Source organism: Macrotis lagotis, chromosome 1, assembly GCF_037893015.1.
Source record: "Macrotis lagotis isolate mMagLag1 chromosome 1, bilby.v1.9.chrom.fasta, whole genome shotgun sequence".
Classification (NCBI taxonomy): Eukaryota; Metazoa; Chordata; class Mammalia; order Peramelemorphia; family Peramelidae; genus Macrotis; species Macrotis lagotis.
The window spans coordinates 744,262,227-744,550,584 of record NC_133658.1 but is presented as its reverse complement, the minus strand read 5'-3'; the positions used below and the strand labels follow the sequence as shown (position 1 = coordinate 744,550,584).

General features: G+C 37.6%; 5 protein-coding genes across 8 annotated transcripts; 3 read left to right on the top strand and 2 right to left on the bottom strand.

Annotated features, from left to right (window-relative positions):
- The first annotated feature begins 51,896 nt into the window (after window positions 1-51,896).
- Window positions 51,897-136,001, top strand: JAM3 (junctional adhesion molecule 3). Its single transcript, XM_074216280.1, has 9 exons — window positions 51,897-52,093; window positions 126,759-126,824; window positions 128,258-128,371; window positions 128,788-128,940; window positions 129,373-129,575; window positions 130,188-130,287; window positions 132,086-132,215; window positions 132,304-132,358; window positions 132,781-136,001. Exons 1-9 carry the CDS (start codon window positions 52,015-52,017, stop codon window positions 132,814-132,816), a joined length of 936 nt encoding a protein of 311 aa, XP_074072381.1. The 5' UTR covers window positions 51,897-52,014; the 3' UTR covers window positions 132,817-136,001.
- NCAPD3 (non-SMC condensin II complex subunit D3) lies at window positions 132,116-229,590 on the bottom strand. Of its 3 annotated transcripts, none has more exons than XM_074216276.1 (35): window positions 228,966-229,590; window positions 221,337-221,491; window positions 219,851-220,013; window positions 214,848-215,032; window positions 211,417-211,584; window positions 211,240-211,301; window positions 210,980-211,067; window positions 207,148-207,281; window positions 195,620-195,692; window positions 194,986-195,111; window positions 194,608-194,857; window positions 193,924-193,986; window positions 193,550-193,645; window positions 191,332-191,408; window positions 190,640-190,774; window positions 189,142-189,362; window positions 183,760-183,951; window positions 183,371-183,468; window positions 183,165-183,280; window positions 180,424-180,531; window positions 179,177-179,288; window positions 178,963-179,070; window positions 174,339-174,577; window positions 165,944-166,023; window positions 155,049-155,186; window positions 154,596-154,729; window positions 154,136-154,335; window positions 152,386-152,496; window positions 150,646-150,828; window positions 144,992-145,143; window positions 144,491-144,651; window positions 143,755-143,832; window positions 137,577-137,639; window positions 137,434-137,491; window positions 132,116-137,314 (listed from the first exon to the last, which is right to left on the bottom strand). In XM_074216276.1, the coding sequence occupies exons 1-35, from the start codon at window positions 229,099-229,101 to the stop codon at window positions 137,203-137,205; spliced, it is 4,575 nt and encodes a 1,524-aa protein (XP_074072377.1). In that variant the 5' UTR covers window positions 229,102-229,590; the 3' UTR covers window positions 132,116-137,202. The 3 variants fall into 3 exon arrangements, with proteins under 3 accessions (XP_074072377.1, XP_074072375.1, XP_074072376.1); XM_074216274.1 differs by having other exon boundaries at window positions 144,992-145,146; window positions 228,966-229,589; XM_074216275.1 differs by having other exon boundaries at window positions 144,992-145,146; window positions 191,332-191,405; window positions 228,966-229,589.
- Window positions 229,591-229,823: 233 nt separating this feature from the next.
- On the top strand, window positions 229,824-259,920 carry VPS26B (VPS26 retromer complex component B). The gene is given in 7 exon segments (XM_074216279.1): window positions 229,824-229,975; window positions 229,978-230,112; window positions 246,176-246,332; window positions 249,504-249,668; window positions 250,970-251,145; window positions 253,003-253,145; window positions 253,656-259,920. Coding segments are annotated over 7 exon segments (1,008 nt in total). The 5' UTR covers window positions 229,824-229,890; the 3' UTR covers window positions 253,803-259,920.
- THYN1 (thymocyte nuclear protein 1) lies at window positions 256,391-268,148 on the bottom strand. The gene is made up of 7 exons (XM_074216281.1): window positions 268,002-268,148; window positions 260,544-260,737; window positions 258,529-258,597; window positions 258,079-258,171; window positions 257,262-257,357; window positions 256,688-256,838; window positions 256,391-256,602 (listed from the first exon to the last, which is right to left on the bottom strand). The coding sequence occupies exons 1-7, from the start codon at window positions 268,045-268,047 to the stop codon at window positions 256,556-256,558; spliced, it is 696 nt and encodes a 231-aa protein (XP_074072382.1). The 5' UTR covers window positions 268,048-268,148; the 3' UTR covers window positions 256,391-256,555.
- Window positions 268,149-268,452: 304 nt separating this feature from the next.
- ACAD8 (acyl-CoA dehydrogenase family member 8) lies at window positions 268,453-283,652 on the top strand. Of its 2 annotated transcripts, none has more exons than XM_074216277.1 (11): window positions 268,453-268,626; window positions 273,160-273,338; window positions 274,324-274,493; window positions 275,215-275,324; window positions 275,751-275,827; window positions 276,222-276,359; window positions 278,372-278,507; window positions 278,629-278,726; window positions 279,065-279,217; window positions 280,159-280,261; window positions 282,560-283,652. In XM_074216277.1, the coding sequence occupies exons 1-11, from the start codon at window positions 268,530-268,532 to the stop codon at window positions 282,610-282,612; spliced, it is 1,314 nt and encodes a 437-aa protein (XP_074072378.1). In that variant the 5' UTR covers window positions 268,453-268,529; the 3' UTR covers window positions 282,613-283,652. The 2 variants fall into 2 exon arrangements, with proteins under 2 accessions (XP_074072378.1, XP_074072379.1); XM_074216278.1 differs by having other exon boundaries at window positions 268,455-268,626; window positions 273,160-273,260.
- Window positions 283,653-288,358: the final 4,706 nt, after the last annotated feature.

The following is a 288,358-nucleotide window of genomic DNA, read 5'->3' as shown; positions in this document are numbered from 1 at the left end:
GTAGGACTGTTAGGGATTGTCATCCCAAGGGGGTGGATCTCTTCCTCAACTTCACTCAGGATGGACTGTCTTCTGCCCTTTTCCTACCCCACAACTTAAGACACTATGTAAGAACTTCTAGTGATTTCTCTGGCCCTTAATAATTTTCCTAACCCCTTGACTTTATATATTGCCTTACAGTTTTTTCAAAACACTTAATTTTTTTCAGAGCTCTTTATTGTATATTATTTAATTTGATTCTCCTAAAACTGCAAGACAATTAGGACAAAAACTATCCCTATTCTACAGATGATAAAACTGAGACACAAAGCGATAAACTGACTGCGGAGGTGGGACAAGCAAACAAGTGTCTTGACTCCTGTTTCAGTGAGCTTCTCACTATACATTGTTATCGACCACATTCAGACCTCTCAGAGAAAGCACCTAATACAAGGCCTCCACATATATGTTCATTAATGATCCAAACCAATGAAAGAATACAGAGCCTGGACCTGGCACAGATTCAGAAGTAAAAATCTGTGGAGAAGGATACTTTCCAGAGACACAGCCCAGGGCCTAGTGAGAGGCAGACTGGCAGAGAAACAGAAGTATGATGGGTCTCTGAGAGAGCTGTTTGGGCTACAAGGCTAGCTTCCTAGTGTACAATGAATATGTGCTCACAGAGTTTGGGCAAGGTTTGGATGCTGGAGACATGAAAGGATAAACATTAAAAAATGAAACATTCCCTATCCTTAAGGAGCCTACAAGAAAAGAGACATTTGCCTGGGATTATGTGGGTTCAAGAGAGGTGTGTGTGTGTGTGTGTGTGTGTGTGTGTGTGTGTGTGTGTGTGATCTAAATGAAAACACCTCCCACTGAGCAGTCAACAGGATTTCTTGAAGGCCCCTCCATAACCTGATCCAGGAGACACCCCCCCACACACATTATCCAAGGCTGGAAGGAATGGCTTACATTCCAGTACCCCCCACCCAAGCTGAGCCCCCCTGCCTCTTGTGGGTCCTCTTCTTCCCATCCCATCCTCTCCACCTCCCATTCCCCACCAATTCAGCGGAGGACTTGAGATGGCTCAGTTCTGAGCAGCTCAATTACAGTTAATAACATTCAAATTCCAGCCTGGAGGGGCTTGTTCAGGAGGCTGGGCTGGAGAGAACTCAGAAAAGATGGAGTGGATTCCAGTGGATGGATATGGAGTTAGCAGAGTCCTGTTGTTTTGTGGGTCCTTTGGTTCTGAAGAGGACAGATGATATCTCAGAGTAACATCTGAACTCGTGGACACATTGGACTGAAGAAAGGCAGTGTTGTCCAAAGTGGTCTGCCTAACACTTTCCTCCAGAGTCATGGAAGTCCAGCAAGAAACCAAAATTCAAGAAAACTGCAGATAGCTCAAAATACAAAAGGCAAGGATGACCTTGACCTTCTCAATTAAGGTTTTTTTCCCGGACCTCAGTTTGTCTGAAACAACCATCTTCTCTGAGTTGGAGGTGTCAAGTGAGGTCCAATGAGGCTAGGGAACTCTCTCAAAGTGACTGGCAGGAAGCATCAACTATGGGAGTCAAGACCTAAGACATCTGACCCCAGAGGCCATACTCTTTCTGTCCCTATCAATAGTAAATATCAATAATAAAACACCTGGCTTCCCTTTACCCAATCCAAGGGTCAAAACCCTAGAACCAAGTCCCCTGGGGCGGTTGTTATAAGTCCCTCCACCTTGGTATCTAAAATAGAGAAGGTTCTAGGACATGGGCCTGTACTGTATCCTTCATCTTACTGCAAGCTTTCCCAGGGTTTGCCCTGCCATGTTAAAGGTGTTAAGTACTTATGAACTTGAAATTACAAGTGCACCCTTGGAGGGCCATCCATCTGTGAGTGTTACTGTATGAAAGGCAAGACAGCAGCTCCTCTGCTGTGATCTCTCTTCTTCTCCAGTTCTGGATGTCTGGGCTCTACGGAGCACTCTCCAAGGCAACTTATAATTTATAAGGTCTCTTCTCAATTAGAACACCAAGTCCTTCAGCTTCAGCTAATGGAAAGGATGCTAAAACTGAGCAGTCCCAGGAATGGAAGTGGAGGCAGCCAAAGAGGTGGAAGAAAGGGTTGGGCTGAGGCTGCAGACAGGCCTGAAACCTATAGTCCTCTCTGTGCCTGCCAACCCTTTGAATACTTTAGGAAGGGGAGCCCACAGAGGCACTTCTCCTAGAGATGAAACACACACACATTCACACAAACACACTCACACATACTCAAATATACACACACTCACTCATTCAAACTCATTCACTCACACACAAACTCAAATACTCAAACACACTAACACACTCACATATCTTTTCACACATAGTCACAGTCAACATACACTCATCCATACTCACATTAACTCACACTCACACACATCCTCATACACACATTCACACACACTCTCACTCACACATACACTAACACATATACCCTCATACAAACACATTCTCTCACACACATACTAACTCATACTCACTGTCACACAGTCTCACGCACTCTTACACTAGCACATTCAGTCATTCACACTCTCACACACAGTCACACACAGTCACACACACTCATAGTCAAACACACATACACACACACACACACACACACACACACATACACACACACTACTCATTTAGGTCAGAACTCATCCACAAGAACAACAGGCATTCCACCCAAATTATGGTTTTGTCCAAACTTCTCATTTCATAGATAATACTAGTCTTCCAGATAGATACTTGCCCAAGTCACATAGCCTATTAATGGCAAAATTTAGAACTAGGACCCAGATCCCCCACTTCCCAGCTTTTGCCCAGCTGGTATGGGAAGGCCTAGACTATTTATTCTTTTCTAGAATGGGGAGGGAATGGACCATGGGGGTTAGAATAGTCTGAGGACCTAGAAAGAGCATGGGAGAATTAGTTTAGCTTGCTTTGGGGAGGCGTTCAAGCCCTGGGAAGTCCAACAATGAGAATGTTACTGAATAATTCATTAGCAAAAGCTCTGTGGAGCCCACCCTCTCTGAACACTCTGGGATGACCCATCCTGCCAATTCATCAACAAAAGCATTTATTAAAAGCCTATTATGGATCCTGTTCTGTGCTAGGTGCTGAGGATACTCAGATAAAAATGAAACAGTTGATCCACTATCAAGGAGGGGAAAGACAACATGTATATTAAAAATGTATACAAAATAAATACCAAAAGGTCACTGGAAAAAGCTGAGTTTGGAGGAAGCATGACAAGGGCTAGGAGGGTAAGGAGGGAGGGAGAGAGAGAGAGAGAGAGAGAGAGAGAGAGAGAGAGAGAGAGAGGAAGAAGAAGGAGGAGGAGGAGGAGGAGGAGGAATTGTAGGGAGGAAGATGGAAAAAGAAAAAAGAGAGACACACACACACACAGAGACACAGAGAGACAGAGAGAGAGAGAGACAGCAGAAATGGAGACCAAGACACAGATACAAGAGGCAGAGAGTGACAGGAAGAGAGACAGAGACAAAGAGAGAGACAGACAAAGACAGAGACAGAGAGACAGACAGAAAGAAAGAGAATGGGAGACAGTAGGAGAGCAAATGTGAAAGAGAATAGTAAAGAAGGAGGAAAAAGATCAAGAAAGCCTTCACATGGTACTTGAGCTGAGTTTTAAAGGAATTAAGAGATTCTCAAGGCAGAGGTAAAGAAGTGCATTGCAGACATGGGAGATAGTTACTGCAAATATATGCAGACCATGAGAGAAACAAGGGCTGTGATGTAATACAAGGACCACCAGATTTGGAAATATAAGCTATCAGACCTGAGATGGAATCCCACCTCTGCTATTTATAATCTGTTTTACCTTGGGCAAGTCATTTTTATCCCTCAGTGAACCTTGGTCTCCTCCGCTACTAAGTGAAGGAAATAGAGAAGATGATCTCAAAGGGCTATTGTAGCTTTAGTGAGTGTCCTTATACAAGGTAAAAGGAAATAAAGTGTGAATTAAAAAAAAAAATGAGTGGCCAGGAACTTGGAATAAGTATTGACCACTTCTATAGTTACCAATGACTTAATCTGTCTGGTTTCCCCACTTATTTCTTCCAAAGTACAGTTTTAGTTCAGATTTAGGTGTAACTCCACTGGGAGATTAAGAGCCAGAGGCCAGGGGCATTGGGGTAGAACTAGGGGTAGGGCTTCCACCCGAGGAGTGTGGAAATAGTCACCAAGTCACTTACTCAAAGGAAGAGAAAAACCTGGGGGGGGGGGGTCACCTGCATCTCCAGGTCAAGACGGCTTTCTCTCTGTCAACTGCCTCTGGTCCCAGCCCCTCCCACAACCTGGTCTCTTCAAGCATTTGCTGAAGCCTCCCATGGAGATATGAGCCCTGTGAGGTGGCTGCACAGCTGCAGCTTCTGTCTGGGGCTAAAAATAGTCCACCGCTCTCCGGCATAGCTTTGATCCCAGATGAGGCTGAAGAGGACCACAGGACAGAGGAGGAGCCAAAGGAAGAGGAAGGATGAAGCAGGGACAGGAGATTCGGCCTCAGGGAACCAAGCTCTTGTTTCCAACATCTCCTCTCTGTCTCCAGATAAGGAAAAAATAGACGTTCTCTTCTCCACCACCCAGACGTGGAAAAGTGAGATCCAAGCCACACAGTGAATCAGGGGCAGAGCTATGGTTAGAATACCAGACTCTGGGTTTCCAGTTCAGTTTTCTTTCTAGGCCCACTGAGGGGTGAGTGGGACAAAGGAGAAAGTAGAAAATAATAATCATTTATTAACAATGGACAGCATGGAATGAGATGTGTTTGTGAGCTAAGAGACAACGTCATAAGAGAGCTAACTGTATTAAGTAACCCAGGTCACCTCAAATGCCCTCCTTCCCTTTGCCTGGATTTGCCATAGAATCCTGAATATCTCCCTCTCCCTCTCTCCCCCTCCCCTCTCCTCTTCCTCTAGCCCTTCCTGACTCAATTTCTTCCCCTTCCCAAGAAAGAGAAGGTATACAACACCCACATAGCCCATAGGAAGGAGGGAACATGAAACTCACTAAGGAAAAAGGAAAAGAGCCGCAGATGGACCAATTTCGATGATTAGAAAAGACAGAAATGAAGGAGGGGGCAAGGGCAGTTCAGGACTCTGACTGCCTGAGTTACTTAAGGGCTTAAGAGAAAAGTAGGTCTGGATTCTTTGGAGACAGAGAGAAAAAGAAAAAGGAGATTGAGACTGAAAGGCAGGGAAAGCAAACTCATTCACAATTCCCTTCATAGAAGAGGAGGTACATTCATTAGAGAGAGAATGGCCATCAGGACCTTGGATAAGAGCAAAGATTGAGAGACAAGAGACAGGCAGCAAAGACAAAGCAGCTCTGGTGATGCTAAAGGCAGCCACAGCCTCAAGGTCCCCATCCTCCGTTGTGTTCTGCAAACACTCCAGTCGTGGTTCCATCCTAGACACCATCATGGTCATTGGCCTCCACTTATTTGAGTTCAAAGCACACATTGTCATCCCACAGAGCCACTAATGCAGTTAACAAAACACATTCATAAATCTTGCCTGGCTTCGTGAGGGCTCCCACTCTTCTCTCTCAGAGAGCAGAGCAGTCATTCCAAAAAGCAGGTTCAAGGATCTGTCTAGTCTGATGCATCTGCAGCTCCTCAGGTCCCCTGAAGAAATGGATGACTCCTTAGGGAGAGACAGGGGTGACCCCTCTTTTGCCTGACCCCACTACATGCAGTGGGCTATAGGAAGACATGAACCAAGAGAGGTGAATAGATCAGAAGAAGGGGAGGCCACCAGCTTGGGTCAATAGTGTGGGGAGGGGATGAGGAGGAGAAGGGTGGTGGTGTTAAGGTTGCAGGGTTTGAAGGTGTATTTATATAGGGAAGAAAGGAAGGGGAAATAGGGAGAATGGTGACTGAAAGTTCTGAGACTTTTGTGAGGACTTATAGCTCCAAATGATGACACCAGAAAGACCTCAGTTCTCTCCTTTTTTCAAGACAGACTCATTTCACAGAGGGTTTATGTGAACCTGAATGTAGGTGAGGATAAAGGAATGAGGATTTGGGCTACATGTATATACCTTTCTGTGTCAGAATATCTTTGTGATATTGGTATGAATGTATTGCTCTGTGTGTGTGTGTGTGTGTGTGTATTTGTGCTCAGTCTGGCAAACTGGTGACTCACCAATAAAGGAGCTTTTCTGATATGGAGAGCTTGTTTTCAGCTATTTTTGTCTCCTCTTATCTCTTGACTTAAAAAAAAAACCTTTTCTTCTAGTGCAAGGGAATTTGAGGAGATTAAATGTGAATGTGTATGCACTTTGAAAAGCATAGTTTAAGAGGTGGGCAACTATGCAGTCGCCTACATATTATACATGCAAATATACATGAGCTATATGTGTTTAGTATACACATGGAAATAGAGAAAGAAAATGTGTTTATGTGGGCCCATATTTATATAGATAAGAATGGAATTATATCTCAGAATAGACTTAGAGACATGATTCATGTGGCCTGAGCAGAATGATGGGTCTTGAGCTACTAAGTATAGCACTAAATAGTCATATGAAGAGTCAGCCCCTCCACACACTCATGTGTCAACACCCACATTTAAAATTATGCATGCATAAGTATGCACTTGTAGATACATTCACACTGATGTATACATTCCCATGACATCATGAGCATCCTTATAAATACCTTTTCCTCTTCATCTTCTTTCCCCATTATTAGCGGTAGGTGGCACAATTGATAGAGTACAAACACCTGAGTTCAAATCTAGCCTAAGATGCTTACTAGCTGTGTGATCCTGTCTGCCTCAGTTTTCTTATCTATAAAATGTACAACTCCCAGAGTTGCTGTGAGAATTAAATGAGAAAATATTTGTAAAGAGCCTAGCTTTACACAGTGACCTGGCACACAGTAGATACTTAATGACCTCCTTCCACACCATGACCCTTACTCCCTACCCCAACTAGCATGGAAGGATTGAGGAGGGAGAAGGGAAAGGCAAAGGAAGTCATCCCTGTAAGAGAGACTCTTTGTCATTCCATTTCAACCTCTTGAGCTCTGAGACCCACTCCTTTGCCCCCATTCCAGTTCAGCAGTCAGTGGACATTCTTCACCAACCCACCATCTAGGGAGCACCTGCAGTTTATTTCTGGGTAAGTGGTTGGGCTGATGGCTGTATAGGGAGTCTGGTGAAGGGCTAGAGAGTTGAGCTACACAGGCAATCTTCATTTCTCTGGCAAAGGACAAGATCCAAATTGTAGCATCTTCTCCGATTCTTCTTTACTAGAAAAGAGCCATACATTAAAAGGAGAATGATGGCCTTTAAGAGAACAACTCTCAGGGCAGCTAGGTAACTTAGTGGATAGAGGACCAGCCCTGGAATCAGGAGGACATGAGTCCAAATCCAGTCTCAGACACATGATAATTACCTAGCTGTGTGACCTTGGACATGTCACTTAACCCTATTGCTTAAATAATTTTTAAAAATGAAATCAAGATGGGCGGCTAGGTGGCACAGTGGATATAGCACCAACCCTAGAGTCAGAAGTACCTGAGTTCAAATCTGGCCTCATATACTTAATAATTACCTAGTTGTGTGGCCTTGGGCAAGCCACTTAACCCTATTTGCCTTGCAAAAAACTTAAAAAAAATGAAATCAAGAGAATAACTCTTAAACTGCTCTCTTCTTCTATACTAGGTGTGATCTGGGAACATGCTGAAGTCAGTTCCTACTGGCTCAAGAGAGATGATTGTTAAATTTTCAGTGTAGCCATTGACAACCCAATAACATGAAAAAACAGGATTTGATTTATTATTTTGTTGACTGTCTGGATATAAGAAAGAGATGGAGAAAATGTTAATGATGAATATTATTAAAAGTGAGTTCATTCTTTCTCCCTCACTTACTACCCAGAGTCCATTGTTAAACAATTACCAATATATCCCTGGATGTAGCTAAGAAAGATTTAGGATTATGCACATGTTGAGAGTTTCAGGAGTCCTGTATAAGCCTAAATGTTCACAACATTCAAAGCAGGGACAGGTCTGTTGATAAGGTCACATCTATGCATGGATGCCATCTTTAGCCCTTCTCAGAACTAGAAGAGCATTGTATTGCAGGGAAAAGAGCTATGGATTTGGAGGACCAGGGTTCAAATTCTGACTCTGATGTCTACTATCTATATGAAATTGGTCAAATCACTTAACTTCCTTGGGCCTCAATTCCTTCCTTTGTAGAAGGAGGAGATTGCATTAGGTAATCTCTGAGGTCCCTTCTAGCTCTGGAATATATAGTTTTATCCTTGCAAAGGTTGAATCCCATCTATAACTTATCCAATGAGGAATTATCTTTCAATCAAAGACAAGTTATAGGAAATTCAATTCATTGTCACTCCCCCCCCCATCCCCACCTCCACCACAACCATTTCAATTTTGAATACCTCTCACAGAAAAGAATTTTTTCCTAATATTAAACTGAAATTTGGCTTCCTTTAACTTCTCATTGTTACTAGTTCTCCAATGTGGGACCAAGCAGAACCACTCAAATTAGAATAGTTCTTTAACAGTTAAAAAAAAAAAAGTCATGCTCCTCTTTGCCTTGTCTTCCCTAGTTCCTTCAACCAATCTTCATAAATCTTAGTTTTCAGAGCCCTTGATATCTTGGTCAATTTTTGGCTGTATTCCATTTCACTAATACATCATCTAAAATGTTCCACATACAAATGGACCCAGTATTGGAGTGTGGACTGATTTGGGTGCAGAATACAGTAGGAATACTTGTAGATCAATTTGAGGGAATGGATTTTCAGTCAGAGGGTTTAACTGTTGTTTTTCAGTCATTTCAGACTTTACTTGATCCTATTAGGAGTTTTCTTGACAAAGAAACTAGAATAGTTTTTACAGTTTGAAGAAATAGCAAACAGGGCCGAATGATTTACCCAGGGTCACACAACATATAAGTGCCTGAGGCAAGATTTGAAATGAATCCTCTTGATTCTGAGTCCAGGATTCCAGTCACTGTACCACTTAGCTATACCAAGGATCTAATTGTTGATTATTAAATTACAGTCTGTGTGACTTGAGCAAGTCTCTTTGGTTCCTTAGAGCCTACTAGATTTCCTCATCTGTAAAAAGAAAGGATCTAGTCAGATAATTTCAAAGTTATCCTTTTTTCTCAAAATACTATGGTCACTTTCCTCACTCTGGACATTATACTTCTATTAATGCCACTTAAAATCTCATTAGAATTTTTTCTTGTTTTTATCACAACACACTGTCCATATTGAACTTTCAGTTCACTAAAAATTTTAGGGTTTTTTTTTGTTTATTTGTTTTCACATAAAACTGTATCCCCTGTTCTATAAGTCTGTAGCTGATTTTTCTTTCAGCCCATGTAGAATACTTTAATGTTTATTTCTATTGGCTTCACTGGATACTCTATTTCCAGTCTCTGTGGCTTGGCATTAGTTGTCCCTGGTTCCTGGGATGTTTCTCTACTCACTACCATGTTTAGAATCCCTACATTCATTTAAGATTCAGTCCAAACATGCAATTTTTAGAAAAACAGACTTTTCATTGTCCCCTCCAGTTGTTAATGTCTTCTTCGCCTTTCCATGTACCTTCACTTTCTCTTCATATTTACACTTATTGGCATGTTTTCTCCCTCTTTAGAATGTAAGCTCCTTGAGGGCAGGAATAATTCGGGACCTTTCATTGGATCCCCAGTGCTTGGCACTATACCTAATCATAAGAGTCTAATAAATTCTTGTTGATTGATAGAAGAATTCAGACTAACATTCTACCCTGTTAAGATCTCCTTAGAAGCTGATTCTAGGATGCAGTGTATTAGCTATCCCTCCCAGCTTTATGTCATTTCATAATTTGAAAAATTTGCCATCTGTTCTTACATCTAAATCAGTAATTAAAATGTCAAATAGAACCAGGTCATACATATCCTATGGCACTTCACTAGAGACTTTTCCCCTACTTTGATAGTCCTTCATAGTCTCATAGACAACAGAGCTGGACGGCACCTTAAAGGATCATCTGGTCTAATCCTTTTAATTTACAGATGAGGAAACAGTCTTGGGGAGGTTCAATGATTTAGGTTAAGTAACACCAATAGAAATAATAAAGTTAACATCCAATACTTTTAACCTCTAAGCCATTGTTCCTTTTACTATGCCTGTTCATTAATCAATAATCATTAGGTCTAGTTGGTCAACAAGACCCAAGCTTACCTAACTGTACTATCATCCTTTTCTGCTGATGAAGATAATGGATTTTAAAGTCCAAATACACTATAACTTTCCCCCTCATCTGCCACTTGTGACAAAAATAAGAGGAGGCTGATCTATGTAGTTCCCTTAAAGAACCCATCCTTGCTCTTTAATAGGGATAAGAAGTTCAACTTTGCTACTTATTATAAATGACTCGACTCAATTCACCTCTCTGGGTCTCATTTTCTTCATCTGTAAATCGAAGGGTTTTGATATAAGATATTTTCCAGGTCTGATTGCTACCACCCTATGATCTCTGAATCTTTCTCACTGATTGCTTTCTAGGTCACCATTAAGATACATGTATGACCAGACAGATATATGCACAGAAGGTCAAATGTGAAAGATACACATACAAGGAAGAACAGACATATGCAGGTAGATATATGGATAGAGATCTACATAGATAAAGATAGAAAGATGTCTACATATAAATAGATTGGTAGGTAGATAGGTAGATAGATGTCTACATAAAAATTGATAGCTGGTTTATATAAATGACTACATTTAAATATTTAGGTACATAGATGTCTATATATAGTTAGGTAGATAGATAACTGACTACATATAAATAGATAGGTAGATAGATATCTACATATAAAGAGGTAGATAAATGACTACCGATAGATGTCTAAATATAAATGCAGATAGGTAGATAGATAATTAACTACAAATAAATGGGTAGATAAATGACTTCAGATAGATAAGAGAGAGATAAATGTCTACATATAAATAGATAAGTAGATAGATGACTGAATATCAATAGATAGGTGGATAGATGATTACATATAGACAGATAGATAAAGACACCTATAAAAGATACACATCCAAAAATTAAACACACACACACACACACACACACACACACACACACACACACACATACACACAGAAGCACAAGCTTTTGTGAACACATAGGTATATACATGTCTACATACACACAAAGAGGTATGTGCTTCCTTGCCAAGTTAGTCTCCTCTCTCCATTCCTCTATAATACTTGCCTTTCCAGTGCTGAATCTTCCCTCCTCTTGCTTTTACTTCGAGCTCTCCCCTGGCAAATGACTAGAGGGTAGAGAAAGGTGTTTGGGTGATTTCCCTCTCCCCTCCTATCACACACAATTCCTTGGCAGACTACTAGAAAGGTGACCCCATTCCCTGCGAGCAGCAGAGGAAGAGGCAGGTCTTCTGTTATTTGAGAATTGGACACCTGAAGCTTAGCTCCCTGAATTAGGCAACAAAAAAGGGAGGAAGGGAGGGAGGGAAGGAAGGAAGGAAGGAAGGAAGGAAGGAAGGAAGGAAGGAAGGAAGGAAGGAAGGAAGGAAGGAAGGAAGGAAGGAAGGAAGGAAAGAAGGATGGACAGGAAAGCAAGCCTAAGATGCCTGGGTTCAAAGACAGCTTTAGTTTCTCCCATGGAAGAAGATTCATTTTGGAAGGAGTAGTTCCAATCTGCCAGAAATTTTGAGCCTAGCCTTCTGTCAGGTGGTGAGAAGAGCAGAATTTTATGCCAGAATCCAAACATAACCATGTCAAAAATAATAATGACTATTGATCAGATTAACATTTGCAAAGTATTTTACTCCTCAAAACAGCTCTGTAATGTCTTATTATTATCCCCATTTGAGAGATAGGAAGCCTGGGTTTCAGATTTGATTTGTCTAGGGTCACATGGTCAGTAGGTACTTGAGGTTGGATTTGTTTGTCCTTCGTTTTGAAGATCATGATATAAGAAGTGATACCTTGACAAGTACTTGAATAGGATTTGAGTGAAGGGTGCTGTGCTAAGTCACCTTTGGAGTCATCTGAGTCCAGTGGTCAGATATAAATCAGGACGACTGGAGATGACCCTGGGTGTGAGGCAATCAGGGTTGAGTGACTTGTCCAAGGTCATACAGCCAGGAAGTGTCTGAAGTCAGAAATGAACTCGGGTCTTCCTGACTTAAGGACCAGCACACTACCACACTGAGCATCTAACTGCCCAATAGGATTTATACTCAAGCTTTAGTCACCAAGGCCAACACTATCCATGAGCCACCTCCTAATAATAAATAAAAGTATGTAGTCATGGACAAAAGCTAAAGGGATAAATAAGGCTAAATAGACTAACCTTAACATAGATTTCTTCTTAACAATTCATTACTCAGTCAGTATTCCAGTCCCTAGGCTGAAGGGATCACTAAGTCCTGGGAATGGAGGACTGAGTGTCTGGAATCCGAACATAATCTTACTATAATCCTTATATCAGAGACTCTTTCATAACACAATGGGTCTGGGTACACTTTGAGAGATTTTCTCCCACTCTTACCACAAAGCTCCCACTCAGGAAACCTGGGGAAAAGTCTGTGAAGCAAGGCTCTGAGTTTACTTTTCCCTACCCACACATACATTACCAGGTCAAATTCAAAGAGCTTGGCTGGCTACATCTTCCTCTTGGGATCCTAAAGTATTTGGGTATCTTTTTAATGCTATGTCTCAAACCTCAATTCCAACATATTTTCCCCAATATTCATTGCCAATTATAGTTGTGTATCCCCTGTATCTAACACAGTGATTAACATTCACTATAAGTTTAACCAGTTTGTATTTCTCAATATCATCAAGGAATAATGAACATAAATCAACTTTTACAAAGGAATATTGACTGGTAAAGACAGAATATAAACCCCACCATTACCACCATCACTCCCCCCCTCAAACTGGGACACTTTTCACCTAAATTTCTGGAGGAAATGGGTTTAAAATTAAAATAGTTGCTACAAAGCCTTCTACCCAACAAGTAATTTTCTAAATGTAACATTGCTGATGAATGGAATTGCTCCCTTGCTTTAAGGATACAGAATCTTGGCTGTCATACTGGGCTGAACTCATCACATGCTCAGTTGTGGGCAAATTTTGTTTTGATTCCTTGACCTCTGACAGCCCAGTCTTCAGGTCTTTTAAAGCTCATAAGGTCAATGCCATCTCAAATAGTCCTTCATTGAAGAGACAAGAAAAAAGTACAACAGAGACAGAAAAAACAATTATATCATGCATGCAATCACATATCAGCTGGTGTGGGAAGAATAGATCATTGGCCCTATTTTTCTCTTCCCATCCAGAACCTTATAACAGTATTTTCGTCAGTCCAATTTGTGTAGTCAAGACCTTTTGTGTGCTCTTTCAGTTTTGACTCTGGAGCTACTCAAAAGTTTCCTCTTCATTATGCATCAAGTGCACACAATATCTGCACATTCTCTAAAGTAGAGAACTAAACTCCTCGATCTCATTTCATTCTAGACTTCTCACCAAACATCCAAGTGGGTGACTGCATCAAACACAGTACAGGGACCTTCATTGACCAGTCCCTGTTACCTTCTTAGCTCATCTGGTTTCCACCATATTTCCCCACAAATCTTCCCTCTTTCCCCGCCTTCTTCAGTTTCTCCCCATTACCATACCCAACCCATCACCCTTAGATCAAATAACTTTTCTCCATTTAATAAAATGGGAAAAGAATAGAGAAGGAGCAAATATTCCAATACTCACTATTATAAGTTTAGAGATGACTAAGTGCAGCTCCAAGTCCTTAGGGAAATACAAATGATGAAAATATGTTCCCTAGAGCCTAGAGATATAGACAGAAATAATCAATAGTTTCTTCCCCACTCTCTGGCTAGATAAGACAATTCATTCAAGGTCCCTCCCCTGGATACACACTTCTCATCATTCTCGAAAATGTTAATGGAATGGGGATACCATCTACCTGTTCCATATCCTCATCCAACCTGTCTTTTCTCTATCCTCCACTAAACAGATAGAAATACTGATAAAAGATTCCTAAAAAAATTTTCAGCAAGGCTGAGACTAGGACCCGTGACCTTTTCCCTCTAAGGTCATATTTTATAGCTTAAACATAAGGATTGGATTAATCCGGAATATTCCAAAGTATTAATGATGCATCTGAAAAACATGGGAGCAGGAAACCCCAAAACAATAATAAGTTCATTACTATGTCCTGCTTCTTATTCTTCCTGTCTATGAGCTTTGAGACAGAACCTACTGAACAGAGGCGTCTAAAAATACCAAGAACAACTGGGACAATCAAGAGGGGTCCTAAACAATCAATCAGTGAAGAGGCATTTGTTTAGCATTTGTTACGTGCCTAATCCTAAAAGGAAGATTTGGAGGGTATTAAATTACCTAATATAAAGACCCTTGACCTCAGAGATCTGTTGATCCAGTCAAGGAAAAAAGGCTAAAACACATGGAATGACAGAGAAGAAACAAGTGTTAACTGGAAGTATAACAGAAAGCACCACACAATGCCAGGACCTTGAAGATGATATGTCCAGCTTCCTCACAGGGGACACTGAGACTCAGAGAGGCCAAGTGACTTGTTCAAGGTCACAGTGAAGGTCATGGTCATTAGCATCAGAGCCTGTGGAAGAGTCAGCTCTCTTGTTTCCTAATATGCTTTCCTTGACACCATGCTAGGAGTCCAAAAAAAAAAAGGAAATTGTCTCTGTGTGGGCTAGAATAGTTGGGAGGATGAACAGTTCCATGGAGGAGGTGAGACTTCAAGATGATTAAGATTTGGATGGTGAAGAGGTGGATGGAGAACTTTCTAAGAGGAGGAAAAGAACATGAGCAGAAATTAGCATTTCAGAGTCAGTGAGACCTGTCTGATTGAGTGGAACATGAATGAGTAATTTAATGGGGAGCAGGGGCAAATAGATTTGGGTGGGACTGATAGAGCCTGATTAAAAGCTAAAGATTGAGGAAAATAAGCCTCAGTTTCCATGGCTGAGTCTCTGAAGGACAAAAGAGAGAGAAAATAAGGACATCATCTAGTGAAAGTAATACCTCCAGCCCAAGAACATACTAATGAAGCTATGCTAAGAGTGTTTGATATGACTAGATGGCTAGATATAGATTTGTATAGAAACACACATATACACATGTAGTATATGTGTGTACATACATATAAGTATATATATATATATACATATACATATATATATATATATATATATATATATATATATATATATATAAATGTGTATTGTGAGTACATACATAAATCTGCCATGTGTGGTTAGCCAGCTTGGAAGCTGGAGGATTAATTAAAATCTTTTCTAAGTATTTTTTTTTTTAGGTTTTTGCAAGGCTAATGGGGTTAAGTGGCTTGCCCAAGGCCACACAGCTAGGTAATTATTAAGTGTTTGAGACGGTATTTGAACCCAGGTACTCCTGACTCCAGGGCCAGTGCTTTATCCACTGTGCCACCTAGCAGCCCCAAACACAATAAGTATTCTTATTCTTTATTGGAAGCAGTGTAAAATGTCTTTGCCCCTAGGGCACTATATACCAGGGGTATAAGATGAGGGTTAAATGCCCACTTGGTAGATAAAATTTCTAGAATTCAGTCCTGCCAAAGGCTCAGGATGCTTGCCTGTTTGGTGGTCTCATTGCAAAGACTCACTTAACCCCAGTTTCCCCTAAGACCAGATTCCCTGCTCACTCACAACTGTCCCTGGCTGTCCCCTGGTGGTGTACTGAGGAACTTCTTACTTATTTTCTCAATTTCTCCTTCTGTCTTTTCATTCTCTCTCTCTCTCTCTCTCTCTCTCTCTCTCTCTCTGTCTGTCTCCTTTCAGCCCAGATTTAGGATACAATCCAGTTTTATCTATTCCCTGGGCTTAAAAGAGATCTTTTTGTCACAGTTAAAAATCTCAAAAGCAAAGATCTCATGTCTTTTTTCTTTTTCCATCTTCCTCCCTACAATTCTTCTTCTCTCTCTCTCTCTCTCTCTCTCTCTCTCCCTCCCTCCCTCCCTCCCCAACCCCTCCCTGATTACCTCCCTCCACACATTCTAGCCTTATCTGGGGCTCTCACAGTCGGAATTCATGTTGTGATAAGCAAATTGGTCTGAGAGACTTACTGAAAACCTAGTGATGCATCTCTTTCTGCTTGGAGAGTGGAGAGATAAGAGCACCAAGATTGAGCAGTTGCTCATACAGTTTTGCTACTAAAAGGAAGGGGAAATGTCACTAGAGTCCATGCAAAAGTTGGAGGTTCATTGGGAGCATTGGTTTCATTTTTATAACTCCCTATGGACTGAGAGTTTATTAATAATATTAAACTCATATTTCTATAGCAAGGTTAAAAGTACTTTCCCCATAACTCTCTAAGGAAGGTAGTACAAGTATTATTCCCATTTGACAGATGAGGAGTTTGAGACTTAGAAAAGTTAAGTGGTTTGTCTATTATTGCATAATTAATAAATGTGAGGGGCAGGATTTGAACCCATTTCTCCAGACCCCAAATCTATCTAGGTGGCTTATTAGATAGAGTACTGTACTTCAAGTCAAAAAGAAATAATTCTGAATCCTGTCGAAGGTATTTATTAGCTATGTGACCATGGGGAAGTCAACAAACTTCTCGGTCTCAGGTTCTTCGTCTTTCAAAGGGGATAATAGGATTTATCTCCTAGATTGTTGTGAAGATCAAATGAAATAATTTATTTAAAGTGTTATATAAACATCAGCTACTATAGTATTATTTCTTCTATACCCACAATTCCTTTTATAGAATAGTACAAATTTGGGCCAGTTTTATAATAGAGTTAAGAAAGTCAGTGAGACTCCCCAAGAGGTATTGGGCTGGTGGTTTGAAGATAACCTGTGTTATTTCTATTTTTCCAGTAGCAGACCAAGCAAGTCTTGATGACTATTATACTTATCAGCCTGGCATCTTGAAGATTTTCAGAACATATTTCAAAAGACTGTCTGATCCTAGCTGCCTCCCATTTTAGAGAGGTATGGGTAACAGCTATGCTGATCCCATTATTCCTCCTGTTCTTTTGTAAAGTGAAGTCTCTATTACATTTAGTCCCAGTGGACTGGTGTTATCTATGACTAAACAATTTTCCAAGCACAGTTGTTAAGACTCAACCCTCCCCCAGTGGTTGAGAACTTCCCCCACGCAGTGTAGATGGGGGATTAAGGCTCCAGAGGCCCTGACTCATCACATATATGAACACTCCCCAACCCTTGTTCCCAAAACAGTTTCCCCTCCTACATGAACACCCACCCAGGAAAGTTGAAATAGCAGAAGGTCTTGCCAAGCTCTGGGCCAGGTAGATTTGAAGGAGAGTTCCACAAATATATCATAGAATGGGGAAAACTCCCTAGAGAAGCAAACATTGGCTATCCAAAGGAAATCTATCACTCAACTATAGATAATAATCATAATATATGTCAAATAATTTTCTTCCCTATAGCTCAAAGTATTTAGAATCATAGGGGCAGCTAGGTGGTACAGTGGATGGAACACTGGCCCTAGAGTCAAGAGGACCTGAGTTCAAATATGACCTCAGGCACTTAATAATTGCTTAGCTGCATGACCTTGGGCAAGTCACTTAACCCAATTCCCTTAAATACATTTTTTTTAAAAGAATCATAGAAGATACCTGAGAGATCATCAAATCTTAATTCCAGTATTTTTCAGATAAGGAAATATTTACAGATAAAAGATATGAAGTGGTTTTCCCATTTAGCATAGCTTAGATTTGAACTAGAGATCATAAAATAATATATTTAGAACTACAAATGACTTTAAAAATCATTTAATCCAGACTTCTTAATTTCTAGAAGGAAGTGAAGCCCAAAGAGAATAAATGATTTGTCCACATAGCCAATAACTTGCCATAGTCAAGATCTGTGTTGTATGCAGAGTACCGATTAAATGTACAACTGACTCTGAAAACAAGTTTAATCTACAATATTAATATCTCTTTCTTAAGTCTAGAAGAAAGACAGACAGATGATGGAAGGATGAATGAAAAGTTAGATAGATAATAAAACAAGACGTAATTTTTCAAAGGGATAAAAGTTATCACTGAAAATTTAATAATTTGTGAGGTTTAATTGGCTCCAGCATACCAGGTTCTACAAACCTAAATCATGTTTTTTCCAGGGCATCACAATCCCTTATTGGAATGGGTCTTTGGGTAGAGTTCAAGCTGTAGGAAAAAAAAACACACAACTGAAAATTGAGTCATTGATCTTATTCTTTGGGTACATGTTCATTCCTTCTTTAAAATTAGGTTTTATGGAAACAGTCCACTCTTGGAGTTAAAACAAACAAACAAAAAACTAACTAATCATATTCAAATCTTGGTTTTGTCACTTACTAGCCACATGACTCCAGGAAAATCTCTTAACTTTTCTAAGTTCCAGTTTCCCCATCAGTCATGTGGGGATAATAATACTTTCATTGCCTAATTCCAACAGTTGTTGGGAGGAAAATACTTTCTAAACCTTTTAAAGTACTCTAAAAATGTGAATTATCAAAGCAAAGACAGCTGATGGCTTCCCCTTTGCTAAGCTGAAGTGACTGTCAAAGAGTGGGTAGAGCTTATCCCCATGGAGCAAAGCCTCTAGACAAAATATCACGAGAGAAGGCAGCTGCTGTATCAACTCTTGGAAAGGGGCAAAAAGGTACAGGTTTTCTCCAAAGGCTTCTGGGGAAATTCCTATTTGCTCCATGTGAAAGCCCACATTGCCCCAGCCCTACCATCTTTGCATTTGTGGAATCCTCATGACTTTTCTTTTTCTATCCCTCAAAAATGCCCTGATCTTGTAGACTTTAACCCTTTACAATCCCTCGTTTCTTTTATCTGAGGTAAGTAGAAAGACATAAGGAGCCGCTATATTAGAATCTACCACAAGGTGGAGCAATGAGGTTAGTGAAAATGACTTTCCAAAAGGGATTGGGGTATCCCCTTTTCCTCTTAAGATAAGGATACACAGCTAAAGAGATGGAATTGTATGGAATGCACAGATTGGCTTTAATCAACCAGAGCCTATTGTGAGGGAGTCAAGAGTTTGGATCCTAGTATGCTTCCAGCATTCCTACTACCCAAGCCTACTCTCTCCACAATCTAGAATAAGGAGCTGGTCCAAGATCACCTGTGGGCAGCTATTGTTAAAGTTAAAAACACAAAAAGATGAGAAGGAGGGGTCTCCTGGCTTCCAGGTGAAGCCTAGAGCATGTGTGATACCTAAAAGAAATTTTAAAATGTTCAAACATTTTAGGTGAAGGGAGATACTCTTCTCTCACACTAAATAATAAACATCTTAGAATGAAACTAGTTCTTAGCAGGCAGCTGTACAATTTGCTGCCTGAGAATTCTGGGCCTTGGCAGGGAGAGATCAGCTGGAGTCGGGGTTTGGATGTAGCAATCACTTTTTCTTCCCCCCCTTCCCCACATATGCCCTTCCTCTACACATACCATGTATGCCCACCTGTCACCCGCATAGAAGCATGCACAGAACTCCACAAACCCACAAACCTCCCAACAATACTGCCCAGACAGATGGAAGTAGCATGGAGAGCATACTAGATTTGGAGTTAAAAGACCTAGGTTCAAATTATTTCACTACCCTGGGATTAGGTTTGTTCAGCTATGTAAGGAGACAGTAGGATTAGATGATCTATAGAGTCTATTCTTTCACTATCTCCTGTGATTCAATACATATATTCACTCATTCATTCTTTCACTTCCCACCTTCACACACCCCACACCCTTCCTCACACATTTTTTCTGCAAAGAAACATGTGTATAATAATATACATATTTCTCCCACACAACAATGGTTCATATTTATATATAGACTTAGAAAGCTTTTACCTCAAAATAATCCTGTGAGTTAGGTAGTAGTATTATTGCCCTAATTTTATAGATGAGGGAACTGAGGTTCAAAAGGTAAAATGACTTAATGATGCAAACATGTTATGGATTTGGACCAAGAGGTGTCATGATATAATAGACAGAATGTGAACTTGACAATAGGAAAACTTGAGTTTAAATCCAACTTTAGACAAATCTTATCTATGTGATCCTGGGTGAGTCACTTAACTTCTTGTTCTAATTTCTTTATCTGTTATTGAAGGAAAAAAAAGATTCCATTCAGCTTTAAATCAATGTCTTAGTCTGTAATAAGATGAAATTCAATTCAGCAAGCATTTATTGCACAACTACTATGTGTAGGGCATGCTAGAAGAAATATAAAGTGTAAATTAAACATAGTCAGTGCTTTTGTGGAGCAGGGACTAGAGGATGACAAATATCTTCATATACATGGAAATACAGAAACGCAATCACAATGCACTTTGCAAGCTGATGGTTAAATTGTTTATGGTCTTGAGGTGGAAAACCTGTTTCCTTTTCAGACTGGTAAATTCTAAACCCATCTAAAAGTAATGGGAATGTGGAGAGAAGGAAAGAAGGGAATAATTGTCAAAGAAATGGAAATCCATCCTGTCTCCTCTATGGCGGCAGGTGAAGAGCAGAGGAAATGAGGTTTTGCATTAGAATCTTGGTTGGGGGAAGATTCAGTAAAGTTTGATGTGAGACAGACATACTTCAAAAAGGCCAATTTCACACAGGGATGGGAAGAACTCTCTCAGACTCTAACCTTAATAATGGCTAGACCACCAAAGCTACAGACACTTCAAGAGACAAGAGAGGATGTGAGAGAGTGAGTGAATTTGTGTCTGTGTGTGTCTGTGTCTGTGTAGGAAAGGAGTGAAAGGAATTAGAAAGAGAGCAAAGGAAAAAAAGTCAAAGAGGAATGAATGGAGAAAGAAAGAGCAAAAGAAAGGGGACTTAGAGATTGAGTCCTAAACAAATTCATTCAACCCTCTAAAATTTGTTTTCTTCCACATGCTACTTGCAATCTGGTCATCATTCTCATCTCTCCTCCTAAATTTTAAATTCTGACTCTGGATCCCTAAATTATCTTGATAGGAATCTCCAAGACACTTCCTATCTCCACACTCTCCCTGCTACTCCATTCCCCATTTTCAGTAAATGTGCAATCTTCCATATTAGAATGGAATCTCCTTGAAGGCAGGCACTGTCTTGCTTATTTGTATTCATACCCCTGTTGTTATTCAATATTATTTCAGTCTTGTCCTCCTAACCCCTTTTGGAGTTTTCTTGGCAAAGATATTGGAGTGTGTAAATCTTTTTAGATTTAAACTATTTTTATCCCTGGTGTTTAGTGTGTGTCATGCCTGAGACATATTAAATACTCAATTAATGCTCTCCCTATCTATCTATACATCCATACATCCATCTATCTATCTATCTATCTATCCATTCATCATCCATTTATCTATTTTTTCTGTAAAATGAAAGAATGCACTAAATTTTCTTAAAGTCCCTTCTAGCTCTAAATTCTATGATTGTAAGAACTGAAAAAAAAAGCGGAGAAGTCATAAATAGAAAAAGAATGAGAGAAAGAGAGCTTAAAGGAAAAAAGGAAAGGAAAGGAGGTTAGAAGAGACCAAGAGGCTCATGACGACCTGAGAACAAAGCTAAGCTTAGCTTATGTCGGGGAACACCAGCAAGGCCTGTTGGGGGTCTGGTTTGCTCATCTGTCACTTACAAGAAGCATACACCCTCTCAATCCTGATTAATCGGAATTAGCCAGCATATGGCTAATCCCCTCCACTACAGTTACTTTGCTGCCCCCAAACAGGGATGATGTGAGTCTTTTTATTCAGTCTGGTTGCCTCTCCTAGTTTGGCTTCCAGTTTCCATGCCACTAGGAAGGAAAGCCCAGGCCCTCCCCCCCATCTGTTACAAGGAAATTTGGCCTTGGTATCTCTGTTTTAAGAGCACTGGAACTGCTGAAGATGGAGGAGGGGGAGACTGGGAAAGTGATATGAGACTGAACAATTTTCTTTAAGTTAATCTAGGGGAACGCTGATACTTAACATTTGTATAGTTTTTTTTCTTTTTATGCTTTCTAAAGACTTTCACATCTATTATTTCAGAAACCCTGTGTGTGAGACAGATATGTGACACAATCTATATTTGACAAATGAAGAGTCTCAAGCAATTTTCCAGGGTCATACTGCTAACAAATAAAAGAGCTATTCAACTAAATTCAACAACTTGTAAGTGCCTTCTCTATATAGAGTATTCTGCTAGGTTTGGAGATACAAGGCACAATGAAACAATTCTGCCCTTGAGGAGCTTACATTCTAGGGGGGGAAAGAGGAAAATATAATTTATAGATACAAAGTAATTTCCCAGGCAGGACTGTAGTCAAGAAAACTCAAATTCCTGGTTTCAAATATGATCTCAGAGATTTCTTAGCTGTGTTACTTCAGGCAAGTCACTTAACCTGGTTTGCTTCAAGTTCCTCATCTGTAAAATGAACTGGAAAAAGAAATGACAAAGCATTGCAGCATCTTTGTCAAGAAAACCCTAAATGGTCTCATAAAGAATCAGACATAAATAAAACAAATGAACAATAACAAATTTTCTAGGGGGAGATCAGCATGAAATATGGTTTGTCCAACATGAAAATAGGGATTTCAGGGGAAACAAAAACAATCATTATGCTTATCAGGGAGCAGGTTGAAGTATTTGGGGAAAGGAGCTAGGCAGCCTACAACTTAAGTGTCATAAAGTTTCTGGGTAGAGTCACAGAGCAGTAGATTGTCATAGCATTCACAGGAGCAAAGGTAATGTTGGTTTGATTATCAATATGAGAATGAGATGAAAAGGAAAGGTACTAGGAAGAGCAGATGTCTGGTCCCTAATGCTGCCTGAGCTCAAAACTGGAGTCCCAGGAGTCCTGGAGACAGAATATGGAAGATTATGACTTCAGAAATAATATCTTCATTATAAGCATCTATCTGCCATTAACTAATTGGGTGACCTTCGATAAATTACATCAATTCTCTGAGTTTGTGGTGTTTTTGAGAGAGAGAGAGAAAGAGAGAGAGAGAGAGAGAGAGAGAGAGAGAGAGAGAGAGAGAGAGAGAGAGAGAGATTAAATCAGACTGCCCCATTGGCAGTTTGGTAAAGCCTATAGCTCCATTCTCAGAATGTTTTTTTTAAATAACTAAAGGAATTGCTAAATTTCAGTTGAAGGGAAATGAAAACTGAGATGTAATTTTTCTCCTAACCAAGTTCTCAAGTAAATATCATCCTATCCACAGATTCACATGTTAAGACAACATAGACTCTTAAAGTCTATACTTCAGTGACAAATGAGGAATGAAAAAGAGATTTTTTTTAATTTGCACATTGTTACATATCTTGTGAACTCTCAATAAATGCTTACTGATTGGCTTGCTAAACTTGTAGCATAAAGGAAGTAGACTAGATATGAAGCTATTAGCATATGAAATAATGGAATAGGTTGGACAGAAATTTCAGAAAGGTAGTTCTAACTTCACTTAAGGAAAATTTTTTTCCAAGTAATTTTTATTTTTTTATTGTATAAATATTTTATTTGTTTTCCAATTACACATAATGGTAGTTTCTACCAATCATTTTTTGCAAGGTTTTGAGTATTACAATTTTTTCTCCCCATCCTCCCTTCCCTACCCGCCCCCAACAGAAGACAATCTGATATAGGCTTCACATTCACATCCTTGATAAATGTAGATAAAAATTAAATATGTTTTGAGAAAAGAATCAGATCCAAAAGGAAGAAAGAAAACATTAGAATTAGCAAAATTATGTAATATATAAGGCAACTTTTAAAAATTGGAGATAATAAGCTTTGGTCTTCATTTAAAGTCCACAGATCCTTTATGGATACAGATGATATTCTTTAAGGAAAAATTTTTAATAACTAGACCTATCCAAAAGTATGGTGTATCAACTCAGGAGGAAAAAAGTCTCCTTAGAAGTTTTCAAGGACAGACTCAATGAGCACTTGTCAGGGATGTAGCAAAAGGGATTCTTGGATAAATAGCTTAGCAATCTCTTTCAACTCTGAGAGTGGTTGATACCAAAATACTCAGAATTTGTAAAGTGACCTGGAGAGCATAAAAAATTTAAATCTCTTTATCCTTATAAAATCAGGGAAGAGGGAATCCATGTCCCAAGCTTCTACTATATTTTCGTTTCCTTGATAGCCATAGCAATGAGAGAGCTACACAAAGAGAAATAACTTCTTTTTCAGTTTAGATACATTGAGTAGTCTGTCTCCCTGCTCCCAATCATTAGAAATCAGTATAGAGTGGATCCAATTTCTCATAAAACAGAGAAGGGTGGTAAGAACTATTTTGACCCTGAGGTCTCCATTTCATCCACCTAGTTTCTGACAAAATAACACTTCAACTGTTCTTGGGAAGTCAAATCTACACTTCTCTTTAAAATATCTCTTAAAAGAGAAACAAAGTGTTCCTGTTATTGACAGTTTCTTCTTTTGTTCTAACTTCTTTCCCTCTGGCTAGACTATAAAATCAGCTTTTGTGACAGAAGAAAACTTAAGATTTCAAGTAGTCCAGTCTGTTTATTTTATAGTTGAACAAAATGGAAATTTGCTTAAGGTCACTCAAGCAGACAGTAGCAGAGCTGGGATTTAAACTGAGATCTTGTTCACCTCTCTTTTTACTCTGCCACAAAATTCTTCCTTCAGTCTTGACCCTTGACACTAATTATCACTGGAGCTTCTTTTGGACATCTCAAATTCAATGTTCTGTAGGCATTCAACAGAGAATTCATTATCTTTCCCATAAAAACACTACCCCATTCCTAATTACCCTATTAAATCAAGGGCATTTTCTTTCATACCAGTAACCCAAGAAGAATCCTACCAACTCTTTGCTAGGCTGCAATAGCTCTCTAAACCAGTCTGAATGCCTGATCTCCTTCCCAGCTCTTATCCCATTTGCTCAGCTACCAAGGTAAAGAGAAGAAACCTAACCATGGCACTGCCCTGATCAATTAGCTCCTCCAGTGACTCCCCCCTTTTTTTTTTGGCAAGGCAATGGGGTTAAGTGATTTGCCCAAGGTCACACAGCTAGGTAATTTTTAAGTGTCTGAGATTGAATTTGAACTCAGGTCTTCCACTCCAGGGTGGGTGCTCTATTCACTGAGCCAAATGGCTGCCCCCAGTGACTCCCTCTTATTGCCAGAATTCAAAGTCCTTGATTTAGCATTTAAAGCTCTTCATGACCTCTTCCTTTCCAGTCTTCTCACTTTATATCCCTCCACTTTTGCATTGACTGTCTCACATAGCTAGAATGAATGCTCTGCTCTCTCACTTCTGCCTCTTAGGTTCCTTGATTTCCTTCAAAACTCTACTCAAAGTCTACCTTTTTGCAAGAGGCATGTCCAAGAAACCCCAGATGTTAATGCTTTCCCTTTGGAGATTACCTTCCAATTCTCTGTATATCTTCTATGTTTGCCTGTTGATTCACATGTTGTTTTTCCCATTAGAATTTGAATTTCTTGAGGTCTGGGATTATTTTTGCCTCCCTTTGTATCTATAGTGTTTATCACAGTCCCTGATACATAATAATTTAATAAATCCTTATTTATTGGCTGCCTAAGGTAACAAGGTTAGATCAAGAAATTCCCCCCATGGGATGAAAAGATATACCCCCTGCCTGAGCTAACTTTATAGAAGGCCCTGGGTCTGTAGGTAAGTGAGTGAATTACATCATGCTGGACAAATTCCTTCATCGGAAAGATTCTGTGACCCTGACCTGGCCTATTCTCCAAGGAGGTAAACACAGAAAGACTCATGTCTTATCAATGTCCCCACCCCATGTCTTGTGAGGCCTGTCTCTTCCTGGGCAGCTGGGATCTTGACTTCCTGCTAGTCAGGAATCTCAGTGCAATGGTAATTCTGAATTCTATGGAATAGAACAACTTATGAGATAGAGAATATTCCCTGCCAGGAAGAGAAAAATCCTAGGAAATGAGGGTTAGGGCGTGGTTAGGTACTGGGATTCATGGCTACTGGAGCTGTTCCACATAGCACACTGCTCAGGGTGGTCGCATTGTCTGAGACATCCTCATTCAAGCTAATTATGGAGTTCAAATAGATCCCTGGTGTATATTAAATGCATCGAGGGGGCTGACATTACCCCCTGAGGACCATTCAAAGCCAGTTCCTTCTGAATCTGAGTTCTATAAGAAGTAAATAAAATTCCAAGTAGAGAGTTGTTAAATCTATAAAGTTTCTCTCTGAATACCCTTATCTCATTATTGAAAGCTTATTGTTCTGGCTTAATTTCCAATTTTATTTATTTTATGGCAATTGGGGTTAAGTGACTTTCCCAAGGTCACACAGTTACATAATTATTAAATGTCTGAGGTCATATTTGAACTCAGGTCTTCCTGACTCCAGGGTCAGTGCTCTATCCACTGCACCACCAAGCTGCCCCTCTGGTTTAATTTCTAGAAAAAGGGATTGCCAATAAGGAAACCTAGTCCCCTAGGACTCAGGGCAGAATTAGAGTGGACTTCCACAAAGCAGGCTGGTCAGTTCCCCGGGATTCCTAGAACCAAGAAATGTTTGCAGCAATGGATGCTGTTTCCCCAAGGTTAGAAAAAAGTGCAAGGAGTGCATCAGACCATCTGCTGAACACCTCATTGAGGAGTTTCCTTCCCCCGTCTCATGGGCTAAGTTGGGGATTGCCCCCAAATGGGACGCTGTGTGTTAAAGGGAGTCCCTGGAAGGAGTAATAGGAAGGAAATGTAGTGGGGTGTGATTTTTGCCCCATAACAGTAATACAGGAAAACTTGCTTGTGCATTTTGTGTGAAGGGAAAATTACCTCTAATTGGAGGACTGGGATAAAAATAACCCCAATCTGTAAACAAAAGCGTACAGGCACCAAATACGCGCCCCCACAGTGCAGAGGATCCTGGAGCACCAAAGCTCCAACATCATGGCAATAAAGATACAATATTCACACAAAATTGGGAACACCCAAAAGCTCTGTAACCCTGATGAGAGAAAGTAAGGATAGAGGCTGGGATGTCTGGTACAGGATTCTTACTGAGCAGTCAGAAGTTTGGAGCTTTCTCCACTACAGCCTAGATAAAACACTTATTCTTGTGATACTTCAATCTTCCCAGTCCCAAAGTACCTTTGGGAAACTCACTTCTCACCTCCTTCTCTCTTTGAGTAAAGATTTATATCAGGTCAAGTGAAGAGGGGAAAAAAAAGTTGATACTTTCATTTCATTCTGAGTGGCATCACCTGGAGTGGCTGGAAAATGTTTTGTCTTTGTTTACTAGAGATACTATACAAGGCAAACTCACTGTCTCTGGCATTTGTAGATGGCTTCTCGCCAAACTCTGCTCTCCAAGGTTTTTTATATAAGACTGAGCAAAGATTCTGACAGAACTCATGGTCACAGATTCAAAATTAGAAAGGACTTCTGGGGCATCTTGTCCAACCCCTTCATTTTATAAGAAAGAAACTGAGGTCCAAGGAAGTTTAATGAATTGTCCCCCTGATCACACAGTCAGTCAACATCAAAGATAGGCTATGAACCCAGGTTCTTGACCTCTGCGCCAGCTTTCCTCCCACTATACCACATTGCCTGTACATATAACCCCTGAATCTTTCCCTGGGAATTTTGAATTCCCTTTTCTTGGGTCCTAAAGCCTTGGAGAAGAAATTTTACTTATTCTTTGTGTGACCTATTATCACTTAACAGTCACTTAATCTCTCTGAGACTCAGTGTTTCCATCGTAGGTATTATATTTTCTATCATAGTTTTACTATATACATAGTTATATTTAAAAACAATAGTTTGCAAATGGATTTGGTTCAATTCACATAGTGTGGCTTACTCTTCCTGGTGGTCTTGGAACTTTCAGAATCCTGTAACCTTCAGCACAGACATAATGGAGAGAAAAGGGAAAGGTTCAGAAGGTGTTGTTATGAAGGAAACATTTGGCACTAATCTGCAAGAATAGGACACAGATCCATGAAACTCTTTGGTGTTCTTTGGATGGAAGATATTAGTTAACTCACAGCATGATCATACATATAAGACTCCTTCAGAAACTCTAACATTGAGGAACAAAGTCCATAAGCTTAGAAATATCAGATCCCTAGAATGATACTGGTCTGCCCTGCAGAGGGAGGTCTCATCTGATTCTTTGGACCTCTAGGCCCTAACACCCATCTCCCCAAAATAATCAGCTCTATAATCAGAATGTCTACTGGCCCAACCTCTAAGTCAAGCATGGAGGTTCTGACTCTCCTTGGCTTTTAGGTACTGTGCACGGGCAGCTTCCAGATTGGAGAGTAGCAGGTAGAATGGTCAGGGATATTGCCTACTGTGGCACCTTGTTGCCTGGTGCAGCTTAGGTGCCCTGGTTTCCTTAGGCAGTTAGCACATCCCTTTTTTGAGCCTTGTCCAGATTTCCTTTCCTCTTTGGGAGGGGGAATCATAAGGACCCTGACACTGCATATACCTAGAGGCAACAGATTGATTAATGCTTGCAAAATGCTCTTTGCTTGCTAGATGTGACCTCAGCTGGTCAGATGCCTCATTCTGGGTTGTCAGCTCTATGTAACGGTCTGTCTCAGTCCTGGACAAGGAAGCATTCTCTGGACCTTTCTCCTGCATAGCTTCATTCCTGCTCTTTTCTAAAAATGCTGAGTATGCTAAGGGCCTTTCCAATTATATCGTCTTTTCTCTTTAAGCTTCAGGGCCCTGCCAAGAGAAATAAACTGCTGATTCTTCTTTTTATTTGATCTATCCATTCTGAGTAGATGTCTGAACTTAAAAGGTGTTGTCCATCAGGATTTTAGCTTTCAGTCAAGATCTGGGTTCAAATCTAACCTCAAATACTTCCTAGTTGTTGACTCTAGAGAAGTAATTTAATCTCTATTTGCTTCAGATTCCTCAACTATAAAATGAGAATCATGACAATACCTATTTCACCAAGTTGCTATAAGGGGAACTGAGGAATTATTTGTAAAACACTTACTAGAATATTGCTAGTATGTGTCTAAGTTTAGATGTGAAGTCAAGTCTATCCCTGGTGCTCTATCCACTTTGAAATATGGTTACCTCCTTATAGTAACCTTTCTCAACTCACTCTTACTTTAGGCCTCAGCACCTTGTTGGCCCTTTTCTTTAGTTTGGAGTAGGGCCCCCAATTCCCAGGAAACCTTTGGGACATTTATAATATCATTCACGGACCATTCAAAATTATCAAGTTAAAAATAAACCTGCTATATTTAGCTAAATATTTAATTAATTCACCCCTAAAAAAATTCCTTTATTGAATTTCAAGAGCTGGGGCCACTCTGGTAGTGCCAGAACAAATGATTGCCAGCAGGCCAGAGATTTCCCACTCCTGCTCTAGTTCAAGAGTTCTTACTATGACCTTTATTTTTAATGATCTGATAACTATTTCAGTAAGATTGATTTCCTTTATAATCCCATGTGTTACATTTTATGCATTTAAAAACACTATTCTGAGGACTCTGTAGGTGTCATCAACTTCCCAAGGGTTACATGATTAAAAAAAAAATCAAGAACCTTTGCCCTAGATGAACTTGAAACTGAATTTCTGCTGCTATGATAGGACCATAGAATGGAAAGACATCAGACACATTTCTGTAAGCTCTGCCTGGGTAGGTATTTTGCCCCAGTTCTTCAATATTCCCAATCTGCCTATTCCATTGGGCCATGAAAACTACCTTTTATCTATCTATTTAGATAGATCAAAGGTCTTTAACAAAATAGTACAGCTAACATTCAAAAGAACTGAGATCTAACTCAAAAGTTTGTTCATATAGGCTTACTGATTACCTTCTTATTCAGCTTCTCGGTCTATCCATAGAGAGGTTCAATCTTCAACTCCTAAAACTACTACCAATAGGAGATCCACAGTAACTCTTGAGTTCTTTAACCTATCTTCTGCTATCCCAACTCTTCTCCTAAGTTCACCCTCTCAGCTTCTTGGTCATATATCTGCTGAGTTAGATGGAGAGAAAGAGGACTATCCTACTATACAAACCTAGTTTTTCACTTAACCCCCCTTTTTTGCTTCTCCTAGTTTAGAAGGACTTTTAGGTGATGGAATTTATTTATAGATACAAGAAATGAGTTATTTTCCTTTCCTCATACTTGACATTGATTTAGTAGCATCCTGTTTCATGTGAAGTGAACCAAAGTTTACCAGGAATTCAGATTTAAAAATACAGGTGGACTTCCACTAAAAGAAAGGAAAAAGCTTTTTTCTCTGTTACAGGAACTAACAGAGCATATCATCTCCATGAAGTGTCTAAGACAAGAGTTTTTAACTTTTTTTTGTGCAGTAGACCCTTTGGGTTATAAACTCCTTCTTAGTATGATGATTTTAAATGGATAAACTGTGTGAGGTTACAAAGGAAACTAATTATTTTGAAACAGCTCTCAAAATGTTAAAAACAAAACAAGCATATGAACCAAAAAATTCACAGAGCCCAGGTTAATGGCCCCTGCTATAGGTTATAGATATGATGTTGTGTTGACTATAATATCTAACAGTCAAGCACAGGCATAGTCAGAAGAATAAGGAAAGCCTTGAAATTGTTTTTAAGAACCTTGAATCTCAATGACCTTATGACATCATTGCTCCAAACTTTCCATGTTTTCTATGTCCCGAGATCTACACTTAAAGCATGCCTTAGTCCAAAAGACAACTGATGGGACCCCCATAAACCAAAAGACAACTCAGAGGCGCATAGGGAAAGCCTTCCGGGATTCCGGAACCCTAATAATTACTTTCACCTATCTTCCAAGAAGCCAGCTCAGCACTGACACCATAATGGGCCAGTCAATATTCAAACACCAATGGCACTTCCAACTTTTGTATGTTGCCCTCAGGCAGCCTCAGAGGAGAAAGTGGATTTTATAGTTCTCTGGGCTATTGCCTAAAAGCTGCTAGTGCAGCCTCCAAAGCTCAGTTGCCTGGTTTCCCTAATGTGATAGCACAGACCCACAAACAAACACAGAGTTTGGGGTTGTTGGTAAAACTTTGAAGGCTTGCTAAGAAGATATGGTCATTCCATTGTAGGCATTTTTCCTAGGAAATTACTGAAAGAACACTGGAGTTAATATGACCTCCAGCAATATGCAAACTATGTCTGAAGCTCTACATTGTAAGAGAAAGACAAAAATAAAACAAACCCCAGAGGAATTCCATTTCCTCTCAGAAAACTGGCAGTTCTCCTTATTGGAAGGGAGGGAGATTCTGCCTCTTCTCTCTGAGACAACCAAATAATTTCTCCTTAGATAGTTACTTCCCAATAATTTTTTTTAAAGGAAAGGAGCAGAAATTCTGTAAGTGGGAGAAAGGGGGAAAACTAGAGGGTGGAAATTTTGTAAAGATAGTAGAGCACCTTGAGTATTCCCATCATATGGCACATTCACTCCAAAAATGCTGCCCTAAATACAGGTCCTCTGTGGGTTCATATCTACTTAAAAACCATAGTTCACAAGCTCTAGTCCCTACCCAATGCATGTATTTATTTTTACTAATCAGAGAGCACAATTAATTAAAGTAGAGATAATGAAGAAAAGTAGTAATAGAACATAATACATTTCACTACATAAAGGAAGATTTTCACTGAACACCCTTGGAGAAGTGCATTCTTGGCAATGGCCAAAGTGCCCACTTGGAGGGGTACAATAGAGAACCTAAATAGCCAGGGCATATATTGAGGGGAGCCATTCACCTCTAATTCTACAAGGCTGCTGATGGCATTGCACAGCTCTGACTAGGTCTGTTCCCCCTGGTTATGTCATGGAGTCTTTGCTAAGAGTGTAGCAGTCTCTACTAGGCATGGGGTTTCTATGATGCATTACTCCCTGTGGACAACCTGTGGTCATTGCTGTGGAGTGCTTCACTAAACTCATGATTACCTAGCTCCTCTGTATCAGCTTGTGAAACACGTAACCTCAGGGCATCTATGGGCTATCTTAACTTCTGTCAACCAATCTACTAGTGAACTGATAAAATTAATGTTAAGAGAGTATAGAGCAAGGACAGGCTTTAGGCAACCTTGGAGAATCACTCAGGGATGACTCTCTGGCCATTGTTAAATTTTCAGTGTGAGCATTTTATTCTCCTAAATGGGTAAATGTCACAACTCGGGGCTTCATTTGTTTTGTCTGATGTGTCTAGATGTCAGAAAATGTTAATATTGAACATTAAATAAAAGCATATGCAAACAGCAGAGTAGGGTTTTGTTTTCATTGTTAGATACTATAGTTAAACATTAAACACCCCTGGCAATAGTCTAAATCAGGGACTATGAGATGAATGATAACCAATAAATATTTTTTAAGTGCCTAAGTACCAGGCACCTTGCTATGCACTGGGGATACAAAAAAAAGCAAAAGTCAGTCCCTGCCCTCAAGGAATTTACAATCTAATGGATGAGAGAACATACAAATACATGCAAAGCAAGTGATGATCAAGGTAAATAAGAACCAAATAATAGAGGGAAGATCCTGAAACAAAAGGGGTTGGAAAAAGGCTTCCAGGATAGAAGGCAGAATTTTAATTGGAACTTAAAGGAAGCTAGGGAGTGGAGGAAGATGAGCATTCCAGGGGGAGGAGACAGCTAGAAAGAATGCCTAGAGCCTAGAGTTGGAGTGTCTTGTTCATGGAAATGCCAGGAACCCAATTTTACTGGAATGAAGAATATGTATTGAGTAATAGGATGAAAAAAGACTGGAAAAGTAGGAGGGAGATAGGTTATGAAGGGATCTGAATGCTAAACAGAGCATTTTTTTTATTTGTTTGGAGGTAATAGGAAGCCTCTGAAGTTCATTGAGTACAGCAAAGGAAACCAAGAACTCTCTCGATAGTCTGGTAACCAGGAGACTGTAGGCATCAGGAAAATCTAGAGAGGAGAGTACCTAGGAGGAGTCAAATGGTATCAAATGCAGCAGATTGAATAAGATGGATTAGGACTGAGAAAAGGTCATTACATTTGGCAATAAAAAATTCTTGATAACTTTGAAAAGAACACTTTCAGTAGTATGTCCACATTGGATGTTGTTGAAAATAAAGAGAAGAGAAAGTCACTGCAGACAGGAGTTTGAATGAGAAAATCTCTATTATAAAATAGCATGGTCAAGTGAAAGTTTTTAAAGCATATATGCATATGTATATGCATATATGCCTATATATACATAATTTAAATACTTAAATAATATATACTCACACACATATACATAGAGTGAGATATTAGTAAAACCCAAGTTCACATTAAAAACACTAGAGAGTGTAGGAATAAATGGACTGTTCCTTAAAATAATTAGCAGTATCTATCTGAAACCATCAACAAGCATTATATTCAATGGGGAGAGGCTACAGGCATTCCCAATAAGATCAGGGGTGAAACAAGGATACCCATTATCACCACTGCTATTCAATATTGTATTAGAAATGTTAGCATCAGCAATTAGAGAAGAAAAAGAAATTGAAGGAATTAGAATTGGGAAGGAAGAGGCAAAACTCTCACTCTTTGCAGATGACATGATGGTCTACCTAGAGAATCCCAAGAAATCATCCAAAAAACTACTGGAAACAATTAGCGATTTTAGCAAAGTTGCAGGTTATAAAATAAACCCTCATAAATCCTCAACTTTTCTATATATGTCTAGCAAGATACAGGAGGAAGAGCTAGAAAGAGAAATCCCATTCAAAGCAACCTCAGACAATATAAAATACTTGGGAGTCTTTTTGCCAAGACAGACTCAGAATCTTTTTGAAAACAATTATAAAACACTTCTTACACAAATTAAATCAGATTTAAATAACTGGGCAAATATCAACTGTGCGAGGATAGGTAGAGCTAATATAATAAAAATGACAATTCTACCAAAACTAAACTATCTGTTTAGTGCCCTACCAATCAAAATTCCAAAAAATTACTTTAATGAGTTAGAAAAAATTGTAAGTAAATTCATATGGAGAAATCAAAAGTCAAGAATTGCCAGGAGCTTAATGAAAAAAAGTGCAAACAAAGGTGGCTTAGCCCTACCTGATCTAAAATTATATTATAAAGCATTAGTCATCAAAACTGTGTGGTGTTGGCTACGAAACAGAGTGGTGGACCAGTGGAATAGACTAGGTGTAAAAGCAGGAGATGATCATAGTAATCTGCTGTTTGATAAACCCAAGGAGTCCAGCCATTGGGATAACAACTCCCTCTTTGATAAAGACTGCTGGGATAATTGGAAGTTAGTATGGAAGAAACTTAGATTAGACCAACACCTAACACCCTTTACCAAGATAAGATCCAAATGATTACAGGGCTTAGACATAAAAAACAATACTATAAGCAAATTAGAAGATCAAGGACTAGTTTACCTGTCAGATCTATGGAAAGGGGAGAAGTTTATGACTAAGGAAGAGTTGGAGAACATCATCAAAAACCAATTAGATGATTTCTATTACATTAAATTAAAAAGCTTTTGCACAGATAAAACCAATGTAACCAAGATCAAAAGAAATGTAGTAAATTGGGAAACAATCTTTATAACTAATGATTCTGACAAAGGACTCATTCTAAAATATACAGAGAACTGAGTCATATTTTTAAAACAAAAAGCCATTCCCCAATTGACAAATGATCAAAGGATATGCAAAGGCAATTTACAGATGAGGAGATCAAAACAATCCATATCCATATGAAAAATGCTCTAAATCATTAATTACTAGAGAAATGCAAATGAAAGCTTCTCTGAGGTACCACCTCACACCTCTCAGATTGGCCAATATGACCAGCAAGGATAATGATCATTGTTGGAAGGGTTGTGGGAAATCTGGGACACTATTACACTGTTGGTGGAGCTGTGAACTCATCCAACCCTTCTGGAGAGCTATTTGGAACTATGCCCAAAGGGCAACAAAAATGAGCATACCCTTTGATCCAGGAATACCAAAACTGGGTCTATACCCTGAAGAGATGATAAAAAAGTGTAAAAACATTACTTGTACAAAAATATTTATAGCAGCCCTGTTTGTGGTGGCAAAGAATTGGAAATCAAGTAAATGTCCTTCAATTAGGGAATGGTTTAGCAAACTTTGGTATATGTATGTCATGGAACACTATTGTTCTATTAGAAACCAGGAGGGATGGGAATTCAGGGAAGAATGGAGGGATTTACATGATCTGATGCTGAGTGAGATGAGCAGAACCAGAAAAACACTGCATATCCTAACAGCAACATGGGGGCAATGATCAACCTTGATGGACTTTCTCATTCCATCAGTGCAACAATCAGGAGCAATTTTGGACTGTCTGCAAAGGAGAGTGCCATCTGTATCCAGATAAAGAGCTGTGGAGTTTAGGACTATTCCCTTTAATTTAGGAAAAAAACATATCTTATTGTCTGATCTTGTTACCTCTTAGACTTCTTGTCTCTTCTTTAAGTATATGATTTCTCTCTCATCACACCCAATTTGAATCAAGTTACAACATGGAAACAAAGTAAAGACTGACAGATTGCTTTCCGTGGGGTGGGGGAAGTAAGATTGGGGGGAAAATTGTAAAACTCAAATAATATCTTTAATAAAAATAAATTTAAAAAACCCAAGTTCATTCAGTTTAAGAAACTCATTTAGGAGTTCTCATTAGATTTCTAGCTATATTTATATTATTATACCCCAATTTCCCTTGATATCTCACCCTCAATGTTTACACACACTACACACACACACGCACACACACACACACACACACACACACACACACACACAAACACACACACAGGCTGCTCATAAAGTAGAAGGCTTGTTGCCAGCCATATAAACATATATATATATATATATATATATATATATATATTTGCATTATAAAGGCAAGAATATGTGTCATTGCTAGACAATAATCTTCTGCTTGCTCTACTTTTCACTTCTCCTTTGTGCTTGCAAAGATTTATTTGCATGGGCCAGGGGAAAAAAAATAGTGGCTCAACACCACAGATCTCTTTGGGATTTGTTTGGCTAAATTGTCATAAAATAATCTGGTGACAATTTGTGGAGAGTGAAGGGTGGAGTTAAATTCCCTTGATTCCCTGATAAGAGGAAAAAAAGCAAATCAAGTAGCAATTACTAGGACTTTATAATTCTAAACCTGTTAGAGTTTTGAGACTGGGATATAGATCTAAGAAGGGGGAAAGGTACTCAAAAATCAGACTTCATCTTAGCCTGAAGTCACTATGTTTGATTTTTGACCTGAGTTTCCACTATGATTGAAGAAATAAATGTCTGCCAGCACTTATCAAAAGAGCTATAAGAATATCTTCTCTTGATCCTTTGTAGAGATTGTAGGGGAAAGGAGAACTCACAGGTTTGTAACATTGCATATAATAATTTTTTTAATATATTGATTGGTTTTGCTAATTTTTTCTATTCTTTCTTTAAAAAATTTTATTTTTTGTTATAACTGTGGCAATTAAAATGATTCAAGACATATAGTTTCTGGGTAATTTAATCATTTTATTAATGATGAGAATATTTATTAATAAATGATCATTGGCCTGTCTCTCAGACCAAAGACCCCTAATGGCTGTGAGCTCACACTTGATATGCCCTTTGAAGAGAAAGTATTTTTTTCTTTTATTAAATGTTTTATCTGAGTTTTACAATTTTCCCCCAATCTTACTTCCCTCCCCCCATCCCACCACAGAAAGCAATCTGTCAGTCTTTACTTTGTTTCCATGTTGTACATTGATCCAAATTGAGTGTGATGAGAGAGAAATCATATCCTTAAGGAAGAAAACAAAAAGTATAAGAGATAACAAGATCAGACAATAAGATATCAGGTCTTTTCCTAAATTAAAGGGAATAGTCCTTGAACTTTCTTCAAACTCCATGGTTCTTTATCTAGATACAGATAGTATTCTCCATTGCAGACAGCCCAAAATTGTCCCTGATTGTTGCATTGATGGAATGAGCCATCAAGGTTGATCATCACCCCCATGTTGCTGTTAGGGTATACAGTGTTTTTCTGGTTCTGCTCATCTCACTCAGCATCAGATCATGTAAATTCCTCCATTCTTCCCTGAATTCCCATCCTTTCTGGTTTCTAATAGAACAATAGTGTTCCATGACATACATATACCAAAGTTCGCTAAACCATTCCCCAATTGAAGGACATTTACTTGATTTCCAATTCTTTGCCACCACAAACAGGGCTGCTATGAATATTTTTGTACAAGTAATGTTTTCACCCTTTTTCATCATCTCTTCAGGGTATAGACCCAGTAGTGGTATCGCTGGATCAAAGGTATGCTCATTTTTGTTGCCCTTTGGACATAGTTCACAATTTCTCTCCAGAAAGGCTGGATGAGTTCACAGCTCCACCAACAGTGTATTAGTGTCCCAGATTTCCCACAACCCTTCCAACAATGATCATTATCCTTGCTGGTCATATTGGCCAATCTGAGAGGTGTGAGGTGGTACCTCAGAGAAACTTTCATTTGCATTTCTCTAATAATTAATGATTTAGAGCAATTTTTCATATGGCTATGGATTGCTTTGATCTCCTCATCTGTAAATTGCCTTTGTATATCCTTTGACCATTTGTCAATTGGGGAATGGCTTTTTTTAAAAATATGATTCAGTTCTCTGTATATTTTAGAAATGAATCTTTTGTCAGAATCATTAGTTGTAAAGATTGTTTCCCAATTTACTACATTTCTTTTGATCTTAGTTACATTGGTTTTATCTGTGCACAAGTTTTTTAATTTAATATAATCGAAATCATCCAGTCTGCTTTCGGTGATGTTCTCCATATCTTCCTTAGTCATAAATTGCTCCCCTTTCCATAGATCTGACAAGTAAACTAGTCCTTGATTTTCTAATTTGCTTATAGTATTGTTTTTTATGTCTAAATCCTGTATCCATTTGGATCCTATCTTGGGAAAGGGTGTGAGGTGCTGGTCTAATCTAAGTCTCTTCCATGCTAGATTCCAATTTTACCAGCAGGTTTTTTCAAAGAGAGAGAGTTTTTATCCCAATATCTGGACTCCTTGGGTTTATCAAACAGCAGATTACTATAATCGTTTCCTGCTATTGCACCTAATCTATTCCACTGGTCCACCACTCTATTTCTTAGTCAATACCAAACAGTTTTGATGACTGATACTTTATAATTTTAGATCAAGTAGGGCTAAGCCCCCTTCTTTTGTACTTTTTTTCATTAAATCCCTGGAAATTCTTGACTTTTTACTTCTCCATATGAATTTATTTACAACTTTTTCTAGCTCATTAAAGTAATTTTTTGGAATTTTGATTGGTAGGGCACTAAACAGGTAGTTTAGTTTTGGAAGAATTGTCATTTTTATCATATTAGCTCTACCTATCCTCGAGCAGTTGATATTTGCGCAGTTATTTAAATCTAATTTTATTTGTGTGAGAAGTGTTTTATAATTGTTTACAAAAAGTTTCTCAGTCTGTCTTGGCAAATAGACTCCCAGGTATTTTATATTGTCTGAGGTTACTTTGAATGGGATTTCCTCTTTCTGACTCTACCTGCTGTATCTTGCTAGACATATATAGAAAAGCTGCAGATTTAGGAGGGTTTATTTTATATCCTGAAACTTTGCTAAAATTGCTAATTGTTTCCAGTAGTTTTTTTGGATGATTTCTTGGGATTCTCTAGGTAGACCATCATGTCATCTGCAAAGAGTGAAAATTTTGTCTCTTCCTTCCCAATTCCAATTCCTTCAATTTCTTTTTCTGAAGCTAACATTTCTAATACAATATTGAATAGTAGTGGTGATAATGGGCATCCTTGTTTCACCCCTGATCTTATTGGGAATGCCTCTAGCCTCTCCCCATTGAAATAATGCTTGTTGATGGTTTCAAATAGATACTGCTAATTATTCTAAGGAACAGTCCATTTAATCCTACACTCTCTAGTGTTTTTAATAGGAATGGATGCTGTATTTTGTCAAAAGCCTTTTTCAGCATCTATTGATATGATAATATAATTTCTGATAGGTTTGTTGTTGATATAATTGATTATACTAACAGTTTTCCTAATATTGAAACCCATCCTGCATTCCTGGGATAAATCCTACTTGATCATAATGTATTATCCCAGTGATAACTTGTAATCATTTTGCTAAGATTTTATTTAAGATTTTTGCATCTATATTCATCAGGGAGATAGGTCTATAATTTTCTTTCTCTGCTTTAACTCTTACTGGTTTAGGTACCATCACCATATTGGTTTTATAGAAAAAGATAGGCAGAGTTCCATCTTCCCCTATTTTTCCAAAAAGTTTATATAGAATTGGAACCAATTGTTCCTTAAATGCTTGGTAGAATTCACTTGTGAATCCACCAGACCCTGGAGATTTTTTCTTAGGGAATTCAATGATAGTTTGTTGAATTTCTTTTTCTGATATAGGGTTGTTGAAGTATTTAATGTCCTCTTCATTTAACCTGGGCAACTTATATTTTTGTAAATATTCATCCATTTCACTTATATTGTCAAATTTATTGGCACAGAGTTGGGCAAAATAATTTTGAATTATTAATTTAATTTCCTCCTCATTGGTGGTGAGTTCACCTTTTTTCATTTATGTTACTAGCAATTTGGTTTTCTTCTTTCTTTTTTTTTAATCAAATTGACCAGAATTTTATCAATTTTATTGGTTTTATTCATAAAACCAACTTTTCGTTTTATTAATTCAATTTTTTTTGCTTTTGATTTTATTAATTTCTCCTTTTTTAGAATTTCTAATTTGGTATTTAATTGGGGATTTTTAATTTGTTCTTCCTCCAATTTTTTTAGTTGCATATTTAGTTCATTGATTTCCTCTTTCTCTAATTTATTCATGTAAGCATTTAAAGATATATCCCCTGACAGCCACTTTGAGTGAATCCCATAGGTTTTGGTATGTTGTTTCATTATTGTCATTATCTAGGATAAAATGATTCTATAATTTGTTTTTTGGTCCACTCATTCTTTAAAATGAGGTTATTCAGTTTCCAGTTGGTTCTGGGTCTATATCTCCTTGGCCCAATATTGCATATGACTTTTATTGCATTGTGATCTGAGAGAGATGTATTCACTCTTTCTGCCTTTTGCAGTTGATCATTAGGTTTTTATGTCCTAGTCCATGGTCAATTTTTGAATAAGTGCCGTGTACTACAGAGAAAAAGGTATATTCCTTTCTATCTCCATTCAGTTTCTTCCATAAGTCTACAATATCTTATTTTCCTAACAACCTATTTAGCTCCTTAACTTCTTTCTTATTTTATGATTTGATTTATCTAGATCTGAGAGCAGGAGGTTGAGGTCTCCCACTAGTAGAGTTTTGCTGTCTATATCTTCCTGTATTTCTTTCAGCTTCTCTAAGAATTTGGATGCTATCCCATTGTGTGCATATATATTCAGTATTGAAATAACTATTGTCTATGGTACCTTTTAGGAGGATAAAGTTTCCTTCCTTATCTCTTTTAATGCTATTTTTGCTGTTGCTTTATCTGAGATAAGGATTGCTACCCTTGCTTTTTTTTTTCACTTCAGCTGAAGCAAAATATATTTTGCTCCAACCTTTTACCTTTAGATGTATCTCTCTGCTTCAAATGAGTGTCTTGTAAGCAGCATATTGTAGAATTCTGGTTTTTAATCCACTCTGCTATTAGCTTATGTTTTAAGGGAGAGTTCATCCCATTCACATTCAAAGCTATGATTACTAATTCTTTATTGTCCTCCATGCGATCTTCCCTCTGTTTGTATTTTCCCCCTTCCCCACCCTTATCTGCATTCCCCAGTATTTTGTTTCTGAATACCACTCCCTTCAGTGTGTTTGCCCTCCCCTTTCTTTCCCCTTTCCCTTTTCCCTTCCCTTCCTTTTGTTAGTTCCCCCTTTTTTCCCTTCCCTCTCCCTTTCTCCACCCCCCTCCCCTTTTTCCCTTTTAGTACTTGAAAGGTTAGATGTTTTTTAAGTTAACTGAGTTTGTGTGTAAGTTGACTTTAAGCCAAGTCTGATGAGAAGAAGATTCAGGTGTTTCTCATCTCCTCCCTTCTTTCCCCTCTATTACCATAGGTATTTTGTACCACTTAGTGTAATGAGATTTACCCCATTCAATTCCCCTCCCTCCTCCCATCTCCTAAGAGAAGGTATTTCTGAGGCTTGTCCATCAACTCTGATTAGTTAACACAATGAGAGGTGGTCATATTAAATGAGGGTCTTAGGGTATGTGACTTATGTCACCCAAATCTTAATCAAAGAGAGATCATTTTCATATCACCTGTCTTGAAAATAGGATGAATCCACATTTTCCCAGACCTGTCTGAGAAAACACAATGAGCATAAATATATTCATTAGCCCAAATTTAGAATTTATTTTATTGTTCTATTAGATCTTGACAGGGGAAATCTCTAAGAAAGATGCCCCACACTGATTTCTGGGTGAGGAAATAGAAAAATGGGGAAAACCTTGATTCTAATACAATAATTAATTCTTAAATACAAATAAGAAATATTCTTTGGAAGGAAAGGCAAGGGAAAGGATATAGGAAGAAATCTAGATAATGTGAAAAACAAAATATATAAATAAAACCTATTGCTTTAAAAAAAAAGCCCCATACAACCTGGCCCCAATATATGTTTCCAGTTTCACTGAATATTATGGTGGTGTTACTCCTTTCTCTTTCCCTCTCTCTTTGAAGCAGCTAAACTGTCTTTCTCTTTGTTCATAGAGGACCCTCCATCCTCCTGAGTCTTGGCAGGAGTATCACATAGAGCGTATTTGAGTCATGAAACATATATTAAGTGCCTACTATGCACTCAATACTGTGATAATACCTAGGGATAAAAAGGCAAAAAAAACCAACCAAAAAAACCCCCCAATCCAAAACAAAACATTTCCTTCTTATTTTCACTCAGAACCCCCTCTTCCTTTAGCTGCTGCTCAAACTCCATTTTCTTCATGGTCTTCCCTCATTCCAATTCCCAATACCCTTCCTATTAAATTACCTTGTACTGATCTACTTTGTAGGCATTTTTATTTGTAGGCATTTACTTTATATTTATACTTGTATATGTGTTCACGTGTACTTGTTTTCTCCTCCATTAGAACCTAAGTTCCTTGGAAGTAAGGATTGTTTCATTCTTGATAACTGTATCACCAGTGTGGGGCACATAGTAATGCTTAATATAGTCTAGTTGATTGATTAAATTTCTAATGTTATTGATTTCAGAGAGTCATGTCAAGCCAGATGAATTATTAGAAGCCATAGTGCTATTATTTTTAGGTACATAGTCACAGTGCTGTTAAATAATCAGTCAGGTGAAAGACTTCCCAAATCCCTCACCATTATTGTTATTTTATTCTGATCTATGGAACTCATATGAAAAACCCTTGGATTTATCAGAGTTCTGTATAAATACCTAGTCCATGGCTCCACATCTTAGCAGTTTCTTGTGTCACCAGTGGAAGGCTCACTGTCATCTTTAGTGTATCTAAAGGTGAGAATCACTGGAAAAAAAAAAGCAACTACCTCATCTTCCAACTAGCCAAATGTTTTATTTTCTTCTGTGCATTAAAAAGCATTGCAAATCCTTCCATTTAAGCACAGAATCAAGCACACTTTGTTCTCCATGCTCCTTTGAGGAACATGTCTGTCTGGCTCTTTAGGGAGCCATGCATTTGGGCATCAACGTGTACAGATGCTTTAGTGAGAGAGGACCAAACTGCTCTCCCTTCATCCCACCCCCATTCATCATACACACACAGAGCTTTACTTCTAGCTTCAATGAGCACTGATTTTGTTCTGATCAGGGCTGGAAGTACTCCAGAGAACAATGAAATCATAAGAAGATGCTGAACATGACACAGCTGAGTGTGTCTCCATCTTGTCCAGGTGCATTGTTAACTCAGACTTCTATTCCAAGAACTTGTCTCAATTACTGATAATGAAATGCTGACTGCATTTAAAGTCTGAAAATTCCAACTGAGGAGCACCCTGCCATTCACCCTCTTGGGGACCTCTGACCTTGCTCCTATATTCATTGTGACACATTTTGATCATCCTGTTCATTTCAAATGGTTCCCCACCAGAATGGCAGTTTAACAGGCAGGAATCTTTTACTAATTTAAATGCTAGAAATCTAGGTGGAAAGAAAAGAGCAGATTCTAAGCACTCTGCCCATAGTTACATACTTTCTTACATTTCTTCCATGGCTAAAGTTATTTATTTTAACCAAGAAAATAATAGAAAGTCTATAAATACCAGAACCCAGGAGAAATCAAAATAACAGGAAAGGAAATTGGTCAAGGTACCATCCAAGAGCATATAGCAGTGGAAGGAGCATTGAATCTGTTCAGTCCAAGGAGTCAGAGGACCCAGGCTTCATTCCTAGCTTTGGAAGTTCTTAATATCTTCTAGTCTGTTTCCTTTTTGGTAAAATGAGGGGGTTAAGGAAGATGATCTCTAAGATCTGCTTTTGCTTTTACTCCTCTATTCCTTAACCTTTCATGAGACTCTATTGGATGGTGAGAGCGGGGTACGGGAACCTGGTGACTTGAGGCTTGCATTATAATACAAAGGAATAGTATCTTGGAGAGGGCCCTAGTCTTGCAGTCAGGAAGTCCATGGTATAAATCTAATCTGATGTGTGGTCAGGAGCAGATCACTTGGCTCCTGTCAGTCTTAAAGCCCTACTATTTATTAGGCACTGTGTTAAGCATTGGAGATTTAAAAAGAGGTAAAAGACAGTCTCATGAAATTTGCAGTCTAATAGGAAAGATAGTAAGTAAATAAATATAACAAAGCAAGCTATATATAGGATAAACAGGAAATAATTAGCAGAGGGAAGGCACTGAAATTAAGAGAGGTTGGGGAAGGTTTCTTAAAAAAATAGAATAAGGGGCGGCTGGGTGGCACAGTAGATAGAGCACCGGTCCTGGAGTCATGAGTACCTGAGTTCAAATCCGGCCTCAGACACTTAATAATTACCTAGCCGTGTAGCTTTGGGCAAGCCACTTAACCCCATTGCCTTGCAAAAACTTTAAAAAAAAAGATAGAATATTATTCAAATCCTACCTCACACACTTAATATTTACTGTGTGACCTTTGGCAAGTCACTTAGCCCCATTTCCTTGAAAAAAAAAACAACAACAAAATATAGGATATGAGTTTGGGTTTAAAAGAAGTCAAAGAGATCAATAAGTGGAGATCAGGAAGAAGAGTATCATAGGCATGGGAAACAGCCAGAGAAAATGGCCAAATCAAAATGACTTGTTCCTAGTATAGTCAGGACCAGTGTCACTGGTATAAGAAGGGTATAAGAAAATTGAAAAGGTAGGTGGAAGTCTAGGATGGAGAAAGGCTTTGAATGCCAAGTAGAGGTTGTTCCTGGAGGCAACAGTGAACACTGGAGTTTGAGTAGGTAACATGGTCAGACCTGTGCTTTACAAAAATCATTTTATGGCAACAGGAGAAGAGCCTCTCTTAGGTGCTCTCTCTCTCTCTCTCTATAATATGTCAAAACTCATAAAATAATGACTCTAAATTTTCGAGAGACAGAACCCACAGAAAGATCCAGTGAGGCAACTCTCCAGACCAAGGTAACCTGGAAAATAGCAGAAAGGCTCCACTCCATGGGGTTAGAGGGGCAGCCTGCCAGAGTGAAGGAACTTCAGCCTCCCGGAGGCAGCCCCAGGGCGCCTGGGGGTCACGGCTCACGGCAGTGGGGGCAGTTTCCTGATCTACACCATAGGAAGCACCAGGTACAACTTGGAAGATCAGTGGGGGGACCTCTGCCAGAGCAAGCATGTGAAACCCAGCCCTTAGGGCACTCAACAAGCACTGGTGGCCTTGGCAGCCCAGATCCAGGAAAGGGAAGCAGGTGGAGCCTGTAAGCAGGAGCCCCCAGGCAACTGAGCCTTGAGTGCTCAGCCTACCAAAGGTAGGGGAGTGGAGAGAGACTTCCGAGGTCTGTCCTCTGTACCTGGAACAGGACTCTGGGGCTCTGACCACATTAAGATCCAGATCACAGTCTAGGCCCCCCCATAGAACAGCAGCCCCTCCCCCACACCTCAGCCCCATGGAAGGGGGGTATGTTTGTGGTCATTCACAGATGAGGAGGGAAGACCTGTGGGGGGGGTGTCCCAATAATACTCCAAAGCTCAGGAAGCACCCCAAGACCAGGCACAGTCTGGGGAAATGACTAAACAGAGAAAAGAGAGGAACACGATTGAGAAATACATTGTCTATGATTCCAAGAAGGATCAAAATACTCAATCTGAAGATGAGGAAGCACAAGCTCCTGCATCTAAATACTGCAAGAAAAATGGAAATTGGGCTCAGGCTATGACAGAGCTCAAAAAAGATTTTGAAAATCAAGTAAGGAAGATGGAAGAAAAATTGGGAAAAGAAATGAGAGAGATGCAGGAAAAACACGAAAAAGAAGTCAGCAGCTTAGTCAAGGAGATCCAAATAATGCTGAAGAAAATAACACATTAAAAACCAGCATAGGTCAAATGGATAAAACAGTTCAGAACGTTATTAAGAATGCTTTAAAAAGCAAAATTGGCCAGATGTTAAAGGAGATAAGAAAGCTCTCTGAGGAAAACAAATCCTTCACATCTAGAATGGAGCAAAAGGAAGCTGCTGATGAGAAGCCAAGACACAATACTTGAAAATAAAAAGAATGAAAAATTAGAAGAAAATGTGATACATCTCATTGAAAAAACAACTGATCTGGAAAACAGATTCAGGAAAGATAATTTGAAAATTATTGGGATACCTGAAAGTCATGATCAGGAAAAGAGCCTTGACATCATTTTAAAAGAATTCCTACAGGAAATTGCTCTGACATCCTAGAAGCAGAGGGCAAAATAGAAATTGAGAGAATCCACCAATCTCCCCCAGAAAGAGATCCAAAAGAAAAAAAAAACAACCCCCAGGAATATTATGGCCAAGTTCCAGAACTCCCAAGTCAAAGAGAAAATATTACAAGCAGCCAGAACACAATTCAAATATCATGGAGCTGCAGTCGGGATCACACAGGACTTAGAAGCAACTACATTATGGGCTCATGGGGCTTGGAATATATTCCAGAAGGCAAAAGAGCTTAGAATGCAACTGAGAATCAACTACCCAGAAAAACTGAATGTCCTCTTCCAGGGAAAAAGATGGACTTTCAATGAACCTTGGGAATTTCAAATATTCCTGTTAAAATGGCCAGAGCTGAACAGAAAGTTTCCTCTTCAAATACAGGACTTGGGTGAAGCATAGAGAATGGAGGAGAAGGGTAAAATATGAGGGACTTAATGATGATGAACTGCATGTATTCTGCATAGAAAAATGATACTGATAATACTCATAAGAAACTTCTCATTTAATAGAGCAGGTAGAAGGAGCTTTTATAGATGAAGCACAGGAGAGAGCTGAATTTGAAGATACAATATATTGTAAGAATGGAGTCAATGGCTAAAAGGAAAATGCAATGGGAGTAAGAGAAAGGAGAGGTGGAATAGGCTAAGATATTTCATATAAGATGATTTTTTTTATTACAATGAGTTATTGCAATGATATGGAAGGGGGGAAGGTGAGGGGGAATGAGGGAAGCTTCGCTCTCATCAGAGGTGGCATCAGAAAGAAAACAGCATGTATACTCAATGGGGTATAGACATCTACAGTAAGGAGAGAAGGGGAGCAGGGGAAGGGGGGGAATGTGAGTGATGGAGGAGAGGGTGGACTGTGGGAGACAGCTGTCAGATATAACATATTTTCTTTTTCAATTCTTGCAAGGGGCTGGGATTGGATGGCCTGTCTGGAACCACAGGGCCCGGTGGTTGCTAGCCTTAGGGGTGGTATGGGGACTTGGGCCCTCTTGGTTCTAGGGCCAGTGATCAGTCTGCTGCGCCACTCAGCTACCCTACAGCACATTTAAGGAGGAGGACAGAGTGAAAGTAGAGAGAAAATATAGTGTATGGTAGTGGGGGAAAGTATGAATGGAGGGAGTTGCAATCAGCAATGGCAACAGTGGAAAAATATGGAAGGAGCTTTTGTGATGGATTTATCCTAAAGAATGTGATCCACCTGTAACAGAGGTGGAGGTGTTGGAACACAGACTGAAGCACATTTATTATTATTGTTATTATTATTGTTGTTGTTGTTTTATTTTTTATTTTTTTATTTACTTTAGTTTTTGCAGGGCAATGGGGTTGGGGTGGTTTGCCCAGGGTCACATAGCTGGGTAATTGTTGGGTGTCTGGGGCCGGATTTGAGCTCGTGTGCTCCTTACTCCAAGGCCAGTGCCCTGTCCACTGTGCCACCTAGCTGCACTTATTATTTTTTTATTTTAATTTTAATTTTTTTCTCTTTCCTTTACCTCAGGAGGGTCTATATTTTTTGGGGGAGGGGTAGTATGTTTACTCTTAAACAAGAATATTTTAGTAATGTATAAAAAAACATCATTTGTACACAAATAAAAAATATATATAATAAAAAAATCACTTTAATGGCTCAATGGAGGATAGATTGGACCAGAGAGAGACTTGAGGCAGGCAGACAGACAGACACACTAGTAGGCTATTGTAATAATCTAGGCATGTGGTGATCAAGACCTGTATCAGAGTGATAGCAATGCCAGAAGAAAGAAGGGAAATATTAAGAAATGAAATGGTGCAATGGATAGAGCACTGACCCTGGAGTCAGGAGGACCTGAGTTCAAATCCAGCCTCAGACACTTAATAATTACCTAGCTGTGTGACCTTGGGCAAGTCACTTAACCCCATTTGCCTTGCCAAAAAAAAAAAATGAGAAATGTAAAAAGGGAAGTGAAGAAATGTAAATGCAACTTGAGAAGAGAGATAACATGGAAGCATCTAATGACAAATGGCCTTTTCTAGTTTAGACACAAAGGGCAAAAGAGATAGCAGATGTTAGGGCAGAAATATCAAATGAGGGTTTTTTGAAGATGGGGAGACAAAAGTATATTTGTAGGCTGTGGAGAAGGAGCCTTAATTCTCTCATGTGTAGAATGGAAAATTAGTAACTGTAGTACCTAGTTCATTGATGTTGGGAGGCTCAAATAAGATGATGTAAAGTACTTTGTAAACTTTAGATGAGTTGTTTTTTCTATTCAGAAATAGGCTCATTTTCTGAACTTAGTGATGTGGAAAGATAATCTCTCCATTTCTTAGTCTCCCTTATTGTAGCTTGTCTGAATATTTTTCCTGTACCAATTCCTTATGCCAGTTTTAGAATACTTATTTGCCTAGGCACAAATAGTAAAACAACTGCTTTCAGGACCTTTGGAAAGGACCTCAATTTAATTCCATATTTGTGGGCATCTCACATTAGAAATAGAACCTGGAAAAGTTGTCCTTTTATTCACCAGACTCAGCTACAAATCACTTCTTTGTGATATCATGATTTAAGACCTCTTCCATTCCCTAAAACCTTACACAATTACCCAAAGTGTGTGCTGGAAATTGTCCAGTTTTCAAGGTTTCTTTAAGGTTGATCAGGCATTGTAGCTATCAGTTTAGCACCATTGGCCTAAAATAGATTGATAGCAGCCCCCAGACCAGGATGAATAATAAAAAAGTATTTATTTCATTGTCCAGGGTCCTTTTCTACTTGAAAAGATTCAAGATGAAAAGAGGCAGTGGAATAAAAACTGGATTAAAGTCCTGCCTCTGGCATATATATTAGTTATGTACCCTGGGCAAGTCATTTAACTTCTTAGTACTCCTCTCTCACTATAACTTACAGGATAGTTGGTGATCTGCATTTCAGATCCTTCAGAGGGAGTGTCCCTACCAAGTGTCCCCTCCTTTAATGGAAAAAAAAAGGATCACATTATATAGAGATATTCCAAAATCTCTTTCTGGACTATGATTAAAACTTTTAAAAAATTTAAATATTTTTATTTGCTGTTCCAACTACATGCATGTAGTTTTTACCAATCATTTTTTTGCAAAGTTTTGAGTTCTACAATTTTTCTCCCTCCCTTCTTTTCTTCCCCCCACCCCCTGACAGAAAACAATCTGATATAAGTTCTGTATTTATAACCATGCTAAAACATAGATCGATATTGAACATGTATTGAGAGAAGAATCAGATCCAAATGGAAGAAAGAAGACATTAGAGAGAAAAAATATTATAATACATAAGACAACTTTTAAAAGTTGAAGATAATAATCTTTGGTCTTCATTTAAACTGCACAGTTCCTCCTCTGGATATGGATGGTATTTTCCATCACAAGTCCAGAATGACTTAAATCATCTAACCTTCCTTGACTGGGCCTCAATTACTCAATTGTAGAATGAGAGAATTTGGTCAATAGTCAGAGATTCCAATCTAGATCTATGAGCTTAAGACTCCAAGTTTAACAGTATTTGAGGCTTAGTACCTCAACACAGGTAAGGTATCATGTTATAAATGAGGTATTGGAAAGGGCGGGGAGCAGTGAAAGGAGGGAATATAGGAAAAAAAAATAGTCCCCTAACTTCAGGTGAAATCAGGGAACTTAAGTCCTGGTAGAGGGATACAACATGAAAACAATTAAATATAATGCAAGGGTCAGGAGTTAAGCGGGCAAATGAAAAATCAGACAGTTTTGTTAAGCGGGCAAATGAAAAATCAGACAGTTTTCTAGCAATATTTGGAATGGGAGAGAACACTAACACACTGGTCACCAGTGAATTCAGGGCATGGAGGATAACCTGTCACAGAGGCTGGATATGGCAACTTGAGTTTGAATTTAGTAGTTTGGTTTGACTGGCACCTAGAGTTTATGAAGAGGAAAAATATGAAATATGGTTGGAAAGATTACAGATAGGTACAGAGGGCCTCAAATGCAGGGTCACAGTATTTATATTTTATAATAGAGGAAATAAGGAGAGATTAAAGTTTCTGTCTACATCTTTGAAAGATTACTTTTTTATGGGAAATAAGTTAACTTGGACAGATTCCAGGAAAGGTAGATTCAAGGCAGGTGATGTGGAAATTGATGTCTCTTTGATAACATACACCAAGTCTTTTCTTTTAATATAGCCCACACCTCACATTGTATTAGCCAATCTGAGTTGATCACCACCCCTCAGGAATGCCTCCTCTTCAAAGGGCATATAAACTGGGAGCCCACTGCCATTAGGGGTCTTTGGCCTTAGGGAAACAGCCAAATAGCTATTCTTTTATTATTAATAACTTGTTGCCCCTATTAATAGAATGATTAAATTACCCAGAAGCTATGTTTCATTTGTAATCTCTGGGAAGGATGGGTTGAAAGTTGAGAGGACAAATAAATCCTCAGTAAAATGAAAATAAAAATGCTCTTATGGCTTTAATATTTTAGAGTGAAGTTATTGAGAATTTTGTAGTTATTACTTTATGTTCCATTTTCCAGAATACTGGAGTTGGAATCTGTTTTTAATGTTAGAGATTTTAATGTTAAGTAATTTCATGAAAATATAATAGTATCGATTTCAGTATCTGTACATTCTGTTTCAGCTTCCAATTCTATTTTTTTCCTTTTTTCCCCTCACTCCTGACGCTGTCTACTTGTCTTCACATCCCTTTTGTACTTTCCTTTTTATGTCCTGGACTCATCTACTTCTCACTTATATTTTTGTCTTTTAAGGCATTAGATTATTTATATTAAATCTTTTGTTGATTATACTGAATTTGATTAACACTACATTTGTTCTGGATTGCAATCACTTCAATAAGGATTTATTAAATGTCTATTATATGTTGGGGTGGCTAGGTGGGGCAGTGGAAAAAGCACTGGCCCTGGAGTCAGGAGGACCTGAGTTGAAATCCAGCCGCAGACATTTAATAATTAGCTAGCTGTGTGGCCTTGGGCAAGCCACTTAACCCCATTTGCTTTGCAAAAACCTAAAAAAAATGTCTATTATATGTCGAGTGTCATGCCAGTCAATGAGGATACTGCCTTTACTGATTCTAAAATTCTGTTATTGTTGTAGTGTTACCAAAAAATGAATGCTTCTGAGCTTTAAATCAAACAGGAGCATTAAACTCTCTTATTCACTGCCTTTTGAAGATATATTTGCACTCATCTCTCCTGAGTGAAATGACCTTTCTGTGCATAGTTTTATGCTTAAATCTATAGGTAGATTTGTTAACCTTCCCGAGTAGTCACTCGTAATCCTTTCAAATGGATTTTATGGGAAAAGCTTATTTTCTCAAAAGACGTAAATGTTAAGTTAGCTAACCCCTCCCCCCTGTGGTGACCTTTGTCCCTTAAAACTCTAATAAGATTCAATAAATTAAAAAAAAACTATATGCTATTTACAGGATATTAGATTAAATAAAAGGAGGCAGAAAAAACTCTAATAGGATTTCGAAGGGTAGCTAAGTGACTCAGTGGATAGAGCATCGGCTCTGGAGTCAGGAGGACCTGAGTTCAAATGTGGCCTCAGTCACTTAATAATTACCTAGCTGTGTGGCCTTGGGCAAGCCACTCAACCCCATTGCTTTGCAAAAACATAAAAAAGATTTCGAGGCATTTTGGAAAATGCACACTGCTAGCCATTCTTGTCTCTCGTGCTTTAAAATGAAAACTGTTGCCCTTTCCAAGCAGCGAGTCGGGTAGGGGAGTCCTGCCCCTGCGCGCATCAGGATTCAGCAGCCTCTGGATGTCGTCTCTCGCTTCTCGGGAGACATCCGGTATCCATGGTTACCTCCCACGCTCGCCCCTCTCCCATCCGCGATCTGGCGCCTCTTCTCAATGAGGAGGCTTCCCATGTGCCCGGGACCAGAGCATCCCCGCTTCCATGGTAACCAGACTCCAGCATCCCCGGTTACCCCGGTGACGCGGCCGCCGGGGCCTGCGGTCGCCGTGGCAGTCGGGGGCGGGGCCGCCGGCTCTGGGGGCGGGCTGGGCGCCGGCGCAGGCGCAGGGCGGCAGCGACTCCTCTCGGGCGCCGCGGCTGGGCTCCGCAGCTCCCTGGCGTAGGAGCCGTCGACATGGCGCTGAGCCGGCGGCTGCCCCTCCGCCTCTGCCCGGGGCCGTCCCTCCTCGTCCTGCTGCTGCTGCTTGTGCGGAGTGAGTCCCGGCGTTCCCGGCGGAGGGGGGAGGGGAGGGGGCCGAGCGGGCCCGGGGCGGCTCGGGGGGCAGAAAGCGCCAAACAAGCGGCCCGCGGTCCGAGGGGGAGCCAGCATCCCGGGCGGAGTAACGGTCCGCGCGCGCGCGCCGCCGGGGCATCGCAGCCTCCTGCGCGGGGCGGGGGCCGGGGCGGCCGGGGCCGGGGCCGGGGCCGGGGCCGGGGCCGGGGCCGGGGCCGGGGCCGGGGCCGGGGGCCGGGGCCGGGGCCGGGGATGCTCCGGGAGAAAGAGTGTGCGCGCGTGTCTGTGTTTATCTGTGTCTGTGTGTCTGTCTCGGACTGAAGGGGCAGGGCTCTGGTGGGCTCCTCGGGGTCTGCCCCCTCCAACCCGGCCCCCCGGACAGCAGCATCCCCAGGACTCGCCTCTTATCCTGTCCGGCTTGGAACACCCCTAAAACCCGTTTGAAAGGACCCCCAGTTACTTGTTAGGAAGGCTGTCAAGCCTAGCTATAGCTATAAAGTTATCCCATAGTCTGTCTCATAAATGGGGTATATTTAGGGATAGGCAATAAAATCATTTAATAGACATGTGGACTTAGACATAATGTAAATACATAGGCTATTTATAGTTTATTTTCTATATATCTAGAGATGTCTAAAAATATAGCTAGCCATTTTTTTTGGTTAAAAATATAGCTAGCTGTTTTTTATCTTCCTAGATGTACCTTCCTTTGCAAAGCACCATATTATGCATACACACATATAAATATATATATATATATATATATATATATATATATATATATGTATGTATGGGGTATTGGACTTTACAATTTACAAAACCCTTTACATATATTTTCTTATTTGAGCTTTGAAATAGAACAGCCCAGTTAGGGAGTCAAGGCAAGCATCATTGCCATTTTAGAGAACTTGGGACCCAGAGAGGAAGGAGCTAGCTGGGACTCAAATCCACATCTTCTAACTCATCTGGTTCAAACTGCCTCCAAGATCTGTATCCTTTTGTACAGTTCTAAGACTCTCAAGACTTGATTATTTTCCATCTGATCCCTGATACCCATCTTCAGAAACAGAAAGTAACTTTTTTTTTTGGAGAGGGACTTTGTTTTTTAATTTGCTGTAGAAATTTACTTAGATGTAAACAGAGATGATGAAAAATGATGTGGGAAGAAGCTAAGGGAACACAAGATTCTTTGGTGTCCAGATAGAGTAAAAGGATTTAGGTGAGATCCATATCCACATCCATTGTTTGCTGGCTTCCAAAAAACAAAAAAGAATTGGAAAAGATAAGCAATCTTAGGTTAGGCAGGGGACAAGGGTGTCAGGAATGTCCAGTTCCTGACTGTGGTGGTAAGCTGACACTGAGTCCCATTCACTCTGGGGAACAACTGCCTATTGTTGCAGGGGACCAGGCCACATGAAAGTTTGCAGTTTTTATTGCAGAAACATTTGCTAATTCTGTTCAGGAATGAATTTCACTTTGGTCATTTGTTAGAAGAGCTTTGAAGATTTTACATACCCTTGACCCCTGCTATTGTCTCCCAGAGAGGTTATCTTTGTGGTTTTGCTTAACCAAGATTGGGATTTATCTGTCATTGCACAGAATCGAATCTAAGCACTTTTAAAACATAGTTAGCATTTTCTAATAGGGTAATGGTTTCACACTAAGTTTTTTCATGATTCTCAGGGCCTTGGTAGCTATTTTCCATTCTGTTTACAATCATTGCTCATCATTGCTTTTATCAAATGTGAAGATATTAAAGCATACCATCTCGGTTCTTGAACCTTAATACATGATGTCAGTAGTAGTCTCTGGATATCAAACTTGGAAATTTTCAAATATATGTGTTAAATAAGGTATTCTTTTAGGTAAGAGTTAAAAATCGGCTAAACCAAATCAGCAACTGTCAGGTGGTTTTGTGTATAAAATATTCCTGTGTTAAACTGATTATAAATACAATTCAGATTTACAGATATTATGCCATTTATATTTTAAAATGATAATATAGCAATTACTATTTTTTTAAATCCTTTAATGTCCTAGATTAAAAAATTTCATTTGGAATTACAACTATAGCAGTAAGACTCTTTGGAGCAAGACAGTATATGTATTGAGGCTTAATCAGCAAATTCAAAATTTGCAGATAAAAATTTTAAAAATCAGTCTGCATCCTAAATCCTGTTCTCAGCATTTGTTTGGACTCTTAAAGGGGCTTTATGTGAATGGCTGGCTTCATTGCTTTTCTTGACTTTTGTTCTGTTTTAACTATGGTAGAGTTGAAGATGACAGAATTGAGTTAGATGATCACTAAGGTTCCTTCTAGTTTAAAAGTTTTATTCTTTATCAGAAGGCAAGATCATCACCGTCGTTGAACTTTAAAAAAAAACAAATGAAACAAAATCCATCTGTTTGGAAGGCAAACTGTGACTTCAAGTCAGCTGTCCATTCCTAAAATGACTTGTTCATGGTCAACTGTTCTTGAATGCTCTGGACTAGTGAAATTGAATGCTTAGCTCTCCAAAATCTTCCCTTAATAGTAATTACAATGATACATTATATATACTAGAGAAAATTGCCAAACATAGCCTCTTTCTCCAGTTTCTGAAACTTAACCCAAAGGGAACCAGGTAGAGTAGGGTCTATACATTTTCAAATCTATATCAAACAAAAGCTATCTGATGTAGCCACATAATGTAATAGAAGAAGCTGTGGATTTGGTACTACCAACTTAACAGCTGTTGCCAGAGAATATGATACCAATAAATTCCATTCTCATAAGTGCTCTGAATTTCTTTAAAGCACAAATGGAATAAAAGAAATAAAAATGAGGGGGTTTGTGTGTGCCTAGGCTCATGGATGCGCAGACAGAACACATCCAGGAGTCTGTTGGATGATGCCCTAGTTCTGAACTTGGCTTCCCTTTTTAGATCTGTTTACTATCAGGCAGAGTGAATGTGGTGCCACTGGAATAACATGCAAGTTAGGATATTCTGTACCTAACCCCTAAGTTTGACTGTATATACAAATAGCTTCATCAGTGAGTAAAGATGCCTGAAAGTAAATTTACTAAGCAGCACATTCCTTCACACCCAGTTTAACAAGGACAGTAACTAACTGCTGTGATATTTTATAGGGAGATCCATTGGCTGTCTGCCTCTTGTCAGGGAAGGCTATAAAAGATATGTGAAAAGCTCTCTGCAAATTAATCCTTCAAACTAATATTCCTTTGAAGGGAATTTTATATTTATATTTTACTTTTATATTTATTCAATTCACAGCTAACTATTTGGCATATAGTAGGAACTTCAAAATGGTTACTGATTGATTAAAAATTTTAAAAAAACAGTGATTGTCAAATTATCATTTTAAAAAATAAGTGGCATAATATCCATAAAGGCTTAATGAAGCTGTTTCAGAAGTTAATAGATACAAAGAGGTTTTCATTGTTGGTTGTTTCTGATGACCAGGAATAAAGTTTACAATTTTTTTTTAATTAATTGAGGTCACATATACATTTTCTTGGTTATTCTTCTGTGTGTGTGTGTGTGTGTGTGTGTTCCCTGCTACAGACTTGCTATCCTGACCAAATCTCATATCTTTCTCATAAAGTTATCTTTGAAGAATCTCCTTTGTTCTTTTTCTAATCTGAATTAATTCTATTGATGTGTAGTTTCTCCCACATAGCATAATACATAACTGATATACTGCTTTATATTATTCTCCCGTTATTTGAGATTTTGTGTGTGTATATATATATATATATATATATATATATATATATATATATATATTTATGTATGTATCTATTTTATCTCCTTGACTGGATTAGAAACTCAAGTATAGAGACTGAGCCTTTTATCATCTTTCATTCTCTCCTTTTCCCTCCTCCCCATGACAAAATACAGTGCAAATGCTTGGAGATTTGACTTACTTTCAACCTGTTCATCAAACTTGTTTGCCAACCAGCAAATTGTCTTTGCACCTAGAAGAAAACTCTGAAATTAAAGTGATTAATGTGTATGGTTTCTTAGTATAACAGTAATTAGTATAAACAGCTGGTCTCCAAAGTTTACATTTCAATTTTTATATTCCCAGCACCAAGCACAATGCTAACCACAGAATAAGAATTTAACACTTGTTGAATGACAGATTATTGAATCTGCAACCAGACTAAGATACTTAAAATGGTAAATTTTACATTTTACTTTGACTATTAACAGATAGAAAAATAAAAAGTTTTTACTTTTCCCCTCACTAGTTAGTTAGTATGCTTCCCAAATGGTTAGGGAAATCTTACCAGTTTAATCTAATAGCCAATAAAATGTGCTTGTTTATATCTCCTGAATGTCAGTCATGGTCAGAGAGGGTGGGACTGACTTGGAGTTCAGTTGTTTGATCATGCATTTTTTCTGAGTCATTTAATGAAAGATTAGCTGTCATTGGCTTTTGGATGGGGGAGAGGCAGCAAAATGGCCAACTGTGGCCTTGTCCTTGTCTTGCTTGCTGGGAAACTGGTAGAAAACACATCCTAGAAGGAAGCAGTTGGTGGATCTTTGTTTTTTTTTCATCTTAAGTAATAAGAAGACAAAGGTCAAATTGACTTCCTTTAGTGAGAAATTACTTGGGAAAGGGCACCCATTCCTTCTCAAAGATGTTTCCTGATGTGAGTGTCAGCTGATGCATCCTTATCATGTTTTCCTGCCAGATATAAGCTTCCTTACAGGATGTCTCTCTAAAGAAATTTGTTAAGCCTTTAGGGTAAAGCACAGATGTCCTGAGCACAGCAGAGACTACACGAAGTACTAAGCCAGCTGCTCTGTTTAGCCTGGTTCTTGCCCTTATGGTGTTAATGCCAATGTGCTGATTATTTAATCAACAGGCAACTGAGTGTAAGACATTATGCAAAGTGACTAAGATATAGAATTCCTTTGGAAGAATAAAAAAGAGTATAAAGTACACTTCTTGCCTTCAAGTTTGTATTCTAGTTAGACAGGACAAATACATAGAGATACCTTCGGCATGCAAAGTTCGTAGGGATTCAGAAAAGAAAGAAGCTCATTATGGGATTGGATGCTTATAGAGGCAATAGGATTTTTGACTAGGGCTAGAAGTATGATTAGGATACTAGATAAGGGAAAACTTGAAGGAAAACTCATCAAGAAAGAGAAATGCCATGAATTTTTAAAAAATGGAGCTGAGAATGCATATGTATTTTGAGGATGCAGTGATCCTGTTTAGCTGTTTTAGAGAATTTGTATTGGGGTACAAATTGAAGAAATGCTCCAGTGGATGATTTTGTCTGCGATTGTGTAGGTAATGGGGAGCTGTTAAAGAACAATAATCACAAGAATAGCCACATTTCTATAGAGAATTGGAACAGAGGAATGTTTTTTAATTTATGGCAGTGGGGTTAAGTGACTTGCCCAAGGTCACAGCCACGTGATTATTAGGTGCCTGCAGTTGAATTTGAACTGGGGTCCTCCTGACTCCAGGGCTGGTGCTGTATCTGCTGCACTACCTAGTGGCCCCAAGGAATGTTATTTAAAATTTTTTTTTTATTTTTAGGGTTTGGTTTTTTTTTTTTTGCAAGGCAAATGGGGTTAAGTGGCTTGCCCAAGGCCACACAGCTAGGTAATTATGAAGTGTCTGAGGCCGGATTTGAACTCAGGTACTCCTGACTCCAGGGCTGGTGCTCTATCCACTGTGCCACTTGGCCGCCCTGGAATGTTATTTTTAAAGGAGTATTTTAATTATCTTAGTCTGGGTGCAGATGCAATAATCAGTCATTCAACAAGTGTTAAGTTCTTACTCTGTGGTTAGCATTGTGCTTGGTGCTGGGAATATAAAAACTGAAATGAGAGCATCCCAGTCCCCTAGGCATATTTACTCCTCAAAGGGATTATAGTACATATGGGATAGTGGCTACTATATGTTCAAAGGGGACTGTGATCTAGAAGAGGATTTTTTGAACCTATGGCCCAAGAACTTTTCTTTAATATTTTGTTAACTCAGTATATTTGGTTTCTTTTATAATCCTTTGTATTTTACTTTATATATTTAAAAATATTACTATGGGGGGCAGCTAGGTGGCACAGTGGATAGAGCACCAGCCCTGGAGTCAGGAGTACCTGAGTTCAAATCCGGCCTCAGACACTTCATAATTACCTAGCTGTGTGGCCTTGGGCAAGCCACTTAACCCCATCGCAAAAAAACAAACAAAACAACCCACTAAAAAATATTATGAGAAGGGATCCATAAAATGCCAAAGAGGTCTCTGACACCAAAAATGCTTAAAAACTCATAGTATAGAATTGACTGAAGCCTTAATAAAGTAGATTGTCTTCCATTGATTATTATTCCCTAATAGATGCAAGCCCTACAATGGGGAAAAATGTGGTATGTAACAGGTTTGATGGCAAGATAGAAGGGGCATTGGAGGTTATCAAGTCTAAACCTTCATTTATGAGCAAGTTGAGGTACAGAAAAGTTAAATAACTTGCCCAGCTAATAGTGATTGAGGCAGGATTTGAACTCAGATCTTCCTAAGTATAGTGTTTTATCCACTAGCCACACAGCTGTCTCATTGGGTAGCTCAATGCAATGAAATAGTCTTTTTTTTTCTGATTATAGTGGGCTTCTGATTATAGAGGACACACCCTCAAACCTGGCCAACTCTGCCAGGTCCCACAGAGGTGCAGGGCTGGAAGGTTCACTGTTTCAGGTAGAGAGAGAGGCAGGCATTAGAAGGCAAATGGCAGGATAACCTAGATGTTGAAGCCCTGGTATCCTATTGAATGTCTAGATAGGAAGAAAAATGGATAAAAACAACACTAATAATAGTTTCTCACATTTATATAGCATGTAAAGGTATATAAATTACTTTATCTATATTAATTCATTTAATCAAACAGCCCTGTAAGATAAATGCTATTTTTGTCTTCATTTTCAGAGAAGGAAATCAAAGCTCATAAAGATTGTGATCTGCCTAGGGTTATGCAACTAGTAATTGAACCTATATTTTCCAGATTCCAAGTTCAAAGCTCTTTCCACTATGCCATGCTGCCTTTATATGTGTAACATCTCCTGTGAAGCTATTCCCCTTTCTTCTTTTTTAATTGCTTTGCCTCTTTAGGGGCATTGCTCTCATAATCAGCTAAGCTTAATCGACTTTTAGAAAGTTTTTTTTTTTTAATCAGGTAGCAAGAAAAAGTATTTCTTCACTTCCCCCTCTCTCCTCCCCTCCCCAAATGCTGGAGTATGTTCTCCCCTTGCATACTCCGTGTGCCTACAGTGAATGGACTCAAACTTAAAGATAGAAAAGTAGAGAATACTGTGAGCAAAGAATAAATTCACAATTCTGCCAATGTGGTTTTCTCATGTGAATATGTACATATGCAAATATATGCATACCTATATGGGGTATTGTATATGTATATATACATATTATTATATGTTTTCATATTTACATATATATAATACATATATATATATATATATATATATAATGGATCCCCATACTTTTTATATATCAGACTTCTATTAAGATGTATTTACCAAAAATGGTTTTTTTTCCTCAGTCTCTTTTCTTTTTATTTTGGAGATAATTACTTTTCTGGGAAAAAATACTTTTATTATTACAAAATAAAATCTGTCTACTTCATCTCTAATAATTTCTTCACTAATGAAAATTTCATTGGATTTAAATTTTACTTAAATTACTCTCTGAGTAATGATAGTTTGAAGTCACAAAAATGAAATTATCAAGGGAGAGTGTGAAGAATCAAAGGGAGTAAATAATTTTGGTACTCTCACTTCCCTCTCTTCCCCATCTCTTCGTATCTCAATCTGTGGCCAAGGCCTATTGATTTTTACCTTCATAACTTTTCTTTGTGAAAGTACTTTTCTCTCAAGAGCTCTGACACTGCACCTGTGCAGGCTCTTATTTATCTCTTCATATCTGGATTATTTCAATAACTTACCAGTTGGTCTCCTGATTCTAGTCTTTCCTCATTCTGACCCAACCTCCACTCCACTGCCGAGGTGATCTTCCTAAAGCTCAGATCTGATGTCAACTCCCCTACTCATTAAATTCCTATTACCTCGAGGATCAAATATTAAAGTCTCCTGACATTGAAAACCTTGAATAAACTGCTCTTGCTACCTTTTGAGTATTATTATTCAATATTTCCAGGCTTCTTACACCTTACATAATCTGCAATACAGAGACATTTAGCTCCTTGATATTTCCCTAAAAGAATACTCCACCTTGCAACTCTGGGCATTTTCCATTGTTGCCTCCCATATCTGGAATGCTCTCACTCTTCATCTCCTCTTCTTCTGATTATAGAGGACTTTTCTGATTGATTTCCATTTCCAACTGAAATCATTCTTTCTCCAGGAAACCCTCTTAATTCTAGTGATTTCTTTCTGTTGATTATTTTCAGTTTATTTCAGTTTATCATATATATGTATGTGTGTGTGTGTGTGTGTGTGTGTGTGTGTGTGTGTGTGTGTATTTGTTTACATATAATGTTTGCATGCTGTTTCCCTTATTAAACTGTGAGTTCCTTTAGAACAGAATGTCTTTCACCTTTTTTTTTTTTTTTTTTGGTATTCCTAGTGCCTAGCCCCGTTCCTGGTACATGGGAGGCACTTAGCATTTATTGACTGACTAATTACTCATTTATAGAACAAGAAGATTAAGAGCCAGTGAAGGAATTAAAGAAGTGGTTAATATTAGCAATGATTGATATGTATTGGTTTGCAAAGTTCTTCATATACATTATCTCTTTACTTAAGAAGAGAATATCACAAGGGGAAAGTATATTTAAAATGTGGCAGATTTAGTTAAGTTTTAACCCAAAGTTCTGGCTATAAAGGAAGATTTTAATGCTTTTTTTTCTTTTTCATTTAAAAAATTATTGGATTTTTTTGTTGTTTTGCACATCACAGTCATTTCCCACTGTACCCTCAAGTATCATTGAACTTTCCCTTATAATAGTGAAAAAGCAATGAAGCAAAAACACAAGATAGGGACCATATCTAAGAGTTTATCCAATATTCTGTACATGTAGTTATCTAGCTTTCTTCTGAGAGGATGAAAATGTTTCCTCTTGTCTCCTCTGGGAACGAGATTTGTCAATGCAACTCCATTAATGCATTTCCAAAAAGTATTTTAAAATTCTCATTATTTGGTGATATTTTTAGAAAATAAAGTCAGACAATCTCTTGGTTGTATTTTATTCTGAGTTTGCATTCATCTCTAATTCAACTTTTTTTAAAAAGTGTTTATCCTGCAAAATACAATGATAAATTGCCTCAAGGTCTGAGGAAAAAAAACTGCTCTAGAGCAATTGATTAGAACAAGAGGTAGCAGTTCTGGAAGATTTGAAGAAGCAAAATACAAAAGTAGCTTGGGCTTTTAGTCCTGAAGGCTGGTTTCAAAATACTCAAAACAGCAACTAAAATTCAATATACTGTATATGTGTGACAAGCACTGTGCTAGGCACTAACATATTATTTCATTCGATTCTCAAACCAACCCTGAGATATGTAGGTCTATTAATATTTCCATCTTACAGATGAGGACAGTGTGGCACATGGAGATCTAGAGACTTGCCCAGAGTCTGAGTGCCTGAGATTGGATTTGAATTCAGGCCTTCTTACTTCAGACCCTCTATCTAGCTGCTTCTTTAGAAGAATCTTTAGATTGAAAAATTGTTCCATCAAAAGCCTGAGGTGGATACACTCTGAGAATGAAAAACACCTACCATCCCTCTTGAAGAATCCATTATCGGTAGCCTCATATTTAGTCCTCCAGAAGGGGAAAGATATATAATAGCATGGAAATTAGGTATTCAGAGGATTGTCCAGCTCCACATCTGATTTCCTAGCTGCATAGGAACATCTTTTTACCATTGGACTTTGAAGAAATGGCATTGGCTTTTAATTCAAGTCATTCATACTACCTACACTAAAACATCCACTTTCCTTTATTCACATTTTCTACTGGATAATTTACTTTGGTTGAATAGATATCAGGACGAATCAAATGTTTTTAGAGGTCCAGAAATAAGCTGTGATAAAAAGACACTGATTCTAGAGCATTTGCATGACTTCCATTTGTAAAATAGAGTTAGTTACCATGCTCTTTTTATTTGAGCTTTTTTGGGAAGGATGATGATTTAATCAGTTAACTTTTGTGAATAAAATTTAAAATTAAATGAACAGATATCAGCTATCAGTTCTTTACCCTCAGTGTGATTGTAGTTTAAATATTTGGAAGGAAGGGTCTCTCTCTACTTGCTAACTGTGAAAAAAAAGATCAGATGGCTAATTGATGGAAATCCTTTTTCACTTATAGCAACACTGAATCTTCATTCTCCTAAAGAGGGTGGAAGATTGGTACTTTACTGGAATGATAGGGGCAGGGCTGAAACTGTATATTTCAAAGCTTGGTTTCTTAATGAGGTACAGGGTTAGGAATAATTTTTCCTAAAGCTATCCTCTGCAAAATTTTACTCTTTACATATGTAGCAATATGAAATAGTATATTTTATAATTATTCTCTTTATATTGTCTTTCCATTCTGTTAAACCAAGCTTCCAGAAGTGACAATTTGTGTAAAATATATATTCAAATTCGGTATACAGTCCCAATTTTATTTCTTTCTGTAGATCAGAAAATTAAGGATAAAATTTAAATTGCATATGCATATAATTTTAAAGAAGACAAGCCAAGGGATTTTTTGGAAAGTATTTCATTTTAAACTAGTAAATCTCCAGGAGGTCAGGATTGAGGCAGATGGAAAACAGAAATAAAGAAATTAAATTCCTGCCAGTTTTAGAGTCTGAATTCCTTCTCCATCTACCTAGATTTCTGTTTATAATAGATGTTGATCTTTTCCCTTAAGTTAAGGCAGTGATTCAGAGAGAACAGGTCTCTAGTAGGTCTGTTTTATAACACTGGCTGGGGGTTAAAAAGGAAGGGTTGGGATTCATTGAAGCCAGAACAAATATTTTCTCCTATCATTACTCTATGGTTAATATACCACATGCTGTTTTCAGATTAGACCAAAATATTCTTATGAGTGAGATCAGTCAGAAAACTTTGCTTGAGGAGGAGTATGTTTAATTCTCTCCTTAACTCACAGCTTTTCTGTTCTCTGTCCTTGTTGTCAAGTAAGTTTTGCACATGTAAAATAAATAAAATCTGTTGAAAGTTTGGTTGCTTCTATTCATGTTATCAGCACCTTTTCTTCTCATATTGTAAGTTGCTTTTAATGAACCTTAGGAAAGAATATTAAGCTGGAGTTCAGTCCTCAATTTTGATCTTTGTGACACATCCTTTCCTGTCTTAGCTGCAATGAGATTATCATTTCATGAGCTTGATTGAAAATTCTTGGTTTCCTGTAAAGACTGATTTACCATTGAGGAAGATCACTGGATTTGCTTTCCCAGATTACAGGATCAAGACTTTGTTGCCTTTCCTACATATATATATATGGAACAGAGAGGAAAATGAAGTTAGATCCTAGAATATTACTGATTTTTCTCTTTAGAGAGACAAAAGCAGGAGAATTTAGCTTTGTATAATTTCACATTTTTTTGAGCATATTTAAGATATCTGGGTAATGTTCATAGAATCATAGTTTAGAGCTCGCAAGAATCCCAGAGGCTATGTAGCCTAATGTCCTTCTGCTCATTCACCCCTACCTAAACAGATGAGGGTCAGGTAGTTTAAGTGACTTGTTATAGGTTTCATTAGTTAAGCGTTAGAGGTGGGATTTGTACTCATGGGCAGGCAACCTGCCTTTCTACCTTTATCTCACATTACCGCCTTTTACATATTCTTCATTTCAGACAAACTATACCATTTTGATATTTCATGAATAGAACTCATATTTTTTTAGCCTTTATAACTTTACTCAATCAACTCCTCCTGGAATCCTAGCACTAATTTGGAATGTGTATTCCATCATGAAGACCTAGTTTAGATGCCATCTCTCCAATTAGGTTTCCAAGATCTTTCTGATACCCTCCTCAATCTTGAAGTGATCTCTCAGAACTCCCAGAATGCTTGGCACCTCCTAAATTTTAAACATTAAAAATAAGAATTTACTTTAGGGGTGGCTAGGTGGTGCAGTGGATAGAGCACTGACCCTGGAGTCAGGAGTACCTGAGTTCAAATACGGCCTCAGACACTTAATAATTACCTAGGTGTGTGATCTTGGGCAAATCACTTAATCCCATTGCCTTGCAAAAAAAAACAAACCAAAAAAAATTGACTTTGTATTATAGTTATTTTCCTTCATGTTTCTTCTTTTAGCTCCTTTAGGGCCTAGTTCAGTGCTTTATTCTATCTCTTCTCATTTATTTATAATAATCAACCTGGGTTGCCAGGATGCTCTGCTCCTTTTAAAAATAATTTTTTATTACTACATTTTCAATGATACATCTGTCATTTTCTAATCAACACCTCTCCCATAATATTTTGCTTTTTCAAAAAAAAACACACTTAAGCACTTAATCACTAATATAGTGATTGTATCTGATAGGAATTGTTCATTTATATTCTTATACTTGACTATTTCTTAATAGTAAGTATGACTTAGGTAATACTCCATATTAATCATTTTTATGATACAGTAGTAGTCCATTATATTCATATACCATTCCCTAGCTGTCTTTTCCCTTTCCTTCAAGATTCAGCTCAAGTTTTTTCTCTTCTGTAAAGACTTCTATGACCATACTAGGCTCAGTGGGCTTCCAAAGGGGACCTTACTAATTTGCTTCTATCTTGGATTATATTGTACTTGCATGAATACACCTTTTCATTATAGTTTACCAGTCCCAACTGGCATACTTCTCATTAATGATCAGACAGTAGATTCTGTTAGCTCTTCTCAAAAGTATTTACTAAAATGATAATAGCAAGAATAGTTGTTACAAAACCTCAAGTCTTTCCCATAAATATAGTGTTCATGAGAAGAGCTGGTTCAAAATTAGAATACAGTGCCAATGAGGTACATGTAGCACACGTAGACACATATGTAAATACACAACTCTTTGTCCTGCAAGATTTGGAAGTCCTTTTTCCCCTGGATAAAATCCTCATGCAGCTTCCCTTAGATTGAATATCTGTTTCTCTGTATAATTGATTCTTGATTGCTTTGATGTCTCATCTCTGAGGTGACTCTGTAGCTGTATGTCTCTCTGGTTGCAGTGTCTCCTATTGCTATAATAGCTCTATTGCTATGGCAGATGGGATATACAGAAATTTTTCTCCTTTTTCATCCCCCCCCCACTATATTACAGATTAGTCTCCTTCCTCAACTACTCCTATGTTCAGCAACCCAGCTGCTGATGTGCTTATTCTTTCATATATTGACATTAAGGATGTGCATGAGTCTGTTAGACCATTGCAAGTTGTTTTAAGCATCTTAATTCACATTAAAGATTTTTATCACCTCTTTTACATTTTGTGGATACATTCTAGACTATGACTATATCCATTGAAAGAAGGGATCTCTTCATTTCTCTCTCCCAGTTCAGGACATAGTTGTATCTTGTTTATACTTTAAAATCTCATCATATGTTAACAATATAGTGTGATCTGGGGTTTGGAAGGGGGTTGTAACATCCCCTTCCTTTACGTAAGGTTTTTCTTCCAACATTCTTTTTTTCTGCATATTGTTGATTACCTTTTAAAACAGTGGTGTTAAATAGAAACCCATACTACTAGACTGTATATAAAGATCTTGGAAGCTACATCTTTGATTTCTAATACTTAAGCATTATTTATGTTCTTTTGCTCTTTATTTATTTTGTTTATATTTTCCAATTACATTTTAACCTGGTTTGGACTACACAAGAGTGTTGTATGGATTGTTGGATATCTGACACCTCTGTTCTACAGAGATCTTTCTAAAGTTGAATTATATCTTGGTACTCATAAGCCACTTGCTATAAACTAAACTTTAGGCATTTTCTTGCAGAAGAATCACTTGCAAATGATGTTGCTGAGTATGCAGTTTTATGTACTTTTTTTCCTAAGGAGGAAAGAGATTAATATCTGAAGTTCTGATTACTTTTCCTGCTGAATTTCTATAATAAAACAAAATACCAGTTTTAGGTTTCAGGAGTGCACAGAGTAAAAACAGCTCAACATTTCTTATTGACATTCCTAGGTTTCAAGAGTGTTCAAACAGTATTTTTGGGAAAAGATTAGACCTCTCAAGCCTGGAGGAAATTTTCATGACTAAACTAGCAAACTCTGAATAGTTGAGGGGTCCAGTGGAAATTCTAGTAGAACTTTTAAGTAAAGTATATGCCAATGTAAACTAGTAGATTTACATAAAAATAAACAATATATTGCATAAATAGTTATTTCTATGTGCCTTGACAGAACTTTTCTCTTTTTCAAAGATGACAACCTGGGGTGGGGGAGTAGCTGGGGTAGAACTCACAATATTTCCTCGACCCAGTCATTTGATAGCATCGGATAAGATAAAGGGGTAATATTTTTAGACCCTAAGATCACTATGCCAGATAGAGTTCAGAGAGTTAGGAAAATAGAGAATAAAATATCATTTAATCTTTCATGTTGCCAAAAGTGGAAATAAATCAATGAAAAAAAATCATATTATATTGCAACTCTTAAAATGCCTCTTATCTATGGCCAATGGTCACTCATTTTTTTCAAGCATGCTGAAATGAATCTATCCTTTGGAACTAGTCAAACCTTGGTATTTTGTGGGTCTGATTTTGGGACTGACTTTGTTTTTTAAACTGTTTGCCATAAGTTTATATTTGTCTTCATGTCATTGAATTAACTGAGATCTGTAGAAGTTGGAAGAAACAATTTTGCCTGTAGGTGGAAAGTTTTATCTTGTTATAGACCTAGTTGTATAAGATGCTTTAAAAAATTCTATAATCCAATAATATAGCTAGCTATTCTTTCTAAAACTCTAAGGAATCTCATGAGTTAGAAGGAACCTCAGAGCCTTCATCCAAGCACAGTGCTTCAGGAATTGGAATATGGCAGTTGTCTCAATGTAAATAATCCCCTACATTCACCAGCCTTTTCATGTCTCAAGTCAGCCTCTTGCCTGCCCCCACCATTGTACTCCTGGAATGACCTATTGATGTTTGCTTCATCTTAGATATCATTATATTATTCTCCTTCCATTTTCTGGAACTTTCAGAGACATGACTGTCCCCCAGAAAACAATGCATCTCTTAATATCATTTTCAGTGATGGTCGTACCTTCTCTAATGTTCCTCATTATAGAAGGAAATTTGGCATGATCCCCACTGCTACTTCAAAAACCTCCTTCTACCATTATTACTCAGAAACTAACAAGTTTTACTTTTAATTTTTAGGTTCATATATCACTCAGTCTCAGTTCTGGTAGTTTGACTGCCCCCAGTTCATTCTCCATCCCAAATTGGCTAACCTTCACTTCCCTCCATACTCTGCTTCTGACTTTCTGGATTTTTCCACCAAGCTGTCTGTCTTTTTTTCCAGCACATTGTTCTCTTAATTATTCTTTATTCCAGTCTCCCAATCTCCAATCTCTCCCAATCAATATTATCATTTCATGATCTCTACAAATAGGCCTAGATTTCTCAATCTTTAAAAGATACTTAGCTGGCTTTACCATTCCCTCAAGTTATTGTTCTGTAGCTCTCCTCTCTTGTGCACACAAGGTGATTACATGATTTACCTTCACTTCCCCTCATTTTATGAATCGCTTTCAATCTGGCAATTAATCAGATAATACTTCATTACCAAACAACTTGGGAGTGGTTGCATTTTGTATAGAAACAGGGAAGCATGGAAGAGGGTTATATTGGGAAAATATGTTAATTTCAATTTTGGGCATGTTCTATTTGGGATACCTTAGGTTCATAAGGATATAGGACTCATCTTAATTACTCTCTGGGATTTCTTCCTAAATCTCCTGGTGTTGATTTTCTACCCCTAGTACTTAATTATTAGCTGTGTGATTAATGAGCAGATATCTACAACTCAATTTTTCATCTGTTAAATGAAGATAACACATGTAGTATCTATCTTTTAGGGTTGTTATATGTATATGTATATGTAGAATAATGTATATAATGTGTATGACATGTATATGATATACATATATATGATAATGTATATAAAACACTTAACAGATTTTAAAAATGTCAGCTATTATTCCTTATAACTATTTAATATCTTTTATTTAACACTTTATCCTTAAAAATTTCCAAACGAATTAAATTTTCCTGTTTCACCTAGTATAGAATTAATTACATAGTATATATTAAAATAATATTTTTTCAGTTGTTTAATTTCATCTCTTTTATCTTTAATTTTATATGTCGGAGTCTGGATTTCAGTATATAGGAATTTAAAAAGTTGGGTTTGGGAATGAAAAAATATAAAAAGGAAAAATAACAGGAAAGAACAAGATATATTAAAAGGGGGGGGCAGTAGGAAAGCTCTCAATATAAGGTAGAAACCCCCAAGGGAACTATATGCTGCTGTTAGATAGTTAATTTTCTATTCTGAATATCTGTATTCTTAAGTATTTTCAAGTTTCCTTTGTTGAGAATGTCTAACATATTTCTGTATGGTCTGGCTATCAACCTGAGTGATAAAGAAAACTGAGTATCATTTCAAAACCTCCAAGTGCTACAGAATATGTTGTATTTATGTCTTTTAATCTTGTGAAATCTCCAACTTAGATAAAATTGAGTCTGAACAATTTATTGATTTATGGCATGAGAGTGTTTGAATTTTTAGTCATAAGATTATACAATAAAAGACTAAAAGTTTATATTAAATAATGTCCTAAATAATGTAATACTTCAGCCCTCAATACTTCGCTTTCTGCATTTTTGTGATGTATCTTAGTAAATAAATCATAAAATGTTACGTATTAAAGTCTTGCTTTGCATAAATTATATTGTTTCCTTCTAAACCAATTTTTTAATAATGGTCATTGCATCAACATGTTTAATGGAATTTCCATTAGAAAACACTTTGTGATTTAAGGAACTTGATTGATCTGATGTTGTAGCATGACCCTGACCAAAAAGAACCCCAATTTTACTTTGATTAGGCCCAGTTCAGGATAGAACTGAAAGAAGTTTTTGAAATGAGTGCATTGTAATCTGTCCCTTGACAACAATCAAAGTTGGGTGGCAGAGAGGTCATGGAGAGCTGGACAGGAAAATGTCTAGTATGGAAAATGGGGTTTGGGATTAGGGTAATGGAAGTATTTTGTAACATAAAGAACTTTTCACAAACAGTTTTGGAGACCTGTAATTTAAAACTTAAAATTCCATTTCTAGCAAATCAGTATAATGAATAAATAGTATTTCATTCTCTCCTGAGAGGTAAGCATAGAAGTGATTATAAACAGACCCTTTAAATCGAGAAGAAAATCAAGTCATCTAGCAGATCAGTGGCAGAATAAACAACTGAATTGAACACCTTGCTACAGATCTGTCCTAAACTGCTTTTTGTTTCTTTTTTTCCAATTACTTGAATGGACAAAGTATAACTGTAAAATCCTGGCTAATAAGCTATTTATATAGCACTTTGCACAGTGCTTTATATGATAACTCATTTGATTCTTCCAGCAATCCTGTGAGGTAAGTGCTATTACTTCTCCCATTTTACAAATTAGAAAAACAACTGTGATAGGTTAAGTGACTTGCCCAGGGTAATAGAGCTCATAAGGATTTGAGGAAAGATTTGACCTCTGGGCATATTTCCTCCAAGCCAAACATTCTAACATTCTGTCCACCAAAGGAGGGCGGGGTGTGTGTGTGTGTGTGTGTGTGTGTGTGTGTAAAAGCAATTATCCTTATTTTACTTAAATTTACATTTCAGATAAGCTCTAATGATATTCCAGAACTTTAACAGTTAATTTTCCTACTGCAGAAAGGGAGCATAATAGACTGAAAAGAGTGCTAGATTTGGAGTCAGAGAGCTAGTGCTTGAATCTTGGAACTCTACTTAGAATTCTTTGTGATTTGGGGCAAGTTATTTTACCCCTTGGGGTCTTGGTTGTCTCATCTGAAAACTGGAAGTATTGAACTAGCTGATATTTTAAGGTACTTTCTTTGATCTAGATATTTGATCCCATGCACCAGTAGAAGAGTTAGTTTGTTGTTTCAAATGTATTTGCTTTTGAGTATGCAGGTGGTTAATTTATGAAAAATATGAAGGACATTTGTTACTTATGAGAGTTCTTATATATATTTTACTACATTTCCTCTGTCATTTTTCAGAACATTACAAGTAAATCATATTTTCCCTCTTAGACATATTGACTGACTATGAAACTGATGAATTTTGCTATCCATCAAGAATTTTTTCTTTTTCTTTTTAAATAATGTTTTTGTTTTCAGTTCCAAAACCTCTTCCTCTTTCCACTTTTCCTCTACCCATTGAGAAAGCAAGGAATAGAATTTCCATTATAGATACAAAGGTCATGCAAAACATATTTTCTCATTGCCCATGTTGTGAAAAAAAGAAAAAAGAAAGAGAAAAAATATGTCTCACTATGCATTAAGAATTCATTAGTCTGTAAGTATAAGTGGATGACATTTTTCATCATGAGTCCTTTGGAATTTCTGTGTATCATTGTATTGATTACAGTTGCTAAGTCTTTCACATTTGATTAGTTAGAATATTTCTATTACATGGATCTTTCGTTTCTGCTCTCTTCACTTTAATCATTTCATACAATTCATCTGAGTTTTTTGAAACCATCCCCTTCATTATTTCTTATGGCCCAATAGTATTTTTTATCATTTACATATCATAACTTTTGTTTAACCATTCCACAATTGATGGACATTCCTTCAGTTTTCAGTTCTTTGCCATCTCAAAAAAAAAAAAAGGCTGCTATAAATATTTGTGTGTGTACATATAGGTTCTTTTCCTTTTTCTTTGATATCTTTGGCATATAGACCAAGTAGTGGTATTATTGGATCAGTGGGCTTGTACAGTTATAGCTGTATTGATATAATTTTAAATTGTTTTCCAGAATGGTTGGTGCATTAGTGTACCTGTTTTTTCCCTCATATTCCCTCCAGCATTTATCATTTTTCTTATCTTGGTATACTGTATGAGATGTTGTGCTATGCCTGGTTTCTATCAGAATACATTCCAGTTTTCCCAGAAGTTTTTGTCAATGAGTTCTTGCCCTGATATTTGGGATCATTGGGTTTATAGAACTCTTAAGTTACTGTACTCTTTTATTGCTGTATAATATATACCATATCTATTCCATTGATCTACCACTTTTCTAGTACTTGTTTGATGATTTCTGTTTTGTAGAAAATTTGTGATTTGGTTCTGCTAGACTCCTTTCCTTCATTTTTTTTTTACTGATTTCCTTGATATTCTTAACTATTCTTCTTGATGAATTTTTTCCCTTTATAAAGTATTTATAAAAGATTATAATATTTTGCTGATTTGATTGGAAAGACACAGAATAAATAAATTAAATAGAATTGACATTTTTTATATTGATTTGACTTATCTGTGACCAAGAAACCTGACCTTATTTGTTTGCAGATTTCTTTATAATTGTATTGGTATGATTTTTGTATCTGAGTTGGCAGACAAACTTCCAAGGTTTTTTTATCCTATCTACAATTATTTTAAATGAAATTTCTCTTTCTAGCTCCTCTTACTCAGTTTTGTTGCTAATATGTAGAAATCCAGATGATTTGTATTTCCTGTAACTTTACTAAAGTTGTTAATTAATTCATTTAGTTTTTTGACTGATTCTCTAGGGCTCTTTAAGGATACTATTATATCATCTACAAAGAGTGATGGTTTTGATCCCTAATTGCTTGTGCTTATCCCTTGAGTTTTTTTTCTCTTATTGCTAGACTAGGATTCTAGTACAATATTGGTAATGGTGATCATGGACATCCTTGCATTAGCTCTGGTCTTATTACAGATAATGCCTGTTCTTTGTTTTAGATAAATATTACCCATCATTTTAAGAAAAGTTCCATTTATTCCTATTTGATAATAACCTTAAGATTTTTGTTCTTTTGTTATTGAAATGGTCATTTATACTTATAATTTTCCTGATACTGAACCAGTCCTACATTTCTAGTATAGATTTATACTCCTGATCATAGTGTGATATTTGCTGTGATCTTTTTGCCAGTATTCTATTTAAAGTTTTTGCATTAGTATTTAATAGGGAAATTGGTCTTTTTTTCCTGGTTTTATTTTTCTCCCTGGTTTATCTTTTAGCAGGAATTTGATAGGACTCTCCTGTCTTTTCAAACAGTTTATATAGTCTTAGAATTAATATTCTTTATATGTTAGATTCTTTATATGTTAGAATTCACTTATAAATCCATCTGGTTTTGGTTTTATTTCTTCCTTTAGGTAGCTTGTTTATGAGTAGTCAAATTTTTTTCTAACTTAGAATTATTTAATCTATTTCCTTTTTTGTTAATCTGGGCACTTGATATTTTTGCAAATATTCATTTATAACATGTAGATTATCAGTTTTATTGGCATAAGGTTGTGCAGATTAGCTCCTGATAATTGCTTTAATTTCATCTTGATTCTTTGTGTATTTCATTTTTTATACAGATGAAAAGCAAATTAGCCAATGGTTTATCCATTTTGATATTTTTTTTCCAAAAAAGTTTCCAATTTTATGTATTGGTTAACTCTTTTTTTCACTTCAAATTTCATTTGTTTTTCCCTTGATTTTTTTTAAGATTTCTTTCTTTTCCTGGTATTTAGTTGTAGAATTTTAATTTGTAACTTTTTCTAAATTTTTTAAGTTGTATGATCAATTCCTTGATAATGCTTTTTTTCTCTTTTTTATTCATTTAAAGGTATAAAATTTCCCTTAAGCACTACTTTTCCTGTATCCCACAAATTTTGGTATGTTAACTCATTTATGTCATTATCTTTAATGAAATTATTATTTCTTTGAATTTTTTATTTGACCCACTCATTCTTTAGAATTACTTATTTTCCAATTAATTTTTAATCTATGCTATAAAGGCCCTTTATTGAACATATTTTTGTTGTGTTATGGTCCAAAAAGGAGTGCATTTTATATTTCTGATTTTCTGCATTTGCTTGTGAGATTTTTATGCCCTAATATATGGTCAGTTTTTGGGGAGAAAAATACATCTGAGAAATAAGTATACTTCTTTCTGTTTCTATTCAGTATTCTCCAGAGGTCTATACCTTTTCTAAAAAATTCAATTAAGTTCTAACCTCTTCATTGTTTCTTTTATAGTTAGATTTATCTAGGTTTGAGAAGGGTAAATAAAGATTCCCCCACCTGCATAGTTTTACTATTTCTTCTTGAATTTGGATTTAACATTTTTCTTCATGAATTTGTATGCTATGCCATTTAATGTATTGATGTTCAATACTGACATTAATTCATTAATTCATTGCTACTTTTAGCAAAATGTAGTTTCCTTGAAATAGTCCTTAATTAAGTTTACTTTTATTTTTAACTTCGCTGAGATAATGATTGCTGTCCATGCCTTTTTAGTTTCAGATAAAGGTATAAAAGGTTCTGTTTTCAGTCTCTCATTTTAATATAGTGTCTTTTTTAAGTGTCTTGTAAACAACATATTTTTGGGTTCTTGTTTCTAATTCTTTCTTCTATCCTCTTCCATTTTATGGGTATGAGTTCATCTTGTTCCTTTTCACAGTTATGATTCCCTTCTTCTTATTCTCTAATATTTATTCTTCCCTTTTTTACCATCCCCTACTTAAAAGTCTTTTCTCTTTTAATTTCTCATACTGTCACCCCCTCTTATCACTCCTCTCCCCATTTTCTTAGTCACATTCCTCCTACTTTCTTTTTAGGTTGTTTAGTTGGTTGGTTGTTTCTTGTTCTTTGTTATTGAAGACCAAAATGACATTACTAGGTTGGAGAAAAATTACAGTATGTCTGACTGAACAGTCTAAAACCACCACAGATTTGGCACAAATAGTCCAGGTGAATATCTGGGGTGGGTACTTTGAACCTACGGATGTCACATTTCCTTTGAGCTGTTCTATTCTGCCTTCCTCATAGAGTGGAACCCCCTCATTGATGAGGGTATACCATCCTGGGCAGTCCTGTGCCAGTGTCTCCCATGCTGTACAATCAATTCTAAAGTTCTTCAGAGAGACCTTCAGGGTGTCTCAGTACTGTTTCTTCTGACCCCCTTGTGAACGCTTGCCCTGTGTGAGTTATCCATAAAAAATTTTTTGGCAAGCATATGTCTGGCATTCTTACAATGTGTTCAGTCAATCATAGTTGCACTCTGTAATAATGTTGGAATGCTAGGCAGTTTACCTTGAGAAAGGATCTCAGCATCTGGTATCTTCTCCTGCCAGGTGATTTTCAGAATCTTCCTAAGACAATTTAAATCGTTTCCTGACCTGAGGCTGGTGGATTGTCCAGGTCACAGGCATATAACAATGAGGTCAGCACAATGGCTCTGTAGACCTTCCTAGTAGTCAGTCTAATACCTCTTGTCTCCCAGACTTTCTTTCAGAGCCTCCCAAATATTGAGCTAGCTCTGTCAACCTCCCTGTCATTGTGTACTTCCTTGAAAGGACACTGCCAAGGTAAGTGAACTTGGTTGCAACTACTCAAAACTCCATTTGCTGTAATTGATGTTTCCACATATGGATGGTGTGGTGCTGGCTGATGGAACACCTGTGTTTTCTTGGTGTTAATTGTTAGACCAAAATTAGCACAAAAAGCAGAGAATGGATCTATACTTTGTTGCATCTCAGAGGCTGCATTGAGCATACAATCATCTGCAAACAGAAGATTATGCATCAACACTCCTTCCACTTTGGTTGTTTTTCTTATTTTTCTTTTTTGCCATCAGTGCAGTAGCTGACTTTGAGGCCATGTTCATATATACATGTGTATATACACTTCCCTTTTTGAAACAATTCAAATCAGAGTGAGGTTCAAGAGTGTCTAACTTTCATTTTCTATTTTCCCCTCCATTGTAAAAACTCTTCCTTCCATTACCTCTTCTCTGAAATAATTTTTCCCATTTTCTTGCTTTTTCTTCCTTCCAATGTGTTCCTCTTTCTGCTCCTTCCAATCGTCTTTTGAAATCATCTCAAAATAATATTCACATTCATGCCTCGAAGTAGACTCCTGTCATAGTAGTGATAAAATTCTTAATTATTTTCTTCTCATATGGGAATATAAACCGTTCAATTTTATTTAGACTTATTATTCGCTGATTTTTACCCATTTTGCCATAAAAAATTTTAATGTCAAATTTTCTATTCAGCTCTGATCTTTTCATCTTTCATTCTTGAAAGTTCTCTATTTCATTAAGCATTCATTTTTTCCCCCAATGGAATTTTACTTAGATTTTCTGGGTTAAATTCTTGATTGTAATCCTATTTTCTTTGTCTTCTGGAAAGCCATATTCTAAATGATCTGTTTCTTCATAGTGGTCACTGCTAAATTTTGTGTGATGCTGACTGTGGCTCTGTGGTGTTTGAAATGGTTTTTTTTTCTGTCTGCTTGTTGTATTTTCTCCTTGATCCAGGAACTCTGTATTTTGACAATAATATTCCTGAGAGTTTTTGTTTTGGAATTTCAGGAGGTGAGCAGTGAATTCTTTCAATTCCTTTTTTGCTCACCTGTTCTAAGAAATCTGAGCAGTTTTTCTTTATAATTTCTTGAAATAAATTATCTAGGCTCCTTTTTGGATCATGATTTTTGGGTAACTTATTAATTTTTTTGATTAAATTAAATTTTTAAAAAATTATTTAAATTTTTTCCAATTGCATGTAAACATAATTTTCAAATTCATTCTTGTAAGATTTTGAATTAAACATTTTTTCTTCCTTCCTTTTTCCTTTCCCCCTCCCTAAGATAGTAAGTGATCTGATATAGGTTATACATGCCCAACTATTATTTTTTTTTTTTGGCTAGGCAATGGAGTTAAGTGACTAATCCAAAGTCACATAGCTAGGTAATTATTAAATGTCTGAGGCTGAATTTGAACTGAGGTCTTCCTGACTCTAGGGCTGGTGCTCTATCCACTGCTCCACCTAGCTGCCTCGTGGCACCCCCCCCCCCCCCCCCCGTGCCCAATTACTTTAAATGTATTTCCATATTAGTCATGCTATAGAAAAAGAAGCAGAACAAAAAGGGGGGAAAAACCATGAGAAAGAGATAACAAAAAAACAAATTTAAAAAAGTGAAATTACTAGGTTTTGGTCTGCATTCAGGCTCCACAGTTTTCTTAAAACTTTGGGAATTGTCTTTGGTCACTGTATTATTGAGAAGAGCTAAGTCTATCATAATTGATCATCATACAATGTTGCTGTTACTGTGGTTCTGCTCACTTTCAGCATCATCAGGTAATGTAAATTTTCTCAAGTTTTTCTGAATTCCATCTGTTCATGATTTCTTCTGAACAATAATATTCCATCACATTCATATAACATAGCTTGTTCAGCCATTTCCCTATTGATGGGCATCCCCTCAATTTCTAATTCTTTGCCATCATTAAAAAGAGCTGCTACAAATATTTTTGAATATTTAGTTCCTTTTCTCCTTTTTATGATCTGTTTGGGATCCATACCTACTAGTGGTATTGCTGAATCAAAGTAAGCAGAATTTTATAGCCATTTGGACATAGATACAAATTGCTCTTCTGATTATAACCTATTTATTCTTTTTTTTTTTTAGGTTTTTTTCAAGGCAAATGGGGTTAAGTGGCTTGCCCAGGGCCACGCAGCTAGGTAATTATTAAGTGTCTGAGACTGGATCTGAACCCAGGTACTCCTGACTCCAGGGCTGGTGCTTTATCCACTACGCCACCTAGCCACCCCTTAATCTATTTATTCTTAAATTGTTTCTTCATAATCTATTTTCAAGACCATTCTTTTCCTGAGACATTTCTTATTTCTTTCTTCCCTCTTTCCCCTCATTCTTTTGACTTTGTTTTATTGTCTCATGTATTCATTAGCCTTTACTTGACCAATTGTAATTTTTAAGGAGCTATTTTCTTTTGTGAAGTTTTACATCTCTTTTACCAGTTGGTCAGTTCTTACTTTTGAGGAGTTATTTTTTTCAATAATTTTTTGCCTCTCTTACCATATGGGCAATTTTGATTTTTAAGGAATTATTTTCTCTACTATTTCTATATCTATTTTATCAAGGTGTTCTCATTTCCCAATTTTTTCCCTCTAACACTCTTATTTGATTTTTAAAATATTTTTTGGAGGAGTGCTATAAAAAAAATAATTTTCTTTAACTCTTCTAGAAATCCTTATTGGGTTTGCAGCCAATTTGCCTTTTTTTTTAGTTAGTTTTTTTTTTTTTGGTAAGGCAATGGGGTTAAGTGGCTTGCCCAAGGCCACACAGCTAGGTAATTATTAAGTGTCTGAGACCGGATTTGAACCCAGGTACTCCTGACTCCAGAGCTGGTGCTTTATCCACTGTGCCACCTAGCCACCCCTGTGCCACTTAGCTGCCCCCCTTTTTTTCTTTGAGGCTTCTCTTATAGATGTTTTCAAGTCATTGTCTTTTTTTTTTTTTTAGGCTTTTTTTGGCAAGGCAAAGCGGGTTAAGTGGCTTGCCCAAGGCCACACAGCTAGGTAATTATTAAGTGTCTGAGACCAGATTTGAACCCAGGTACTCCTGACTCCAGGGCCAGTGCTTTATCCACTGCGCCACCTAACCACCCTCATTGTCTTTTTCTGCATTTTTGTCTTTGTACTTCCTTCTTGCTACAGTAGCTTTTTATGGACAGGGGGTTGTTGGTTTGTTTTTTTGGAAATGGGGTATGCAGTTTTTGTAGTTGTTTTACTCAATTTTCTAGTCTCTTCTTGACTTTGGACTTTATGCTGGAATTGCACTCTGTTCACCTCTGGATGAAGTGATTCATCTGAGCTTCTCTCTTTTATGTCTTCCTTCAAGATTCATCTCAAGTGCCACCTCCTGCAGGAGACTTTTCTTAGTCCCCCCAGTTTCTAGAATCTTCCCTTTCTATTGTTATCTTGATATGTTTCTATATATATATATATACCTGTTTATTTACATGTGGTCTCCCCGATTAGAATGTAAACTTGAATGCAAGAAAAGGTTTTGCCTTTCTTTGTATCCCCAGCACCTAACACAGTGACTAGAACAAAGTACATACATCATTAATCCTTTCTATTGATTGTTAGATCATTTAGGAGTTTGATATTCTATAATTTTGACATTGATATTCTGCAATATTACAGAGTTTAATATACTCAACCCAATGTCACTTGCAAATAGAAAAATCTGGAAGATCTTATGACCGCTAGGAAATTTTTTTTCAATTTGAACTGTTTCTGACATCATTCCATGAAAGTAGTCAACACCTTTGGTGAGCACATCTTCTGGTTTTATATGCTGTTTTCTTTTAATAATCAGAGGGCCATCAAAGTTACCTCCACTCTTACATCTTTTAAAGTATGTTTTTGGTATATATGCTTGCTCCTTACTCCCTTACTTGAGGAAAGCCTTTAAAAGTAGCATTCTGCCTCCTTTATACATTGCTCTGAAAAGAGTCTGTGTAGTGTTGAACCTATATCCTGTTGTTGTCCTTCATATTTGAAGAAGACCATGACAGCAAATGAATGATGACATGACATGCACATTATATTTTTTAAAGTAAGGGGGAATATTATGCAAGATATCCTTCTAGAACTATCTTAACCCAGTGACCTGGTAGTATAGGAAATAGGATTTCTGGTGTTGTTCTGGTTACAGTGGGAGACCTTGGCCTTTTAGATGTAGATCTTTCCCATGTCAATAAGGCACCACAGTGTTATTAAGTAATAGCAGGCAAAATATCAGTATGACATTTTTATGGCAACAAACAACAGTGGTAAAGATGGCCTCTCTTTTGATAGCCTAATTGTCAAGATGGTGATATTTGGTGACAAGTTTTTGACAGTAGGGCAAAGCTAACCTGTCAGTTCTGCAACCATATTCCCCTGGTATCCAAAGACTTTCGTTTGCCAGAAGATGCCCAGTTGAGTCATGGGAATAACTCCTCTGAATCACTAGTTGGTATTGTTTATGATTGGAACTACAACAGTATCTGATTGTTTTTGAACCTCCAACTTTCTTTCTTGATTCTATCCTATATCCTATAATAATTTAAAAGGAAAACTCATAAAGTGTTAGATTCCTTGGTGTTTTAGTTAATTAGATGAAACAATGTCCTTGCTGTAAGATCCTACTTGAGTGGTAGAGATCTTTATTTCCAGAAGGAACAGTGATAGATGTACAAAAGTGCCAGTATCACATCATAAATCTGAGAAGAACTTGGGAAAAGCATTTGTTAGAAGCTCATATAATTGTTGCCATTGAAAATCAAGATGACATGGCTGTCATTTCATCTAGGAACACGCTAAGCAGCATATTCTTTTGAGCTGTATTTATTGCTGAATATTTTACACCCAATACCTCCATCAGTCTGATGTAGGTAACTTTCCAAGAGTTTTACTTTTTGTTGTTTAGTAATTCTAGGGATGATGACCACTCTTTAATGGTAATAATAATCTTATTTTGATAGTGATAGTGATGGCCCTGTTGGTAGTGGTGATGATGGTGGTGATGGTAGTAGTAGTAGTAGTAGTAGGAGGAGGAGGAGGAGGAGGAGGAGGAGGATTAGGAGTAGTAACAATAATAGATAGCATTCAATATGCCTGTGAAGGTAGCTACTATTACTTTAATGTAATAGATGAGGAAACTGAAGTTGAGAGAAAGTGAATTTCCCATCCAGCTAGTAAGTTCCTGAAGCAGGATTCAGGTCTTCCTGATGTCTAACACTCTGATCTACTACATTATCACACTACCTAAGAGTCAAAGATTTCACAATTAGAGGACCAATAGTTAATGACTATTTGTATCCAACCCCTGGTCCATGGGCTGCCTGCAGCACTCAAAGCCCTTTCATGTGACCTGTGTTGCATGAAAGAATGGTTGAATGAATAGACCAGCTTAATCCTTAATTAATATGGCTCGACATTTCATGTAGCTAACATTGTGTGGTTTCACAGATCACTGGATTTTTTTGTTTTTTTATAAAAGATATACATATAAGTATTAGGATTTTTATGTTAAAATGTCATTTGATTCATCATAATTGTAACACAACTTTATTGTGTACATTAATTGCTAATTTGTAACATGACTGAGAATAGATTTCAAGATTTAAGAAAACACCAACTGCATTTCAGTGTATTTGGTACTCCATTGTCAGTTGCCTGCAAACTTGTAAATGGAATGTATAGCATTGCAATCAGATATGCAACTTAAAGAAAAATTAATTCAAGTGTCTTTATTAGACATTTATAAGTTATACTTGCCTAAAGAAAAATATCTGAAAATTTCACAAACATGTCTTGTTCATAATGTCTGTTTTGGGGAATATGTATATTTTGAGCAACTGTATGAGGTATACAAAAAGTAAAAATAGAAAAAAATTTCAGATCAGCATCTGAAAAATATTCTCTGTATTGCTACAACTTATAGCAAACCAGATATAGATGCACTGATATTGAAAAAGCAAGCTCAGTGTTCACATTAAAATGGCATGTTCTTATTTTATGTTTAAAAAGTAAATGTTTTGTTATTATACTCATTATTTTTATTGTTTTATTAAATTTTATTATTACATTTTATAATTATATTTATCGATAGTATTGGTTATGTTGTAGTCATAAATATATGCTGAATTCTATAAGCAGTCCCTGACAAGTTTTTATTAGATGTGGCCCAGAAGAGCTAAAAGATTGGATACCCATGTTTTAGAACAGTCTCTCCTGTTAGACAGACGGATCCTCCTAACATCATTGTCACATTTTTTTCTGAAACTACAATTGCAAAAATAGAAAATAAATTCGTAGACTTCAAGGTCATTTTTGTAGTCATTCATAAATATTAAATGCTAGTTACATGCCAGGAGACAGTGGGTGACTCAGTGGCTAGAGCACTTGCCCTGGAGTCAGGAAGACCTGAGTTCAGCCTCAGACACTTACTAGCTGTGTGACCTGGGAACCACTGGAGAAGAAAAGGGAAAACATTCTGACATCTTTAACAAGAATATTCCATGAACAATGCGTCCACAGGGTCACAGGCATGACTGAATAACCAAACGACAACAAAATGTGTCAGGCGCTGAGCTGAGAACTGAGGATACAAAAAATGCAAAAAATAAGCAAACAACTATGTACAAACAAGTTGTGTACAGGATAAGTTGGAAATAATCATCAGAAAGAAGACTTTAGAATGAAATAAGATCAAGAAAGGCATCTTGTAGTAGGAGGAATTTTAGGTAGGACTTGAAGGAAACCATAAGGTAAAGATAAGGGGGCCGGTTCCATGGGAATTGGAAGATGAAGTGTTGAGGAACAAGATCAGTGACTCTGGATTGCAGAGTATTTAAGATGTAAGAGTATGTAAGTATATAACATTTGAAAGGTAACTGGGGACCAGGTTGTCTAAGACAGGATTTTATATTTGATCTTGGAGGTGATAGGGAACCATGATGTAGTATAGAAAGGAAGCCAAGGTGTTCTACCAGAGTAGAGGATGAACTGAACCAATACACCCTTGCAGTAATCCTGGTGTAAAGTGATAAGAGCTTGAACCTAGGTGGTAGCAGTTTGAGAGGAGAGAAGGGAGTTTCATGCAAAAAAAATGTAACAGTTAAAAATTTGCAGACTTTGACAGTGTATTAGATATGGGGAGTGAGAGCGAAGAGTCAAGGATGGTACCTAGGTGATGGGAGGATGGTGGTACCTCCCACTGTAATACAGAAGTTAGAATAGAGGAGGGTTTGGAGGGGGAATGAGAAATGAGCTCCTTTTTGGACATGTTAAAGGTGACCTCGATGGCAATTAGAGAAGTGAACATGGAAGTCAGAAGAGAGGCGAGGGCTGGATAAATAAATCTGAGTGTCATCTGCATAGAACTGATAATTGAATTCAAAGGAGCTGATGAAATCACTAAGCAAAATATGTTTTTATATTTTATTTTTCCAATTACATGTAAAAGCAAATTTTAATATTATTTTTTGAAATTTTGAGTTTCAGATCCTCTCCCTCCCTTCCTTCTGTTCTCCCCACCTTGAGAAGATAAGCAGTTTGATTTAGGTTTTACATAAGTGCAGTCTTGAAAAACATTTACATATTAAGCCATGTTCAAATAAAATGGTATAAAAGAAGAAAAGATGACCCAGAACAGAGTCTTGGAGGACAACCAGAGATTGGCATTTGTGAAAAGGATCAGGGAAAAGAGATCAGTCAGGTTGGAGGAAGACTGAGAGAGAGAGCAATGTCATGAAAACCTGGAGAGAAGAGAGTATTAAAGAGAAGAGATTGCCCAACAATGACTAAAGCTACAGGAAAGGTCAAGAAGGATGTGAATTGAAAAAAGACCATTAAATTTAATTATTAAAAAGGTTATATAACTTCAGAGAGAGCAGTTTTAGTTGAATGAAGTCAGAAACCAAACTACAGAGTTAAGAAGATAGTGAAGAAAAGGAAATGTAAACACATATTGTAGATGACCTCTAGGAGTTTAGCCAGGGAAGGAAGGTGGGATTATAAAATGAAAACTAGAAAGAATGGATGGCTCAAACTGAGGGTTTTTTGGAGGGTGGAGAAGACATGGTTGTTGTAGTAGGCAGTAGCTGTTAGGGAAATACAGATGATTAGTGACAGAGTGGGCATGATAGAGGGGCAGTATACTGGAGAGAATAGAAAGAATGCTTTTGTGCACATTGAGTGATTTGTCTTGATAAGAAGGGCCACTTCTTACAGTGAGTTGGGTGGAGGAGATAGTAGGAAACAGTTCCTTGTCAAGTGGCCTCAATCGCTTTTAAAAATAATCTCTCCCTGGGGGGTGGAGGGGTGGGGGGAGGGAAGTAAGATTAGGGGAAAAATTGTAAAACTCAAAATAACATTTTTAATTAAAAAAATAATCTCTCCTCCTCTCATCCTGAAGCCATCCCATGAAGACAAAATAGTATTTTTTTTGGCTAGGGAAAAAAGTCAGCACAACTTTTCCAAAAACTGAAGTCTGAGAACATGAGCAATGTGTAATTCCCCTCCACAAAGAGGGGAGTTTTATTTTGTATTTTACTTTATCTTTATATTTTTGTAAGATTTGTTATATTGAATTTTGACTTTTTGTTGTGTCATTCATACAATTTGCTTTGTTATAGTGAATATTGTTTTCTTGTCTCTTCTTTCTTCACTTTGCCTCAGTTTATATTGATCTTTCCATCCTTCTCTGTATTCTTCACACACAAGCTATAATTCAGTAGTATTCCATTTCATTTATTTGCCCAATTGATGGGCCTCTACTTTGTTTCCAATTCTTAGCTATCACAAAAAAGAGCCCTATCTATTTTGGATAGGGCCTTTTTTCCCTTAACAATGTCTTCCTTGAGGTATAAATCTTGTAATGGAATCTCTGGTTTGAAAGGTATGGGCATTTTAGTCACTTTATTTGCATAATATCAAATTGCTTTCCAAAATGATTATACTATCAACAATGTATTAGTGTGTCTATCTTCTACAAATCCCTCCAACATTGACTATTGCCATTTATTTTTATCATTTTTGTCAATTTACAGGATGTGAAGCTTCACCCTTTTTTAATGATATATGAAGGAAGGTTCTCAAGCTGATAGGATGGGATGGGGGAGGAGGAGGAACCACTGTTAAGTTTGAGATGAAGTACTATGTAGAGTGGGAGAGGGAATTAATTAGGAAGGTATAAAAGATTTGCCTTGCACTGAGAGCCTAGTTGAGATTATGTTTTGCCTATTTGTATTGGATCAGTCAGCATTGTTTCGTGATTTTTCCCAGTTTCATTCAGAATAAGAGCAAGGATAGCACTTAGTTCTTGATTATTTGAAATTCTTTTCTTCCTTCATTGAATTTTATGAATTTCCTCTTAGTTCTGCTGGGTTCTTTGTTAAGAGTCTTGAAGCTGCTGTTGTCATTGTGCCTTATTTGTACACTGCACTCATTGTAGACACTCACTGACTCAGTTTCACTAAATGCAAAATGGGAATAATGAAATCTCCTCCTTCCCAGGGTGGTTGTGAGGATAAAATGAGTGTTTAGCATAGTACCTTACCCAGAGAAGGCAGTATATAATTAAAAGTTTATTCCCCTTATTCTATTGATGATTGGTTGATTTGAGTTTATAATTTGAGAATGCTTTCTAAGGGGGACTTCTATTTTTTTTTGCAAGGCAATGGGGTTAAGTGATTTGCCCACTGTCACACAGCTAGTAAGTATCAAGTGTCTGAGAATGGATTTGAACTCAGTTTCTCCTGACTCCAGAACCTATGATCTATCCCTAGGGGAATTTCTTAAGAGGATATTTGTTGGAATTTGGAAATTCAATGACTTGAAATAGTTTTTTAATTGTTTTTGTTTCTTCTGTCTGCAAGTCTTGTTATGTCACATTTCAGGAAAGTTTGGCCCATTAGATTCTGTTACTTTTTCCTCTACTATATAATCTGAAATGGAATATGTTGATAATTCCTTAATTTTAGCCCTGGGAAAAATTTCATTCAAGTACCTTCAACTCCATTGATTAATCTTTAGGAGCCTCAATAATAGAAATCAAATATCTTTAACAGTTGATATCATCATGTCTGCATTGATTTTGAGCAGGACCCTGATCTCAAAACTAATGGAGAAGCATTGAAGTTCAGTAACCTAAATGGCAGATAGTTAAGAATTATTTGTTAAGTACATTTTAGATTTGACATTTCATATAAATCTTGACATTTGTGTAATTCTTATTTCCTTATTCCTTCTGTCAGAAAATTCTGTTTAATCCATCAGGTTTCTTTATTATTTTCCATTGATCCTTAATTATTAACTTCATATGTTTATATTTCCATACATTAGAAGCTTAAGATTTTTTTATTTAATTAGCACCAGAAACACTATGTTTATCCCTGAATTCTTGTAAATTAAGTGCTTGTAAGACTACTGTTAGTACTGTCTATAGAGAGAGAGAGAGGTAAAAAGGTATATTAGACAGAATACCAGCCTGGGAGTTAGGAAACCTGAGTTACCTGGTTTTAACATATATGTGTATGTGTGATATGTACATGTATGTACATATACACTTAAATATAGGAACCATGATTTCTTTTCTCATCTCTCTGGTTATCATTAGCTTTAAGTGTTAGGGTTAATATTGAACAAAGGGAAGTAAAGAATATAATATCCTTTATATCAAGGATATTTTTATGATAAACCAAAGTGCCTAAAGATGTAGTTGTATTTATTAAGACTAGAAAATGTGGAGTTTTTTTACTTTTGTTTTCTTGGATTGATTTAATAAGTTCTGTCTTGCCCTCTTTGCTTTACTCCCTTCTTTGCCTCTCTTCTAGGTTCTTCTTTGTCTTTAAAAACTATAGAAATCTGCGGACTTTTATATTATAATTTTAGAATGAGGCTTTGCCCTTTGCAAATCCCTACTGAGCTGAGACATCCCTATTTGTAGGCCAAGTTTGAGGGCTGCCAGGAAGTCCTGCTTAAACCAAAATAGGTGCCTTCATTGATCTGAAATTCTCACTGGAGCCTTTTTTTTTTGTTTACTCCTGGAGGGAAAAGTCTTAGTAGTATAATTTAGTAGAAGAAATAGTGGGCAAGGAGTCAGGAGATTTAGAGACCAATTCTGTTATTGAGTGACCATGGACAAGTCATCTTATTTCTCTGTACTTCAGTTATATAGTCTTTAAAAAGCAAGAGGAATTGGTAAGCTGGAGGATAGGGTGGGGAAGAAAGCAGGATTTAGTGAAAATGAATTTAGGCGCCACTAAAATATACATTTTGCCTGGTGAGAGATTATATTAGCATGAATCGATTTACTATGGTAACAGAGCAGGGCCATAAAAGAAATGGGTCACACAAAGTAATTTTTTTGGTGTGTGTTGAATAGCAGCCCTAAATATGAGATCCTGAATGGAGAGGGTAACCAGATAGATCATTAAGGTGTCAGAGCTTGAGAGTACTGCTCATTCTTGGATATACTGAGAGGAAAGACATGAATACAAATACCTATGAAACAAAGGAGAGTTAATGTTTTTTAAAGCTCTTCCCCATTGGAAAATGGCCATTATATCTTTTATCAAGGAAGTGGTTTAGAATAGTGCTATCATTGAATGAGAATCTTAAGTTCTGATTTCTTTGTCCTTTTAGAAACCATGACTTTGGGTTAGTCACTTAATCTGTTTACTCATCTATGAAACAAATATTCTCCCCTCCCCCCCATTAACCTCTTCATTTTTAGATTCAACAAGCATTTATTAAGACACTGTTATATGGTAGTTACTAGGAATAAAAGCAAAACAGTTCCTTCCCTCTAAGAGTTTACATTCTGTTTGGGAAACTAACATGCACATAGCAGGGTTCTTTGTGAAAGATTATCTCTCAGTCAAGGAAGCTTTTAAGGTAGGATGCAGGTGTACAGCAGGCTGGGGAGGGACTCTAGCCCTTAGGGTTAGGGACAGGCTGGACACTGAAGCAAAGGGGTGCAAGCACAGGGAAGTTGAATTAGGGTCCTTAAATAAAGTAGGGTGAACAAAAATATTTTCGACAGGTACAAGAATGTGGCTAGGGGTCACTTGGACTCAGGACTACAGAAGTGACCTCAGACAGACTGAAAACAGGTTTGCTACACGTTGCACAGGGCTTGTAAACAAGTTGTTCAGAAATATGCCTTTTCAAAACTAAAATGTTGGGGCCTCATCACATACAAATAAATGTAAAATTAAAAGTACAAAATACATACAAAGGACCTATATTACAGGGTTATTTTAATAATCAAAATCCTCATTGTATATTATTCTTCCTCTAACATTCCTTCCTAACCTTTCTTTACATTGACCATTCCCCATGCCTGGAATACATTTCACCTCAACCTTATGCTTCTCTTCCATATGTAGTTCATGCACTAATATACAATTCTATTCTTAATCCTCCAGTCAGTAGTGACTCTTCTTTTTAATATATATGTATGTATGTATGTATGGACCAATACCTCTGATATGAGGGCTTGCTGAGTTTTGGGGGGGGGGCTGCCTATCCTTCTTTGGTGTGTACCTGATCACCTGTGTCTCCAAGAAGCTGTAACTTGCACAGAGGCCATACTCCAATAAATCATCAGCAAATGGGCAAGCCAGGTGGAGAATAATTGACAGAACTCGAACCCATTGGTGAGTTAGAGGTTGTCCACCCCAAGCATACTAAGACTTTCTTAGCAGAATAGACAGATGAAAAAAAATTGTTCCAACAGCCATGAAGACAACAGAAGCAGGCCCTGGAGTGCTTGATCAGACATTGAAGATGCCAAATTCATCCACTGTATTCTGTTCCGTTGCCAGTCATCTTGACTTTTATCTTGCCACAGACTTCAGCTATTTTGGAAGAGAGTGAGATTGATGACTTATGCAACTCTGCTTCATTTAAATCCAATTCACGTACATCATCCCATAATGTCATTGCTCCTCTTCAAAAAATGGCTATTGGATATTGTCTCTTTCGTTGTATTTATATCCCCTGTACAAAGATATAAATATAAATATATATATATATATATATACATATATATATATATATGTATTAATTTCATTTGCTTTTTAGTACCACATTGTAAGTTAGGTGGTACAGACATTTTCTTTTACAGATGAGAAGACAGAAGGTAAGTTATCCAAGTTCAACACAACTGTCAAAGTCAGAACTCTTTTGGTAGAACTAGAAGATCTAGAATTTAAAAATTCCTTGAATTAGTCACTGCAGTACATTTTTTTCTTTTTAATGAGAAGGCAACGAAAATAAAGATAGTAGAATGAAATATTTATTCCAAAGTAAAGCTATAATATCTCCTTATATCTATTATGTCTGTTTTTGTCTATGTATCTATATGTATTTAAAGTATCTTTAATTTCCTTATAATATCTTACTTTGTTATTGTTTGGTTGTTTCAGTCATGTTTGATTCTTTGTGATCTCATTTGAGGTTTTCTTGGGCCTACTGGATATGTTTTGTCATTTCCTTGGCTTCCAATCATTCATTTAGGAATCAGATTGTACTCATTTTATTGTTGTATATTTGTTTCTGTGTATAAAGCATAGATTTGTGGTCTTGTTTGAGCACTTTATAATGTCATGTCGAGTGGTACATTTTTTTAATTTAATTTTTTACCCTGGTTACATGCAAAAGCAAGTTTCAGCATTCACTTCCAAAACCTTGAGTTCCAAATTCTCTCCCTTCCTCCCACCCCACAATCCCTCATTGAGAAAGCAAAGTTATTTGGTATAGGTTAAAAAATGTGTAGCCATGAAAAATATTACTATAGTAGTCATGTTGTAAAAGTAAATATACCTCCCCAAAAGAGAAACCTGAAGAAAAATAAAGTGGAAAAAAAAAAGCATGCTTCTGTATTCAGATACCCTTAGCTCTGTCTTTGGAATAGATATTATTCTTTTTTTTTTTTTTAGATTTTTTTTTTTTTTGCAAGGCAAATGGAGTTAAGTGGCTTGCCCAAGGCCACACAGCTAGGTAATTATTAAGTGTCTGAGACCGGAATTGAACCCAGGTACTCCTGACTCCAGGGCCGGTGCTATATCCACTGTGCCACCTAGCCGCCCCAATATTATTCTTCATCATAAGTCTTTCATAATTCTCTTTGACCAACCTTTTTTTCAGCAGTGCTGTGACCTTTCACAGCTGATCATCCTGCAGTATTACATTATATTCTTGTATACATTTACCATTGCATCTGCTCATATAAGTTTTTTAATGAGAGCATTCTGTTCATCATTTCCCAAAACAGAACAGCATCTCAATCACATAACATATTTCGTTCAGCTATTCCCTGACCACTGGGCATCCCCTCACTCTCTAGCTCCCCGAGGGTGGCACATTTATGGCTGGATGAAAACTATGATCTTCAACATGATTGTTATAGCTTCCAATTTGCTACTTGGACAATCTCTAATAAACTTGTCATTCATCTGATTGGCAGTATTCTCAATGTATAATGTTAAATTTCAAACTTTTAAATATGTATTTAATTGTTGATGAGGTCCATATATGGAACATTATGGAACGTATTTGTAGACCATCTCTTCCTTGATTCTTTCATCAAGTATCTTTGTCATTTGGTCAAGAACATCCACTCCTACCATTTTCTAATTGTATAAAAGGTGAATATCTGGGTGATCACTGCCAGAATCTGGACATCTGGATGAAAGATCCTCATTATAAGTCCTTTTTGTTCTCTTTCACTGGTGTGAAAATGTTACTGTTCAAAACCCAAGTTTCATATATTTTCATTATTTCTGGAAGTTTTTTATGCTTCTAATGTAAAGTCCCAAGTATACTGTATCTTTGCTTCCCAAATATTATTTGTCTTTCATTCTTGAAGATAACCATGACATCAGGGAGGTGATGCCATGACATGCAAGTGAGTTAGTTTTAAGTGAGAGGGTGCTGTGCCTCACTTTCTCTCTGGAGCCACCTGGGTCCAGTGACTGGGAATGAATCAGGAAAACTGGGGATCGCCCTGGATGCAATGTGAGATCTTGACTTTTTAAAGCTAGATTTTTCCCAGGTCACAGTTTAATTCAGGAGAAATCAAGGGATTTAAAATAATTGTCACAGGTTATACTGTAGCCTTTATTTAATAGTGGTTTCAATACTATATTTCTAAATTTATTGACATCATCACTTCTATTATCATTTTCCAAGTAACAACTAAAATTTTGAGCCAAATTTGTCTGTCTTGTTTGTCAATATTGAATAAACTTACTCAGTTTTTGCTTGTTTGAAAAGGTTGAATAAAGTATACACATCTTACACACCCACGTGTGTAAATGTTCCTGGGTTTCTGGGTACAAAATGCACATTTGAGAGTTCTGTATTTGTATGAAATCACATACTTTAAATATTAAATCCCTCTATGTGTACATATATGTATAAATAAGATATGTAGCGATTTGAGTTACTTTTCACAATTGTGCTAAGGAATAGCAGAGGAACCTTAGGAGTGATTCTTTGGATTGCAGTTGGAGTTTGATTTGAAAGTTAAACTGTATTTCCCACACTAAGTTTAGAACTATTTAAAATTTGGTTTCCTTGCAGTGGAAATGTTGCCATATGGAATGGGCAGCTTTGATATATAAGCTATTTGTATATTTTTTAAAGAAGTCTAGGCTTTATGATTCTAAATATGAAATGATTATAATAGATTATCTTGTAGGAAGAAGTAGTTCATTTCAAAACACATGAAAAGACTACACATATCTGTATTTGTTTTGGTGCTATATGAATACATTGGATTTCTATTAAAATTACTTTTTAAATTGGGTGTATGAGTAACCTATTATTTCCTTCATCTATAGGGGCAAAAAATTAAAAGATACTTACTGAAATTGTAGATTACTACAATTTGCAGTTCATTGTTATGAGAATATAAATATTCACTTCAAATTTCAACTTTGTTTGGATATTTTATCTTGCCTTTCTAATTCTCTTACACTCATTCCTTGATTTCTGAACCAATAATTATTTCCTGTTGGAATTTTGCATGGAAAAAGAACCAGATTCTTAGGAGTTTTATGGAGCCTGGTTTTATGGAGCCTGTCAGAAATAAAATGGAAAAACGTTCTGTCATTCGGTAGAATGTTTACTTTTTGTTTTTGTATTCCTAGTGCCTAGTCTGTCACATATTAATACATATTTGTTTTTTAATTGGGTTGTTTAGGAATATGCTGCCTAAAGATTGTACAATTGACCAGATAACAATAGAGGTCCCTTCTGGGTCAATGATTCTTTCCTCTCTTTCTCATACTTCTACCAAACACAGGAAGAAAAAAAAACATTGATTAAACTCTAGTGTAGACATCATGTTGTCAGAGTTAATTTCCATAATGTTTGCAGGTGGAAAGTAAAGACAATTATCCTGGTGAATCCTTGTAAGTAGTATATACGTCTCCTTAATTTCAACTCCCCTCGTTTATGTGCTGTCTTCCCCCATTTAGATGTCATCTCTTTAAGGAGAGGGACTGATTTCTATGTTTATATTTTATCCCCTGTTCTAGGCCTGGTACAGGGTGGTGCTTATTATCCTGCCCATCTCTCTATCTCTCTTATCTATCCATCTCTATCATCTCTCCATCACTCTGGGAAGAGCAGAATAGTTAGACCTGTGTGAGAAGCAAGAATTCTAGCTTTAACTGTTTGCCTGTGATATGGCAAATCAAAATTATTCCACCTCATTTCACTCTTCAGAAAGCTTTGCCCATGACTTCTTTATGGTGGCTTTCTGCCTATGGACTTTAAATAATGCATCCTCCCCTTCTCCCCCCCCCCCCCAAGAATCAAGAACCTTTTAACATTTTGAACCACTATCAAAATCATTTTTTCCAAGAATTATTCAGTAAAAGAAATTATTTCATATGGTAAAAGTAAATAAATTTTAGTGACTGCTTTAGAGTGGATTTATTTTTAATAAAACTTCACCCATACACACATGCAAATACATGAAATGCCTTCTAAAACCCCTGTAATCAGACTTTTGACAGGAACATTAGTCAGGAAGTATGGGGCTTCATAGTTCTTATAAAGTTGAAAAAAGTTTCACTAGAATAGGAGTATCACCTAGAACCTCTGATCCAGAGGGTTTCAGATTTGCCCTTGTCCTAATTTCATCCTCCTTGTAGGCCATTATTCAGATGACTACACATGAGTCCCAGAGGATAATTTTTCACTCTGATGTAATGTTCTGGTTCATTCTATCAAGGTAAAGGTTAATGATTACAGTAGTTGAAGAGCTGTGAATAGTGGTTAATAAGGTATCAAGGATCTTTGAGGATATAATCTCTTTAGTCCTGTCTTCTGGTTACTCCCAAGACTTTACCAAACCAGAGATTTAGATTCATGTAATTCTTTCGACCATTTTGTCCTCCTCTATTGGTATCTTTTCTCTTAGACCTATTGTTATAAATATAAATATATAAATATAAAAGTAAACAAAATAGTTTAGGTAATATTAAAAAGTGACACTATCCTCCTCAAGGTCAGGGTTGCCACAAGATATGTGGTAGGAAATAGTCTGTCTTCTTCATAAACTCCTTTCCCTTCAGTTTTATTTTATCCATAAATTGAAGCCCCCTCTACCATCCCTGCAGAAGCAGAGTTTGACTTGCAGAAGAATAAATGAAGTTTGCTGTCTTTCTACCTTCTATTCCATATGGGAAGAAAAACGATCTCAGACATTTATAGTAAAATGGCAGCACAAAAGTAATAGTCTACCATGGAAGTCTAAACAGTTCACTCAAATCCAGAGAACAAACTTAGGGAACAAGATATTGAGAGCAGCTCTCTCCATTATTTTCTTACACATTCCTGGAAATGTGGAAAGAAATGTGAGAGGTCTCCTTGGCACAAACTCCAGCTTGAGACTCCCCATCCAGAAAGGGCAAAGTCTTCATTGAACTGCAAGTCCAAGAGAGGAAGGAAAAATTGTTTCTCAATGTTTGCAACCTGATACTGGAGGAAGGCATAGCCAACAGCTGCCCATATTCAGGAACCTACCTCTCATTTGTTTTGTTCTTCTGGACTCCCCCCAGTTTAGGTAAGTACTACTTCCTTCCTCTTCTGATTGGTGAACTCATCCAGACCATCATGACACTAAAGTTAGAATGGAATTGTGACAGTAATGGTGTCACTTTAGCGACACTAACCAGAGTCTCTGAAGCCATATCTATGTGGACTTCTCTTTCAGACATTTCAAAGGGCAGTAGTAGATAGATAAATATCAATTTGAAATCCATACTTCAAGTCATATGACTTTTTCCCAATATCTCAAAATCTACTGAGCTTCAGTGGTGACTTTTTTCTATACTTCTCTTTTTGCCTATGCCGTCTTCATCTTCCTGCTTTTCTTTATATTTGTGTGTCTCTGCTATCCTACCATATATTCTCTTTCTCATTTTTTTCTTTCCATTATTTTTTTTGTTTTTCTCTTTATCTTCTCATCTATTTTCTCTTCCCAAATAATCTAGGAAATATGAGTGAAATGATGTTTTTTTTTTAGTATTTGTGGAACTTTCTGAATAACTTTCTATTTTTAATTTAAAAAACAAGTTGAACATTTTTATTTTTAAGGGGAAAAAACTAAGACACAGAAAAACTTTTTTGGTTGGTATCCTTTGATTAATTTTTTTCTGAATCAGTGTCTATTATTAGAAAAAAATGCCCTTCCTTTGAACTAAAGAACTACTTGGCACTATAGTAATAATAGGAAGGTACATCTTCAGCAGGGTCATTTTTAAATTACTCTAGAAAACATTTTTGCTTCTAACATGAAGTACCAGTGCTTCTAATAGAATATGTTGTTGTGTTGTACACAAAGGCACATAGATTATAACTGGATGGAATTTCAAGGATCATCTTGTCAAATTCCTTAATTGTTTGGAATAAGCAGAAGTCTAGAGAGTGTGACTTGTCTAAGATTGTCACAGTTGGCAAATAAATGAGCCAGAATCCAAACCAACAACTTTTTTTGATTCTACTACTTTATCATGGCCCCTACAGATTAAACTGTATCTAACATGCTTCCCTATGTATAGTACAGAATTTTTGTACATTCTTCTAAGCCATGCCTTTGTATCATGGACTCCTTTGGCAATCTGACAAAGCCTGTGGATCCCTTCTCAGAATAATGATTTTAATTACATAAAATCAAATACAAAAACATTATAACATGATCATCTTAAAATACAGTTATCAAAATATATATTTAAAAAAAGTTCATGGACCCTGGAGTTAAGAATCTCTTTTCCAGATAATTTATTTTACCCAATATTTTAGAAATACTGCTTAAGTCATAATACTCACCCCATCAAGAGGTCTTAGAAACATTTCCTGAATTCTCACCCTCTTGATCTCTTTTGCTACTGCTTTGGAAGCCGTTTATTGAACTCTACTCTCTAAACTTCTGCCCTGACCAAAATTGTAATGTAATTGTTATTAAATAGACTAATTTAGAAAAGTCTCCTAGAGAGAAAACTCATTTATCAGTGGTGTTCTGTACCTACTCTGCAACTTGTAGTCTTGAAGAGTTACTTGGGAGGTGACTTGCCTAGAGCTTCACAACCAGTAACTGTCAGAAGTAGGACTTGAACCTAGGTATTTCTGGCTTCAAGACTTTCTATGCATTGGCATGCTGCCTCTTCATCACTGTCATCATAAAACAGCTCAAGTCATCTGACAGCCCATCTGACCTAGGAACTGTTAGAGGATAATTAATCTATGATCATTTCCATCTAGTATCCTCTGTGTCCAGACACTTCTATTTATTAACATTTCATCAGCAAAAATGTCTCCCCTTTAAAAAACAAATAAACTTGAATTTATAATTTAGTTTGTTATCATTTGGTAAAGAAAACTTGGATTTTATACATGGTACATTAGAAATCAATTCTGTGTGACACACAGAAACTCAAACATATCTCCCTCCATATAAGTTCTTCATCAGAATTCATTTTTGCTCAGTTCACAGTTTTCTAATGTTTTGTTTAGACTTGTTATTTGGATTATAAATTACTTTCCACTATTTTACTGAAAAATGACTACCATAAAGATAGACTAATTATATGTATATGTACTTTTTAAAGTAATACATTTTTATGAATAGTTTTTGTTTTTATCTCTCTTAGATTTGTATCCCTCCCCCTACAGGCAGTGAGGTAGTAGGGAATTAAGCCTGGATTCAAATGAATTCAAATCCAGCCTCAGACACTTACTAATAATATGACCCTGGACAAGACACTTAACTTGTCTGTCTCAGTTTCCTCAGGTGTAAAATGGTGTTAATAGTAGCACATCTACCTGAGGATAGAATGACATATTTTTTAAGTGCTTCTCATAGTAACTAGAACACAGGAGTAGGGTTTCCTCCTCCCTTTTTCTCCTGGAAAGCCCAGTCTTTGAACAAAGTGTTTTGTTTTTTAAGTAAAAGAAGAGTGTGAAAAAGTCAGCAAATCCCAGCAAGATATCAAAAAAATGATCAGTGCAATGTCCCATATCCATTGGCCTCCTTAACCCCTGCAAAGGGCTGTGTGTGTGTGTGTGTGTGTGTGTGTGTGTGTGTGTGTGTAATTTTACTAACTTCAATTTTGATTGTTTTGTGGTGGTTCTTTTACTTTGCATGTATTTGTCATTCATATTAATTTCTTGGCTCTGTTTTGCTTTCCACATTTCTTTGTATTCATCATGTTTGTTGATTCCTCTAGCATGATAATATTCTCTTCCACAGTTATAATTTATTTAGCCATCACCCAGTCAGTGAGCATATATTGGAGAACAGTATTTTTAATAGATGTCTCTATTCCAGATACTCATAATTTCTGAGTTTTATAGACTAAAAAACTTTCAAAGTGTATAAACCTAATAAAAGAAATCAAAGTTATATAAGAACAGAATAAAGTACATATTATCCCTGTTGTCTTGTTTACTATGAATTGTTCCCAAAGATACTTTTAGTGAAGTTAGTGAATATGCACTTACATCCCAATACTTTTATTACAAAATTTGTTATTTTATCTACCTGTGAAATTGTCTACAAAACATTGAATATAAAAGAATAATAGAAGAGTTACTCATCCCAGAGTTATTTCCTTTTTTAAAACTAAAAATGGCGGGGGCAGCTAGGTGGCACAGTGGATAGGACACTGGCCCTGGAGTCGGGAGTACCTGAGTTCAAATTCAGCCTCATACACTTAATAATTACCTAGCTGTGTGATTTTATTTATTTATTTATATATATATATATATATATTTTTTTTTTTTTGCAAGGCAAATGGGGTTAAGTGGCTTGCCCAAGGCCACACAGCTAGGTAATTATTAAGTGTCTGAGACCAGATTTGAACCCAGGTAACTCCTGACTCCAGGGCCAGTTCTTTATCCACTGTGACGCCCAGCCACCCCCATATCTGGCTGTGTGATTTTGGGCAAGTCACTTAACCTCATTTGCCTTGCAAAAACCAAAAAAAAATTTAAAATGAGGATTGTAATAATGAAAATGATAGTTTCCATTTATATTGTGCTTTGACTTTACATACATTAACTCACTTGAATCTTAGAACAGTCTCTAGACTATAGTCTTTAAGAGTAGGTGGGTACTTAGTATAAGCCCATTTGACAAGTGAAAAAAATTGCCCTCAAAAGGATTGAGATTTGCCTGTGGTAGTACATATATGAGGTAGAAGTCTAATCCAGCTCTTGTCTGACTTCCAATACAACTCTCATTCTAATAAATATGTGACTTCAAGATCCTTGCCTGTTTGCCTCATCTGATTTTTGAATGTTTCTATTACTACGCTAAACCTGCTGGTTTTTATTAGTAAAGGAAGCATATTAGTAAAGGAAGAGAAAACTTGATCCTACTCTTTTGTACCTTTCATACATACACACACACACACACACACACACACACACACACACACACACATATGTAATGTCATACATAAATTAGAGGAACCTGGAAGAAATTATCTGTCAAATCAAAGCATAAAAGAATTCATGGCCAAATAAAAGATGGTTGAAGGTCACAGGAGGTAAACTGACCAATTTTGAAAACATAAAATTTTTGCAGAAACAAACCCAGTTCAGCTAAAGAGGAGAAATAAGCAAATGGTGAAATATTTTTGCTCTAAGTTTCTCTGATAAGTCTCATTTTAAGATATATATATATATATATATATATATATATATATATATATATATATATATATATATATAAGGAACTCATTCAAATTTATAAGAATAAGAGCTGTTTGCAGGGGCAGATCAAAGGATATGAATTGATGGTTCTCAGAGGAAGAATAATTCTGTTAGATAAACAGAGAGCTGGAACTGGTATCCAGAAGCCCTGAGGTCAAATCTAGCTTCAGATAGTTACAAGTTGTATGACTCTGGGGAAAGTCATTTAACCTCTTGTTGCCTCAGTAAAATGAGAATAACACTAACTCCCAGGGTTGTGGTTAGAATGAAATGAGATAATATTTGTGAAGCACTTAGCACAGGGCCTGGTAAATAGTGAATGCTATATAAATGTTAACTATTATTTTCCTTCTTATTACCTCTTTAATAATTAAATGCAAATTAAAATAACTCACATTCATCAGGTAGGTACAGTTGACCAAAAAAACAAAGCAGACATCTGCTTATAATGCTGTGGAAAAAGAGATACTACATTCATGTTTGTTGATAGACCTGTGAATTAACCATTTTGAAAACCAAATTGGAGCTGTGCCCAAAAAGCTATTCAGTCATTTGAGCAATACCACTACTAGGTTTATCCTCCCAGTGGTCAAAGAAAGAGAAAAAAGAATCTATGTGTAAAAAAATTTATAGAGCTACTCTGTGGTAGCAAAGAATTGGAAACTGAGGCGGTGCCTATTAATTAGAAAAGGGCTGAACAAGTATTAGTATATGAAGTTGATGAAATGTGCAATGAGAAATGATGAAGAGAATGGTTTCAGAGAAACCTGGGAAAACTTATATGAACTGCTGCAAAGTGAAGTGTGAACAACCTATTTAATATAAATGATGCAGTGTGGAGCTCTTGTAGTGGGCTGGAGTTAAAAAAAATCAAAGAATTTCACAGATACATGACTCAGAATGATAAGGGACAGATAAATTTTATTTTGTATGTGCAAGGTTATTGGCTGTGGGCTCTATTCCTAGAGGATAAGCAACTAGCAAGGGAAAATCTAGGACCTACATGCTGGGAAAGGGGTAGGGGCAGGCACAGGTGTAGTGTAAAGGATATCACAGTGTTCAGGAGTAACAAAACCTCATTTTGAATAACAGAGCCTATTCTTGTAGGCTAATCCTGGGAGATGTTTTATTTAGTTGGAAGAATGGAAGGTACAGATAGCTGTTTTCAATTCAAGGTTTGGAAGAGGGAGGCAGTTTCTGAGAGAAGATAGAAAGCTTTTTTCATGGTGGGTAACAGTTTTTTTTTCTATAGTCTACTTTTCACAAGGTCAGTTTGAGGCACAAGATTTAACGGTTTACAATAAAAGGGCACAAAATTTTTTTTGAGAAAAATTAGAATTTGTTTTGTTTTATTATGCCTGTATATAAAGACTTGTATTTTTTTTTGCTTGTTTGTTCATTATGGAGGAGAGGGGGAGAAATAGAAAGAATCAGGATCCAAAAAGAAAACTGAACTTTAAAAAACTGTACCTTTTATTAGATACTGGAGTGGTTTGCCATTTCCTTCTCCAGCTTATTTTACAGATAAGGAAAGTGAGGCAGATGGGGTTAAGTCACTTGCCCAGAGTGACCCAGCTAAGAACATTATGGTGCCCACTGTCAATCTTTTAAATAATCATGCTGCAGAACTTGGTGATTATGGCTTAAATTCTGCATTTCCATATTCCTCTAAATGACTTCAAGACAGAGTGAGCCCCAGGGAGACTATTGGAGGGAATGTGGCAGTGCCTGCAGTAGGATGCAGAAGTAACTTTGAGTACTTTTCTGTAGTATGTAGGATAGCAATCACTGTTTTTGTGGCTAGATTTCCCTGGCTAGATTCTACGATCAGAGAGATATTAAGAGTGTTTATAGAAGTAAGGCTCACATAGCAGGGAACATTGTTCTAGGCCTCTGCTTAGAGCAAGAATTTGTTTCCAAACAAGGTATTTTGTGCACAAATATATGCCTTGACCTGTAGTCTGTGACCTGTTAGTCATATGTGTCTGTTACACTTAGGTGCCTTTAGGATCAGCTACATCATAACAGGCAGGTGTATTTTATGTTTTAATATTGTTTTTGAAACCAGTATAACTCTAAAATTCATCTGTACTTAGAAAAAAATGGCAGGCAAAGAAGATGACTTGCCTGTTTTCCCCACACATTTGTATAATTTTAGCCTGTTGCTTATTTAGAAGATTAGACAAGAGCTAACCTGTCATTTTTTTTCCATAGTGGGGCAAAGGGATATATTACACAGTTTCCTTGTAATTGTATGGGTTCTTTCTGAAGTGCCAATTTTTAATGAAGTGGAGCTAATCAAATTGGATTTTCTCTGCTTATTTCTAAAAAAAAACAACATAGGAACTTTTTGTTTGAATTTTTCTGTGTTAATTTGGAAGTAGCTCTAGTCTGCACAAATTTCTACTTATATGATAAATCCATCATTCACAAGTGAATTCTATCAAACAATTAAAGAGCAATTAATTTCAATATTATATTTGGAAAAATAGGCAAAGAAAGAATCTATTGAATATTTTGGGCTACATTTGGTCAAACATTTAATTCATCCCTAAAAAACTGCTTAGATTTATTGAATTTCAAGTTCTATCTGCAGTTGTTTTTATTGGTCACAGCATTATGACCTTCCCCACTCTTGAGTTAAAGACATAACATTTCACCTAAGTAGTGCTTTGGCCGTATCCCCAAAATTTTGGTATGTTGTCTCATTGTTGTCATTCTTTTTAATGAAATTCTTTGATTGTTTCTGTGATTTGTTCTTTGATCCTCTCACTCCTTAGGATTAGATTATTTAGTTTCCAATTAATTTTAGTTCATCTTTCCATGGTCCTTTATTGAATGTAATTTTTTTTTGCATATGACCTAAAAATAAAGCATTTAATATTTCTGGTTGTGAGATTTTATGCCTCATTCAATCAATACATGATCAATTTTTGCGTTTATTGCTAAGAAAAGGTATATTCTTTCCTATTCCCATTCAGTTTTCTCCAGAGGTCTATCATATACAATTTTTTAAAAATTCTGTTCATCTCCTTATCTTCTTTCTGGTTTTTATTTTTGTTTTTTTGTTGTTGTAGATTTATTCAGTTCTGAGAGGGGGAAGTTGAAGTCTCTGGAACTTGGATATAGTCTATTATATATTCCTGGGAGTTTTTAATTTGGGGTCTCTTTCAGGAGGTGGTTGATGGATTCTTTCTTTTTCTATTTTACCCTCTGATTCTAGGATATTAGGACAGTTTTACTTAATTTCTTGAAATATGATAACTAGGCTCTTTTTTTAAATCATGACCTTCTTTTAATCTATTTCCATGTCAGTTTTTCAACAAGATTTCATATTTTCTTCAATTTTTTTCACTATTTTGATTGTTTTATTGGTTCTTGATGGTTGGTGGAGTAATTAGCTTCTATTTGCCCAATTATGATTTTTAAGAAATTATTTTCTTGAATGAGCTTTTGTACCTTCTTTTCCATCTAGCCAATTCTGCCTTTTTAAAGTTGTTTCCTTGAATTTGTGCACATTTTCCCACTTCTTATGCTTCTTTTACCCAACTCTTAATTTTGTTTTCATGATTCTCTTGCATCATCCTCATTTTTTTTCATTTTTTCCTCTCATATTTGATTTTTAAAATTCTTTTCTAGGAATTATTTAGATACCAATTCATCTTTTTCTTTGAGGAGCTGTTTTGACATTGTCCACTTCTAAGTATGTGATTTGATCTTCCACTAATCTATCTCCATAATAACTTTCTGTGGTCAGAGTCTTTTTGTTATTTGCTCATTTTCCTCATTTTTTGCTCATTTGTTCATTTTGACTTTTTTTTTTTGGTTTTTGCAAGGCAGGTGGGGTTAAGTGACTTGCCCAAGGCCACACGACTAGGTAATTATTAAGTGTCTGAGGCTAGTTTTGAACTCAGGTTCTCCTGACTCCAGGGCTGGCTCTCTATCCACTGTGCCACTTAGCCACCCCTCATTTTGACTTTTAACTTTAGTGAAGGGGCCATTGTTCCAAGCTTCAAGATTTTTGTGCTATTGTATTCAGAACTATTTCTGGGAACCTCTTTATTAAGTTTACCTTCTTCCAAAGTAGTTTCTTCCAAGGATCTGCAACACAGATCCTCGTGTAACCAAGTCCAACAGAGTTCTGCACATAGTGTCAGCATAGGTTCCCCTGTGACTCCCTGTTGCTTGGTTTCCTTAACTATATGTGGACTGTGAGCTCTGGAAGTAACTCCTGCTGATTTCAGTCCCCCCAAGGCCTGCACTGATGAAGTTTAGCCTGCCATGGCAGGTTCACTGTTTGCCCTGGACTGGGCTTCTCTCTCACTCCATTGAGACAGACCTTTCCTTTTACTTTCTGAATTGTCTTAGGCTGGAAAATTGCTTTACCCTGTGCTTTTGTTGATTTTACTGCTCCAAAATTTGTTTTGAGGGGAATTTAGTAGAGCTCAGGTCAACCCTCCCTTTACTCCACTATCTTGGTTCTTCTCTCCATACTCTCAATAAATAAATTCAATCAGTTTACATTATAAACTTAGCTTTATATGATATTCTGGTGTAGGGAACTATAGGTTGATTTACCTTTATTTGAAACTATATTTTGTTTGAGAACAATAGGAACATCTTTCGTTGTTATCATGTTCTTTGACTCTGGTGGCATGATGATCTGGTTTAGCTTAGTTTAGCATGGATTAGATAACTTTATTTATCTTTGAATCTTAGATCTGTCAATTTGTTTTAGGTCAGTAGGTTTGGGCATAATCTTTGGCAGAGGAAACAAAGATATGGCTCTTTTTCTTTTCTTTTTCTTTTTAAATCTTTAGTTAAAGTACTAATGTATTATAGAAAAGATGCTCGTCATGAGTATATTTTTCTTTCTAGAATTAACTCTGTTGAAGCAAGTTTATAAGAATGGTCTGTTTTGGAGAACAGATGTGTGTGTAATCCTCTCCAGTGTAGCCTGCATTTTAAATTTAGATTCCAGCACCAGTAGGCTGATAAAGTAAAGTCCTACAGTGATGCATGCTGACATCCACCCAGGCTGCTTGGGTTAGTGTTTTTCAAACAGGACACAAACTGGACAGAACTCTGCCAGGCTAAATATAACTTTTACAAAATTAGGCATGTAAGAGCTAGCTCCAAACAAGCAAAAAGTTAGTCTAGAGTGAAATCCATTTTTCTAAAGGACTTCTTTTTACCTCTTGGTTTATATTAAGGAATCGATATACAACTTAATTTTTCAGGCTAATTAAGGCAGGTATTGAATTTCTATTTTATTTGTTTATTTTTCAACAATAGTTCTAAGTAAAATATTGAAACTTCCTATTTCTTTGTACTCAATAGAGATAACTGGGTTTGCAGTTCATATGAATCTTGGTTCCATGAGAAGTCATGATGAATAACTTCTACTCTAGGATCTTGGTCTGTTTGGATATGGATTTATTGGATTGTTTCCTATGTAGACTTCTACTTCTCTGAAAAAATTTACAAAGGCATGTCAAGTCTTTTGGGAAAATCAATAAAAATAAGCTTACATGCAGTGATTTATAGTACATATAGGCTAAGATCATCATTACCTCTACTTCTATTATGGTTTAAATTCTGTTTTTAGTATAACATAATACTTTGTGTTGCCACCATGTCTTTTATTTATACATCTAGAACAGGACTGTTGAAAATGTAGCCACAGTGCAATTTTATGTAGCCCCTGTGAGTTTACTAAAAGCTCGAGTAAACAAAGCCAAGCTACCAAAGAGCTCTCACTAAAATGGCAAATCAAAATATATTGTCTATTGTTTCAATAAAAACTTTTAAAAATAAGTAAGTAAGGTTGGACAGCCCTGATCAAGAAGAATTTTATAGATATTAATCTACCCGAAAAAGTACATAGAAATAAATAGGACCATCTTCCTGTCCAGTAATAGAGCTGTGTTTATTCCAGAATATAATTGTGGACCAACATGTAGTCTGGCCTTCTTGGAATATCATGGTAGAATAAGTGAGCTAGGGTTCCAGTGACCATTATGGTCCTGTATTTTCTGTGACAGTGTTGATTTCTAGAAAGTGTACCTATAATGGAGTTTTGCAAACTCTACTCAAACAAGTCTGGCTGCTTAAAGGGGAAACTATCCATTATGCCCTTTCATGAACCTGAGTTGTCTCATGACATATAGTTGCCCTAGATAATAGTGAATCTGCAAGGACAAATTCTTAGGAAGTTCCTCCAGAGCTTTTGTAAGAAACCTTTAGTTGCCTGGTCTGCAGCTGCTAAAAATGTTCAGATTAGGAAAAGGAAGGGAAAACGGCAACACAATAGTTTCAGAGAAATGGCCTGAGGAGGGCATGTGAACTAAGGAAAGCCATTGTATGCATCAGCGTCAGAATTTCCTCTTTTAGTTTATTATTCTCATCTGCTTCTTCCCACTACTCTCCTTTACCTCACTTTGTCTCTTCTGGAAGTAAGAGATGGCTACCAGGGAGGGAGCTGTTTCTATAGAACTTTCACATGCAAACCCTTGGAGGAAAGGCTTACAATGGAACAATAGGATATGTTTAAACCTCAGTGTCAAATGACTCATCTTTCTGAGTGCCTTTCTGATGGATATCCTCTTTGCAACCATTTGTTTTTGTCTCTTGGATCTTGACAGAGTTTAAGTAAAATGTTTCATTTTTTAAAGGGATAGGAATGTGATTTAGATATTAGGGAAAGGTCCCAGGAGTCAGTTTTCTTCATTTCTATTTCTGTCTTCATGTTTCAAAGCATCATGTAGTCTCTCTAGGGCTGATTACCTATCTGTGAAATGAAGGTAGCAGTCTTTACTCACCTCTGTAGAATGCCTGCAGCCTTAATTAGTGTTCAGAAAGTGCTGTGAGACAACTAAAATAATATTCAAAAGAATGTACAGTTGGTTAAATTTCACTTTTATTTCCCTCCTGCTCTGCTGATTATTGAAGTGTGTGAGGAAAACATAATCTTTGTTCTGTTTAGGAAGCACCAGTACTGGAGAACAATATTGACTGTCTTGGTTGGAGAAAAGTATCCTCTTTTTCTATGAAGACAATGAAGGGACATCATACTTGCCATTTATCAAGGTGACAATGACTATTTGAATTTAAGAGATTCTCATTTCTATGTCTTTCACTGAAAAGAAGGATTGATTGGGTCCTCTTCCTTTAGAAATTCAACTAGTCAGTAGCTGACTGTTTTTCCTATGACAACTCTTCCCCACCCTATACTTGACTTCACAAATTAGATCAAAAATTTTTCTCTTTGTGCAGTAGGATTCAAAGAAATAGAGTACATTTGACCTCTTAACTTTTGAGCTTGAGAACTTAAACTACTAACATGGATTCATAAATGGACCCCAAGGTGTCTGCTGACTTTCTTGACTTGCTCTGACTTCCCCTCCAATATTTTTCAATGTTCTATCTCTCAGACCAAATGTGGATAAGAGACTGTTGTTTAAAGGAGATGATTCATATGTAGATAAGTGGCCTTTTTGTACTCCATCCCTGTCATCTCTCTTTGTTTTCTTCTGGGGAGCCCGTGCTGCTGTGTGTTTCTGTGTACAGATTAGTTTATATGCATAACATTGCCTTCTATTTTAGAACAAAAAACAGGAAGCCTCCTGACTGAGGAAGGCCCTATAATCTGTATTCTTTATTTCAGGGTAGTCTCCTTACTGGTATCTACAAATCAGGATTTGTGACTATTAATAGTGTTTTGATAGTGTGCTGTTCCTTGCGTTTCATAAAAGTATCTGGACTTCTCTGCCTATAGATTCACTTGAAGGAGTGAGAGTCATACAGATTGAGATCGTCATTGTTTCATCACTGGGGAAAAACCCACTGAATTTAGAGTCAGAGTACTTGGGCCTAAATTCTGACTGTAGAACTTCGGGTATCTTCATGTTTTGCTTTCCTCATCTATTAAATAAGGTTAGACAACTCAAGGATTTTTTAGAGCTCTAAAGCTATGATCGTAAATATCTATGACCAAGTCAAATATATTGACTCCCATGCCCTTTTCATTAGAAAATTTAGTGGCTAAATAATACTTTCATGCTGTGAATCTTTTAAACCATCCAGCAATTTGAAAGTAAATTTGTCTTTTTAAGGTCTTCTTTGAATCCTTAGTCTAGTTTAGCTACTGCATTCCTGTTGATTTTACCAGCTTTGACCCCAATAGTAACATTTCTCACATGATATTTTAATATCATTTATTTAATGATAATAACATGTCATTGAAACCTTGTTTCTGTACCATCTTTGTGATTTTTAGCATCTCTGTAATAATGAGATATAAGTAGTAGTATTTTCTAAACTTTGTCATTCTGTTGGCTCTAATTGTTCTTATCCTTCAAAAAGAAAAAAAAATCATCCCCCCCAGTCTATTTTCCCTCTGAATTTTTTGGGAGTTGGGGTGAGGAAAGAAATCTCATCGATAAAATTAGAGGCTGGACCAGATGATCTTGAAAAGTCTCTTCCCACCCTAACATTTTATGACATAGAAATACATCCAAGTAGTCATTGAAAAGAAACAAAGAAAAAGTATTATGAGGTCAGTCAATATCTAGGCTTTTTACCACTTCATCTGCCCTCTCAGCAGTCCTCAATAATTCTTCTCTACATTTCCTGGCTGGACCAACATGTCTTGTTGGGAACCAGGCGCTTCCAGACAGACAGCATGCTCTGCACACCCAAAATAAGTCAAGCTGTGTCCTTTTAGCTTATAAAAATAAAGCCTTGTGGGTGTTTTTTGCAGAAAATATAGGTTCCCCTCCTGGGGGTTTCTGCTTGTATTTGTTACAGTGAGTATGTGTTTTTTATAGCAATTATCAGATTGAGAATATACCAGCCTGAGGCCCAGACCACAGCTTAATTTAGACCAAATGCTACTCAGTTTGGTTTTCTAATTATTTTCCACTTTTTCTGACTAGCAAAAAAGCCCTTTTAGATTGGATCTTGCTATCCAGGACCTTCAGAATTATCTAGGATTCAATCTGAATTAGTTAGTTTTCAATCAAAAAACCCAATAGACTTTGGTATTGACCTCTTGGAATAAACTTCTGATGGTCAGCAAATATGATTTTCTAAGTATGGTCTGCAGACGGTAAAGTGATGATAACTTGAGTGATTTGTTGTGGTACTACTCCCTGTTACGTGTGCTACTTTCATTTTTGTCTTTCCTTTCCCCCAATCCTTTAATTTTTCTTTTCTCATTGATAGTAAATAGTCCTGGCACTGGAACATATTGACACTATATGTTGTTTAACCTCAACTATAATACTCAGGACTAGATGGTATACTAGCTTCCACTGTAAAATCATTTGGTTTGTAACTTCTGCAAAGAACATAGTCTGCTGTGCTCTCCAAAGAGAACATACAGCAACACTAATAATACACATTACCTCTTCTCTGATATGTTCAAATCAAGGATAAGAATGGATCCCTTTTTTACCATTATTCAGATGAAGGAACCATAATTCAAAACTATTAAGTGACTTGTATAAGATTACAAGGAAAGTCACTAGATGATCCAGACGAAGTTCAATGCTCTGTTATCTATATAAGTCTTGCATACTAACCAATAATTGGTATTGATTTAGATAATCATATGCTTCATATTGGATCCCTCTATTTCTTGGAATGGGACTGTTAGCCCTTCAAAGGCTAATTCAGTTGCTAGTTCTAGGCAAGGTGAACCAACCCTGGTAGGCTACACACTGACCAAACTCAGAAAAGAAGTATTCAAAAAACAAAAAAATGCTGCTTATTATTTATGACGATAGCTATATTGTATTCCCCAATAAGCAGCCTCTCTCAGGATCCTTAGAGACCACAGTAATTTTAGAAGACTTGGAGTATTGAATTCAGAAATTAGGTTTTAGCATATTCCTAGGGATCATTTACATCCATGGTATATTAACAAATCATATGCCCTCATTTAAGGGGGATATACTTGTCTAGGAAATGTGTATATGTTTAGTCAACAAGTTGGAAATTTTATTAATACCCCTTCCTATCAGAAAGTATAATGAATAACATTAATGTAGTGACATCAGTATTAACAATTAGAGATTGTTCAGGGGGCTAATAATTGCTTACATTTATGTAGTTTATTTAATGTTTACAAAGAATGTTCTTCATAGTAATCCTTGCAGATATTTAGAACTAGTATTTAACCCATAAATCCTAATTCCTTCTAAATGTCTTCCATTAGGCCAGAGTTGACTGCTTGCTCTCTTCTTTAAAAGTGGTAATTCTCCCTTGAAATTTTCTGTTTTTAGACCAAACAATATCATACTTCCCAAGAATAAAAACCATTAGAACTTGAAAGTACCTTAAAGATCCTGTAGTCCAATTGCATTTTACATATGACAAAAAGAGGCCTAGAGAAGAGGAGTGCCTGGCCCAAGATCTAATGACCAGATAAGACAATTAGTACTTTTATTGGAATCCTCTAAGCTTCTGATCTGAAGTTCATTCTACTACACTAACAAATTACAGATATCTTGAATGTTTCAGACTCTGAGGAATACTCTCCATTCACTGGTGATGACCAAAGCTATTCTAGGGTTACCCCTGAAGGATATGGGTCATCAGACATGGCTTCTCAAGATTACAGACACACAAACCACTCCTGATCTCCTCAGGTTCTTATCACACAGAGATGGTCAGTGGGTTAGTAGGGACAATGAGGATTCAGTTTTAGGTTCCCATTACATAGTTACTGAGATCTAGGATTCAGCTCCAGGAACTAATGAAACTTACTGATAGGAAAAAAGCACCCAAAATAGAATATAAGTTTCTTGGGGTCACTGACTGATTTGTCATCTTTATATCCTCAGAACCCACCATAGTGCTTTGCTATATAATTTAATAGAAAAGAAAAATGAAACTTTAAAGACGCACATCTCCTTGTCATTTCCAATAGGAAATTTATCAGATAAAAGCTTGTTTCCTTGAAGCCTGAGAGAAAGCTGTTTGTCTACGATTCTTTAAAAGTGCTTTTCTGGAATAACTTAGGAAGTAAGTCTGCACTTTGCATCAAATGACCTGGGTCAGATGTCATAAGGTCCATTACATGATCTTAAACTAATTGTGTGATGATAAGCAAATCATTTATCCTCACAGAGCCTCAGTTTTCACATTTGTAAAATAGAGGTGATATTTATACTATCTTGCAGATTATTATTATTAATAGTAAAGTATTTGGCAAATCCAAAATCATTTTTCAAATGAGTTATTTTTATAATTCTTTAGCTTTATTTCTATAGATTTTAGGTTGCAGTCATTTTCCAGTGAACAACCATAACAACTCTGAACCCAGTTTGTGAGAAAAAGATTGGTGAACATTTTGTGGCACAATAAAACTTTGAGTGAACTAATAGATGCTTTTAAAAGGCATAAATGGTAGGCAGTGGTCTTCCAAGTATAAAGAGTAGCATCAGCAAAACTATTATATGACATGGACTGTGAATAATTCAGTTTGTAGGGGCAGCTAGGGGTGCAGTGGATAGAGCACTAGCCCTGGAGTCATGTAATGACCTGAGTTCAAATCCAGCCTTAGACACTTAATTCCTTAGCTGTGTGACCTTGAGCAAGACACTTAACCCCCATTGCCTTGCAAAAAAGAAAAGCAAGAAAAAATCAATTTGTAGATTGAATTCAAAGTGTAGATTAGGGGAAGTAGTGTGCTGTATGTACTTTTTTAAAAACGGCAGTTTGAAGTAAGATTTGGAAGCTTTGAATGCCAGGTTAAGGATTTTATTTGGTAAAATTTGAATTTTATTTAGTATTAGAATATTTTGAAGTATTTGAGTGTTAGAGTGATATAATCAGAGCCATGTATTAGGAGGATTAATCAACCATAGATGTAAAGAATAGATTGGAGTGGTGAGGGATTAGAGATAAAGAAATCTTTAGGAGACTATTATAATAAAGTGAGAGAGAATAAGAATTTGAACTCAGGAAGATATAATGGGAATGGTAAAGAAGACTTGAATGCAAGTGAGATTGTGGGGGGAATAGGATCAGTAGGACTTGGGGACTTATTGAGGTTATAAGTATGAGAAGCCAGAATCATATTTAACTCTTTCACTCTTCCTCACTTCCTCCATAACCATTCAGTTATGACATCCTATTGATTCATTCTCTTTCTGCAATATTTCTTGCATCTTTTTCCTCTTTGCTCACACAACATATTCTAACCCTCACAAAATCTCTCAGCATTATTGACATACCTTCCTAAATAGTTTCCCCACTTCCAGTCTATCCCCTCCTCCCTTCATTTGCCAAAATAATATTGTGTTGAAACAGATCTTACTTTATTATTCCCATACTCAGAAAGCATCCTTAGTTAGCAACCTGTTGTCTATAGGATAAAACACAGTGTCCAATTTAGTTTCTAATGTCTTCCACATCTTGGTTCTACCCTGCCTTTCCAATCTCATTTCACATTATTCTGCTTCATGTTGTTTTCTATGTCCTACCCATACTAGATGACTTACTGTTCTTTGAAGTCAGCCCGTCATTTCCTGCCTCAGTGTATAGTCTGTTGCCCATGCCTGTATTGTACTCTTTCTCTACCTCTGCCTTCCAGAAATTTTTCTCTTCCCTTAAGGTTTAGCCCAACGGTTATTCCTGTAAACTTTACCTCATCTGTCCAGCTCAAGTGTTCCCAGATTTAGAACTAGAAGGGATCTTAGAGATAATCAATTCCAGCCCTTCATTTCCTCAGATGAGGAAACTGAGTCCCAGAGAAGTCAAATGAGTCACCTTAATATCACGCAGATTGTAAGTAGTAGACTTGAGATTTGAACCCAGGTCCTTCAACAATAGATGCAATTTTCTTCTTTTTTTTTTTTATATTTTTTTTTGCAAGGCAAATGGGGTTAAGTGGATTGCCCAAGGCCACACAGCTAGGTAATTATTAAGTGTCTGAGACCGGATTTGAACCCAGGTACTCCTGACTCCAGGGCCGGTGCTTTATCCACTACTCTACCTAGCAGCCCCTTAGATGCAATTTTCCATTACATGGCACAGTCTTTCCTTCTGAAAGTTTTTCTAGAACACCTGGTCTGAATCTCCTCCCCCCCTTCATCACTGGCTACCTTATATTTAGCAGGTATTAGTTACATGTACATTAGATGTACATGTCATCCTATCTTTCATTCTCCTTCCCTTCATCATTCCCCCCAACATATAGCAGAGAACCTCAAGTTTAATTGGTGCTTAATATGTGTTTGTTGAATTGAATGAACAAAAATGAGAAATGGATAAGAAGGGAAAATACATTTATATTGCATCTGCTATTTGATAGCACTGTGCCAATTGCTTCTCACAAATATTCCTTCATTTGATCCTTATAACAACCATGTAAGGGAGGTACTAGTTTTAATTCCTGTTTTACAGTTGAGGAAACTGAGGAAAACAAAGCCAAATATCATATAGCTAATTATCTGATTTCAGATTTGAACTCAGGTCTTCCTGACCCAGTACTCAATAGTGCACCACCTACCTATTCCAAGAAAAGACGATGGCTTTGGTTTTTAAAATAATCAATTGAAGATGCTGGTGTAGAAATGATTAGTAGCAATTGAAAATTTGAGTCTATATTTAGGAAAAATATAGAGCTAGAAATAAAGATTTGGGAGCAATCAGTTTAAACTTGGTAGATGAAGTTATCAGAGGATGAAATAATCACAAGAGAAGAGAAAAAAATTAGGACAATCTTGGAAAATATCTATATCTTGATATTGGGAGGAAGATGTGAAGCTAGTAAAGAAGACTCCAGAGAGGTAGATGGAGAATTAGAAGAGTATAACATTAAGGAGATCCAAGAAGAAAATGAATACTCAGAAGGAAGAGTTGGTCCAAAGTGTGAAATGCTTAAAGAGAGCTCCTAGTGAAGAATACTAGTAAAAAGAGTAGGGGCTTTCACAATCTCATCATTGGGAGGGGCCTAAGAAACCATCTAATTCAAGCCATATCTGATGAGAAACCCCTTCTGCACCATGGTAACATTATGTTCCTCCTCCACTATTCTGGTGCTGAGGATATAAAGAGAAGCAAAAGTCAGACCTGTTGTCTCTAGGAGCTACCAGCAAATCTCCTTGTAGGCAGGAAACTTGGTAAGATTTAGATTATTCCACTTAATGCACCTAGGATAAAAGGGATAATGGTAGTAGTGGAAAACAGGCACTCCTAAAGGGTGAAGGAAAAACAGGTTTACCATGCTAGCAGGTTAAATATCCCTGGCTCTTTCAGCTGAGCCTTATATGTCATTGTTCTAGGTTTCTTCACTATCCTAGTCATGCTCTAGGTTGTCATTGCCCTTCTTAAAAGGTAGAATCCTGAACTGAATACAACATTCTATTTGTGGTCTGACTGGGTCAGAGTATATGCAGTAGGTCTATCTTCTCTTTGATAGTTTTATTAGAGTAGTAGACTTAAAAGCCAGAGAGTAAATGGATTGGAGTGAGAGAGAGGATGTCAGGAGATAGAAGAAACATTAGGGGCAGACCACTGTTTGAAGAAGTTCAGTAATGAAAGAAGATATATCAGGGGAAGGTTTTTCAAAAATAAATTTTTAGTAATATCTTTTGTTTTTATATCATCTACATATTTCTAAATATCTCTTTACCCATCTCTCACATTAGCTCTCCTTTATAATAAAGAAAAATAGAAGGAAACACCTCTCCAGCAAGTTAATTTACCAATATTTCAAAACAAATGACATTATATGTACTGTTTCACACCCATAGTCTCCCACCTTTGCAAACAAATGTAGGGGAGATGCCTTCTCATATCTCTTCTTTGAGACCAACTTGGACATTATAGTTTTACAGTATTTGGTTTCGACTTTATTGTTGTTCTTTCTATAACAATTTACATGATTGTGATCATTGTATGTATTGTTTTCCTGGCTGTGCTTACTTCATTTTACATCAGTTTACATAAGTCTCCTGTATCATCATATTTAGCATTTCTCATAACATATTAATATTACATTACATTTGTGTTCCATGATTCACATAATAATTTCCTGGTTAATGACCATCTATCTATTTTATTTCCACTTCTTTGCAACTTCAAAAAGTGCATTTTGGTGTTACATGGTCTTTGTTTTTGTCACTGACCTCTTTTAGGTATGTGCTTAATAGTAGGTTTTATCAGTCAAAGGGAATGGACATTTAAGATACTCTCTTTGTATAATTTCAAAATGTTTAGAACCAGTTTACAACTCCATAAACATCCTGTACTCATCTTTCTATAATCCCATAATATTGGATAATTACATCTTTTGCTATCTTTGCCAGTTTACTGGGTGTGAGGTAAAACATTAAGAATTATTTTGATTTGCCTTTCTCATAGTTAATGATTCAGAGAACATTCTTATTTGATTAATGGTTTGAAATTCTTCAAAAATTATTTGACCCCTTAAACTGTAAAAACTGTTTAGAACCCCTGACCAAACATTTAGCTTTTGGAAAATGGCTCTTGGTCTTATTTGCATTTTTTTCATTGTCTTCATATCTTGGATTTCAGACTCTAATTAGAGAATATTGATATCAAGATTTTCATCCTTAATCTACTACTTCTAGAATATTTTTATCTCTTTTTTTATTTTTTAGGATAGCAGAAACATAAGAATGTGAGAGGAGGACAAAGAGCCAATGAAGAGGAGGGAAAGATTGAAGATGCAAGAAAGAGAAAAAAGGTCCCATAGGAGATAGGGACAAGAATACAAGTGGAGGGGTTGGCCTTGGTGACTTTAGGTGACCTTTGGAGACTAGTGGGAATGAAGAAAGATTCCATATAAAAATGACAGAGTGTTAAGTAGTGGAATTGAGAGAGCTCATATTATCCAATCTAATACAATAAACATTTAAGTGTCTGCTGTGTTGGCAGACTCTACCCTAAGTAAGCATTTGGGATACAGTTAACAAATAAAAAGATCCTTGCCCATTATAATCTAATGGGGGAAACAATACACTAAAGGAGGCAGGAAAGTGAGAAGACATCTTCTATGAAGTTGAAACCAGAGCAGAACAGCATATTTACAGTGGAGTTATCTTTGAGTCCAGTTTTTGACCTTTATATAGAAAGGCTTTGGAAAAGAGTTTGTTATTCCATTCTCCTGTTGTCCAATCAGAGATGAAAAGAAGACTGAGAAGTAGTATTAGTCCAAGCTTGAATTAGCTGCATGGTGATGAGATTAGCAGCTGGGCAGCTCAGTGAATAGACCTCTGGACTTGGAAGCTGGAAGACTTATCTTCATAATTTCAAATCCATTTTTAAATACTAGCTATGTGCCTCTGGATAAGTCACTTAACACTGTCTCAGTTTTCCTGATCTGTAAAATGAGCTGAAGAAGGAATGGCAAACCAAGAGAACCTCAGATGGGGTCACAAAGAGTCAAACTAGTACTGAACAATAATGATGAGGTCCTAGTTTAACCTTGGAGGGACATCTTGATCTGTGGAGTTTAAAACCAGGCAAAAGGGCTGATTTTCCATATTATAAATAAATTATCAAATGAGGTCATCTACTGAGAGTAGTAAGTGGAGTTTTAGACTTATAGGAATGAGCATGAGATTTGGAAAGGGTTGTTAGAAATAGTCTAGAGAACTCTGAGAATTGAATAAAGATTGTTGAGGAAAAGTGGGGGCTCAGGTAAGGTTATATACATCATGAATTTATAATAGTCAAAACCAGTGTGTTTCCATGATTTTCTTTAACACTATTTGGCAGTTCCAAGAGCCTGGCTAGGGAAAGTGGATGGTGGAGGTTATTGAAGATAAAGGAATCATCATGGCAGGAGTGATAGAAGGCCAAGGGGGGTGGGAAAGATGAAAGATTGAAGAGTGGTGGCTTTACATTTTTAAAATTATGAAGTCCAGGATAGATAAGGAAGGTCAGAAAAATCACCCTGGTAGAGTTAGAAGGAGATGATGAGAAAACGAATAAAAGGTTTAGAAAGAGAATATAAGTGTCATAAGAGATTGTGGCCAGAGATGTCAATTCAGATTGAGTAGTGGAATGCTGCTGGACTTGGAATCAGGAGAGCCATAGGTTTTGAATTTTAGCTTTTATACTTAATAACCATGTGATCATAGGTAAGTCACTTAGTTTCTCGTAACGGTCTCATCTGAATAGTGCTTTATAGTACTTTATAGTACTGTTACGAGATTCAAATGAGATAACATATAAAGTGCTTTACAAATTATAAAGTGCATGGAAATGTCATCTACTATTTTCACTTCCACATTTTGCCTTTTCTTCCTTCTCTTCCATCTACCCTTTTAATTTCTCTAAGACTTTGAACTTTAATTAACTTATAATTAGCCCTAGTTTACATTCCCCCTAATGTAGACTGGTATAAGAAACATTCATAGAGACAGTAATTTTCTTGTCCTTTAACTATTATTCAGAAACCCAAACTTATTATACCTATGAAAGTCTCCTTCCTTTATTTTTTCATCCTTTTGTCTAGGATATAAAAAGAATCTCATCTTATGACTGTTCAGAAGCATACCAGCTCACTATCCTCATGGAGACTATGCCACCAACCAACACATTTCCATCCTGATTAGCATTTAGGTTACCTTCATGATGTGTTGTTTTTTTCCCTTCTCTATTTAGCTAAAATCTCTCTTCTATTATATTCATTTCATTGCAGATTGGTTGAATGCCTTAGCATGTTGCTTTCTCAAACTTTTGCCTGACCAAACTGACCATTCTGACATAGAACTATCTACCTACTTATCTATTAATACTTAGGAACATTGATCTTTTCTCCATGTGAATTAACTTTAGTTAAATCCAAGAGTGTGGAACATAAAGTGAAGTTATGTGCACATTTTTGTCTTTATGTGTAAGTACAATGACCCATGTGCTTTCTGAATTTATCTTACAAGAACATACTCAGCTCTCTATTAGTAGGTATCTGACAGTATCAGCTGCCAGCAAGAATTGCTGCTATTTCCACCCACCTGATCGCTTACTTACATGTTAGTTCTCTTGATTATTCAAAATAATCCAAGTTACGTTGTTCTTTGCACGTGAGTGACACACATTACTTATTCCAGGGGTGCGATTTTCTCATCTCTGTAATGCTTGCTATTAAAAAAAATTGAAAGCAAATGTTCCCATCATGTTATGATTGGGTTAAATCCTATGATTCATATAAATTTTTGTTCATCTAAGTTGAAATTCTGTACCATTAATCTTTGAGAAAATCAGTTAGGTGAATTTGATTTTCTACTGAACCATGTATTAGCTGATCTCCTAGAAACAAGAGCACATTTACAGTCTTGATGTTACTGTATTGCATTTTATGAAGAACATTTGCTAGTTGAAACCCTAGCTTAAAGAGAGACATGAAGATATTAGTTTCCTGAGACCATGCCATAAAAGGATTGGTTAATAGACTGGGGATTCATCATCTTGAAGAATATTTTGGTGGTACAGTTGACTATTGAAAAGTATTTGGAACAAAAGCAATTGTTTCTGGAAGATAGATTTATAAGACTTGTTTCACTCAGCCTCATAGAACAATGGAGTAGAAGTTACAAAGAGGCAAATTTAAGCCTGACAAGCTTGATATAAGGAAATACTTCCTAACAATGAGAACTTTACAAAACTAAAATAACTGCCTTCTGAGTTGGCTAGTTCCCACTTGTTCCAGGTCTTCTACCCACTGGTTGCGCATGCGAGACTAGAGGGATGGAGTTGGATTAGATAGATCAGGGGTTCTTATTATGTTTTAGCCGTGTGACCATCTGATGAAGCCTATGACCCTCAGAATGTTTTCTGGGCACATTAAATAAAATCTAGAGAATTACAAAGAAAACAATCATAATAAAATAGTTGGGCAGCTAGGAAGCAACCTCTGCTAAGTGTAATTAGAGGGCTGGCCTTGAAATTAGAAAAACTTGAATGCAAATGCAGCCTCAGGCACTTAATAACTGTATGACCCTGGGCATGTCATTTAGTCCTGTTTGCCTCTGTATACTCATCTACAAAATGAGCTGGAGAAGGAAATATCTAACTCCAGTATCTTTGCCAAGAAAATCCCATATGAGATCACAAGGATTTGGACATGACTGACTAAAAAACAACAATTAAAATAGTTACAAAAATATTCTTTAGATAAATAAGTTCACAAATCTCACAATGAAATCTCTGAATTAGATGGCCTCTGAATAATCTTCCAACTCTTGAACTGGAAAAGAACAGAATCTTCTTCTACTGCTTTATGTATCCTACAAGAACATACTCAGAACCAACTGCCTCCTTTGACTCTGCATTGATTATCAGGCTGTTGGTTGTTTTTACTACTAATCCAAGGTCTTGATCCCCTTTTCACTTTATAAACTATTACTTTACAATAAATGATTTATCAATTGAGTAATGATTTATTGATTGAATGATCAATGCTATTGGTCCCAAACTGGATGTGTCCCTTAGGCTTCTCAAATTCAACATATACAAAACAGAATTCACATTCCCCCTTAACTTAGTTCTCTTGCAAACTTCTGTTGAGGGTACCACCAATTTTTCAGTCATCCAAGTTAACAATTTAAGAGTGATTCTCATATCTTATCTCTCTCTTCAATTGTCAAGATTCTACCTTCTCATTATCTCTCACGTCCAACCCCTTCTCTTCACTCAACATATAATTCACAGGCTCTTGTTACCTCTTGCCTGGATTCTTAAAATAATCTGCTCACTAGATTTCCTGCTTTCAATGTGTTCTCTATGGTTTTTTATTTACTCACTTGTTTAATTGTTCTCCTAGCAGAATGTAAGCACCTTGAGTGGGGCCATTCTTCTTTGGTCTTTGTATTTTCAGTGACTAATACCTAGCCCTTGATACTTACTAGTTTGGTTCATTACTATGGTTTTGACTCCATATCACTGATGGTCACAGTTTCACAGTATCTAGGATCAGTAGCCTAAATCATTGTATGGTTAATGCATAAGATATAAGATTTCTGGGGTACTCTTTCCCTAGACCTTCCATAGGAGAGTTTTTTCCTAGATATCTGCCATTGTCCTATCTTTTACAGTGTGTCATTGCAGAGAAATCCCTTGGCTATGAAGGACACTGAGCCCTCTGGAAGCCATGTATCAAGAAGCATTCAGCACACTTAAAGTTAAGATGTTCTTTGTTAAAGAGTAATCTAGGTAGGGCTACAGATCCTTTGGAATGACATCTCCATCAGCTAAGTAAGTAATACACTTGATAGCAAACAACTGTTAGAACAGAAGCTCTAGAGCAGCTGGTACTGAGGAGTTAGGACAATGCTACTTGACTGGTTTAAGAAACCGTCTCATTTTTTTTTTTTGTGAATTTATCATCTGTGTTTTCCTACATTCCCTTCAACCCAGGCCACAGTTTATTTTAGGCCATATTACTTCCTTAAATTCTTTTTAAGCAGCAGGTTTGATTACACAATAGTTTGCATTTGTTCACTGGGGTTGTGTCTATTTTAAAGGAAATAAGATCCTATTTTCATTTCTCTCTAATTTCCTTTTACAATAATAGTTCTAGTTGACATTTAGAAAGCACTTTATAATTATAAAACACTTTGCATGATCACATATGAATCTTATAAAAACACTTTCAGGTAGGCATGGCAAATGACATTACTGCCATTTTATGGATGAAGAAACTGAGACTCATCAAAGTTATTTACCCTAGGCTAAGCAATAAGTAAAAGCCAGCACTGAGACTCAAATCTAGTTCTTTCTGATTCCCAAGTCCATTGCTCTTTTTCTTGAATCTCTGATGTATCTCCAGAAGGATGTGTGCATCTTTTCATGACTTTTTCCCCCAGAGAGCAATTTTCCCAGAGTGGTGATCAGACAAATTTGAAACCATACAGTCTCCCATAACCTAACTTACTTTTCCAAAGTCCCTCTCCTTAGATTCAAAGAATGTAAGGTTTATTGGGGGGGAACCTTTTTTTAAATTATGTACAATATTTATCTATAGTACATGCAGAATTATGCTAATAATATATTAACTGTGGCACAGAAAAGTTAGAATAACTGCTTAGGGTCAAATAGCTATCAAATATTAAGGCTAAGATTTGATCCCAAGTCTTTTGATATAAGACTATTTTCATTGTCCTATTAAAGGAAGTATTCACCCACTTTCTCACTGTTCCTGGCTCTAAGTCTAAATCCCTTTTTCAGCATTCTGACTGATAGAACTCCCCAATGTCATTGACTCTAGCTTCCTCAAACCACATACTGCTACAGCCTAAAACTATTCATGGTATTGAAAAGTTATGTCTGTGGTCATCAGTCCTTATGATCAAGTCATAATACTACACTTGCTTTCAATAAACCAGTTATTGAATCAGAAACTCTGACCTTTGGGGTTTGAGGAATGGAAAGAACCAAGATAAAATGTAGCTCCAAATTCATAAATCAAGTCAGGGAGTAGAATGAGAGTTCTAAGAAACAACTCTAAGGGTGGGATCTTGGTAGACCCTAGCCTCAGCTGTTCTGAGTAATCACTTTAAACTGGTTTCACTTGTCTTTAAGTGATCTCTCTCTACTCTTGAATCTTCATAGGATAAATTATTCTACAGGACTGATTCGAGCAGCTGCCTGTGACACTCACTTTGGGGTAGTAGGATAGGACAGAGTTAAGACTATGTAATCTATTATCATGATAGATGACAAAGTTGATTTGTGTTATTATATGCAAAGCATAAGGTAATTATCAATTTGAAACAAGTAAGAGTCTTTAGATTCAAAGAGAGGAAAAGAGCTCTATAGGCATAAGTAATCCACTAAAACCCAGAAGGGCTCTTAGGTTAATATAAATAAAGTTACCTCAATTGAGCTGGGTCTCTATAGCCTCCTTTTGAAGTTGTTACAAGATAATACAAGATTAGGTGTCTCATGGCTAAAAGTAGCAAGAGGATTTTATGTTGCTAAAGTCATCCTGATTGGATCCTTTAAATTTGAAGCTTTTGAGTGAATTAGTAAAGTTTGTGTTGAGGAGGAAAGATTTATTTGCAATGTGATTTATTAACTAAAATAGCATTGAAGTTTAAGAAGAGGAAGAAAAATAGCTTTTAAAGTTGGTTACTAGTTGAAGGAAGGAAGCTCACATATTCGTGCATATTTTTTCTAATTTAGTGGTTTAAAATTTTTTCTTTTATTATGAACTTGACAAACAAACCTTTTCCTTTACAAAGAACAACAGAAAAAGGGGAATGTATATGTAACTATGAATTTCAGATACATAGAACTTGTTCTTTTGGGGTTTTTTTTTTTGGATATTTCAAGTTTAACACAGTAGTTAGAACACTACTGCCTTACTTGTGTGAACCCTTCTGAACTTTCTTTTACTTTCATTGCTTTTTCCTTCTTTTTTAAAGATTTTATTTAGAGTTTTACAATTTTCCCCTAATCTTACTTCCCTCCCCCCATCCCCCACAGAAGGCAATTTGCCAGTCTTTACATTGTTTCCATGGTATACATTGATCCAAATTGAATGTGATAAGAGAGAAATCATATTCTTAAGGAAGAAAAATAAAGTATAAGAAATAGCAAGATCAGACAATAAGATATCAAGTTTGTTTGTTTTTTTTCCTAAATTAAAATGAATAGTCTTTGGTCTTTATTCAAACTCTACAGTTCTTTCTCTGGATACAGATGGCATTCTCCATTGCAGATAACCCCAGATTGGGCCTGATTGTTACACTGATGGAATGAGCGAGTCCTTCAAAGTTGATCATCACCCCCATATTGCTGTTAGGGTATACAGTGTTTTTCTGGTTCTGCTCATCTCACTCAGCATCAATTTATGCAAATCCCTCCAGGCTTCCCTGAATTCCCATCCCTCCTGGTTTCTAATAGAACAATAGTATTCTATGACATTTTCATTGCTTTTTTAAAAAATAATTCATTGATGTTCTTTTAGTTATCTCCTTTTTAAAATATTATTATCACTATTCCCCCACTTTGTCTAATTTCCTACCCCTTTACTCAATAAAAAACTTTCCCTTGTAAAAAATATAATCATAAAATATAAATCCACACTTTGACCATGTCTGAAAATTCTATATTTCTGCTCTGCAGTGATGTCTCTGCTAAGAGGTGGGATAAATGCTTCATCACTAGTCTTTTGTATTATAGTTGGCAATTTAATTAATCATAGTTCTTAAGTTTTAAGTATTTCACAGTTGACACAAAATGAAACCACATCAAAATTATTGCTTATCCTGAGTAATTCACATATCACTCAATTTACTGGTGTACCTCAGGGCACAACTTGTTCCTGACTGCCTCTTCTTCTGGAAATACTGTCCTTGAACTCTCCTGGTTATCTTCTTAGATTTCTTAACCATTTTATTTACTTTCCCCCTTCCTTAACCCTTAATATTGATATTCCCCATAGTTTTGTTCATGACACTCTTTTCTTTTCTCACATTCCTGTTCTTGATAAAATCATTTGACTTCATGGCTTCAACTATCTCTATACAGATTATTTCCAGAGTAATTTATTTAGCTTAACTTTCTCCTAAACTTCATTGTTAACCTGTTTAACAAGTTATTTCCATCTGGATGTCACACTGATAACTCAAAACTAACATGTCCAAAATCAAACTCAATGTATTTCCTTTGAGTCATATTCTGTTTTTGAATTACTAATTCTATGAATGACATCAATATTCAGTTATTCAAAAACATTTTTTCTTTTTCATTTAACAAGCTTTTAATTTCATTTCCTATCCCCCCCATTCCCAGCCTCCTTGAATAAAAAGAAAAGAACTCTTATAACAAATTTGCATAGTAAAGCAAAATATATCCTCACATTGGCCATGTCCAAAAATGTATTTCTCTGTCTCTTATATCTATCACTTCTCTGTTAAAAAGTGAGAGTCCTCTGGAATCATTTCCTTGATCATAATTAAAAAGAGCTGTTATAAATTTTTTTTTAACATTATAGTTTTTCTTTTTTGGATCTTTTTAGGATCTAAGGCAAGTGGTGGTCAGATGTGTCAAAATTTTTACCCACTTATGGTTCAAGGAGTATAAACTGTTTGGTAAATATAGGGCATAGATCCAATTTGCTTTTCCAAAATGACTGCACCAATTCATAGGTCCAATGAGAGTGCATTACTGTGTCTGTTTTCCTTAATCTACACCAATATTTATCATTTTCTTTATCAATTTTGCCAGTCTGATTGATGTGAGTTAGAACTGGGTAACCAGGCTCAAGTGACTTGCTGTTATCTTCAGTATCAAATATAAAATATTTTGTTTGGTATTTAAAGCCTTTCAAATCTAGACCCTTCCTAGCTTTCTGCCCTTCTTATCCTTACTCCACTCCACACATTCTGCAATCCAGTTATATTGTCTTACTGCCAGTCTTCCTGCACTGGATGTCCTCCATTGCCTACAGTTTTTCTCCTCACATCTTCTTAGAATCTCACATCTTTAAAGAAAAAACTGAAGTTGATTCCTTTTGCAGTTCTTTCTATGTGCCTCCATCTACTAGAGTCTTCTCCAAAGTATCCTTCTATTTACTTTATATATCATTTGTATGTACCTATTTATTTATAGAGTTTTCCCCATTAAAATGTGAACTTCTTCAGATTAGATGTGGTTTTTGTCTTTCTTTGTATCTCTACCCTAGGGGCAGCTAAATGGCACAATAGGTAGAGCACTGACCCTGAAGTCAGGAGGACTTGGGTTCAAATCTCATCTCAGATATTTACTAACTGTGTGATCTTAGGCAAGTTCAGGGTCATCTTTGATCATTCTGATCCATATCCAGTCATTGGATCCAGATGGCTTTGGAAGAAAAAAGAGAGGCTGGTGATTTTGCACAGCATTCCCTCACTCAAATCCAGTTCACACACTTGTCATGACATCACCTATCTGATGTCATGGCCTTTCTTTGAGAACGAAAGACAAACATCATCATTATCACTAGCAGAATACCCTTCATATGGTAAGCACTTAAATGCTTCTTCATTGATCTCTAAAATGACAATAATAATTTCACCTATTTCTGCTTCACTGGATTGTTTTTAAGTTCATGAGATTATATACATATGTATATCTACACACACACACACACACATATGAAATGCTTTGTAAACCTTAAAATGCCATGTAAAGTCAGCTTTTATTGTTATGAAGCCAGAAGACTAGGCAGCTGCAGCTTAAAGGAAGAATATTTTTCTTTGTTATAAAAGCATTAATGGAGTTGATTTTATGGTGAATCCAAGGGCAACAGGAAAAAGTCATTTCCTGGGACAAGTGACCATCTCAAATTTCTGTGCTTATGAGGAATGTTCACCATGAAAATAATGGCCATGTCTTATTTTTTAACATTCATTTCAGAGCATGAAACATTAGACTGTGAGCTTCTTGACTATGAAGACTTTTTTGCCTTTCCTTGTATCTCTAGTGCTTAGCACAGTGCCTGATTGTATAGGAGGTGCTTAAATAAATACTTTTAGACCTGACTTCTGGAGTATAAGGAGATAGGAAAAATTCTATTAAGAACTCAATAAGACTCTCCAAATTAAATCAGCACTTTATTTAACTTAGTAATTTCAGTGTATAAATATAAACGTAAAAGAAGATAATAAAAATGTTGGGTAATATGGCCCTGTAGTAAAAAATGAAAATTTGTAAACTTGACAGAAGTGTCCTATATATTGTGGATACTCTTTTCAAGAGAAGAATTAGGAGATACATGGGGGATGGTGAACACCAAAAAAGTCACAAAAAATGAATTGGTTATCAATGTGGGAATTCTGAATCTGCCATCTATGTATAGTCAGAATGTTAACCAAGAGCAAATGTAAAAATCAATAGCAATTTAGAGGAATAAAAAAATGTGTTTGAGATAAGTCCAACCATATATAGTTATATATATATATATATATATATATATATATATATACATATATATATGAAAGCTATTGATACTTAAAATAGGAAATGGATAACAAAACAGACATACTATAAGCATTTCCCTGAGGAAACTGAACCTGTGTAGCACATTCATCACCACAATAAGACCAGAGGAAACAAAATCAGAAAACATTTGATGATCATGCCAAACAGAGGAATGGCAACCAAGGACAATAATAACTTTGAACATAATGCCTTTATAAAATCATATAGAGTAGGATGATGGAAGATTATAATCAATGTCACTTCACAAAACTTTGAAACATAATGGAGGGAAGAATGAGCCTAAAAAAAGATTGGTGTGATACTCGAGTAAGCAGAATCATCATAAAGGCATTTAAGGATGAAATTATTACAAGTAGAAAATTTTAAAAGTTCTGTGAATTTTATAACAAACTATCTTCTTTAACAGTGACAGTGGGCTGACTTATTTGAGTTCTACAATCATAGTCCCCAGATCCACTGCATGAAGTAGACCAAAGAAAACAAAGATAAGAACAGCTGTCAAATTAGATAGACTAAGTATAGACATAGAAGTTCATGTTGGAGATGACACAGTTTTGAGAACATCAAGAACTGATTGTCAGAGTATCTGAAAGTAGCATGGAAACAAATACCAAATCTTTTCTTAGTAAAACAATAAATGACCAAGAAGCTATAAATGACTATGAACATATATGATTGCTTTTCTTATCTGCAAGACTTTTATAAGACTACATGCTTTGAGGGCATCCTTAATGAAAGTATGAGGAAAGAATAGACAGACTTTCATAAATTCCCCAATCTACATCTTTGTAGTCACATAACTTACTGAAAGAGGTAGATAATAGACTCCTTGTGTGTAGAATAGTTTTGGCATTTTATTTGGTTGAACAAAACACCACCCATATTAGAATCGTACATTTTACAGAATTTTCTTAACAGAATATTTAACTTTGTTCAATCACCCTTTGATCATTAAGGCATAAGAGAAGCACATGCTTGCCATATGGAAGAGGAAGACAGATCATTTTCATGTTCCTGCTTATGAATAACATTGTGCTGACTGCATTAAACTCCATAACATTTAGGAACCTCCTAAGTAAGATAATAATCATTCACAGGCATTCAACCTAACTAGTCACAGTAGAAATACCAAGTAGATGATGAGTTTGTGCATGCATGTACATAAATAGTTGAGTAGACCACCCAAAGTGCTGGTCTTCCATTAAGACAAATGTCTAGAGGCAAAATATAACAACTAAAAAAATGGGATTTCCTTACTGGCAGATTTTCATTGTAATGGCAGGAATAGCTAAGTGGTGCAGTGTCTAGAGTGCTGAGCCTGGTGTCAGGAAGATCTGAATTCAAAGCCAGCCTTGGACTGTGTAACTTAAGCTAGGTACTTAACCCTGTTTGCCTCAGTTTGCCCATCAGTGGACTCTAGTATCTTTGCCAAGGAAAAAACAGTCATAAAGAGTCAAACACAGATGAAAAAAAAACACTAAACCAAAGTGCTCACTAGATGGAGAATTGTGATTGTGCCTCCTTAGATTTTTTTTTCTGGTTCCAATTAATTTGCATGCTAAACCAGAGAAGATCTTGGGAATATTCCATTTTAAATTAATCTATGTCAGAGTACTTTGTATCTTCTCAGACCTAGTGATAAGAAAGGAATGACAATTTTAGCCTAAGGGCAGTCTACCTGCCTTTTATCATGGCTAGGATTAAAGAGTTATTATGGCACTTAGGTAAAGAGAGATTTTGGCCATTATACTTTGTAGTACAAGTTACCCTGAAGAGATTAGCCCAGAATCTGGAAGCAGCAGGCCAGGCCTAGAAGAGACTGTGTCACCTAGCACTGTCAGATTGATGGAGAAGCAAAAATGTATACTCAGCAGAGATGACACATTCCACCAGAGAAGCACAGAGAGTTAGAGGAACTTGAGGCACATCACCTGAGGATATAGGTAGACTGAAAAAAAAATGCATATTTGTGTATCCTCATCACATTTGTACCCTTTATGTGTCCCTCATATGTTAGCCTTAGGTATTCCTGCTCTATTCATTGATGGTAGAAACTTTTGTGAATGTAGGAGCCCTAGGTTTATGAAGGGAAATTGTTCTAAGATGGCTTTTATAACTTGCCTTCACCTTGATTGGTATCTACTGGCTGACAGTAGGAAAAAGTAAGCACACTGGTGGTAGTTCATGAGCTACAGTTTTGATTAGATGTGGATTCACAAAACATTTTGAAGCTGGAGTAAGTATTTCAGGGGCCAGCTGTCTTGAAAGGAGGTTACTTCATAAATATTTTGGAAAGACAGTTCATGTAGAATGAGCTAAGCCCAGAATTGAACAGGAAGGAAAAAAGTAATATGGATTGTATTTGAAAATTGCATAGTTCGGGGCGGCTAGGTGGCGCAGTGGATAGAGCATTGGTCTTGGAGTCAGGAGTACCTGGGTTCAAATCTGACCTTAGACACTAGCTGTGTGGCCTTGGGCAAGTTACTTAACCCCATTGCCTTGAAAAATCTAAAAAAAAAAGAAAAAGAAAATTGCATAGTTCTTTTAAAATATGCCAAACTTGACCTTGAAACAAAAGCTTATATTTTTATCAACAATCTCCTGGTGATGCTATATGATGGAGAGTCATAGAATACACCAGTTTCTGAAGAATTGAAACTGAAGAGCACTGAAGAAGCACTTGTGGAATGTGACTAATCAACCATCTATCAATGGAGTCATTGAAGGAAATCATATGAAAGATGTCATTATAGAAATGCTTGACCTTGTATCTGTTTAGCTGCCACACTCTAGAGTTACTCTGTTTTGCCACCTCCCATAGCTGAAATTAGCCTTTATTTTATCAACCCACAAGCTACTTCTACCATATAGTTATTTTCTTTCACTTGAATTAATTTAAAAAAAATTAAATTAAAATTTTTAATAGTGGTAGGAGGAGTGGGGTATAGGTATTATGAAAATGAAAAAAACTTTCTGAATTTGCAGTCATCTATTGATTGTATTTGATTACACTATTAGGTTTTATAGCTATTGTTCATCTAGCTTCCTTCTTGATTTTCTCATGAGCTAGTACCCTCTCCCTCATCCCTTCCCTCTCTCCTTCCCTTCCTCCTTATCCCTCCATCCCAATGTTTCCCTCTTATTTGTAATTCTCAGATATAGATCATATGTGGTGGTAGAATAGAAAAAACAAAAATTGACCCAGTATTTAGGCTGTAACCTGGAAGAAAAAAATTAGAGAAACATGGGCATTAGGAGGCTAAGAATCTTCTTTAGGTTTGCTGTACCATATTCTAGTCAGACCTAGGACTGAAGTATGAGAGAGGTGTGGGGGTAGGAAATAATAGTTAAAAAAAGATATTAGGCTAGAGAATATTACATTTCCAGAGATTTCACTTCTCATTGTAGTCCTTAAGCTCGTTTAATTGAATTTTTGTACTGGGACGTAAAAGATAAAGGGAAGATAAAGGGGATACCAAGATGTTTAGTGTTGTAGATGAGAAATGTTAAAGCTGTTTTTAATAATTTTGAGTTTGAGAAAAAATGGAGCTGGGGATCCTACAATCATCAAAGGAATGGCCTTAAAAAAGATTAAGATAAGAAATGAATTCTCAGGACTCTTCTTTCTCTTGGCTCCTTACAATGAAATGGTTCCAAGAGAAGGACATTTTGCATGCCTCAATAAAGTAGCTTTGATTTGGGAATAAATCCCTAACTAGCCTCTGGGGTTAACTATAGGTCCTATGGAAGCAAAAAACAAAAAGAGCTTTCTTTGTAGTTTGAACAATATATTGTCTCTGATTTCATTTTTCATGTCTATTTAGGTTGTCTTATTGAGGCTGTGAACTTGAAATCCAGCAACCAGAATCCAGTGGTACGGGAATTTGAAAGTAAGGAGATCTCTGTTGGGGATGTGCACCACCTACTGGTGGTGAACTGAGCTTGCAGTCGGGTCAGAACCAAAAACCTGGTTTTGGGATGAAATCTTCTGTGTTAAAGACCATTGCTGTCGTGGAGATGAAAAAACAATACTTAAGTCTAGGCCTGAGATCCAAGGATTTCAGTGGACCCTAAGCCCAGGATAAGTCAGTTAGTGTCATATGTCTGCCAAAGAAAGTTGATACGATGATATTAATGATGGCATTAATAGAATTTGAATGCATAGAACAAGAAATAATAGTCCTTGGACCAAAGAGATGACTTGTTAAGACTTCATCTGTAGTATTACATCTAATTCTCGATATCACATTTTAAAAGGTATCATTATCAAGCTAGAGGTGGTTAGGGTAATAAAAAAAAATAGAATGTAAGTTTCCTGAGAGCAGGAACCCTTTTGTAATTTTTGCCTTTATATTTCTGGTGCCCAGCACAAAGTTCAACAAGCATTTGCTATGTGTTTTGCATATATTAGTACTTAATAAATTACAGCAAAATCCAGAGGACTGAAATCATGTCATTTGAGAATTAGACAAAGAAACCAAGCATGAAAATAAATAAATAAATAAATAAAAATTAAAAAAAAAGAAACCAAGCATGATTATCTTAGCCAAAAGCCACCTTAGGATTAGGGAGGGAGGAGGGACATGATTAATATTTTTGAAGGACTGCCATGTAGAAGAGGGCTTGTTTTTTTTTTTCCTATTTGATCCTAAAGAGCAAAGGTAGGGTAGAAATTACAGGGAGGAAAATTTCATCTCAACATATGGAAAACTATCTCATAAATGCAATAGGAAGTAATTCCTTATTTCCAGCAAAAGGTGGGTGATACTTTTAGAGGGATTTTTGTAGATTACATGATTCATGAGTTGGCTAAAGATGATTAGATTAAATAGTTTCAGAGCTCTTTTCTGAGTCTTTGATATTGTAGACTGTATAGACTTTCTGAGAGGCCAAAATAAGGTGGGGAGCCCAGAAGCATGGAGAAGAAAATCATAGTGATATTCAGTTGTGATTTCCAATCCAGGCACAGCCTAACAGTTCAACAACAGCCTTTGCCTTAGTGTTTATCTGGTTATTGACAAATGGCCCCTTTGCCTAGGTTTTGTGCTTAGACCAGCAAAGAATGACATTTTCTATAAATGGGGTAGCCCTCTCTAGATAGCATGTTCTATGTAGCCTCCAGTCCTTGCCGAACATCTTTATTAGTTCTCTGGCTGAATTCCATCTTTTGCCCAAAGGCTTCTGGAGCTAAAAGATGGCTGATTTTGTAGCATCTGATGAAAGACCTCTCTTGGGCTAGAGAAATAGACTGTTTACAGGGCTTGTAGCACAGTGAAACTATAGTTTTATCAATTTTTTAGTTGATTTTTCTGTTTCTTTCTAGGTGTGGAACTGTCTTGCATCATTACAGACTCTCAAACAAATGATCCTAGGATTGAGTGGAAAAAAATTCAAGATGATCAAACAACCTATGTATTCTTTGACAATAAGATTCAGGGTATGGACTCTGTCCTCTTTGCCTACTTTCCTTGAGAAAGTCCTTTCATATGTTCCCTGTTTTCATGTTTTCTACCCAAACTTGCTTTTTTTAAAAATTGAGCCAATCAGCTCATATGTTACTTATCACCAAAATTTGTAATCTCAATTCTTTACTCCCCATTTTTTTGAGTTTTTTTCAGTTCCTTATTGTTCTCCCAAATTACACAAACTTACTCTTACTTTGACACTGAATAGATAAAAAGATGTTTTAAAAAATGTCTGAATTTAGTAAAAAGGAAGTAAATTGCCTCCTTCCCCCCCAGGCTGTCTCTAGTTTTGAAACTTTGTGTTAGTCATAAGTTTCAGGCCTAGGATTGGCCATCTGGGTGGCAGACATCACCTTGAAGAACCATATTCTGATCACCTTTTTCCCAGGGCACCTGGCAGGTCGGGCAGAGCTCTTGGGAAAAACTTCTCTGAAGATCCTGAATGTGACGCGGTCGGACACAGCCTCTTACCGCTGTGAAGTTGTAGCTCGAAATGACCAGAAAGAGATTGATGAGATTGTCATTGATCTCACAGTGCAAGGTATGGTTTCAGGGATGGCTCATCAAGCTACCTCATTCTGAACCTCCAGAGGAAGAGGGATCCTTGTCCACTTTGATTTCTTTTAATTGAGAGGCTAGTGCCACTTAGAGATAGCCTGCTACCTGTTGAGGGGAGGCCATATGTGAGGATTGGGACAGTATGGGACAGTTTAAGAGGTCACCTGAGAAGCAAATTAGAACTGCTACTTCTTTCCCCATAATATTTCTCTAGCACCAGGGAGCACGCTATCATAAGAAGAAACTTATGGTTATAGTTTGGGATAGAAGAAAGCAAGATTCTCAGGTGACATGACTATGGAGCAAGGATCACTTCTTTGGTTCTCATTTTGTTTTGGAGTTTGGTTTCTGTGGGATTCAATAAGAAAAGAATGGAGGATCTGGTTCTAACCACAATCCAATGTTCCTCTTACAGTGAAACCAGTGATTCCAATCTGTAGAGTGCCAAAGGCTGTACCTGTTGGCAAGTCAGCAACACTGCACTGTCAAGAGAATGAGGGCTATCCCCGGCCTCATTACAGGTGGTACCGAAATGATATTCCTTTGCCAACCGACTCCAAAGCTAATCCCAGGTTCCGAAACTCTTCATTTGTCTTGAACTCTGAAACTGGTACATTGGTAAGATGTTCTGATGCCCCTTGTGCAGGGCTGGGGGAAGGGTGGGGGCCAGGCTGGGAGAAGTAATTTGTGAGCTACCTTGCTTGAGGAAGAAAGGTAAGAGAAAAATCTAACAATCTCTAGCAGTCATTATGAGTCTGGGGGGAGATAAATGACTTAACAGCTGTCTTGTCATATCAAGATTTGGTTGTTTGTCATTATGTTTTAGAATACAAGAAGACGGTTGATCTATATGATGTCCAAATAATGAGCCAACATTATGATGTCTTCTACTGAACTGAGTACTGGAAGCCATCATTCTCAAAGAGCCCATTTATCTGAATAAAGTGATGAATTAGCTTCCCATTACTGAATGGTTCTAGGATATATTTCACTGTGACTGTTACTGTCAAAAAACTCATAGGAATGAGTGCTTTAGGGTCTTGGTAAGATGCTTTTCACTCCACTGCTGTCCAAGGGAAAAGCCAATCCCACTGAGAATATAATTATTTTGTAATTCTCTGGGTTTCCATAGACTTTTTTCTCCATATTCTGAGGTGGATGACCTGTTTACTTTGAGAAGTTTCCCCCTAAGAAATTCTGATTACCCTATTATTTTTTCTCCTGGAATAGGTTTTCAGTGCTGTACACAAGGATGACACAGGCCAGTACTACTGTATAGCTACCAATGAAGCTGGCTCTGCCAACTGTGAAGAGCAGGAGATGGAAGTCTGTGAGTGCACCTGCTACTGATATAGGAAATGTTTCAACCAGAAAGGGAGGAAGGATAAGAAAATGCTGAAGGTCAAACCCTGGTTTCAGGAGATATCAACAGTTAAACTATCTTTTGCTTCTGGGTCGAGCCTTTCAGAAGTTAGTTATGAGAAAAATCAAATTGATTCTGTTCTATATCACTACTGATATTTTTAATATAAATGCCTACATCATGTTTCTTTGACTTTGAATTAAGTCTGTACGTTTATAGGTTCAGTTCAGTTTTCCTCTGAGTTATGTTTAAAAGTTAATTTCTTATAAATTTCTTTAATTAAAAGAAACCTGTTATCTCAAACACTTAGAGGAAATCAGTTATTTCTGTACCATTAGTTATTCTTGCAGTTATTCTTAATCAAAATTTCCTATTGAAAAGATGGAAAGAGAGGCTGCTCCTAGCCTCAAATTCCTGATTTCCAGCTAGTCATATTGTTTTGCACACCTATGGATGCTTCTGACCTTGTAACCAATCGTATTATCTTCCCTATGATACCTTCTATTTTTTAGATTCTTTTTGTCTATAAAATTGATCTGTCAGTCCGCATTCTAGGGGTCTTAGCTTACTGAGGAGGCTGAGATACTATTTATTAGCAGTTTTGCATTTTGCTAATAAATTAACCATGTGAGCTTGTGTCTCAGTTTACCTTAATTTCAGGCATGACAAAGCCTACCCATGATTAACCTGAGTACTTGTACTCTGAGGAGGGAAAAATAAGAAAGTTCTGAGAAACAAATGCCTAGAAAAATTGTGTGTCCTTGCAATATGTTATCTTCTAGAAATAGACTTAAGAGAATTCTAGCATTAGAAATATGACTAATCATAACTTCTGACAGTGAGTTTAATACTGCTTTTCTCTAGTGGGCTGATCAAATCACTAAAACATACGGTTGTGTGGGCCCTCCTGAGAGTATCTAGATCTAACTATTTCTCAGGGACTGAGTCACAACTTTCAAATTAACCCTAATGATTTTAGCCTACCTCCAGGGTGAGCATTTTCATAGGTTGGGCTTTGATATATTTTTTCAGGTGCTTTCATTTGCACAAAAGAAGCAAGGACTGGTCAGTGGGATCTCAGAAGAGAGACTCATTTCTCATTCCCTCCCCAGCTCTCTTCCCCCCCCCCCAAACATACTAAGACCCCAAGGGAGTATTACAACATATTCTTTTTCCAGGTTCAGTAAAGAGATAAGGATTCAAGCAACACAGAATACAACACAGAAAATCCCAATTAAGGAAATTTTGAGGCACAGAATGCAACTCTTTCCCCTAATGTTGTCTTTTGTTTTACACTAATAAGTCCTATTTATCCCTTTGTGACCCAATATCATTTTAGTATACAGCTGATCAACTAAAGTCAGGCTTTGGCTCCTGAAGGGAGGTCCTGAGAGTCAGAAATTTTTCCTTCTGAATTCTGGCTCCTAATTCTGCCTTCAGATTATCCACTATATCTATCAGTGGTATCCTCAGGATTTCATTCCTAAAAAGATTTCAATTTTTTTTTTTATAAATTCCAACCCCCTTCTCATCTAGTAATAAGCAAGTTATAATTTCACTATTTGAACAAGAAAGAAACTAATGTCACTGTATCATCTATAAATGGTGAAATTAGAGGTCCTTGGAAATCTGTGAGAATCAGGCAGTTATTTTAATTGACAAGATCTAATGTCTTTTAAATCTGAATTGACTGGCTTGGGTGAGTAGTGGTGATTGGCAGTGGGACGAGATTGTCCGGATCATCTGTTTCTCTCCTCTTTTCCAGATGACCTTAACATTGGCGGGATCATTGGAGGGGTTTTGGTCGTCCTAGCTGTCCTAGTCCTAATAACTCTGGGTATCTGCTGTGCTTACAGACGTGGTTATTTCATCAACAACAAACAGAATGGAGAAAGGTGAGCTTGGCTTAAAAATTAAAGGTCTAAGTGAATACACGAGAAATTGGGATTGTTTATTTAACTAACCTCTTTTCCTTCTTCACAGCTTCAAGAATCCAGGGAAACCTGATAGAGTTAACTATATACGGACAGATGATGAGGTAAGGAACCTGAAAAATGCATCTAGGATTCATTTCCTTGCCATAAAAGCAATGGGACCCAGAATCTTATAACCTAGAGATTCTAGGTAGACCTAAGAACTTAATCAATAAAGAAATTGTTCTTCCCTATTTGAAAACCCAGTTAATGCTGTGGGGAGAACCTTAGCTTCAAACCAAGAACCCAGAATTCCCCACCTCCTCTCACATAAAACCAACCCCACTTTGACAATGCCCTTCCTTTCTTGCCATCAGTACTTTTATATCTTACTTAATGTTCAATCTCTTAAGGAAAATGTTTTCTTTGCAATTGGGTTTGGTCCCTTTTTCCTCTTCTTGCCCCAGTCTTCCATTATCATTAATTCTGGGAGGTTTCGGGATAGTTGCATTTGGCTGTATTCTAACTTCTTATATTGACTTTGCAGGGGGACTTCAGACATAAGTCATCCTTTGTGATCTGAAATCTGACGTCTAGCAGAGAACACATGCAAATACCTCTGTTAAAAACTCTGATCAAGAGCAAACTATGAGCAAAGTGCACTTGGAAAGAGTTAAGACCCTTGTACAAAACTTGTTTTTCCCCTTGCCAAAGTTGACAATGAATTGTCCCCAAGGATGGGGGATGGTAACACGGTGAAGACTGAATTTGTTCATTGGGCTGATTATCAAGTAGGAATAGGCCTAGTCCTCTGCCTTCCAGGGTAGAATACCATAAAAGTATCTTCCAAACTTGAGTTTTTTCCATGCCTGCAGCTCAGGAGGGAGTTTGTTAAAGGTTAGACTTTGTGAGCTGTGGTACTAATTAACTTCTCAGCAGTCATTACCTGCCTTTTAAACAGTGTGTGTTTTAAACAGCTGCATAGGACCTTAGGAACACAAATTAAGATTTGACTCACCTTGCAGGTGTGAACTTGGAAATTTTGCTGAATCTATAAAGCTGAGGCCTTTTAAGCATCTAACCTATTTTTAAATTGACCAGCCATACAGGCAATATTGTGCAATTCTTTTTTAAAACCTTTTAAAAATCAATGAATAGTATCAGTCTAGGAAAACTGTTTTGTTTCAGCATCATATATATAAAAAACCCCAACCAAAATAAAAAAGATTGGTTGTGGGTCTTACCTCTTATCTGAAGAAGAAGAAAGGCTTGCCCATGGTGGGTTTCATTATTTAAGGAAACATTTTGAAAAGCAAAACACTCATCTTGGGCTAGGTTTGAAATGGTACTGAAAGTTTCTGCTTTTCTATGGATCTTGTTTATTTTGTAGGATTCTGCATTCTAAATTTTTGCAAAAGATGTATTTTGATTACTTCAAAGAATGACATTTTTTTATTTAAATTGTAAATATGTTTTCACAACAGTATTAACATTTTTTAAAAAAGCAAACACGTTAAGCACTTCAAATCATAACAGTGTTATTAACACTGAGAATGCCAGCATTTATAAGTACCTGTACTCAAGAGTCTTACAGGCTCATAAAGGAGCCTTATTTCATTCAGACAGGCAGCATTTCCCACAGGAAGGCTTGTGAATCATACCTTGGACATTACTCAGGTATCATTTTCCAAAATTCCATTTAGAAGCAAAGATACTTCTGTAACCTTTATAACTGAAAAAGACATGTTTTACATATACCCTTGAGTAGTATCTGAAAACTGCCCTTCTCCTTCAGATCACTACTAGGCAGATGTATTTGAAGACCACCCAGAAGTTCTAATTCACTTATCTACTTAAGGGAGTAATTCATATGACTATGAAATTGGATCAGAACAGATGTGTTTTCTATGCAATATCCTTGATCAGACAACCTCAGCCTTTAGGTCTCATCTTGTTTAGACTGTCAACCCTGGATGGTCCATAAAGCAAAGCAGGGGCTGTTTTTTTTTTTTAATTATTTTTCATGGCAATGGGGTTAAGTGGCTTGCCCAAGGCCACATGGCTAGGTAATTACTAAGTGTCTGAGGTAGGATTTGAACCCAGGTAATCCTGACTCCAAGGCTGGTGCTCTATCCACTGCACCACCTAGCCACCCCAGGGGCTCTGTTTTTAAAACTAGTTTTAATTATTTGTTTCACATGACTGTACTCAACACTAAGGGTGATTTTAGAAATGAAACCTATCAACTGTGATAAAATTTTTTAAAATTTCCATTATTACTCTGCTATAAAGCAGCCAGACACTGTAGGCTGTCTGACTCACTTATCAATAAACCATGATGTGGTGGCAGCTACCCCAGTCTTTTGAAGAATATTAGATTGTATAAGCAGTGTGAAAAACCTAACAGTGAGGAAAGTAAAATGTCTGAATCAAAAGCATTTTTCTAATTTTGATTTTAAACTTTGATCTCCCCGAGTTCCTGCTCACTTTTGGGAGCTTTAGAAAGAACATTCAGTAGTCCTTGTTCTTCAAAAGTAGGTGTTCTTAGCCTCAAAGACACTGCTATGTCAGATTCATGGAGTGAAGAGGTTTGATGCAAGAAGCTTCTCAAAAAAAGCCCCTCTGATTCAGTGATGTGCTTAAAGGATATTCTTCCTGTAGCAGAATGTAGCCTTCTTGTGATTAAATTTCAGTTGAATTGTCTTAACTTTTATGCTTTGACAGTATTTTGGTTGCATACTTGTAAATATTGGAATTTAAAACTTTTTGCAGTTTATAAAAAATATTCTGCCTTGGGATTTTTCACTAAATGTTAGTTTTCAGTGGGCAACTGTATAGCTATGGCTTCAGCACCTACTGTTTATTGCATCTGTATTTTAAATGTTTAGAACTAGGACTATCCTCAAGGATAGTGCAGATTCCAATCTCCCCCTTCTCTAGACTAGATGGGGAATAATGCCTTGACCTTTTCCTTGGGTTGTCATAGTGATAAGACAGCTGTATTGTCTCTAGTTTTATATACTAAAGTCTTCCCATCCTAACCTATGTTCAACCATGGACAGCATAAAAGAATAGAGAAATGTGAAATCTAGAAGACTTTTGCTGCAAAAAGATTTAAAAAAAAGGAAAATTAAAATGCTCTTCTTTTTAATTGGAAGATGAAATTCACATATTTTTAAGATGTGAAATGATGCTAAGAGGATTCAAGAATTCTATCCAAGGCAGTTTTTCTGGTCTTTGGTATGGATATCACTGCACATAAATGTTAATAGATTTGTACTAATACATATAATTTGATACTTCTGTAAGACATCATTTATAAACTTTTTTTCTAAGGAAAAAATCACAACCCCCAGCATCTTTATTTAAAGAAACATTTTCCTTCTTTTTTCACTTAGCTAGTTTGTTGGGGAAAAGTAGGCAGGAAAGTCAATGTGAGACCAAAATCACTTGACTGGCCCTAGAACAGAGGCCATAATCCCTACTCAGCCTACAAGAGGATCAATGCCTATACTGTAGATACATTAAATAGTTCACCAAAGAGCAACACTGTGAGGCATACTCTATTAATGGCATTCATTTTTGTCTTACCAGTTAATATAACTTAGTTATATTATATATGGGGGAGAGGAGAAACACAGGATGACATTTCATTCCTCAAACCCACCTGGCTATGTGTATTAAAAACACATGCACACAGAAACCCTAAGACCTAACCCTGTACATTTCACTGCTGTAATACTGAGATTAAATCTTGGAAACCACTGAGTTTGTTGTCATTCTTGTCAATTCTCCTTCATGGCTGCTAAAATCAGCCCTTTAGGTAAAGCAACAAATGTGAATGGTCATATTACATAAATTATGTTCATCTAATATTAATACCATTAGCAGATGAAATTAAGTCTGTGGTTCAGACTTTCATCAGAGTGGCAGTAAGACAACCCAGTCTCCATGTAGGTTTTTTTTTTTTTGGCAAGACAAACGGGGTTAAGTGGCTTGCCCAAGGCCACACAGCTAGGTAATTATTAAGTGTCTGAGACCAGATCTGAGCCCAGGTACTCCTGATTCCAGGGCCAGTGCTCTTTATCCACTACGCCACCTAGCCACCCACCATGTAGTTTCTCTAAGCAGTTGTTTTAAGTAGGTGGAAATGAAGAATTCAAATAGTTAGATAATGAGAATATTTACCTGTTGGAATAGTCATAAGACAAATTCACTTTGTTGTGAAACAGAGTGAAACAAACTGGAACATAACATGAAAAATGTTTTTTTCTTTAAAATGAAAGATTTGACTTTGTTCTCAGAAAACCTTTTACATAAAATTAAAATCGTTAAAAGTAAAAGTGGTATTTCCAAAAAAAAGTAATTTTCTAATTTTCTATTTTAAAGAATTAAAAGTTGTATTTACACTTTATTTTATATTTTTTAAAAAATCTATACATTGCTCTAAAGGTAGTTACAGATATGAAAAAATACATCTAATTTCATGAAAATACATACTACAAGGAAAAACAGCATCCACTAATAAAGGCTTGATTTATATCAGGAGAAGCTATGAATCATGTTCAGTTGAGGTACTCCCCAACTAAAATATAACTTAGCCAAGGTGTCCTTAATACTTTCAAATGTAATAAAGGCATAATATTAAAACTTCAGTTTCTTTAATTCTGACAAAAGCAATAAATTTATCTGCCTTTTTATATTTTGTAACTTTAACATATTGTATATATGATGCTTTTTTTGCTAAAAGCTTGAGTAAACAGACCTAAATGTGGTAAAGCAAACTTTATATGTGGAAGAATAGAGGGAATCTGGAGGAAGATCTGTTGAATTCACACTTAAAGACCATAATCAGATACCCTGTGTGGGAGGGAATACATTTTGTTTTCCACATGATTTGCTTATGCACATCATTAAAAAAAATTTAAGTGTTGTTTTCTTCCAGGGTTACACCCTGGGATGGACTATTTCAGTTGGCTGCTTTCAAGGGGGTCTTTCTCAGGGACTTCCTCCTGCTGGTATCCAGACTGTCTTTACTCCTGGCTGGAGACTTGACATTCCATTGACGAGGCTGTGGGGCCCTGGGGGGGGGGATAAAAATACTACGTCATTCTAGAACTAAAATGAAATGAATTTTTAAAAATATCTATTGCAGTCATTCCACCCCCCAAATCATTTATCATCTAGGAATTAAACTTACTTATCAGGCAATGACAAACACAAAATATCATTTCCTTGACCCTGGAATCCAGATTTCTCTGAAATGGAATTAGACAAGTTCAGTATCCCTTAATATTCTAAAAATGTCTGAGTAATCAAAGGAGAATCATAAAGAGAACTTACCTTTGACTGAAGATGGTGATATATAACTAACCCCTGCTCCAAAGGTAACATCATTAATAGTTTCTAGAAAAAATAAAAAAAATGCTCTAATCAACAAAAGTTGGTTATAGCTAAAGCAGAGAAAGAGAGAATGCTTTTTTTTTTTTTTTTAGTTTTTGCAAGGCAATGGGTTTAAGTGGCTTGGCCAAGGCCACACAGGTAATTAGTAAGTGTCTGAGGTCGAATTTGAACTCGGGTACTCCTGACTCCAGGGCCAGTGCTCTACCCACTTGCGCCACCTAGCCACCCCGAGAGAGTGCTTCTAAGAGAAAAAATGAGTATGTACATATTTCTATAATCCTAAGCATGTCTGGCTTTAAGAATAAGTGCAGATATACATCAGGCCAATCAGTAAATGCTAGTTATTACTCAAGTCAACAAATATGGTAGAGATTAGCAAAACTATATAAAGTAAACTAAACTATTGTTTCTCCAAAATCTTTATGAAATGTTTTCATGAACATCTTTCTCCTCCCTAGACTTTCTCAAAGGTGATAGATGACTATGCCTAATTTATACTCTTAAAAACCCTCTAGGGGTGGCTAGGTGGTGCAGTGGATAGAGCACAGGCCCTGGAGTCAGGAGTACCCGAGTTCAATTCCGGCCTCATTCACTTATTACCTAGTTGTGTGGCTGTGGGCAAGCCACTTAAACCCCATTGCCTTGCAAAAACCTTAAAAAAAACAAACCTCTATTTTTCTACTCTAACATACATTCATGAAGGTACTCAAGCTATGTTAATTGATAATGCTGGCAATTTTCATTTTTCATGACTAACATTTGAATTCAGTCCTTGAAGAGTCTAGCGAAATGAGGGTAAGGATGATATTAGAAATTATATATGACTTGGAACCTATACTTTGCAAGGTAATAAATCTTCAACTTTCACAAGACTCATTTTGTGATCTCCAGTGTACCTAGTGTTTGAAATCAAAGGCAATAACCATCTTTGCTTCTTGGATTTAAGCAAGGGGGAGATGCTTTAAAAAGCCTCCAAAAATTTTTATCTCAATCTTAGTGGTTCTGGAAATGTTTCCTTTTCATTTAGAAAACCAGCTTTTGTTCACATTGAGTACCACTGAAGCATTAGAATAGTTTGAGAGGACACAGAACTATTCAAATTTAGAGTCTTTTATCCCTCACATAACATCATAAGGTCATTGGAAGAATTTACATTTGTAAGAGATGATTCACCTAATGATTCTCCTGGAAAAAATGTCTGTGGAGACCTATCTCTTAGGCTCCTTTTCCAGCTCTAAGAGTGATCCCCCCCAGAAATGTTATCATCAGGAAAGAAGCATTCAAGATAAGAAAGGAAAAAAATGCATCTGATTTGGTGACACCTGAGAGCTCCATCTTCAATGTGACGACTGCTCCATACAAACGAAATAAAGCAATTCTATTACAAAGTGCCAGCCTTTACTGCTAAAGAACACATGCTGCTAGGAAACCAACCAGGAACTGAAATCTGGGACTCCTGGGGATTATCATACTAAAAGGAGATACATTCTCCCAGTTTCCTCAGCATATGGTACCTAATTGCGGAAATAGAAGCACTCTGTGCCCTGAGCCAGAAACACACAGATGAAGAAAAAACAGAGGAACTTTCTGCATATATAATATAGCACACCTGTTCAATATATTGGAACCCAAAATTACTCATTGCTTTTAATGACAAGATCTTCATGACTAAAACTAGAGACGCTGTGGTTTGTCATCTGGGTGTAGGAGAGTGCTGACTTTTTTTTAAAGATGAGCCTGTAAGTAGACCTTGGCTTTAATAACCATAATAATTAGCATTTACATAGCACTGTGCACCAAGCACTGAGCTAAGTTTTATAGATAGCTCATTTGACTGTCACAACAACCAAGAGGTAGATACTACTACTATTCCCATTTTACAGATGAAGAAACTGAGGCAAACAATGTTAAATGACTTGTCCAAGGTCACACATCCAATAAATGTTTGAGCTCAGGTCCTCGTGATTCCAGTTCCCAGCATTCTATCCACTCTGCCACCTAGCTGTCTGAGGTATGAAAATATGGAGGAATTATCAAGAATGAAATTATTAAGTTACATGTCTTGGAGCAGGGACTGTAGGTATCTTGGTGCTGTGGGAGATCAGAACCAGAAACAAAAAAAATTAAAGGTGTCTACTCTCCTGAACTTAAATCCTACTCTCTGAACTTAAATTCTCTGACCTACTAAAGTTGAGCTTTGAATGACCATAATTAAAGGTATGAGCTCTGGGTTCTGGCTTGAGTTGAGTATCTGGGGGTTCTGGCTGGTTGATTGATAAGAGAACATTCAATTTAACATTCACTCAGTGCCTATCAGGTATAACAAACTGGATTATATAGCTTTGATGTGAAGCCTGGAATAAGTTAAGAAGTAGGGCTGAGGTGTTATTGTCATCTTTGTTAGAAGTAGACCAATTTGACATTAGGATGATGTCCTGACGCTCAAAAATTAAATTTAAGTGAGGTAGATTTGCCTGATGCTGGAAAATGAGTGGGAGCAGAAAGACTCTCTCAAATGAGATTTTAAAACAAACTCCATAAAGTCCAATCCCTGCCTTGGTTATCATAGATAATCAGTCTCAAGTGTTTTGACTTGATGATTTTTCTTTGTTCCAAGGGAGGATTCAATGGAAGACTGAGGAACACCTTTCCATTTGCACATAAGATATTTTTATTTAAATAGCCATGGGATATGAGAAGCAGGGAAGGGAGCAAACTAGAGAGTTTATTTAGCACAGAACTGTAGGGAAGTTGTTATGGGGACAGGAATATCAAAGAGACTAGATAAGAGTGGCATAAATAAATGGCACATCATAAATAGGTTGGAAATAAATTTCAATGACTGCAATTAATAGCTAAAACTATTTCTATCCTCAATTCAAAAGTAGCTCGTTGGTGACTAGAATAAAGGGCATTAAGAAACTGTTACTGGGGCAGCTAGGTGGCACAGTGAATAGAGCACCAGCCCTAGAGCCAGGAGGACCCGAGTTCAAATCTGACCTCAGACACAACCTAAGTTGTGTGGCCTTGGGCAGGTCACTTAATCCCATTGCCTTACCCCCCCCCCAAAAAAAAAAGAAACTTTACTGCAAATGAGAAATTAATCCAATATACTATATGAACTAAAATATAATGCAGAAAAAATTCCAAAGATCATGCCAATAAGCCTGAAGCCTGACCTTTCATTTTACAAGCCTGGGATATAACTACCAACAGTTTAACAACAATGATATACATACATATACATATATGTAATGCAGGCTTCTTGATCAATTTATTACCGATGTAATTTATTTGCTTCTACATTCTGTACACAAAATTTTTGTTTCTTTAAATAAGAGCTGAAGTTATACTTGAAGAAAAGCACTTTCTCACTGAAAATACTTCATGTTATTCCACTTTTAATTCAATATTAAAAAATTTGTCATCACAGCTAATATTCTCCTATTGTAACAGAACAGAGTTTTTGACTATACTCTATGCTGCAGTCTTAAGCCAGATAAAAATTCTGATTCATCGGCAGCTAGTAAAAATCTTTTGGAATATGCATATAGGGGGTTCAAGCATATTGACTAATCTCAGAAGTAATTCTGGTCTCCCGATTCAGCTGTATTGCTAAAGTAGAAAACAAAAAACTCAATCTTCTCTTCTCTCCTATAAAAGAAGGCAAGGTTGATTTTTCCCTAGGAATCAGTGGTGATCTCCTCCTTGAATCTATGAGAAGAGGAGCTGAATTTTAATTCAAAACAGATGGAGTCAAATTCCACCTCCACCATTTACCAGTTGTGTAAGACTGGGAAAGTCAGTTAATCCACTCTGAGGCTCAGTTTCTTCATCTATAAAATGGAGATATAATATACTTCAGAGTATTTCTGAAGGTAAAATACAGTAACATGTGAAACACTTTGTGAACCTTAAAGTACTATATAAATATCAGTTATTAATTATTCTCCAATGCTGTTTCCTTTGGTCTTCACCCTACTTTTGATTCTTTTTACTTTTGGCAAGAATATTTTCAAACTGATGATTTAAACTCAAAATTATGGTTCCAAAAGTTTCATAAAGGTAAAAAAGGAACTCTTAGTAATCTTCACTGTAACAATTCACCTCTGATTTGAGATACAAAACAAAAGGCATGAATGATATAGGGGAAAGCGCAGTGCACTGAGAGAGACTTAAATTCTAGTTCTGGCTTCGGACTAACGAGCTATTTGGTCTTAGTGAAGTCATGTGATATCTCTCGGCCTCACCTGCATCATTAGTGAAAATGAGGACAAATTAACTTGACAATCTCTAACATTCTGTAATTCTATGAAATAGGAGTTAAGTAAAAAGGAAAAAACAAGATAAACATAGTAGAGTGTTCAGAGTGGTTGGCACACTGATAACATTATTCAAGATTCATCCTGTTAAGCCTTCTTTACTACTCACTGAAAAGTATTACCTACTATCTTCAGTATTTTCTGATTCTAGCCTATCCTCCTGCCTTCTCCACACCTAAACCAACTCACCCTCTGGATTACTGTTTCCCTACTGGTTGATGGGAGCCTCCACATCATGAGAAGGCTCTACCATGCTGCTTACTCTCCAGCAGAGGCTCACCCTGTAACATGCCCTACCCTCCATAGATGCTGAATTCCATGGGGAGAAGAATCTGACTGAACCGATTCCTTGATGTTTAGCATTCTCTCTTACCCTTCCCATTCCAGTGATGTTGAACTCCTGGATGTCACTGCACAAATCCTTTTTTCCTCCACTACTGCTGGTTCCCTTATTTCTCTAAACCTGAACCTGTCCTTCCCCAATGTCCACCCCAGATCTACCCATCTTTTCACTGTGCTTCCTAGAATATCTGCTCCAGAAGAAAGAATACATTCCGTTGTGGCGCTGACATTGTACCACTGACTCTCCAGGATTTTGTCTACTATTCCATAGAAATCTCTTCATCCTAGAGGCTCATTCCATCCCATCTCCTAGTATCTACAGTTTAAATCTGAGCCCGGACAAAGATGTTGCCATTCCTCTCCAGGCTGCACTACCGACAAAGGGTTTTCTCTATCTTCCTCAACCCTTCTGTTTATCAGCTCCCTTTGATGTGTTGTCTTCCCTTACTGATTCTGCCCATTGGAGGGCAGTGACTGTCCTTTCTGTTTGTTTTTATAATCTCAGCTCTTAACAAGTGCCTTAATAGATGTTGAATGACTGCTTCATAAGTAACAAACTGGCTTATCTTTAATATGTTCCATTATCACTTCTATCTTCTTGTCTGGCCACCCTTTCTACCTTCACGTCTCTCATCTATATCCCATTTCTCTCTTGACACTGGTGTAGACCCTCATTACCTTGTACCTGGACAATTATTATAGCTTACTAGTGGGCCTGCCTGCCTCAAGTCTCTCCCCATTCAGTTCACCCTCCACTCTGTCAAAGTGATCTTCCCACTCAGCAAAATTTCAGTGGCTCCCTAATGTCCTCCAGGATCAAAAAGAAAAGTCTTTGTTTTTCTTTTTAGGTTTTTGCAAGGCAATGGGGTTAAGTGGCTTGCCCAAGGCCACACAGCTAGGTAATGATTAAGTGTCTGAGACCGGATTTGAACTCAGGTCCTCCTGACTCCAGGGCCAGTGGTCTATCCACTGCACCACCTAGCCACCCCCAAAAGAAAATTCCTAATGTGGCTTTTAAAGTCCTAACCTGGCCTCTTCCTACCTTCCTAATCCTCACACATTACTCCATTACTTATATTGCACAATCCACACAAGACACTCCCTCTCCAGACCCCAGGTATTTTCAATGGCTGTCCCCCATGCCCACAATGCTCTCCCTCCTCCCATCTTCTGCACAAAGTCCTAGTCTCCCTTAATGCTAATGCCTTCCCTCTGAGATGACTTCCAGTTTGCTCTGTGGATATCTTGTGTGTATATTAGTTACTTGCACATTTTCTCCCCCATTAGAATGTGAGTTCCTTATGGGAAGGAATTTTTTTTTTTTAATACTTTATGTCCCCTGGGTTTAGCATAATTCCCAGCACTCAGTAAATGCTTAATAAGTGTTAATTAGCGATGACTAATGCAACTCCAAAGATGAACTGTTAGAGTTCTCTTTCCAGTTGACTACTCACGGTCAGGGGTGCTGATGGCTCGGTCAGTGGCACAGACAGTGGCTTTGACAGAGTGCTGATTCAGGCTACAAAAAGACTCTGGAAAAAAGATCAATGAAAGAGAAAAATCAAAGAAAACAAAGGTCCTCCTTATCTCCCTCTATTTGTAGCAGCATTTTTTGGAAATAAGAACTAGAAACAAAGCAAATATCCCACACCTATTGGCACATGAATGTAAAGGAATATAAGAAATGTTAGGAATGATCCCTATGATGAATACAAAGATGTCTGGCAAACTTGTTAACATTATGCAAAGCAAATTACACAGAACCAGTACAACAATATATACAATGATTACAACAATGCAGGGGAAAGAACAACAAAATAATTGAAACTAAATGCTATAGAATCACAATCACCAAGTTTGGTACCAGAAACCCCTCCTCCCTTTTGTAAAGAAGTGGGGGGTTATGAATATGAAAAACTAAATAACTTGGATGATTATTTAAGTTGATCTCTTTTGAAATTCTTTTTCATAAAGGATGGTTCTCTAAGAAGAAGGGAAAGGAGGATACATGAGCAAATCAAGGTATTATTAAAAACAAAATATATAAATAAAAATTCAAAGAATTAGGAAAACATTTGATTAGGATAATTGAGGTTTTTGTTTAAACTAACCCTTCTCATTTTCCATTTCCAAGACTTGATAACTGAATTATTTCTGTTCAAGTTTTTATGGGACCAAAAAACCACTTACTTTTGTCCCAACTGAATGGTGTGCCTTCCTTGCTGTTGCCTGTACTTCCTGACTTGGAGGGGAAAGCAAGTCCTCCTAAGCTCTGACTCCTTTGACTCTTTTTGGACTCCACAGCTTTTTTGACAGAATTCAGAATTGCAATGGTACTCAGAGACATATGCCTATGTAGGAGAACATATCATAACCATTGATTCTTTTTTTTAAACAAGTTACTACAAAGAGGAAAAGAACAGAGACCTTAATTACTATTCTCTCTCTTTCAAAACTATAATTCATATACATGCATCTAAAATCTCAGAGAGAAAAACCCAAAACATCAGTGAAAACCAAATGTGATTATCCATTACCGACAATGACCAGTGAAGATTAGCCAAACACTTCTAAGCATGAAAAAGTACCTGGATTCTCAAGACCCCAGGGAATAACGTGATGAAAGAATGTGCCATGCCACCCCACCCCAACCCCTTTGATTTAGCTCTATTAGCTCAGTTAGCTCTGTACCTGGTTTTGAGTGTTAGCAATTTCAGTGGTCCAGTTTCAGATATAGGAGATGAGGCAGGTAAAGGGCCACTTGGTAATCCAGAAGATGTGGCCTGATTCATATCAGGATTATCCTGACGAATAGGTGTGGTTGCTCCTAAACACAGCGGAGACTGCTAAAAGTAAAAAGAGAAAGTTTATTTTATATCACATCCTTAAACAATTCTCAGTATAGAGCAGTTTTTATTATTCTCTCTCTCTCTACTCATGGCAAAAACCTAATATGGATCCTCATAACCTCTTGCCTGAACAACAACAAACTTTCTAATGGAGGCCTCATTATCTCAATTCTCCTCACTTCAATCCATCCTTAGCTGCTAAGGTGATTTGTTTCTAAAGTGAAGGTCTGACCATGCTGCCCTGCTCCTCAAAGAGCGTCATAAGTTCCTCATTGCTTCGAGGCTCATATAGAAATGGGTGGCATTTAAAGTTCTTTACAACCCAGTCCCTATCCATTATTTCATGCACTTTATGTTTTAACCATACTGGTCTAGTTACTGTTCCCCACATACAAATTGGCCCCCATGATTCCTTAACCTCCCACTATTAGAACCTCTGACTTTCTTTAAACTCAGTTCATGTGAATATGGCAGAGTGAGAAGCAGCAACCCAGCAGAAACTCCAAATATTCCCTTCCAAACAATTTTAAAATAATGTGTCAAATGAAATTCTGGAGTAGCATAGCTGACATTAAGATTGAGGTGAGACATTTTTCCAGCCTGAAAATTTCGGAAGTCAGGAGAAGTCTGTAGCACTGAAGAGGGAACTGGCAAGGAGAAAAGTTCAGCATCAAAGTAGTTCTGGACCCTAGAGACAGTGATGATATTAGAAGCAGCAGTTTCAGGAGATCTCACTGCCCAGAGATGGTAAAAGGAATGGACAACTGGTCAGAAAGAGATTATAGGAGATGCTGTGCTGACACTGGTATAGGACTAGTGCTATATGGTAACTCCATTGCCCATTACTCTGTTCCAGGATGCACAGAGCAGAAAAGAATGCTAGTACTTTGTGAGTTGCAAGGAAGCAGGGGTCCTTACCTGCATAAGGACTGGAGAACAAACCAAAAAACAACCAAAAACCAATGACTACTCCCCTCCCTAGATTACCCCTCCTTGGAAACACCAAAAACTTAAAGATTCCTAGAACTAGCTGTTGAAACAGCAGGGCAGAAACATGTCTGATTTAGAACAGTGACCTTTCCTCCACCCCAGGTGAGCAAAGTTCAACTTAACCATAAAGCTGAAAATAAAGTAATAGGCTGAAAAAATGAGCAAACAACAACCAAAAAACTCTAAGCATAATAAGCTACTTTAATGACAGCTCAAGAAGACAATGATATGAAACAATCTAAAGCAAAGCCTCAAAGAAAAATGCAGACTGAACATAAACTAAAAAAAGAGCTAGAGATTTTTTTAAAAGAGAAAAAAAGGTTTTAAAAATCAAATAAGTGTGGTAGAGGAAAAACTAGGAAAAGAAATGAAAGCAATGAAAGAAAATTATGAAAAGAGAATACACAAGTTGGTAAAAGGCACAAAAAATACTTAAGAAAATAACACTTTAGCACAGAATTGACCAAAATGTAAAAGTGTCAAACTTCACTAAAGAAAGAACTCCTTAAAAGGAGAATTGGCTAAATAGAAAAAGAGGTACAAAACCTTACTGAAATGAATCCTTAAAAAATTAGAATCAAGTGAAAGCAAATAACTTGATGAGATATCAAGAAACAATAAAACAACATCAAAATAATGGGGGTAAAAAGAGAAGAAAATGTGAAATACCTCACTGGAAAAATAAGTGACCTGGAAAACAGACTAAGAAGGGATAATTTGAGAATTACGGAGCTGTTTGAAAGTCATGGTTAAAAAAAAAAAATGACCTAGATACCATATTTCAAGAAATTATACTGGAAAACTGCCCTAACATCTTAGAACCAAAGGATAAAATAGAAATTGAAATAATTCATCAATTACCCCTGGAAAGAAATCCCAAAAGGAAAACTCCCAAGAATATCATAAATTCCAGAGCTTCCAAATCAAAGAGAAAATACTTGAAGCAGCCAGAAAGAAAAGACTGAAATACCTTATTATTATTATTATTATTATTAGTAGTAGTAGTAGTAGTTGTTGTTCATGGGTTGAGAAAGGTCCTATAAAGCTACCAAGGTTAAGCAAGTAGAGAGATTTCTTAAACTTTGCAAAATGCTTCCTATTTTGTTGGCTAATTTGAGGAACTTTGTGCAAAGGTTCATTATCCTATGAAGCTATAAAATTGTGTATTTGAAGATAATTTTGATTATCATTTCAACATGTGGGACTGTATATGATAATATAACACTGGCTATTTGGAGACTTTATAATATGGCACTGGGGAAGCAAGTAAGAGGACACTTTATGCCTGTAAAGAAAAAAATATATTTCCCCATCATTTTGATGGGAAGGCAAATTTCAAATGAGGAAATCTGTATCCCAGGTTTCTCCTGTCATGCCAAATTCTCCTGCTGTGGAGATGCCCTTGAAGGGTCTTTTGACAATGCTTAGTTTGACTGAAGTAAAGAGCACTGTGTCCCTTACCATATGGGTTGGGGTAGCCTCCTTTGATTAGCTGCCTGGGTCTTTAAAACTGAAGAGACTGAGCCATTTTGCTTTCTCACACTGCTGCTTTCTTTCAGCAAATCTTATCTACTTTGTCCAGAGGTCTGAACCAGACAGGAACTGAACCAAAGAAACTAAACCCAGGGAAGTAAAGGACTTTACCTACCCTTATGTCTCTCCTTTATCATGGCTTCAAGAAATTGGTCTGGGGGTGGTGGTGTTGTGTTTCTGTTCTGTTGTTTGTCCTCATTTTTAGATATTTCGTTTACTTGGAAGTGATCCTAATGGGGTTGAGGAGTTCAAACAATGGCAACCATGGCGTCAAGATTGCAGGTGGGATGGTACAAGTTAGGCAAGCCAGCATGGAATCCCCGAGAAGTCCAGGTGGTTGGGACTGGAGCCCCACAGTTTTTGCTTTCTAGGAGATGAGTTAAGCTATGAACCTAATCCTGTTCCTCTCTACAGAGATTGAGATGGTGCTATGGAGGAAGAGGAAGTCTTCCATGTCTTGGGAGTAAGTTTGCATATTTGTAATCATAGTTTCTGAAAGTAACATTTTCGTGTAAGAGAGAGAGAGAGAGAGAGAGAGAGAGAGAGAGAGAGAGAGAGAGAGAGAGAGAGTTCAAAAGCCTAGCTGTTGTCTGATTTTCTGGTTCTCTCTATATATTAGTCTATACTTACCAAAGGAATCTTCCTACAACAAAAAAGATTTTCTACAACAGCTTCCTACAACAACAAACAATAAATGTAAAAGCATTCAAAATGATCATGTGCTTTAGGCACAAAAGAAGGGTATTGTTTGTGGAAAAATTGTAAGTAAATCAAAATACCTAAACTGTAACCATGGGATACCCCCCCCCAACTACCTACCTTCTTCACACTTAATTATGTAATACTAATGCTGCTGGAAGATGTTACAAAACTGTATAAACCAGGTCCACTACACAGTTCTGGTTTTCTTTTCTTTTCTTTTTTAATTTAGATCTACGATTTTATCAACAGCAGGAACTCACAGCTATAAATTCTCTTCACTAATACAGATAAACAACTGTTCTGAAATGTAGTCTTAATGACTTGTCTAGATCATCACTGAGAGATTAAGTGACTTTTCCAATCAAAGGAAAGAATAGAAGCTAGTGCATTCTGACTCCAGTGTGGTTTTCCATATATTTTACCATCTCGCCACTTCGAAGCACAAATGAATGCTATCCAATCATAAATGGCCCTTTACTGCCACGCAATCCCTTTATTCTTCTCCGATTGTTTTTCTATTGCATTAATCACAGCAACTGTTCCATACTGTCCGTTTTTATCTGATACAAGTGTCTTCCTCCCTCTCAGAACATCTTCCCAACTCTCCTGAGAATCTGTTGCAAGTTCTTACTTCTCTTCTAGACAAAACACCACTCAATCAACTCTCATTCTCTTATTTTTTACTCCAGTTTCTGACAAATGTCCCTTCTCTTTGCCAAGGTTAAATCTTACGCTTTGATTCCATCATTTTCCACCTTCTCCAGAAGCTGTTTCCAAACATGCCCAGATTTCCTCCATGTTTAATAAATTTTCACTTAACTGTTACCTCATCACTATCTTTTCTCTTGCTCTCTCTTTCACAGCCAACCTGAAAAATCCATCCATTTATTTCTTCTAATTTCTCACCTCCCACTTACTTACTTCTCAAGCCTTTCCACCTGGCTTCCAACCAGATCACTTAACTGAAACTACTCTCTCCAAGGTTACCAATGATAACAGATGATATTAATGTAGCACTTTAGAATTGGCAAGATGCTTTGCCTACAATATTTGCTTTTATTCACATTTTAGAGATGAGGAAGTTGGGACTAAGAAAAGTTAAATAACATCCATGGTCACAAAGCTAGTAAATGTCAGAAGCAGGATTTCAAATTCTTAAGCTCAGACATCTATAGCATATGCCATCTTGTGTCTCTGAAGATATCTTTCTTATTTGGTCACTGATCTTTATTCAGTCGTCATCTTTCTCTTTTTTGTCTGACCATTCTGCAGACTTCTTGGCCTCTGAGAGTTCCAGTAAGGTTTCATCTTGAATCCTATTCTTTTCCCTCTCTTATAAGTTCCCATGGATTCAAATTATCATGTACATGAAGATGGCCCTCAGATCTAAATATGAAGCAATAATCATTCCTCTGAGCTTCAAATCCCCTATTGGTTAGCTCTACTTAGCTGCTATATAGACACCTCAAATCCAGCATACCCAAACAGAATCTCACTGTCCTCTTCTCCAAACTTCTTTATTTTTCTTGAGGGCACCACTGTCCTTCCAGTCACCTTATGTTTTCAGCCTCAGAGACATCCTTAATACTTCCCTCTCCCTCAGCTGCTAAGTCTTGTCAATGTGACCTCCCCAAGAAATTGAAACAATCCTCCCTCTTCTCTCCAGTCACAAAGAAATGAACTGAGTTTTATATTGACTGTTTTATACTGGCCACGTAACTGACAGCTTTCTGGAACTTAGTTTCCCTCCTCTCAAATCCATCCTCCACACAGATACCAAAATAATAGAGATATAATAATATTAATTCTCCACCTTCTCTTCTTCCCATCCCTCAAGACTCTTCAGTGGGCTCTTTATTGAGTCTAAGATAAGACATTCTTCAGCTTGAGAGAAAGCCATTCTCAGAGATCTAGTTATCATATCATGTTTTATTTATTTATTTGTTTTTTTGCAAGGCAATGGGGTTAAGTGGCTTGCCCAAGGCCACACAGCTAGATAATTATTAAGTGTCTGAGGCTAGATTTGAACTCAGGTACTCCTGACTCCAGGGCCAGTGCTCAATCCACTGCATTCCCTAGCCACCCCCATATCATTTTATTGTAAGTGGAAACACAAGTCATGAGAAACTCAAATGACAGCCAAAAAAATATCCAATAAATATTAATTCAATCTACTTCTGATACAGGATTTAGGAAATAAAATTCATTTGGTGCTCTTCAATTGCCTGTTATGTACTGCAGAGCAGCCTTATTCAAAATTCCTCATATTACCTGTGCTACTGGTAGGGTGCCTGAGGTCTCAGCCATTCTTTCTATGTTTCTTTGATCTTCCAGCTCTTGCTCCTTTGCCAGCTGTTCTTCATATTTCTTCATATCATACTCCAGTTCTGAAGCCAACTGTTTGTCAACTGCAAAAAAATCTTTGATTTCATCTCGATAATCTTGCATCATTTCCTGGAATAGACCCAGAGAACATTATTTGATTTTTTTTTTAGTTGACACAGACAAGCTCTCTCAACTACTTCTTATAAATATCAATGACAAGATTTATTCTGCCGAAAGGCAAATGCATAGGTTAATTAACAAAATGTCACTAAGCACCATGTATGATATTTGTATTTAGAACTATAAAATCATAGATATAAACCAAGAAGGTACCTCAGAGGCCATCATGTCAACCCCCTCATCTTATATATATGGAAACTGACATACAAATAAATCAAGTGATGTGACTAGGATCAGATAGATAGTAAATGACAAAGCTGGAGTTTGAGCCTAAGTCCCTCTGATCCCAGATTCAACATTTTTTCCACTATATCTTGACAGATCACATAATCCAGTGTGAGTCTATGACTTAAGAACTATTCCTAGAAAACTTAGACTGCTCCTTACCAATGACTTGGATATTAGCTTTTGTCATTTTTCTCATGGGATAAAGCTCAAATCTATTGCATATCAATTGCAAGCAGAAACTCAGAATGGTTTATTTTGTATTTTTCTGATAATAATTTGGAGAACTTTTTCATGTTTTCTGATAGCTTGATTTTCTTCCTCTGAAAACTGGGGCATGGCTCTTGTTCTTATGTTTTCAACAGTTCCTTTGGGGTCTTGATATCAGACCCTTTTCAGAAAAATTTGATGGAAATTTTTTCCTCCTAATTTTGGCTGTATTAATTTTGTTTGTGCAAAAAACCTTTCCATTTTATGCAATAAAAATTGTCTATTTATTTTCTGTAATGCTTGTTTGGTCATGAACTCTTTCTTCCTTCATCCATAGATCAGAAAGATAATCTCTTCCTGATAGTCTATAATTTGTTTTACAATGTGACATTCCATATCTCGGTCATTTTTCTATTTGGAGTTTATCTTTACAAATGATGGGAGACATTGTTCTAAACACTTCATTTCTGTCAGATTACTTTCCAATTTTTCCAGTTGTGAGTCCTTATTTCATTACTTGAAGTCTTTGGGTTTATCTAACACCACACAGCTAGGCTCTTATACTTCTACATCCTGGGTACCTAATTCAGCCACTGATAAGCTTTTATATTTTTTAACCACTTCTAAAAGTTTTGATAATTCTTGCTTTGTAGTACAGTATGAGATCTGGTACTTCCTTCCCTTTTTTTATATTTTTCTTTGACAATCTCCACCTTTTGCTCCACTACATGATTCTTGCCAAACCTTTTGTGCTTTATACCAACAGTTGAGATATATGCAAATTTGACCTGGACTAGCACTTTAAGACACATTCAATAAAATATGAGATGTGGTTTTCCATCATATTAATTGTACAGAAGAGAGAAAAGTTCAACTTCAAAGCAGTCAATAGTAGTGAATGAGTTGAAACAGCAAATGGCAAGGTGTGGTAATTTCACTTTCAAAATAAAACAGTTTGCCTCACTCACAAACACTCTGAATATGTTAAGGGTTCATCAAAACTACTAGGGGATCTCAAATAACACATTGGTATTCTTACATTAATGAAGAAGTCAAAAAGCTTTTACTTACCCTAAGATAGTTCATGAGGTCCCTCAAAGCCGGGATCTTATTCTGTTCCAGCATTGACTTTAGGGAAGTGATAATTGGAATAATATTTTCTATGAAATTCCTCTTTTGAACCTATAGTTAAACAAATACCTATATTTTAGATATTCTAAATTCTAAATTTATGAATTTAAGAACCTTTTCCCATAGTTTTTAATGTTGATTTTTTTTCTTATCTCACAAACTTAGACAAGATGGTAAAGCAGAAATAAAATGGATATTGTCCTCATTTTTTAAATAAGGTAACTTTACCAGAGAGAAGTAAAATTACTTTCTAAAAGCCCTAAAGCATTTCACAAAGAAACCCTGACCTTCAGGTACTAATCAACTTAATCAAGCCACTTAATCAAGTTTCTTTTCTATGAAATGAAATTAAAATGATTTCCATGCCAGGTAACTAAAGACATAACATTTTGTTACTGTCAAAAAGAATCCTAAATATAAACGCTTGAGGATTAGGCTCTACAGTTTTAAAGTTCTTTGTAGTTTCCAAAGCTTCTAGCAAAGTGCTGCATTTCCCATAAATACTTAATAAATTTATATTTCTTGATAGTCCATAACTCAAATTGGTCATTAATCTCAAATTTTTTACAAAAAAAATTCTTAGAATTAAACATAGTTATAGTGAGGAAACATGCCACACAAATATGATTTCTCCTCTTCAATCTAAAATGTTCCTGGGATAGGATGCTTTGGTAAGAAGAGCACTGAACTAGAAATCTAGAGACTTGAGTTATCTAATTCCAAGTAGTTGGTCACTAACTTATTATAGGCTTAATTCATTTTATGGCACTTTACTTTATTGTGCTTCACAGATACTGTGTTTCTTTTTTACAAACTGAAGATTTATGGCAATCCTGAATTGATGCCATCTTTCCAATAGCATGTGCTCACATCATGCTTTGTGTCACATTTTTGGCAATTTTTATAGTATTTCATATTTTTTCATTATTAATATATCTGTTACGATGATCTGTGATCAGTGACCTTTGGTGATACTGTTATAATTATTATAGGGTGCCACAAACCATGCCTATGTAAAATAGTGAACTTAATTGATAAATATGTTCTGACTGCCCCACGGGTGGGCTATTTCTCCATCTTTCCTCTTCCTCAGGCCTCTCTTATTCCCTAAGACACCACAATATTGAAGAATATTACATAAACTTAGTTGATAAAGCAGCATCAAGATTTGAGAGGATTCCAATTTTGAAAGAAATTCTACTGTGGGTAAAATGCTATCAAATAGCAGTACATGCTAGAGAGAAATATTTCCTAAAAGGAAGAATTTTATTTTAAGAAACTGCTACAGCCACTACAACTTTCAGCAAACACCCCCTGATAGTCAACAGCCATCAATATTGAGGCAAGAACCTTCACCAGCAAAAAAGATGATGACTTACTAAAGACTCAAGACGATAGTTTACATTTTTTAGCAATTCTTTATGATTCTTGTTAAGTTCTCCACTGAAGTCATTTCATAGTCCTTGCATGTATATCCTCAATTCTAAAAGGGTCTTCAGTATCAAGGAAATAGGATGAATTTTGGCTCCATTTTATGAGGTAGGCAAGGGACATGGAGAATAATTTGTCAAGAGGAAACTTAACAGGTGACAAAGTTAGGACTATTCCCAAGAGTTTTTTACTGCTTTTAAAATTATATGCAACATTCATTCCTATGGTCATATAAAGTATGAGTATATCACATACTCACTTGTGAAATTAATTTCTTCTGTGCTTCCTGCATGACTACATTAGCCATGGCCAATTCATCATCTTCTATCTGGAGGTCTTTATCTGGTTTGGATCTCATTGCCAATAGTTTGATCTCCTTTGAACTCAGAACTTCAAATGTATCTGAAAGTAGTTCACTGGCTTCCATATCCAGGGGTAGGACTCCATCCACAAAGCAAGCTTGGGAGAGAGCACATAAGATCAGATTTCTTGAAATACTTTAAAACCCCATGAAGACTGTAATGCTGTAGCCTAAAGAGGGCCAATCTAGGAAAGCCAGGAGGAATAACATGGGGAATAGTGGATGCTAGGAAGAAAAACAAAGAAGTAAGAGTCGTCTTGCAGCAGGAGGCTCATATTTGTTACAGACCTGCTGAGTCCTCTATCCACACAGCTTTTTATTTCAAACATGCATTCTGTTCCAAAAATGCTAGGCATACCTAGAATATTGAGGCTGATTTTTGAAGTGATGTTGAATCTCTGCTCATCTGTGAAGTGCTCTAGTAGAAACTTGTAGATCAACATGCGTTTCTCTTTGTTACTCTTTCCCTTCAATGAAAAGAGCTGTTTTTCTCTATGACAAAAACAGAATTCAATAGATCACTAAGTGTGTATATAAAAACAGATCTTTACAAAGATATTTTAAGTCCAACATAAACCCCATAAACTTAATATACAAATACACTTATGGGATACCATTGTAGGCATTTCTTTTAGACATGGTATCAAAGTATATTCTTACCCCTCCTACCATCCCAAGTAAATTTAAATGTTTGAAAAAAAAAAGTCTGGCTTCAAGTTTAATTATTCACTCTACTGAAAATAACTAAACTTTTGACATGTACCCCAATTCCTATAATTTGAGAAAGAGGTAGTACATTGGACTTACTAACCTCTCTGACTGGGGAAATTTGTTGTACTTCTCATGCTTCTCATAACTATTGAAGTGGAAAATGCACTCAATGAAATGCTGGAAGAACATGACAGGATTCCTCTTCAATAAGAGGTGAACCAGACAGAATTCTCCAAAACTGCAAAGACAGGGGAACCAAACAGAATGAGTTCAATTACAACTTGAAGACACCACCTAAGACACACCAATGATTCTGGAAAAATGACTGCAAAGAATAACCATACTTCCCCCCCACAGATAGTATTAACCTCTATCAAGTGAAGCATTATTGCTTTCAGAAGAATGAATGAATGAACAAAAAAGCATTTATTGAGCACACTGTGCTAAATTCTGGAATTGAAATAGAAAAGTTAACTAGTCTCTGCTCTCAAGGAGTTCACATTCTCATCTGGGGAGTGGGGATGGTAGATTAGGGGGTAGTGGAGGAGGAGAAAACAGTATACACAAACACACACACAGGAGGCTTCAACTGCAAATCAGACAGAAGTGCTCCATGGTACTTGGAATTTTCATTGGAAGAACCATTTTATTCATTTTCTGAAACTGAACCACTTGGTAGAAAGGACGTTTCTGGTTCTCAGCAGCTGCAGCTGCTCTGGCCAAGTTACATCTTCACAAGAGCTGCTCATTTGACAGCTGCAAAGGTTGAGCTGAAGGTTGGGCTGGTGGTTGGGGGTGGGGTGGAACTACTACTCTGCAGAACTTTGGAGACTAGAAGTTCTGGGCTTTCTCCATTAGGGTCTTCCCAGGAGGAAGAGGTGGCCAGGTTGGCTTGATTCCTCCCTGCAGGTATCTTGCGGCTTCAGCAAGGCTAGCCTTGTCTGCCTTGAGAAGAGGTGGTGGTTGAGGGAGTTTAAAGACCTGTCTGGTACATGCTGCATCCTGTCTGTCCCTAAGGGTGCCTTGCTGCTTCAGATCAAAAGGAAGATACAAATTTAGCTCATTTTGCCACTCTCTCAACAACTTCCTTTTTTGGCAATCAAGGTCAGAGTGAAGACTATTTTCCCTGCCAGGTTTCCTTCCAAATTTTTAACAACCTGTTAGTATTCAGTCACACTTCAAAAAACCTACCAAAAAACAAAAACAAAAGAAAAACTCACTTTAATGAACCTAAGATGCTTAGATTATAGTTGTTAAAATTATAATGATGACCTAAGTCAGAAAACTTGGGCCATTTCCCCTCCATTTTGAGCTTAATGTCCATGACATTCAAATCAAGGAAGTAATTCAAAGAAAACCTGGTGTGGGAATCTTTGAAAGATTACAGATTAGTTCTTCATTCTCAGGATTCTTTTGTCCAAATAACACTCTAATCATAAAAAAATGAAAATTTTGGGCCTGTAGAATCAGCGATCATCTCACAGAAACATTGCCTATATTAGGTTCCCTCAAAAAATTAAAAAAAAATAGGTGGGGCAGGGAGGCACAGAATTTAGAACTCAAAATTTTTGAAACTGAATGCCTAAAATTAATTAATTAATTAATTAAAAATAAAAGAAGGATGGAGGAAGTTATAATCTTTTTATCCTTTATCTCTCCTTGCTGGTGGTCAGATCAAACTTCAGTAAGAAAACTTCCCTCAATTTCTGCTTACAAAGTCTTAAAGTGGCTTTGTTATCTGTGCACATGCATTTTATAGTCCATATCTCTAGCTCATGACTCACTTCACTGTTAATTATGATCAGCAATTTTCTGGAAAATTTTCCTTTGAGAACCCAAGGCAAACAACATCAGCCTCTAGAACAAAAGTGTCAAATACAAACCCCACACATCACAACATTCTCAAATATGACCCCCAAATGGATTAAAAGGTAATTGGGAAATATTTAATAAAATGAATAAAATTATAATAAAACAAAGAATATTATATTTTTAAAAACTAAGTCAATATGTTGTCTACAGAGTAGTGGCTGCTATTTCTGAGTATGACACCATTGCTCTAGAAAGTACCATGTCCTGAACCACTGAATTTATCATTATCCTTCAAATGGCATCACTATATCAGAGCCAATGTATAATGTATCCAACTGTAGCTGATCAGACCAATACAAGCCTGGATTCCATATGAATATTTGGAATAGATGTCTCTAAATCTGCATATTTCACCTTTCTTTAGAACTATGGCAATTCTGTTTTCCTTATAGAGCAAAGTGCCTTTATTGGCTTTGTAAGGGGTAATTGCCATGCTTAAGTCCCAACATAAAAACAGTATCCTGGGAACTTCATCTACATATTAATATACATCAAAATAGAAAATTTCATTTTCACAGTTAAGACATTACCTTTAGTCCATCTACCTTATCTGAATTAACATATAACTTTCTTTTCTTCTTCTTCTTCTTTTTTTTTTGGTTTTTGCAAGGCAAAAACGGGCTTGGGTGGCTTACCCAGGGCCACCCAGCTAGGTAATTGTTGGGTGTCTGAGACCGGATTTGAACCCAGGTACTCCTGGCTCCAGGGCAGGTGCTTTGTCTACTGCGCCACCTAGCCGCCCCCTTTGGGTAACTTTCTAAGATTGTACATTGCAGAGAGGAAGCTTATTTGCATTGGTAGAAGTTTCCTCATTTGAGAGTATTTTATATCAATGAAACCACATGTCCAGTCACTATTCCTATAAAAAAATTTTTTTAATCATCAAAATAAACAAATAAATAAATAAGCGGAAGCAAATGCAAGGCAAATTTCTTGAGGGGAGGGCCCTAGGAGCTGGGGGGGGGGGGGGAGAAATAGGAAAGATTTCATGTAGAAGGTATTGCTTAAACAGTGTTTTGAAGGAAAGAACTCTGCGAAGGGAAGTAAGATGGGAAGGCATTCTAGGCATCTCATCATCTTGATAAGATGATGTTTGTCCATTATTGAAGAAGGACATGATATCAGGGAGGGGATGCCATGATAAGCACATGATTTGGATTTGAGTGAGGGGGGTGTTGTGCTAAGTCACCAGCCTCAGTTTCCTCCTCCAGAGCCATCATGCCCAGTGGCCAAATATTTATCAGGAGGCCTAGGTTCCACAGCCAGTAAGTATCTGAGGCCAGATTTGAACTCCTATCCTGACTCCAAGGCTCTATCTACCATGCCACCTTCAGCTAGTAAAAAGTTAGAAGATGGGATTATTGTGAATGTTAACAAGGAAGCCACTTTGGCTAGACTGTAGAGTAAGTGAAAGAAAGTAATATATTGTTTGCAAAGGTTGTTAAAGGCTTTAAGTGACAGACAAAGGCACTTGCATTTGATCCTAGAGGCAAAAGAGAGGACTTTATTTATCAAGAAAGTGATAGTCAAGACTTGTGCTTTATCAAATGAGATAATATTTGTAAAGCAGTACAGTGCCTGACACATAGTAGACATTTTTAAATATAACTTCAGCATCTATGTAGAGGGCAGATTCACACAGGGAGAGAGACTTGGAGGCTAATGAGAAGATAATTGCAATAGTCTGGATGATACTAAACAGGGTGATAGACACCTGAGTAGAGGAAAAAAGTTATTATAAAGGCAGGAACAATAAGATTAGGCAGAATAGATATATGGTGTGAGGGATAATGAGGAATTAAGAATAATGCTAAGGTAATAATGCTAAGCCTGGGAATCCTCAAAAGAAATAGTGAAGTTTTAGTAGAAAAGAATTGAGTTCCTCAAGAGAGATCTTCCTAGTCAAGAAGTTAAAGATGATTGATAAAGTTCAGATGGAAAAAGTTAGGACTTGACAAGGTTCAAGCAAAATTTCCTCATATATAATTCACTGAGTCATAATTTTTATTATAGTTTAGTCTGTCATGTTATAACAATATTTGCTTTTTTTCCCTCCCTGAATAAAGTGGCTGGCTTGGACCACTGTAAAATCTGGAAGGAGAGGAAATCTTCTCTTGGAATTTAAAATAACTTATATCAACTACTACTAGTTCTCAGAATCCTCTATAGTATTTCCATAAGAAGGTTCCCTACTTGGGGTTCTGTTTAGAATGTCAAATGTAACATACAAAGTCAAAAGAATAATAAATAGATATCAGGAGGCTTTTGTGCATCCTGCAAATTTATTTCCTAGTGAGCTATCAAAAATAGCAAATAACATTAATTGTTAAAAGGCTCCCTACAAACAGAAAATTCAGGTCTAAGATGAGTCCATAAAACATCTCAACATGAGTTCTAGGTCATCCAGCCTTGTTCTCTATTGTTATATAGGTTGGCTTTTTTAAAGGCTCAAGTTAATATCTGGACTAAACTTTCAAAACCTAATACTTTAACAAACTTAGAAAAGGGGGTATTGATTAACCATATTGTCTTTCTCAGCTGAAGTTTCTCAAAATTATCTTTTTGTATTGTAGGTGGCTAGAGTATTCAGAGAATTAAATATCAAGTTATATAATAAAAATCAATAGAAATTAATATGGACAGAAAAACAAATAGGAACTCCACTTATCTGCAGACCCTGAAGAATTCTGAATTATTTTATCCTTTAGTAAACAGAAGCAGTTCAACCTGAACAAAGAGTATCGTTCTGCTGAAGTCATTAAGCTGGATTTCTAATAGCCCTAGGAGGTCAGAAAGAGATGTCTGGTAATTTTCATATTTAGATTTAGTAAGAGACAGTAAAATCTGACTTAGTTCAGACTCCCTCCCAGGTCAAGCTCTGTGTACCAGATCTGCTAGGTGCATAACCTCCCAAAACCAACACTGTGTTCCACTATGCATATGGTGCTCAAATAGCACCACCTAGTGGACTCAAGGGAAATTATCTCAGCATTTTATAGTGGGAACACATTTCTGAAGGTCAATTTAAGTAAAACTAGCTACAATTAACATGTAAACTTATACATTTCCAGAATCTACTGAAGTCAAACTGTTTTTAAATTAAATTAATCCTTTGACACTGCTGCCTGTTCCCTCACAGTGAAATCTCCAAAAGCAAATGGCTTCACAGAAGACCCCAAGTATTATTATTATTCAGTTGTGTCCAACTCTTCACAACCCCATGGCCCATATTGTCCATGGAGTTTTCTTGTTAAGATATTGGAGTTACTTACCCCTTTGTTCTCTAGTGGATTAAGGCAAACAGAGGTTAAGTGACTTGCCCAGGGTCACATAGCTTAGTAAGGGAGGCCAGATTTTAATTCAGATGTTTATGACTCTAGGCCCACTGAGCCACCTAGCTGCTTCCTACTTTGAGTACATGTAAGGAAATTTTTTTTAAAATCTGTTCTTTAGACTAGGAAAAGGAGAACTTACTGACCTACAGAGATTAATTGTTCTTTTAGGAGGTAAGAAAATCATGGTTTCACAGTCAAACTAGATTTTGAATAGAATCTCAGAATGTGGGATAGATAATTTGTAGAAGAGGAAAAAGGATGGGGGGAGAAAGAAGGAAAAGCCATTTTTTCTGTTTGTTTTTAATTTGCCCTTTATCTCTTACCCCCCCCCCCCCAATTCCTTTCTGTGTCATAATCCTTCTTCTCCATAACAGATTCACAGTATGTTTTAGGTACCAATATTCTTTTACTTGCAAATGTCCTGACCAGCATTAAAAAAAGTTATGGCTAAAAAAACTATTTTTTACTCCTCTCTTTTTTGTTAATATTATTAAGTACCTCTAATTATGCTTGGGATGATGTTAGACATTATGCTGAGAGTTCAAAGATGTGGTCCCTATATCAGAGGTATAATTTACTTAATGATAGCAAAGTGTTATATAACTAACATGGTCCATCTCCCAGTTATACAAAAAAGGAAGATTCACAATAAATCAGTCAATAAATATTTATTAAATGTCTATGTACCAGGTATTGGGCTGAGCACTGAGTGTACAAAGAAAACAAAAACCAGCTTCTGACGTCAAGGAACTCCCAGAAGTAAAAGGGGAAACAACAGACAAATAGCTATGTAGAATTACAAGCTCAACATAGGATAAATGCAAAATATTTAATAAAGGCAAGGTACTAGAATTTAAAGGGACTGAGAAATGCTTCCTGCAAGTGATTTTAGCTAGTACTTGAAGGAAGTCAAAGAAGCCTGGAATCAGAGATAAGGAGGGTAACCAGCCAGAGATGGACCCCTGACACTGGACCAAGCAATCATAAGAAGCTTGATTAGAGGACTCTATTTGATCCAGCAGCAACAGGGAACCACCGAACTAAATGAGTAGGGCAGTGACTCAGTCAGACCTGAACTTCAGGAAAATCACTTTGATGGCTGTGCTGAAGATGGACTGGAGTGGGGAGAGACTCAAGGGAGACAGACTCATGAATAGGTCATTGCAACAGTTCATCACACCAGGGTAATGGCAGAATCATAAGGGTTAAGGAGCCATAATTAAATGATAGTGACATCAACAGCCTTTGTCAACATAACATGTATGAGCAATAAGGAACTGAAGATGACACCTAGGTTGTGAGCCCAGGGGAATGGGAGGATGGTGATGAAAATTATAGAAAAGTTCAGAAAGGGAAAGGGTTTGGGATAAAAAAAAATCAGTTCAATTTTGTTGAGTTTCATGTTTATAAGGACATTTAGTTTGAGATATCTAATATGTAGTTGGAAGTATAAGACTGGAGAAGAGCAGAGAGGTCAGGTTATAGGTAGATTTGAGAATCAAGATAGAGATGATAATTGAATCAATCAAAGGGGGCAGCTAAAACTGCCAAGGGAAAGAGTTAAGAGAGAAAAGACAAGAGAGCCCAGGACATCCAGGCTTAACAGGAATAACCTGGATGAAATCTAGCTAAGGAGACTGAAGAGGAGCAGTCAGGCTAAAAAGAGGAAAACTAACAAAAGTAATATCTTGAAAATCTAGGAAGAAACTAGAGGAAACAAGAGATACTAGAGAAAACTAGAGAAAGTAGTAATATTTTGAAAACCTAGGAAGAAAAGAAGGTGACTGATACTGTCAAAAGCTGCAGATAGGTTAAGAAAGTTAAGAATTGAGAAAAGACCACTGGATTTGGCATTTAAAAAATAACCAGTAATTTTGGAGAGCTGTTGCAGTGAGGTCAGAAAACAGAGTACAGAGCATGAAAGTACCTTGCAGTCTTCTTGAGAAGTTTAGCCAAAAAAGGCTAGAGAGATGTGGGACAAGAGCTAGTTGGGATGGATGGATCAAGTGAGGACTTTCTAAAAATCTAAGAGACATGGGCATGTTTGTGGGCAGTAGGGAAACATCCAGTAGAAAGGAAGAGAATAAAGATAAATGAAAGTGGAGATGCCAAAAGACATCTGGGGGAAGACAGGAAGAAATGGGATCATTTATGCATGTAGAGAGACTGACCATGGAAACGAGAAAGATCACCTCTTCATGTGAGATGAGGTTAAAAAGGAGAAGAGAAAAAGCATATGGCTGATATGAGATAAGGAAGAAGGGGAAAGAGGGAGCTCTCAGTGAAAGGTCTTAATTTCTTCAATAAAATACAAGGCAAGGTTCTCAGATGAGAGGGAAGAGAAAAAGAGAGCCATAGGAGGCTGTATAAAAATGTGTGGAAGAGCTGCTATGATGAGTGAGAAAGTGAGATTTTTTTTCTTGTTCAGTCATGTGCAACTATTCATGACCTATTTGGAATTTTCTTGCCAAAGATAATGGAATGGCTTTCCATTTCCATCTCCAGCTCATTTTACATTTGAAGAATTGAGGCAAACAAGATTGAGTGACTTGCCCAGGGTCACACAGTTAATAAATGTCTGAGGCCAGATAAGAACTCAACAAGATGTCTTCCTAACTTCAGGCCTGGCACCAAATTAATTAGGGATTGCCTAGCAGTTAAGACCCAGCTGAGGTTATAAAACAAATTTAAACTGAGCTCAGTCAGAACAGTTGCATTATTTTCTTCACCTTTGTTCAGCAACATTGATTCTTGTCCTTTGTTATCAAAGGGGACCCAAATGATATCACTTTGTGACTATGGTGTTTCTGACTTGGTTGATCAGACCAATGTGACGTTGGAATGTTCTACTGCAGGACAGACACAAATAGTCCATGTTCACATCTGCAGTGAGCTCTCTAAACTTGCTTGACTCACATTTTCTTTCAGTTTGCCTCAATTCGGTCTTGCTTATAGAGTGCAGACCCTCTGATGAGGGTAGGCCAAGTTGAGCAGTCCTGGGTAAATGTCTCCCATGCTGCACAATCAATTCCAGAGTTCTTAAGAGAGACCTTCAGGGTGTCTCTGTATTGTTTCAGCCTCACATATGTAAGACTAAAGTAGGAGTGATCTAAGGTTAAGATCTGGCAGGATATAAATGGCACTATAAAGGGGCCAATGACTCAGAAGAAGGAAGTGTAGAGCTGAACTAGTTCATCAACAGGTCAAGATGGGAAAATAAGAATGTAATTTGTACAAGAGAGAAAGCTGAAGTATCAATGGACTGGAGTTCACAAAGCATAAGATTCTGTATTAGAAGATGGAGAGAGAGATATAGTGCCAACAGATTGTGATTAGCTAAGAAAATTTTAGAGTTCATGAATATGGAAGTAGAACATATCTGAGAGCGATGGCAAGATCAAGGGTATGACCATGTTTGTTTGTGATTAAGATGAGATAGAACACTAGGTCATAGAAAATAAGTTAGTTAAAGTTAAGAGTGTTTGAGGGATTATCAATATGTATATTGAAGTTCCCTAGTATGGAGGGGGCAGGAATTGGGAAGGAGAAAAAAGACCGTGAGGTAGGTACTGAAGTCACTGAGGAAGGAGAATGAAGATTGCTGGAGGTCTGTAGACAACAGCTATCCAGATTTTGATTGGGTGATGAATATGAATTACATATTACTGAGTGATAGAGGTAGACAGAAAACCTTTAAGTGGCAATGGAAAACAAGAAGTATTTCAACACCCCCACCCTGACCAGTGAGCTAAGAACAGTGAAGATGAGTACTGAAAAGGGCAGCCAGAAAGTCTCTGTCATCGCAGGAGGGAGTCAAGACTCAGTGAGAGTCAGAAGATGAGAAAAGAAAAGATTTAAGATGCCAGCAAGTTTGGAGCAGTACTCTTTGTTCCAAAGGACACAGTGGAAGGGGTAGGCAGCTTTAGGGTGGGAAATGGAGGAGGCAAGGGAGGAATGCTTGATTTTATATTTATGGTGTTAGAGAATGTGAACTAGACCATTAACCTTCTATTACTGTTTTGTTACATATGAAATGTTCTCTTAAAAAAATATCCAATGGAAACTAAAGTCCTTCTACAGAGCAGAGAGAAAAATATTTGAGATCATATTTAGAACCAGAGAGACCCATTATTATAAGTTATTTATAGTTAATGAACTCCTTAAAGACCTTTTCCCAATAGTGGTTGCTTTTGCCATGGCATTCAACATGCCCTTTCCAAATTTCAGACCTGCTATAAAAACTTATTCATACAACATAATCCAGTGGTTGCATGTTCTATCACAGATCATTTCTCACCCCCCTGAAAATAAATTTCAAAGGAAATCTGTTACAGAAGGACAGGAATTAACAACTGGCAAAGCACCATGTTTTGTTTTCTTTTCTTTCCTAGCTCCCTTATCTAAGTGTCTCTCACCCCGGTAAGACTCATCTGATGACTTGTCAAATGGTTCAAAATCAGAAACAGATGGGAATCTATCACTGGAATGTTTTTTTTAGGTTTTTTTTTGCAAGGCAAATGGGGTTAAGTGGCTTGCCCAAGGCCACACAGCTGGGTAATTATTAAGTGTCTGAGACCGGATTTGAACTCAGGTATTCCTGACTCCAAGGCCGGTGCTTTATCCACTACACCACCTAGCTACCCCTGGAATGGTTTTAAAGAAAGATCTATTACTATCTGCTTGCTGCTGTACTCGAGAGGAAGCTGATAACTCAATGAAGAAAGCACTAGGCCCAGGGTCAGCAAGACCTGAATTTAAATTGAGCCAGAGAAACATACTAGCTCTGTGACCCGGGCAAATGACTTAATTTTTGTTTATCTCAATTTCTTCAACTGTAAAATGGAAAGCTACATGGTACAGTGGACAGGGTGAGGAAGACTCAGACCTGGCCTCAAATATTTACTAGCCATGTGATCCTGGGCAAGTCACTTAACTCTGCTTACCTTCATTTCTTTACCTATAAAATAAGCTGGAGAAGGAAATGGCAAACTACTCTAGGATCTTTGCCAAGAAAACCCCAAATGGGGTCCCTAAGAATACAACTGAAAAATGACTAAACAACAACAGAGTGAGGATAATAATGGCGCCTGCCTCAAATGGTAGTTGTGAGATCATGTTTCTTTATAAAAAAAAAAAAAAACTCTTAGCACAATGTCCACACATAATAGGTCCTGTATAAATACTAAGCCTTTCCCTGAGGACTTCTGAGACCTCTCTATCTAGCTGGCAGCAAAATTTCCTATCAGGGGTTGTTTCCCTCAAACATAAAGGTTCTCCTTCAGAGTGGTGCTACCTTGGCTCTGCTGTTTGCCTCTCTGGGACCTACACACTGTATTGCTTAGGAAATGCACTCCTTCATTCATAGGCTCTGCTGTTCACAATACTTCATTCTAGTTCTTAGGAGTCCTCTTGTTACATAGGGGTTTTATAGAATAAAGTTGATGGTTTTTGAAGCTCAAGAACCTCTCCTAAATGATAAGACTTACTGGTCAACAAAACTAAATCAAATAATGTGACTACTGCTCTACAGTTTTAACTCAACCAGGGCACATGTTCTTATCAGAAGCCTTAGGTAGGGTTACAAAGCATAGTTAAGGCTAAGAAAATTATGTACTGCTCAATGTGGTTTACATTTATAATCTGAATGATGTTCAAAGTTCATCACTGTTTTCACAACTTCCATAATTTTATTTTATTTCTGAAGCTTATTGCTAAACTAAGCAGAAAAAATATAATAAATAGCTATAGTAATTTGATATACCGAAGCTTTAGGAAAAAAATATCATACCTGGAAATTTCTGGATGTTGATCCACCAGAGAACTTACAAATCTAAAAAAAAGTGATCCTTTCCATTTCACAAATTCTTCCTAGGGGGAACAGAAAGCAGAATATTTCAAGCTTTGCTAAATACACAGATCTTAAATGTATTAGTTGCTTAGTTACTTAAAAGGAATTTTCCTTTACTTAAAGTCAGCTCTTATCAGATATTCAATTTTTTATAGCTTATTAGTTCAATTGGTTAAATTTTGGTTCTAAAGATATAAAAATCACGAACTCAGAAACCCAATAAGCCAAATACAAATTCACTTGCTTTGCTCTGTTCTACAGCCATATACAATCTATATCAACCATCTTAAAAACCATACTGTTGATAGTATAGACAAATCAGTTCAAAACCATCACTAGTATTGGCAAAATAACCCAAAATACATGCCTGATATAAGTCATCATGTATAGGCTCTTAATGACTGCTTGTTGATTTATCTTGAAGGCAGAATGGGGAGATGGCAAACCAAATTTGTAATTAGAGAACTTTGGTTCTGCTGTACTACTTACACATGGGTGTTGTTCAGTAATGTCCAACTCCTCATGTCCCCAGTTGGGGTTTTCTTGGCAAAGATACTAAAGTGGTTTGCCATTTCCTTCTCCAGCTCATTTTATAGATCAACTGAAGCAAACAGTTATATGACTTGCCCAGGGTTACATAGATACTAAGTGTCTGAGGCCACATTTGAATTCAGGAAGATAAAGCTTCCTAACTTCAGGACTGGCACTCTATCTACTGTGACACCCAGTTGCCACCATAACCTTGTGCAAATTACATCATCACACTGAGGCTTTAATCAGTGAGTGGGTGGGAACCAGGTGATTTCTAAGGTTATTTCCAGTTCTATATCCAATTATCTTTCAGTTAAAGGGTTAGTATAAATTAGTATAAATCCCAATATAGTAGAATATATAACTAAATTAAATTCTTACTTTTAAAAACAGCAATTCTTCTCCCTACCATAGGGGTCTAGATATATTTTCCTCATAAAAATAAACTTCACATTGTCCTATTATATTTAGATCCAAAGCTACAAAAAATAAATCAACCAAAAATATGAAAAAGCTGTGCTCTGAAATGGAGGTAAGTCTGATTTTTCTGAAATCAACTACAAACATTGACCCCTTGATAAACTCTAACTGGACACACTTGTAAAGAGTTCCTTGTTTAATGCTATCTAGATCTATCAATTATCAGCTGCTAGGCTCATTTGTCCCAATGTCCTCATTGACTTCAGTTTCCATCTTACAGTTTTTTCTCCAGTCCAACCCCACTATCATTCTTGCTGACAATATTCATAAACACCCTGGCATCTCAATTCATTAACCTCCTTCATGATTTCTAAGAAACAAAGAATTTTTTTTTAGGTTTTTCTAGGCAATGGGGTCAAGTGGCTTGCCCAAGGCCACACAGCTAGGTAATTATTAAGCGTCTGAGACCAGATTTGAACTCAGGTACTCCTGACTCCAGGGCCGGTGCTTTATCCACTGCACCACCTAGCCGCCCCCAGAAACAAAGAATCTTAGAGACATTTTTATTATTGATGATGGAGGGCAGGAATTCCCAGAAGCTCTTCCCCCAAAATCTCCAAATGACGTAAAATTATGACTCTAACCAAATTATAAACTGAGTTCAACAATTTTCCAGTCCAAGAAAACTTGGTAGATCCACCAGAAAGGTCTATTCCACCAGGGCCAGGTTGCAAAGAGCCCCAGTGCAGCCCAGATGACAGCTGCACCAGAGCAAACCAGTTCTAATCTTCCAGAAACAGCCTGGGGCACCTGGGTCCGTGGCAGTGCTTTTCAGACCTCTTGACCCAGGGATCGCTGGGGAAAGCTTGGAGGGTCTACAGGAGAACTCTGCTACACCAAAGTAATCAGGGAGCTCAGGCTAGTGCTGGCCTCAGGGAAGCTCTGCCCTGGGAACTTGGAGAGACAACCAGTAGCTGCTTCCAGAGCACTCAGCCTGTAGACAGTAAGGGGATGGGGACAGACTGCAGAGCTCTCCCTGTTACTCCTGGGGCAGGAATCTGCTGCACTGTACATTTTCAGATCCAGGGCCCACTCTGGGCCCCTCTTCCTAACATAGGAGAGCAGTGACCCCCCCCCCCCACAGCTCCAGGGCATAGGGGAGGGCCTGTGGTCATTCACAGACCAGAGCACAGGTCATGACAGTATTTCAGAAGACACTGGAGGAATTAAGGTCCCTGGGGGATGTACCAACCCCCCCCCCCCCAAGCTTTGGAAGTATAGTTAATCAAGTCATAGCCTAAGGAAATGAGCAAACAACAGAAAAAATAATCTGACAAAGAAAATTACTTTGGTCCCATTGAGGATCAAAAATATATATTCAGAATATGACAAAGTCAAAGCTTCTGAATCCAAAGCCTCCAAAAAAAGAAAAATAGGATTTGGTCTCAGGCTATGGAAGAGCTCAAAAACGACTTTAAAAAGCAAGTAAGGGAGATAGAGGAAAAATTGGGAAGAGAAATGAGAGCCATGCAGGAAAATCATGAAAACCAAGTCAGCAGCTTGGTGAAGGAGATACCAAAAATCACTGAAGAAAATAACATGTTAAAAACCAGTTTAGGTCAAATGGAAAAAGCAGTCCAAAAGACCAATAGGGTTTTTGAAAAATGCCTTAAAAAGCAGAATTGGCCAGTTGGAAAAAAAGAGATCGCTGAAGAAAATGTAAATGTAATTTACATTTAGGTAATTCAAATGTAAAATAGAGTTAAAGGAAGCTAAATCAAGAATTCATAAAACAAAACCAAAAGAATAAAAAACTAGAAAAAATGTAAAATATCTCAATGGAAAAATGTAAAATAAATTCAAATGTAAAATAGAGTTAAAGGAAGCTAAATCAAGAATTCATAAAACAAAGCCAAAAGAATGAAAAACTAGAAAAAGTGTGAAATATCTCAATGGAAAAACAATTGACCTAGAAAACAGATCTAGGAGAGATAATTCAAAAAATTATTGGGCTACCTAAAAGTCATGACCAGGAAAAAAACCTAGGCTTCATTTTTCAAGAAAATGAAGGAATTTACAAATCATCACCTGAAAAAGCCCCCCCCCCCAAAAAAAACTCCCAGGAATATCATAGCCAAATTCAGAATTCCCAAGTCAAAAAAGAAAATATTAGAAACAGCCAGAAATAAATAATTCAATTAACATGGCACTACAGTCAGGATTATACAGGATCTGCAGCTTCTCATTAAGGGCTTGTAGGGTTTGGAATATGACATTTCAGAAGGCAAAGGAGCTTAGATTACAACTGAGAATCCAACTACCCAGAAAAACTGAACATCCTCTTTCAGGAGAAAAGATGGCCTTTCAGACTTTCCTGTTGAAATGACCAGAGCTGAATAGAAAGTTTGATCTTCAAGTACAGGAGTCAGGTGATGCATAGAGAGGGCAGATGAAGGATTTATGAAGGATTTAATGATATTGAACTGGGTGTGTTCCTGTACGGGGAAAAAGATATTGATAACTCCTATGAACTTTCTCATTTATAAGAGCAGTTAGGAGCATATATAGACATGGCACAGGAAGCTAAATATAATGTTATAATATATTATAAAGAGGGAGTCAATGGGTGAAAAAAAGGAATGTACTGGGAGAAAGGAAAGGAGAGGTAGCATGGGCTAAGATATTTCACATAAAAGAGTCAAGAAAAAGCTTTTGCAATGGAAGGGGGCAAGGTGAGGAGGAATGAGTGAGCCTTCATTCTCACTAGAAATGGCTCAGGGAGGAAATAATACACACAGACTCATAGGATACAGAATAATACACACAGACTGTATAGGATACAGAAATCTATCTTACCCTAGAGGAAAAAGGAAAGAGATGAGAGGGCGGGGAGGGAGGGGGGTATAGGTGATAGAAAAGAGGGAAGATTGTGGGAGAGGGTAGTCAGATGTAACACACTTCTGAGGAGGGAGAGGGTGAAAGGGGAGAGAGAATAGAATAAATAGGAGTGGGGAGAAATAGAATGGAGGGGAATAAGAGTTAACAATAGCAACTGTGGGGAAAAAATACTGAAATAGCTTCTCTGATGGACTTATGATAAAGAATGCAACCCATCCCAGAGACAGAGTCAATGGTATCTGAACAAGACTGAAATACACTTTTTTTCATTCTCACTTCATTTCTCTTGAGGTTTCTCTAGCTTTTGGGGGAGAAGGGGTTTATATTTACTTTCACAACAAGATTATTGCAGTAATATGAAAACAATTAATTTTTTAAAAAAAGAAAGTTATTTTAAAAATTATGATTGACAATGATTTTGATGATGACAGGAAGGCAATTAGTTGGCTCAGTGGCTGTTCTGGAGTCAAGAAAATATAAGTTCACATCTGACCTCAGACACTTACTAATTATATAACCCTGGTCAAATCTACATCCACCAACCTTAGTCTCAGTTGATTTCGCCCACATAACTGGAAGTCATCTATGATGACAATTTGTCTCTCCTTATCTCATCTCCTCAATCAAATCATAATAGGCTCATAAATCTGCAAAATACACAAAGCTGAGAACCATAAGCTAACACACCAACTGACAGGATCAGGATCCAAAAGGATCTTGATAAGCTAAAACACTGAGGAATCTAATAAGATCAATTCAATAGGGACTAATATAAGTCTTGCTCTTGGGAATTAAAAAAATCAATTTCACAAGATGACAGAGGTAAAGATAGAAAGCAACTGTTCCTGATAAGATACATGGCTCTTCATGAACTGATACCTCAATATGTCAGCATTCTGATGTGGCAATCAAAAAAGACAACATGATCTTGGGCAACATTAAGAGAAACAGTTTCCAGGAACAGGGAAGTGATATCCCACTGTACTCTGACCTCTTCAGACCTCATCTTTAATAATTTGCTTGATTAAATAAGACAGCAATAAGTTGGAAAGTGTGCAGAAGAAAGCAATCAGGATGGCAAAAATCACAGTTTATGATGTGTGAGAATAACTGAAAAAAACTGGGTGTGTTTATAAGGGTGAAAAGAAAGCTCAGAGGAAACATGATTAGCTGTGCTCAAATACTTCATGTAAATTTCTTTTTTTCTACCTCCCAATCCTCATCACTTTTTTTTTAGTTTTTGCAAAATAATGGGGTTAAGTGACTTGCTGAAGGTCACACAGCTGGATAATTATGAAGTGTGTGAGGCCAAATTTGAACTCAGGTCCTCCTGACTCCAGAGCCAGTGCTCTATCCATTGCACCACCTAGCTGTCCCCTGTGTTCAAATATTTCAAAAATTGACATGGAAAGGATTGATTAGACTTGTTCTGTCTGGTTTCAAGAGGGCAGACCAATAGGTGGAAACTGCTAAGAGGCAAATGTAAGCTGGATGTCAGGGAATACTTGCTCATCATTAGAGGGATGGGCTGCCTTGAGAAGTGGTTAGCCTTGGAGATCTTCAAGCAGAGGTTAGATGTCCATTTGTCAAACATGCAAAAGTGTAGATTCCTTTTGTGTGTTAAGACTGAATTAGGGTCTTTTTTGATTGCTGTTGTTTGCTCATCTCTGCAATTTCTTGACTTTATATTTAATTGAGCTTTGTTCACCTAAGGAATAGAGGAGTGAAGAGAGGGGACATACAGCACTGTACCAAGCTTCAGTTTTTATTTTCACAGTTAGTCCTGGGATGGTATATGGGGAGGGGAGCGGGAAGGGTTTTTAATTCTTCCAAGGTGATGTGATCTAGGAAGATGTGTGGTCACTGTTCTCCTGGTCTGCATTCTGGTACGTAACCAGGTTGAGGTTTGTGGTTCTTGTTCCTTTGCAACCACAAACACTCTCCACCCTGGAACTGGTCGTGGACAACGGAATTGCCAAATGTCATTTGGTTCCACACCCAGTTCTCTTTTCAACCAGTTGTCCAATTCCCTTACCATCTCTGGGCAGTGACAGCTCTCCAAACTTCTGCTGCTGCCATTGCTACTGACTCCAAAGCCTATACCTGGGGGTGCTGCCATGTGGGCTCTAGTGTCCCCTACTTCCCAACCTCTCCCAGTACACAAATCTCACCTACTGATCTTCCTGGCCTGGAAAAATATCTCGCCCCTATCTTTTGTTGGCTAAGCTACTCTAGAATTCAATTTGACAGATTATTTGTTTGGAGGGGAATATTTGGGAGTTTGGCTTGAAGACTCCCTCTATTCTGACATCTTGGCTTCAACTCTGACCCGTTCTGAGCAAGAGAAAATTCAAAATGATCCAGGAGAGCAGATAAGTGCATGTTACAGAGCAAGTGATAGAAGTCAAGAGATGGTTAATTTTTCAAAAGCTGCAGAAAACTCTAAAACTCTTTTAAGTCTTAGGAAAAGGTACTAGGATTTGGTTGTTTGGGCTCTTCAACTTCCTTTCAGACATTAGTATACAACTTAAACATAATATGTACAAAACTGAACCATTATCTTTTTCACCCAACCTTGACCCCCTTTCCCCCCATTGCTGTCAAGCACTACCCAAGAGATTACTAAACTCTTAATGACATAAATATGTGTGTGTGTGTGTGTGTGTGTGTGTGTGTGTGTATAAAATAATCAAATAGATGGGGTCACTTTATTTGATATTATTTGCTTAATTATTTTTATATCAAGGAGGGTTTAATATCTAATAGGAGATGGAAGAGAATCATTCCCCTGGTCCCTCCTCCCTTTCACAATTAAATTTCTTTTAAAGGAATCTATACTCATTGACTTCATTTCATCAACCATTCAGTCCTCACTCACCCCACCCCCTCCACATTCACACACAATTTTGGTCTTCTTCTACTTCACTACTTTCCTAAAACTGCTTTCTCCAAAGACACCAGAACTCTCCAAATTATCAACAAGCATTTATTAAGTACCTACTATATGTAGGTACTGTGCTAGGTGTTAGGGATATAAAAAGAGGCAAGAAACAGTCTCTGACCATCATGGAGCAACAATCTAATGAGAAATCAAATATATGTAAAAAAAAACTATATACAGATAAATAAGAAATTAACAGAAGAATGTTACTAGATTAGGAGGAGTTGGAAAAAACTTCCTATGGAAGATGGGATTTTAGTTGGGACTTGAAGAAAGTCAGAGAAGTAAGTAGGCAGAAGTGAGAAGGGAAAGCATTCCCAGACAAGGAACAACCAATGAAAATTTATGAAACCAAGGTATGAATTATTTTGTTTGTGAAATGGTAACACAGCAGCCAGTGTCACAGTATTGAAAAGGTTATAGTGAAGAATAAGGTGTAAGAAGCTGGAAGGAAGTAGGAGGGACGACACAGTAATAGGTTATAAAGGACTTTGAATGTCAAACAGGATTTTTAATTTGATACTTGAGGTGACAGGGAACCACAGGACTTTACATAGTTGGTGGGGGGGTGGGATAGTGACATGATCATACCTGCACTTTAGGAAAATCATTTTGATAAATGAGTGGAGGATAGATTGAAGTAGAAAGAGAATTTGTGGCAGACAAACTCACCAGTAGGCTACTGCATAAGTACAAATGTGAGGTGACAGGGGCCTGTACCAGTGTGGTAGTAGTATGAAAGAAAAGAAGGGGGGCATATTTGAAAGATAACGAAAAGTTAAATTGAAAGACCTTAGAAGGAAAATGGATATGAAGGGTGAGAGTTAATGAGAAATTGAGGATGATAACTAAATTATTAGATTGGGGGACTAGGAGGCTAGTACTGACCTTGACAGCAATAGGGGAGAAAAGGGGGTAAAGGTTGGGTGAAAAAAGATAACGGTTCAGTTTTGACATGTTGTGTTTAAGATGTATACTTAATATCTGAAAGGAAATTGAAGAACCCAAACCACCAAATCTGAGTACCTTTTCCTAAGACTTAAAGAGTTTTAGAGTTTTCTGCAGCTTTTGAAAAATTAACCATCTCTTGGCTTCTATCACTTACTCTGTAACACGCACTATTCTAAGCTCTGGAGATTCTAAGACAAAACTGAAACAGTTCCTGCTCTCAAGTAATTTACTATACTCTTTTCAAGGAGACAAAATACCTCTTATTTTATCATCTTGTTAGCATGTGTAGAAGTCATCTTTCATGACTAGAAGACACTCGCCATTTTTCTCTACCTACTACAACCCTCACATTTCTACACATTCCCAGGTGAGGGATCACTCCAAAATGTCTAATAGCACTGTTTGGAACTTTCCTGGCCTTTATTGAATTCTATCTTGTATTACTTTTATTTATATACATTTCCTAATTCTTTATTAAGACCATAAGTTCCTTGAAAGTAAACTCTGGCTTTTCACAGATGTATATCTGGTGCCTAACACTAGGCTTTGCAATAGGAAAATTTGTGAGGCTTTATCTGCATAAACTCTACATACCTGTAAGAGATTGGTCAGCAAAATAAGAGTCTGCTTTCGGATGAAAGGATCTGAGTCCTTCAGACAAACAGATATATTGGGAATGTATCTGTCCACCATGACTGTGTAGCGAATACACAGATCACACAGAACAATAATCACATTGTTACGGACGGCCACTTCTTCACACACTTCCAACTCACGCACCAGGGCTGCAATGCACTTCTTTGCAAGATCTTCATGCTGTAAACACAATTTGCCTATAATAAGAGAGAATTGATCATTAGTTACATGTTCTATTTTATGCCTAAATCTCCTGAGGCGTATCATCTATAAGTTTTCATTTATTATAAGTCAATATAGGGGTAGCAAGATGGCACAGTGAATAGAGGACCAGCCTTGGAGTCAGAGTTCAAATTGGGATTCAGATATCTGATACTTATTAGCTGAGCAAGTCACTTAACCCACAAATAGGGAAGGTATGATTGTCTCACCTAAAAAAAATTTTAAATTATAAAACAATACAACAAACCAAAACAAATCTAATAAAACAAGCTAAAGCATAATTTCACATCACTAAAAACAGAATAAGACAAAGTATCTTTTTTTTTAAGTTTTTGCTAGGCAATGGGATTAAGTGACTTGCCCAAGGCCACATAGCTAAGTAATTATTAAGTGTCTGAGGTCAGATTTGAACTCAGGTACTCCTGACTCCAGGGCCGGTGCTCTATCCACTGTACCACCTAGCCGCCCCAAGACAAAGTATCTTAAAAGAAAGTAAATTAGACTTTTATGAGAAGCATTCCATGGACAGTCAAGGCCCAATGAAACAATCTTCCTTTGTCTATTAGGCAAAGGGTCAGTCTTACAAATAACAAATACCTGAGAGGAAGCAACAAAACTTAAAGAGATGAAGCCTTGAACTTGTAATCAGAAATGCAAGAATTAAATTTTCTTGGTGCTTGTTATTTATTTCCTCTTTGCCCTAATTACCTACATTAGTTTTCATTTTCTTCTTCTGCCTTAACAAACTCCATCTCCTAATTGTGCAACCCCATCCCTACCCAGCACCACTTATCTTTTTTCTTTTTTTTTTTGCGTTCACAAGATTTTTGACATGTAATCTTTTAATTTTCCAAAAGGAAGATGTTTTACTCCACTAAATATTACAAATACCTTTTGTGAACAGTACATTTTTCCAACACTAATTTTAATTATAAAATATAGATTTTAAGTGATGTTTATAAGTGAGTTCTCAAGCCACTGAAATATGTAAGCTTTAGCTCTTAGATACAATATTAACCTCTTGAAATGTATTAGTCACCTGTCTTTTCTTTTCTTATTCATGTGCTGCTAGAGTAAGTCCACTATGAATTTTTATTTATCTAATCTCAACTGGGAACTAACTGCAGCAAGCCAAACCTTGTATTCTACCCTATCCAGTTCCCCTTATCTTTTGAAGTCTCCCTCAGAAGACTTTGCCTTTACCTGAAAAAATAGAGGTCAATTAATATAAGTTTCTTTTTATTTCATGTTCTACATCTAAAAGTCCCCTAATCACCCTTTATTTTTCGCTCTCCCCACCCACTAGTCTTTTATTCCAGTCTCTTGTCTACATCTGACCCCTCTAACTATGCCCTTGTTTTCATAAACTCCCATATTCTCATTTGGCATATTGCCTCTAGAATCATTACCACCACAATTCTACCTCCCTAATTTTCAATTTCTACTTCTCTACTTTCTCCTTCCCTGAAGCAAATCATGCCCAAGATTCCCCATTTAAAAAATAAATAACAATAATGAAAAAGCCCTTCACTTGACACCATGGGTTCAAGCTATTGTCCTCTATCTCTCCCCTCTTTCACAGCCAAACTCCTAGAAAAAGCTGTCTACATTCACTTCCTCTCATTTATTAGTCAAAATTGTTCTGAAATTCTCTTCAAAATTACAAATAATTTCTTAATTACTACTAGCCTTATTCTTAACTTCTCTGCAGTATATGAAATTGCTGACTGCCCCTTCCTCCTGAATACTCTCTCTACCCTAGATTTTCATGAAACAGCTCTCTCTGGGGTCTCCAACTACCTACCTTATCTTTCTCAGTCTCCTCTACTGGATCATTTTATGCACTACACTCTATATGTGAGTATCTTTCAGAACTCAATCTTTGCTTTTCTAAATTCTTGATGATATCGATGGATAAATGATGGGTTCAACTAATATCTCTATAGATATTTCAAATTTACATTAGTCTCTCAGTCTCTCTCTCTCGCTCGCTCTCTCGCTCCCCCCCCCCCCCCCCCCCACTCTGAGTATCAGGTCTACCTCACCAATTACTTATTGGTTAACTATTGAATATCTCATAAGCATCTCACAAATCCAAAATGAACTCATCTTTCTCCTTAAACTCTCCCTTATCATTTATTTCATTTAGGTCTATAACCTCAAAGTCATCAATGATTCTTACCTCTCCCTACAATGAGTAGGGAATGCTGTCAATCATACCTTCCCATCCATCCTCTTATCTCCACTAATATGGCTGACACATCGGACTATAACAATGGCCTTTTCATTTTTCTCTACTTTCTAGGATCCATCCCTCATACAGTCCTCAAATTGGTTTTCCTAAAGCAAAGGTCTGATCATGTCACTCCACGGCCCATGAATCTTTACTGATCTAAAATTGCAATATTTTGTGTGTGTGTGTGTGTGTGTGTGTGTGTGTGTGTGTGTGTGTGTGTGTGTACACACCTTAAAATTGACCTCAACCCCCCTTTTCAGGCTTATTACACATCTATCTTCTTCATAGACACTGAGTTCTAGACCTTGAAAGCTTACTTGCCCCTCCTCATATGTGTGTATCTCTAGCTTTGCACCTTTATCATACTTCTCAAAAAGGAACTTTTGAGATCATTTAGCTCAAGAGCTTCAAACATGGGTCCTCCGGGTTGTATGTAGCCTGCAACATTCCCAAGTGCAGCCCAAATCAGGTTGAAATGTTACTAAGAAATATTTAACAAAATTAACAATATTTAAACAAATAAAGATAATAAAACATAGGTAAAGATGAGTCCCAAAGGAATCTTTATTTACTAAGGACTCTCTTTCCGTTTGAGTCTGACATTACACTAGCATGTTCTAATTCCTTCTTCCATAGACAAAGTGAAGTGTTAGTCACAGAGATAGTTATTCACAGGAATGGGATTAGGAACTTTAACTCCTCAAATTTAATTCAGTGACTTTTTCTACTACTCCCCACTACCTCCCCAAGCTTTCTTTAATATAGCTATATTCCTATGTACATAACTTCATAATCTCATGATGATGAGAATGGCAATGATGAGAATGCACGTTTCTGACTCCCAGACTAATGCTTTATCTACTACATAATGCAATTCTATGGGATCTCAATAAATATTAACTGAATTGAACTGGGACTGAGCAAGTATAAAAGAATAATGATGTCATTAATTTTTATCATTTTTATTCTTCCTAAACGGAGGGCAAGCTATTTTAAGTTTTTCAGGCCTAGACATTTTTTGCTATTTTAGATAGTTGATGGAACAGTGGACAGAGTGCTAGGTCTGGAGTCAGGAAGACTGATATTCAAATTCAGTCTCAGTTACTAGCTATCTTACGCTGGACAAGTCACTTCACTTGTTTGCCTCAGTTTCCTCAACTATAAAATGGGGATAATAATAGCACCTGCTTTACAGGGTTTTTGAAAGGCTCAGATGACATATTTGTAATAAGCACCTTGCACAGTGCCTGGTCTACCACAGTGGCCTCCCATGCCCCCCTTTTTTTTGCAAGGCAATGGGATTAAGTGGCTTGCTCAAGGCCACACAGGTAATTATTAAGTGTCTGAGGCCCAATTTGAACCTAGGTACTCCTGACTCCAGGGCCAGATATCTATCCACTGCGCCACCTAGTCTGTCCCCCCCCATCCCCTCCTTTTGGCAAGTTTAGCTTATGTATATGGTTATAAGGGACATCTATCAGACATTTTTTTTAAAAATCACCTTAAAAAAAGCAAAATTTTAATTTTTTAAGTGCTATTTTTATTTAAGGCAATGGGGTTAAGTGACTGGTCCAAGGTCACACAGTTAGGCAATTATTAAATGTCTGAGGTCACATTTGAACTCAGGTCCTCCTAATTACAGGGCTAGTACTCTATCTACTGCACCAACTAGCTGCCCCCAAATTTTAATTTCTAAGAGGGAATTTAAAGGCTTTACTAACAGCCATAGTTCACAGAGAAATGTTCAAAACTTAAAACCTCCTTTTTCCAAATGCTATCTTCTTGTCAAGGAGGTTTTAGAAACACAAACACATACATCTATACAGAATTGTAATACATATGCATGTTCCTGGACCCCTCTTCTTTAATTTCACACAAGAATTTTTCTAAGTCTAAGAGTCTCACATATTAGAGGTCAAAGTGTTATCAACAGGTCACCTCCCTCCATTTTGCCATGCATGCAAATTTGCTATTAGACATTATTTCTAAACACTCCAAGTGCTGCACAGCAAATATAAACTAAGGAGCCTATCTCACTGTACCACAATCATCTTTCTTTATGGAACTAGTAAAAAGCAAAAAATGAAGACTCCATTTTCCATGCTATTGTTCTACTCTTCTTACCTAGGGTAATGACAGTGTGGGCTCTTATCAGTGGAGGCATGACAGAGCCTCTGAACTGGGACAGTGGTTGAGAAGCTGGAAGATTATAATTATCTTGAGATGAAGGCACTGAGGAAGAAGGGGAAAAGGAGAGATTGGCATATATTCTTTTTGTTAATATTGCCTTTTGGCAGTGTTGCAGTATGTTGAAGTAACTTAAGTTCGTGTGCCTTACATTGGTCCTCATCAACAGAAACCAGAATAGACTGAATCAGAAGGAAGACTCGTTTCCCCACTTTGGTTGGACACAGCTGGGCCACCTCTCCTAAAGTAAAGATATGTCTCACCTAAGAGAGAAGTAGTTTTGTAGACAAAGATGAAAAGAATTAATTTCATAGTTAATGTATCATTTTTCAAGGATAAAGTCAGTGGCAACTACTTCAGATAAAATAAACCAAAAAAACCAGAATTATGCAAATAGATTACTGTTAACTAATAACATTTTCCTCCTTTGTATCCTGAAACGTTAAACTATTTGAGATTTTTTTTTACAAAATACAAAACTAGTTAGAAAAGTCAGGTTTTAGATACTTTAAGAGGAATTAAAAACTCAATGTCACTGGAGAAACTCTTGAGAATCAAGTCTGTTCTATATAGGCCTGTGGATCATTACACATTTTCATTCTTTTGGATACATATACACATAATAATGCTTTAGGCACTAACATCCTTCTCTCAAAAATAATGATGATCTTCAATTACTCAAAATAGCAAGTGCTGGACTGGCAAATGAAAAAGGGACTATAAGGAAGCTTTTTTCCTTAACTTTTAGATGGATTAGAAAAATTAACTGATCTTTAAAAATAATAGCTAGTTTTGAAAAGCACCAAGAATTAACTCATTATTTCCTTCATTGAATAGTTTCAGATGCTAATATCTCTACTATTTAGAGTAACCATAAAATAATTTTTGATTTACAGTCCATAATTAAGTTAACTAGCTCAGCATTTCACTTCCTTTGCAGTGCACTAAAACACATTCCATAACAGGAAGTATAGGAAAATTGTATAAAAAAGTATCATCATGCCTCACTGAGATCAGATGTTTTGAATTCTAAAGCACCTCATTTTTATTCTAGACATTACTTTGGAAACATTCAGCACTACTTGCTGATTCTGTATTCTGAAGTTCAAATACCTCACAAGGTACTTTCTCATTCAAAAGGTAAGTGAAGAGTAAAACTCAACTCATCATTTACTTTTCTTACTATTTCTGTGTTTGCTTTTAACCAATATATAATATTTTCTTTGTTGTAATCATGTTTCTCATAGAGTTATTTTAGAATTGTTAGGTCTTTTTAACTGAGTAAGCTAGAAAAATCCTCTCATTTCCCCAAAAATGTGTTATTAAATAAAGAAACAATTTTTTAAATAGGCCATTAAAAAAGAAGAAAAAGAAGATTAAGAAAGAGTGAGTGCTTACCAACAAGTCTTCCTCTATATTTACTGTTCCACCTTCTTTAAGAACAACTTTAGATATGTAGTTCTCACATGTGGAGAGGATATCAACACACACCTGGTTCAGTAATTCCTATGCCAAAGTAAATGTAGAATAGATTCAAGGTTTATTAAATACCTACTATGTACAAGACAAAGTTACAGGTACATGGGATATAGAAATAAAAGTGAAAAATAATCACTAACTTCAAAGAATTTATATCCTAATCTATGCAATAGACACAACCATTTTGAAACAATAAATTCTGCTGTCTTCAAAAGTGATTAAAAAAACAAACCCAACCAGCATACTTTTGCATCTTTTCTTTGATGTATATCATACTATAGAATTTCTCATTCAAACATCTGCCAAGAATAAAGATATAGTGGTTATGAGAATTGGCTAAGTGACATTTATAAGGAATAGTCTATATCTGAATAGTTACTCTCCTCTTGACTTCCATACTTAAGTACAAGATCAATAGACATATATGTAGGAAGATAAATTAGAATAATGCCATTAAAAAGAAAAGAACAGAGTTGCTTCTTTGCCGTTTACTTGCTGAAGACAAATGTTTAATCCATTTCTCTGACCATTACAAATTTTAAGGGGAAGTAGCATGGTTAACAAGATACCCCTCTTCCCTGTTATATTTGTAAAATTGATTTTCTTCAACTCATATTTAGGTCTTCACATTTATCCATATTAAATTCCACCCTAGTAGATTTAGCCTCTTGCTCTAACAAACTGAAATCTTTAGATCCCATTCTGCCATCCACTATCTTAGTTATTTCTCTCAGCCTTTTTGATAATTTGACAAGCATACCATCTCACCTGTTCATTTCAGACTTACATAATTCACTAGGTCATTTTCATTCTTCTGTGGTAAGCTATTTCTTCCAACTGTCCTATAGAAAGCTATATTAACGGAACTTTGTGCTAGACCTCACTCATTTGCTTTCACTAGGTTTTTAGTTTTCATCCCAATCTACCTTGTTCCTCATAATATTTGCCCCAGATATCTTAAATGCTTTTTTCCCCCAAAGGACAGACATGGTGAGAAAATCATAGATCTTGAGATGAAAGGGACCTGAAAGCAAGACCATTGAGTCCAACTTCTTTGCTTTAGATGAGGAAACTAAAGCCAAAGGGGAATAAGTGACCTGCCCAAGGTCCCCCATAATAACCCAAGTCTTTCAACTCCAGCATCAGTGTTCTTTCCCCTATACCATGTTGCCTTCTAGGTAAAAAGTAAAGTTCAAGAATAAAGTCTAAATAAACCATTAATGAGGAAATAGGGAAGGTATGAATTCAAGCTTCCAAAGAAAGGCAATGAGAACATGCACAGTTCAGAGCAATCAAAGAGATCTTAAAAGTACAATGTGACCTAAAATATACTAACCATCTCTTTAGATTGTACTATTTATTGATTGTACTATTTATTTACCTCAAGAGATTGTTTTTAGAAAATTGCCTTAAAAAGCTGACAATGCTATACAAATATTATTTAAAATAATGTTAACAATATTTTAAATAATATTATCTTTGTTTGATATAGCAGAGGGAACAAAAAGGTTAAAAATGGGAAAGGATTATTTATAAATACTATGAAAGGACGGCCTCCAATTCATCTTTGCATCTCTCATACTGCCTAGCACAGAGTCTTCTGGGAATATGATAGGTGAGAAAGAATGTAAAAAGAATTGGCACTGTTAATGATTCCATCCACTGAAAGACAGAGGAAGACAGAGGAAAAGCAAGAGACAGAACCTCAGAGCTTTCAAGGACATTTAGTAAATGCCTACTATGTACCAGACACTGAGCTCTAGCTAGATATTGGGGTACAAAGACAAAAACAATCCTTGTTCTCAGAGAGCTTGTAGCCTATTAGGGGAGATGGAGTGTAGATATGTATGTACAACCTATTTACAAAATGAATATAAGGTGATTTTGGGAGGAGAGGCACAAGCAGCTGGGGGAAGGAGCATGTAGAATCAGTAGAGGTTTCATATGGAGTCTGAGCTTCATTATGAGAGAAATAAGGAACTCTAAGAGGCAGAAGTGAAGAGTGTTCCTTCCAAATATATTAGGTGGCCAATGGGAAAGCATAGGGTCAAGAAATGGAATGTCACATGAGAAGAATGTTTACACACCAGTTTGATCAGACTAAGAAGACTGATAAAGCAGCTTAAGCTTAAATTGGGAAGGATTTGAAACGTCAAACAGAAACGTTTAAATTTGATGAAGTTATTAGTATTAGGAATTTTATTGATTGGGGAAATCACATAATCAGACTTTAAAATCTGTTAGAAAGATGAATTAGAAAGAGAAGAAAATTGAGGTTAGAAGACCAATTAGGAGGATTGTTCAATAACCCAGGAGAGATATGATAGGGGCTTAGACTAGAGTGGGGACCATGTGAGTAGAAAGAAGAGGTTAGATGAGAGAGATGTTGTGGCAGTAGAAATGATAAGATCTGGCAACTGAGTAGTTATGTAGAATGAGGGTGAAGGAAGAGTCACCAAAGTTGGAAGTGACTGATAAGACATTAGTAACCTCAACAGAAACCAGGACGTTCAGAAAAAAAGGGGGCAAAATTGGAGGGGAAAGAGAGATGTTTTGGAAGCACTGGCATGTCCTAAGAAATATATAGAAATAGAAAAATTATGCATTAGTCAAACAGGAAACACTAATTTAATTAAGTGGAGGGTCAATCATCACCTTACCTGTTCCTCCTCAGTTGTCTCTACAAATGCATGACAGAGTTTTTGTAGAACATCAACAGCTGAACTAATCACTTCTGGAGGCCATTGAAACTCCGTTAGCTTACATTTGATAACATCTGAAAAGGAAATCAAACAACTTGAAATTTCAGTTTGGAAAAATACAACTAAATTGAAAAGTAAAAACCTTTTTTTCAATATATACTGACCAGTTAGTTCTTCCTGGGTACTCCTAGGTAGGTGCTTGGCAATATGTCCAATCACACACAGAATATGTCCTGTAATGTCAGCACTGGTATTCTGTTGCCTAGAGGACAGTAAAAGAGAAACAGTGTATTTGAAACTAAACAGGGTACTGCTGAGAACAAAAATATCATTTCCTTTGTCATTATTGGTACTAGAAGTAATATTGTGGGAAATTCTAAAGGAATTAATAAACTAGGAAATGGTGTTTTAAAGTATTTTCATAATGGAATTTAAAATAAACTGTTTTGAATCTTAATTATCTATGAAAAAGCAAACTCCCTGTACAGGAGGAAGATATTGGCTTGGCTTTGTTTTCCACACCACTCTATAACTATATTAGGAGCATACACACCCATTGATTCTCTCCCAGGATTCAATTATTTTGGTGTAATCCAGTTTAGGTGATGAACAAGCAACCTTTGAGAGCAACATCCAAGCTGGTGCTGAGTGTTCCGTTTCAGTATGGGATATCACATTATTTATAAAAGTAGATGAGAATTTATCTTTCTTAGACCACATGTGAAAAGCCTTGTTTAAGTAACGGCTAATAATAAGAAGAAAAAGAATTATTAAATTTATAAATACCCCACATAGGCTCAGACTATGAGTTAAAGGATATCTCCAGCTGGATTAGATTCCAGGAGCAAACTATTTATTCACACAAAATCTAGTTACAGCAGTTTTTACCTCTAAAGAAAAACAAAAGAAAACAAAACCACCACCCCCATCCCACCACCTCACTCTACACCCCCACCATATCCACACAAAAAACACAAAAATCTACCACATAGTTTCATCAGCTACTACATAGTTTTCCTACCTATGCTACAAAAAAGAATTTCTGTTACAAACACAGATCACCTAAGCCCAGCTCTAGAAGACTTAGGATCACAGAAAACATTAAAATTGTTCAATTTTGGAGGCACTAGTAGGGAAGAATATCCTAGTATTTAAGTTTGGCCAAATTTATCTTGCCCAAAATTACTATGAAGGAATTACTCCCCTTTTTAAAAAAAATGAAACTAAGTAAAAGAAAGTGCTATTGATATATATTCTCAAAGTATTGATGTTATGTCAGTCATTTTTAAACTACTTCTTTGGCTCTTTTCCATTGCACTTGGGGGTGGAGGGGTGGGAGAGGAAGTAAAATGAGGTCAAATTAATCATAGGGCAAATATATTGTACATTTGAGTGAAGAGGAATATATTGTGCTAACTATAAATATGCATGTTTTCATTAAATGCTATTTGGGGCTGCAAGTAACATAAGAAACATACAATTAATATGACTCTTCTCATTTAAAAAATTGAAATTATCACAGTATTCAGAAAAGAGGCAACTATAATAAGATAAACAATACACAACATAAGTATAAAATATGTACATACATTTATAGTGGTAACATTACAAAAATAAGCTATTGTTTAAAATTATCCAAAGAAATCTCATAAAATTTTCATTTTACTACAGAAAACTCACAATAGTCTCTTCCCTGTCACAACAATCATAATATTATGTTATTAACAAATCAAAGCTTAAAGATGCACTTAAAAAGTACTATCCTCATTATCCTCATCCCCTTTGATGGTAAAACAGAAGCACAAAAGTTATTAACTTGTCCAAAATTAATATTTACAACTTTAGAATTCTAATCCTATAAACAGAGATTATACTTGTGAAAAAGAAAGTTATTAAAAATTATCTGAAATTATGTCATCATAATGACATCTAATACAAAGATGGATGATGTTCTAATTCTCTTCTGAGATCTCAAATTATGAACTCCCCTTCTCTACTTATCATTTCTTTATCTTCCAAAATTTGACATCTGCTGCTGCTCTTCCCTGGGTCCCAGTGAATAATTTACCCAGTCTCTTCTGATTTGACTCTAGACTGGAAGTCATCTTCAGTTACTATATGTTGCCCTCATCAACATCATAGAATCCTTCTATGCATTATTTTTCTCTCAGCATACTCAATGTCGAACTTTGAATCACTGTTGATGTTGGCTTTCTGAATTTCTCCTACAAACTGCAGAAGAAATTCAACCAAGTACACCAGGCTGTTGAGCTAATCCATTCCCCACAACTATTCCAAACATTCCCATCCTCTTCATGCCTTCTAGACCTTTAAGGTTTGTACAGTGCTTTAAAAAGGGGTCCTTACTCCTCATATTTGTTAGATGATATTGTCCCTACTTTTCTCTGTCTCATCTTCCTCTCTCTGCCTTTAAAGTATCCTTCCTCCTTCAGGGGTTAAGTCCTCCAACCTGTAAAGCCAATGAATAATATACCTTATATCTTCGCCTAGAATCTTCTATCAATTTTTCACTATTTCCACAGTCTTCAGTTTCTCCTTTTCTATTAGTTCTTCTTAGTTTTCCTTCAAACTGACTCAAGATATCTCTTCCATGAAAAAGATCTTGATTTGATTCTGTTGCTTTGGTAATTACCATCTGATTTCTTCCTTTCTCCACCAAATCCCTGGAATTTTTAAACTGAGCTGACTTCCTTTACTTCTCTTTTATTTTACTTTTTAAGAAATTAAATAGCATATATTTTTCCTTCCCATTCATTCTTTGTTCAGTTATTTACTTTTTTCACCATTTCTCTCACCTTAATCTCCTACATTCCGGATTTCTCCTTACTACCGTACTGAAAAAAAAAATATTCTAAAAGGCTTTCCTTTTCATCATATCTAACTTCTTTTTTTTTGTTGTTGTTTTAAAGATTGAGTTTTACAACTGTTCCCCTAATCTTACTTTCCTCCCCACAACCCCCACAGAAGGCAATTTGTCAGTCTTTACATTGTTTCCATAGTATATACTGCATATCTAACTTCTTTTAATCTCCAATGTCCTTGAATTTTCTGTAGCATCTGACATCACAAACACACTCACTTTTTACTGAAGTGCATCCTCCTTAACTTTTGTAACAAATACTTTTAAAGGTTTTTCCAGTGACCACCCTATTGAGCCTAGAATGTCTTGCCTCATTCTACTTCTATCTAATTCAGTCCTACTTCCCCAAGCTTTCAAGTTCATATCAAATGCTATTTTTTTTTTTTTTTTTTGGTTTTTGCAAGGCAATGGAGTTAAGTGGCTTGCCCAAAGCCACACAGCTAGGTAATTATTAAGTGTCTGAGGCCAGATTTGAACTCAGGTACTTCTGATTCCAGGGCTGGTGCTCTATCAACTGCACCACCTAGCCACCCCCAATGCTATTATTTTTGTGAAGTTATACTGATCACCAAGCTGAAAGTGATATATCCTTCTCCTCAAATTCTATAGCATGTATTATATTTCTGAGTTTCCACAAAATCTTTTCATGAACCTTGCACATAATGAAAGTGACTAAATGATGACATTGACAACTAGGGAAATGTCCTGCCACCAAGCACAGTTAAGTTCACAGCACGTGCTGTGAGCTTACAATCTTACTAAAGGATAAATTTTAGATAAGAAATGATTCCAGATATAATGAAGCTCACTGGGAGTCAAAACATAAACAAAAGATGCATTACAGACAAAATAGGAGTATAAAATATAAATCTTATGAAACAAAAAACCAGTCTCAACAAAGCAATCAAGAAAGATTTGCTTCATGGAGGAAATGCTAAGAGTCATGACATTTGCATAGTCACAGATTCTGATCATACAGCTGGAAGGGACCTCAGAGGTTGAGGAAGGCAAGCAAGAGATAAAGAAGCAGGAAAGTTCAAGGGATGTGTCAAGGCAGGAACAATCCACTTTGATGGCAACAGCTTACAGTTCAGGGAACTATATGGCATGTCAGCATAGACTCAGCACACTCTGAATTCCTTCAGTCAATAGACAATAAAGAACCACTAAAGACTTTTGAACAGAGCTAAGACATCAGCACAGGGCAAGCACTCACAAGGGGATCAGAAAAAGCCATTTCCCTGTCAAGGGACTTCCCCTTTTCCAATCTACCCTCCACACAGCTGCCAAATTCTTGATGTATGGAATCCAAACATGTCACTCCCTGATGGAGAAAACTTGAGACAGCCTATAGGATAAAAAACACACTCTTCTATCTGGCAATTTAAACCTTCTCAAACTGACTCCAATCTATCTTTTTTATTCTGATTTTTCTTTCTTAATGTGAACTTAATCACTGATAAACATATACATCACAGTGTGCAAAAAAAGAAGGAAAAAAGAGCCATACTGAACCAATACTGAGTTTTAAGAAATTATATACAAACTGATTACAGAGTAGCATGGGAAGAATTAGATGATACAAAGTACTCAGTCCAGTAAAGGGTTTTCTGAGTTCTTTTCATCAATTTGTGACAAATATTTATGTATTAAATTATTATAATGACCTTCAATACCATTTCTATTCTCTAGTTCCCATTTTTTAATTTTGAAATACTTGTTTAAATAATTCAGGGTAAAATTGTTTTCATTGTATTTTCCTGATCATTTTTTTCTTTAAATAATTCAGATTTTATCAATGACAAGTCAATGTTATGCTATTGTAAACTGAGAACTGATACAGGGAAAACTTTCACATCAGTAACAAATTTTTCATGTCTATTAAAATATAATCTGTCATTCCTTACAATATTATTGGTGTTCAGTTTTTTAGTTTAGCAGTTCAGAGACTAAAATCTTTTTTTATTTTAAGTAAATGTTCCTCATACAGAGATATAATCTCTCTCTCTCTCTAAATATATATATGTATACACACACACACACATATAATCCATAAGTTTAAGCCTTCCATCATTTCTTTTCTTTAAAATTTTTAAAGAATTTTGAATCTGAATTTGTCCCCCCAAAAGGCATTTCAAACAGCAGAAAAGAGAAAAAAAAACAATGAATTTGCATTTCAAAACATTTTCTTTTGTGAAAATATATAACAATTCTACATGTTATTTTGAATACTGTCCTACTTGTCTTGCTTCCTTCTAAACCTATGTTCTCTGTACATTTAAAAATATTTCAATGGACCTCTTTTTTTGGCATAACTATTGCTAATCCTGAATCCCCTTCAATCCCCTGCCCCAATTAAAAGAGAAAAAACAAATAAACAAAAAACTTCTTATAAAAAAATAACAAAAATCAAGAAAACTCAATCCAGAGAGTCCAGGTCCAGCAAGATATGCTTCTTTTTCTACTAGGCTACTGCTTAGAAAGAAATGTAACAACTAGTGATTGTGATTAAAAGGTTAAAAAAAAAAAGTTCATTTTTGGATATTGGAAAGACCTATATGTTTTTGTAATCAGGTGAGAAAGTAGTGGTGGAAAGGGAGAGGATGAAGATATATGAAATAAGGATGACTGGTAGAGTAAGGAATGGAAAATATGGAAAGGAAAGAGAGAATATGAGGGGGGCAGAATGGGTAGAAATGAATGAAATCAAAAGAATACACAAAAATAAGAGGAAAGAACTAGTGATCACAGCAAACTAGAAAGCTTAAACATATGTGTAATGCTTTTAAAAAGAGTCAATAAAATACATGAAAAAGAACTCAAGATGCATATCATGAATCCACAATATTCTGCACTGGTAAAATCTTTATGCAAGTACTATATTCACAGTATACATTTTAAGATGGCACAAAGAAATTGAAAAATCTTCAAATGAAAACAAAAATGATTTAAAGGCCCATAAAAATTTAACTGCTACAAGAACGTTTAAAGACTTGGAACTATACAAATTCAAATGTCCCTTTGAAAGAAAAATGAGCTGTAAAACTGACATACCTCAGTTCCTGGCTTTCTGAAATGAGAAGAGTAAGGAGATCCCATGCTAACATCTGGTTACTGTCTTTACTTTGGAATTTACTATAGTGCTTAATATGCTGCAACACAAGTTGGTCAAGACACTCCAGAGCCTTCTCTTGCACAGTGCTTTCAGTGTCCATCACCACTGGGATGATCCCAGTCAGCCAGGCTTTCTGTATCAGCACACTCCTGTGCTGAGCCTTAAAGAAAAGGGGAAGCAAACAGAAGAAGCCTTTTTTTATTGACACCTCTACACCAGGCACCATGCTAGGCACTTTGTAATATGATCTCATTTAAGCCCCCCACCAACTCTACAAGGTAAGTTCTATTATGAAACCCATTCTATCATTGAGAAAACTAAGGGAGACAGATGTTAAGTGACTTGCCTAGCATTACCCAATTAGTAAGGGCCTGAGGCCAGATTTGAATTCAGACTTTCCTGAATCCAGGCCAAGCACTTTATCCACACTGCCACCTAACTTGAAGTTATTAATTCAGGCTTTCCAATAAAGTCAAAGTAAAAATCGTGAAATTGTGTCAAGAACTTAAGAGGTTAAAAATATAAGCAAAACAACTGAAAGCACCTATTAAAAATATTTAAACATTTATGACATATAGGAGGCCAGAAAGAAAGATAATGGACAAAGTTCAAAGTTATTATAAACCAGAGCTTATTGAAATCTGTGAAGCATTAAAATGAAGTATTAAAATTTATCATTATAAGATTTATGTCAATGCTCCTTTTGGTGATGTCAAATCATGAGGCACTGATTCCAGACATAAATAATAATCAAGATAAAATATAAATCAAGGCCCAATTTAAACTACATGCTAATAGAAAGAAGTCAATTTATTTATTGCTTTATGCTTTCTGGCATAAAACACAGAAAATAAACATGCTTTCAAAGTGCTCTAGCAGCTATACTTTAAACTAAATTATACATGGTTTAAATGGAGCTTTTTCCTCTTCTGCATATTTCAGTTTTACTTAAAATTTGATTCAGAGGGTGGCTAGGTGGCGCAGTGGATAGAGCACCATCCCTGGAGTCAGAAGTACCTGAGTTCAAATCCAGCCTCAGACACTTAATAACTGCTTAGCTGTGTGGCCTTGGGCAAGCCACTTAACCCCATTTGCTTTGCAAAAAAATAATAAAAACCTAAAAAAAATTTTAAAAATTGATTCAAACCTCTGGGCTCATTCAAATTAGATAAAGAAAAATTTATTGATTTTGTTTATAAGCATTTTTGGCTTAGCAAAACTAAAAAGGTTAATTGCTAGGATTATCTACCATTTAGGTGAAAAATGGCAAACTAGAAGCAATTAAAATCTAAGTCTTCCATCTTTTTATAAAGTAAAGCTATCTAAGTGACTTCACAGAGTTTCTAATAGTCAAATATGTAATATTTGCTAAGTCAATTTTCCCACCAAATCTTAAGCAATTAATACAAAAAAGGGTTCATAACACCCATCTCTCACCATAAGAAGGTCAGTAAGAGATTGCAGTGCTTGCTTCCTAACAGAAACCGCAGGGTCCCGGCATCGATCCTGCAGGGTTGATAAGTCTTCTTGGGTACAAGGGATCTGACTGTGTTTCATTATACTAACCAATACCTAGAAGTTACATTTAAAAATTTTTATTTTATTTTTTAAATTCTGAATTTTAAACATAAAAAAGAGCACTTCTAAACACAGAGCCGAACCAAAAGAAACTGACTCTCCATTACACAGCACTTTTTAAAAAGCATCTCTACACATTACTTTCCAAACTGCCTTGCTTTTCTGTGCTACCTTCTATACTTCCTCTAAGACATCACATAATCAAACAAGTATACACACCATATATTCACATACTTATGTCTTATTTTGGCTGATTATGATGAATGAAATACATAAGAAGGGCATAAAAGGGAAAAGTAAGGAAAACAAGGTAAAATTTCTAAAAAAGTACAAGCCAATAAGAAACACTAACAACCTAGCCTGTCCTTTTCAATACCACAATATTTTTGCTACACTTTTTACTACACTCTAAACTAAGGTTAGAGATTAACAGGCAAGTTTGGAAAGATAAGTTAAATAACATATAAAGCCTTAAGATTTTCTAAAATTTCTTCTGCTATGAAGATTTTAGTGTTGGTTATTTACGTTGTAAAGTTTTGAGAAAAGCACACCTGGATGGCAGATTTTCTGACATTGGTCTTCTCATCACCAATTCTCTGTCTTAGCATAGTTAGGACATCATTTCCTACTTAGAAAATATCAAGGAGTCATTTTGATTAAAAAAAATTGCCAAATCTTAAAAGATCACAGCATAAAATCAATACAAAATCCTAGTCTAAGAGTTTGTATTGAGTCTAAGAAGTCAACTGAAAACAAAGTAGAAAGAGTAAAAAAGAGGAAGAAGAGGAAGACCTTTCCTGATTATCTGGCACAAGTGCAAGTTTTTGCAAAAAAAGATTACTTTAGCTTAAAGAACACAAGATGAAAAAGATTTCAGGATATCTGTAATTTTAATCTAACAAAGTTTTAAAATGTGAATGCCTCATTATAATAATAAAACCTGAAGTTTCTTGGGAAAAAGCTATGCAGTAGTAAATCTGTAAAAGAAAGTCTAGAGTCAGCAAGAACATTCAAAACAGTTTTGACTTATTTAACATAAATTTGTAAATCCACAAAATCCATTAATGGCAAATTCAGATTTAGAATTTAACCTGAAGAGAACATTCTATTATCAAACACATTAAACCAAATCTATGAGGCCATTAAAAACCAGTCTTTCTAAACTGTGATGAATAGTAATTTAAATAACTGTAATCCTGTGCATTTTTAAAGCACATTTCAAAGTATGTTCCAATCCTCACAATATCTTCTTAAGACAGATATTACAAGGAGCTTTATCATCTTTTACAAATGAGGACAATAAAACCAGATAAGGAAAGTGAAGTATGCAAGTTCACAGAGTGAGCCCATAAAAGAAGAGAATGGACCCCAAGTTCAGTTTTCTTTCTTTTGAACCTTGTGGACAATGAAAAGATTCCAGAATATTTTGGTTAAACATTGACTACAACTAGTACCTTCACTATACCCAGGATGTGTAGCATACCCTGTCACAAATTAAAACTACTTAAAACCCAAAATGACAGTGGTAACATGACATAATAGGAAACATATTTCCTTTAGAGTCAGAAGGCCAAAATTTTGAGTACTGGCTCCACAGCTCATTAAGTCATATAATTGTGGGTAATTAAAAAAAAACTTTACTCTTCTGCATCTGTAAAATGAAATATGTCATGTAAATGTAGACATTATGTCCTAGTGGCTATAGGGAAAGAGATTTAGAATTATAAAAGGTCTCAGAAAATCCTTTCATTTTACAGATGAGGAAACTAGGAGTCAGGAGGATGAAGTCAAGTCAACAGGTATTTATCAAGTGCCAAGCATGTTCCAATCAAACAATAAACATTTATTAAGCAACTATATACCAGGCACTGTGTTAAGCATGCAGACACCAAGAAAAGCAAAAATCCTCCTTATTCTCAAAAAAACTCACATAACAAGGAAAATAGCATGCAAACAACTTTGAAAAACAAGATACACACACACACACACATATACAATAAACTGGAGAATCTTGGAAGTTAAGGGACTTCTTAAGGTCACACAGGGAGTAATCAACAGAGGTGGGGATGTGAAACCCTATCCTCTGACTTTCCATTGCAATCCTGATAATCATGAAGCAAACTTTAAATAAGGGCAAACTAACAGTGCAAAGTGAATATATAAACAATACAGGTAAATTATTCACCAAATAATTACTGATAATGACTTTAAGCAAGTTTAAATTTCAAACTGACTGGTATAAAAGGATTCTGAATATATATTTTACAGGGTAATGAGGTCTTAATTATGGAATCTACTCAAAACAATCTAACAAGGGAGTGATGAGATAATGAAAACAAAGGGATATTTAAAAAGGAAAGCATTTTGGTCTCTTTCCCAACCTTCCCAAATTAATTACAAACAAATCAAACTTAAATGAAAACTTTCCAATGACTAGATCTTTTGAGCTTATAAATGACTTCTACATCACAACACAATTGTATTTATTGAGAATAAACTACTACCTAATTTTCGCAAGTATTACTAGTGATTTATGATTTCATTATAAAATAAAACTAATGAAATATATGAAATAAATAAAATGAAATAAAATACCATTTAACATCATTTATTAATGTTAATAAATAAGAACTATCCTCTAACACTTCACTACTACAATGAGGAATTAATCAGTTTAGAACCCTAAAATGGTATTATTGCTTAAGACTGCCTGAAACCAAATTAAATATTATTTAAACCTCAATTATTTTCAAATATAACTTGACTTACCATCAAATCCAATTCTTTCAACACCACCACTGTCAGAATCTGTTACATCTATAGTTTTAAAGGCATTAAGTGTCTTTCTTGGACAGTCAGAAGGAACTTAAAATATAACAAAAACAGAGAAAATGAAATAAGGTAAAATGTTATTACAGCATTTATTTGATAACATGAGCATGGCATGTCACTATTGGTATTGCTCTATTTTTCCACTGACAATAAACCTCAATTTCTTTCATCAAGCAATAATGTATATTACATAAATACAAAACTCTAAAGCCAAAAAGCAATATTAAATGTATTTCAAATATTTATCTAGATAAGAGTCCACTAATAAAGAGCCAACTGTTTCAGTGTTTGAAATTAGATTGGTCCATTACCTTCTGTGCTTCCCAGTGAAGTGATTGGACAACCATCCACGTGTGAGGCAGCATGACTTGAGGCTGAACAAGTAGAAAATTCATTATCATATATCATAATTCAATAGCCATCGAAACCAAAACAATTAGTAAGTTATAAGCTAAACACAACAGACTAGAATCATATTTTTCTCTCTCCAAAATACATGGACAGTAGTCATATTTACTTTTTTTTTTGGTAAGGCAATGGGGTTAAGTGACTTGCCCAAGGTCACACAGCTAGGCAATTATTAAGTTTCTGAGTCCAGTTTGAACTCAGATCCTCCTCACTCCAGGACCAGTGCTTTATCCACTGTGCTACCTAGCTGCCTCCATATTTACTTAACATTTAACAAAAGATGGTGATCTCTAGAAACAAAAAGCAGTCAGCAAACACAGTCAACAAATCCCTTTTTAAAAACATATCTATTTAAAATTCTACAAGATAACTTTCAACTGTGACAGACAAGTTTATTTAAAAACAAGTCAGATAACAGAATCTACAAGAGACTTAAAAGGGCATAAAGATAAGTCTATATTATCTGTTCTGAGAATGTTCCTTTTACAAGTCCCCTATAATAAAAACTGTCCAAATTCCCGACATTTATTCAAGCAAAATAAAAAAAATATATATTTAACTACACATATCATAAGCCTGTGCACTACCTTGCAAAATCTCTAGTATGTTATCTGAGATAATACTAGATGACATCTCCAGACAGTGAACAAAACTTGAGAGTGCCTTGCTACGGACAGTAGGTGCCTTGTCTGAACAACGTCCAAACATTAGTTCTTGTATTAAAAATTTGTGCTTTAAAAACTTCTGCTGTTCCAAGGTGAGGGAACTGTCCACCTCCCTTTCACGATATTCCAAGAGAGCTAGGACCACATCAAGAGTAAATACCCTATGTGAAATCTGTTGAAACAAAGAACATAAGAATCTTCATTAGCTGGGAATAAAAAAATGAAGAGACCTTTCTTGTATGTCCTGCAACCTTGCAGTCATCAGCTATATGCTGTACCATGTCTATAAATAAGACCTACCTTTGAGCTGCGAGAATACTTATAAAGCCAGCCAATGAATGTTGCATACTCTAAACAGGGGAGTTTATTGAGCAACTGTGTCAAGGCCTGAGCTGCATAGGTCCGATATTCTGATTTATCTAGAACCTGAAACAGAAGAACAATGAAATCTACTGGGACCAATATAGTGTTCCATAATGACAGGATATTTTTTCAGGACACATAGTTAAGTGAATTGAAACTAGCTGATATATCACAAGTTAAAAATTTTCAAACTTATTAACAATGATAATAATAGCTAGCATGTATATGAAGCTTTAAGATTTACAAAGTGCTTTACAAAAATTATCTCATTTGATCCTCTGTAAGATAAGTGCTATTATAATCTCTACTATACAGATGAGGAAACTGAGGCAGGCAGAAGTTAAGTGACTTGCCCTAGGACACAAAGCTAATGAGTGTCTTAGGCTGGACTTGAACTCCAGGTCTTCCTGACTCCAGTTTAGAGTTTTTCCCATTAAGTCACCTAACTGCCTCTAATTTTTTAAAAAGTAGTTTTAAAAAATGTTTTCCAGTGAGGATATTGACTTTAATATATGAATATCAAATTACAAATATCACATATAAATGTGCACCCTTTTAAGGTAAACAGTACCTTGGAACAAATATGCTGGAATAAGATATGAAGAACTGGAAATACAACTTCTTTTAGTTCGTCCATTAGCAAACTGTTCAAAACATAATAAAACAATCTTATTGTTAAATCAGAATAAAACAAGTTTTAAACACTGTACTTTTCCTAGACCCTATCCTTGAAACCCACTTCCCCTACATTAGGAAACAAAACAAAACAAAACCATCCCCTACATTTTAAAACAATTCAATACAATAAGGAGTTAAAAGACAACAGTCACACTGGAGTAGGTGGTGTTCATATTCTGAAGAGATACTACCATTTTATTTATCTAGGTAGAAAGATATGATGAGGAAGCTCTGTATTCTATATTAGTTATTGGCCTGATTTTTTTTTTTTTGGTCTTTTTTTTTAGGTTTTTTGCAAGGCAAACGGGGTTAAGTGGCTTGCCCAAGGCCACACAGCTAGGTAATTATTAAGTGTCTGAGACCGGATTTGAACCCAGGTACTCCTGACTCCAGGGCCGATGTTTTATCCACTATGCCACCTAGCCACCCCAAACTAAACTATTGGCCTGATTTTTTGAAAATCTCGGCTTTCATTGTACAGTCATTTGCCCTCCTGATGCCAACAGCCTAATTCTTAAGGGGGTTGCCAGAGTCATTCCAAGGTTAAGTGACTTGAGCAGGAGGTCATTGCCAGTATGTAGCAGAAGCAAAGCTTTCAGGACTTCCTGACTTTTTTTTTTTTGTTGTTGTTGTTTTCATGGGTTTTTGCTAGGCAATGGGGTTTAGTGGCTAGGCCAAGGCCACACAGCTAGGTAATTATTAAGTGTCTGAGGCCAGATTTGAACTCAGGTGCTCTTGACTCCAGGGCCAGTGCTTTATCCACTACGCCACCTAGCCACCCAGCTTTCAGGACTTCTTGATCTAAATTCAGTTCTCTTCCTATTACACCATTTTCATGGGAAATATATCAGATGCAATCAAAAGCCAATAGTCTTTATACAGTTCAAAATATACCACCATCAATTCTTTTTTTTTTAGGTTTTTTTTTTTCGCAACGCAAACGGGATAAAGTGGCTTGCCCAAAGGCCACACAGCTAGGTAATTAATTATTAAGTATCTGAGACCGGATTTGAACCCAGGTACTCCTGACTTCAGGGCCGGTGCTTTATCCACTATGCCACCTAGCTGCCCCAACATCACCATCAATTCTTAAAGGAAAAGAGTAACCCACAGTACCACTGTATGGTAATTCAATAAAACACTGACATTTTAATAGAATAAGGAATATTACTTCTTTGAACTTTGGTGTTATTTGGTAAGCTATACACAAAGGTATAAAGTACAAATTTGGTCTTTCTTTAACATAAGTCTATGTTACCAGCATTTATATGTCATTGTGCTTTTGCTCTGGTCACAATTAACATGTAATACTCTGGGAAATTTCTCTCTTAGCTAAACATCAGTTAACTAATCAACTACCTTTGAGCAAAATAATTATAAAATTCCTTAAAATCATTGTTCATTTCAGTTGTGTTCAACTCTTTATGACCCTATTGGGGTTTTCTTGGCAAAAATGCTGGAGTGGTTTGCCATTTCCATCTCCCAAACATATTTTTTAAAGGTATTCTTTAATCTACAGATCATCTAATATACTATAAAATATAATAGAGAATTGTCAAATTCACCAGAATGTTGCACAAATCAGATTAAAATATAATTGGAGGGGGCAGCTAGGTGGCGCAGTGTATAGAGCACTGGCCCTGGAGTCAGGAGTACCCGAGTTCAAATGTGACCTCAAACACTTAAAATTACCTAGCTGTGTGGCCTTGGGCAAGCCACTTAACCCCACTGACTTGCAAAAACCTAAAAAAAAAAAAAGTAATCAGAAAATGATTAACAATACAACACAAATAACATTAATTTGTGATTTTTTATTTGAATTTGCTGCCACTTTATGTCAAAATGGTCAGATGGGACCATTTAGCTAAAATGAGATCTCATTTAAAGAAAACACACACACACACACACAATACACATACATATGTGTATATACATGTTCAAGGACAAGGGCATATATACACTGAAAATAATACTAATTAATAAGCTATACTCAGTTTTATTATAAGGCTAATTTATGGAGGAAGAAAAGAATGACTTATATTCTGATCAATTTCATATTCTAGGAATGTACACAAACCAGTAATGTTCTCTCCTCCTCCATCTCTTATAACAATTCAAAAAAGTGAATGAAGAAATCTACCATGGGCAGCTAGGTGACACAGTGGATAGTACACTGACCCTGGAGTCAAGAGGACCCAAGTTCAGATTTGACCCAGACCTTACTAGCTATGTGAATCTGGGTAAATCACCAGCACTAATAACACAAGGTTACAGATAAGTAAAAAGCAACTTTTATAATTTCCAGGAAAAAAAAGCACTTTCAATTCACTTCAATTTTATATTATGGTTGGATTTGCCTTGAGAAAATCAGGACAGGAGAAAGAAAAGAGGATAGAAGATAAAGGACAAAGGAAAGACAAGGGAGAGAAATGAGAAGAAAGAAAAAAGCTAGAACCTAGTTGGAGGAAAAAACATGGCAGGTAGAAAGTAAACTCTAAGGAAATTTAGTTTTCTGTCACACTCTACAATTCACTTGATTTCAGAATAAGTTATCATTAGTTAGTCCTGCTCTTTGAAAATGTATTAGATGCAGCCCTGGAGTCAGGAGAATCTGTGTTCAAATCCGACCTCAAACATTTAATAATTATCTAGCTATGTGACCTTGAGCAAGTCACTTAAACCCACTGCCTTGCAAAAAAAAATAAATTAAATTTAAAAATGGGCTGCTAGGTGGTGCAGAGGATAAGAGTAACAGCCCTGGAGTCAGGAGGACCCGAGTTCAAATGTGACCTCAGACACTTAATAATTACCTAGCTGTGTCACCTTGGGCAAGTCACTTAATCTCAATGCCTTGCAAAAAAAAAATTGATTGGATGATAATCTTCACAGACATTCAACTACGTCAAGTCCTAAAATCTGGGAAGCTTTATTCTAAATATAAAAATCCTAGCAATTTGATAGCAAGCCAATTATTCTTTAGACTGTGGCAATGTCACCAAAGCAATTTTACAATAACTGGGCAAAATAGAAACAAAAAAAATCCCATCTACACAAGAACTTTGATAGGAGTACTCTTTAAGAGAGTAAATAACTTGAAACAAATGGGAAACAGCTAAAAAATCTATGTTATCATAAGTATAAAAGAATATTCCCATGTAGTAAGAAATAATGTAAATGCTTCAGAGAAACTTGGGAAGATATATATGAATTGACCAAATATGCAAAACCAAAGCAACAATATAAAAACACTTATATTTACATGTAAATATCACAAAAAAATAAAGTTGAGGGGCAGCTAGGTGGCACAGTGGATAGGAGCACCAGCCCTAGAGTCAGGAGGACTAAGCTCAAATCTAGTCTCAGACACTTAATAATTACCCAGCTGTGTGACTTTGGCAAGTCACAAAAAGCTGAACTCTTGAGTAATGGGGAAAAAAAATGAATGCCCTCAAAAAGAAATACAGAAGCATGCCTCTTCTTCAAGCAAATGAAGGACTAAATAGGACAGGATACTGCATACCCTGTTAGATTAAGTTCTACACTGGATGTTTTTGGATTAATTGTTTTTCTTTGTCACCTGGAAAAGTTCAACTTGGGAAGAGACGATTATGTAAAATATATTGATGACACTTACTGAAAAAAAGGCTAAATAAAATGAAGCTGAAAGGATTGATCTGCCCCAACAAGGATCCCAATTTGTCCCAACATAATCATCAGAGAAAGTACACAAACTTTGGGAATTAGACTCTCTCTGAAATATCTCATTTTACTCTCCCTAGTCACAACAAAACCAGAAATTAACCTTGTGAATGACATATACTTTATCCCACCAATACCATTGCTAGGAAAATATGCTAATAGAAGTCAAAGACAGAATTCCAGCCAAGATGGTGGAGAGAAGACAGGCACAGTTCTAAAGTCTCCTGATCTTTTCCCATCTATCATATGAAACAAGCCTCTTAACAGAAATCCGACCCACAAAACCCAGGAGAAAGAACATCTACCTCAAAATTTTTCTCCCGCAGCAGCATTGGGCGAATTTGGGTGGGTGAGGCTGGGCACAGAGGGAGGATCAGCTCTGGATCAGCCAGATTAGTGGCTGAATTGGAGCAGGAGTCTGAGGGCCCGGGAGGCGGACCTGCTGGATCAGCAGTGGGGCTAGAGTCAACTAGGGAGCAGAGGCACTCTGACCCTCTGGAGCTTGCCAACAGGGCTAGGGGGAAAGTTCCGGAGCAGGAGAGCTGCAGATACCATCCCTGGGCTCCTCTGGTCTGAGGAACTTTTGAGTCCATGTCTCCATTATTGCTGAGGCCTCTTTCCTGAACAATAGCAGACTACTTCTGACTCAGGCACAGGTGTGTGAGCAGAAGAACCAGCCCAGCTGACAATAGGGAGAGGAATGACCTCACCCCAGGGTAAAGCCCACCATTGATTGAAGGCAAAAAGATTCAATAGCTCCAAACCCTCCCTTCAAGCTAAGGGAGAAGGCCTCAATCAAGGTAACAGTCACTCCACAGAAAGCTACCGGCACCTCCTACTGGCCAGCCAGAGAAACTGCACTCAGTGAGTAAAGCTTTTAGTGATCCAAAGCCCCTGTGAACCAGCCCCTCCCCAATTCAAGGTCTTAGCAAAATGAAGAAGTGTCAGGGGAAAGGTGGATTCATAGAAAAGTTCTTGGAAGGAAAAGACCCTACTCAGAGAGACCAAGAACTGCTTTGGAAAATACGATCTGGTCTTCAGCACAGAAAGACTTCCTTGAAGAAATAAGGAAGGAGTTTAAAAATCAATTGGAGGGGCAGCTAGGTGGTGTAGTGGATAAAGCACCAGCCTTGGAGTCAGGAGTACCTGGGTTCAAATCCGGTCTCAGACACTTAAAAATTACTTAGCTGTGTGGCCTTGGGCAAGCCACTTAACCCCATTTGCCTTGCAAAAACCTAAAAAAAAAATCAATTGGAAAATTTGGGAGAGACAATTAATACCTTGCAACAAGAAAACAAATCCTTAGAAAATACAATTGGACAAATACAAAATGAGAATACATCTCTCACATCATCAATTGGACAAATACAAAATGAGAACAAATCTCTCAGATCCTCAATTGGGCAAATGCAAAAAGAAAATAATTCTCTCAAAACCTCAACTGGTCAAATGGAAAGCTCTTTCAAAAGTAGAATTGACCAATTGGAAAAGGAGTTGCAAAAGGTTAATGAAGAAAACTCCTCTCTAAAAAAAAACACAATGGAGTCTGCAGAAACTAATGACTCCATGAGACAGCAAGAACCAGTTGAACAAAATCAAAAAATAGAAAAAAATAGAAGAAAATGTAAAATACCTCATTAGCAACTGACCTCTGAGAATAGGTCAAGGAGGGGCAACCTGAGAATTATTGGACTTCCTGAAAATAATGAACAGAAAAAAAAAAAAGCCTGGATTTAATATTACAGGATCTAGTGATGGAAAACTGCCCTGATATCATGGAACCAGAGGGCAAAGTAGGTATTGAAAGAATACATCAATCCCCTCCAGAAAAACATCCCAAAATGAAAACACCAAGGAATGTTGTGGCCAAATTCCAGAACTATCAGATAAAAGAGAAAATCCTGCAAGCAGCCAGAAAGAAACAACCCCACTTGGGAGAAAGACTAATAACTCTCAAGAATTTTAACTCTATTAGATAAAATGAACTTAGCTAGGAGTGACAGACACTCAGAATTTTCTATGACTCAAATAGAATGATCTAAAAAACACTACCTCCTTTAAAAGGGGGAAAGGAAGGAGGCAGGAGGAGGGAAGGGATTGAATGGGGTAAATCTCATTACACTAAGAGGTACAAAATACCTATGGTAATAGAGGAGAAGAAGGGAGGAGATGAGAAACACCTGAATCTTCTTCTCAACAGACTTGGCTTAAAGTCAACTTACAGATACTTAGTTAACTTAAAAAACACCTAACATTTCAAGTATTAAAAGGGGAAAAGGGGGAGGGAGGACGGAGAAATGTAGGGGGAGTGGGGGAAAAAGGGAAACTAACAAAAGAAAGGGAAGGGAAAATGGAAAAAGGGAAAGGGAAAAGAAAGGGGAGGGATGATATAGAAGGGAAAACACACTCAAGGGGGTGGTATTCAGAAACAAAATACTGGGGAATATGGATAAAAAGGGGGGAAAGGGGGAAAATACAAACAGAGGGAAGAAAGCATGGAGGGCAATAAAGAATTAGGAATCATAACTTTGAATGAGAATGGGAAGAACTCTCCCTTAAAACTTAGGCAAATAGCAGAGTGGATTAAAAACCAGAATCCTACAATATGCTGCTTACAAGAAACTCATTTGAAGCAGAGAGAGATACATATAGAGTAAAGGTAAAAGGTTGGAGCAAAATATATTTTGCATCAGCTGAATTAAAAAAAAAAAGCAGGGGTAGCACTCCTTATCTCAGACAAAGCAGCAGCAAAAATAGACAGCATTAAAAGAGATAACGAAGGAAACTTTATCCTCCTAAAAGGTACTATAGACAATAAAGTTATTTCAATACTGAATATATATGCATCCAGTGGGACAGCACCCAAATTCTTAGAGGAGAAGCTGAAAGAACTACAGGAAGACACAGACATCAAAATTCTATGAGTGGGAGACCTCAACCTCCCACTCTCAGATCTAGATAAATCGAATCATAAAATAAACAAGAAAGAAGTTAAGGAGGTAAATGATTGTTAGCAAAACTAGATATGGTAGACTTATGGAGGCAACTGAATGGGTATAGAAAGGAATATACCTTTTTCTCTGCAGTACATAGAACTTATACAAAAACTGACCATGTACTAGGGCATAAAAACCTAATGATCAACTGCGGAAAGGCAGGAATAGTGAATACATCTTTCTCAGATCACAATGCAATAAAAGTCATTTGCAATATTGGGCCAAGGAGATAGAGACCCAGAACCAATTGGAAACTAAATAACCTCATTTTAAAGAATAAGTGGACAAAAAAAATTACAGAAAGAATTAACCATTTTATCCTAGATAATGATAGTGAAACAACATACCATAAACTATGGGATTCACTCAAAGCGGCTCTCAGGGGATATATTCTAGCTTTAAATGCTTACATGAATAAATAGGAGAAAGAGGAAATCAATGAACTAAACATGCAACTAAAAAAATCAGAGAAAGAACAAATTAAAAGTCCCCTTTGTACCAAATTAGAAATTCCAATATTTAAAGGAGAAATTAATAAAATTGAAAGCAAAAAAACCATTGAATTAATAAATAAAACCAAAAGTTGGTATTATGAAAAAAACCAATAAAATTGATAAATTTCTAGTAAATTTGATTAAAAAAAGAGGAAAATCAAATCGCTAGTATCATAAATGAAAATGGTGAACTCACCAACAATGAGGAGGAAATTAAAGTAATAATTTGAAATTATTTTACCCAACTCTATGCCAATAAATTTGACAATCTAAGTGAAATGGATGAATATTTACAAAAATATAAGTTGCCCAGGTTAAATGAAGAGGACATTAAATATCTAAACAACCCTATCTCAGAAAAAGAAATTCAACAAGCCATCATTGAACTCCCTTTTCCTGCATCTTTCTCGTTTCTTTTCCCAGTTTTTCTTCTAACTCCCTCATTTGATTTTCAAAGTCTTTTTTTGAGCTTTGTCATAGCCTGAGCCCAATTTCTGTTTTTCTTGGAGTCTTTAGATGCAGGAGCTTGTGCTTCCTCATCTTCAGACTGAGTATATTGATCCTTCTTGGGCTCACAGGCAAAATATTTCTCAATGGTGCTCTTCTTGTTTCTCTGCTTGCTCATTTTCCCAGCCTGAATCTAGTTTTGGGGTGCTTCCTGAGCTTTTGGGACACTCCCACAAGGGTCTCAGTGTGTGAGGCTCTGTCCTCCCTCCTGGTCTGTGAATGACCATATGTGCCCCACTCTGCCACAGGGCTGAGGTGGAGGGGGTCCTGCTGTTCTATTGGTGGGGGGGGCCCTAGACTGCGATCAGGATCTGAATGTGGTCAGAGCCCCAGAGTCCCATTCCAGGGGCAGAGGACAGAGCTCTGCAGTCTCTCTCTCTCTTTACTCCCCTCCCTAGCTTCAATGGGCTCATGCCCTGGGGCCTCCTGCTTACAGGCTCCACTGGCTTCTGTTTCCCGGAACTAGGCTGTGCTGGTCACACTGCTATCTGTGTGCCTTGAGGGCTGGCTTCAAGCGCTGGCTCTGTCAAAGGTCCCCCGCTGTTCCCTCAATTTGTGCCTGGTGATCCCCAGGACATAGCTCAGGAAACTCCCCCACTGCTGTGAGCCATGGCTCCCAGCACCCTGGGGCTGCCTCCGGGAGGCTGAAGTTCTTTCGCTCTGGCGGGCCACCCCTCCAACCCCAGGGAGCAGAGCCTTTCTGCTCTTTTCCAGGTTACCTTGAGTAGGAGAACTGCCTCATTGGGTCCCTCTGTGGGTTCTGTCTCTCGAAAATTTAGAGTCCTTAGCTTATAAGTTTTATGAGAGAGCTCCTAAGACACAATCCATTCTTGTTGTCATCTTGGCTCTGCCCTCATCATTGAACACCCTAAGAAAAAATCTCCAGGGCCTGATGGATTCACAAGTGAATTCTACCAAACGTTTAAGGAACAATTGTTTCCAATTCTATATAAACTCTTTGGGAAAATAGGGAAATATGGAAGTCTGCCTAACTCTTTCTATGAAACCAATATAGTGCTGTTACCTAAACCAGGAAGAGTTAAAACAGAGAAAGAAAATTATAGACCTTTCTCCCTGATGAATATAGATATAAAAATCTTAAATAAAATCTTAGCAAAACGATTAAAAGAAGTTATCACTAGGATAATACATTGTGATCAAGTAGGATTTATCCCAGGAATGAGGAGTTGGTTCAACATTAGGAAAACTGTTAGTATAATCAATTATATCAACAACAAACTTATCAGAAATTATATGATCATATCAATAGATGCTGAAAAAGCTTTTGACAAAATACAGCATCCATTCCTACTAAAAACCTAGATAGAGTATAGGAATAAATGGACTGTTCCTTAGAATAATTAGCAGTATCTATCTGAAACCATCAACAAGCATTATATTCAATGGGGAGAGGCTAGAGGCATTCCCAATAAGATCAGGGGTGAAACAAGGGTGCCCATTATCACCACTACTATTCAATATAGTATTAGAAATGTTAGCTTCAGCAATTAGAGAAGAAAAAGAAATTGAAGTAATTAGAATTGGGGAGGAAGAGACAAAACTCACTCTTTGCAGAAGACGTGATGGTCTACCTAGAGAATCCCAAGAAATCATCCAAAAAACTACTGGAAACAATTAGCAATTTTAGCACAGTTGCAGGTTATAAAATAAACCCTCATAAATCCTCAACCTTTCTATATATGTCTAGCAAGATACAGCAGGAAGGGCTAGAAAGAGAAATCCCATTCAAAGTAACCTCAGACAATATAAAATACCTGGGAGTCTATTTGCCAAGACAGACTCAGAAACTTTTTGAAAACAATTATAAAACACTTCTCACACAAATTAAATCAGATTTAAATAACTGGGCAAATATCAACTGCTCATGGATAGGTAGAGCTGATATAATAAAAATGACAATTCTACCAAAACTAAACTACCTGTTTAGTGCCCTACCAATCAAAATTCCAAAAAAGATATTTTAATGAGTTAGAAAAAAGTTTTGCACAGATAAAACCATTGTAACCAAGATCAAAAGAAATGTAGTAAATTGGGAAACAATCTTTACAACTAATGATTCTGACAAAGGACTTATTTCTAAAATATACAGAGAACTGTGTCATATTTTTAAAACAAAAAGCCATTCCCCAATTGACAAATGGTCAAAGGATATGCAAAGGCAATTTACAGATGAGATCAAAGCAATCCAAGGCCATATGAAAAATTGCTCTAAATCATTAATTTTTAGAGAAATACAAATTAAAGCTTCTCTGAGGTATCACCTCACACCTCTCAGACTGGCCAATATGACCAGAAAGGGTAATGATCATTGTTGGAAGGGTTGTGGGAAATCTGGGACACTATTACATTGTTGGTGGAGCTATGAACTCATCCAACCTTTTTTGGAATGCCCAAAGAGCAACAAAAATATGCATACCCTTTGATCCAGCAATATCATTTCTGGGTCTATATAATCTGAAGAGATGATGAAAAAGCGTACAAAAATATTCATAGCAGCCCTATTTGTGGTGGCAAAGAATTCGAAATCAAGTAAATGTCCTTCAATTGGGGAATGGTTTAGCAAACTTTGGTATATCTATGTCATGGAACACTATTGTTCTATTAGAAACCAGGAGGGACGGGAATTCAGGGAAGAATGGAGGGATTTGCATGAACTGATGCTGAGTGAGATGAGCAGAACCAGAAAAACACTGTATATACCCTAACAGCAACATGGGGGCAATGATCAAACTTGATGGACTTGCTCATTCCATCAGTGCAACAATCAGGAACAATTTTGGGCTGACTGAAATGGAGAATACCATCTGTATCCAGATAAAGAACCGTGGAGTTTGAACAAAGTTCAAGGACTATTCCCTTTAATTTAGGAAAAAATATATCTTATTGTCTGATTTTGTTATCTCTTAGACTTTTTCTCTTCCTTTTTTTTAGGTTTTTTTGCAAGGCAGATGGGGTTAAGTGGCTTGTCCAAGGCCACACAGCTAGGTAATTATTAAAGGTTTGAGACCAGATTTGAACCCAGGTACTCCTGACTCCAGGGCCGGTGTTTTATCCACTGCGCCACCTAGCCGCCCCTTTGTCTCTTCCTTAAGGATATGATTTCTCTCTCATCACACTCAATTCGGATCAATGTACAACATGGAAACAAAGGAAACAAAGTAAGGATTCACATTGCTTTCTGTGGGGTGGGGTGGGGGGAGGGAAGTAAGATTGGGGGAGAAAATTATAAAACTCAAATAATATCTTTAATAAAATGAACTAAAAGCAAAACGAAAAAAAGTGACTTTGAAAAAATAAAAAAAATAAAAAAAAGAAGTCAAAGACAGAGGGAAAAGTCATACATATAGAAAAAAACATTTTTATCTGCACTTTTTGTAATAGTAAAGATCTAGAAGTGGGTACCTATTGATTGCTGAAAAGTTGAATTATTGTACATAAAAATGACAATCTATTAATGAATTGTAAAGATATGAGAAATATGAAGAATTCAAACAAATCAGTAATAATAAATATAAGTGCTTCAAAACACTGAAGCAAGAAGGAAGGAGAGGATCAGTAATTCACTGGGAAGAAAAAAATGTAAAAATAACAATTATCCAGCATTTAAAAAAAAATCAAAACACAGTAGGTAACAAATCAATCACAGAATCCAGAGACCTCTAAGAGCAGTAAGGAGAGAAAAAAGTCAAAGTGTATTTCCTCACCTGATAAACTGGATTGCATGATTTCTAGTATTGATAGTTTGTGAGTTGATATTTAGGGGTGTACGGTGGGATCCTTCTCCTGCTTCAAACATGAGTATCACATTTAGCAATCGCTGGAAAAGACAAGTGATGACCTAAAAAAGATGATAAATAGTGTTCAAAATTCAAATACATTATCAAAATTGCCTACTCTGTCCAAAAGAAGTAGAAAATAAATTGGATTTTTCCCCTAATTAACATAAGAAATATTATTTTAATGATTATCTTCAGGAGCCAGACAAGGGCAAAAGTGTGACTAGAAAGGTATAGGAGAATTACCTATAACTAAGAAATGATATTTTTCTGGTCTTCCTTCCCACCCACACATATAGACAGAACTTGACAGACACAAGGAAGATCAAAGACAAACATTTAAAACAGCACAGACTTGAGAGGCAATGTAGCACAGATTTGGGGAGTAAGAAAACATTGGACTGAATTTCATCTCATATACTTAAAATCTATATGATCATGGGCAAGTTACTTGAACATTCAGAGTATTTGTTTCTTCATCTGAAAAAATGAAGATAACAGCTTGCCTTTTTGGATTTATAGATTTACTATAAAAAATGTGCTTTACAAATATAAAATCAATATGTAAATAAATTATTATTATTACTAGAATGCTATTAATACCTTCAGTTCAAAATGCAAAAGACTAAATGTTGAACCTAAAAAGATATTTTCATATCTATGTTTTTAAAGAATGTCTGAGAAGAAACAGGGATTCAAGGTACTGTAGTATAAATAATCAGTACATCAAATTTCAACTTGCAACCATGCCCTGTGCTAAGCACCAGGAATACCAATACAAAGAATGAAACAATTCACACACACACACACACAAAAACACAAGAGTGCACACACAAACACATATATACACACAGCATGAATATAAGTATAAATATATTTTAAATAGTAGTTAAATAGAATGTAGTTTCAAGATAGAAGGCACTTGTGGTTGAGGAAATCAGGAAAAGTTTCACATACAAGCTTTGAGATACATTTTAAAAAGAGAGAGACTCTGAGGTATAGGTAAAGGGGCACATCCAAGTCACATGGCCTGGCAAGTACAAAAGAACAGGGATAGAAGAGTGAGTGTCATATGAAGATCACAAAGTACCAGAAGGGAGGAAACTGTCAATTAAAATGGAAAGATGATCGAGTAATGTTTTTTTCAGGTTTCCAAAGCTAAAAAGAAGAGTTTATATAGATCCCAAAGGCAATAAAAAGCCACTGGAATTGGTTGAGTAGGAGAGTAACATTGGGAGATTTGAAGGAGAGAAATCATTGGAGAGAATGGATTAGATGCAAGAGTTGATATAAAAAAGATTTGTCAATAATTAGAGATGTGGGATCACAGGAAGAAATTCAGAATAATGCAGAAATTATGAATCTGGGAGACTGGAAGAGTAGGGATGCCTTCAGAGCAAATAAGTAAATATGAATGAAGGAAGGGTTTAGGAGGAAATATGAACTCAGATTTGGACATATGGAGTTTAAGATGTTTTTGAGACATTCAGTTTGAAATATTCAATATGTAAATGATGATGGAACTGGAAGCTCCAAGAAAAGACTGGGGCTAGGAGTTATCTGTGTAGAGATAAGAGTCAAATTGATAGAAACTGATGAGGTTACTAAGACAGAAAGTATATTAGGAGAATAAAAGATGATCCAGGGCACAATCTTGGGGAATGCTCATATTCAAAGCAAATGAGATGGTTGATGAAGTTAGCCAAGAAGATTGAGAAAGTAGTCAAACCAGTAGCACATGAACTAGTAGTGTCAAATGAAGAATTTACATCAGAAATATGGATACTGGATACCAATCAGAACATCATTTTAAAGCATATGTTATCTAAGTATCTTTGTTTTCTTATAGAGTCCTCAACAGTCAGGAAATCACTACAATGTTTATAACATTATTTTGGCAAATATAAGGCAGGACACAACCACACCAGAAGTTTCCCAAAAGGCATTATTTGGGGAAACACCCTAAAAAATTGGCATTTGTACATGCCAGGTATATTAACAGCTCCACAGAAAAGAAAATAAGATAGCTTGATGATTATTTCAGTTACTGATCAACTGTAAAAGCAGAAGTATTAAATTGTCATGGAAACCTTGAGAATTGTGTGACTATTCTTTCTTTTGTAATATGTCAACAAATAGTTCTATAAGAGCATGTCTTTGTTGTCTGGGAGCTCATCTACTTTTCCTATGTAAACTCCATTTGAAATGGAGGTCTATATCTGAAATCACAATAAGTTGCATCTACCAAATGACATATCAAACTGGTACCAAACAAAAGATCATGATGGATCTTTCAAAATTATAACATACAAACTATATGTTATATTAAGAGATCTCTAAATTAAATAAATTCTTTTTTATTGTATAAATATTTTATTTGTATTCCAATTATATACAATTGTTTCTACCTGTCATTTTTTGATAAGGTTGAATTTTATAATTCCCCCCCCCCACAGAAGGCAATCTCATAATCTTCATGTTGTTTTCATGCTATGCATTGATCAAAATTGAATGTGTTGAGAGGGAAAAAAACATATCCTTGAAGAAATAAAATATTAGATAGCAAAATGATGAAACACATAAGACAACTTTTTTTTTTTTAAATTGTAGGTAATGATCTTTGGTCTTTGTTTAAACTACAGTTCTTTCTCTGGACACAGATGGCATTCTCTGTCGCAGATACCCTAAAATTGTCCCTGATTATCACACTGATGGAATGAGCAAGTCCATTGAGGTTGATCATCACTCCATGTTGCTGTTAGAGTGTATAATGTTTTTCTGGTTCTGCTCATCTCACTCAGCATCAGTTCATGCAAGTCTTTCTAGGCTTCTCTGAAGTCCCATCCCTCCTGGTTTCTATAGAATAATACTGTTCCATCACATACACATACCACAATTTGTTTAGCAATTCCCCACTTGATCGATATCCTCTCAATTTCCAATTCTTTGCCACTACAAGCAGTGCTGCTATGAATATTTTTGTACATATGATGTTTTTACCCTTTTTCATCATCTCCTCAGAGTATAGACCCAGTAGTGGTATTGCTGGATCAAAGAGTAGATTACTGTCCTTTAGGCATAATTTCAAATTGCTCTCCAGAAAGGTTGGATCAGCTCCACCAACAATGCATTAGTGCCCCAGATTCCCCACATCTCTTCCAACACTGATCACTGTCCTTTCTGGTCATATTGGCCAATCTGGGAGGTGTGAGGTGATATTTCAGAGATGTTTTACTTTGCATTTCTCTAATCAGTAATGATTTAGAGCAATTTTTCATATGACTATGGATAGCTTTGATTTCCTCATCTGCAAACTGCCTTTGCATATCCTTTGACCATTTGTCAACTGAGGAATGGCTTGTTTTTTTTTATAAATTTTACTCAGTTCTCTCAGCTTTTGAAAATTCAATTCAACAAACATTAATTGAGCATCTACTACTTACCATGAAATATAATGGACACAGAAGTTAGAAAGATAAAAAAAACCCCAGTTTTTGCCTCAAGGAGCTTACATTCTATTATGAAAAAACAATATGTGCATGGAAAATTAAACACAAAGGAGGTAATAAGTAATTTATAAGGACAAAATATAAATCTAAATATGAAGAGCAGTTTAATAGCAACAGAATAGAGAATATAATGGAAAGAGAGAGTAGCATACAATAAGCTTAATATGGATAAACATAAGAGAATGTTCTGAAGAACTTCTTTATTTCTTTTAAGTTAAAGAGTTAATAAATTAGATCTTGACTTCCTTTACCTTATTCCCTTCCCCATGAATTGGGGAACACAGCAAATGAAGTCCATGAAAAGCCAATTCTGGTATATATTTTGCTTTGTCAATGTTTCTAAACAACAAAAAAAAATAAGTAACATTAACTAGAAGATAGGATAATAAAATTAACAAAGACCCAACACCCACAAACCATGTTTAAAATAATTAATAGTATGTTATCCAGAATATAGACAAAAAAATTAGTATATAATACCATTTTAAAGTAAACAGACTTAAAGGCTCACCTGGCTTCTAAAGTTTGAAATCCATGAAGAACTGGTTCAAAACTGATTAATCCAACTAAGATCTAAAAAACAGACACCAAGAAAAGGCTTAATATCTGACTGTTTATCTGGTCAACTTGTTAAAAGGCCAGATCAGTCAAGGTTGATAAACTTATGCATCCTGGTTCCTTCATTTACCTGTATACAATTCTGCACACACTGTGGCTTTTCTTTCAGGGGGAATTTGGGCAAAAGCCTTAAAAAATTTTTCAGAAGTAAAAAGATGGCATCCCGGATTTGACAAAGGTCACGTGCAGAAAAATTTATATCAACCTCATCATCTTCTTCTTCTAAGATTTCTTCCATCTACAATAAGAAACAAAAGGGACATCACTTTTTAACCTGTCAACTACTTTATCACAATGGACTAATAAAAATCCAACAAAGAAAGGACACTGAAGAGGCACTTCATTACTGAGAAGGCCTTTAGGTTTTTAGGGTTTTTTAAAAATAATTTTTTTGTTAACTGTACTTGACAACTATTTGTCATAATCATCTCCACATGCAATAGAGAGCATGTGATATTATGAATCTATTATACTCTGATTTTTTAATATTAGTTTTATAAGTATTCTGCTTGCCTGTATCTCCCTCTGTGCTTCCTTTACAGTCTCTTTCTTCTGGGTAATGGTTTGGATGGTTTTTTTATTGCTTTGATAATCCTCCTGCACTCTTGAATGTATCCTGGGGACCTCTCTGGTCCTGATTTATAGTACCTGGGATCCTGCCACTAATTTTCACTTTCACTGGGGTCTTGCTCAGGGTACTGGCAAGTTTCAAGCCTATTTATATCTTCCAGATAATACTGCTTTCTTCAAAACCCTTGGAAATCCTTTCAGAACCATTATGAACTTATTTCTTTTTTAAAAACTAAAAAAAAAAGCCTATTTCCAAAGGAAGTATACTTGAACAGAGAGTGTAAGTACAAATTGATCATGATGGTGATAAAGTTTATGGCTGTTGAGAATTGTACTTCTATCAGGATAGTTGAAAGGACACTTTGACAGAAGGTGGGAGTACAAGACAGGTATAAAGCAGTTAAGCAAGTCATTGATAAAAAGGATTATATAGAAGAAGAAAGTGGAGGCATTAGAAGATAATTAATGCCACATGAAGAAAAAAGAACCTTTTATAGTAGAGGGAAAAAAGAGAGAGTGTAAACATTGAGCAAATGTCTAGCAATCAGAAGTAAAACAATAGTGAGGAGAGATAAGGGGAATGTAGAAAGAAAAATATAAATAGGGTAAAATAGGATAGAGAGAAATAAAAAGGTTTTGATATTGCTTCTTTCTCTCTCATGAACATTTTTTCCCCTTAGTTACAATTTTTCTTTCCCAACATGCCTGATAAGGAAATATGTTAAGTATAATTGTACATATATAACCTATATCAAATTGTTCACTGCCAGGAGGAGAGACGAGAGAAAGGAAGGAGGCAGAAAAATGCAGAACACAAAAGCTTGCAAAAAGAAGAATGCTGAAAACTATCTTTTCATGGAACTGGAAAAAAAGAAAGAAAAAAAAGAAAAAAGTGGAAAGTAACAAAAAACTGATACAAATAGAAATGAGCAAAATCAGGACAACACTGTACAAAGGAATAATAATATTCTAAGATGATCTACTATGAATACTGGAGCTATTCTCAGAAATACAATGATCCAAGAAAATTCTGAAGAACTTATGATGAAAGTTGCTATCCATTTCCAGAGAAATGGATAGCACATACTTTTGCTTTCTCATTTTCTTGAGGGGTTTTTTTGGTCTGTTTACTTTCACAGTATGATTTACATGGAAATTTGCTTCTCAGGATTACACATGTATAATCTATGTCAAATTGCTTGCTTTTTCAATGAGGAGAGGGGAGGAAGAGAGAATGTGGAACTCAATTGGAAAAGAAAAGTTAAAACTGCTTTTACATGTAATTTAGAAAAAATATTAAAGAACTAAAAATACCCATCTTTCCATATTAGTCATATTGTAACAGAAGAATCATTCAGGGGACAGCTAGGTGGCACAGTGGCTAGAGCACTGGCCCTGGTCAGGAGGACCTAAATTCAAATCCAGCCTCAGATACTTAATAATTATGTAGCTGTGTGATCTTAGGCAAGTTACTTAACTCCAGTTTTGCAAAACAAAACACACACACACACACACACACACACACACACACACACAAAATCATTCAGAACAAAAGGGACAAACTGAGAAAGGGAAAAAAAAAGAAACAATAAAAGTTAAAATAGTGTGCTTTTGAGCTGCATTCAGACTATAAAGTGCTTTAACTGGAGATGGAGAGCAATTTTCTAACCATCTTTTAGAATCATCATAGATCACTGCATTGCTGAGAAGAGCTAAGTCTATCATAGTTGATCATCACATGATATTGCTATTACTACTGTGTACAATATTCTCCTGGTTCTGCTCACTTACTTAGCATCATTTCATGAAAGTCTTTTCAGGGTTTTTTTTTTGAAATCTATATAGACTGATTTCTAAATTTTCAATCTGAGCTTTGCTAATGACCATACTCTTGTTGTGAGGTCAAAGAGCTTGATAATGTTCAAAGGCTCTGGGCCTTCCTTGTTGGAACATTCAGGTCTTCCTGCTTTTTGTATATAGTACTGTATATTCTAGGAGTACTGAGGATATTTCTGGAGTACTCTGGAAGAATTAAGGAGCATTGTGCTGGTTCCAGTTTTTGTTACTTCTTTAATGTCGAATACCTGGGCTGAATAAAGATACTTACTGGTATAACTCTTTGGATTTCCTGATCATTATTCAGTCTGTAGTTCTTTTTTTATCCTAGCTGTAGTACTTGTAATGGAGCTGAGCTGTCCTGTTCCTGTTCACTCTATCTTAACCAGAAGTTTGTTATTTGGCATTTTGATGTCATTTAAGGTCTACAATACTTCATTCAGCCAATCAATAAGCATTTCTTATGTGTCTGCTATTTGCCAGGTGCTATGCTATGTGCTGGGGCTACAAACACGAAAAATAAAAATACATTTTACTTCTGCTTTCACTATTCACCACAAAGGTACCTGATACAATGGTCTTACCTGAGGGTAGTCTTGCTGACATTCTACCTTCCCCCATCTTTTTTCATTATCAGTGTGATGGAGCATATATTATCAATGGGTCCAGGCCTACTTAAATCTTAATAAAAACCTATTTAACTAATATGATTATCTCTAATCTCATTTCTTTCAAATATTCACTGTCATGTGCTAATATGCATATGGTTGATTACATGTTTCCTACTTCAAACTTCTAAATAGAAATTATCTACTTTTTAAGCCTAATTTGTTAACAACAAGTTCCAGGGAAACTAAATGACAAAATTATAATGAATAAAATTAGCATGAAAAGTCTTCGTTTATTAATTCACTTAAAGCAAAAAGAAGGAAGTGTCCACAGCTAAGTACAAACAAGATAAATGTAGCCTTACTAGCTGACCTGAAATTTTAAGATTTTTTCTTATGAGGATTATGAAACTGATCATGGAGCTCTGAGAAAAAAAAAATCTCAAAACCTTACAATTAGTAACCTTTAAAATTTTCTCCTTCTTACCTCAAAGTCCTCTTTCCTGGGTGGTTTTCCTCTCTTTCTACTTCCTCTTGAATCAGTTTGAGAACTCTTGGGATGCTCTTTTTTTCTTTTCCTACTCAAGTTAGATTCTTGGGGCCAACTTTTTTTCAGAATCTGAAGACATTTATCAAACATCACTGGATGGAACACTTGATTAGCTATGCTACCTGTTCATAATGAATAAAGTAGGTTAGGATTTAATTAATCTTAACATATGCCCAATATTATAAACAAATAAAAAACCCATAAAATAAAATTTCAATTAGTTTTTTAAATAACCAAGAAAACTATATATAGTAAAGAGAGAGTTGGACTTAAGAGTCAAAAAAAAACCTCACTTTAAGTTATGCCTCACACTACTTTCACCAATCTGAGCTCTCAGTGACTAAAAGTATTGTCTTAAAATGACGGAACACACTGGTTATTTACCCATGAAATCCCAGGTCCAGTTCCTATTTCTAACTTTTAAATAATTTGAATAAATTAAGAAAGAAATTGGAGACCAAGGAAGAAATTCTTCACATTTGGTTCACAGATAACATGTAATTTATCCTTGCACAGAATCTTGTCATAAATTTCAAACAATAAAAAAGAATAATGCTAGTTAAACATATTTCTCTTCTATCCCTAAGACTAAATGCTCAGACTCTAGATTAATTTATCATCTGATCTCTGAAGGGATGCCACTTTTTCCAAGGGCATGAAATTGTTCTCTCCAGAATCACTAATGATCTCTTAGTAAACAAGTACAATGGCCTTCTTTCATTTCTGATTTTTCTTGACATCTCTGTAGCCTTTGCAACACCTCTTAAATACATTCCCTTCTCTCCTCTGGCACTGCGACCAATCTAGTGCAGGCCCTCATCACCACACACCTAGATTATTGCAATAGTTCTGTTTCTGAGTCTGCCACCTTGACTCTATCCCCACTTCAGTCCTCCATTAAGCCAAGAAGTTATTTTTTTAATGTAGAGTTAATCACGTTATTCTCTACTAAATAAGTTCCAGTGGCTTTCTACTATCTCTAGGATCAAATGCAAAATTCATTCAAAGCCTTTCAAATCTATTTTTCCAGTTTTCTTATACTTTACTCTCAGTCATCTTCAAATCAATGACACTGCCTGACTGTTCCATGAAGAAGACACTCCAAGCCTACTGGCTTCCTTTAAGCCAAGAAATCTTAATTTATTCAAAGGATAGCGATAGGAACTGGACCTGGGATTTCAATGGTAATTTCTCATTCTCTCTCTCTCTCTCTCTCTCTCTCTCTCTCTCTCTCTCTCTCTCTCTCTCTCTCTCTCTCTCTCTCAGGTTTATGCAAGGCAATGGGTTTAAGTGGCTTGCCCAAGGCCACACAGCTAGCTAATTATTAAGTGTCTGATATCAGATTTGAACTCAAGGTACTCCTGACTCCAGGGCCAGTGCTCTATTCACTGTGCCACCTAACTGCCCCATCATGCTCTCTTAATTCTAGTGCCTCCCTTTTCTTTATTATTTCCTATTTATCCTATACTTTGCTTATTTGTACACATTTGTTTGCTTGGTATCTCTCCTATTATATTATAAGCTCTTCCAAGGCAAGAACTAGCTTCTATCTTTTTGAATCTCCAATACTTAGCACAGTGTCTAACATATAGTAGGTGATTCAAATGTTTACTAATTATTAGTAAATAAACTTTTCTCTTAATTCCTCATGACTTCTATCCAACACTCCACTGAAACTACTCTAAAGTCATATTACTTATGGACAAACTAACTTCTGCTAAGCTATTTGGCACTTTTCACTATTACCTCCTGCAGATTATTCTCTCCTCCCTTGATTTCAAAGGTTTGGTATTGTTGTTTTAGTTGTTTTCTTTTATGTTCAACTCTTCCTGATCCCTTTTGGGGTTTTCTTTACAAAAATAATTAAGTGATTTGTCCGTTCCTTCCCTAGATCATTTTACTGATGAGAAAACTGAGGCAAATAGAATTAAGTAACTTGTCCAGGATCAAACAGCTATTAAGTGTCTGAGGCCAAATTTGAACTCGGGAAGATGAGGCTTCGTGACTACAGGCCCAAGGGCTCTATCAAGTGCACCACCTAGCTGCCATAAATCAGAAATATCATACTTTTAAAAACTGATTATCTCTTTACCTTTCTAATTATTTTTTGTTTAGCCCCTAATCTTCTGTATAACCAGTTGATATTATTATTCCCCAAATGACTGTCCTTGGTCATCTTCTCTCCCTTGCAATCTGAATCATTCTTACAGGTTCAACAACAAACTCTATACAGATGATTTCTAGTACTGTCTTCTTTTGGTTCCAGATATTCCCAAATGTTTACAAGTCATCTTCACTTGCATGTCTCACTGATAGCTCAAATTTTACATAACTAAATTCAAGATTATTATCTTTATTCCTAAACATGCTATTCCTTTTGACTTTAATATTTCTATCCATGGTACTACTACATAACATTAGTCTCTCATGCTAAAAGCCTTAGTATTATCCTTAATTTTTTTTCTTCTTTACCTCATATCTAATTACTGTGAGAAATGATTCATTTGAACCTCTACTCTATCCCAATTGATATTAATCAATGTGATAGGATTCCATAGAGGTAGTGATTATAAGTTCTTTACATTAGGCTCCAGAGTTGTGGATTGCTTCACTTGCTTAATCATAGGAGGGCTTAGAGGGCTTAAACCCTTTTTCTCCCATTTTATGGTGACCAATTGTAACATGGCAAGATGACTCAACTACAATCACAATTTATTTCTGTACCTCCAGACCACTCTCTCCTGTCCAACATGAGCAGGTTACCATCTTATGACCACTTAGTAGAGATGTCTCGTGCTTGCCCAACTGAAGACCCCTTTACCATTTCTAGCTATTGCATCATTTTTTTTTTTTTAACATTTGAAGCAGGTCTACCAGAATTCTCTATTTTGTGCCCTTCTAGAAAAGTGTCCAAGAATCAAATCTGGTATTAACCTTTAAAAAAAAAAATAAAGTTCTGGAAGAAGGGGTCATCTAAGATCATGAGGAAGATCTGAGAGGATATCTTTAGAGAGGACTGAGCCAATGCCTCAGAGTTCCATCTCAATCGCTTTGATTATAAGTTGGACGATCTAAATCCCCACATTATGAATCACCACCTCACATATATCCTAATTAGTTCCAACATAACTTTTTTAGTATTAGCCCTTATCACCATAAACATAAAAAATTGCAACAGTACCTTCTTTCCATTTCTACTGTTTCTATTTTTCCAAATCTGTTTTCCAAAACTTCATCAGCAATGTCTAACATCCACTCAAAACTCTTCAAATCTTACTGGCTACTAAGGAAAATTCAAACTCCCTCACTTGATATTCAAGACCTTTCACAATCTTATATCACCTGCTTTCTAATAGTCACTATTAATCCTTTTTTATACACTAAGTTCTAGTCTAGATTGTATTTCTGCCTGCCAAGCACCCCCTGAACTTTCCTGCATCTATGCCTGAAATGACCACTTCCTGCTACTTACATTGCCTGATCAATTCCTGGCTTTAAATCTTTCTAATCTTTACATCATAATTTATTAAGACTTTACTGATTCCCTTCAATTAAAACTCTTCCCACCTCAAGCTTCAAATATAATAACTGTTTATATTGATGTTAATCCTATAAAGTAAGCAACATATGCAATTTTTTCCTCATTTCCCAGAGATAATGAAGCTGAGGTCTATATAAATTAAGTGATTTGTCTATGGTCAAAAACTAGTAGAGTTCAGAAGAATGATTTCTATCCAAGTTTCCTGACTACAAATTTAATTCTCTTTCTTTTGCAATTCCCTAATGTGTATTACATAATTATTTTTATTTTTATCTTATCTTCCTACTAAATGCTAAAGTTTCCTGGGCCATGAGTCTTTCTCTTTTTAATAGCTAACACAAAGCGTCAATTATGAAAGTTTTTTGAATAATTGTTAAATAAATGATCCCTTTTGTTTTCCCATTTAAAGAGATACAGATTCAGATTTTTTTTATTTTTGCCAAACATAATGTGCATAGCTGGAGTCCCAGCTACCAGGGTAGTAGATCTCTGGAACTCAGGAAGCCTGAACTTCAGTGAGCTGAATCAGTTATCCTCACTAAACAGCATCAATATAGCAGTGAGATGGCACAGTTGATAGGGCACTGGGTCTGAAGCCAAGAAGGCTCATTTTTTCTCACACTAGCTGTGTGACCCTGGAAAAGTCATTTAACCTCATCTCAGTTTCCTTATCTTTAAGATGGTGATTGTTGTCCTTCATTCTCAAAGAGGACCAAAATTCTATCACTATACTGGGGTCCAACTGTGGCTGATCTAATTCAAGCTCAGAAAGCTCTACCACAAGTCAAAAACATTTGGAGTGAAGATATCTCTAAAACACGTTATCTCATGTTTCTTTTAAGCTACTGCAATTCTACTTTGCTGATAGAAGACAGTCCCTTCTTTGACGGGCACAAGCTATGCTTGGCTGTCCTATGCCAGAATCATTAATGTCACGAAACTCATTTCAAAGTTCTTTAGAACCTCATCTGTAAAATGATCAGGAGAAGGAAATGGCAAACACTCCAGTATCTTTGCTATAAAAACCTCAATTGAGATCCGGAAGAGTCAGACACAACTGGAATGACTCATCATAGTGAGCTCCCAAGAACAGGGGTACCAGATTAGCTAAGAAGGAATGATGCAGCTCAGGATGGAAACAGAGCATGTCAAAACTCCCATTTCAATCAATAGTAGGATTAGGTCAGTGATCAGCATCTGTACTTCCAGCCCCAGTAAGAAGAAAGGAAGAAAAGAAGGGAGGCAGGGAGGAAAATAAGGAAGGAGGGGAAATAAAGGAAATTCTTTGTTTTCAAATGCAAAATTAAAAAAAAAACAAGGAATACAGGTTGTAATTTTTAAAAATGCAGAAAAAAACAAAGTGATAATAGATATTATTGAATATATCACATTCACTTACCTGGAACTTCAAGCAATAAAAAGTAAAGCCCAGCAGCATGCAGACCATATTCTCGATTTTGCACAGAGGTATTTTTCTTATGGACTATTTCAACAAAGTGATAGAAAAGGGCCACAAGTGCATTGTGAGAAATATTGTTCTCTTTAAAGATAGTCCAAATACTCTTTAAAAAAAGAAAGGAAAAACCAAGAGTCAGGAGAAAAATTGTTTTCACATAAATTAGTATGACTTTTGCAAAATTTACTTCTTTACAAAGGTCTTTTATTATTACTGGTCTTTTATTATTAGCAAGTTATTAGCAGTTAACTAAAACTACTGTCCTTATGTTAGATTTACTCCCCCCATCCCAGTTCCTGACTCAGAAAACTCTAATCATTTCAAAACACCAGTTGTGGGTAAAAAAAAATCCACAAAGTAATTATTTCTACCATTTTTGTCCCCCAGGTGGCCAGGAAGATATCAGTTATCATTCTCTCGAATGACATCCAAGAGATCAGAAAAATTCTACCTGAATTTTCTAGCTCCTTTATAGAAATAAAGTAAATAGCAGTTAACTGAGCTGGCAGAAAGTTTTTTTCTTGTTGAGTTTTGGTTTTAATTTTAAGAGCTTTATTTCTGAACAGCTATATATAAATCAATTATTTTAAAGGCATCTAATCTTCATTTTTGACTGCTCTGAAATTTGTGATGGTTCAGAATACTAAGTTTCTCTGTTTTATTCTTTTTATCTCATCTACTCCCTTAAGTAATCAATGATATCTAAAAGAATAGTTAGGAGCACTTGAGTAACTTGATAATTTTTTTTTAAGTTTTTGGGTATTCAGTCAGTAATGAAAATAATCATTCATCTGTTTAGGGGGCTGGATTTTTTTTAAAGCGAAGGAAGTAAAACTGTTTTGTCCTTTGGACTTATATTTTTTAAGGATCTATGCAAGGTTAGAAATAATCTTCAGGTATTCTTAACATGGGGTCTGTGAATGTATTTTTAAAATATTCTAATAACTATATTTGAATATAGTTGGTTTCCTTTGCAGTTTATGTGTTTTAAAAAACATTATTTTGAGAAGGGTTTCATAGATTCACCACCTTGCCAAAGGGATCTGTGACACAAAAAAGATCTAGTTCAATCTATTTTATAGCTGAAAAAAACAAGAGAAGTTAAATTATCTGCCTCAAGTTAGCTGAGATTAGCACATATAGCTTTCTAGTCTTGTGCTCTTTCCACATTGTTTATTTTATTGTTGTAACATGAAAATTTCTTATTGCTTTGAATTCCTTAAAGAGCTGAATTCTGTGCATAAAAAAAAGGCACAGGGAAAGATGTAAAATCTACATAACACCCAAAGGTGGTACTCATGGAGTTTGCATGTCTTTATACAACCCCTTCAGTACTATACTACTCATGTTACATTAGATAATTACATTTCTAATAGCCATTTTTATTTCAAAGCTAAAAATGATCAGCATATTTTGTTTTGTTTTTTACCTCTGTGGTTCCATGTTCTTGAGTAGCAAAAGGAAAAACACTCTCGTAGAGTTCAGTGAATGCATATAGTCCATCCTCTATGATCTGGGCTTCGATGTTGGGATCCAAAGGTTCAGTTTCCATGAAATCCAGTTCCCAGACTGTGTCTACCCATGCTGGTGGTAAAATATTGTAAGTGAAATTTATAAATCCTTAGCAGGAAGGAAATATTAACATTCTTTAATCTTTAACAATTCTCTTACCATGTTCAAAGAAAAACTTTTAAAAAACATTAGTCATATTTTTCATTTACTTTTTGGTATGGGTTTACCATCACCATTCCCATATAAAGGAAACACATTATATGGAAATATTCATTGAAATAAAAAAATTAAGGAAATAATTATTTTAATGTTAACTGTTACACTGCTGTGAGAAAGTTATTTTTTCCCCCTATTATCTGAAAAGGGCTAATCAGAACTCCAGATTATATTATGCTATATTCAAAAGCACAAATAGAAAGATATTTTCTTTTCTTTTTTTTTTTTTTGCCAGTGATGGGGGTAGGGGGGTGTTGCAAGGCAACAAGATCACATGGCTAAGTAATTATTATATATGTGAGGCAGCATTTGAACCCAGGTCCTCCTGACTTCAGGGCTGGTGCTCTATCCACTGCACCTCCTAGCTGCCCTTCAGAAAGCTATTTTTAAAACAGATTAAGTGCTAACAGTTCTGTTTAAAATTTAGTAGTTAGTTTATACTTTAACTAAAGCAGCAATACAATTTGGTAGAGTAATAGGGGTCATTAAAAAGTACCTCTCCTGTTCCTTGGTAGAAATCAGGTTAATGCAATATATCATTGCTACAAAGGAGATAATGTATAGTGTGCTAAGAACTTCAAGCACTCAATTAATGCTGAGCAAGCACTAATTAATCAATAGAGTTTAAAATAATAACCAAAGTTCACATTTATGGAGCAATATTTGATATATATTATATCATTTGATTCTTACAATCCTGGAAATTAGGTAGAAGAATTACCCATCTATTACAGATGAAGAGATTTAATGTCAAAGAAGTAAAGAAGCTTGTCCACAGTCATACTATACCTCAAAAAGCTCTGATTAGACCCTATTATCATCTCAAGAAATCACCATATAATTTTATTCTTTTCTCAGTCACATGCCTAGAAGGAATGATCAACACTTGTTGCCTGAAATTCTTCTCCTCTCATTCACACCTCAGCCCCCAAAATTTGAATTCCAATGTCATCACTCCACTAAAACAGCTCTCTCTAAAGTTACCAATGATCTCATAATTCTCAAATCTGATAGCCTTTCTCAAGCTTCATCCCTCTTGACTTCTCCACAGCATTAGAACCCATTTACCCCTTTCTCCTCCTGGACATTCCCTCGAGTTTTTCTAATACTGCTTTTCTTGGTTCTCCTTCTATCTGTCATACAATCTCCATCACACACTCTATCCCAGTATCCCAGGCTCTCTCTGGGACCTCTTCATTTTCTACATTCATTCTTTTGCTGATATAATCAGCTCCTATGGGTTTAATTAGTAGATCATGGCTGATAAAGGACAGCTAGATGGCACAGTGGATAAAGCACTGGTCTTGGAAATCAGGAAGATGGGAGTTTGAATCCTTCCTCAGATACTTGACAATAGCTGTGTGACCTTGTGTAAGTCCTTTAACCCTGACTGCCTTGCATCCAGGCTCATCTCCAATCATTCTGATCCATATCTGGCCATTGGACCCAGGTGGCTCTGAAGGATAAAGTCAAATCCAATCCATGTGCTTGTCACAACATCACATGATGTCATGGTCTTCTTCAAGACCAAAGGACAAAAAAAAGTCAGCAAAGATATTCCATAGGTATTTGAAACTCAACATGTTCAAATAAAGAACTTATCAACTTATTCCCTATATCCACTCTTTTTTTTCTGAAATTCCTTATTTCATTAGGAAAAACCAACATCCTTTCAGATACCAAGATTCTCAGCTTTAGCATTATTCTTGATTGCCATCTTTCACCACCACATATATAATCAACTGCTAAATCATGCTATTTCTACCTCTACAACATTTCTAGAGTTTAAAAGATTATGCTCTTCCTATTCACCACCCTTCCTTCTTTTAGAAATATTGAGAAAGCATTTTTCTCAGTATTCTAGTCAAGTCATAGAATTAATTTGAATGAGAAATCTTCTAATGTCTTCTTTATTCAACTTAAAAATTAACACCCACTGCTAAAATCTTTTAATATTTTTTTCAACCATGTTTTAAGTTACCCTAGACTCCATTCCCCAAACCAGCATAAGAAGGTCTCCTCCCTAATGGGATAAAAGTAAATAATCAATTAATGGAAGTGTTTACTAAATCAACTTTGACCAGGTAGAAAGGAGAAGAATTCTTAAAGAGAATGGGTGGTCAAAGAGAGTCTGAATGATTTTATAAAATTATTTTTCCGGATCTGCCAAAAGTTGTGATTATTGTTCTGCTGGATAAAATAAACTGTAAACTGAATATAAGAATGAAACAGACTCTGCTCTTGAGTTTCTAGTCTCGCTTGAGTAGATAACACATTTATGTAGCTGTAGGTTAAAGCTACACTGAGGTTTGAGGGACTAGATAAAGAACACACACACACACACACAAACAAACACACACACACACACAAACAAACACACTTGCTCAATCCTCACTAAAGAATTTTGTCCATTGTTCAGGTATATTATTAATCATAATTCCAAAATGGCTGTATAAGAGATATTAAAAAAAACAACATGGTATAACTGCTAGTCTTTAGTATCCCTTTTCTCTAAGCAGAAACATTTTGAATTTTTTAAATCTAAGATACCTTGTAACCTACCTCTCAGGACTTTGCTAGAAGAGTTTAATAGAGAACAATACAAAGTTCTAAAAGTATTACAATTGTTGCTTCCTTTATTGTTTTATCAATTAGATTATGAAATTTTTTAAGGTATCAATGTAAAGATTAAAATGTCACTTAATGTTCTAGAAGAAAAAGCAACTAAGAAATCTAACCAACTGCATGGAGGAAATATCTGACAAACAAGATATTATTCGAAATAAAATGGCAAACTATTCACCCAAAATCAATAGGTAGGACTAAAATAAAAATAGGTTAGGAAAAACATTTTCAAAGTACATATCTAATAAATATCTCACATTAAATTTAAGTAAATAACACATTTATAAGAATAGTATCCATTTTCTAGCTCATACACAGCCAAAAGATATAAACTGAAGAAAGATGAAACAAGTTCATTCATTGCCTCATTTATACATATACACCAACTTGAGTATAAAACTCATTGGTAGGGGTTTGGAGAAATTTGAAAAATACTCACATATAAAGTTTGTATGGAATACAAGAATTACAAAGTAAATCAAGTTTGGAAATGACTCAGTCCAGACCTTACACTTCACAGGTAGGAATTGATTAATGGGATAAAAAATTTGCAGACATATAAAATAAAATATACAATATTGTTACATACTAAGTTCTTTGAGAGGTCTAAAACAAATAGCTTTATTAAGGGTATAATTGAGTTAAGCTTAAAAAAATAAAAGTAACTAAGAATTAAAAAACTGTTTATCAAAGAAACAACATTAAAAATAACTTTGTAGTATTACTTCATCCCATCAAAAACAAACTAATGATAAAATATAGTATTGTTGGGAAAACATGTTATATATGGTTGGCAGAATTGGAAGGTGATGCAATTTCTTTTTAGACAGCACCCTGGCAAAACAATAAAAATTACAAACTTATCATAAACTATGACCAATGATCCCACAACTGGAACTATATCCTAACTATTCTATTGATCAAATCTCAAACGGACTTATTAACTCATTGCTTCAAAAATTTTCACCAATGATGCAGATCAAAATCCATCCCTGATTTTCCATCCATCTTTTCCAATTCTCATTCATATCTTCTCAAAAATTCACCAGAGAATGCTATTAAAGGGAGAGGGACAAAATGTACAATAATATTCACAGACGCTTTACTTTTAATAGTTAAAAACCCTGGAAACAACCAACTATGCATATCCAAGAACTGGCAAATAGCAGAAAACCCTCTGATATAACAATATAATTGATTCTCCCTACCTTTGAAAAACATCACATATGAGGAATACAAGGGAATATGTAAAAATGTAGATAAAATTTTTTATACAGAAAACAATGAAAGAAATGAGCAGAATATAAAAATGAATACATACAAATTAACTGAATTTACTTCAATGCAAAAGTAGGCATAAAGAAATGAAGAATATGTTGGAAAATAAGGTTCAGTAATAAGAAATTACTAATAAAAAAATCAAGACTACACATAACCCTCACAGCTATATCTAAAGAGACATGTAGATGGATACAGATATAGCTCCTATATTTTTTCTCCTAGAAGAGTCAAAAACCATAAAACCTGACTGGTACTAAATGACATCTGCTTCCTAAACCCCAGATTAAAGCAACTAAATATTAAAGCAGGAACTGACCTAGTCAGTAACATGGAATTCATTTTAAAGGATCATAAGGGCACAAACTGAAGCTGGAAGATACCTTAAAGGTTAATCCTGTCCAAAATTTCATTTTAAGGATGAGAAAACTGAGGCCAAGAGATATTAAGTGACATGCCCATAGTCACCCAAGTAGTGACACCAGACCTAGTGGTTCCAAGAAGACACTTCTTTGTTGAAGTAGTTCTACTTACTACACCTCCAGCAGCTTCTAATAACAAGGAAATTAGGTTGAGACCAGGTGGTAAAGTCTAATAAACGATTCCACTGATTCCCTAGTTTCCTTCATTGTGCTACTTTCTACATTAAACATTTCCACCTGTCCTCAAAGTACTAGCTAATGCCTTCCCCTAAAATTATCTTTCAGCTCTGTGTGTGTGTGTGTGTATTTAATATATGTGTGTGTGTACACTGAGGAAAGGATTATCAGGAGAGAAAGATCCAAGTTTTTATTCTTGTAGTTTCCATTCTACCCAAGGAAGAAACATGCATATACAAGGTATCTCAAAATCTGAGGCCCTTAGGGTTTAGTGACTTGCCCAGGGGATCACAAAGCTGGTATCTGAGTATAGATTTGAATCTTCCTGATTTTAGGTCAGGTACTCTATTCACTGGGCCACCTACTTACTGTCTAAGTGCTTACTTCATGTCAGGTACTATGCTAAGCTAATACTTGAATGAGGGAGACAACAAGCAAATATGTTCACATATGTTATAGACAGGATAAATAGGAAATAATTAAATCAGGGAAGGGCATTAGAGTTAAGTGGGGTTAGAAATATGCAATTTTAGCTGGAACTTAAAGGAATCCAGTAGGGGAAAATGAGAAGGGAAAGCGTTCCAAGAATGGGGGTCAGCAAGAGAAATTGCCTGGTGATTATTCAGATTCATGGATAGCTGGTAATATGTAGGAAGCAATGTAACATACTGGAAAGACTGGTGGCTTAAAGCTCTATTAAGACATTGGAGTGGGGTGGGGGAGGGCATCTAGGTGACTCAGGGTATAGAGTATCAGTCCTGGAATCAGGTAGACTCATCTTCCTGAGTTCAAATCTAGTCTCAGACACTAGCTGGACAAGTCACTTAATCCTGTTTGCCTCAATTTCCCCCTCTGTAAAACGAACTGGAGAAGGAAATGACAAACCATTCCAGTATATTTGCCAAGAAAACCCAAATGGGATGACAAAGAGTTGGACAAAGCTTAGCAGTAAATATTTACTGAATGACTAATAAGTGTGAGTGGAATATTCCCAATAAAACCATTTCAAGATTAATATTTCTAGTGAAGTCCTCTCAGGGTTAAGAAATATTAAAGAACAAACTATTATTCTTAAACTATTTCTAGAAGAAAGCCCCTTGTATTCCAAACAGGTGGCTCACTTTCATAACTTTTGATAAGATTACTTTTACAAATTACTAGGATAGTAGACTTTTTCCCATGAGAAAAACCTTACATTCCAAAGAAGTTCATAAACCTCCTCTTCTCTGATGATAAGTAGACTGTTCTAGATGGTGCTTTCCAAGACAAGTTACATTACTTCAATAAGATAGCTATAATCCTGAAGGTTATTCTCACCATCTGGATGGTGAGGTAATATTTTTATGAAAAACTTTCATTCTTTTCTTTGTTGCTGGGGTAGATTTTCCAAGCAGAATGTAACTCTGAAGATTAAAGAATGAGATGACAGAGAGAGTTGATAGGGAATTAAGCCAGATAATCTTGCTTGACTGCCAGTTCTGGGTAGCTCCTTGATATTCACTCCCTTTGTGAGACTAGGAGTGTGCCCTTTTCTTGAGAAAAGCCCAAATAAACTTTTTTTTTGTTTTTTTTGCTCAGAGGAGTCTCTCTACATATTATTTTAAGTGAGTTTTTATCCCAACAAGTGCAATCTGGATCCAACCTTAGATCTAATTTCAAATCCTGGACTTCTTTCCTACACCAATAGCCTCTTCCAGAAATCATGGTATTGATCAGTTAGGCTGATTTTTTTTTCCCTTTTCTTTTTCTTTCATTTCTTCTTTCCTTAAATGGTAACGGTTAAGTGGCTTGCCCAAGGCCCCATGGCTAGGTAATTATTAAGTGTCTGAGGCTGCATTTGAAATCAGGTACTCCAGGGCCAGTGCCCTATCCACTTGACCACCTAGCCGCTCCCCCCCTTTCATTTCTTTAAAAATACTATTTATGTGTTTTGCATGACTTCACAAGTATAATCTACAGTAAACTGCTTGTGTTCTCAAAGGGGGGGGAGGGAAGGAGAGAATTTAGAACTCAATTTAGAAAAAGATTGTTAAAAAATTATATTCAATTGGGAAATATTGAACAATACATATATATATATATATATATATATAACATAAATATAAAAGCTCTCAGGGAAATGGAAAGGATACTGGGAAAAACTGGTGATGTAATGCTTTTTTTAAAAAAAGGGGAATCAGACCCCAATATAGCATATCCTCTCAGTTGAGATTCGCAATCATTTAAAAGAGTTCAGTCTAACAAATAAGACAGGGCAAGTTAAGTGAACGAGAAATAGCTACATTCCACACAGTAAAAATGTCCTAAGTAAATCACCGGGTTCAACCAAGTCATTTCAGTAGCATAAAAGACAGCTACGGATCGGCGGCACTACCAAGTTAAATGATTTTCCCAGTCACCCAGCCAGTCACGCGACCGGGGCAGAGCATTCATCTGCTCCTTCCAGCCCCAAGTCATTCATTCATTCCACTATGCAGCCTCTTCGCCACAACATACGACCAAGAGACAAACAGCGAGCCAGAAGCTGTCAAAGGAAGGCATGAATGACCAGGAACGTGGGCCGGGTGCTGCCGAGCAACCTCAGCGAAGCGAAGCTACGCTAAGCTTTGCAGGAAGCCAGGAATGGAGGGCGATCGGGAGCCAGGGGGACTGCCCCGGCCGCAGGGATCCCCCGAAGCTTCCGATCCCCACCTCGCCCTGCAGGGCCGGGCCGGGCCGGGCAGTGGGGGCGGGGCCCGGCGGCCCGAGGGTCAGATCCGATTCCGTCCCTTACTCCGTCCGTCCCCCACCCCCTCCAACGCCGGTCCTCGCTCTCCCCGTTTCCTCACCTAGGCTGAGGGTGGAGGGACACCAGCGGCCGAAGCAGTCCCCGAGGTTCGGCCGCAGCGACATGGTCCCGCAGGCTCGGAAGTCTTCCGATCTACTTTCAAAACTTGCTCGGCGCGGGATCCGGCTCTTCCACATCCACCAATCGCCGCGCGAGGACCCTTTCGCGTCAGCCAATCACCATCCCCAAACTCCTTTCCATCGGCCAATCCGCGGCAGCCCCTGATGCTGGCGCACGGAATGGCGGCCGCCGGAAGGAGACTCCGCCAGGAAGTAATTGTTTGAGGTCAACAGATGATGTCTTTTTTTTTTTTTGGAGCGAGGAGACGAAACATTCAGTAAGATAGCAAAAATGTCTTCCCCATCACTAGAGGTGGGAAAAAAGTGTCCAAGATCCGCGAATTGATTACCTTTGTCCCTTTGGGTTACGCATGCGCCAGGGGCCTCCCTGTCGGCGCGCATGAAGGTGTTGGTGGGGTGTGCACACTCTCCGAGGGGAGGGGACTAAAATGGAAGGCGAAGGTGGGCGCTCCCCGAGGGAGCCGCCGTTCCGCCGGGCCGGGATTCCTAATGGAACTGGAGCGCGGGCCGCCCCCCCGGGTCCCTACAGAAGCCAGCCCCGGCCCGCTTCCGCGGCGTTTGCGCAGTGGGGCCAGGGAGGGGCGGCGCGCATGCGCCCGGAGTCACGCGCGTATCCGGGGCTGGAGACTGGCTCCCCCGGCCCGGGACCCCCGCCCCCCGTGCCGCGTAGCCAGCGGAGCCGAGCGGGGCGCGCCCGGGGCGGAGGCTGGGGCCGGCTCCCTGGGGGCTCTGCGGGAGCGCGCCCACCGCGCCGGGTGCCGCGGCTGCCGCCGCTGCGGGCTCCCCCGTTCGCGTCTGCGGGGCTGAGCCCCTGCCCGGGCCGGGCCGGGCCGGGCCGGCGGGGAGATGAGCTTCTTCGGCTTCGGGCAGAGCGCCGAGGTGGAGATCTTGCTGAGCGACGCCGAGAGCAGGAAGCGAGCGGAGCACAAGACGGGGATGGCAAGAAGGAGAAGTACTTCCTCTTCTACGACGGGGAGACCGTGTCCGGGAAGGTGAGCCTGGCGCTCAAGAACCCCAACAAGCGGCTGGAGCACCAGGGCATCAAGATCGAGTTCATCGGGCAGATCGGTGAGTGCGGCCTCGGGGGCGCCGCCCCGGCCCGGCCCGGCCCGGCCCGGGGAGACGGGGCCGAGGCGGGCGGGGACGGCCGTGACGGCAGCGCTGCGCTGCGTGCTCTCCCCCGAGCCCGGCCGCCGCCCCGCGGGGAGCGGAGCGGGGCCCCCCGTACCGCAGCCGGGGTCACTGGGGCTCGGGGCGGCCGGGAGCCAGGCCTCTGGGCCGGTCTGGGCGCAGGGAGGAAGCGATGGGGGTGACGAGGGGCTGGCAGCAGGCTTATCTGCCCCGGACCTGGATGTGCCCACGTCTCTTCCCCCAGCTGCAGCCAGGCTCTTTACGGGGTCTTGATTTAACTTATTCCGACCATTGTCATCTTGCAGCTCTTCTCAGTCCTTTCTGCAAGCCGCAACCGAGCTCTTTTCATAGAATTGATTGAACAGCCTCCGACCTCGTCAATAGTTTTCCGTTCTTGATTCCTTATGTAAGCCCTTTTTTGTGTCTGGTCTCTCCTGGTGTCATGCGTCCACACTGTTGAGCCCAGAGGACAAGGTGGCACCGATATCTGTCACTTGGTGGATCACACAAGGCCTTTATCTCTGTCAGACTGGGAAGAAAGGTGCTCATTAATTCCTCTTATTAACCTTAATTTTGAGATACTTGCTTCTACAGGGTGTGCATGCGTGTGTGTCTGTCTACCTTCCTTCCCCAGCTTCAAACTGATTTTTTTGCATTTTTTAGAATAGATCATATTTTGTAAACTCATTCATTGACAACGAAATGATGTTTTTAAAGCCACAGCCAATTTCACAGCAGTCTTGTCAACTTTCAGCAAATAATAACAATGGCAATAACCTCAGTTGTATTGAAGTAGCTTTGAAAACATGCCAGTCGAGGCCAAATTGTCTCAGATTTTGAATCTCTTCATTCTCTTTGCCTACTCCACCCTCAAGTGTTCCCCGAAATAAACTCTTTATTATTGGGTCAAGGACTGGATTTATAGGAATTGCCATGTGGTCTAGAGAAGACCTTTAGAGAATGCACAATATACATACTTTTTTTCTAGGCCATTCTCACAGTATAATCAATGAATACCATTTTCTTCATGTAAGATCAGCAGAGATTTTGGTCACCATTTTGCAGATGAAGAAAAAAACTGAAGCACAAATAGAAAGGTCTCTACTGTGTTCCCATCAGCAACAGAGGCAAAAACAGAAAACCAGAGGTTTAACCTTCTTAGTCTAGTGCTCACACTAAAGGATCTTGCCTCTCTGTGGAAAAAGAAAGCTAAACCAGACTGGTCCTATAGGACTCTCTTTTTGGTTGTTACTGTTTCAAATCATTTATGGAAATTCATTGTGCCTTGAAAAGAGTCTAAAGAATGAGGTCCATATTTTTTCACTTAGGAAAAACAGTCCAGCAAATAAATAAATATAGGCATTTAATTAGTTGACTTTCTTTAGAATTCACAAGTATATTAAAATAGAGCTATGTGGTACACTATAATTTATGAGACACTTAGTACATATTCACATACGAAAAAACAAGGTTCCCCCTCTAACTAGGACTGATATTTTAAGGGAATGCTTAGATCCCTAAGGAGTACCTTTCAGATTTTAATGGCAAATTAGAACCCATTTTGGCTGTATTTTCATCATCACCCTGGAGCTCTGCATGAGGCAGCACCACAATGATAGAGGATTCCCAGTTTCAGAACTTGTGGTGGTTCCCTTTTCAGAGGCTTAGCTGGTGAGAAGGGCCTGAGAGTCTCTGATCCTGCCTGATTTGCAAGGAAAGGGTGGAAGAAGAAACTATACTATACTTTCAGGGTCTGGGATCTAATTCTTGATTCACAAGATATCCTTGTGGCTATATTACAGGATCCCAGGAATTGGAAGCAATCTCCCAAGACTTCTGATCTATATCTAAATGGGAGTCCCCACCTGTTAAGTAACCTCAATAAAGTTAATCAACCTTCACTTAAAGTTTTAATGTAAGAAAACTCACTATCTCCTGAAGTAGCCCATTCTAAATCTGGGTAACTCTAATTTTTTCCTTTTAGCTTAATAATTATAAGTACCAATTATGTATAATAAATGATAGCTAACATTTATATATAGCTTTAAGACATACAAAGACATTTTTATGTATTTGATTTGATTCTTCACAAGATGCTTATATGGTAGGTGCTATTATTATCCTGATTTTACAGATGAGATATAAGCTATCAGGTTAGATGTTGTGGGAGGCATACAAAGATGAAAACACAGTCTTCACAATCTGGCTTCAACCTACCTTTCCACCCTTGTTCCCCCTTCATGCAATGCATATTCAAGCCAAACTGAATTAGTCACCATTTCTTCACCATGTGCACATTGTACCATCAAGCTGCAATCTGCCTTTCTTCAGCCCCCATTTATTTCTAATTTTGCCCCCCAAAGCCAAGGCAAATAGTTTAATCTCACTTCATTATGACAGCCTTTTGGATGTTTAAGGTTAATTTTCAGGTCCCCCCTTAAATGTATTCCCAGTATCCTGAAGAATTTCCAGTTATTTTAACTGATCTTGATTTCTTTTCTCTGAATATTCCAGCTCTATCACCAAAATGTAGCACCCAGAATTTAGCTGAGTGGTCTAGATACTATGTGACCCTGGTAGTAAACCTCCCACATTCTGGACACTGCTTCACTTAGTGGCATTTGTGTTTGCTTTACCTTTTTTGACTGCCAGAGAAAACTGATGATTCACTGAACTTTCTGTCTACTAAAACCTCCAACTCTTTTTTTTTATACCACCATTGTTTTCTTTTCTTTCTCTTGTGCAGTTGATTTTTTTAAATCAAGTATACAATTTTGCATTTATAACAGTTGGGCCTAGCCCATTAATCTAGTCTTTCAAGATCTTTCTGGATCCTGATTTCTGCCTTCCTTGTTAGATGTCCCTCTCTGCTTTGTGTCATTTGCACAACTGATAAGCATTTCATCTCTGCTTTCATGTATAAGTCAAGATCTTAAATTGTGTCAAGTATAGATCCAAGAACAACCTTAGAAGCAAGCACTCTCCCGTAGACCTCCTCAAGTTTGCATTCATCCATTAATGACTATTTAGGCCTAACTGTTCAACTAACTTTAGTTCTCCCTAACCATATTGTAATTGGCCCATGTAGTCTCTCTTGACCACAAAAAAATATTTCTCGACGCTAACAATTGCTTTGACAAAAATCTAGGTATGTTATGTCTTATAAAATTCCCCGACCCATCAGTCTAAGTAAACCTGTTAAAAGAAGGAGGTCAGTCTTACATTGCCTGTTCTTAAGGATCAGTCCTTCCATTTCTAAATGTCCACAAACTGTCACTTTAGTAATGTATTCTAAAATTTTACTAGTAATACTGTCTCAGAAACTTCCACTACTTAACACTGATAATTCTTGTTGAACACTTCTAAGTTATCTGGGCATTCTGGGTTGAGTTAACTGAGACCTTGTATAAAGTAGAATGTGCTGTCCCTCAGTTTTGTCTACTGTAAAACAAAGATAGTAGTCTCCTGTCAAGATTTCTCATGGTAAGAAAGGGGAGGAGTCATGAAGGCAATGCAAACTAATGTATGGTGTAAAATAATATGTATGGTTTGGTTTTGAATCACATTTTACTTTTCAATTCAGTCAACATTGTAAAGTGCTTGGTAGAATGGAATAGATAAATTTTCATTAAATAACATTACTAAGCTCATTATTATGTGCCAAGCATTGGGAATACACATATTAAAAACTAAACAGACCCTACTCTCATTCTAATTAGAAGAAACACATAGTTAAAGATAAGATCGTACTCTCTACTACAAGCACTGGTGATGCAAATATGAAAAAACCCCTTCCCTCAAGAAGCTTACAATCTAGTAAGAGGGAAAACAATATACCTAAGAAAGCTGAACAGCTTGGAGTGGGGAGGGGAAAAGTCAAAGAAGTACAAAATAAGTGCAACTGAATGAGAACTGTGGAGATGTCTTTCCTAATATTTAAATGGAGAAGTTAATGGCTTTGCTCTCCAATTAGAGGGGCAGAGGGTGCTAATAAAGTGTCAGTAACAAGGTTGATTGGGAAATCTCATCATTTTGTAAGAGCCAATGATAAATTTACTGGGGAAATGTTGGAAAAATTAAAGAAGTTTAAAATGTGTAATATATAGATAGAGAAGGGTTCAGCTACTGGACTGATAGGAAAACCAAGTAGTCCATGGAATGTAAAATAGATCATGTGGCAACAACCAGGGGTGTGGAAGGCCCGGTAGTCCTAGGGAAGCAAAGGCAAGGCAGGTGGTACCCAGTCAATGATTGTTAGAATAGGGGTATTGATTATGTACAGGAGAGCACTGTGTTAGGAGATAGATACAAAGTATCTATAGGTAGGTTATGGTTCCTTCCATACAATTTAGTAAGGATTTATGATAGATTAATGGTTGAAATAGAATAAGAATGGGAGGAGTGATGAAGGGCTTTGAAAAATCAGATTGAGAAAGGTCATTTACCAATTAAGAGGATATAGAAAGACTTCTTGGAGTAGATGACTCATGAGTTCGCTTTAAATGATGAGCAGTAATTCAGAGAGATAAAAGCAAGGTGCTATTTTTTTAGTTATGTTAGGTTTGCGCTAAAATAAAAGATACCTTTGTTCCCTAACATAAATTGTGAAACTGTATTTTTAAATGGAGATTTACAGTAAAAAAAATGGCTTCTCACTCACACACCCTCCCCCGCCCATTTTTAAAGCCACCTTCTTCACTATTCAGTGATGCCTTTTCCCTGCCAAGGAGTCTTATGTGGGTGATTATTTTCATGGTTTATGACTGCGGATCCACTTTTTTCACCATTTTTGTTATCTTAAAGTCAATCAGACTGCTGAAACTGTAATACTGTTTGGTGTATTTACTAAATATGTGAAGGCCAGAGACAAGTAAAACTTGAGAAGTATTTCTGACCTTCAGTTATGTTACCATTTGTGGAGAAGATGTGCCATTCTTGAGGTTCATTTCTTTTTAACTTCCAAAGAGATCTTGATTTATCTAAATCCTGCAATTTTTGGATCTTCTAAGTTGGTACTTATGGACCAGGGTCATGGCCTTTCAACATATTCTTTTATATCTTGGCCTGAAATCTCAGCCCAAACTTAAGCACTTGTAGTAGAAGAGAATGCATGTATCCCTGGTAGGGCCTTTCAGAGATGGTCAGTAGACCTCAATAAATACGTATCGAGTGAAGGATACTTCCTTCTTTCCAAGTAAAAATCATTAAATGCATGTTTCTTTAAAAAAAAATGAGGAACAATCTAGAATCAAAAGCTACCCAACCTGAAAAGTTCTGTTTCAATGACATGGTAAATATATATTATCTTGGGCCTCTTTAGGCTATTACTCAGATTGTCTGTCTGCTTCTTAATAACTTGGCATTGTATATTGAGATTACAAACTAATGTTAATCTTTTAGTACCAACTACTCTGATTTGGAAGATAAGTCACATATTTCACTGCCAAATAAAGAAAGCATGCTTGTTATGTGTTGTTGTAAGTTATCTGAGCCACTGCTATCCTCTTTTCACTGAAAGACAAAGCCTCTGCTTTCAAATAGTTTCCATTCCAGAATTTTAAAGGTTTAGTCAAATAGATTGTACCAAAGAATTACAAAGATTGGGACTTAACTCCATCACTATATAAAGATGAAATAACTGAGTAAGAGGGACTGGCCCTCACATCTGACTTTTTCAAAAGAAGTTATCTTTATTCTCTCTAGCTTCAAATCTCTGGCCTTAACTGGCAATATTTCTGTGGTGTTGTTAATAGTCGTGTTATCCCCTAAAAAAACACATTAGAGAACCCTGTACTAACTGTTCCTGACATGGGTCATTTTATTTATAACAGATTCTGTTTTCATTTACAAACAAATTTGTTTGTGGGTTTGGGGAAGAGAAAGATAAATGATGGCTTGCTGGCCCTTGGGCTTTCACCTTTTGAACCCTCTAAGGACACAACTGCTGTTGAGGTGTCCCCTACTTGACAGGGAGTTTGGAGCAGGTATAAACCTCCTCACCCACCCTTAGCTTGTCATACGCTTGCTTGTGCTCTGTGTCATCAAAACTATAACGGAAGGAAATGCTAAAAAGTCTAGAGAGCTCAAATTTTGTTTTGTGGTTTTTCTTTTCCCTAACTGAACCTTCTTATGCAAAGTTGTGGCTGAGTCCTCCTGAGCATTAAAAGTGTGTGTGTCTGTGTAGTAGTGAGCACCAAGCTGTTGCTCTTAGACAAGTTCGCAGTTACCCTGGGTTTTTTGCTTAACAAGTACTTACTATTAGATTAGTTTCTGTTCACACTCAACACCTTTTGAGGCATTTGCTTAATCTGCGTTCAGAAAATAATAGCTCATTTTAGTTTTAATCATGTTAGGCAAGCATTTATTGAGTATGCATTCTTCATACAAAATGCTGTTTACAAAGCATAAGACACAAATGGTCCCATGCTCATGGACTTAGAAATGAGGTGAGGAGACATAATTGTACACATAAAAATATACGAATATAAGGTAATTTATTGAAAATATGGAAGTGAAACTAGATAATCTTTAAAGTCCATCCGGCAATGAATCATGAAGCACATGTGAACTATAGTGAATGGAAATGGCCAATAAGCATTCCAAGAATTCACTGCAGGGAGAAACACTGTTGGATGGAATGGTTGGAAGAACTTTATTGGGGAGGGCAGGAAGGGACCCTTGAGCTGTACCTTAAATTTAAGTGCCTACTCTGTGCTAAGCATCGTGTCAAGTCCTGGGAATTCAAAGGAAGGCAAAAAACAGGCTTTGCTCTATGGGAGCTTACAGTCTAATGGGAGACTGCATGCAAATAAGCACATCCAGAGAAGATCCATGCCAGAGAGAGCAAAGATAGATTCAGAGGGAAGGAGAACTAGGAAAGACTTTGCAGAAAGTCAGACTGTAGCTACAAGCCAAATGTAATCATAAAGTTTAACCTGGGAAGAAAGGAAAAAGAATAAGCTACATTATATAAACTAAGGACAAACAGAAATGCTTTTTAATTTTTCCTCCTAATTTGCCTTTTCCATGCCACTAATTCATCAGTGCAGAAGAATCTGAATTAACTGAGATAGTTTCTAAATTATAATGTAACCAAAGATATATTTTAAAAAATATTAAAGAATTTGTGAATTTTAGGTGATTAATGCAAACACTTGTCAACAAAATATAATAAGTGGTTATTTGCATTTACACAAGTAAAAATGAAAGTATGTAAGCCTATCATGGTTCTGCTCAAGGACCACTTATAAGGCCTGCTTTGATTCATTCCTCTAGTTACTAATGTTCCCCATCTCTTATCTGTATTTTATATTTATTTTTCTATATCAGTGTTTTTATACTTAGTAAAATTAAGCTTTTGAGAGCAGGAGCTATTTCATTTTTCTTTGTGTCCCCATCACCTAGCATAAGGGCTGGCACATAGTAGGCACAAAATGCTTACTGAATTAATTTATTCTTCACAAAAAAGTGCTAATATAGATTGAATCAAAGTTAAGTTATGACTCATTCTCCAGCAGTTAAAGAATCTTAACTGCTTCTCCAACTTGCCAAGTTATAGTTGGGAATTAAGGATGAAGAATAGATTTGGCCATACCATCCTGTGCTCCTTCCAAGACTAAGACGCAGTTTGAGGTCCAGAATAAATGTAATCCTCTCTCTCAGCAGTAGGTCCAAGGCTTCCTTAATAGCTGTAGTCTTGTGGTAAGACTTTTCTAAGTGAATTTACTCTACAGTAGTTGATCTGAAGTTTTGAATTGAGAACCTGAATGCAAAATTCCCTTCTGTTCACTTTAGAAGGGATTAGATAATGGAGACCTTCCTTCTCAGATAAACTGTTTTAAATTCCTGCTTTCTACTCTGTTGGTGCTAGGACTAATACCTAGGAATAGTAAATAAAAAGATGAACATGATATACAGTTGCATCCCTGCAGGTTTTACTTTTTGAAATTGTAGAAATGCTACTCCATCTGCTAAATTTTCTTTTTACCCTAGTCCTTTGCCAGTATAGCCTTGATTTGTTATTTTTAAAATTCACAGTAGAAGATCAAACTTTGGCAAACTGCAAGATAGAACTATTACCACAGAACCATCACAGCTCAACTAATAAAGCCAAAAAGCCAAATCTAGTTTCAGTCCCACCACACAGTAGCAACTCCCCTGTTATACCTGCTAGAAGCTAAGGTTTCTATGTCCAAGAGGGAAAAATCTGAAGAGAATCTGATGCTGAAATGATAGAAGAAAAATCTTTTGTGCTAAAAGTCCTGGGTTGCATGCTGGGTCCAAGAGAATAAATGTGCATGGTTGTTGATATCTCAGAATGCTGGCAACCTTCTTCCCCTCCTTTGCCCCAGGTCCTGTTCCATCTTGTTTATCTCTGCTGTTGCCTTTCCTATGTAGGTGATTTTATGTATTTTTCCACAAGTATTGAACTAAACTAATTGGTGAGGGTCTAAAGAAAGGCAAAAATAGTTCCTACTCTCAAGGAACTCAATCTAATGGGGGAGAGAATATGCAAGCAATGTACAAATACGATGTGTAAGTTGGAGATAACCTCAGAGGGAAGGCACTTAAAGAGAACTAGGAAAGGCTTTTTATGAAAGGTGAGACTTAGCTGAAACTTGAAGGAAACAAGAAAGCTCAGAGACTGAGATGGATGAGAAAGAGCCCTTGAAAAATGCCTGATGTTGAAAGATGGAGTACCAGGTGTGGGGAACAGCAGGGAGAGACCAGTAGTGACTGTAGTGGTGGAGATGGGAAAGAAGATGAAGAGGGAGTGGGAAGTAAAGTAAGAAGACTGGAGAGATAAGAAGAGGCAAATTATGATAGAGAACTTTAAAAGCCAGCAGGAGTTTATATTTTGTCATTGGCAGGAGGGTGGCGATGGGGGGAGAGGAATGAGGGAATTTGAGGATGACACAGAGATTTTGAGCCTATAATACTAGTAATGGTGATGCAACATGAATGATAGAAAAATATGGTAAATGATTGTATATGTACAACCTATATCAGATTACTTGAGGAGAGAGGGAGAAAAATATGGAACTCAAAATCTTACAAAAAATAAATGTTGAAAACCATCTTTGCATAGTTGGAAAAATAAATACATTTATTTTAAAAATTAGTAATAGTGATGTTAGAAAAGAAACTTTCAGAGTGGAATGATAATGGCAGTTTTGATCATAAAGAGTTAAAGTCCACTAGACAGTTGGAGGATGGCAATCAGATGAGAGGTTAGTGTAGGACAAATAAATCCAAAAATCATCTTCATAGAAATAATAGAATTCCAAAGAGCTTATAAAATCACCAAGTGAAAGAGGATAGATGAAGAAAAGGAACCAGGATAGAAATCCATGGTTAACAAGAGTGATCTGGATAGGAGGAATGGTCAGACGGGAGGAGAGAACCAGGATATTAGAGAGAAGAACATCAAGAAGAGACTAATTGTGAGTGTTAAAGACTGCAAGGAGGTCAAGGAGGGTGAAGTTTGGGAAAAAATCCATTACATTTGTCAATTAAGAGTGCTTTCATAATTTTGGAAAGAGGAATTTTAGTTGAATGATTAAATTGAAAGCCTGACTGCAAAGTTAAAATAAGAATGAGAGAAGAGGAAGTGAAGACATTAATTATTAAGGATATCAGTCATAAAAGAGAGAAAAAAATTGATTACAGGGGATTGTTAGGTAAAGTGGGAGTTTTTTGAGAGTGAATGAGACATAGGTGTTTTTTGTAGACAGCATGGAAACAATAATAATGTTTGTCCTTAATTTTTGAAGAAGACCATGACATCGGGAGGAGGGGGGTGGTGATACCATGACAAGCACATGAACTGAATTTGAATGAGGGGTGCTGTGTTAGGACACCAGCCTCACTTTCTCTTTGGGAGTCATCTGGAGACAGCCCTGTTTTCTAGGCAATCAGGGTTAAATGACTTGCCCAAGGTCATATAGATAGTAAGAGTCAAGTGTATGATGACAGATTTGGACTTCTGTCCTCCTGATTCCAAAGTTAGTGCTCTATCCACTGCGCCACCTAGCTTCCTGCAGCATGGAAGCAATCATAGGGAGATTGTGAATGATAAAGGGTAGGATCTGTTGGAGAGGATAGAATGGAATGGAATCACTTGTGCATGAAAATAGTGTTTACTTTAGCAAGAAGGACCATTCTTCTTTGGAGACCAGTGAAGGAGGAGAAAGTAGCAGAAGATCTATGAAGGAATTTGAGAAAAAGTATCCCTCAGTGAATGGTCTCAATTTTTTTTAATGAAAAATGAAACACTGGGGGTATTTAGGTGGTGCAATGGATGGAGCACCAGCCCTGGAGTCAGGAGTACCTAAGTTCAAATCCGGCCTCAGACACTTAATAATTACCTAGCTGTGTAGCCACTTAACCCCATTTGCCTTGTGAAAACAAAAAAAAAGAAGAAGAAGAAGAAGAAGAAGCCCTTCTCACCTGAGAATGTAATGGGAAGAAGAGAATGATTCTTCCTATTTTTAACTTTTTCTTACTGAGGCTACCCCACTTGAATATAATTAACTTTGGTTCTGTATCTCATCTGCTGGACTATGGACATAACCCAGTACTTAGGTGCTGGTGCCACACGTTTCTAGACAGGTTGGTGTCTTCATTCTCAGTGGAGAGAACTGTTATCATGAATTCTGGGGCTCTCAACCATTAATCCACAAATACAAGAACATAGAAGATGGAGTAGCCCTTTTCTGCTCCTTCCATTTTCTTTTATTTTTTAATTTATTTATTTTCATCTATATGCACATGTATATTTTTAAGTGACCAAATGTCCTTCCACCCTCCTTTCCCACCCCACTCCCCTCAGCAGTGAACAGTCAGGTTAGCATTGTACATACATATTTTTGATAAACATGTTTACATATTAGTCACTTTTGGTATGAGGAATTAGAATTAAGGGAAAGAGATAATTTTTATAAAGGGTCCATCAGGTTCTAAGGCTTAGTTTTTACTTTTTGTTTTGCTTTGTTTTTCTCTGGATGGTGATAACATTGTCATTAGCCAGTGCAATACAGTTATCCTGGCTCTCAGAACTTCTGAGAGGAGCTGCTTCCATCAAGGTTGATGAGCTCACCATGTTGTTAATGTGTACATTGTTGGTTCTGCTCCCTTCCTTCCATTTTTAAAAAAAAATGTAATAGAGAGGAAAACATCTTCCCAGTTTTGAAAGAACAATTACTTGCCATTCTTTTTATCTTCTCCTCATAGTATTGTCAGCTCCCGTTTCACTGCTTTGCTTTTCTACTGTAGCTTTCCAACCTGGTGATATGACTGATCATCCAATTCCCCCTCATTACCCTAAAAACTGCAAGAACTCTGAAATTAAATAAAAGGACAGTTTAATGACTTAAGAAGAATGGTCCAAACATGTAACTCCATGCCTTTTTTTTATAGGGTAGGGAGCTATGGGTGTGGAATATTGCATATACTTACAGATTGTTGATAATGTTGATATTTCTGAACTGATTTTTTTCTCATGTTTTTGGTTACATTGGATTGGGGATACAAAGGTGATGCAAAAACAAAAGATGTCAAAAGTGTGTTTTGGTTTTGTCTTTTTTAATAACCAAACAGGACTCAATATACTAATGAATACTATGGGATAAAAGAAAGCTGTCTCCAGGGCATAAAAACAATAGTAACTAGTCTTTACCCTGACACCAGAAATAAGATGGAAATAACTATAGTATCCTCTAAAGTAAATTAGCAAATAAAAGAATAAAGAAGGAAATTAAAGCTCAAAGGATAATTTAGGAAGACAACAAGCATTTATTTTAATGGTCTTCTGTGTGCTGTATTGTGCCAGATGGTGGGGACATCAAAAATGAAATGATCCCTTCCTCCCCCCCCACTTTTTTTTTTAAATTTATTTAAGCAATGGGGTTAAGAGTGACTTGTCAACATCACACAGCTAGGCAATTATTAAGTGTCTGAGGCCACATTTGAACTCAGGTTCTTCTGACTCCAGGGCCAATTCTAATGGTCCCTTTTCTTAAAGAATTTATGTTTTATCAAGAACAATGACATATAAGTGTTCAAATAGAATAAATATAAAACAAATGCCATGAGTAGACAAAAATGGACCGCCAAATTGATGTTTGGAGTAGATAATAGAAAATATAGACACTAAAAAAAATGTCAGAACACAAAAATGCAGAAAGCAACATAAGAAAAATAATTTTTTGTAAAAACAACAAAATTGAAAGTACACAGAAAAAGTGTCCTTCCCAAACCAGCATTTCTTGAAGACAAATCAGTGAGGCAGTCTGAGAAATACAATTAGATAAAACCACACTTTGGAAAAATCATACCAGAAAATTGTCCAGGAGTATTGGAAAAGTAAGGCATAGTAAAATAAAGACACCATCAAAGAGGAATCCCAAATTTAACTCCCCCTCAATTGCAGAATTGAACATGAAATAATTTTGTGGTCAGAAGGAATTTTTTACTTTATCAAGGATCAGCAATTCAAATCCCATAGCACTTCTCTGTCAAGGGAACAAGCATTTATTAAGTTCTCATTTTGCTAAGTGCTTTACAGATAATATTTTAGTTGATCATCACATTACCCTAAAATGTCAATGCCATTATTTATCCACATCTTAAAGTCAAGCGACTTGCTCAGGGGTCACAAAAAGAGTTTGTTGTTAAATTTGAATTCAGATCATCATGATTCCAGGCTCAGTGCTATATATCCACTTTGCTACCTAAGTTGCCTCTAAAAGATTAAAATAACATTCTACAGATTTAATCATATGATTCTGAGGAAAAGTAGATTTTCAATAGGATGAAAAAAGAAAGCCAGAGATCAGTAGTCTTTGAAATGCAAATATAGCAAAGTAAAAGTAAAGAAGCCTTAATATAGCAAAAATAATTGTTTACATGGTTTCAAGAAGCGTGCATCATTCCAAAGTTCCTACAGTATCCTACTTTCCTATAGGTCTTTGAGGGAAAGAAGAAAAATCCTGGGGTTAATCCCATAATTACATAATCAGACAATTCTACTTGAAGGTCTGAGAGGAACAGAGTTCATTGGTATTCTTTGAAATCATGAAGTCTCGAAGAAAGAACCTTTAGACTGAGGGTGGTAGGCTGACACTGGGGATCCAGAAACACCTTTGACTGAACTGAAAAGGAATTATAATAATGAGAATCAGTAAAAATGGTATCAGTGGATCTGTACTGAGGAGGATACTCTTGATTCTGTTCATGAGTATGGAAACTACACAGTTGTTTCAATGAAAATAAGCTTGCTTGAGGTGGCTAGGTGGTGCAGTGGATAGAGCACCAGCCCTAGAGTCAGGAGTACCTGAGTTCAAATCCAGCCTCAGATACTTAATAATTACCTAAAAAAAAAGAATATAAACTTGCTGGTACCTGTTACTGACTTTTTAAAAGTGATATTTAATAATATTAGTTGGAGGGAAAAACAAAAAATTCAGTCATCAGCCATTTTCAGTTATCCTGTGTGTGCTTTACCTCCCACATTGCCCATTTCTTTTGTGCTTCATATTGCATAAAGATTTCATCATTTACCTTTGTAAAGTTTAATTGAGAATATAAATCAGCAGCAAAAAATTAATCACAACATGTATTTCCAAGCCATAAAAAACTTATTTGCAAAATTAACAACTGGGTAAGAGTAAGTACTGTCCACAACCCTGCTAGTTTCTCTCATTGTGGTCGGTTACAGTGCAGCACCTGTGTTGTTTAGAAGTTTCAGTCATGTCTGACTCTTGTGACCCCATTTGGGATTTTCTTGGCAAAGATAACAGTGATTTACCATTTCCTTCTGTAGCAGATGAGGAAACTGAGGCAAACAAGATTAAATGACTTGCCCAGAGTCACACCAGTAGTAACTGTCAGAGACCAGCTTTTGACTTATGTAGGTGATTCTTCTTGACTCCAAACTGAGTACTCTATCCACCATCACCTAGCTACCCAGCATTTGTGAGACAGTCTTATTGTGAAAAAGAAGCTTCCTGGGACTTGGGATTCTAGACCAGACTAGACCCCACAGAACAGCAGAAAAGAGATATCTTTGAACATGAAGTAGGGAAGCACTGGCAGAAAATTTTCCTTCTTCTGGGGATGCTTCCCCTTTAAGGATAGGTAATTTTTAATGGGCCTATCTTTGATTTTGAGGGATGTTCTCTCCATCTTCCCAGAACTGGTAAGGGAGAAAGAAACAGCGAAGTAGAGTTGGGATAGCTTACTGCTTTTTGGAGTGGAATTCTGCCCCAGTCTCTCCCTCTCACTCAATTTAAATGATCTCTGGAGCAATCTTTCTTTAGGGCCCTTGGGAATGGAGGAACTAGATTCAACCTTGTTGTCATAGACTCCTTGCCCTTTTTCCCCAAGCAGCAAATAAGATGGCTTTGTATCTGTTTTATGTTTCCTTAGCTTTCTTTGATAGCCCCTAAGAGCTTTATAACCTTTTATGTGACTTTATCTCAGCAAAAAGGGGTTTTTTTTGAAGTATATTACCAAAAACAAATAAGATTATCAATATTGAGATTTCTAGAAACGGATGTGGTATTATTCTACCCTCAGGTAACTTTCAGTCTAATTAGGGAAATGAAATACCCAAGATTAAAATTTTGGGGTGGGTGTCTGTGTATGTATGTATGTATATAGACAAAATGCATATACACATAAAACACCATAAAGTGACTAAATGATCAGAATTGCCTAAGGCTAATCAAGGAGGAGGCTACATCCCTACATCCATTTGCCAGGTTGACCTAATTATTGCCAAAATCTGTGGTATAAACTTTATTTGTATTTTCATGCCATTGTGTTAGTTCACAAAGCATTTAACCTTGCAATAACTCTGTGTAGCAAATATCCTTATTTTATAACTGAGGAAAAGGGTTATAGGTCTACCCAGTGAAAAACCATAATAAACAGAAGTCCTATGACTCCACTATACTTGGATTTGATTTTAGTCATTTTTTTTGCATAATGAATCCCTATAAGTTATCTGGTGAGGCCTAGAGACCCTTTCTCTGAACAGTATAGGAAACTATAAAGAAATGCAGGGATCAGAATTTAAAAAAAGAAAAAGTTGATGGGTCCCAGGTTAAGAACCTCTGGACTAGGGGTATGGAAGCCTGGGTTCTAGGCTTTATCCCAACTCTACTAGTTGCAGGCTTTATGGTATGTTACTCAGTCTCTTCCATCAGCCATCCATCTGACCTACTAACTCATAATATTGTTGTGAGAAGATTAAATAATGTACCTAAAATTGCTTTGGATAGTTGAAAGGATTATACAATGTTATGAGGATCAAATGACATAACATGAAAAATGCTTTGTAAACTTTAAAGTGATAAGATAGCTATAATTAATATAATGTTAGCTATTATTGCATTAGTTGATGTTTTTAAAAGGAGAGTACAAATCAGAATGGCTTAGTAGAGAGAGAGTTTTGGACTTGAGTCAAAAAGACCTGGGTTAAATTCTAGCCCAGGCAGTGACGGTGTGACTTATAGGCAAGTCATTTAAGCTTTCTAAGCCTCGGTCTGTAAAGTGGAGGTATAATACTTAAAATACCAAACACATAGCATTGTGAAGAGATTCCAGTGAGAAAATCTATATAAAGCGCTTTGCTAGCTTTTAAGCCATATACAAATTTCAGTTAGTAGTAGTAATAATCCCTTTGCAAGATGGTAGTTTACTGTTCAGAAACAGCATTGGCCATGGGATCCACAGAATTTCATAGTGAGGCAGTGGTTGCAAAAAAGATATGGTGTAAAAGAGGTTGGCAAAGCAAGGAGGAAGAAATTGGGATGAAGTGGGGGGAAGGGTTCATGGGCTGACAAATGCTGGAGGAACCTGGTAATTTCGGGCCATAGAGATCAGTAAATAAAGTTTCAGTAAATAAAGTAGTTTTTCCTTAGTAACTACTACTTTCTCAGATCTTGAACCTTGAGTTAAGGATCCTAAATGGAGGAGGTCTTTATTGTCTCTCCAGAGCTCTACTATGATCGAGGGAACCACCACGAGTTTGTGTCGCTGGTAAAGGACTTGGCCCGGCCTGGTGAGTTCACACAATCCCAGACCTTCGACTTTGAGTTCACCCATGTGGAGAAGCCCTATGAGTCTTATACAGGACAGAATGTGAAGCTAAGGTAAGTTGTGCCCACCTAGAACTACCTCTAAGGGCAAGGTTTCCATGCCACCCCTCATTTCTGCCTTCTCCCACTCATCATGATCAAAAAGAAAGATTGTACCCAACTCTTTTTGGTAGGCTTCCTGAAAATTTAGGCTGTTTCTGACCTAATGGAAAAAGCACTAAAGGTCATACATGAATTCTTGTCCCTGCTCTTGATGTTGGACCAAATTATCCACTTGAATACTTGAATAGAAGGAATAGAATGGCAGGAGCAGAAAGAGAAACTGAATGAGAAAACATAATGTGTATTCAGAGAATAGCAAGTAGTTGAGACCAGTTTAGAAGTGATGAAAGATTTGACTAGAAAGATCAGTTGGGATGAATTGTGGAGTCACATTAGGCCAGCTTAAGGAATATGTCTTTATTTACTAGACATCAGGACACTGTGGAAGGCAATGTGGAAGGGTATAAGATTTTATATAGTATTCAAGTGGATAATTTGGTCCAACATCAAGAGCAGGGACAGAATTCATGTATGACCTTTAGTGTTTTTTCCATTAGTTCCATTAGTAGATGTAAAGGCCTGGGATTGGAAATGCTCTTGTACTGGTCCTGACTTACAGATTTCAGCTGTGGTGGGGAGTAGAAACAGGGAAAAGGAAAGAGATTCCAGAGATTCTAGAGGGATGACTTAAGGGCAAGAGTGGGAGTAGGGAGAAAAAGTGATTACTGGGAAATCTCCCCAGTTTCTATTGTAAAGAAATCTTGGTGACTAGACAGTTATAGCACAAAAGTATGGAGGGGACTGGTGTGTGGAAAAGGAAGCTTTTGGATGTCAGTTTCTTTAAAGTATTTTTGAGATGTTAGGTGGAAAGGCAAATCAGAGAGTTGGAAATCTGAAGCTGGAATTTTGGAAAGATCAAGATTAAAGAGTTGTTATCCACAAAGGGAAAATAGTTGAAACTGGGAATGGGGCAGCTAGGTGGCACAGTGGATAGAAACTCTGGAGTCAGAAGGACCTGAGTTCACACCCGGCCTCAAGACACTTAATAATTACCTAGCTGTGTAGCCTTGGCAAGCCACTTAACTCTATTGCCTTGCAAAAATCTTTAAAGAGAGAGAGAGAGAGAAAGAGAGAGAAAGAGAGAGGACGAATGAACAAACTCTGGGAACGAATCAGCTCTCTGTGGGAAGGATTATGAAAAAACAAGTGAAAAGACAAAGAATAGAATCTTCAATTTGCACAGCAAGTGTGTACTAGACACCTACTATCTACCAGGCACTCTACTAGATGCTAGTAACATAAATACAAAAAATAAAATAAAATTCTGTTTTCCTGGAGCCTACATTTCATTGACAGAAAACAACAGGAAAATAAAATGCAAATTATATTTTCAAAAATCAATGCAAAATAATCAGTGGTGAAGGGGGAGTCTTTTAACAACTAAGTGGATGAGGACAGGCTTCCTATTTGAGTTGGTATTCGATGTAGACCTTGAAAGTTCACAATGGGACTTCCATAAGGCAGAAGTAAAAAGGGAGCACTTTCCAGGTACAGGAAATGGTCCTTTGACAAGGCATAGAGAAAGGAGATAGAGTTTGGAACATTAACTGTGTGGGCAGCTCCTGCATGCCAGTCCTAGAGAAGGAGCCTAGTGCCAAAGGGAGGAAGGCTGTCAAGGATCTTTGTGGAAAGGAAGCCTTGGAGCTTATTGAGCCTGATCTGCTTAACTTCAGAGAGCAACACCAGTTACTAGGGAGTGGAAGTGGCAAAGAGGTACACAAAACCTTACCCCAGCCACAGACCCCTTCAAATTAGAATGGATCAAGTAGAACAACAGGTCTGTACAAACAGGAAGGAGGAGGGTGATTGTGTGACACTTGAATCTCACTTTCATCTGAAATGGTCAAAGAAGGATTGAATACAGTGCAAAATTGAGTGCAGAAAATAAATTTTACTCAACAGGATAACAGGAAGAAGTAGGGGGGGGAATAAAAGTGAGAGTAGATTCAGGGAGGAATTAGTCATAAATAGAACACTTTAACCATAAAAGATGACTCATTAAGAAAAGTTGAAGAGGTTAGAAAAGTGAAATTCAGCATTTAAGATCTTTGGGAGGAAGATCAATTCCAAATGACTTTCCTGATAGATGTTTGAAGTGGAGTGGGGTTGAAGTTAATAGTAATTGAAGAAGATGAACTGAATGGTCAGAATTGTTATGAATATTTATAAGCATGAGAATTAACATTGTCCACAATGGTGACAAGAGAACAGTTAGCTAAGTGCAAAGTCATCAGTTTGCTCATCAGACTCTTCTTTTGGCCTGATTTCATAAAATAGAATCTTATGAGTTGGAAAGGATCTCAAGGATCTTGGCCAACCTCAGGCCTTTATAAGAATTCCATGACAAATAGTCCTCCAGCTTCTTCTTGAACACTTCTAACTATTGGAAACTACTACCTAACAAATTTTAAAGTTATAACTATTAGATAATTTTTCCACATGATAATAAGCCAGGAAGTTCTTTCTCCCTACAATTGGTATGCTTTAGTTCTGGTGTATCTTATTCCATTCCAGGTGATGCAGATGTAGTGGGTAGACTCTAAATGATAGACTTGAAGTCAAATTCAGCTTCAGATACTTAACTAGTTGTATTACCTGGGCTGGCCACAACCTCTCTGAGCCTGGTTTTTCTCATCTGTAGAATGAGGGAATTGAACTCAACAGCTCCCTTTTCACCTCCAATCATGCAGTCAATAAAATTAAGCACTTGCTATGAATGTGACTGCCTCGGAGCACAAAAACATGGCAAAAGATAGTGCTGCCCTCAGGAAGTTTTACCCTCTAATGGGTGAGACGCCAGACCAAAGAATGCCTACAAAATAAACTGGGTACAAGGCAGACAGGAAATAATCAGCAGAGGAAAGAGGTTTGAATAAGAGGAAATCGGAAAAGGCTTCCTGTAAAGGACAGGATTCTAATTGGGACTTAAAGAAGACCTGTGATCCATTCATTTTTCCCTCCACTGAATGTAGTTTGAGCTCAGGACACTGACAGTAAGCCTCTAAGTATATAGACAGGTACCTGCAAGTGTGTTCTTGGTAAATATACATGTTTTGTATATGTTTGTACATGATATTCTGTACCTGGGGACTGTCTTCATCTGCAGTGCTTTAATATCTACAGGTATTTCCTCAGAGCCACCATCAGTCGCCGGCTTAATGACGTTGTCAAGGAGATGGACATTGTGGTTCATACACTTAGCACATATCCAGAGCTTAATTCATCAATCAAGATGGAGGTTGGGATTGAGGACTGTCTGCACATTGAATTTGAGTACAATAAATCCAAGTGAGTATCCTTGCACTAGAGCAAGGAAAGGTTTTTAATCTGAAGTCCATGGATTTCGATAGGGGAAAAAAAATCATAATTATTTTCACCGACCTAACAAAATGATCACTTCCTTCAATTATATAAAAAAAAATTACTGAGGTCTACAGTTTTTACCAGACTACCAAAGTATTCATGACACAATAAACGTCATTAAGAAATCTTGCCCTAGAGATAATTTCAGGTTGGGGTGGATGGGGGGGGGTGGGGTTAAAATAAATGGGTCCAATCAGAATAGAATTTTACTTTTGGTATAATAGAATGCTCTAACTCAGGTCAGGAGGCCTGGGCTTCCTGGGCTTACATCCTTGCTCAGAAACTTAAAACTTTATGATAGACAAATCACTTATTTTTTCAGTGCCTTGAGTTCCTTTTATCTACTGCCTTGCTGAATTTCAAAATCAAAATGTCCAGAAAGGAAAAACATTATCTTCTGCCTAAAAGTATACCTTTTTCTGTTGAAAACACTATCTCTCCAGTCACTCCAATCCATAACCTTAGAATATTTCTTCAACTCTTCCTTCTTTCTCCTGAACCTTCCTTATCCAGTCACTTATCAGAACTTGTCAATTTTATCCCCACAATATCTTCTGAATGAGTCTTTTCCTCTGTTCAGTTAACTTAGGAAGAGGTAACTTTGATCTAGTGGCTTTTCCAAGGATGCACCAAGTTGTGGCATAGTCAGAATCAACCCTCATCCTCTGACCAAATTTAATACTTTTTACTCTAATGTACTACTTTTAAGTGTTCCAGAAATATTACACAGAGTAGCAACATTTTCAGCAATTCATGTTAAACATTCCAAAATGACAACATTGTACTGTTTCATATGGGAAGTGTGATTTGCATACATTTGTTAATACCTACCAGCTTCCCTTTGAGGACAAAAACCAGTCAGCCTTTACTCCATGATTTGTCTGTGTGGGTCTTGTACTAGACTCAGGGAGAGTAAAGACTGGGTCTAATTCCTGGCTTCAAGAGTCCCGAACAAATACTTGATACAGACTGTGTGCTACAATGAAGGGGGAGAGTAATGATTGGCGCTAAGCTTCTTGACCAGAGTGAATTTAAAATCAAGTTTTAGAAAATCTGAGAAAAGAATTCTGTTGGGGGAAATAGCATTGTAACTATTGATGATTAAAGAGGGTGAATATGAGTGGGGTAGACATTTTAAGAATAGCTCCCTACTGAAAGTGGGACAGATGTGAAGTTCTAGAACTGTCAGTTTTTCTAACCATCTCTCTCGCTTTTCATCTCTCCAGATACCACTTGAAAGATGTGATTGTGGGGAAAATCTACTTCCTGTTGGTGAGGATCAAAATCAAACATATGGAGATAGACATCATCAAGAGGGAGACTACAGGGACAGGTCCTAATGTTTACCATGAGAATGACACAATAGCCAAGTATGAGATCATGGATGGAGCCCCTGTGAGAGGTAAGCTCCAGCAGGCCACACAGCTTTTTCTAACTTTTATTTTCAAAATGTCCTTAGATTATAGTAGAACCTAAGGGTACAACTTTGTAAGAGAGGGATTTCCTTATTTGCTTGTTCAGCATATGATTATACACTTTGTGTATTTTGCTGTTTCTCTGCTTTACAACATGGTCATTTCTTTACTCTGTCAGTCATTTCTGTTAAGCTGATGTAGTTGAGAGCTACAGGGGAACTAAAATTAGCTTCCCATGCCTTTTTTGTCCCTTCTAGGACCCTACATGATCAAGGGTCCTATATAATAAGTGTATCTGCATTTCACTTTCTTTTTTTACAATCTAAAGATTTCTTGGCACTTCCTGGGATTTATCCCTTTTATTAGCAGTTCTTTTTATGTTGATAAGGATTTATCTCCATGTGAATGCCTCTTAGAGAAACAGTCCCTTAGCAAGGTACAATCAACATAAATTTTTGTTTAGTACCCACCAAATGTAGTGTTGTGTGAGGTCTAGAGGGCACCAGAATTTTATTCTTTGAATTCTATCTCACTCCCCCCCCCCCCCAAGAACTGGGCAGGCATCACTATACTCTATGCTAATAAAAAGGCAACATGAATAATCCAAAATCAACAAACAAAAAATGACTATATCATAAGTTATTTCTGACCATTCCCACCCTGCTTTTCTTATTTTGTTTAGTTGAAGTTTTCTGGGCATCTAGGTGGAGTAATGGATAGAGCACCAGCTCTTGAGTCAGGAGGACCTAAGTTCAAATCCAAACTTGGACACTTAACACTTACTAGCAGTGTGCCCTTGGGCAAGTCACTTAATCCTGAATACCTCACATCCAGGGCCATCTCCAGTCATCCTGATCCATATCTGGCCACTGGATCCAGTTGGCTCTGGAGGAGAAAGTGAGGCTGTTGACTTTGCATAGCTTCTTCTCATTCAAATCCAGTTCATGTGCTTGTCATAGTATCATCTCCCTGGTGACATCATCATCATCATCATCATCAGTTGAAGTCCATAGACTCTAGTCATTAGAGCTGGAAGGACCTTAGGTTTAATTCAAATTCCTCATTTTACTAACAGGAAAACAGTGAATTTAAGCTGACTGTTAAAGGACATTAGTTTGTGACATAACTGTAATAAGGGTCAGGGAATCCTCCCACTTCCAGTCCAATGTCTTTGGACTATGTGTAACCATAGTTTTTAAATAACAGCAGTTCTTTGAGTACACACCACCTAGAAGTGTAGAAGGAAGGGAAGAAGCATTTCTCCAGTATGATAGAATTATGGTAAATGCTTTAAAAATATTTCATATTATCTCATAGAAGGTAGGTTAAGTGTAATGGTTAATAAGGGGAGTAATTTAGGATTTAACATTCACTACATAAAATTCAAAGGGTGGCAAATCCTCATATTGAGGACAGGCATGGGGCCTTTGAGAATTCCTGGTGATGGACTTCCCATCAGTGCAGTCCCCCATTCTCCTCAAATCTCAGAGTGACTGGGGTTCTACTTGTGGCCTGTCCCAGAAGCAGAAATGGAGCATCTACCCTCCTGTCTCCAAGGCCAGTTCTTTTCCAACTAGGCAAGTACTTCTCTCCCCCCATCCCTTTATAGATAATATAAAGGGGACACACAATGTTGTCCACCGCAACACTTGCTCCTAGTGAAGTAAATCAGAAAGAGCAGCAGCAACCAAGATTCTACCTTTCCTTTCAGGTCCTGGACAGTGGCTGGTGGCAGAGGTTTTCAGGGGCATCCCTCAGCTTCCCGGGACCATGGGATGAGGGGGTCCCTCCCAGGCCAGACATGCTGTTCCATTCCTTGCTCTGATTCCCTCCCTTCTTTGCAGGGGAGTCCATTCCAATCCGGCTCTTTCTGGCTGGGTATGAGCTGACTCCGACCATGAGAGACATCAACAAGAAGTTTTCAGTGCGATATTACCTGAATCTGGTGCTGATTGACGAAGAGGAGCGACGTTACTTCAAACAGCAGGTGAGGAGCAAGGGAGGGAAAGATCACTCATGCCCAGAGGGAGGGACAGATGAAACAATATTCTGCCCATGGGAGGGGAGCCTCTCAGTGAATATTGTACCCAGGAGCAAGCCTTCAGAAGGCCACTCAATTATTCATTATTCAAATCAGACCCTGCTCACATACCTGCACCCTCCCCTAGCTTCTAGGCTCTAGAACCCCTCTGGCCTCATGACCGGCTCATATGGGGCCACACAGGAAGACTGATGGACCTGGTGTCAGGGCATTGCTAGATTTGTGACCTTGGCCAAGTTTGTTTCAGGTTCATCCTCTGTAAGATGGTGACAATAATTATGTCTATCTCCCAGAGATATGCCTATAAAATGAGATACTTGTAAAGCATTAGATAAATGCCAGGTCTCCCTATTTACCCAATTCTTTCCAACAAGTCCTTTATACTGTATTTGTGGAAAGGGGAGGGTGAAAGATTAAGGTTCTGCAACTTATGGTACCTTGTCCTGTCCCCAACAGGAAGTGGTGTTATGGCGGAAAGGGGACATTGTGCGAAAAAGTATGTCTCACCAGGCAGCCATTGCCTCCCAACGCTTCGAGGGCACATCTTCCCACCCTGAAGCCCGGACCCCTGGCCAGCTGTCAGACAACAACAGCCGGCAATGAGGCCTTTGGGCCAAGAAGCTGCTAGGCTTCACCCCTCGCCCACCCAACACCAGCTGCTCAAGGGGGAGGGGGCAGGAGAGCATAATGCTCTGCAGACACTTTACATACAACCTGAGAAATCAAAAACAAATTCCATTTATGACTTTAATTCCTTTCTCTGAAGAACCTGAAGGGGACAGGTATAGAAGCATTCCCCTAAGACTCTATGCCTGCAGCCCCGGGAGGCTTGGATAGCTTTAGAACCCAAGGGCTGATTTAGGGCAGGGGGCATGGTGTATCCCCAAAGATATCTGGTCCCTGGGGTGAAGGATCCTGCCTTTGGCAGGAAGGCTATTGGACCAAGAGTGTTTTAGAGCAAAAGTTGATCTTTGTATAGAGTAGAATGTTGGCAAGGTCTTACCTGTCCTTTGGCCCTTCACTGTCTCTGTTCTTCCCAAGCCAAGGGGTTAGGAATTTACTGGGATCTTCACATGCAGATATTGTCTTGCATGGTCCCAGTTATACCATCCCTTTCTTCTATTCCCAAGAATGTGACAGGAAGTAGGTCTAGGCAGGCAAAGCCCAGAAAGGGCAGGAATAATTCAAGATCAGGAATCTACCTCTTTGGGAGTAGGAGTCTTGGATGTGGTGGTATGATACCACCAGGAGCCATCTCTTCTTCTCTGGCCCCAGCCTATTCCCCCCTCAAAAAAATAAATTATAGTAATGAGACATAAACACTCTTCTTCCAACCCTAGCTTAAATTATGATCATCTTCAATGTCATGGAACAGAAGCCTGAGCAAAGGAATAACAGAGCCAAACCTGGAAAGGGAAGGTCAGCTGGGGAAGGGTTGTGGGGAGCAAAACAAAATGAGATTTCTGAGCCATAGGGATGGAATTTAAGACTTTTCAGACATGTAATTATCCTGCTCGTGAAGTACTGGTCTAATAGCTACCTGATTTCTTCATGCAATTCATTCTTTTGGACTCCAACATCTAGTTTAAACGGGAGTCACAGGTCCTCTGAAGCAGGGGAAGCAATGTGGGTATTCCTTTAAGCCCTAGGCAAAAGATCTCACTTCCCTTGGAGTTAGAAAGAGCAGCCTTAGCCAGTGCTTATCCCATAGCCAATCACCACCCCCACCCAGCCTCCTATCTCCTTCCTGGAATTTGGGGGGGCATGGTTTCAAACCCTGAAAAATCACCCTTTTTGTAATCGCCCCAGACCCTTTAGAATCTAGTTTCCTCACTTAAAATGAAGGGAAAGGACAAGAGGGCCTCAGCAAAGGACAATGGCTATCCTAACTTCTAAATAATTCTGCTTGCCAAATTGAGTCTTCATCTTTACCAGATGACTGCCGTAAGTTTAGGGCCATTGCTGTTTTTCATTTAAAAAAAAAAATCTCATCTGGATGTTTCTGTGATATAAAGGGAAGAGAGCCATTCCCCTCTCTGTGACATTGTTCTGAACAGCAGGAGTGAATGTGTTTTTTCTGCACTATCTGGAGATAAGCAGAGGTCAAGCTGTTTTTCATCTTTTTTCATGAAGACCACGAACTCCTAATCACAAAAGCTGGTGTTAACACAGGGGAAAGTCTTGACTGCCCTGGGTGACTGAGTAGGGGAAGCTCAGTGTTACACTAAGGAGGGTCTTGACTGTTTCAGAGCACAGAGTTAGGACTTCCAGTGTGCCTACCTGCTAATAGCTGGCAGCCCCCTTCGTACCTAACATGTCACTTCTCCACTTTCCCCAGTGATGTGCAGACCTTTCCTGACTTTACTGATTTATCGATTTTAAGGTTTTTCCAATGGAAGAGGAGGGAGAACCTATGATGACTCTCTCCTGGGTAAGGCTCTTAGACCAGATCTTTACTTCTCTCTTTCTCAGTCCCTCTTCCCTTCTCCAGCTGTCACTGCGAGGGTAGCCCACCTTCACTTTTCCCATGTCCTCATCCTGGGGAGTGCATAGGTACTAAACCAAGCAGTGCAACTTGTAACAAAGCAGCTGCGGTGTTTACATGTTTCTTAATTTGTTGTCTTTTCAATGGCTGTATTTTAAAAAAACAAAAAACGAAAAAAACTTGTTTTAATCGTCTAATTAAAGGGAGCCACTGTGGCTCCAGAGACCATGTGCCCATGGAGTATGAGGTTCTGTGGTCTATTCTGTTTCATAATATTCTCCCTCATAAGCAGAGGCCCGGTCTTATCTTTGGTCACAAAGGAAAGAAGCAGCCTCTCAGTTCCCCCTAAACACCAATTAGCGCTTTAATAATGCTGTCTTATTTGCATGTGGAATACTTTGGGGGGAGGGGGCAGGGAAGTCCCAGCTTTCCCCATTATCAACCTTCCAAAAATAAAGTGATGTTGGCAGAATACCTGGAGGGATCTAGGTGACTGATGATAAGATATAACACAGAAAGCTAAAGAATTGGAATGATAAAAACCTACCAGCTGGAGCTTCCTCCTCCATCTTGGCTCATGCACATGGCCAGCTCCTGGTTTCCCCAAGCCCTAAAAGCAACCAGGTGTCCTCCCCAAGTCACACGTGAGTGCTAATGTGGAATTTTACAGTTTGCCACTAAGAAACATGCCAATTGCATCCAGTGCTTTGTTATATTGTTATTTTAATTAAAAAATACATATTAGGTACATAGACACACCAAGCCTGAAGAAAAAAGTAACCAGTAAATTCAATCCCTCTCACCTCCTTGTCAGAGAGAGGTATGACTTGCTTGGAGAAATAGTCCTCCCTTTTCAATAAGAAGTTTCCATTTAACTTGACTCCTTATCCTCCAGGCTTAAGACAAAATCAAATTCTCCTACCAAAGAAAAAAACGGAAGGTCTGAACTCAAGTCCAGTGGTTTGGGCATGAGTTGAAGAAGGAAGGGTGGGCTAGCTCTCACCTTGGGTCACAGGCTGAACTGACAATCTCTGGCGGGTGAAGAGTGCCATGTTTTCTAAAGGGCCACCACTGGTTTTGTGGGCTTGGTGATGGACCTTGAGCTCAGACAGTGGAATAAAACGTCTGGTCATTCGAATAAACTGGACATCCACCTAAAAGAAAAGGATGTGAGGTGTAGTAGCTCCAGCCCCTAGATCCACCCAGGCAACTGTCCACTGTCTCAAATGACCTAATGAATGAGCCCATTAAGAGGTACAGCATGTTCTGGGGCTCCTGCACCCCCCAAATCAAGGTTTCTAATGCTCCTTTAATGTCTAATCTTACTAAAGGCATCCTAATGTGGTTTTACTAAAGTATTCCTTGTTCGTGGGGCGGCTAGGTGGCGTAGTGGATAAAGCACCAGCCTTGGAGTCAGGAGTACCTGGGTTCAAATCTGGTCTCAGACACTTAATAATTACCTAGCTGTGTGGCCTTAGGCAAGCCACTTAACCCCATTTGCCTTGCAAAAACCTAAAAAAAGTATTCCTTGTTCGTACCCCATCCCTGAACTAGGAACAAAGGGGTGAACCATTTACCATGGACCACTTGGGATTGTCCTTCTTGCTGGCTGGATCATAATGAGGGCTATCTTTCTCAAATTGTGTGTGATCAGGGTAAGCCTCCTTCACAATCTGGAAACAAAAATATATACAATGATTTGCCATTATGTTTAGCCTCCTACTGATTTAGACAAAGGTCATACATGGCCAGTTTTTAAATACCAGGTTCATTTCATCTTGATACCCAAACATGCTCTTTTTATGTTGTTTCATTTTAAGTTTCCTCACTCTACACAAGAAAAGATCTTTGGTTAACACAAAGATATAGATAGATGATCTCCATACTTCTCTTTATCATTCTCTGGACAACAACTTCCTTCATAGGTCCTTTATAGTTGATTTGAGTATTTAGAATAACTAAGTCATAGGCTAATTTAGACTAACACCATTAGTCTAAATCAAACATAATTATGATGTTAACCAAATATAATTATTGTAAGATCTGTGCTACTAATCTCTTTCATTAGTACAGATAATAAAAAAAGTTCAATTGACATAGTTAACATTTTATCCTAAATAACCTTCAGAGATATAAAACTATTGCATACCTGTGAAGGTTTCACATTCCTATTTGCCCACAGAAGGAAAGTGTTCGTTGGCTGGACATGGGCTGATTGCACCATAGCTGAGCGCAGATCAGACCTTGCCTAACCTTTCTCTATCTTGAAGAAAGAGCCAAATAGGCTTTCCATCTCCCTGAGGCATGGGATAGTTTCCTTCTCTTGCCTCAGCTCCCTGTGCACCAAGACTGCATTAGAAGAGGGGATCATTGCTGCCCCAAACCCTTTCTAACCTTCACGAGGCCTGCGATGCCTGGTTCCTTACAGTTGCTGTGATAGAAGAAGGCCTTCTCCCCCAATTTCATTGCTCTCAGAAAGTTCCGGGCCTGTCCCAGGGTAAAGAACAAGCAAGTGTCTTTTTAGAACATCCTAATATCTAGGAAACACAATTTCCCACCAGAGCTCAAATTCCTGTCCACAATAGATTTCTTTTTTGGCAGGACTTTCTATTCATACAACAGAAGGAAGTTACACTACTTGTTTTTCCCTTAAACCAGAGAAATATGTATCCAAATTATTTCTGAACATTAGCTAGGAAATGGTTCATATGGGGATTCCGTTCAATTGAGGATCTTGAAGCCTCATTTGAAAACACCCTGGGTCCCAGGTAGATAACTTTCTTGGTCAAAAGGTTCTAGCTATTTAGAATATCCAGCGAATAAAAGAAATGTCCCTCTCCTCACCTGGTAGTTTCGAACACCATCCCAGCACGCTGTCTGTTGAGGTTGTGCTCTGAGATCCTCAATGCCAAACTGCTCAAGATAATCAGAACATTTTAAGAGTTGGATATCTAAGGTCATCTGATAAAGACTTCATGGCTCCCCACCTGGGACACAGGCATTAGAGAGATTAGTAAGCAAGCCCCTTATCTCCCCCACTTCTTCCTATCCCCAAGGTTTGCCCATCCAGGCTATCAAGTACCCTAGAATCCCAGAGACTGAAGCCAAATGTTTCATCCTCTTCTATTTCCTAGTAAACTCTCTCTTATGGCCTAATTTTTGGACTATAGGAGCAGTGTCCTACAGCAGACTTCAACCTATGCCATACTTGCCAAAGGCACAAGTTTGTTATTACTGGGGACTTCAGAAAAATTGCAGTCTAGTAACAAACTAAGGTTTGGATTCTCTCCTACTTTTCTTCATCTCTCTCACCTTCCAGCATTGCCTATTTCCCCGCCTCTCTGGGAACAAACTGCACTTGAGCTGCCTAAATTCATTGTGTGAAGTAGGTGTCGCCTTGGGCCCTACTCAAACATGGACACTGTCCAAATGACTAATGGTTCAAAATTATTATAATTGTATTTTGTTAATTTTCCTAAAAACAGGATCACTCAGCTCACTGGCCACCTTATTCACCTGACTTGACTCAAATAATTTATTACTATTTCAAAAAATCAAACTCTAAATGAATGAAGATTTGCCAAGTATAAGGTAGTCCTAAGAATACATTACAAGTTCTAGAGGTCAATTAAAAAGAGGAGGCCTGGAAATATTTGCTCTAATGTATAGCCTATCAAAGTGACAATTTTAAAGAAAAAACACTCATCTGGATATATAAGTCCTGCTATTTGTACACTGAGGCTCTAAGCATAATCCTAACAAGGGAATAAGATATTGTGGCAAGAGCAGTGATTCTTGAGTCAAGAACACCTGGCTTTAAATTCTATCTCTGACCTATTAGTATGGGACTTTGAGGTGCATCACTTAAACCCTCTCTGGGCTTTAGCTTCCTCTTCTGCAAAATTAGGAAATTTGATTAGATGGCCCCTAGGGTCCCTTTCAGTGGTAGACCTAAAGTCCTATAATCCTTTTCCACTTCCTATTTCCTCATTGCTGCCTAGGGTTAGCAAGTGCCTGCCAAGGACCCCAAGAACCAGAGTTCAGTCCTGGTCAGGATATCTAGAACAGCATGTCTGATAATATGGAAACTTCTCACACATAAGACTTAGTTTCTGATCCCAGCATCAACTCCTCTTTCCCAGGTTTCTGGGCCCAATAGAAAAAGAAAGTGAGGATCCTACCATCAAGTGTTTTGGCTACCTAAAGTGACTTTCTATCTATGCTCCAGGTAGGGTAGGGGTGGGAGGGGGACAGGGAAATGGTCTTGCTTCTGTCCACATTTTCTGATTTACTTTGAAGCAACTCTAGAAGGCAAAAATATTCAACTCTAATTGCCCTTGCTAATAATGGTCAGAGATAGCAGCATAGGTAATTCAAGAGAAAATAACTGGGGTCACATGTCTTATGAATAGATTTCATTTATTATATCAATAATCATTTATTTTTAAAAGTATTCCAAATTAAATTTTTCTCATATTATAAAAATTAGTTTGTGTTTCCTAAATACAAACCAATCTGTGATGTAGGGAGATACCTGGAAGGATGTTACATGGCAGGGGAAAAAAAAATCAAACAAATATTAAAATGTTAAACTAAATAGTACATAGAGTAGATAGCAATGAGCAACTAATCATACTAACTTACACTGAGATAGAACTTTAAGGTGAACAGAATGCTTCTGTCAGGAGAGCCCTGGGAGGCAATATAAGTATTTTCTCCATTTTACAGATGAGGAAAACTGAGGTTCAGGAAGATGTTGATTTTTGTTCATCTTCTACCTTGGCTCTCATTCCTATTTGTCTGAATACTGAACATTTAGCTCTCATCTTTATGATGGAGTCAGTTGCCATGGCTTTTACCTTCACATCCACGCCTTTCTCCAGCCGGCTTTCTGGCTCTGATTTCATCAACCAGTAACCACTCGGCTCGTTTCCGCATTCTATAGTGGTCAGATCCTTCTTTGGGGAATCGGAAGTCTCTGCTTCTATCACTGGCTTATTTACGGTCCCAGTCTTGGTAGCCTTGACACGTTTGCCTGATGATGCCTCCATTTCTGCAACAATCAGAAGGAAGCAAGGACTTGCCATGCTTCTTCCTAGCTCATTGTCTTTTTTTATGGTGTATCCCTTCTCAGGTATACCCCTACTCTCTGCCTCCCACCTTCTTCACTAAAGCTATCAAGCTATCCCCAGTCCAAAATAATGTTCCTTCCCTAACTTATGAAACTGACAGTTAATTCAACAAACATTAAGCATCAACTTAATGCAAGACACAATCACACACACACACACACACAAAACATAGGCCCTAATTCCAAGATGCAATCCAACTCTATACAAATGACTCTAATACAAGAAGGAATATGATAAATACAAAGGAGAAATTCAATCAATGTGACAGGAAGAATATAAGCAGGAAATGAATTCCCTTTCAGCTAGAAGGATCAAGGAAGGCTTCATTAGAATAAATCTTACTCCACAAAGGAAGAAAATGATTTACAGAGGAGGATACGGACAAATCTAATCCAAGAGCAGGAACAATGACAATGAGATCAAGGTGAGGTGAGCAGGTTTGGAATGAAGGGTTTAGGATGGGGGAATCCTGTGAGATAAGGCTAGAAGAGTAGCATGATGCCAACATCAATCCATCAACAAGCATTTCTCAGAACCTACTTTGTGTCATTAGCAAGATGGGGGAGTGAGGTGGGGTGGTGGAAACAAACCTTCCTTTCCCTGAGAAAACTTACAAACATATCTAAGTATCTGCAAAATATTCAAAATAACAAGATCTACCCTTTATTTACTAAGCAAGCAGGAAGACTTCTGAGTAGGGGAATAATGTGATCCTAAGAATGTAATTGGAAGATTTCTTGAATGATGATACAAAGTGTGGCAGAGAAGAGATAGGGAAACCCATTAGAAAGTTGTTCTATAGTCTGGTCATGAACAGACTCGTTAGGGGAAACTAATGACACAAGATGGATGAGCCCTGATAACTGACTGGAGCTAGGTTCTTTGTTCTGCTTTTCCATCTCATTATCACTTGCCATAGCTGTTAAATCTTGAGATGGCACAAAGATAATGACAAAGTCAGGGTTCTTAACAGGCTGGGATGATCTCTTAATGAGATGAACTTACTAAGACTGAATAGAAATGTCAACATTCAGATTTTAAAAAATCTTATATACAAATACAGACTCGCCCAGATAACTAAGAAAACAGTGGTGGAATCAGCAGAAATAAGGTTTCACTAACAGGACTGGGTTTTAGAAGGAAAAAAGGTTCAGTTTTTGACATGTTGTATTTGGGGTAATGAGAGGCATCTGGGCAGAGATAATAAGCCATAGGAAACACAAGCTTGAAGCTCCAACAACCCTGGGTTGTTAGTCCTGTTCAACTCCTCGTGACCCCATTTGGAATTTTCTTGGCAAAATTCTGAGGGGAGTTGTCATTTCCTTCTCTATCTCATTTTGCAGATGAGAAAACTGAAGGAAACAGGGTTAAATGAGTTGCCCGGGTCATACATCTATTAAGTGCCTGTGGTCTGATTTGGACTCAGGTCTTCCTTACTCTAAGCTCAGAACTCTATCCATTGAGGCAACTAGATGCCCCTAGGAAGGTGCTATTATAGATGAGGTGGAGGTTACGTGACTTATGCTAATAAATATCTGAGTCTGAATTTGAACTCAGGACTTTCTGGCTCCCATAGACTGGAATAGAGAGAAAGATCTGTGAGTCATCCGCCCAGAGGCTATTTGAAGCCTTGAGAATGGATGAGATCACCAGGGGAGAAACATCAAAAAAATTAAAAGATCAAGAATATAATCACCTGCTTTAAGAGATAAAAAGAAATATTAATAGCATAATATGTACACAGTTCTTTAAGATTTGTGATTTGCCTTTACATATACCATCCCATCTAGTCCTCAAATCTCTGAGGTAGACTGTGTAAGCAATGTTACGCCATTTGACAAATGAGGAAAGTGAGGCTAGAGATTAAGTGACATTCTGACTCCAAGTCCAACTATACCACACTACCAGCAAATAATATTAATAATTATTATAATAGTTAACATTTATATAGCACTTATTTTGTGCCTCTCACTCTGCTTTATAAATATCTCATTTGATCCTCATAATCATCTTGGGAGATACTGAGACAAAAAAAGGTTAAGTGACTTGCCCAGGGTCACTCTGCTAGTAAGTGCCTATGGCTGAATTGGAACTCAAGTTTACTTAAGTCTAAACCTGAAAGAGGAAGAATCAAAATGACAGGAAGAGAATTATTACCATACGATTTCCAAAAAGTCAAGGAAAAGAGCCAGGAAAAGGTAGCCAATCATGTCAAATGGTAGAGTTGCAAAGAAAGAAAAAAAGGAGGAAAGATCACTAGATTTACTATTAAGGTCATTAGTGAGCTTAGAGAGATTTGTTTTAATAAAGTAAAATTTTATTTTATTAACTCTTTAATACTTTATTTTAATAGTGTGGCAAAGATCAAATTTTAAGAGATTAAGGAAATGAATGAGCAGTAGGAAAGTCAAGGCAGCAAGAATGAGTAACATTTTCTGATTGCTAAGGAAAAGAAAAACAACAAATACTATGACATTCCAACACAGAGCAGACACTTATAAATGCTAGCTAATTGATCAGTACAAGAGAAGGCTGAAAAGTCATAGTGGCACGTGAATTCCAAGCTAAGGAGCAACATATGCATTCCTTCCTATACATTCCTACACATTAGGAAAAATTCTGTAGCCATAACATGAGGGAGAAACTTAACTCTAGATAAAAGGAAGTTAAACAGTTTGCCTCTTACCTACCACTTTATCACCTGGAGTTAGGACTACACTGCAATTGTCACTCTGGTCTCTTTCAAGCTATTCATTCTTTATATATACCTGTATTCAAGGCTTGATATCTCCTGTTAGGAGATGTAAAACTTTCTCACTTGACTCTGCATTCCCAGAACCTCAATGCCTAGCACAGTTTGTGTTTAAAAAATCCTTAAGAATTGATTGACTGAGGGAAAGCTTCTTAGTTGGCATCACATAGTTTGGCACTAAATTACATGCTGTTTTTCAGTGTCTTTTATTTAAAACGCACGTTTAGGAGGCAGCTAGGTGGCACAGTGGATACAGCACAGGCCCTGGAGTCAGGAGTACCTGAGTTCAAATCTGGCCTCTGACATTTAATAATTACCTAGCTGTGTGGCCTTGGGCAAGCCACGTAATAACCCCATTTTGCCTTGCAAAAAAACCTTAAAAAGAAAAAAAAAAGATTTGTTGATTAAGTGATTAATCAGAGTGGATAAAGAGAAATGATGTGCAAGGCTAGCAAAGGGGAGAGATCAGGATAATTAGGTACAATTCTGTTTCCCTGGAATGACTCAGAAACAAGGAATGAGTAATATCTGTTTTCTATGCTAAGGGAATGGTTTAAAAAATATCTCAAATGAATATGTATATAAAACTTTTTTGCAAACTTTTAAATAGCTCAATTAATGTCAGTTCTCAGTAAAAGTTTTATATTTGAATTTTGAATGCGTTTTGTGTTTTTTTTAATACTAGCAGATTTATTTTTCTGATTATAATGACAAGCATTGAAGTATGTGCTTGGAAGACAAAAAGTTCTAGAAGTCTGCATCCAAGTGTTGCTTTTGATAGATCTTAGCAGTGTGATTCAGAGTAAACCAATTAACTTCTACATAGCACCATGGAATTTTCACAGGCAGACTGTAAATCAAAGTTTTAATAACCTCTATCACTGGAGGGAGTTTTCCAAATGAGGGATTTTTTTTCCACAGTGATGACACACAGAACTGGAAACCTAAAAAAGTTTTCTTGAAATGATTAATCTAAAAAACTATGAAAAGTATTATATAGATGTAAAGTTCTATTCTGCTAGTAACAATCATATCTAATTACCTTTGTGGAGAAAAATTTTACCACATGGTCCTCTTTCTAGTCGAGTGTAACTCCATCCATGTGTCTTCTTGAATGTATCGGCCCCTGCTCTATTTTTACCCTTCCTTTTGCATCTTCAATCTTTAAAAATATTTTGGAGTTACCCTAATTTCCAGAGCTAAGGTTTAGCAAGCAAGCTGTGCCCTGAATTTGGCATAACAATAATCTTTTTGCCCCCAATAATGTCCTGACTCTTGATAGTGCGTTGTTTGAATCAGCACTAGGTGTTCACTGAAAGATTCAGCTCCACTTTTTTTCCCAGGGCCATCCATCACAAGTTCCCAATTCTTGCCCTTAGTCACTGACAGGTACTTCATTCCTGTGCACCCCAAGGACGGCCACAATGCCAAGACTTGAGACAATGACTGTTCCCAAAAGACCCAAGAACTCCTGTATTGTCTCAAATGCTAACCATGAGAATTATGGCAAGATCTAAGAATGACTAAGTCAAGGTCCAGGCCAACATGTATATAAGACCTGCCTTTGGTCTAGCATGTTAAGCCTTCCTTTTTAGGCAGTAGGGCTTCCTTCTAGCAGCAGGCATCATTTTTTTTCCTCTAAAATTAATTAAAAATCTGCTGATTTCCAGATTCTCCCGTCTCTTGCCCATTTTTTGTTTTGGCTCCAGCCACCCCCAGATTATAGGCGGGTTCCAGTTCAGTTGACATTTTCAAATTGCTTTTACCTGAAAATATATGGTTCTCTATCCTTAATACAAAAATCCCCTCCCCTGAACCTGCTCCATATTCAAGTTAACATCTCTCCTCCCCCCCTTCCTTCACTGTCAAATTTTCTTAATAACCTATTAAAAAGATATAGTTCATGCCCACATTTCTTCATGACCTAAAATCCTCAAACTCTGGCTCCTTTCTCCACCACTCTTTGCTGTTTCAGGACAGTGACAATTTGCTAATCAGTAAATTCAGTGCTATTTTTTAGCATTTTCCTGAATGATTTGTCTACAGGACTTAAACTCAATGAGCTTTGCAACTTAAACCTATCTCTTTTCAACTTGTACTTTCCTACCTTTTTTTTTTTTACATTCTATTTCTTTCAATTAACTTTCTTGGAACTACTTATACACAGCTTTCCATTTCCCATCTCTTTGTCTTTGCACTGGATGTTCTTCAGGCCTGGAATGCTCTCCCTCCCTGACTCCCTCTAGCAGGCCTTTCTTGTCTTTCTCCATCCCCTCCCCATTCCTCTCCCAATCACCAATGCTTACCTCCCATTTATTTTGTAGTCATTTTGGATATATTAATTTGAATATGGTTTTCCCATTAGAATATTAGGCTCACTGATGGCAAGATCTGATTTTGCTTTTCCTTTGTATTCTCAATGCTTAGCAGTGTCTAATGCAAAGTATCTTCTTCCTTCTTGACTCTCTCCTCTTTTGACTTACATATCATGGTTCTCCCTGACCTCTAACTGAACTTTATCTCTATGGGCTCCTCTTCTATTCTGTCCCTTAAAATATAAGCACAAAGTTCTTTTCTTAAAATTTGTCTCTTTTTCTTCTCCTAGGCCAATTTCATATACTTCCACAGCTTTTACTATACTCCAAGTACAACTCTCAAAATTCCTTCTCTAAATCCCAGACTTCTAATATAGACTTTCTGGATATCTGGACTCTAATGATATATATGCATTTTAAAGACCACACACCCAGACAAATTCATCATCTTCCCTATTTCTGATTGTATATATGTTGTGTATTGTGTATAGGTATTGTCCATTGTGTATATGCATATTCATGTATGTGTATTGTGTATATGCAAATTTATGTATATCTGAATCTTCATATCCATCTCTAGTCATCCTGATCCATTATCTGGATGGCTCTGGAGGAGAAAGTGAGACTGGTGACTGAGCCCAGCCTCCCCCCCCCCCCAAATCTAATTCATGTGCAAGTCATGGCATCATTTCTCTGATATCATGATCTTCTTCAACAATGCAGGACAAACATCACCATCACCCATGTCTGCACACTGCCTTTCACATCTGTCTCCTACTTCCCATCTTCAGCACCAAATCCCTCATTCAGGTACAATTACTTCTACACAAGAACAAAGCACTGTCCCTCTAGTTAGTAGAAACTCTTTTCCTTCCAGTGTATCCTTCATACAATTACACATTAATCCTGCAAAGATTCCACATCATCATCATCATATAGTCATAAGTCCATTTAGTCAAAGCTATGATTTTTCCTGTGGTAATGTACAGCTAAGAAAATCAGATCATTAGGAAGGCTGAGTGCTGCAGAACTGACAGCTTTCCAGAGTACCTTGGTCAGAAAGGAGGTCAAATTAGTCAACACTTAAAAAAGTTAACTATTAGTTGGAAAAACAAACACCGAAGCTGCAACTTAGTTTGGTGGCAAAATGACAAAACAGGACTCTGAGGACACGATGCCGGAAGGCTGAAAAGCAAAAGGAGAGGACAGCAGAGGATGAAGTGGATGGATAGCGTCCTGAGCTTGGCCGGGCTTCTGAAGAGGGACGGGGGGAGTGGCCTGGTCTGCCATGGCCCGCAGGGTCACAGTCGGACAAGGCTTACCAAGGGCCCAGTTTTGTCCCTTCCCCCTAAAATTCAAATCCCCCGGCCTACCTCTGTAAGTGCACGTGTGGCGTTCTGCCATGACACTCGGGGACTGACGGTTCGGCACAATGCCTTGCGAAAGGCAGGCTAGAAACCAAGGATGCGGAGGCCTGTGCGCACTACACAGGGCGGCGGTCCGCTATCACCATGGGGGCCATTCCCAGCCTCAAGCCTGGCCCCATTTGCTCTTTAGCCATTCCCCAATCTATGGGCATCCTTTTAATTCGTGGTTTGGTTTTTTTTAGGTTTTTTGCATGGCGGTGGGGTTAAGCGGCTTGCCCAAGGCCACCCGGCTAGGTGATGACGCGCCTGAGGACACATTTGAACCCAGGTCCTCCCGCCTCCAGGGCCGGGGCTCCACCCGCTGGCCCACCCGGCCGCCCGTCCGAAAGGCTCCCAGCCCGCTGCGCGCCGGCCTCCTTCCCCGCCTGGGCCCGGGGCCTCGGCGCGCCTCACGGCTCCCGGGTGCGGTCTGGCGGGGCTGGGGCCGCAGCCCGGCCCTCGGGCCTTCCCGCCGGCCCCGCCCCCGGCCCGCGGCTCCCCGGCCCGCGGCTCCCCGGCCCGCGGCTCCCCGGCCCGCGGTTCCCCGGCCCGCGGCTCCCCGGCTCGGCGGCGCCCCGGCCCGCGGTTCCCCGGCCCGCGGCTCCCCGGCCCGCGGCTCCCCGGCTCGGCGGCGCCCCGGCCCGCGGTTCCCCGGCTCGGTGGCTCCCCGGCCCGCGGCTCCCCGGCCCGCGGCTCCCCGGCCCGCGGTTACCCGGCTCGGCGGCGCCCCGGCGCGGCCTCTTCCCCCGCCGCGGCATGGCCCCCGGGCCGGCTCCCCAGCGCCGCGGCGGCCGGCTCCTTCCCGCCCGGGCTACGAGGCGCGGGGGAGGGGCCTCCGAGGTGAAAGGGCGCGCCGCGGGCCGGGAGTCGGGGCCGCGCGCGGGCGCGGGGCCGGCGGACGGCCAAGCCCGACCCGGGGGTGGAAGCGCGCGGCTCGGCGTCGGCTCGTCGCGCTCCCCCCGGCTACCGCGGCTTCGCTTCCACCGCCCCGGCCGCGCGAGTCCGCGCCGGGCTCCCGAGGCTGCGCCCAGCGTCCCGGCTCGGGGCGCGCCCGGGGCTCGCCGGGAGTTGTGGCTCCCGGGCCCTCGGGACTACAACTCCCGTGGTGCCGCGCGGCCGCCGCCCCGGCCCCGCCCCCGGGCCTCCTCCCCCGACCTGCGGGCCGCCTTCTGTCAGAAGGTTGGGGCGTCCGCCTGCAGCCCGGGACCGCGGCTGAGCCGAGCCGAGCCGCGACGAGGCCATGCTGAGAGTCTGCGGCGGGCGCCTGGCCGGCCTGCGCCGGGGGGCTCCGAGTCCAGGCCGGGGACGCGTCCGGCCCGTCTCGTCCTGCATCGACCGTAAGAGGCCCGGGCGGGAAGTGCTGGTGCGGGGCGGCCGCGGCCGGGGGGCCCCGGGGGGGGGGAGAGCGTGGGGCGCACGCGTCCACCCCGCCTTCCTCCCTCCCCTCTGCGCTCGGCCCCCCTGCCTCGATTTGACCTTTCACCTCACCCCAAACCTCGCCGCCGCGGTCCGGCCGCGGGGCCCGCTTTGCTTGGGTCTGCTTGTGCTTTCTCCCTTGGTGTCCCACACCCAGCCTCGAACCCCCCTTTGCCGTGCCCTGGGATCCTCGGCTCGGGCCCCCGCTCCTGGAGCCTCCAGTTTGGCACCCCCCACGCTCCCTTTCCTCCTCAGTAGCGGCGCCCCCCGGGGCACATCGGCGTTTCTTATTTGACCGGCTCTGGAATCCCCCCAGTAGAAGAGGAGCCCCCCAAGGGCAGGGAGCATCAGTCAGGCCGTCCCAGGACCGCCTTGAACAGCGTGGGTCCGACTCGCGTGTGCCTCAAGCCCTTGGCTTGAAGTTGCTGCTTGGAAGGAGAGATTCCTCCATCCGAATGGGGCTCCCGTGTGACTGTGACCTTGGATGGTGCACACTGTGGGCATATGTACCACCCGCCGGACGCTGGCTTCAGAGGCGCCCGACGAGTAATTACAGGGGAATGTGAGGAAGAAGAGAACACCACTAATTAGGGAAATCACAGTCTTCGCAGAGGACTTGGGACCTGAATGGAAGCTGGAAAGAAGATAAACTTTCTGAGAAGCAGAAAGATACAGGAAGACCTGAGACGGGAGATTGCATGTCAGATTTCAGAAATGTTGCATATGAAGAGGAATGATATGAAAACAAATTGGAAAGTAGGATGAACTACAGAGTGAAGACATTTCATCTTTCTTAGCCTCAATTGTACCACCTATATAAAATGATAGTATTGAACAAGATGTTTCCAGACCCAATGCTCATCTTTACTGCCTAAATTTTAAAGATCCAATACAGATTAGAATCTTTCTATGACTTCATAGAGCTCCCCCTGATAATAAGCCTTTCCAAGATTAGCTAGACTGGTGTTTGGACAAAAGAAATATAATAGGCAAAGTGGGCCTTAAATGTCATCTAGATCCTCCTCCCCCCCCCCCCCTTCCTCATTTTACAAATGAGGAAATAGAGACAAAGAGAACTTAAATAATTTGCCCAAAGTCATTCCAGAGTTAGTGGGAAAACTGGGATTTGAAGTGAGAGGTTGTGGGGCTATGAAACCTCATCTTCTGACTTCCTTCAAATCTAACATTCTTTCCACTGTCCCATGCTGTTTCTCTGTTAACAGATCCATATTCAACAATTTCTAACTTAGTTGTACATACTAAAACTTGTCCGCAGTTGGCATAGCCTTCAAAAATGCGAGGTTGTTTCAATACCATGAGGAACCACCCAAAATAGAACCTCTGCCTTTATGCAAATCAGAATATGATAAAGGCAAAGGAGAGATCCAAAATTGCTTGGGAGATTAAAAGAAAGACAGCTTCCAGTTGGAGAGACTAGTTTTGGAATGGTGTATTTGAAATGCTGATGAGATCTCTTAAGAGGTGTTCTACAAGTATGTGGCAATGACTTTGGGCTCAGAAAGATAATGACTTTGGGCTCAGAATCCTAGAGCTTACTTTTTAAGCTTTGGGAGTGGTTGAGATTATCAAAAAAAGAGTATTGAGAAATGAAATTGAAAGGATTGCCAAAAGAAGATGGAAGAAAGCCAATAAAGGGTATGGAGAAAGAGCAATTAGAAAAGCAAGACTGATTCAGCCATAGTTTCTTCCTCCTACGGTTTCTTCTATTCATTTTTTCCAGAATCTATTTGTTTTAACAAAACTGTGTTGCCACTTCTTTTCCCAAAAAGCTAATCTGCTCATCTGTGCTTATATAATGGAAATAATTACTATCCAGATCACATAAGCAGCTTCCCAAAACTCACTTAACACTTTGAATACTGTTAAATTACCTTGATCAGGCAATTTAGTACAAACCTGCTGTCACAGCTCTATAGTATCAATATGGCCTTTTCACATTTTGAGATTCTTTTATACCTCATTTAAGAGTTGTAATTTTATGACATTGTACCTTCCATTATCCCTTATATATGATGACACAACTCTACCTATTAATCCATTTATATACTTTTTGGACTGGTATCCTGGCAGCATTATCATTGTGACAATATTACAAGACTTAATTGCACAACTCACCTGCTAATAACTGTTTCTAATCATTCTTTGTATATCTTGACTTTACATTTCTACCCCTGATCTTATCTATTGTCTAATTAGTTGGGCAAATTCATTTGTAACATCTCCATCTTACATAGAAAAGATGAAGAACTCCACCCTAAAACCTGGGACTGTCGAGATCATCAAAGCTTTACAGCTACAACTAGGGATGTTCCTCAACATGGTCATTACTATGGGGGATCCAGCTCAGTTTAGAGGCTATCCACTTCCGGCCACTCAGTGGTCATCTTCAGTTTTAGAGTTCTGAAGGATGGTATGATTAAAATGGCTGGTTTGTCATGATCTTCAGTAGAGAGCTGAAAAAAGAATCAAACAATTTTACAGATGAACATATAGGACAACTTCAATTAAACTTTCAATCTCTGAAACTAATTGTGGAATTGCCTTCCCTTAGTTATATATACTATAATCATATATATATATATATGTATATATATGTGTGTGTGTGTGTGTATATATATATATATATATATATATATATACTATGATCCTTAGTTATAATCAGCTATTAATAGTGTCTTTCTAGTTCTTCAGTCCCACCACTGAAGGTCATCGTGTAGAGGGGACCACCTCAGTATATTTTTAGACATCTTACTGCTATCCACTATCATTAGCTTATCATTTAAAGACTGCTATAAAGATGCATCCTAAGACAAGGAACTCATAAAACCCTTGATAACAGACATATCCACCTATCAAAGCACAACAAACACCTGCTAATGCCCCATCTGATTCAGTTTTGCCCAGAGACTTCTTCCCAGACTACTTCTTTTTAAACATTTTTATTTAAGGCAATGGGGTTAAGTGACTTGCTCAAGGTCACAAAGCTAGGCAATTATTAAGTGTCTGCAGCTGGATTTGAACTCGGGTCTTCCTGACTCCAGGGCTGGTGCTCTATCCACTGTACCATCTAGCTACCCTTCCAGACTTCTTTTTTAAAGAAAATAGTTGGGGCAGCTAGGTGATCTTTTCATTTCTTAACATTCTCTTCTTCCAGATGAATTTTGTTGGTTTTTTCCTAACTATATAGGGCAAGTTAAGAATGGATGAGGTTCAAATGGCAGAGTAGAACCTGGAAGAGGTGGTGCTGAAAGGGACTAAACATCAAATAACCACCTGCTATGTGCTAGTCAGGTCCTCATTGTTTTACCAGTTTTACCTCATTTAATCTTCCTAACAACTGTGGGAGGAAAGTACTTTTATTATTCCCATTTTTATAGTTGAGGAAACTGAGGCTGGCAGGCTAAATAACCTATCCAGGGTCTCCTGGGTAGTGTAATAATAATAATAGATCCTTACAACAATCCTGGGTACTATTATCTCTATTAGATAGATGAGAAAGCAGGGGCAAACAGAGATAAAGTAATTTATCCAGGGTCATAAGAATGATAAAGATTTGCTTTATTCTTTCAATTGATCTGTCCAACTCTTTATGTCAATTTGGGATTTTCTTGGCAAAGATATTGGAGTGATTTGCCATTTCCTCCTATTCACTGACCCAGACAGTGTTAAATGAGTTAGTTGCCCAGGGTCACACAACCATCTCATGATCACTCTGAAGTCAGGACTCCATGGTTGGCAATCTAATAATAATACTTATAGCCCTCATTATGTACCAATTACTTTACAGGCAATGTGCTAAGTGTTTTATAAATATTGTCTCATTTGATCCTTCAACAACTCTAGGAGGTAGCTGCTATTTGTATCCTCATTTTACAGATGAGAAAATTGAGGCAAACAGAGGTTAACTGATTTGCCCAGGGTTACACAGCTAGTTAGCATCTGGGTCAGATTGAAACTTGGGTTTTCCTGATTGCATGCTGCCATCTGCCTTAGGAGCACAGGAGGAAAGAGAAAGGGCAATTCTTGCACCGAATGATTTTGACCACACTGTTAATTCTTTAATGTTCCCATCATCATACTTCCCTTCTCTTGCTGGGCATTCCATTTATACTTGGCTGTTTGTTCACCATCATCTCTAACCTTGCCTATTTGTTGTCACTTCAGAAGGATCTGTTGGCTACACATAGGTCAGCCTGGGAACCTGCCGAGTCTTGTGGGACTGGGCCAGGGCAAGTACAAGATTGAGAGCTGTAGGTCTAAAGTTAATTATGTTCCCCAGGTCTGAGCATGTTCCTAGCACAGGGTAGGTTTGATAATGTTCATTGGATTGGAATACATCAGCACCCTGAAAATCATTCTGCCCTAGGAAGTATCCCCAGAAGACCTTCCAAACTCTGCCATAGGTCACACAATTACACACTACTTTCTCACAGCTTCCCTGGGCCTTCATGAGGAGCAGAAGGAGTTTCAGAAAGTGGCCTTGGACTTTGCCTCCCGGGAGATGGCCCCCCAGATGGCAGAATGGGACCAGAAGGTGAGGCCCCCCTTCTTGGTGCCATGGTCACCCCTTCTTGACTTTGCTCACTTTCCCAACTGGTTTGGGACTCTACAGGTAAGGTTTCATAGGGAAGACAATAATGAGGGGGAGGGGTTCTTGGAATAGGCATCATTCTGAAGACTTCTGTGTCATAACTTAAAGATTTGAAGATCACTTAAAATTAGTGCTTCATCTATGATCCAGATATCCACGCTTATATCGGGAAACTGGTGCTTTTTGAGTTCCTGCTCTATGCCACAAAATATATCTATGTGACCCAGTTTAAGGGGGTCCTGTTGAGGAAAGTCTACTTAGGCTGCATCCTTTCTCAAACGAGTGCCTTCATTCTTCCCTTCAACAATTCAAGAATATGTAGTTCTATCAGTGAGTACTTCCTCCACTGATGCAGATCCCTTCTTTGACTTCTTAATCTGAGGTCTACAAACTTGGTTTTGTTTGTTTAGATTTAAAAAAAAACTATTTTAATATAATTGATTTCTTTTATAACCCTATTGCATTCATGCATAAATTTATGCATTTAAAAACATTCATAGGGGTGGCTAGGTGGCACAGTAGATAGAGCACCAGCCCTGGAGTCAGGAGTACCTGAGTTCAAATCCGGACTCAGACACTTAATAATTACCTAGCTGTGTGGCCTTGGGCAAGCCACTTAACCACATTGCCTTGCAAAAACAAAAAACAAAAAAATCATAGATGGGGTCCTTAGACTTTAGAAGCCTTCCAAAGAGATCCCTGACCCCCCCAAAAATGGTCTACTAGTATAGACAGTCTTCTAGAGTCTTCTAGACCAAAAAATTGTATCATCCCCCACTCCTTACATAATGCTTCTCTAAACTTAGCTTGGCTAATCCTGAATAACCAACATATTGTCTGCCACTTGTCCCTTGCTCAGAGCCTTTCCAGGCTCATAGTGAGACATGCCAGAGTTTTGAGAACCAAGCAGCACTGTTGCACCACAATGAGGCCTTAGTTCTCAGCTCAGAATCACTGAAATCCATAATGCAGCTCTTGGAGAACCTTTGTCTTTTCTCCCACACAGGAGATTTTCCCAGTGGAGACTATGAGGAAGGCAGCGCAGTTGGGCTTCGGTGGTGTCTACGTTCGGTCTGACGTGGGAGGGTCAGAGCTCTCTCGGCTCGATGCCTCTGTTATATTCGAGGCCCTGGCCACAGGTTGCACCAGCACCACAGCCTACATGAGCATCCACAAGTGAGTGCCTAGGCCTGTGTGAGGGAATAGTCCCATCATTAGGTACTTTGAAGGGTGACTATTGGGAATTTCTGGTTCAGGGTAACATGACTACTCCCAATTTTCCCAGTCTTCTTCCTTTGAGGAGCAAGACTACACCAAGAACACTGTCAGAAGCTATAGGCCATTGTAAACCTCCCTTTGGGCTGCCCTTTAAATATCCCTATATGGATCCTTAAGAAAGCATGCTCAGTCAACATGGCTTTGGTCCCAGATTTAGGTGCAGGAAATCTTCAGCCTTTTCAGGGCAGAGTATCCATGGTACCAGAAGCCTGCTATTGTTTTTCAGTTAAATTTTCCAGTTGAGCCCAAAGTAAAACTAGGAGAAAGGTAATAGAAAGAAATGTATTTCAAAACTACTGTGATAATAAAAAGAATTATCATAACTCATTTTTTGGCACCATCCCTAATAGTAACAAAACCCAGGATGTAAATATTTTGACCTTAGTTTTCCCTGAGGGTAGGGACACCTCAAGTATCTACTCAGATACAACCTTTTGTCCAAAAGTTACGTCTAAGAACCTCTCTCTTCCCTGCTTCTGTTCTTTCTTTTCCCTCTTTTTTATCTTTTGTTCTTGTTCTTCCACAGCCTCCTTTTTCCTCCCTCTATTGAATTGTTATGTCCTTTCTCCTAAAAAAAATCAGATGTTCTTTTCACTCTCTCTCCTTTTGCCCCTGGCAGCATGTGTGTCTGGATGGTTGACTCCTTTGGAAATGAAGAACAGAGGCACAAATTTTGCCCACCACTCTGCTCTATGGAGAAATTCGCTTCCTACTGTCTGACAGAGCCAGGTGGGCTTCCCACACTTCAGAGCACAGTCACTGGAATTATAATGTTGCAACTCTTCCTTCTCAGTGCCCAGAAACAAACAAACATCCAGGCCCTTAGTTTTTTACCTACAAGAGCAAAAATAACCACCTTCTGAATTCTGAGATCCACAAGGTCAAAGAACGATACCAGACAAGAGAAGCGGTTTCCTATCTGAGTGGGTTTGGTTGGGACACCTCCAGAACGATCTTCCATCAGTCACTTATTTGATTATCACTTGAAAATTCAGGATCTGACAGATTCAATGAAAAAAGTCTAGTACTTCAATGTTCCCGTTTTGATCCCTTCTGGTTCTGGGAGAAATAACCTGAGGAAACAGGGAGGGTCTGAGGCTCATTTAGCTCTGTATTCATTCCCATTCCTTCTTTGTACCTTCCTCACTGTCACAGGAAGCGGGAGTGATGCTGCATCCCTCATAACCTCAGCCAAAAGGCAAGGGGATCATTACATCCTTAATGGCTCTAAGGTACCTATGTTCCTAACTCTCAGATGTTCTTCTTTGTGATGGCTAGTAAGTCCTCTCTCCCAAAAATCAGGTGTGCTTTTAGACCCTATCAGTAGGGTTCCACAAGTACTTGGCCCTTGGCCAGGAGCATGATTCTGTGACACCTGTTACATTTCCACTTAATTACCTTTTCCTGATTCTATGAATTTTGAGCTGTTCCCAAAATATCCCTCTCTCTTAAGTCTACCCTTTTCATATCCAACAAATAGAGCCCGCAGTATCCCACAATGGAGCCATCTTTCCCTCTCGCTAACCTCTATTACTTATTGAGCTCTCCATTAGTTTTCTGAGGCTTCATACTTCAAGCATTCAAGCCTTATCTATTCCCTTTTTATCCCACTCTCCAATTTCACAGGCTTTCATCAGTGGTGGTGGTGAATCAGACATCTATGTAGTCATGTGTCGAACTGGAGGACCAGGCCCTAAAGGAATCTCCTGCCTGGTCATTGAGAAGGGGACCCCAGGCCTCAGCTTTGGGAAGAAAGAGAAGAAAGTAAGAATATTTGGGCAAAAAACTATTAGATCCTGAACACTCTTGGTCCCTGTCAAGGTGTGCAACTATCTTAGCACTGATGACAATAACTTGAGAAATCTGACTGCCTGCCAGCCCTGAAGGCAATGATTTCTCTGTTTTCTTAAGCGACAGAAGAAGAAGAATAACTAGGTTAGTTTATAGCAATGTAACAACACAAGATTTTATACTCATTAAACAATTGAAGAAGGTAGCAAAGTTATGGAACAATCAAATTCAATATAACTATGTTTGTTTGAACATGTTACATGCCTCTGTCAAGTGTGTTCTGTAATTAATGTGGGTATTCCCTTCATTGGAATAGATCTCAGCCTTTTTGTGTAATTATTATCTTCATGGTAGGTCTATCCAGTGTGTTGGGACTTTCTTCCAGCATTCTTATCACTGGAAGCATGAACAACATTATTGCATAAAAAGAGTTCTTTTGGACAGGTCTCAGTTTTGTACAAAAGGTATAAGCTGTTACTTCTTCAAATGAAGATAAACATTTAAGAACATTTTTTGCCTGGGTGATTTCAGAAAAGCTAACAGAGCCCTGGGAATGAGGAAATCCTTTAGCATCATGCCATGTCCTTTTCCTTTTTTTTCCCCCCAAGGCAAATGGGGTTATGTGGCTTGCCCAAGGCCATACAGCTAGGTAATTATTAAGTATCTGAGGCCAGATTTGAACTCGAATATTCCTGACTCCAGAGCTGGTGCTCTATCCACTTGGCCACCTAGCCACCCCGCCATGTCCATTTCCAACAAGCTTACAGAGAATGTGGCCAGGGTCATGGAACATCTGAGGCACACATAGATTGTATAGGCCAGGGAGTATTTTTAAGCATTTTTTGTGTCATTACAGCTAAAAGCTAGGATTTGTATAGAACTTTAATGCTTTTGCAGAGTGTTTTAAAACTGTCATTTCATTTTAACTTCACAACTGGGAGAGGCAAGTATTCATTGTCCTCATTTCACAGATGAGGAAACTGGAACTGGACAGGGGTAATAGTAGTGTGAAAGGACTTGGCAAGGGTCATATCACTAATAAGAATCTGAGACAGGCTTTGAAATCAGTTCTTCTTGACTGCAGCATCAGTATTCTTCCTAGTGTAACACTAGCTTCCAGTAGGTATTGCCTCCTTTTGGCAATCTGGTGCAGCCTATGGATCTCTTCTCATAATAATGTTTTAAATACATAGGATAATAAAGAAAGCTAATTACTTTGTGTTATCCAAAAATTAAAAAACCAAAATCACAGACCCCAGGTTAAGAACTCCTCTTATAGATTTAGATCAACAGGCAGATTAAAAAGTCTGTTCCTGGGGCGGCTGGGTGGTGCAGTGGATAGAGCACCAGCCTTGGAGTCAGGAGTACCTGAGTTCAAATCTGGTCTCAGAAACTTAATAATTACCTAGATGCTTAACCCCATTGCCTTGCAAAAACCTAAAAAAAAAAAGTCTGTTCCTCTAACCTTCGAAAAATAACACCTATTTGCAGAGTTGTTTGTCAGAGTAAAATGAGTTAATGTTTGTAGAGCACTTTTCAAACCTTAAAACATTACATACCAGCTTATCATCATCATCATCATCATCATCATCATGACTCTGTAAGAAGTGATTGAGGTAATAGATCAGACCTTATCCTTCCTGGATAGGAAGTTACAACATTCTCAGAATGGACCACTTATCCCCAAAGAGTTCTCAGTATCATTGATCAGTAATGTGTTTGTCTTTTGAATGCAAACCATGCACAGAGTGCTACATTGAACATTACAGAGAATAGACAGATAAAAATAATATAATGACTTCAGGGATTTTATGCATCCAGGGCAGAGGAAAGCTTCTTTAACTAATAAGTGGGCTAGAACCTTTATCAGCCAGGGCTTTCACAGGTATTTAAGCCTGAATCTTCAAACTAAATTTAAGTTCTTCAGGACTAATGTCACCTTGGGGGTGCTTTTGGGCAGTACTGTGGTCTCTTGTTTTTGTCAGGTAGGGTGGAACTCCCAGCCAACAAGAGCCGTGATCTTTGAAGATTGTGCTGTTCCAGTGGCCAACAGGATTGGAAACGAGGGACAGGGTTTCCTTATTGCTATGAAAGGACTGAATGGAGGAAGGATCAATGTTGGTAAGAACATGGAAAGGGGAGTGGGGAGCAAAAAAAGAAAAAGAAGGAAAGATGGAGATTGTATCAATCATTTGCCCTGCCTATTCACTTGGAATGTTCCCACTGTAATTTTCCTATCTAGCTTCCTGCTCCCTTGGAGCCGCTCATGCTTCACTCATCTTGGCCCGGGACCACCTCAATGTACGCAAACAATTTGGAGAGCCACTGGCCAACAACCAGGTGATTGGTTAGAGTTTTCTTTATATTTATTTCCTATACTTTGGAGCCAACTGGACCTTTTTATAACCCACATTTTCAGTAGAGTAGGGGAGAAATGTAAGGAAGATTATAAATATCATACTTGACATTGATTTCTTACTCAATACTCAGCCTTTGCCTAAGATTTCTAGGATCATAGAAAGGGTGAAGATAGAACTAGTAAGGTAGTGAATGCCTTCCAGTAAATGATGAGGGGGACCTTGATGCTACAGTTTCAGAATAGAAAAGATCACTTATAAAGGGTCCAGAACTAGAGATAATCCAACCTCTCCCACCCTTCCCTCTTTTCTTCACTGCAGTACTTGCAGTTCAAACTAGCTGACATGGCCACTCGACTGGTGGCTTCACGACTAATGATCCGTAATGCAGCAGTGGCCCTGCAGGAGGAGCGAGAAGATGCCGTAGCCCTCTGCTCCATGGCCAAGCTCTTCACTACTGATGAGTGCTTCACAGTAAGTGACAAATACCCCTGGTACTGCCAAGAAAGAACTTCAGCCTTTGGAATCAGGAATAGCCCTTTAGTACAAGTTAAAAATCTCCTGCCAAGGGCTTAGACTTAAAGGAGCATCCTAGTCTCATGAAATACCATTTTTCTCACTATGATATCTATATCAGGGCAAATCTTAAGTGAACCCAAGACACACACACACATACACACACACACACACACACACACACACACACACACACACTTTGTAAGATAATGTTCATTTTCCCCATTGAAACCACAGCCTTGGGCAATCCAAAGAAATGTGTCTACTTGTCCATATCTCTCCCCTATTTCTAGAAGGAATTATAGTTTTCACCGTTGAGTCATGGTATAGTTTTGTATAACTCCAGCCAAGGTGTTGTTGATGAGGGGAAACTAGCTTGCTCTGATTATGAAGGGTCATAGAACTGGAAGGGCCCTGAAAGGTCATCTGGTCCAATTTTGTTTTATAGATGAGGAAACTGTTCCGGACAAAATTAAGTGACTGTCCAGGGAGACAGAGGTGCTAGGCATTAGGACTGGCATTTAAACTTAGGTGTTGACCCCAGGCACCATATTCTCTTCTGAATGACCTGTTAGGGACCTTCAGACCAAATACTGAAGCTTTATTTTTTTGTCCATGAAAAGTCAGATCCTACAGTCAAGGGCCTCCTATGCTGAGATTAGGTGGTTTTAAATATGAATCCTATCACATTTTTAAGATCTCAGAGTTGGAAGGGATCCCCAGGGTCATTTAGTCCAGTCTCTTTTTTATATATTTTTACAAACTAAGACATAGAATTGAGGCAAGAGTTATTATCCTCTTATGACACAACAACTCTTTTAGGAGAATGAATGAGGGAAGCCACTTGCTTCACTGCCTTCATTCAAGAGTCTGATCCAGTCTCTCCTTTGCTCCTCCAGATTTGCAACCAGGCCTTGCAGATGCATGGTGGCTATGGCTACTTAAAGGATTATGCTGTTCAGCAGTATGTCCGGGACTGTAGGGTCCACCAGATCTTGGAAGGTAATAATGAATGTTGCTCAAAAGTTATTACAGACACCTAGTAAGGAGCCAAAGAAGTAGAGGTCACAGAACCACAGATCTAGGAACCCCAAGGGCTTTTGTTATTATTCAAGGGTTTCAGTATGTTTGACTCTCTGAGATCCCATGTGGGGGGTTTTCTTGGCAAAAATGGTAGAGTGATTTACCATTTCCTTCTCCAGCTCATTTTGCAGAAGAGGAACTGAGGTAGATAGGTTTGAATGATTAGTCCAGGGTCATATAACTAGTAGGTGTCTGAGGCCAGATTTGAACTCAGAAAGATGAGAATTCCTAATTCCAATCCCATTGCTCTATCTAGTGTACCACCTAACTGCCCCTCTGTCTAGTCCTACCCATCTTTTTTTTTCATAGTTAAGAAAAGTGAGGCCTTAGGGCAGAAAAGCCAGAGAGATTGTCCAGAGCAGAGAAATGTAATATCTTGTTCTTCAAAACAGGATATGTGTTAAGAGAGTAAGCACTGGAAGCCTGGATTATGGGTTATGAAGGGCTTTGTTGACCAAACAGGCATTTAAGATCTGGTCCTGGAGGCAATAGGGAGCCACACGAGTTTATGGAATGGGGGGGGAGTACATGGTTGAACTTACATTTCAGGAAAATCACCATGGTGGGGGGGGGGTGAATGGAGAATGGATTGAAGTGGGGATAGGCTTGAGGTGGGCAGATGCACCAGCTGGGGTCCCTAGTTGAGGGATGAGGTGAGAGGGGCTTGTACTAGTGGGATGGGTGGCAGTGTCAGGGGAGAAGGGGGCAAGTTCAAGAGATATTGCAAAGGTGAAATTGTCAGACCTTGGCAACAGCCTGCATGGGGGGGGTGAAGGGAGGTGACTCCTAGATTGGAATTCTGAGAGACTGGGAGGATGGAGACGAGAGATTGGAGGTCAGCAGAGAGGCCAGCCTAGGAATCATTAGTATAAAGATAACTAAATCCAAAGGAGCTGATGAGCTCCTCAAGAGTAGTACAGAGGGAGAAGAAAATAGGGCAGAGCTCTGAGAGACCCTACAGTTAGAGGGCATGATCTGGAGGAGAACCTAGCCAAGGAGGCTGAGGTTGGACTGGTAAGAGAAGATTTCAGGAATGGTTGCTTGACTTTCCCCAACTTTATTCAGTAGCAGGTGCACAGGATTAAGGGGGTGACTGGTGAGAGTGATCGAAGTCCGAGGTTTTCGTGGGTATAATCCGCGATGGGCCGAGAGGGCAGGGATTCAAGAAAGGATAGGGTGCAGCTGAATTCGATCACTCAGGAGACAGGGTGGGAAGAAGGGAGAGTGCAGGAGATAGTCCCTATTATCCCCATTTTACAGACAGACACAACTCCCTCTTTACTACTTCACCTGGTAATCTCATCAGCAACTATGGATTTAATTACATTCTCTATGCTAAAGAGTCTCAAATCTATCTTCCGGCCCCACTCTCTCTGCTGGAACCAGGTTGGAACTCTGGTCTTTCCGACTCCAGCACAGTGCTCTAGCCACTGTGTCACCTCGCTACATGAAATTCAAATTTTACTTCTCTGAGTTTCCTTATCTGTAAAATGAGGGTTCTGGTCTCCTAGTCCCTTCCAGCTCTGCATTTACATCAGTCCTATGACTTGTCCATTACACAGCCAGTAAATTGACTCTATTTAACATGTTAAAATTCAGATTTGTTACAAGTGAGGATTACATAGTAAGTAATTGCAAGATAGTCTCTACTCTGTGCATTTTCTTTGGTGTTTGTATCTTAATTTTTTATAACTCCTCCCTGGGAAAGCCTTTAAAAAAATCCACAGTGGCAGTCCTTTCTCTACCTTAAATTCATCTGATTGCTTTACCTCCTCTCTTGATATAGCCTAAGTTTGTCTGGGTATTCACTCTTCCCATTAGAATTAGTCTTACTCTTGAGAATAAAATTTGTTTCATTCTTTGCATTTGTCTACCAGACTGCCTGACATTGTCCAACCAGAAATGCTTATTGATTTAATTATTTTTATTCAGTCTTTTCAGTCATGTCCCACTCTTCGTGACCCCTTTTGGGGTTTTCTTGGCAGAGATTCTGGAGTGGTTTGCCATTTCCTCTCTAGCTCATTTTATAGATGAGGAAACCAAATCAAGCAGGGTGAAGTGATTTGCCCAGGGTCACACAGCTAGTAAGCATCTGAGGCTCACTTTGAACTCAGGTCTTTCCAACTCCAAGTTTGGTATTCTGTCCATTGTGCCAGCCACCTCACTGCCCAATTGATTGATCATCTGCTGCTAAATCATTTCTTTCTCCCTCTGCAGGTAGCAATGAAGTGATGAGGATGCTTATCTCTCGTAACTTGCTTCAGGAATAGCATCAGATGTGGTATTTCCAGGCAGAGTTCCTGCTTGGGCAGTCTTCTATCCAATATTGATGTTAAATTACAAGGAAAATCTCACAACAAGAAACTGGACCATCCCAGGGCAGGACACTCTCCCCTGGATACAATTCAACCTGAGCCCTACAACCTGAGAATCTTTTCAGATGGGATTACTACAGTGTCCTGAGGAGACAGCCAGGAATAGGGTAGCAGCCTGGATTGGAAATTTCACCAGAGGAAACTGCTTTGTGAGGCCAGTGTACTTCTTGTCAGCTGTTGAAGATTCTCATTGGCTTGGATTCAAACTCACTCCATAGCCATTGCACTTTGCTAGGACCACATTGCCTTAAGCTTCCTACATTTGACCCATATAACACACACCTATGGGTTCACTTTTCTCTAGCACTTGGAGCTGCTTTCCCAAAATATCATCTGGGAAGTGGGTAATGTAAATATTTTTCCTATTTTACATATGAGAAAACTGAGGCTCAAAGTAAAGTGATCACACAAGCTGGTTAGATCTGGAATTTATAACTAGTTCTGCTGACTCTAAGTCTGGTGCTCTTTTCACCATACAGGTGTAGACTCCTCTTCCAGGAACCTGGACCTTTCCATTATGTGCTTTAGCTAAATAAAACAAGATTTGGAAAAGATGGAACTGAGGGGAGAATCCTGCTTATTTTAAAAGAAATTTGTACCTCAGCCAAAAATCATCCAGTTCTCCAATAAGCACTCCTTTTTCTGTGTTCCAAAACAATCACTGAATTGTCTGATGCTAGTCAGATCTAGATCAGGTAGGTTGAATGACAGAGTGCTGGGCCCGGAGTCAGGAAGATATGACTTAAGACAACTAGTCCTTTGTGACCCTAAGTAACCTCTGTTTGCCTTAATCCACTGGAGAATGAAATGGTAGACAGTCCAGGATCTTTGCCAAGAAAATCCCACCTGAAGTCACAAAAAGTTGGATATGACCGAACAACAACAGATCTGAGTATTTATCTAGGTCAAAGTTGAATAAATCTTTGAAAAATCTTGCTCCTGTGCTATGATTAGATTTTATCCACTTTTTCCTCACAGCTTGGGGTAAGTGATTTCCTAGAATACTGATTAATTTATTTTTCTTATAACAATAAAATTGTGCAGATGACAGTGAATTTGGAATTTTTAGAACCCTTCCTAATTCATTTTTGGGTATTTTTCTCATATTGGGAAGGTGTTTTGACATTCTAAGATTGAAAAAACACTGGCAAATAAAACCTAACTTCATTAACATATTAGCTTGTACTCATCAATTTTAGAATATGTGGAGTGCTTCATAAACTGGAGAATAACACTATCCTAGAATGGTGCAGAACTATATCTTCTTAGACTGGCTGCATTAAGTGCCCCCCCAATTTATCCCTGAAGTCATTTGCACTTGTAGAGAATGTCTATTCTATTGTAGAATCTCAGAGCTAGAGAGGCTCCCAGGTCATCCATGGCGCTTGGGCTTCATGAGGCCCACAGCCTTCCCAAGTGCAGTCCAAATCAAATTAAAATGAATTTGGAAAATAACAAAATAAATAAAAATACAATAAATATAGGTAATATGGCACTTTAAAACTAGATCAGTATTCAGCCCACAAGGATCCTTATAGTAGCCTCCATTTCTATTTGAGTACACAACTCACCTTTATTTATAGGCATTATATGCCCACAGAGCTCATGTGGTATCCTACCTGCAACAGGGCATGCTACACAACTTTTAGGCTTTTGGGATGCCTCTCAGGGACAATCATATGGTAAAGGGAGTTGAGAAAAGTCTTCCTTATTCTTAGCCAATGCATTGATGACAATGGGTCCAACCCTTTCTACCTTTGTTTTTGCTAAGCCAAAACAAAGCAGAGGTAAGACCGTGCTGAGGCTGAAGCCAGAAGTATTAATGACCCAACTGAGTTGACTTAGCTTCTACAAGCAGACTGGAAGGGTAGTTGAATCTATTCCATAAACCTCTGAACACATTCTATGTACATCTGTGTTTAAGGCTATAGAGCATCCTGGAAATGGTAAGACACTGACTTTTACCTTATGATAACCTTGAAATTACTTCTTTCCCAATCAGCATTGAAAGAGACAAAATTCAATTGACCCAAGAGCAAGATGTGATTAATTGACAAATAATTCTACACATACTTGGGTTAGGCCACATATCCCATCTAACTATCCTATCAAACTGAAATGTTGAGGAAAGACTTAACAGAAGATTTTATCTAGGTCTTAAGGAATATGTTATCCATGGGAAAGAGAGCTTTCTGAGAGGGTAACAAGGCTAAGAAGAGTATGAATAAAGTTTCTGGTACGGAAAAATGAAAGATCAACATCTTTGAAAGATGAAAACTGTCCAATGCAATGACTACAAATTCTGGAGAACCAGTGAAAAATGCCACCTGCCTCCTGACACAAGATAGACAAGATACCTAGTATTTATATGATACCTTAAGGTTTATAAAGTACTTTACATACTTAATCTTGTTTTATCCTTTCCACCTCTGTGAGGAAAGTGCTGTTGTCCCCATTTTATAGGTGATAAAACTGAGGCAGGTAGAGGTTAACTGACTTGCCAAGTATCACACAGCTAGAAAGAGTCTGAGGCTGTATCTGAACTCAGGTCTTCCTGATTTCAAGCCCAGTGTTCTGTGTACCATGCCACCTAAAGACAGAATAAGAAAACAGGGCCTGTGTGGGAATTTGTTTTGCTTGACCACATGTTTGTTAAAAGGCAGTAGAATTTTTTTGGTATTTTTTCCTAATTTGAGAGGAAGAAGTGAGTTTGAGAAATAGTAACCAAAAGAAGGTCATTGAAGCCTTTTTTTTAAATGCACAGAAGAGAAAAAAAGTCCATAAAAAGTCAAAACTGGACAGTTATGAAAGTTAAATGTAGACTAAATCATATAATTTAAAAGAAAAACAACAATAAAGATTTGTAATATTGTGTGCGATTTTTTTTCTGTTCTATGTATATGACAATTTACATTTTATTTGGTGTTAAGAATTTTTTAAAAATTTTAATAAAAAAGCTATTTTAGATTCACATTGTGAAAGGTAGTTGTCCTTTGAAGTAGTCATTATGGACATTTTTTAAGCAATTCTGTGACAACAAAAGCAATATTCAGAGATTAGACAGTGCCAAGATTTCTCACTGGAAGATGGAGGCATAAAGACCATCTGGAAAGCTAACAGTCCATATGTGATAGGTAAATAACGCATGGATTCAGTGTGGATGTTAGTGAGATTTAAAAAAAAGTATGTGTGTGGGGGGGTTGGGAGTGTAAATGGAAAGAGATGCAAAAAATTTCCAAGGGAAAACAATTAGCTTGGTAACAATTATATTGACAAGGTGGGGAGAGAAGTTGGGAGAGAAGTTAGAATTAACCTTAGCTGATGAAGCTGGAGGGAGACCACAGTGTCCAGCAGGAACTGATTGTCCAGAATGAAATGTCCTGCTCAGGATGGCCCACTGAAGCTTGGTGTCTCTGCTATTCATTTTTTTTTTTTTTTGTGAAAAGGCAAGTCATTAGCTTGGCTATAAGGACCCAGGATGGTCCTCACATCACTGTAGGACACAATACCCCCAAGAATCTGAAGGAAGAGATGGATGTCTACCTGAACCACTAACTCTCACCTATGACTCCAAGAAACCATAGCATGCACAGCAACCATACCCCGACAAACCATTTCAGGCTAAACAGGTTGAGGGTAACTGAGGGAGTCTCAAACTCATCTGTGAGTTGCAGGCAGTGGCGGGGGAGTGTCTACCCCAAGCATGTGAAGTCTTCCATTGGTGTAGTGGATGGACAGATGAGAACGTTTCATTTCCAGGGTCATGAAGGCAGCTGAAGCAGGTGCTGAGGAGTGCTTAGAGTTTGAATAGACATCAAAGATGCCAGGGTCTTCCACTGCATCTAGAACCATCACTAGTTGCCTTGACCCTGTCTTGCCACTGCAACATGATGACTTTGGAAGAGAGAGTGAAGCCGATGACTTCATGCAACTTTGCCTCACTTAAATCCAACTTATGCATGAATCAAAAGACATCACTATGATTTTACCATTCCTATCTCAAAGTCCTGCGGCAAATGAAGAAGCAGCAGGTATAGATACAGTGGGAGCTGTAGTCACAACCCTGCATACAGGTGGCCAGGCCATAGGGTCATTTCCCCACTGGAAGTCAGCCCCCTGGGTGACTGAGCAGCCCTTTTTTTTTCTTCTGCAAGGCAATGGGGTTAAGTGGCTTACCCAAGCCACACAGCTAGATAATTATTAAGTGTCTGAGGCTGGATTTGAACTCAGGCACTCCTGACTCCAGGGCCAGTGCTCTATCCACTGTGCCACCTAGCCACCCCTGAGCAGTCATTTTAAGGATCACACCGCTCACCTCCTGGTGTGAGGAAGAGGGCTAGAAAAGGTGCAGTAAAAATTGTCTCCTTACCCAATCCTGGCCTGATTACCATGGCAGGTGGGGATCCCACCCTGTGATTGAAACACAAAAAAAAAATCTACAAATTTTCTTTTTTTATTTATATACTTTTTATTTTATTTTTCCAATTACATGTTATGAAAGTTTTTCAACATTCATCCACTTGCACATTTATGTTACACATTTTTTCTACCACCCTCCCTTCCCACCCTCCTCCCCTCAGAGGCAAACAGTATAGTAAAAGTTGTACATATACATCTTTTAACATGTTTACAATATTAGTCATTTTGTATATGAAGAATTGGGACTAAGGGAAAAGAAAGAAAATCATGGGATAGGAAGGAAAATATAAAAGAAGTTTTTAAAAAAGTTCTGTGGGGAGGAGGGGTTGTTTGGTTTTTATTTTCTTCTGGATGAGGTCTCTCCAGTTGTTCTAGATCTATGAACTGCTGAGAAGACCTGCATCCATCATAGTTGGTCAACTCAAAATGTTAGTTCTTCTCCCTTCACCCAGCATCAGTTTGTGTAATTCTTTCCATGCTTCACTGAAGCCGGACTATCCATGGTTTCTTATAGAGCAATATTACTCCATAGTATTCATATACCACAACTTGTTTAGCCATTTCCCAGTTGATGGGTATCCTATCAATTTCCAGTTCTTTGCAACTACAAAAAGAGCTGCTATAAATATTTTTTAATCATGTGTTACTTTTCCCTTTTCTAACATTTCTTTTTGATATAGGCCTAGTTATGTATTGCTGGGTCAAAAGGTATGAACAGTTTATTGCTCTTTGGGCATATTGTTCTCTAGAATGATTGGATCACTTCATACAAATACTTCAAAGAATATGCTACTCACCATCAGAGCATGGAATGTGTGCACACTCATAGACAACACAAGATCCAATAGACCTGAAAGACAAACAACTCTAGTTGCAAGAGAACTTAGAAGGTATCATATCAAATAGCAGCGCTGAGTTGGCAAACAGCAGCAAGTTTGATAAATGAAGGTCAGCTTACTTAAGTCAGAACTGGAAATGCATTTTTCTGGAAGGGCTGCAGTGAAGGGGAGTGCCAGAAGCTGGAGTAGGTTTTGCAATCAAAGCTAATGTAGTCATCAACTTCAATGCCTACCAAAAGGAGTAAATGACAGGCTGATGACAATGAGATTGCCACTTGCAGGAAAAAAACACCATACTACCACCACCAGTGCCTAAGTACCCACCATGACAAACCCTGATGAAATCAAAGAAAAGTTTTATGAAGATCTGGAGACCCTCATCA

What these genes read in the sequence shown, in the direction of transcription:
- JAM3 (XM_074216280.1), top strand. Translation starts at nt 52,015, where the DNA reads ATGGCGCTGAGCCGGCGGCTGCCCCTCCGCCTCTGCCCGGGGCCGTCC. An exon ending in CATTGATCTCACAGTGCAAG is followed by an intron (nt 128,941 to 129,372) that starts GTATGGTTTCAG and finishes TTCCTCTTACAG; the next exon opens with TGAAACCAGTGATTCCAATC. An exon ending in ACTCTGAAACTGGTACATTG is followed by an intron (nt 129,576 to 130,187) that starts GTAAGATGTTCT and finishes CTCCTGGAATAG; the next exon opens with GTTTTCAGTGCTGTACACAA.
- NCAPD3 (XM_074216274.1), bottom strand. Translation starts at nt 229,101, where the DNA reads ATGTGGAAGAGCCGGATCCCGCGCCGAGCAAGTTTTGAAAGTAGATCG. An exon ending in GTGTGCAGAATTGTATACAG is followed by an intron (nt 211,302 to 211,416) that starts GTAAATGAAGGA and finishes TCTGTTTTTTAG; the next exon opens with ATCTTAGTTGGATTAATCAG. An exon ending in CTCTTACTGACCTTCTTATG is followed by an intron (nt 189,363 to 190,639) that starts GTGAGAGATGGG and finishes CTTTTCTTTAAG; the next exon opens with GCTCAGCACAGGAGTGTGCT.
- THYN1 (XM_074216281.1), bottom strand. Translation starts at nt 268,047, where the DNA reads ATGCCGCGGCGGGGGAAGAGGCCGCGCCGGGGCGCCGCCGAGCCGG. An exon ending in ACAATCCCAAGTGGTCCATG is followed by an intron (nt 256,839 to 257,261) that starts GTAAATGGTTCA and finishes CTTTTCTTTTAG; the next exon opens with GTGGATGTCCAGTTTATTCG. An exon ending in AGTTCAGCCTGTGACCCAAG is followed by an intron (nt 256,603 to 256,687) that starts GTGAGAGCTAGC and finishes TTTCTTTGGTAG; the next exon opens with GAGAATTTGATTTTGTCTTA.
- ACAD8 (XM_074216277.1), top strand. Translation starts at nt 268,530, where the DNA reads ATGCTGAGAGTCTGCGGCGGGCGCCTGGCCGGCCTGCGCCGGGGGGCT. An exon ending in CGTCTCGTCCTGCATCGACC is followed by an intron (nt 268,627 to 273,159) that starts GTAAGAGGCCCG and finishes ACTTTCTCACAG; the next exon opens with CTTCCCTGGGCCTTCATGAG. An exon ending in GGTCCACCAGATCTTGGAAG is followed by an intron (nt 280,262 to 282,559) that starts GTAATAATGAAT and finishes CTCCCTCTGCAG; the next exon opens with GTAGCAATGAAGTGATGAGG.